This window comes from Xiphias gladius, chromosome 22, assembly GCF_016859285.1.
Source record: "Xiphias gladius isolate SHS-SW01 ecotype Sanya breed wild chromosome 22, ASM1685928v1, whole genome shotgun sequence".
In the NCBI taxonomy this organism is placed as follows: domain Eukaryota; kingdom Metazoa; phylum Chordata; class Actinopteri; order Istiophoriformes; family Xiphiidae; genus Xiphias; species Xiphias gladius.
The window spans coordinates 24,397,782-24,624,417 of record NC_053421.1 but is presented as its reverse complement, the minus strand read 5'-3'; the positions used below and the strand labels follow the sequence as shown (position 1 = coordinate 24,624,417).

Here is a 226,636-nt window from a genome sequence, read left to right as displayed (position 1 = left end):
GGGGGATTTTATAATTTCCTTTGACATGCACACTCAAAGTGGTAAATTTCAAGTACTTTTTAATATTCTCCATGAAGCAGCAGTAATATAAGGACCACTACCGCAGGCTGTAAAATAATGTCCTCTGAAATTAACAGCAAAAAAAAACATCTCTGTGAACTGAAGCCTGAAGTGGGATTAAACGTCGGTGTCAGGCTATCAGTCTCTGTATGACGAATACATCACTCTGCTCATACTGTCCGCCATTCAGCGCGGTACACCACGCTGAACACGACTATACCGGGGGGTTTAACCAGGCACCTGTAGAGCCATTCATTTCAGGCATTTTTCTGTTGTTACCTCTTTGTGTGTGTGTGTGTGTGTGTGTGTGTGTGTGTGTGTGTGTGTGTGTGTGTGTGTGTGTGTGTGTGTGTGTGTGTGTGTGTGTGTGTTTGCTTGACTTAGTTTTGTATAGGCGTGTTTTTTTTTTTATAGAGCATGTTTGGTGCTGAGATGGTGCAGTCTCCTCCAGTTCATTGGAGGAGAGAAGCGGTCATATCTGGTCATTGAAATTATCGTACCAGCTCGGCTGAGCCGAACCTCCGTTCGACTCCGGAATAGGTGTGAAACATATGACCTTCACTTAACAAAGGGGGATGTCAATAATACAGTACATTTAATGCCTCAAATGAGGTACATTTTTAAATAATTTATATTTTTACAGTTGGCCATAGTAGTGTAAGTAACTTATCAGCTCTCCTCAACACTGTCGCTGGCAGTATTTTACCCCACTTCTGTCCCCTTAAACATTTCAATTTTCCATAATCAAATACACAGATTTGAAGAGCTCTAAACTAAAATTACAGCTTTTTTTTTTTTTTTTTTTGAGCAGTGAAGAGGCAATTTTGGGCAAAGTGCCATGGCAACGTAGAAAAATCTTGAATGACTGGTAAAATATCAATAATATGAAGTGAATGAAATTATTTTTGTGAGAGGGCCTCTATTGCCTGCAAGCTGTAATTTAAACCTAAGAGTGTACACAACAGTGAGTAAGCAGAGTACTTATCACTGAAGCTCCCAGAATTGGTCAATTAAGCGATTAGTTGACTAGATTGACACAAAATTATTCTTTCACTTTTTTTGATAATAAATGAATCAAGTAGATCCAGGTTTGATCCTTGACTCTTCCCGTGTGGAGTTTGCACGTTTGTGTGGGTTTTCCCCGGTTCCATCCCACATTGCAAAGATTTGTGAAAGTCCGGCAGAGTGGAGACTCTAAATTGCCTGGAGGTATGAATATGAGCGCGAGTCGATGTCTGCCGATCCGTGTTCAACCTGTCATGGACTGGCGACCTGCCCAGTGTCCTGCCATCCTCCCAGTGCATGCTGGGATAGGCTATAGCCCCAGGTTGGCCGGAAAAGGTTTTGGTGGGCAGAGAAATTGAATGAATAAATTATTAACCTGATGCATCTTTCTTGGCATTAAAATATCAAATAAGGAAATAGAATATGTTTTATGTTAATAGTATGTGTGTTTTTGTGATTCTCTGTGGCCTAAAATTGACTTTTCAGACTGACTAAGATGGTGACAGATCAATAGTGAAAATATTCATAATTCATATGATAGATTTTGACAGACTGCATGGTAATGATGGTAGACTACCAGGCTTTACCAGCACCCAGCTCACGTCATGAGCTAGTGCTAAGTTACGCTAAAAACTGTATGTGGAGCATTGCTACAACGGATGCCAGCTGTCACAATTCGCAAAAAATAATGGTAACCTGTTCGGATATGAACATTTCGACGACATGCTGTTAATCTAAAGTTAAAAACTGAAACACACTCACCCTGGATTCTGTGTACATGTCTTTGAGGTGCTTAGATAAGTTTGAGGTATTTCCTCCTTTTGTTTGAAATGCTCTGTGACACTGTTTGGACACTGGCTTTTGGTTGTCTATAATTTGTCCCCGGTGATCCGCCTCAAACACAACAACTCTTGGTGTGATTTTTAAATTTTTTTTCCCCCCCACAACTCACGTCAGACCTGTTGCTGCACTTGCTGCCGCCATTCCACATGTTAGTACCTCCGCCGAGGAGGGTATGTTTTCACACGCCCGTTTGTTTGTTTGTCAGCAGGATTACGCAAAAACTACTGAACCGATTTGCGCCGAACTTGGTGGAGGGATGGGACACAGGCCAGGGAAGAACCCATTAACTTTTGGGGCGGGTCCGGATCGTTTGATATGAATTAGATTTTTTGTCTCAGTGCTCTGGTGTATGTTGTTTGACATCGGCCTTGGTGGAGGTATGCACTTTACTGAGTGCCCTTCTAGTAGCTGTTGTGTTTGCCTTCCTTCTTCTTCTACCCTTTGCATTTGACGTCAGACTCAAACACTTGTAGGGTTATTATGTTGCCCCATCAGTACCTGAAGAATCACATCTGCAGCACCTACGACATCTGCTGCAGAAAAACAAGTACTTTCATGCTCAGAATTTTCGCATCAACTTGCTACTGAAATATCCGTTCTCATAACATCCCTAACCTCAACTACATGCTTACATATCGTATCAGTTTTGGAATAAAACATTGTTATCTAAAGATCATCATTATAAATTTGTCTTTCAAACAAGGGCTTTGGTTACCCTTTGTCCTTTATAAAGTACCATACTTTGGTTTATTTTTTTCACAATTAATCATTTCAAGTGCAGATATCGTCTTTTTCAGGTGCTGCATATCTGATTTAGGAATGAAACTCTTTTTATGCTATGTTGTGTGCAGACCCCCAATTTCAAAGTACTGTATTACCATTTGAAAGGTTTTACAACCAGATGTGTGTTTTTTTTTGTTTTTTTTAAGATAATGTAGGTTGTGCCTTGATTTCAGATGTAGATTAGAGCAATTTGTTACCTGCAAGTTTCACAAGAATGGTTATAATCACTATATTTGTCTGCATGCCCATATGTGTTTTCTGTGTGTGTGTGTGTGTGTGCCTTTGTGTTTGTTTCTCTGTGTGTGTATTCATGTCATTGCGTGTAATATGTGTGTAGTAGAGTTTTACCTCCACTCTAAGGACCTCATAAAGGTTAGCAGGCTCACTCAGCAGCTGCTGGTAAATTTAGCCGCCTTTTCGCACAGACCCACACACGATTCGAGTATGTTTCTACTGTATCAGACCAGATCCGGGCATTTTACTCCACTGAGGAGATGTGCCATTATTCGAAGGTATTAATTTTCAGAAAGAGAATTGGTTTTAATGACAACGTTTTTGCAGAAGAATTCCAATTTTGTGTGCAAGGAAGAAACGATCATTTTAATATTGGATGTTGTGTGAATATGCATGAACCAGCCAGAGTAGTGATGGGTTTTCTGGATTGGATTTAATGTAATAGAGCAAGAGTATAAGACTCTGTTGATTTTGATTGAAAGCACTGTCAAAGAGGCATGAATGGATGGTGATGAGAAGGGCTCGCAGGATGCCAAAACCACACTTTTAATTTTGTGTTCTCACTTCACTTTCACGTTTAAATTTGGAAATTGCCAGCCCTGCGCAAGAGCATCTAATATTTACTAGTGTCATTTAAGAACAGAGGCAAACAAAGGCTCCTATCCAAAGAGCACTGCATGAAAGAGGCCATTTTTGGCAAACGGGGGCTTTTCTGTCATCCAGAGGAGAACTGTTAACCGATTGTTTCTATTGTTTAACTGTTCTGAGAGGTTAAGAATGCTGTCTTTAAGGCCAGAAGTAGTCCTCACACATATAGAGATGTATCACCTCCTGCACCTCTTTTGCAAGAGGTCTGAAGTGACATCAAACGATCTCCTCTGGTAAATTTTCCTTGCAGTATTTGCACACGCAGTTTTGTGCAAACCACATCTCTGACATTTTCTAACTGCTCTCAGTTCTGGCACACGCTGCCATTAATTCTGGGTGAAAGGTTGCCCTGCAGTTGCTACAATCCAAGTGGTTTGCCCAACACCCCATGACCCCCAGGGTCCCGGAGCCCGGCTTTATGCAACACATGCAATGGGATGGAAGATGAACATATAACAGAAACACTGTATGTTAGGTTGTTTTCTCTCACGGGATATAATATGTTTGTATCAAAAGGGTAAAAGAACACTATAAGTGGCAAGTGCTGGACTGACAATTTGCATATTGCTGGTATAAAGGAGGATAATAGAATCCTGGTAAAAAAAAATTTAAGTTATAGATTTAGGGTGTCAAACGGTGGTGGTTTCCAGACGATGTACTGCATTGCTAACATATTGTCAAGTAAGCATTTTACACCTGAGTTAACACAGCTACAGCCTTGTGAGGTTTTATTAATTACCCCTTTACTTCAAGGTCTGAGAGAGGTTTAGCACACAAGAGTAGATTTAAAATATGTTCAATTTTGAATGAATGCCAGGAGGAATTTAAAAAAAAAAAAGGGCAAATGACTGAAGGATAAACTGTGGTGATGTGTGCATGTTTTAGATTCTAGATCTTACCACAGACACCATAAAGAAAGGAAAACAGAGGTTTGGTCTGCATTGATCTTGGACAGCAAGTATTCCTGGTATATCAGTTTGTGTCCAGCTCTCGTTCGCCTGTCTGTGCTCATCAGCGGTGTCTGCAGGCCACTGTCACTCTAGCTCGCAGAATCTATCACTGAAGCAAACATCTGATATGATAACCGGACTTTATTATCCGACTGGTTTAATCGAGGAAGGGGTATGTGTCTGATCATTCAAGTGATGTCATCACCTCATCCAGTGCATAAACTCACAGAGTGAGAGGAGACGTGGAGTTGATATACTGTGGGGAAACAGGAAGAGCTGACTTGCATAAAATGAATGCCAAGCGGTCCCCCAAACACAGAGCGTGCACTTCGTAGAAATGCCGTAATCCTCCAGAATGTGCACTTTGTCGTACTGTATTTCTGTTGCAATGCAAAGGAAGGAAGGAAATGACAGAACAGTGTGAGCCAAAGAATACACTTTATGGAGTTTCTGACTCTGTGGTTTGGCTTGATCGTTTATATCTCGCAATTGAATTTTTTTTAAACCCTCCTTCTTCTCACTCATAGACTTACAGCACCTAGGAGATGCAACTGCAGTATTCCTCAGGTCATTACTGAGCAGCCCTGTTGGGGATTAGCCGCCCTGCCCAGATGTTAATTGTTTCTGAGGGACAGGGGAGCATCTGTCATTGACGGTACCCAACAAGAGGTTTTCTAGCAGGCTCACATATTCGAACTGGAAAAATGTTCCCTAACTTCACTTCTCGGACCCTCCAGGGAGGGAAGAGTGTTACGTGTTCACTTAACTTGCCATGAATTCAGAGTGAAGATGTGAACTAATGGCATCTGGCAGGAACGGCTGCTGTGCACTGGAAGCCCGCTGCTTATGTCTTGTTTGTAGGGAAGGCGGATGTGCTTCTATTGGAGGTAAATGTCCGTTCATATTAGTGGCAGAGTGGAGTGGTTTGAGAGGCCCGAGGTGGCCACTCGGGGAGCTGGCAGTGACATCATTTCATGGTGTCTGACATCATCAGTAACAGTCATGGGAATGAATGAATGAGTTCACAGTGACACGTGTCTGTGTCCACATAACAACACCGATACACACTGGATAGCTGATGTCAGGCCTGTATGCTGGCCTGAACACTTGCTACAACATTCACATACACACACCCACTCCTAGGCAGAAAGACCGACATTTCCGAATGAACTTATTTGCACTTTAAAGCGGCCATAATCAATAGTTTTTAAATAATAAAGTATCGAAAGAGAATGTGAAAATGGGGCATTGTGAAAGGAGTTGCTCGTAGTGATGAACCTACAGACATTTATCACTCTAATCTGCAGCTCACCTCGGCTTCACAGAGCTTTATAGCAAAGTTCAACGCATTGTTTAGCTGTCCAACCCACAGCCTTGCTGTTTGGTTCACTCTCATCACTCTCATAGTATTGTTTCCAGCCGCAGCAGACAGTGGTTTTCATCAAAAAAGCTCTAAAAACACACGGAACCCTTCCTGCTCAGCACCAAACAATAAAAAGTCTGCTAGCTGGTGAACATAGTGGAACATTTAAATGGACTGCACCTATATAGCACTTTTCTAGTCTTATCGACCATTCAAAGCGCTTTGCTACATGTCACAATCTCCTATTCACCCACACACTCACACAATACTGATGGCAAAGTCATCAGGGACAATTTGGGGTTCAGTACCTTGCCCAAGGACACTTCGACAGATGGTCTGGAGGAGCCAAGAAAGCATCGTCCTTCCGATTTGTGGAGAACCTGTTCTATCTCCTGAGCCACAGCAGCCCCTCTTTAGCAGCCAATGATCCAGATGTTTCCCTCCGGAGATGGTAGAGACCAAAATCAGAGCTAAAATTGGGTGAACATTGGCTGTACAGTCATCATGTGAACACAAACGTGACTCTAAATGAATGATAATGTTGGTCTGTACCTGCTGGATGTGCTGTTTGCTAAGACGTTATCAACTTATATCAACTTAAAAGTTGATTGTATGTCAATATTGTGTTCGCGACTTGTCTCTGCTGCCCACAGGGGAATGCAATCAGTTATTGCACATTAAAGTAAAGTAAACTTTTAAGTTAGGTATATCAACTTTCAATTGAATCATATTGCAATATCAGAACTGAAATGATTGGAACACAAAATTGATAATATAGCAGTTATAAGTGATTTGATCAAACTGATAGTTGATTATTTGTCATTTTAATCCGCCAAAATAAAAAAAAAACCTTGGTTCTAACTCTTCAAATGTGGATATTTGCTCAAATAAGGATATTTCTTAGTTTTCTGTGACAGTAAACTGAATCTTTGTGTTAAACAACTTGTCATACAAAATAAGCAATAACCATTTTCTAAACATTTTATAAACCAAAAGATTAATCGATTCATCATGAAAATACTTGACAGATTAACTGAAAATGAAAATAAATTGTAGTTGCAGCCCCAGATGTTATCAATCTATCAATCAATTAAAGTGCTTTACACGTGACTGACAAACTAATAGGGCATAAAAGACAATATTATGATAAATGATGAAACAATGGATTAATAATGCTCAGCTAAAATATATAGGTATAACATTAAAATATTTTAACATGATAAGCTAAATAATTAAAAAGCAAAACAATAGATAAAAAACAACTAAAAAAAAAACTGAACAGAAACAACAGAACAATGAAAGATGAAATAGTAGGAAAGCAAAGAAATAGACACACACACACACACACACACACACACACACACACACACACACACACACACACACACACACACACAGAAAGCTCTTTAATCCTCAGGGTGCACACAAGAAGACTGCTGAAACCAACAACCAGAAATAAATAATTTGTGAGTGCCATGAAACAAATGTGGGGCTCTTTTTCCAGTGAATATTTTCTCAGATGATACAAATCACCCTCACAGTGTTTCAATAATTAACAATAAAAGGTCGTGAATTACAGTACTTACGTATAGGCGGCTGCAGAGGCCCTTCTCCTTTCAGCTTCAGTAATTGTGTGTTGTGGCGGATGAACTACTGCTCTTTACCCATTCATGTAATTGTTAAACGTGCGTGCGTGTGTGTGTGTGTGTTTGAGTCTGTGTGAATTACCTGTGCGTTTGCAAATGTCTCATGTAGTTTTTTGATTGTGTCCCTGTGAATGTGTGCTCCTGTGTGTTTTTTCTCCCCTGGGTGAAAAAACAATAAAAAAATAAGAACACCTGCTCTTCCTGTACAGTAGACATACCAGATGAGTCATGTGATTCCTTACTAATTTAATCAGCTACAGCAAATCTACCTCCACTCTGACGGAGTGTGGATGTGGATGAAGTAGAGGAGAGGGGTTAAAGAGGTTGTGGCTTAGTATCAGGGGATGTTCCTAATATTTTGCACTCTCATTATTTGTGTGTGTGTGTGTGTGTGTGTGTGTGTGTGTGTGTGTGTGTGTGTGTGGTTCATGGACCATGCGCTTGCTGAAAAGTGAGCTGTGAAGATTGAGGGAATGTGGTTTCCCTGCTGGCAGGTGTATGCGATAAAACATGTTTTTGTCTCATACGCCAATGGGTCTGAAGGCCCCGTAGTTAATGGAGTTTGCAAGCATGTGCACTGTTGAACTTTTATGGGAAGCGACAGTACAGTCGTGTTATGCCATGTAGTCATGAATATCTAAGAACTGTGGCGTGGAAGCAGCCTAAACAGCCAGTTAAGTTCCCCAGGTCTTAGTAGACACGGATGCCCGTTGTTGTGATGTGGATCCTTTAATGTACTCAACCTCTGCTGCACCTTCCTATGGGCTTTGGTGCACATCCCCTTCATATTAGCACCAGGGACTCCACAGGGCTACTACATGGATTACTGAAACCGGATGGTTCCTGGAGACCATTTAGGGATATTTAATGTGTTGACAAATCAGTGGACCTTTACTGGCTCCTTTTGGATCCCGGGAGGACCTTGGACGAACCCTACAAAATAGCCTACAAAAATAACCATAACGACTGGGTGATACTGATAAACTGACAATAATAATCACAAAAGTATTGACCATATCCTTAACGTATATATGGATTAGTGATGAATTGCTTATCAAAGAAGCCTATAATAGGTTTAATAGGTTAATCTACAAGTCATTTTGATAGTTGATTGATCATTTACGTCATTTTTCAAGCAAACCAAACATTTCATAGTTTCAGCGTCTCAATTGTGAGGATTGTGGTGTTTTTCTTATTATTATTCTTTTCATTTCAGGCGATTTTGGACTGTTGGTCAGACAAAACAAGCAATTTCATGAGATCTCCTTGGGCTTAAATTGTAATGGAATGATGATGATGACATTTTTCACAATCTTCACAATTACACACCAAACAATTAAGTAAGAAAATAACTGAGAGATTAATCGTTAAATATAATTGAAAGTAGTTGTTAGTTGCAGCCCTAATAATGTTATCACGAGTAAACGAAAGGTCCCCTCGCAGCATAGAGAGTGACCAGCCGGCACCGCCATGACTGAGGCCATTTTAGACCACACTCACAGAATTTTCCACTTTTTCCTGCCGAAGTGTGATCGTGATTTTAAACTTTTGTTTCTGTAAACTTTAGCTATTTGCAGCCCAGATCCCTTTTCATGTTGCTGAGTGATTGTGCTGAGGCTGGCACCCATGCGGGATCATTGGCAGCTGCTACAGTCGCTGCTTTTTGGTTTTGAGTGAACCTTAAGAACCCCATGCTCTCTCCGGCAGAGTTAAAGTTAATGCTAACATTAAAATTTAACTCAGTCAAACAGGCAGGTTAAATCAATCTAACAGAACAAGTAATTGTGTTCAGTTTAGGTCTATAGTCAGGTCTGACTCGAGCACCATCCTAATTTAATGTACATCTGGCAGCCTATTGAAAAGGCAGCTTTCACAATAGGCTGCTGTCAAAATGTTGCTTCTTGGCTTAAACTGGAACCAGAACCCTGTGCCCCAGAATAATAAAATGTCAAAACAATGACACCTGCCTAAATTGACATAATTAATATTTTCACGGAACAAAGCCGGTCTAATGTATTAAAAGAAATAAATAAAAATTGCAATGCTCAGCAAGCGCTCTGTACATCAAGCCAATCCAAACATAATAATAAGTCCAGGCACACTTTATTCAGCATGCTCCCAATAGGTAAATTTAATCTAGTCCATTGATGTTTCAACTCATGGGATCCAAATGTTGGTGAAATGAATGTAATCTTCAGTATCTGTCTGTGAAGAGCAGGCTGAACACAGTGTGCAGCTCTTATCTGAAGCATCCTGCCAGTGAAGAAATACTGGCTGCTCATTCAGCTGAGAGATGGGCCAGGTGGAACGAACCCTGTCGTTCCTGTGGTCTTCACCTCATCACTGCCAAGCGAATGAAGGTCTGATACTGTAGATATGGGATTCTGAAAGATGATGCTCATATTTTTAGACTAAACCTACAGATAGGTGAGAGTTTATACCGGCATTCACTGCCTTCGCATTTTCATTTTTATGCCAGAAAAAGAAAAATCACAAACTCTCATGGCCACATTTGCCTTTCTTTCAATCTTTGACTCACAAACTGTGTTGATTTAAAGTCTGATTTATTACGACAGCAGCTAATTATGCAATCAAAGAGCCGGACTGACTTCTAGGCAGACTGTTAGAGTGAAGGAGAGCTTACAAGGTGCAGTTCAGACATTTGCAGGCTCAGAATAGAGTCAAAATGTAGTTCTTTTAGTGAAAATACAAACCATTGATGAAGTATCATTCCAAGACATTGGTCGAGGTTTTACATAATTAAACTCTGAGAACTTTATAGTATAATTGTGTAATTAAGTAAAATAATGTATCGGTTTTTTTTAAAAGTCATCAAACATGCTGATGGGGAAAAGGAAATGAAACTCCATCAAGTCCTCCAAATTAAACGACAACATATATCCGACGTCCCTATTAGCAGGACAACACAATTTGTCTGTGCCTTCCAAGACCACACAGATCACTGGTGAAAAATAAATCAGCAATTCATGATGTAACAATGTTATGGTTAAGGTTTGGTCATGCTTAGACACAAAAGCGGCTCTGTTTGATTTAGGGAAACGTCGTGATTTGAGGTAAAAAGGTAGGGCACCTTGGTCGTCAAGGTTACAATATTAACCACTTAGTTAAGGTAACGATTGTGGTCATGTTTAACAAAAAAAAGTATTGACTGTGGCTCAGAAATGGAAAACGAACAGCAGTCTCCGATGTCTTGTTGACCCCTTTACCCATCCCCGCCCCCCTCCCCTCACCCGCTGCCGCTCTCCATCGCCTGACTTGACTTACTATGGCTGCTAGAGGGCTTTGTTTCTTGACTATAAATGTACCGTATGGAGTTTCGGGGCACGGACTGCTGTTGTTCTTGGTTGGACGCTAGTCTCCACTGCTCCCTGTCTGCGCTTTGTTTAGTTTTCTACAGTGGACACATAGGCATTTATTATTGCCCTCTTTTCATTTCTTATAAGCTGTTATATTTTTGTTTTCGAACTAAGGAAACCAGGCTGGTGCACCTGTTCGAGTAATAACACGTTTTCAAAGGAGGCACAAAAGACTGAGTAAATCTGGTCCTCAGTGTTATTGACTAAATTACTTATTTTTCAGGCTCTAAAAAAGTAGTTTGACTTGGGGTTACTAAAACTCCATTGAACCCAGAATCATGAAATTCTTTTTTTGTTGGTTGGCATAAAAATATCTGCTATACAGAGTTAAAATTAAATGAGAGTAAATTTACAGAACATATTGGCCGATTAAATCCATAAATAGAATAACATTATAATGTCAGCCTTACGCGATTTTTTTTGTGGCTATAGTGAGGGAGGATCCTCCATTATAGTGATGGCTGTCATTACTTGTCACTTTTCTCACATCTGCAAACAAATCTATTGGCACTGACCTTTGAAGACACGCAATTGTATGTGTTGTAATATCGATTTGACTCAAGACACGCAGCTGCGCAAGAGGTTCATCAATTACACGTGACGTGGACTTTTGTTGTGTTTATATGGCAAGTGGGTGAAGCAAGCATTTTTCTAGAGACATGAAACATGGTCGTAATTGTATTACTAATGGCACTCTCCACTACAACTCTGCCACAGTTATTTCGGTCTTTTTCAGAAAGGTTTCTGAACTACTCCCTCTGCTTTGGGTTCACCTTGTACTCCCCCGGTTTTCTCTGTCTGTCCATCAGCTGTTTGTCAGACGGTGCTAAGGCAGCATGAGTTGAGGCGAGATATGTGTGAGAAGTTTCAGCCACAACCCTTTGGGTAATAAGACAATGACACAGTTCCTAGTCTATCTCTGGATTGAGGACAGATGACTATAATTGTTCTTTATCTCTTAGGGACAGCTTGGCTCGACCCGCTTTCAATCAGCATGGTGACACCAAAGAGAGAAACAAAAACACACAGGGGTCAGGGCACAAGGAGCGTGACTTGCAAGGCACGCTACACTAACACAGCTGGGGGGCAGTTCAGCTTCCTGTCCTGCTTCAGAGAAATGTTTATTACCAAAGAAAATACAGTACCACGTGATGTAACCCAAAGATTCCTCATCTACATACAGTCTATACTCTAAGTAGTACAACAGGTGTGAGAAAGTGCCTTTGGGCATGCAGTTACAGTGCATGCACAAGCACCCAAAGAGTCAATGAGGACACAGAAGGCCTGGCTTGAAACAGGCAAATTCTGTCAGACTGTTAACTAACTTCTTTTTGTGATCAAAAGATTTTTAATTAACAGTCGGAAACTTACTTGTACTTTTGAACCTAGCTCAGGCTACTCAGGAGCCCACAACGGGAATCAGGAGAGGAAGACCAAACGAGAGATCAATATTGAATTCATCCATCACAATGACATTCACATATTGGTAAGGTCAACAGTCTTGCTTCCTAGCTTCTGTTGATAAAGTAGTAGATATTATAGACTATTATGACACTTCGGGTTTGGAAGTTGAGCGCCTCAATAAAATGATTTGGGTCTGTTGTAATGAATCGGTGAAACAAAGTGATCAAAGGGTAGGTAAACTTCGCAAAAAGACTTTTAATGATTTTATGGCCAGAGGCGTGTGCTGCATTTGTGCACTGGGATTACGAGAAAAAGAGCATCTCTGCTCTGTGCTTCATGGCAGCCGCAGATGTCAGCAAAAAGAAAACGTATTGTGTCTTGCTTGAGGGACTTCTATCCGTCAAATTGTTATTTGTTGCATACAAATCATGCACAGACGAGAGTTGGCAACCCTGGATTCTGAGTAGTGATTAACAGTTATATTACCATAATAATGGCATTTAAAGATTGGAATATAGCTACTATAGTGTCAGTGAGGTTTGGGAGGGAATCTTGTTTTAGAACATAGAATTGAGTAGGCAAACACACAGGTCACATGCATAGCAAAATATCCTGGGTTGCTGCAGGTATTTTTCCTGGGAAATGGGACCAGATTTTGGCGAGAATTCCAACATAATGTAAGGATCTCAATTTCTGGCATTCAGCCCAAAAAGAACTTGAGAATCAAACAAAGCACGTCTTGATTTTACTTTTTTTTGTGTATCAACTATCTCTGGCATCATAATTGTAGTTTGTTCCTCTCAAACTTGAACTTTTTGAGAGGGCCTCAGCCTCATTTTTCTTAGACAAATTGTGGTTCACTGGCTCTGCTGAATGTCCCCTAGCGTAGGTCTGCTTCGGAGAAATGTTGATAAGAATGCATGATTATGTGTTTCCCCCTTGTTTTAGGGGCTTTGGCTGAAACTTTGGAGTGCTGACTGGAAATACGTAGCCTAACAGTCAGCATGGTGACACATAACAGTGGCATTATACTGTATTTCATGTCTGTTGCAGCAGCTGCAGCAGCAGCAGCAGCAGCAGCAGCAGCAGCAGGACCAGCAGCAGCAGCAGGGAGAACTGTCCAGTGTCCCATTTTCCCCCCACAGTGTTTGTTTATCCATACAGAGAGTGAAAAGGGTCTTACAGAGCAACCCGTAGAGTTTCCTGCGTGGCCTGTCAAACTGGTTAGGGCAAAATGCAGAAGAGATTGAAAGTCAGAGGGAGACGAAAAAGATGATGGACCAGGGAGTTATGGGAGAGAACATGAGAGTGCGGGAGTGTATGAGCAAAAATCATAGGGTTTGAGAGGGAGGGAGTGTATTAGAAAGAGACTGAGTTTCCATCCAGCCAGCTTTTGTGAGTTGTAACGTGCCAAACTGTACCAAAATTCACTTCTGAAAAAAAAGTTTTTGCTTATTCTTATTCTAAACCTAATTTTCACTTCCTCCTATGGCAGTTAAAGATAAAAAAGTGATGTGAATGATGGCTTGATTACGACATAGGCATTGGCATGAGCAACCCACAATGTGTTGTTCAGTGTGTAGGCGTACAACAGCACAAAAGCAGCCTGGACATTCTGAAGTCTTTACCTACCTGCTCACCATGACCTTAGAGAAATATCTGAAGTTTCTCCCATAAATGAGGTGATTATTTTGTTTTTATGACCATTAGCTCTTACGTTATTGTATTGTATATCGTGTATTTTTTTCTCTTGAGTCAGTCAAATAGATTTCAAATAGGAATCGTTTTTTCTCCTGTTTATCGACGGGCAGGAAATGCAAGATGTGCTTCAGCCTACATACCTGATGGACATACACAAAAGTCACATTTTATGTCTGACATTTTAAAAGTTTGCAAGGAAAGATTTACTTGAACATTTTGTTAGAGACGTTGCCAAAATGAACCGGTTAGAGATAAGAGACATTAGGTAAGTGAAGGAGGGATGCGTGCAGAGAATGAGGGAGAGAGCGCGAGCGAAAGAGAGAGGCAAAGAGAGTTGTGGGAGTGAGTGTAAGCGAGTGGGAGACTGAGAGCGAGAGAGCAGTACAGAGGGAGATTGTGAGAGAAAGCTACTGTACAGCTATAACAGGCAAAAACAACTTTGCTATTGGCCAAAGCCTGAATGGCCTCAAGCTGTTCCTGTCATTCATCTGTATTTACTTGTAGGTTCAGTGTGAGTCCGTCCCATTCACAATTTTGGGGGAAATCCTCACCACATTGAAATGTAGAAGAGAAACTGTCTCTTTTAAATTGACTTTTCAGTTTCTGAGACATCAACATTGATTTTAACAATTGAATCAAACATTTGAATGCCTCGTTCTCTGTATTTAAGTGTGTGGCATATCCATGTCTCGTGGAATATGGTCAAGATTTCCTCATAGTTTTTTGAACAAGTCACATTCAGATATATACAAGTAAATGCAAATGAATGACAGGGACATCTTGCGGCTGTTTGCGCTACTAATGGCCACAGTTGGAAATGGAAGAACACCAAAGTACCAAACACAAAAGTTGAACAGATGGATTGATTTGTATTAATTGCTCATTCTGTAGTTATTATTAGCGTTCTGTTAATCCTTACATGTGTGCCTACATGTGTTTGACTTTATTAATGCCAGTTTGATAGTTTTGAGTATTTTAACGAGGACTTAATTTTGTGTTTAGAGAAAAAGGTAAAGGCCACGTATAAGAAAAGGAGAGATCAGACTGAAAGTCAGGTAGATACATTTGAATTTAGATTCGGAGAGGCAGAGAAAACATCACAGAGATCTAGATATAAAAATAGACTAACTTAGTGTGAGAGAAGATGGAGGAGTGAGAGGGAATGGGAGAGAGGTGAACGGTAAAAATGTGATTCTAGGACAGATAATTACATTTTTTTAATCCCAGACAGAGGAATATTGAGGATGAAAGGGTGGAAGAGTGACAGTGTGGAATACAAAAGGGAGGGTTGAGAGGCACAGAGATAGAGATGAAAGATTTACAAGGGGGTTGAAACAACAAGGCCACATCCAGGAAGAGGAAGCCAGAGAGGGAGCCAGAGAGCGAAGAGTTCGGGGAGCTGAGAGACAGATGGGCAGGAGGAGGAGGCAAGAGATGGATGGGAGGGGGGCGCTGGCAGGAGTTAGTGCAGAAAGTTGAACTTCATTGGGATTCATGGCGGGATGATGGCCATATCGATCCCTCCTTCCCTCTTTACCCATACTGCATTTTGGTTTTTTATCTCCGAGGTCAGCTCCTATATGGAGCTGACATCGACAGTATATCTGTTCAGCCTGAGTTTGCCTCTATTGTAAAAGGACGGGTTCCCATTTTTTTTCAGGTCCATCTTAAAACGATACCCACATGCCCTATGCACGTTGAAAGAGTTATTGGCCGCTAAGATAATTCCTCCTGCAACTCCAGTTTAAAAGATTCGGGGCGTAATCCACAGTCTTCAAATGTTCAGAGCAACGGTGCATTGTAAAGTTAAACCAAAGCTCAAATGAGTGCACAGCAGTCTGAATAAGCCAAATCAAGTGGGTATCCTCCGAAGTTATGGTCTTTTTAATATAAAATTCCCATTTTGTGTTTCCCTGGAGAGTATTTCCTTACTTACAAGTGGCAGAGGGATATGTCCTGGTATGTAGGTTTGTTGCCAGCGTTGTGTTGAAGTCTGTTTTCCCATCGATTTGGTTTCCCCTTAACCGTAACCTGAGCCTAAAGTTATCCTTAACCACATCCAGTCATTTTCTGCAATGCTTAAGCTCGACCCAAATTTACGGTGACATCACGTGCCTCTTTCTGCAACGCCTAATCAAAACCAGACTTAAGCCGTAACCCAGACCGCTGAAGGCAACGATACAAGAAACAGTGTTTGAAGAGGAGGGAAGCTGTAATTGATGGGGAACAGATGTTGACACAAGGAAGATACCCACTTGATCTGACTGAGACTGCTGAGGCCTCAATGTAGCTGAAGCTGAGCTTCAGGACTATAGATTTTGTCCCCCATTGCCAACATCTGGAACCCCGTCTCCCCATTACTTTCTTACATCGGAATTGGGGGAGCTGCTTCAGGCAACTTTTGTAACTTTTGGACACCGAAAATCATGCCCGCTTTTCACCACGAATGGCCAGGTGTGCAGAGGCGACAAAGTATTTTGGAATTGAACTTTTCTTTCAAGCTCTCTCTTTTTTTCATTCTTCACACTACTATTTCCATCACTTTTTGTGTGATCAACCTAGTGCCACACCGCGAATTCCCAAGGATACACTCCCCGACAGTGTGCACAGCTGTACCCATTTCATTTCGTCCGCTATGACGGCAGGTGTAAACTCTTTTGCCCTTACACGTTGTCAGATGACATGTCGTACGCACTAATTCGTCTCCGGCATTCCCCTGCCTTTACAGTGTAGTTGTGTTAACAAGATATAATTTCACAGCCTTTTTGCAGAGTAGGAGGGATTACAGCGACAAACTTGAATGGCAGTCAGTAGAGCGCATACCTCCGCCAAGGCCACTGTCAAACCACATACACCAGACTTCAGAGGAAAAAAAAGTCGAAATCACAGGAAATGATCCGGATCTTCCCCAAAATTTAATGGGTTCCTCCCTGGCCCGTGCTCCATCGCTCCACCAAGTTCCGTGCAAATCAGTTCGGTTTTTTTTGCGTAATCCTGCCGACAAATGAACCAACAAACAAACCGACAAACAGACACGAGGGAAAACATAATCTCCTCTGCGGAGGTAATAACTCTCAACTTACATATGGTGTGTGAGTATTGTATTAAGACGGACTTGGAAAAATCAGAACCTATCCCCGATACGGCTACTTTGAGTTTAAAAATACACATTAATTCCTGCAAAGCAATGCACTGATGGTAAATTTGGTACCTTTTGATGTGTTTGACAGTGTTGCAGAGCTTGGATTACTGCATACATACTCAGTGCCAACTTACGCTCATGGTGTGTGTGTGTATATATAGTTAGAGATGGAAAGAGAAAAGGAGAGGGGGAGGGATGGAGAGACAGAAACAGAGTAAGAGAGTGAGAGGGAGGTACAAGTCAGTATTTCATGGATGGCTGTGTTGCTATGGGAACAAGATGTGGGCTCCCTATTCCCAAAAAAGTGTCCTCCTTCCTTCCTCCCTTCCTTCCCTCTTTCCCTCTCTCTGTCTCTCATCACTTCATTTCTCTCTCTTCTTCTTCAGGGCATCCATAGCATCTGCACCGCTCTCTCCTCTCCCCTTTCCCCCCGATCACATCCCACCACATGCCTCCTCTCTCTCCCTCTGCCTCTCTCTCCCGCAATCTCTCATCCTCTCCTCTGTCATCCATCCTTTCCCCCGCCCACTAATTCACCTCTCTCTCTCTCTCTCTCTCTCTGTCCATTCTTTCCCCCTCCTCTTCTTCGCCCTTCCCCGTTTCTCCTCTCCGTCCCTCTGTTCTCCCCTCGCTGTCTCTCTCTTTCCATTCCTCCTTTTCCCTGTCACTCCGATCTCTCTGTCTCTTTAACACTCACTTATATTCTATTCTTTTCTCGGTTGTCATGGCAATAGGCTGGGGGCGTGAGGGAGCGAGCGCGAGCAAGCGAGCGGGAGTGGGTGTTTCGGAAGTGACATCTCTTGGGCAGTAACCTTGTTTCCTGTGTGGTGGAGTTGGGGGCGGATTCAAGGCGCTAGCAGCGCAGCAACAGTGACGCCGTGTGGACGCTTTGGGTGAGCAATGGGGAACCCGGGAGGCGCCGTGCGAGGGCTGGGTGAATGATCTGATAGGTGAGAATACTCTCTCCATCTCTCCCACTGTCTTTTCTCTCTGTCACACACACATGTACATACAGTATACACACACAAACACACACGCACACCTTTACCCCCCTCTGGTCTTTTCATCTGACGTCTCTCCGTCATGGCTGAAGTGGATTCATTGTAGTAGGTGAAATTAAAAAAGGATCAAAGTGTTTGCCTGGCTTCGCAGAGCCTGTTTGCAATAAGCAGTTTTTTACATATTCATTGCACTCTGACAATAGTCTGACAACACACAGACACACTCTTATGGGCACGCACACACACACACACATTTGCATACACAGACACATTTCCTTACATTTCCGTGCATTGTAGTGTAAATGTACAGTGAGTCCACCTTGGGCACCAAAGACATTATGGCTACAGCGTCTAGGAAATGGATTTCAGACTCCTGACATTTCAGCTCTAAAGTAGACCTAACGCAAGGCTATAGTACTCAGGAAAGTGGGAGTAAGGAGGGGAGGTAGGTGCAGTTCTGAGGGCAGGTGGGTATCAGTGTTCAGGGAAAGGGGATGTGCCCATAGAGGAGAAGCAGCAAATGCACTGTGACCCCAATGTAAAATATTTGTAGTTTAAACTGTAATCTGCGTAATCTGTGCGTATACTTTAGGGCTGCATTAATGGATTGTTTCACCCACATGGGGGCAGAAGAACTCCACAACAAACTGAAAACTGTTCACCTTCGACATATATTTTCACCTCATAAAGTCGCTATGGCTAGCATGTTAACGACCAGGTGCCTCATTACACGTCCAGCCGACGCGGAGCAGCGTTAGCGTTCGTTTGTAGTCGTGTTTCTAGCCACCTGATGAAAATAAGTCCAATGTTCCCTCTCCTTTTAGCTCTGTTTTGGTCTCCAAATTCTCCTGAGAAAAATGTCTGGCTTTTAACAGCTAGATGCTCCACTATGTTCACCAGCTATTCACTAACTTAGTCTGTTTGCCGTTTGGTGCTGGGCAAGTGGTGTTTAGTCTATCAGAGCAGCCGCCTGCTGCTGCTGGAAACAAGATTAATGAGAGGGAAGTTGCTGTGAAAAACCAAAACGATGAGGCTCAGAAAGTAGGGACGCAGTGATCCAAATCTAGATTGGTATCAGCGATCATCTATCGGCAATGACCAGTACACCTTAAATGCAGTTTCTTTGCCATTGTCAAAAATTCAGCTTTTCTTGACTCGCTCACATTCACTCAGTCGTGGTCTGCGATCTTCTCAGCTTTTAGTGGCGCAGCAATCCCTTGACCTCATGTGACCTTACGTAAAAATGAGGATGAGTGAGTTTTAGGCACTGAAGTATACAAATTTTTAAATTTTGGGAAAAAGGGAGCACTGGCATGGGCAGATACTTGGACCTGTGGTACTGGAACTGGCATCAGGAGAGAAAAAGCTGGATGGGTGCATTCTTACTAATGGGCCACCATGTGCTGCAGAGCCAGGTGGTAACTCTCTTTTGATTCGTCATTATTAGTGACCACTGTCACATTACACATAGATATTTTTGATCCATTGTTGATTTAGAAACATTGATAGGATGGGTATCAAATGGCCAGAGTAAGAGGTAGATTTAGCCTGCATACTTTGGCACACCCGTGATTTTACAACTGCTCTATGCTTCGAAGTTAACAGTTGCTTACATAAAGACACATAGACTGTGGGCGTCGTTCAGGGAAATTTTAGCTCGCACTACACAACTTCATACATATAATTGGCGATTAATACAGTGGTCATCAAAAGCTAATTTAAATCAGAGACAAATTCAGATAAGTGACACGAGGGGACACTTAATCCAAACGTTTACCAAAAATTACGTCTGTTTCTTATTAGGCATATTTCAGATGTCTGACAATTCTCATCTTGTTTTTAGAAAGAATTAAATGCCATTGCCACAACACTGTTGCACAAAGTACTGTATAGTAGTGTCAGTGGAAAGATTGCCCATTTAAATGCATTGTTCCTTCCAGTCATAAGTTTGCTCCTTCTTGCAGCACAGTTGAAAGAGATGTGAAGACATATCTACCGTCAGGCCTGGTTCAGATGAAGAATTTCCGTGTCATTCTGTTTCTGCACCGGATCGTCCCACTCTAATCTCAAGTTATAGCAGGAAGAGCAATGCTCTGCTGTTTGGGACATTAAACATTTTTATGATACTCCAGTGATTATTACACATTGATAATACATTTCAGTCTAGAAAGTTGGAGAAAAAATAAAATCCAGGTGCTTAAAAACAAATCAAGGAAAAAACAACATAAAATAAAGATACTACTATACCACTTTTGGTGATTGATTGAAGGCTACAGCAGATAGATGTACTTTACTCAATGCATGTGTCTTTTATTATGTAATCTCACATAAATTTATTGTGAATTCTGGTTTGCTGTTGTGTCATAGCCCAGGCAGGCTAAGGCAAATGCAAACCATCATCGCTAAAAATTGCAGAAACTGTTTCAGCGTCAAACTAATCCGTCAAAGTCCACATTATACCCGGTATAATTACAAAAGAAACCAAACCAACCGTCATAATGTGATCATTAAAATGACATTAAGTAATCTGCTGCAACACAGGTACAATTTATCTCCTAGTCAAGTCTGACACTGCCTCCGACACCGCCAGTACCCGAGCGATGATAGCCTGTAATTGGCACGAGTAAAGTCGCATTTTCACAACAGAGATAACTAATCAAAGTACCGATCCATCAGAAATGCAGAGGTGGTGTCGTGGTGCCTAAATGCTGTAGAAACACTGTTGCTGTCATTTTTTTTAACCAAAAAATTGGTTGATTGCTTCTTCTTTTAAGCTCTTTTGCGGAGCAATCGCGGCGGGTGAGGTGGTGAGAATGTGAGCACTTTAAATTGCACGGGCCCGATATTGAATTTTGAAAGCCAGAGGTCTCGCCACCCTGTGAGGTAATCGTTGAGTAATTGGTATCGATCAACAAACCAATCAACCCCCCACAGATATATTTAGGTAATTTTGTGCTATGTAGAAAAAAAAAAATCGTACTGATTACCTTTTAATGAAGTAAAGCCTGAATTGTGAATGTGGATTATTGTTATTTATTGTGCTGCGTGGTAATGCCAATCCACTACCATGGCCAAAACTAATGCAAGTCTAATGAGCTGGAGTTTCTCCGTTGCAGCACATAGCAGGAATTGAGGGCACGATCAATGTGCTTGTTCGGCGAGAAGTCTCGTACTTCTTGGCCTCTGCGACCCCGCTGCTGACACTCGACATCCCCCCTGACTCAGCACTGACAGCAGCCTACTGTATACTGCACATATGCGCCACTCTGACTCAAAGCTTGTCAAAGTGCAGCGCTGCATCTGTTCTCACGACCATCCATACATTCGTTCTCGGCAAAATCACACCCGCGTCCCGCTGGAATATTTTCCAGTGGATCCGTTCGAAGGCAATGTTATGCGATGCCGGTGCAGCTGAGGTCACAGTAATGACATGTGCACCGTGTGGTGCCTTCTTGCCCAGGAAGTAAGATGCTTTGGCTCGCCATGCTTGCAGGAGTACATTATCTGCCTTGTGCGGCCCGGGGATATTGCAAGCTTTATTTTTAGCACTGTTTTGGAACTCAGCGATGTGTATAAATCAACATTGGGCCTGTCGAGTTCCAGTAATGACAACGTTGACTAAGGCTGACCAGTCATCCGATTGGTGCATGGCCCTCTTCTTTGTTAAGTGCCAAGGATGGCAGAAAAAGGAAAAGAGCCCACAGAGGGAAGGGAGAGAGAGAGGAACAAAGGCAGAGCAAGGAAAATACAGAGAGCAGACCGTAGAGAGCGACTGAAAGACAGAGTGAAGTGGAGGAAGATGAGCGGAGAAAAGAAGCATCTCAGCATTTCTGCCTGTGCCAAATCGTTACAGTATATCCATGCAACATAGAGCCGGGCCTGTGCACCCCGTACGTACGAACAGACAGACAGAAGAATGAGTCTGCTCATTGAAATTCTGTCCACTGCGCTTCACGGGCCCTTAATAGGCAGCCTCGGGGGTGGAGAGGTAGGCCTACAGTAGAGTAGCGCAGATTGGGCTGCGGATGACTCACGCTGCTATACCCCGGTGAATATCTCAGCATCATGACTTTGCTCTGCACAGTTGCAAAGTTTGGATTCAAGGGGCTTAGGTGCTTTTTGGAGAAAGGAAGAGCGTGCCACGCAGCGCTGTATCTCTCTGAAGACTTTTGATAATGGCCGACGGTTCACAGTGCACTTACTCATCATCTATCACATTTGCTTTTACAGTTTGGCTTCAAATCGACGCACATGTCCAGAATAAACAACTGTTCATATCAAGAGCGGAGTAAGTCAGCAGTGATAGATCAGCATAACTGCCTGTTCAATCGTATTAATAAAATATAAGGGAGGTGCTAACATCTAAAAAATGATAGTTCTTTTTTATGCATTTTGCCAAATATCCTTTGAAAATGACATATCCAGTAAACCCACTGTGCAACATAACAGCTCGGAGCATATCAGTAGAGTATAAAACCTCCATCCTTTTATGTTTTTTTTCAGCTATTAATCCACGGTTGTGAAAAATGTTTTGATGAGACACATCCATAACAATCATAATCTTGAAAATATATTGCAAAAATACTCTGCAATAGTTAATTCTTGAATTTTCTGCGAGAATCCTGGATTTATACGTAGCATTTCAACCATCAAATGAGATACAAATCTGCCAGTGTTGCTTCCATAAGCATCACTTGGATTTTTCCAGGAAATAAAGAGACCCTGTTATAGAGAAACTTTTATTTATTTATAAATAAAGGGTAAAAGTGATAAATGAAACATCGTGGGTTTTTAAAGTGGTAATTTTTTTTTTTTTTTTTTTAAAGGAGTGAGAGAGGGTGGGAGTAGTAATTTAAGTAATTTTTCAAGCAAAAATGAAAACACTGAATAGTCCTGGGTCCTCCGACGTGAGAATTTGCTGCTTAGAGTAGACTGAGTATTTTTGGGTTTTGGCCTGTTGGTTGAACAAAACAAGATTTGAACATTTGATGACGTAATCTTGCGCCCTAGGATATTTTGATGGATACTTTTCACTGTTTCACTGACTTTAATGAAAATGATTGTTAGTGGCAACCCTAGAATGCCCTGGGATAAAACTATTCTACAGGAAACAAAAACGAGATAGAAATGAATCAGCCAGCTAGCAAAAATCCTCTAAATGTCCTTTTCTTTCTACTTCTAATGCTGCTTGTTTTTTTTGTAAAATCAAGCAAACACGGAGGCTCAGCGGAGGCTATCGTGACCCTGTAATGCAGCCATATCATAGTGGCCCGTATTTCTGGCCTGAGTTTCTGTCCACCCGAATTCCTCTTTGTAGTTCACATTGTTTTTCAAAATATGCTGCTCTCTGTGTGTGTGTGTGTGTGTGTGTGTGTGTGTGTGTGTGTGTGTGTGTGTGTGTGTGTGTGTGTGCGTGTCTGTGTGTGTGTGTGTGTGTGTGTGTGTGTGTGTGTGTGTGTGTGTGCGTGTGTGTGTGTCTGTGTGTCTGTGTGTGTGTGTGTGTTTCCAGCTTTGTAGGGCTGAACAAAATTGTAATGGTGTGTTTAAAGTGGTCCCCCAACATCACAAAGGGCCCAGGTTGTATTTCATTACATCAAACATACATCTGATTGACGTCCCCTTAAGCAAGACCCCAAACCTCTTCCTTCATTGGCGTGATGAACATCACGTGACCCCGCAGTTTTCATGTTTTTCCACAATCCACTCTCAGTGCTCCATTCCTTTCCATCTCTTGAATCGTCCATAGTAATTAGCTGTACTTGTTTAGGAGCTCATCTATATTTGAGCAGATTGATTCATAATTCAAACGGGAACCTGAAAGGTCAACTGAGTTGTTATTTTGCCACAATTAGACGATTGCCTGCTTATGCTTTTCCACTCTAATGGAGGATGGAGAGGACGGGGAGAATCTGAGAAGTGATGATGCGGTAAAATAACAGGTTATGACATGCTTTAGTGTTGCATTGTGGGCTGTGGGTTCTGGCTCAGAGCCTCACTCGGACTCCCGCATGCTCTATTTCCTTCCTCAAATACTTGTGTGTGTAGTTAATTCTATCAAACACTGAGCAAATGGTCAGTGGTCACTGTCAGTGAGTGAAGTGTGAAATGGAGGCCCTTAACTAGGATCTGCTGTTGTGGTGTGTACTTGGGTCACACAAACAGCAGTTTTCTCTCTTCCTGTCCTCCAAGAAAATGTGCGCGTATGTGCGCTGGCCTTGTAGTACGGGCTGCAGAGTTTGTACGTGTGAATGTTGTAAGCGTGAGGATTGGGTTTAAAAATCATAATTAGCGCATAACGTAAAAAAAAAAAAAAAAAATCAACTGACGGGGTAAGATCAGTTTTTATTTGTGTTATCAGTTGTTTAATCTCCTCGTCTGGACCAGGATATGTAATGTGGTGATTTGCTTTAAAAGGGAGATCTTTCATCATCTTTTTATTTTGAATATCAAGCAAAGTTTTAAGCAAGTACGACTGATTACGCCTGTTTGCAGTGTGTGCAAGTGGGTTTTGACTGACTTGCTCTCAGCCATGTTTCACCGGACTATTTCTCAAAGAGGAGAGACTCTTTGAAATTCCAGCATTGGGCGGGACAAAGTGAGAGAACTGCCTCAAGACGTATGCTTTTGTATCCATAGCTGGAAACTATAAAAGGCGCATTACAGTGGTGTAATCTGACGGGATGTGAGAGATGCTGCTGTTGCCTCTTGCTTCGCGGAAAAGAAATAAAACAAGTCTACAGCTTAAACAAAGACAATAAATAAGGAGCTTTAAAAGGAGGGAGAAGAATGTAAGGTCAATATTAACACAGCAGATCCATCAAGAGAGGCCTTTGAGATGCTGAGAGTGAGAGGGGTGAGCAAGCTACAGAGAAAGAGATCAGGCAGAAGTATGAGGGTGGAAAAATCTTTGTAACGCATTTTTATTCTGTATCATATAGTACTGTAACCTATAGATGTGTGCAAAAGACCACAGAAAATAGTAATAAAAAATTGGGCACATCATAGTTACACTAACAAAGCATGGATGCAACATTATTCTTTGTCTGTGGTTTATTTCCTTAAGTTAAAACAGTGCGATAAGGATAAGAAAACTTAGCAGCAAAGAAAGAAAAGACAAAGTGCCTCATTTAGCAAAGGTTCTTTTTTTCACTTAAGACGATGTCAAACAGCTACCCAGGAAAAAAAATCCATATTAATGTCTCCAATCCTGTGTGATCAATTTCTTTAATTATCTGAAGCAGAGAGCCCTCAGATATAATTTTTAATTTTTTCCCCCCCACATCTTCTTAAATGATCCTCGGAATCAGGGATAATGTCAGAGATAATTCGTACCCCCGCCGCGCAGATTATGCTTTAGTTTCTCTGTCTGTCTGTCAACAGAACATCTCAGGAACTTTGGAGCCGATGCGGCGGACAGGACGGCCTCAGGCCAGGGAACAGATGATTAGATTTCGGTGGTGAGCTGCATCTAGGACTTCTTCAATTAAACAATTATCATTTTTAGCTGTGACAATGAAACTAACAGAGATAGAGACTGTGAAATCCAGAAAGTGTGTTTGCAGAGTCACTGTCAAGTGTCTTCTAATTATTCTGTAAATGAGGCTCAGAGAGTGAAGATCTTGTGTGATGGGAGCTGTACCCTCTGTTTTATTCCATTTTGGAATGTGTGTTTTTATTTGCCTTGCTCATCCTAATTTCACTTTTCATTTGCCTCACTACTCAAGGTTTAGTCCTGAAAACCGTCCGTTCTCATTTTTGTTGTTGTTGTTGTTTTGTTATGTTTTTTTTTTCGTGTGAAGGGGGGTTGCGTTTAGGAAAACCAGGGCAAGTGACGAACAAAGACATTTCCTCTGGAACAGCTAATTACAGAAAATTATGAAACGTGAACTAGTTTCAGATATGTTAAGCCTTGTAGTTGTGGGTGACAAAAAAAAATAAAATGGCTTTGAGTCGGACTAGAGCATTGCTGTAGGTTCATGACTCATTTCCAACCCCGTTTGGCTCTGATCGCTGCAGCCGATGTTTTGTCTCTTTTCATGTGTTGTGCTGAGTTTTCTAAGCTGACCATACCCAGCTGTTTAGACATGTTAAATTCTGTGGGCATTAAGCTCCTTTCAGTTGTGCTACATATGCGTGTGGAAAAAGCAAAGGAAAAAGCAAAAGGTAATGGTGGTATTGGTGAATACAAGACTTATTTGTGTTATTGTTGAATTCATTCATAGTGATTTTACTTTAACAGAATAGTTTAGTTTGGAATTTTGGGAATTGTTTGCTTTCTTGTAGAGAGTCAAATAAAAAAAGATTGATACCACCCTCGTATCTGTCAGTTAAACACGGAGCTCCAGCCGGAAGGTGGTTAGCTTAGCACAAAGACTGGAGACAGGGGGAAACAGTTAGCCTGGCTCTCTCAAAGGTAGGAAAAACCCACTTACCATCACCTCTAAACTCACTGACTGAGACGTCATATCTGGTCTGTTTAATCCGTACATAGGCCAAAGTGTAAAAACAACAATTGGTGGTTTTATGGGGGTTTTATATGCTGGACTACACAACCTTTGGTGCTGAGCCAGGCTTGCAATTTACCCAAGTTTCTAGGCTTTATGCTGACAAAAGCTAACCTTCTCATGGGTGTCGCTTCCCATTTAACGGGCAGATTTGAGAGTGGTATCGATCTTCTAGTCACTTTAACCCCCCTATTTAGCATTTATAAGCTCTACTTAAACATGTATTAAACGGTGTATAACAAACTATAATGTAGATCTGAACAGATACAAGGTCATTTTTAAGTGTTATTTGATGTACAACATTTGACAACATTTATAACACTTACATCTGCTTACGACTACATTATAGTGTGTTATAAACCATTTATTAAACATTTTAAATAAGGGGGGTTAAAGGTGTTACCCGTTGTCTTTGGGCATCTTGCTTGACAAGTGTTGTATAACTTATATTATTATTATTAATATGAATTATTATTGTTATTATTATCATTTGCCACTCCAGAATGACGCACTCTTTCTAGCATTCTCTGCTCATTGGCTTGCATGGTTTCATTAGAAGTAATGTCTGATGACCTCTTTCAAGCAGACCTATCGAACACACTCTAATGACACCTGACACTGATGTTATGAGGACAGACGTGTCACAGCACCGCAGCCCTCCTACTGATGATCCTAACTGACCTTCTCTCTCCTGCCTCTCTCTTCTCCTCCCCCCCCTTCAACCGCCTCTCCTCCCTCTCTCCTGTCCAGATGCAAGGTTTGCCGTCCCCCCCTCCTATCATCATCACCATCATCGCACCCACGCCCACTCCTTCCACGCTCCCTCCTACGACCGTCCCGCTCACGACCGTCCCTCCTTCGACCGTCCCGCCTACGACCGTCCCTCCTTCGACCGTCCCTCCTTCGACCGTCCCGCCTACGACCGCCCCTTGCACGAGCGCCCCATTTACGACCAGCCCTCACACGACCGTCCACCCCACGACCGCTGGAACCCTCGTCTCCGTGTGAGCTCTGGAAATCAGCTCTACATGTTGGACCAGGAGGAGGTATTGTACTCTACACACCAGGAATACACTGATACTGATGCTGGTTTTGCAGGAGGGATTGCAAGGTCCATGAGTATTAGAGTAAAAAAATCAGTATCACAAAACTTTAAAGGGGCATTTATCGTGGGAATTTAAGGTACCATATAACAAATGTCTCAGCCTTTGCACTGATAGAGGACTTAAGCCCTCTCTAATTTAGAAAGTGGAATATATTGAACTTATTTTGACATCTAACATGTATATGAATTAAAAGTTAAAAAAAACAAAAACCTTATGTCTCTCTGAGTAAAACAAAGGTTGACGGTGTTCTTAGCATGGCCTGTCATAGTTTCACACAGTCTCTGTGCTACTTAGAGAACCCTACTTTTCGGCTAATATCTGCCAGAAAGGAGGTCAGGGAGAGAGAGAGAATGTATCCGGAGTCTATCCCAGACGCTCAAGCTTCCCTGGATCACTGTCGCCTCAGGCTCACTTTTGGGGGTTCAGTTTCCAGGGCAGTTGTTAATTCTGTGGGAAGCTGTCTGCGGTCGGAAACTTTTCTTAATTCTCTGCATTGTCGTAACTGGATCGTAACCGTGTAACCAGTATCCTCAAAGGGGAAAGAAAATACTCTTAAACTGTGGGAAGCTGGGTTATTCTGGAGCTATCTCAACCTGCCTGCGTGATCCACTCCACAGTTTATTGTTTTGTTTTTTACATTATCTTGAGTCCCTGTCAACAACCAGCCACAGAGACTGACGTGAACTTAGTTTCTACGTAGGTAAAGAAAATCATAATTTCATTTGTTTGGCAAATTATTTTTCAGTGGAGAAACAGCAAGAGTTGTGTCCCAAGTGTCTTTACTGTACGTCCCCTTATTCAGCAGTTATAAACAGTATATAAACAGGTGATAAATGGTGAATAACACACTTTAACATAGTAGTAAGCAGATATTAGTGTTTATTAATGTATTTGCGAACAACTTTAACTCCTCCTGGGACAACCAAGGCTGGAGGCTGGTGTATAAACAGATAATGAATGGCAAAATAGTAAAACACAGTTGTACTAATATAAAATATGGCTTCATAGGAGAAGTTGTTGAACTGTTGACAAATGCTGTGCATTAAATAAACACTTAAACTGTATTTATATCTGCTTACAACCACAGTACAGTGTATAATATACCATTTAATATATCAGAGCTTACAAACGCTAAAAAAAGGGGACTTAAAGTGTGACCGTGTAATGAGGATACTGTTGGTGGAGATGCCCACTAGACCACCCGGTGTGTACTAATACACGTTTGAAAAATAGTCCCCAACAAAAGTGCCATTCCCTTCTCCTTCGCTTTTTGCTAAAAGCTACTGTGCCAAGCCGTTTTAGGAAATTACAGACCCTTTATTACACATGAAACCTTACATATGTGAACCGTTTTTTTCAAGATTAATGTCTTAAGTAGGAACAAATGGGTCTGGTGCTAAGATCCACGGACCGGGTAGGAAAGTTGGGAACTACTGAGAAGCACACTTGCATTGTCGATTTTGGTCTTCTCATGGGATTTGTTGACAATTACAAAAATATGGAATAACGCCAGCCTAATTCTTCAATGGTGTAAAAGCTGACATCCAGACTTTTTTTCCATTCCAGTTCCCTGGCTTAGTTTTGAACAGACTTTATTGGCATTGTCAACCAAAACTGCTGTGACCCACTTTCAGTATTGAGAGCATCGCCCACCTGGGTAAATGTGTTGGTTCTGTGCTGATTGATACTCCCCCATGTGGCTGGATATGTTAATTAGTTATTAATTAATGTATTGTATTACTGTATTTTATTAGTATATAAATATAGCTTGCTGCTCACTTACTGGATAGAACAGTAGAGTGCCAGTTAAAGTCTGACATGTGTAGACACTGAGATCTTCCGCTCTTAAATCCAGCAGAATACAATCGTTGAGGAAGGAGAGAGAGCTCCTACTCAGTTATTTTTATTCTCTCTGTCCCCAGCCGATTTTATGATGGTGTAAACTATGCATAGCAGAATGGGAGTTTTGATTAACTCGACTTTTTTTGTACTCAAGTTTTTGTATTGATGTCTTCAAATACAGACAGGGCAACACTAAACCCGCCGCTGGTTGTAAATAAAATCTCATCTTGCTCTTCGTGCCAGGAGAGGGTACTGTTCTTCAACTTTTCTACCCAAAATCACACGGCTTAAGCCAAGACTGCTGATTTACAACACCACTTATAACGCCACCCTTAATGGAAAAGAGCCTTGTAAAATCCATAGGTCACCTCCCCAAACTTTGCAGGTCTGCTATTAGACTGTAGATATGCTGATATGCTTTTTTATTTTGGTTTAAAGCCCTGAACTCTCAAATATCAGCATTTTATAGATGCACAATGGGGTAGCTGCACCTGTGGGCACGTGGCAATACATTTCCTTGAATATCTTTTTAATGTTTTATCTTGTTTTTTTGTATTTTATTGTTATCACTCACTGTTTGTAATAGGTTATGTAGTCTGTGTCTTATACAGTATGTTTTAGTGTACGGCTTGTGATTTAGGTCCTGCACTGAGGGAAATTCCTATGTTCAGCTGTGCTGGCGCGTCAATAAAGTAATGAATCCTTCTGTGGTCAGTCAAAGTGTACGGGTGGCGACCGTAGTGTGTGTGCACGGCTGCCAGTAGTATTTCAACTTGTCATCACTCAGAGGAATAGAGCGCGCTGCGGTCCCGATAAGAGACCCGTACCGCTCTGGAGGGACTGAATGGAGAGCCCAGTTCAATTAATCAGAGCCCTATCCCTGTCTAATTGTGCCAATAAGGCAGCAGCTGTGAACGGATCGGAGGCAGGGCTGACGGGCTGATAGCCGTCACCTCGGCGACGGCGGGAGGCGTTAAATATTCATGCCTGTCACTCACCTCATGCGGAGCGGGTATCTCTCGCTTCCTCTCTCCTTCACAAACACGCATACACACACACTCGCCCTTCAATCTGTTTCCATTCATTTCGGATGGCTCTTCAGTGGCTCGGCAAAAAAAGCAATCATACTGTACCTTTCCATAGTGGAGATATGGAGAATCAGTGGAGGACCTCACTGTTTTTCCTCACCGGTGCTGCTGATATCAGCCCATCTTAAATACACACCCTTCACCTCTCTGACTCTCTGTTTGCTTACATGTTGGTATCTGAGGTCAGCATCACCTGTCCATTCCCCGCTCTCTCGGGTATCTCTGCCTCCTCCGCGCTCATTCTTCTTTTTAATCCCCTCCATCGATCATTCACTCTTACCTTTTCTCCTGTTCTCTCCCTCTGTTCCCTCCTCTCTCTCCTCCTCTCTTTATCTAATCCGTCTGCTGCTCCATCTCTATTCCCTCCCTCCAACCATGCCTAATCTGTCACTCTCTGCCTCCCTCCCTCTCTCCTTCTGTCCCCACATACATTGCTACCACACTTCCCCTCTCCCTCCTTCCTCTCCATCTTTCAGTTTCTCCCTCTTTACCACCCTCATCCTTTCAGCTCATCCACACTCACCCACTCTATTTCCCTCCTCCCTCCCTCACTCTCTCCCTCTCTCTGGGGTGACTGGCAGGAGTCTTTGGCTGTCCTACAGGCCACCTGTTTCGGTGCTCCTCACAGCTCCATTCACTTGCCACCGTGTTTTCTTTTTGGTTTTTTGTTGGGTTTTTTTTTTTGTTTTTGTTTTTTTGTTTTGTTGTTGTTGTATGAATGACAGCCAGAAAGATGCAGGAGAGACTTCGTCCCGGAGAGTCGAGGTGTCGCCGCGCAGGAGCGAGACTGTTGCATCTAAAATGTGTCACTATGGAAATTAATCGTGTGCCTGTGCAGCTCTTGACTCTTGGCACGTTGGGTTCATTGAACTGTTCCCTAGTGATGGAGAGCAGTGCACTTTATAGGGCCAGAATGGAGTTACACCCTCACTGACATGTCAACACCCTTGGCTCATTTCAACTGCCAAGCAATGGATAACAGATATGCTGAAAAGATGTGTGTTCTGAGTGGCACATTTTGACAGTGTGTATCCAGGGCAAAATACCCTTGAAAGTTTAAAATACATCTGTGGAATTAAAAACGGTGAGGCAAACCTATAATTACAATGCCCTGTTTTGCTATTTCTTTTTTTTTTTTTCTTGAATTGTCATTCTGTACTCATACAAGGGAATGTGGCTTCCACAGTCCCTTGAGCTTCCGCGTGTGATTGGTAGAAAATTCTTTCCAGTGCAGTCTAAACAAGAAAAATTGAGCTCTGTTACTTAGAAAACAAGCAAGCATGCAGCCCTGAAGCGGCAGAAAAATGTCACTTCGTGTCCGTCACTCTGTCGCTGTGATCATCTGTCAGGTGTAGAAGAAATTTATTATTTTTTTTTTTTCTTTGTGGATGCAGTCCAATACCTCTAAAATTACCTTGGAGTTGAATTAACACGACCGCAGTCGTAAAACATTATAGACTTAAGGTACTGATTTGAATGCAGGGATCATGCATTAGACTGCATGATACTGTGCAGTTGCACATTATTCTGTAAAGCGCATTAGTCATTCTGTTTTGGGTTTTTTTTTGTTTTTGTTTTTTTTGCCACCATTAGTACAACAAATGGTACACTGTGTTCATGTGTCAAAGCCTATTTACACTTAGCACTCTTTTGCTATATGTCTTTTGAGCAGTATGACATGCACTGCGGTTGCAGCAGAAAGAAGAAAGGGAAGTTTTAACCAGAGCCGAAAAACACATTTGGTTAATTATTACTTATCGACAAAAAATTTGTCGGCAATTATTTTGGTAGCAAAAAGCCAAACATTCTCTTGTTCCAGCTTCTCACCGTCCTGTGAGGATTTTCTGCTTTTCTTTGTTTTAAGTAGAAGTAAAGTGAATATCTCTGGGTTTTGGAAGGAATTTGAAAATGTCACCTTTAGTTTTATGAAACTGTAATAATAAATTGTAATTTACTGTTTTCTGACTTTTCATAGACCCAAGATTAATCAATTAATTGAGAAAATAATCATCAGATGAATCGATAATAAAAAATAATGGTTGAAGTCATCATGAAAATTTTAAACACATTCTTGTTTTAACTGATTTGTAGACCTGCAACAGTTAGTTGAGTAATCGATTAGTCATTTTTCAAGCATGCTGGCCAAATATTGGCTCCAGAAAATGTCCAAAATATACGTTTAGGTGTTTATTTTGCTACTCTTTGTCTATTTGCATCTGTAGATTTAAATTACAATACATATCTTTAAAGGCCGTTTTCTCAAAATGAGTTTTTTCTCACACACTGAGCCAGAAATCTCCGCATCAGTAGCACTTACATACACCAAACTTTACAGTTTTATTCCTATCTATATACTGAAGGTTTTTACAGAAGACTTTTTTCATATATCTATCATAGCCTGATTTATATATAACATTTTATTCCTAAAAACATGGCGAAAAAGGATTTTTTACGGCTGTTGACAGTATTTTCACCAAAATGAAACAAGAATTTTGAACCGGCTTTACCCATTTTTCGGATTTATGTTCTGGACATCCATGCAAATCAGTGCATTGTAGTTTGACTTTGGACATCCAATGTAATAACTGGATGATATTTCACTTTCTTTGACATCTAGCACCTTTGATTTGATTTTGAATTTGTTAGCGTAACGAAACGGGCTGGTCATAGACCTCCTCACTAACTGGATCACCTGGGTAAGTCTGTGTGGGGAAAAGTCCATGCAGCAATGATGAGTATAACTAAGGAATTTCCTGGGCCCATATTTCTTTCCCTTAATCTTTTGAGATCTTGATCTGTGAGTATTCGCTCCCACTTTCCTCACCACTTAATCCCTCTGCAGGCTGCTCTGCCTCCTTCCGTCCTTTAGGGGGAGTGGGAGGGCTGGCAGCGATGGCTGCATGACATCCTCGCCTCCTCCTCTGCCTCCTCTGGTCTCATATTAATCTGGGGTGACAGAGTTTCATATACCATCGCCACGCACCATTGCCCTCTTCCCCAAGTCATGTGTCTGGGCTGTGCTCCCCCAACTGTGCCAGCATTACGTAAGAAAAACCGACGGGGTTCGCAAGCCTTGTTTAGCCTGCGAGTGTTAGAAGGAAATGGGAAATATCAACACTATGTCACACAGAGAAGGAGATGTAGTACTGTAGTAATTTAAAATAAATAGATTGTTGAGTCAATTTTCCATTTTTGTTAAAGTGTTTCCTTCCTTTGCATTATGTCGGTGTCCCCATTTACAGCTTTGACGCTGAATTTGAAAGCATTATTGCTCGAGCTGGTCTGCAAACGAGCCACGGCACCTTTTCTGGCTTTAGCCGCTGTTGTCACAGTGCTCGGAAAAGTCTCTCAGAGGGGGCCAGCGTGTTCGCTTATGGCCCTGGAGAACACACTCCGGTGGCTGTCGCGTGGGAGTTGGAGGGATTAATTATGCAATAAATGTGGGTGGGCAGTGACTCGCAGAAGAGGAGAGTAAGGTTGATTGAAGTAAGATGGCTGACCTGAGCCCCTGAGGTGATGTTAACAAAAAGTCTTTGGTGTTTGAGCAACTATTACATGCCATTTAAATGAAAATTGTCTCTCCCTCTGAAATACTGTAAAACGTTTTTCAAAAGGTCATTCTGTACATACAAGGGTTTAAATGCCTTTCATCTCAACGTTTTGATTAATTGGTCTCTCCCTGCTGATAGTGTATAGTTTTTTTTCTTTCTTCCAATACCTTGGAGGCACCTAAAGAAAGAGGAAAACTAGGCCTAATTTGTCTCCTGCCAACTTACCAGGAGCAACTGCCAGATCCCGATGACCTTAAAAGCAATCCTCTGTCATGTATCATTTTTATTAAGAAGAATTGTACTTTGCCAGGTCTCTCTCTGGGGTGTGGACACTTATGGGTGGTTTGAACTTTTCCCATGCTCTTATCGTCTACAAGCCCATGTAATAAACCAACGCAACCATCATTTATATTTTAAGTATTTATTTGATGGTCTTATTAACAGCGGCTTACAGTTAGTAGAACAGCATAAAAGCCAAACTCCAGTCTCTTACTTTGGATGCAACCAGCCAGTTGTTTGTTACTGTCACTTCACTCTCAGGACTCACTACTCAACATTTTTCAAACTGTAACTGCACACTCAGGTCACAGTTTCAGTGTAATGTGACTTTCCTGCTTATTTACATCATTTGTGCTGCTCTTATGTTAGCTGTAACTCTTTTTTTTTTTTTTTTAAGTATTTTTTAAATTTTTTACATCAATTTAAGACAATGCAACCTTCTCTGGGTTGAAAAAACTATGTAATCAAACTCTGTTGGGCACATAAAACTGTTTCATCCTCCCCTGGATAAATGGAAAGATTCAAATTTTATTTTACTATAACCAAAAGCACCACTTTTCTTCAGAGACCAACATGTACATGTACTATATATCACATGTACAGTACAGTTACAGTTACAATCTCCAAAGCGCTGTTTAGACATTCAATTAATAGGAAATTATCATGAATTGGTTCTGGTTGTGCAAGACCTAAAGGCCAACAGAACGTCAGTGTGTCACTGTGTGTGTGTTAGTGTATGTGTGTAATTCTGTGGATGGGATTACTGTGTTTTATGAAGATGGTTGCTCAGGAGGAGGAGGAACATCTGTCCGTGAAAGGACATTAGTGACGGTCTGAAGGACAAATCGTGCTTTTGGCCAGCTCAGCCACCTATCATGATGCGAGGGTGTGTGTGTGTGTGTTTGTGTGTGTGTGTGTGTGTGTGTGTGTGTGTGTGTGTTCATGCGTGTTCATGCTGAGTTGAAATTTATTTCTGTCTTTGTGCAGGTGGGTCGGCAAATTTTTGTGATTGCCCGCATGTGTGTCTTAGTCCAGGTTCATGTGTTTGAGTGAGTGAGTGAGTGAGTGAGTGTGTGTGTGTGTGTGTGTGTGTGTGTGTGTGTGTGTGTGTGTGTGTGTGTGTGTGTGTGTGCGTGTGCGCGCGTGCATTTTTGTGTGCCTGAGCCACAGTTAGACAGCCAGCAGTGTCTGATTACTGCCCTGTTAAGAAATAATGGATTGCACAGTTTTTAAACATTACACACGCTTTCTTGCAGTCTCACTCATACACACACACACACACACACACACTTACACACTCATACACTGTGCCCCACCATATTCCCCTGCTCCTCACCGCTGGGCCTGTGGAAGCAGTAGTGACATATGGGCTAGCCAGCCTGCAGCATCGCTCAACTCAACCTGCCAAGCTGAACAAAAACACCCCCCTTCTCCCCCCTTTCAGATCAGTGGCACTCCCTTCCCTCATTCTCCCTTCCCTCCTGTACCACCAGCTCTTCGTCCCTGCCTACCTCCAGCAACACCATCCCCTCTATTCAGCCTTTTCTCTCCGTGCTAGGACCGGCGTCTGTCTCGTACGGTGGGGGCACAGTTATTGGGCTCTGACTGAAATCTGACAAGCGTGTTCATTTTTAATTGTGTGATTCTCACCAGAATTTCTCATCAAAAATCTATCGATTTCAGTCCTGCCTATCTTAACAGTTGTCACGGATGCTTAAATCCACCAGGCACACAATTTACATTTCAAATTGTATGAAATTGTTTGCTGCACAAGTGGTGTCAACAGTGCCCAAAACATGGCCCAGAACCTTAAAAGAAATGTCCAACCGCAGATATTCTTACACTTGTGTTCGATTTATTCATTATTTTATGATCAGGTTCTGTAATTCACTTTTTTGGTTGATACCTACGCATCTAAAAGTTACTCCAGTTAGAGAACTGAGAGAATTCTATCCGACAAACTGCAGGTAATAGGCAAGAACTTGTTCATTTAAGTGAAATTCTGCTGTAGCTGCTGTAAACATAAGGTAAGACACACTGTCAGGTAGACTGTCAGTTGAGCGGCAACTTCTTTTGATAACAGTGGAATTTAAAGTTTATAAAAGACAACCAGAGTTTTTCTGGACACAAATGTTTACCCACCAAACCATTTGGTCCAGATAAATATATCTTCCCAAATACTGGCCACACTTGGTATGGATATTTATGGTTTGCAGATAATAATCCCTGATTTAGTAAGACCCTGACCTCATCTAACCTTAGTCCTCATTAGTCAATTTCAAGCTATCTTTAAACATTTCCAGATCTTAATGAAATTTGTCAAAGAATCTCATAGTCCTCCGAACGATTTTAGTGTTTTTCTAAACCTTGTAGCCTTTCTTCTGAACACTAACAATCACCGGGTTAAAAAATTTCACCAGTTTGTGCTGCAGTACTGGGTTAAGTAAGCAGTGCCAATGGGTTTTGTTTTTTTTCCCAGCATTAGTGTTATTTCTTTTATATTACTGTAGCTTTACTTACCCAAATTAAAATATTGTTATTTTGACCCAGTGTTAGAATAACAGTGTCAGGTTGCACCTTAAAATGTATTGATAGCTGTACAAAACCATGTGCATGTGACATTCCAAACTGCAAAGGATAGATATATTACTGATATTACCAATCAGTAACAACTGGTGAAATGTAAGTTTAAAAAAAGCTAGAGTATATTTTTCAGTTCGCAGCGATAAGAATAATTTACCTTGGGTTTGGGGTGGGTTTCTACCCGTGGGTTCTGGGCAAAAAAAAATCTCACAATCTAACATGAAATTTTCTACATAGATACATGCTTTTACAGGGAGCCATTTTGATTTGCATAAGCCCCTGGCATTTCCTCCACTACCACACTTAGAATGAAATTTGAATGAACATTTTTTTTTTTTTACCCCACTGCTGGTAAGGCAGTACGTGCATCAGTATGCTCCAAACAAAGTGCTTATTTGGTTGTTGAACAGCACCTGAAACACACTCCCAAAATGGTAAATGGACAGCACTTACATAGCGCTTTACTAGTCATATCAACCACTTTACACTACTGCCACATTCACTCATTCACACAGCGCCCTTTTCTCTACATACTAGAGACACACACACACACACACACACACACACACACACACACACACACACACCAGGGGGCAATTTGGGGTTCAGTATCTCGCCCAAGGACACTTCGACATGCGGACTGGAGGAGCCGGGGATCGAACCACCCACCTTCCGGTTGGTGGACGACCCGCTCTACCTCCTGAGCCACAGCTGCCCCTTTATCAAAACACCTTTATCTGATCATTTCTCTAACTTTCCAATAAGTTCACCCACTACCTTTGGAAGATGGCCAGGCCATTCGAGTGAAAGACAGTGAATGGCTTTGAGGAGATACGGTCCAAAAATGTGAGTTGTTATTGCAGTTGTGCTAAGTGTTGTGTCTCGCCCCTCACAGAAGGCCTGTAGACAGTGCTCCAAATCAAATTGTTCCTTCAGATTTGTGAGTGAGGTTTAGGTGTAAGTAGAGAGCTGGCCTAATGCTGCCTCTCTGTGAACACTGAGTGCAGGCCTGCCAAGGTTTTTTTTGTGCCCACTCGTGGCAACCCCGGGCCCGGTGTTATGTCACATCTCCAGCTGCAGACACCGCGACATCTGACCAATCAAATCCTGCCACACGCAGAGTTAGAGTTGCCTCCGGGCTCCCGGCACTGGGCAAAGGCAGTGGTAGGGGAGAGAATGAGTGGGCTTATTCTTGTTCGACTAGATGTGATTGAGGAAAATTACAATATTTAGCCTCTTGTAATTGGGTAGTGTTGACATCAAGCTGGCTAATCAAGAGTTTAACTTTTTAAGACTCATGGATTTAAGATCATTTTAGCTATTTGTGCACTTGCTCATGTTGTGAAATACACATTTGCACCCTCTGATCCTGATTCCCGCACGTAAAAGGAAAGAGTTTAAGGTGTCGATTGGTATTGAAAAGACAAAAGCCTACGCCTCACCTTACCAAATATGTGTTTTGGTACCTTCTCACAACTCATACTGTAGTTAAAAGTAAATGCAGCCCATTTGTCTCCTCTGGATTCCATGGCAACAGCTGAAAATCTGGACAGAGAGAAGAATCACTTTAACCCTGCAGAAAATCACTACAATCCCTTCAATAACTGCAAAACCACTCATTTATATTACCTGGGGTCTGAGTTTGCTACTCCTCCATACCCCCCCGATTCCTCTTTCGTGGAGTCAGAGCTGGTGCGGCGCTCAGTCGGGCATTACGAAACCACTATGCTTACTATGTATATTTAGAAACACTACGAAGCAGCATAGTCGCAATAGAGCTACAGCATGCGGCCGTAACTTTATTTGCGCTCCTCATCAACGAAGACCTGGAAGAATGTGAGGTTAATTCAGGTTTACTGTTATTCACATATTCGATTAGTTAAACACAGTGCTCGGCCACTCTCTGCTGCAGTTTCCTACATTAATCTGGCAGAGAGAATTAAAAGAGGGTTAGAGAAAAGCCGAGTGCACTGACAAGACCTGGGTTTAAATCGAAGCAGGATACACTAGGAAGGAATGAATTTAGATTGAAGCTACATGTTTTTTTTTTTTTTTGTAGTCTAATAAAGTCACTCTGGTATGATGGATATTCTCTCTAGGGCTTTACCGTGTGGTGATATAAATATTGTTAGACCATGTTCATACTGGGTAGTTATCACATGATATCTCTGAGTGTATTACGACATTGTAGGCAATCTTGCAAATTAATGAACAGGACTGCATAATGACGGTAGTGAATTTTCCGTATCACGGTTTTGTTCAATTATTTTTATTGTACGGTTCAAAGTACAGAGTGGATCAAGAAATTCCTATTTATCTGCACAGCACAGTGTTTCCGAATTGCAGTGCCACCTCCGGGGGCGCAACGTGTAATTGTGTTCAACATGATTTTTTTTTGGGATTTTTTTTTTATGGGATGGGATCACTCAGCTGAAATCTGCACAGTAACTTTATGCATGTTGTCGCAGCCCTCTGTGGCAGTCAGAGGCAATGGACCTGTGTCACAGCAGTCGTTTGTGACTTGTAATAGCAGGAAAAACATTGGTGAAATTAATTACAATTAACGATGTTTCAGTTCCCTTATCTGTCATAGTAGGTTATTCCAGTGACCCAGCGTGCAAAATAACAGGTATGCAGCCATTATTGTTGTTATTAAACACACTGGTGCTTTTCCTGACACACGTCAAAATGTCTACTGTGGAAAGGGTAAATTGAGTTGTCACAGCACACGCTATGCCATCTTGCAGTTATTGAATTTGGGTCATTTCTCTGAGAGTCATTTATCCTTTTACGAACTCAGGTGTTGACCCAGTGGAATTTTGACGCGTCGTGGACACTGGATGAAAGGTTAGAAGGATAGGCAAAGTTGAATGTGGGAAGCTAAATCTCTGGCAAGCCATCTAATAATTATCATGATGTTTCACTCGCAATCGAAATGTTGGACCAACACTAACGGGGACAGACTGCCAGCGAGACAAAAAAACTCGATAAATGGCAAAGCTTCTCATTGAGTAATTGCTCCGGCAAAAGGGGGAACTTAGTAAATTAACATGCTGCATATGCCCTGTTCATTCTCACACTGGACTCATAAAGAACGGATGCTTCTTAATATGGTTTTTATCAAGGAGGTTGCAGTGTAATTTCATCACAACAAGAAACATGTCCCAAGAAAGCACTGCATTACAATGTAGTTTCGTGCACTTTGGTTGCACGGGCAGCAAAGTAGAGAGTAATCACATAGGCCGTTGATTTATGACGCTTGTCCCTGATTAAGGTGGATAAAGAGACTCATAAACAGGACCCTGATGCTGTGATGTGAAGCAGCCTCTGTTTGGCTGGGCCGACTAGATTATTCGCAGTAGAGATGTGCATTTATGTGCGTGCGTGTTCATGTGCCTGGCGTGATACATCTGTAGCGCGGTAGTGGAGAATATTAGTGGAGCAGTGTCTGCGTTAAATTTTTGTATGCCCTCGTTTCGATGGACACACACGTGCACATACCAAATAGTAGTTTTTGTACACACTCACAGATGCAGGCAACACCCGCGCACACTCTGACATTCTTTCATCTTAACAGAGCTCCTTTAGAGTGAGTGGCACTCGGCTGTCTTGTGGGACATATGGCTCAGTGTGACCTGCCAGTGTCCTTCACTGTTGTTGGCTCTGCCCCAAAGCCCTCCAGGCTGCACTATCCTGTGGTGTTCTCTGCAGTTAGTACCACCTTCTGACACGGGCTCTGTGTGTTCACACCAGATGTTTTATGTCCCAACGTTGCATTTCTCTCAGAGGCTAGTCTCAATAGGGGAAAACCGGAAAACACAACAGTATAATAACTGAACCTCAAACAAGGCTGCGATCATTTTGACAGACTGCTTGACTCCATGTCAGTAAGGATACAGAGAGGACGGTGCCTGCAATTTGCTTTCAAAAGACTATACCTACTGTATGTCCATGTTTGAAATTATCTCTCTAAATTCACACTTTAACATTTTTTTTAAAGCTGCAGTAATTGATTTTCTTGACCACTTTGCAGAGGAAAACCACAAAAGCATGTTTTGCACACCCCATTTACAAATATGACAGGGGAAGAATATTAGAAACACAATTCAGTATAAGGCAGTCCAATACAACGCCATCACTGAGTACGACCTCAGTAATAGACACATTTTTAATTTAATTAACACCTCTTGGAAAGCTTTAACAAAAATCGACCGATATGAGCTTTTTAAAGGTAGAATGTGGCGGGGCTGTTTTACTGGATTGCATTAGATTGTATAATTGTACCTGATAAAGTGGCCAAGGAGCGTATTATCACCTGTTACAGCACATGTTTTAACATATAACTGTTTACACATCCAGCAGACGGGGAGCAACCTCTGCATGCATTTCTGTGCATCTGACAAATCGGATACTCACTCTCCTTGTAGCTCTGTTTTTGTCTCCACCCTCTCCTGAGAAAAATATCTGGATCTTTGGTAGCTAGAGACTTTGTTCTCTATCTTGCCGCCGTTGTTTAGTGCTTGCTTGTGGTGGGCTCATCTGAGCTCGTCTGCTGAGAACGGTGTCGATAAGAATGAAGCTTCCAGGCCATAAAACCAAAAAATGAGCGAAAAGAACCAAACTATCTCCATAGAGCTGAGCAGAACTGCAGCTGGGTGACAATTCTCTGTGGGTTTATCACATTTGATCCACTGTGTTATATCTCTCGGTGGAGCTGTATATATGTAGGAATCGGTGGGAACTGTGCAGGCGTCGCGCTATCTACGCATGACAGTTAGTTATTTTGAAACGAAAGTCGTCGTGTATTTCTTTCATAATATTTCTTTGTGTATTTTTTGGAGTACTGGGGCCCAGTGCCGTCAAAGTACTAGTTTTGGTGTTCAGTCAAGATTTATAGGTCTGGGCTTTACAGTATACGCTGTATTTTCTGAGTGTATCTGATGTTTCAAAAGGACCAGTGTTTCTGATTAGTGTGGCACATTTTTCGATTTATTTTCCCTCAAGTCTCCTTTTTATGAATTCAGGGACTGTGAGACCAAATGTGGTGGAGCTGTGAAATGTGGTTTATTTTATATATATATATATTTTTTTTTTTTAATTTAATTTTTTTCTTTTCTTTTCTTGTTTCTTTTAGTTTTCAGTTCTTCTACATCAGACACAGTGAACTGCTGTGGAGGTTGATAGAATTTTTTGAATTCTAGCTTTGCCTCTCACTGGCTAAACAATTCCTGCTTTTACTTTTGTTGAACTATGTGCTAAGACTTTAAAGAATATGATGTAACATTGGGTTGAATCTGACCCTACATTTACCTCAAATATAGTTCTTGAATTTTATCTACTTGGTTGCTGGTGGTAGTTGCTTTTTTTTATCGGCCATTTTAATAATTTCAATCTATTCTCAACAAAAAAGTTTTCTGGCCATACAATGCTAAGATCACTTCAATCAATCAATTCAGCCACAGCTGTTTTCTAGAACTGTAAGTTCAGTTTTTTGTCAGTTATTTCTCAAGCACAGGGTGGACACAATGGTTTCTCAAATGCAATAAAAAGTAGGACACAGAGTGCACAGTAGCACTTGTGTTTTCATATCTGGTACAGAACTTCTGGATGCATTACGTTAGGAGTGTGTGTTTCTTTGTACTGACCTTGTGCTCTCTGTGTGCAGGTACACCCTTTGCTGATGCGCGAGAGGCGCTCAGAGTCCCACAGGAACAAGCTACTGCGGCGGACAGTCAGCGTTCCTGTTGAGGGAAGGCACCATCCCGAGATGGGTGAGTGGACAGACCTTTAATGTCAGGCTTTAATTCCACAATGTTCTCGTCGAGGTTTGAATTAAGGTTCAAGCAACAGTTATTACATGTTTTGTCTCAGTTTCTTGAATGGAAATAAAATGGAATCAAACCCAATTAAATATCTTAAAGGACAGGCTCACATTTTTTCAAATGACCATAAATACATTGAAAGAGTTATTGGTCTCTCTTTTACTGGACCTGGTGAGATCCATTCCTGAAGGGATTTCAGTGTAAGTGACGAGGGACAGAATTCCCCCCTCTGTGTTAAAACGCTTTCTAAATTTTAGCCGAAGCTAATATGAGGTTTCAGCAGTCTGGGTTAGACAAATCAAGTGTAAAGATCAGTAGTAGAAAGAAAGAAAGTCCAGTAGAATTCTCCTCTATATGTTTATCCAGACACCGTTTCCTTGCTAAACTGCAATTGAGGGATAGAAACTCAAAGAGGGAATTATGTAGTGCATAGACTGTAACCTCAGATAATACCCACTTGATATGACTAACTCAGACTGCTGAAGTCTTGTATTAGCTTCAACTGAGCTTTCAAAATTACATTTTTTTTTTTTTCATGGAAAAAGGCCTGAGGATGATTATAACAAGCAAACCCTTTTTCAGTGTTCTTATGGGCATTTGAGTATTGTTTTAATAGACTTGAACAAATGTGAACTTTTCCTTTAAGGGCACATTTTTTTTAACATGTCACCCTGACAAGGCTGACTTTGTGGAACATTTTTGGGTGATGCCCGGGATGAATTTCAACTTTATTTAACTTCTCTTCCTCTTTTCAATTTTGATTATCAGAAACATTATCACTTGTATTACTTTGGGTTAGCTTGCTCATAATAATAGGATAGTTGCATAGCAACGGCAATGACGTAAAGCTCTTTGCGTCTTTTGAGCCATTACTCTCTCTGTTACTAGCAATGCTCACAGCAGCGCTGTGCATCTGAGCAGAGATAAAAGCATCACATCTGATCAGGGCTTGAGGCAGCTGTTTTCTTTCTACCAGATTTTGACTAGCTATTCTTTTGTCAGGTTGAGTGATTTATCAGTTATCTTGCTTTTACATGAAATTCATGCATTAGTACCTTAAAAATCGTGCAATCTATTTAGTTATCTGTCTCTTTATTTCTTCCTCAGTCGTTTTATTTTTGCAGTCATTTTCCTCCCTTTGTTTTTGCTTTGAAACTTTTCTTACTTTTCTTTTGCTATCTCCTCTCTGCTTTTATATTGCTGTATAGTCTAAACTCTCCTTGAGACTTTGTGAAACTGACCCTCTGTGTGCTGCCTTCCTCTGTTTGTTTTTGCCTGACTCAGTCTCCCTGGGCCTTCTACAAATGTCCCGCTCAGTTTCTCCCCCTTCCTTCACCCTCCACCTCTCCGTCTCACTCAGCTATTTTAAGGGCCTCCCTTGCGACGTCCTCCATCCGCGATTCTGCATCGCTCCCAAACAGTTGTGCTGATTCAACTAGATTTCCCTCAGTTTTTATGTGAGTGGTTGTCTGACCTCTAGGCGGTCAAGCACTGACACATCAGTTGGCATGGTCCCGCCATGTTTTGACATACGGTGTGCTGACATTGCGATGTCAGTTCATATTGGCCATGTGTAAGCGTATTGTAAACACATTCATATATGATAGCATGCTACGCTACAGGCCATAATGCACTGACACCATCATGGACCATCTGTGGTGCCCACACCCAAAGAGCCAAAAGAGTTGAATGGGCCCCGGGCATTTAGTAATTATTAGATGAACAAAAAAGCAAATGGAGGTTGTCATAAGGCCGCAGTTAGAGATTGCATCTACAGGGAGCCATATGACCTGTTTTATAAAAGTCCTGGCACATAACACTGAGCTGATGAAGGTTCATTGACGATACTAAATCAGTGTGAGTAAGTGTTAAGTCTGCACCAAGACTGCTGAGTCATTATAAGAAAATGTATTGCTTAATCTGGCCTTTTCGGAGGTTGTCACACATTTAAGGCGTAATTAATAAGTAAATAAATCAATGAATAAAGCCCACAATCTCTATGGCTTCTTCCAGTGTACAGCTTGTGCTCAGTGGAGATTGAGCCCAGACTTTAAAGGAGTTCTTCAACATTCTGGGAAATACGCTCATTTTCTTTATTGCCAACAGTTTAGATCAGGAGATCGCTCTCATGTCTCTATGCGAAAGGTAACGTTAGCTCTAGCAGTTGGTTAACTGGAAGGACCGGAAATGGGTATCAATCATCAGTCACGCTTTATGTTAAAACTCTAGTCGCTGCATCTTATGAAAAAGCTCTTGCGTGCACCAGATCTCGTCTTTCCACATCCTGATAAAATCTGCCTGTCGGCACCTCTAAAGCTCACTAATTAACGTTTTATATCTCGTTTACGGGGGGCTATGTGCCAGCCCGCAGTGACTGGGCACAGTGACTTCCTGAAGTGAAAGTGACTGCACGCGTCTCTGAAGATCGAAGCCACTCACATCTCTATGGCTTTTTGCCAGTACGGAGTGTGGGCTCAGTGCACAGTGGCACACCTGCATTCAAAATTCAACCAAGATGAACTTTTGATGCATCTGACCAAATCTCAGCACGTCTATTTGTGAAGGGACGTGCAGAGGCAATGTCAGTGGCGGTGTTGGCAATCAGTATTAGAACCATGTTCTCGCCACTGAAAAGCAAAGGGCCACAGGAGCTACTGATATAACTTCAGGGTTGTAACCAGGACCCAAATAATAGCAAAGTCAAGTGACTTGGAGGGGATAGAGTGAGGTGGAGTCTCAGGCTGCTTTATCTGCCTGTCTTTATAGAGGTAGTTCAATTCAGCATGCACTTGAAGGGACTTCGCATCTACCTCTGTACGGTGCTGTGCTTATATTGAGCATATTTTGGGAAACAATTAGGAGCCTCCATTCCCTGCCAACAGGATGACCGAATCGCATCTTTCACAAAAAATTGACAGACATGACCTTGGCATCATCAAAGTGGTTCAAAAAGGACTGACGGTTAAGAATATTTTCATGTGCTGAGGGAAGATTAAACTGCAGATGCTGCAGCTGCTGCTGCTGCCAAACAGCCGTCGACGTACTTGTGATTTGTGATGATACTAATACGTCACCTTTGATTCATTATTCATCACGGCGGTAAAAGCCTGCATTTTTCACATGATTTTGATGAATGGAGACATTTGACAACAATCCCAGCTGGCTGCCTGATGTAGTGACACACTCAGGTGGAAGATATTACAGTTCTACAGTCGAGCTGCGATTAGTCAAACACACAATGCCTCAATAGGTTTTTGGCTCCTCTGTCGCTGTCACAATGTATCAAGTGATGCAGATTCATTCATTTTCCTTATTCATTCACTTCTCTGTACCTTTTAAGGTTCTGGAAATCCTCTCAAAGTCGAGGAGGTAATTAACGTATAATGAAGACATTAATTTTGCTGGATAATTACAGTGCAGCATAAGCATTTTATGCAAATATGGGGCTAAATTAATATTTCATGATTGTGACACGGGGAAAAGACTTCTCTTTACTAGACAAAAAAACTTTCTTTCTCTCGTGTTTGTTTCATGTTTGGTCACAAACTACCTACTAATAATTGTATTACTGTATAAAAGGAGAGGTATTAGTACTTTTCATATGTACTTATTATACCATCTGATAATCTGTTAATGACATCTTTGCTAATGCTCACGAGTATTTTTAGCATGGACACCTAATGTAAGCAAAGCTTTTGGCAAGGATCTCTCAAAATGTTGGTGACAAAAAATGTATTTTTGCGGGATATTTTATCATTCAACAACAGATATTATCATGCAAGGCAGTAATACTCTCTCTTTTCCCTTAATTGGTGATACAGCCAACGGAATTGTAATGTAAAGTTCAGGACAGCCAGATGTGAATTGAAGACACTTTCTAGCTAATTTCCATTGCATTATGGGATGTCCTCCATACTTTATGTTGTTGAAGTTAGATGCACAGTGGGCACACAAAAAGAAAACATTCACTTTCTGCCCCTCTCCCTCTCATTAACCTCTACAGAGTGGGATGCAATAATCCCCATTAATGAGTTTGGCCTTTAATGTTTTTTCTTCAGTTTGTAAATTGACATCATCTAACTCACACAGCATCTAACTGCTGTGTTATTGAGAGAATTCCTTTAGCCATCTCCGCTTAGCAGACAGCTGTGATAAAGCAGGCTCAGCTGAGCAATTGTTCAGTGCCCTATGCAATGTGTGACCTTCATACAATATTGTACCAGCGTATTTCAGCTTCTGCCGCATTCTTGCTGCATTTTTTTCAAAAGTCTGCTTATACATTTTTTTTCAAGATTTAGATATAAATAATATAGCATCAGTATTAGCATGGATACCACGGTTTCGAACTTACTCCCACCCTCTACAGCCATTCTCCCCATCCCGCACTTTCTATTCTGTCTCACCACACGGCCTTTCCCCCGTTTACTAACTCCTCCAAATCCCTGCGACCGACCCACTCCACTCACCCACTCAACAAGAACCAATAGGCTATGTGTTCCCTCCACAAAAGAAGACGATACAACCATGACACAATAAATTATTGAAAGAAAAGACAAATCCAGTTAGGAAAAAAAAAGGTTTTAGACTTTTCACTGTTGTTAGTGTTGAGACAAGCATCGTGAGTCATTCCAATCTGTCATGTTAAAAACAAAAAAACTAGAACAAAAGGATATAGATGATTTCTGTGCATTATTTTAGTTTTTGTGTTTTAAGACAAACTTTTCTCCTTGTCTTTAAAGTAAACATAACATCTGTATTTCATCCAATGTTTTGGGGGATTTCACTGATGGTGACCAAGTTAACAAGTCAAAAGTGACCACATTGCATTTGTAACCGGACGGTATTCTCGCCTTTTCTGTTCCCCAGTAGGTATGTAGACACGGGTCCGATTTGGGCTACGTGATGTATTGAATTGATTTAAATCTTTTTTCTCTCTTTTTTCCACAATGTATAAAATGCCCGCATCATGAAAATCAAGTTATTGCAGCATGCACAAAAAGGTTACTTTCAGTCAAAAAATAAGGTCTCAACAGTCCTGTATGCTAATAAATCCAAACTAATAGTGAATAGTTACACTATACATGCAGAGTTTATGGAACTGTTGTGACTCCAGATGGCTAGCTGACTCTGTTTATCTCTTCTAAAATCTTGTATCTTAGTAAAATGGTCATGTCTACATGAGGAATAGATTGAAAAAAGTTTGTACACTCTGTTACAAGCTCTCGGTTGGAGTTTTTTGATGAGCCATCATCTCTGGTTACAAGAGGTGACAAGAGTCAACGGAGTGAACTTGTGCGAGGATACTGCTTTGTTTAATCTGTCCCTACCTGCTCGGTGGCTAGCGCCAGCCAGTCAATTATGCAAATCAGGGTGACGAAAAAACAGTAGAGGCAGATTAATTAGTTTGTTGACGTGACAGTATAGTATAGTTACGTATATGGGAAGACAGCCTTGCAGTTTGTTACCCTTGCAGTCTTGCATTTTAAGTTCTAAAAAATATGATGTATCAGCCATGTTGAAGTCTTCCCAAGCTTTGGAAAAAAATTAAGATGTAATTTTTGACCACATCCCCCAGCTCTAGTCTGACCACCGCATGTGCGTCCCGCATCTGGTTACACCCAAAATACACCACTTCTTTCCGAGCTCTGTAGCTCCAAGGTTCGCTATGAAGCAGCACAAAAACGTTGTTTAGCAGCTTTTTGCAGAACTGCAGATTGTCTGGAACTGTTTGGATGGATGGTCAGCCGCTAAATGGATTGTTTTGGTTTGAGAGGGTTTGCACAGCTGGATCTATGGATGTTTTGGCATGTTTTTTTCCTCTTTGATACACTATTCTTCATTGGAATCCATTGAAAAAGAAAACCACAACACAGTTTTGCAAGAGGGTGAATGTTTGATACTCATATCATTTTTGAGTATGGGTGAATTGGGATGTGTTTATGTGCATATGTGTGTGGGAGTAGAAGGGAAGGGTACCATGAAGCAAAATCAGGATGAACAGGTGTCACAGTTAAGAAAAGAAAAAAAAAAAGTAGGGACCTCTGTTTTATCTACAACATGGCTTTTATCATATGTGCTTTTTTTGTGGTTCAACATACTAGCAAAAAAAAAAAAAAAATCTAAACGACAACCTTGCTACCAAGGAATTAAAACAAATGAAATATCAAAGTGGGCATTAAACTTAACACGATCCCGTATCCCATCTGTCAGTGCTCCCAACTCCACGCTACTAACCTGACAGAAGTCAGTGCAATATTCTGACTATGAATTTACTTGCATGATATTTTTGCTTTCATATGATTACATAAGTGAGCCTTACAAACATGTAGACTCAACTTTGATGTCAGGCGCTTTGCTGCAGTTGACCTTTAAATCTGGGTCCTCGGTGTGCAGTAAAATTGCCCCAACCAGCAACCTGGAAAGTTCTTCTCTTTTTTTCCATCAACACTAGAAAGACCCGCCAACGTGAATGGAGCCCGTTGCTGTGGATTTGCTGGCCGATAATCTGTCAGGCTGTAAGTGTAGTTATTGCATTTTGGCTCAGATTTGAAAGTGAAAAACCTGATTGACTTAAAAGGAAAAGTCACAAAAGGGCATTTTGAAAGATATTTCAAAATTTCAATTCATTTGGAAAGATATTCACTGCTTAAATCTGCCTTTTTAGTGCTAAACCGAATAAGGAAGAAAAGCTGGATTCAAAAGTTAATTTACAGTCTATTGCAGTATAATATAGACCAACATAATTAGCTGCTTCAGTGCTTCTCTCAGTAATAAGAGTTCATTAAGAATGTTATGACAATAGAAGCGTTTTGCGTCAATGTGAGCTGGAGTTTGTGTGCAGAGGGACAGTTTATAAACCTGGCGATTCAGTCACTGGGAAAAGGCTAAATCTGACCCCAAGAAGCCTTGGCTGGTGTTTGAGGAGAGATTTGCTGAATCATCTGGCTGTCTTGCCTTTGCCTGAACTGCAAATGAATACAGATGGTTTGCCACATTGTTGTGTTCGGACGCGGAAACGGAGACGTCCCAGCAGCTTCACTTTATGAAGCTGCATGTCTACACTGTCATTACACTGAGTAATGCTACACTTTGCTAAACTGTTTCAGTATGTATTGAAGATTTTACTGAATTGCATATTTTAGCTTATGCAAACAACGAGTTATTGTCGTACAGTAAATCATGGGGAGTTGGTTAACGGAAGTTGTAGGAATTTATCCCCAAACTGGAAGTTGTTAAATAGTTTTAAACCAAACTAAAGGCTTGGTGTAACTTGAGTTAAATGGAAATGAGTCATCAACTCTCTGAGACAATGACATTTGATTACCTTTGTATTGTGCAGTTTTTGGTCTTTGCCTGTTGTCAAACTTTGTTCATCCTTGTCACCACCATCTCTCTTCAGGTTTGACAGTTAAATGAAAGCCAAGCAGGCCGTTTATATGTGATATGAATGTACCCAAAGAATTAGCATGTAAACAGTATTTCTGACATCTTTAACTCTTACTGGATGTGTGTTTGTGTGTGGCAGAGTTGAAAATTTCTAAACAGATTGGGAAACTGCCTGAAGGTTTCATTTTGGTACTAAGACCAGCCAAATGTAAAATGTGAAGGTGTTTTAGATTGTGGCTCAAGTTAATCTTTCCCGTCAAGGATTGCTTTGGCATGGCTGATTGAAATATCTCCAGGAGTATCAGATGAATTGCCTTGAAATTATGTACATACTGTACATTCATGGTCCCCAGACCATGAATCCTAAAGACTTAAATGAGGCTGACAGTTGTGGTTTCATATGATGTGGATGAAACTGGATGGATGGCCATGAAATTTGGTACACACATTCCTCTTCCACCTCAAGAGGAATTGTAGTAACTTTGGTGATCCTCTGTCTCTTCCTTTAGCGCCAAATTTCGGTTTGTTCAAAACTTTGATTTGAGACCAGGACCTGCAAAACTAATGACATTCCCATCAGCCTCAGCTGTAGCTCGTGTTTAGTGTAAATTTTTGCATGCTAAAACACTCGCAGCATTTAGCACCTCTGTGCCTAAGCACAACCTCACAGAGCTGCTAGCATGCTCTGTGAGTTTTGTCTCTACGCTATATACACGAATGGAAATAAGACCTGAGCTGACACTCCAAATCCTGTCCAAATAACTAAATGTGACCAGGAGTGACTTGTTGACCAATGCCACTGTTACTGTAGAGGAGCTGTGGCCCATTTCAAGTGGAAATTAAGTCCAAGATAACCTTTTCCAGGTGTGCAGAGGATAAAAACAAATTACTCTAGATATATACTGTATACTGTATATTTCTGTAGACAGTATCTACATATTAGATATATTTATATATGTCTTAGTTGTGGCAAACATGACTGGACAATTTTATTCACCAGGGCATCAAAGCCTAACACTCAGAATCAAATACAGTTAAAAAGGATTGCAAGGGCAGAGTGTTATGTTCGAACACCCAAGGTCTGTCTGAGTTGAGGTGTTTTGGTGGGTGATTCCAGTCAGTCAGATGGAGCGATATCAAGTTAGTCTGACATTCTTAGAAAACAGCCAAAGAGGAAGACTAACATTTCAGACTACACCTTCTCTCCACCCGGCTGACAATGAGATCTCCTTCACTTCTTTCTTTGAGATAATATGACAGGGTGCACTGAACCAACACCCTGCATTAAGATTTTTCTGCAAAATGATATGTAAATGCAATGATTATGTAACATGAAATGTCTTTCTGAGTGATAAGCCCTGTGGGCTGGTGTGATATAACGGACAGCTATATTATCATACCTTTAAAAACATGCAAAAAGCGAAAAATAGCGAGAGAAAGCAAGCCAGCCTGGCCTCGGTTTGAGTGACAGCTGGCCACCAGCTCAGCACACATGAGGGTCTTCAGCTGTCCAACGCTGCAGTTCTTAGTCAGCTTCAGGTGTGGTATTCAGCTTACAAACACACAGACAGAGCATCCTGTTGGCTCTGTAGTCCACGGGGACTGTCTCTATCTGCCATGATGAGATGAGAGGATTTTAAGCTTCTGTGAGAGGTTCACTCACCAAATGCTACTTCCCTTCAAAGTGTTTGAAACTGATGATTTGTGAACCAGTTAACTTGCCTTCCCCAAGTGTTTGATATGTTCAGGCTGGATACACCGTGAGAGCAAAATATTCCCATATCTGCTGCATATTATCATATGTATCATATGTCATATGCATTCATTAGTTTTCTATAAATGCTCCAGGAGGGTGTCTTGGTGGTTTTGGTGCTGAGCTGGGCTTTACTCATTTATCTTCACAGTAGCCCTCGGATCTGAAAGCTCAGTGATCAATGAAATACTGATAATCTACACCAGTGATTCCCAACCTGGGGTCCTTGTCACCCAGGGGGATACATCTGCAGATGCCGAGGGGGTACGTAGAAAACTGTGTGTAGCCCAGCTCATTTGAAGAACTAAAAATTAGGGTTTGGTTAAAAAAAAAAAAAATTAATATATATAGATATATATATGTGTACATATATATATAATATAATATATATGAATTTGAATTAAAAAAAAAAAAAACATCTATGATTGGCTGACTGCACAGGCTGCGGCTCCCACCAACCTAATTCAACTGTAACACCTGAACACCACATGCTGCAGCTGAGAGTTTGTGAAACCTTTTTACCAATAGTACAAGCATCGGATAAATAATTTCTAGGTTCTGCCGCTCTAAGTGATAGTAGTACAAAGGCTTTGATATGATTAATAGTGTTAAGTAACATGCTGAGGCTGTAAGGCGGACATCAGTCAAAAAGGTTGGGAACAATGGATTTTCACTGTCTATGGTATACTGATAGAATTCTGAAAATGCCCCTCATGTACACTCAGCTACCCACACTCTGCAGTTCATCTTTTCAGAGAAGCCCAACAAAACTGTTTTACGTAGCAGCACATGCTTGTGTAGCAGTTGTTTTTCCTCCTCGGCTGTTTTGCGCCGCTGCGGTGCATCAACTCTCCTTCCGTTGGCCCATATTGTCTGGCGGCAGCTGGCTCTCCAATACATGCACGCACAAAGACAACCACAGGAACCCAGGTATTGTGGAGAAATATGTTGTGATAAACATAAATTTATATTCTCAGCGTTCAATATACTCAGTTTTATTCAATCCAGCTTTATCCAGTTTTATTCAATTCGTGGTCAGGCACAGCAATTTTCTGCCACTTTTCGTTGTGTCACACGGGGGATTTTCTGTAATTATTGTTTTGTCTGTGCTATTCTTGCTTGTTTGAAGTCAGCAGTTGGGAAGAGGTGACATCACGTGTTTCCATACAATATCTGAATCAAAATCAGGCGATATGTTTGGGACTGTATGCTCGTCAAGGCTCGAGGCAGATAACATGAGTTTGTGAGTTTTGAACACCAAATAAATAATAAGGATGATTTTCCTAAACTTAAACTTTGATTGTTGCTTATTTAGTCATGAATATTTAATGTAATAAGGAAACATTTAAGATTTGATGTCAAGCTTTAAGGTTCTTTAAAGAGCAACTAATCGCCAGGCTGAAAAGCAGCACTTCACTGCTTTCTCTGGTTGAAAGTAGGACTGCAACTAACGATTATTTTCTTTATCAATTAATCTGCAAATTATTTTCTTGATTAACTGTTTGATCTATAAAACATGAGAAATCAGAGAAAAATGCCCATCCCAGAGCAAAAGGTGATGTCCTTTAATCTCTTGTTAAGACCAACCAACAGTTCAAATCCCCAAAATATTCAATTTGATATAATGTAAGACCAAGAGAGGCAGAAAATTCTCACACTTAAGAACCCGGAACCATCAAATGTTGGTTATGCATTTCTACTGTAAAAATTACTTAAATGATTATTGGACTATCAAAATATATGCCAATTAATTTTTTCTTTCGATTAACTGATAAATTAATTAATTAGTTGTAGCTACAGCTGTAGCTGAAAGTTTTAAGTGTTTACGTTGAGTGTGTTTCACCTATCACCACACCCAACCGTGCAGTTACACATTACTGCAGCTAAGTGAGAGGATAAACCACAGGAGGTCAGCAAAAACTTCATTTTAAGTGGGTGTTCAGTTGTTCTTTAAAGGATAATTCCAGTTTATCACAACGTTGATCTTATTCCCGAAGTTTTATTCCTATTTGTATGCTCACTTTCTGTTTTAACTTCAAAGTTGTTCCAAAAAAAAAAAATCTGGCTCTACTGCTTGTTTACAACCCGTCCGATCGTCCGATCGCTCATGTTTCTTGACCTGCTGCACTTTGTTGTCGAGATGTTCCCAGATCTCAGCGGTTACTTGGGCGAATGCAATTTTGTCATAAGTGACAGAAATGATGACTACTACAAAAATAAGATCCTAGTTGTAATTGACCAGAATTATCCTCTAAATTCATAAGTGGATGTAGGAAGACCGAGCCTTCTTTTCTATTTCACCATTTGGTCTGATAATACTGTGCGGCTGGCGTCAAAAATACCTTAATGTCTTCAGGACACTTGCAGCTACCTAGATGTAGATGTACATCAAAACAGACGCAGACAGACAGATGGCCATGCCTGCACATACGCCACATCAAAACACATCAACTCATCTGATGGTTTCACCTGGGGCGGTATCATGGAGTCTAAGCACATCCATATATATTCTGCGGGTAAATAAACTGCTTCACACAGCTGTTTAATACATTTAAACTCCTCCAGGACTCAAACTAGTCAGCATCAAACACTCACCGGTATCACCCCCAGAGAAGATGGCAGTCATTTTCTCACAGTGGTTTTCTTTTTCCAATTTTTGTTGAGTGCATGTGTTCAGTGACACCCTGCTTCACAGTGAGTTACACCCATTTGCACCTGGCGGATGCCCGGTACAGCCAGTCGTTTTTACTATCGAGCACTTCACAGCTCTTCAGGCAGAGTTTTTGGGGGGGAAGCGTTTTGTTAAGGCTCGTCTCAACAGTAGCTGCAGATGAGAGTGTTTCTCATTCACTGCCCTACATTTTACCCAAGTTTTCTAGCTTTCCCACACATTTAAACCTACAGAGTGCGTTTTATGGTATTCTGAGTGAGAGATCTAAGTGCACTGCATAAAAAGTAAGTGAATTGGTCTGGAATGTGTACATGTAATATTGTAGAGCCTCTTGACTGACACTGGATATCACTCCTGCCTGCATATAACCAACAAAGAAGCCATTAGTTTTCAGTACTGTTTTTTCTGTCGTATAGTAACATTTTGTGTGGCAACTTGTTCTCCACATTTTTAATCGGACTGTCTCTCTTATGTACATAAACACTCGTTTTCCTTCAAAATATTAGGCCGATCGAAACCTGGTGAAGCAGCTAAAAGAAATGCACCCTGTCAACATTTTCTGAAAGTGTGGGAAAAGTGTTACCTAGTTTGTTCACACAAAAAATAAAAATGTGTGCAAGAAAGATGAAACGAGGGCTTAAATTGCTGTATGTTGCAAAAGAAATCACTTGACCACACAACGGGAGATATTCCGTAAGCCTGCCACAAATTGCTGTCAGGGGCAGAACATTTTCTCACAAGTTTTCAGTTTAGCAGGGTATTTACTAGCCACAGATCGAAGAGAGGATACTTTTGGGAACAGCAAGCGTTAATTTATTCCGGCTATTTATTAGTTTAGTAGCTTAATTTAATTCGCTTAACAATAAAAATCAAGATCAAGTAATTGAATGACTTTTGAAAATTTAAACTCCTGCGAAGAGATCATTTCTGTGAACACTTTAAAAATATAGACTAATATAACAGACCTGTATAAATGCCTACCTGGGTCTAGATGACAGTTAGAGGATCACCAAAGTCGTTAGGGTTCATTCTCTGGGCACCATGGATATTTCTACCAAATTCCACAGTTATCCAATGCAACAGTTGTTAAGATATTTTACTAAAAGTTGAAAATGTCTACCTAAAGGTGAATCTACCAGAAAGGATCACCAAAGTCAGTAGGAGTCATCCTCAGGCGAGCATGACGGTCTACGCAAAACGTTGTGCCAAACCATCAGGTGGATGTTGAGATATTTCACTGGATAAGTGAAAACTTTGACCTGCTGGTGTGTCTAGATAAAAGAAGGGGGAACACCAAAGTCACAACACCAACACATTATTCATCCTCTGAGGGCCATGAATGTTTTTACAAAATTTCATGGCAATCCATCCAGTAGTTGTTGAAGTACTGTATTTCAGTCTGGACCAGTATGGTGGATCAACTGACGGACAGACTGTCATGGCCATCTGGCTAAAAATGAGGGAAGTTTGCCTTCTTACGGTATCTGAGCAAAACCACCTGATGTAGTAAACTCTACTCTTGGGGAGACACTTGTGCATCAAAACATCAGTTTCAGTCTACAGTCGATCCATGTGGTCTAACATGAACACAGTTCAAACAGAGGAGCACTGGAGACTCATTGGGAAAATGTGGTTGCAAAACATTGTTTTAAGTATTTCTGTCCTCCGGCCCCCTTTCTGTCTCCATACAAGCCAGCAACCCTCCACATACAAACCCAAAGCACTACTGTAACCTTTAGCTTCCTTCCAGCTCCCAGCGATGCATCATCCACCCAGTTGTGAATCATGAATAGCTTGCTAACAGCCGCAATGTTAGCGCTGTGGTGGTACAGTGAAGTGGATGTAGGGGCGCACGTGGAATTCAAGGTGCAACAACCCTGACAGGGAGGCTGGCAAGTTGGCAATACAATCGCATTGACGAAAGAGTAAAAACAGTCTTGGGGAAGCACGGGAAAGTGGCAAGGAAAAGGTGGTTAGCATGACGACAGTAGTTAAGGGGAGGGGGCTACAGCTCTGGGAAAGAAGCTCAGTCTTTTAGTCGGGGTTTTGATGGTGCGGTGTCTTTTCCCTGAAGCAAAGGGGACAAACAGGTAGTCTCTCTTTTTCCCATTTGTTACTTTAACGGTAATTTAATGTAGAGTCCACTGTGCTGTTGCTAATGTCAAAATCTTTGAAATCCATCTCCAAAACATCTCAAGTTTGGAAATGTAAATACCTGAATGTTATAATAAAACATCTGTAAAACAGAGATTATATACTGATTTTTATGATCTGATATATCTAACACATAGTGTGCAACATCGCCAACATTTCCTTTCATTGAAAACCAGGCCGAACTTTATTTATTTATTTATTTTTGGTTGATATTGAAAAATTGTTTGTCAGTCTGTCACCAAAGGAAACTTTGTTGTATTAATTTCAATGCAATAAAGTGATATAGATGAAATAACTGCGCTGCGCAGAGCTTCACTGTGGGAAGCTCGCTGTTGTTCAAACGACAGACAATGATGGAGGAGGTTACCGGAATTAAAAATAAAAGCATTCACAGACACACTCACACACACATCATCTGCAAATGTACTGTGTGGCTGAAGTGGCTTGTTCACACTAAAACTAAATTTTTTCTGCCAGTCAAATACAAATGGCCAAAACGGACCAGTATTTAGCAGATGACTGGTGTTAATTTCTTTCTTAGATTTTATTATAATATCTTTTTGTTGTCATTTGACCATTTCTTACTCTCACACCAGTTTAACATTGGGGTGTATTATAAACTGTGAGACTCGAATCAGTCGCATCAACAACCGTGCCCTATTATGATAGTAAATTAGGAAGTGATAATGTATGAATAAAAAAACAAATAGGACCAGAGAGGGAAATTAAGACAAAAGTTGTATCATGTATTAGCTCAGCTAGGATTTTATATTTTCCTTGCAGGCAAATCAACTTCGCAAATGAATTATTCTTCATTCTACATCAAAACAGATGTTTGCAGCCTGCAGAGACAGAACTGAACAGCTGGATGTAGTAAGAAAAGTTAACTTCTTTCAGAAAAGAGTTTTCTCCTGATGATTAGCCATGTATGACTACGCACAAAGACAATTTTCGCTGTTCTAGTGGCTGGTCCTACTCTTCTCAGTTATTCTTCCTTATCCACAATGTAGCCGAAAACATTTTGAAGAATGAAAACATGCATACGAGGGAAGAGTATTGCGGCAGGATTTTCATTTATTTAAATGGAGCTGCATTGCTTTTATGTACTCACGGGTCTGCACTTTTCTTTAAGTGTGCACTTGTACTGATCCTCTAACTTATCAAACCCCTGCAGATGACACGTGATGATTCCGGGTCAGGAAAAAGGTTGTTTACTGCGCTTCTCATTTTCTAGAAAACAGTAAATACTGCTGCTCGCACCTTCAAACTAAGCACCTTGGGCTTTTGTGAGCTAAACTATCCCTGTGAAGTATTTCAACAAAAATCCCTGAGATCAAAATGGAGGCAGCTGCTAGGTAACACCTGGATTTGCTGCCCAATAGACAGTTGTCTAACTTAACTACTGATTCTGAAGTAAAGAAATACATCTTCAATTTGATTGTTAAAAGAGGCTGTAGGCTGAGCTGAGTCTTTAGACTATTATACCGAGATTATCTCTGCAAGCTTGTTTAGAGGAGTAGGCACTGCAAGAGAGCAATCTGCCCCTTCTTATTTTCTTCAAATTGCTGGGAAAAACAAAGCCACACATAATAAAAAGAGAGAGTGATTGGGGTCTGCAAGAGAACAGCGAATTAAACTGTGATAAATATGATCTCAAGCTTCCCTCCAGATTTGTAAAGAAGAAAAATTTTGTGTTTGACTCAAAGGATTTTGAGTCAAACTCCACGTTTCGACAACAGTATGTTACTGCCATTTATTCTTTGATTAATTTAAAAATGGATTTGGGATTTATCACAGAGAATTTTTCTGAGCGAAAACTAGGAGTCAAAAATCAAACTTTTGCAAGTGGCATTCTTTGTTTTCACCCAAGAACAAATTAAAAACTCCATGGAGTGATAAAATCTGCAGCCATGTACAGTTCTCACATAAATTCAATTGTATCTCAATGACAAATATCTAAAGATCGCTCCATCCCTTTGCACCTACTGGTGTGTGATATTAGTCTGCATCTCTCTTTCACTCACTTCCCCGGTGATCTGCGTGTAAATGTGTGTGTTTATGTACGTGCGGTACCATTAGGCTTTTCAGCTTGTACTCAACAGCCCTTTAATTGAATATCTGCACACAGCACTGTAATGCAGCCTTGGAAGAGAGAGACGGGAGGTGGAGAGAGGGAGAGAGGAGCTCGAGGAAGAAGAAAAGGACAAATTAAAAGAGAGGGTGAGAAAAAGAAGGACTGAGTATTGTGAGACAGAAAGTGAGAGAGGGAGAGAGGAGGTTGGTGTTGTCAGGCCTAAACCAGCTCTGTGTCTCGCTGACACCTCAAGGCTCTGTGCTGTTCTGTGCTGATGCACACAGTCTTCTTCACCCTGGAGTAAGATGTGGCTGTAGTGCGTGTGTGTGTGTGTGTGTGTGTGTGTGTGTGTGTGTGTGTGCGTGTGTGTGCGTGTGCGTGTGTGTGTGCGTGTGTGTGTGTGTGGCTGTGTGTGGCTGTGCGTGCGTGTGTGTTTGCCCAGCCTCACTCCTTAACACAGAAATCCAAGTTTAGTGCTCATTTCTGCAAGCATCTTTGCTTCTAGTGTGTCAGCCATATTTACCTGCCTGATATGAAATAATTCCAAATACATCACCTGTTTGTGTGTTCATTTTCCTACCTGGCAGTGTTGTGGCATCAATAAAACTCTAATGGAAAAACAAAAGAGGCAACACACAGTCTCAGACATATTTTATACCGCTCCTATATGTGTGTAGGTGGATGCGACAAAACCAGCAATATGCGGGTGCAGGTTTAACATATGTCAGTGCTCAGAATTTGTATGTGTGTTTGTGTGTGTCTTTAGGAAATATCAAATCCAACAATGTCTTTTTGCTGCTTCACACCCCACGACGAATCTTCTCATGGAGAGAATAAAATGAATTAGAGTGTCCCTCCACTATAAAACTGACTGTGTGGTTGATGCCGTGTGATCAGTTAAGTTGCACAGGTCTTCATTTTGACATCTGTTTGCCTCTAGAACAAAAGACTTTAAAGAAATATATTATATGATGAATTCAAGAGAGAATTAATCTGTAGTCTTCCCCGTTAATTCCCCGTTAATAATTAATTCTGGCTCGGTGGCCAGAGGCTTTGGTTGCATTTTCAGAATAAAGAAAAATCATCCCAGGCTACGTCAAAGGTCGATTGTCAAACACTCAAGAAGTAGTCAAAGCATCACATAATGTCCAAACTGCACAGCTGTGTACCTGGACTGATTGCGGCCATGATGTTTGCCCAGCAGTCCATCTCAGACTGTAGAATTACACCTCTTTGAAAAGATCGTTCTCTCTCACTTGAGAAGATTGTTTCCCACAAGGATGCACCCTAAGGATCGATCTGACATTGTGGGATTTGATAGTCACCTCTTCAAATCCTTCCACCTCTTTTTGCACAGCAGCAGTTCGCAAGGCATTGATGATTAACAAATGACTTTGCAATAACGGGATAGCAGAAATCAAGAGCTGCACATATGTGTTTGTGTGGGCGGTCGGTGCACCGTTGGTAGGTGGCAGTATTTTAAAGGTTAAAAATGTGGGCTTTTATTTAGAAATGCTATGATTTGAATCCGCAGAATGGCAGTGGAAAAATATGAAATTCAGGGCAAAATGATGAAAAACAGTGACTCTTGTTGATGTGATCCTGGGGATGGTATCTAAACCTTAAACTGCTTTAGAAATGCATAAATATGAAGCAGTACGTTGCTGTAAAAAGGCACACAACCTTCCCAGGTTGGTAGGGATGCACCGATCTCTCTTAAAGCTGACATCGATCACTACTAAAATTTCGACCTGTCGATGGTGCTAGATGAAAGTCAGGAGACCGCCAAAGTTATTACAATCCACCCTGACGGGACATGAATGTTGGTACGTTAAAAAAAAAAAAAAAAAAAAAGGGACAATCCATCCAATATTGTTGAAACAAACTCATGGCTCACGCCAGAGCGTGAAAAAGTCAGGGGGTAACTCATCAGGATTGATCTGTACACACTTGCAGGGCAATCCATCCAGTAGTTGTTGAGATATTTCATTAAAAGCCAAAAACATTGAGGTCAAGTCAGAGGATCACCGAAGTCATCAAGCTCGACCCCCACCCATGAACGTCTGTACCAAATTTCACGGCAGTCTAAAAAATAATGATAGAGATATTTCAGCCTGGACCAAAGTGGTGCAGCGATCCATTGACAGACTTCAGACATAGATTGCCATCCCTAGCTTCATGTCGTTAGCATGGTAGTTACAGTAGCAGCAGTGTCACCTGCTGCAGCAGTGTCACAACCGTCAGCAACAAGACATACTCCTGACGCCAGTTTGGCAGAGTTTGGACAGCCATGATGGACTGTGCGGCGACAACACTGTCTAAATTACATTTATTTGTTTGCTTTAACCGATTCTTTTTGTGAGGGGCAAATTTTAAAACCATTTTTCTAGTCATTTGTAATAAATACTGTCCAGTTTCGATTGTCGCCTAATCGATCAGAGCCACTACTCCCGGCCAAGTTTAAAAAAAAAACAAAACCACATGAACATGCCAGCTCATCCCACACTGGCCTACTCTACACCTCATCATCATCCTGCCTTGGCGTTAGGCCCAGCCAGGTGGCAGTGTGCATGTCTAGTCCTGTCCTCCTTGTTCAACCATCCATCAGCAGTCACAAAATACAAGACTTTCTCTGTGGCGCTTCTTAAAATGCAACACCCGGCCCCCTCCCATTTTCATCATCCATTTTCTCCTCCAGCTCTTCGGGGGCCTAGCTGTCACAGTGTGTTTCCTGTTACAACTCTTCTCTTCTTCTTCGTTCTTTCCTGTGCTGTCAGCCCGAACCTCGCGTTATCTATCCTTCTGAAACATGGATCGTGACACAAGCTGGTGTCTGCCCTGCAGTGGTTTCACTGGAATTGGATCCGATGGCACTTGGTCAAGTGTGGATGGACAGGGAGGAGGTGAAGGGGGTCTGGTGGACATTGCAGTGGGAGATAATTCACAACACAAGTCATATTACCTGTGGTGAAAGCACTGGTTCCCTGGGAGTTGGGCTTTGGGTTGTTAGTAGATGGGGTTTGAAGGAATATATGTCTTTTTCTTGTAAAATTGAGTATATGCAGCCATTGTTTTTTCTAATAATTAAATGAGCAGTGTAATCTAACAAGTGGCAAAAACAAAAATCAGCCCTTAGCATCAAGGCATTCATTAATACGTGCATTGACTCTGCACCAGGGAGTCATTATTGGAGTAAGTGTAGCTTTGTTTTTCAGTGGCAGAGAGCAAAAGGGATTATAAAAGAGCAATCGACCTCAGGAATCTCTCAGCAAGACAAAATGACAGTCTCTTATAATGCTGTCGTTTCTGATGGTTGAATCTAAATACACAAAATAACACAGTGAAATCCTGCTGTTACTGATTTCCACTGGTCTAAATCGTGTGAAATTTTCATTGGAAAGAAGAAAGCGCCCCCCCCCCCCCAGCTCTGATTCCACAGGCTGGAATGGACTCGCAATCTATACTAGAGAATCATATTAACAAGATACTGAACCTAAAAGACCAAAACTAAAAGTGCAGGGTCAGGTCCAGAAGGGCTCATATAGTTTCAGTTGAGTTGCAAGATGGGAGAAGTCACCGGTTCTGTAAGTGTTTTTAGCACCGTCAATTCCCATTTGAAAGTTTACTTTTACTAAAAGTCTCAGTGACTCCTTTACGTAGGCATACTGGAGTCTCCTGGATAATTTAATGACATTACAACTCGCAGGGACTAACATTTAGCAGAGACTCCAGTCAGTCCCTGTGCCTGGTCAAAAATACTCCCTCACATACCCCCCCCCCCCCATACAACAACAATAAAGTGTTAATTTGTGAGCTTTAGACGTGTTGAAAGGCAGAAAAAAGAGCCAGGTGCGCTGTTTTCCAGTCTTTATGCTAAGCGAAGATAACTGGCTTCTGGCTTTAGCTTCATATTTACCGTATAGACATTAGAGTGATATTAATCTTCTCGTCTAAATTTTGTCAAAAAAAGCATATTTCCTAAAATGTCAAACTATTCTTTTGAGTTTTTTTTGTACACAGTTTTGTGCCTTTGACTTTTTATTAAAGAACCAGATATTTTAACACAGCTGCTCATTATGTCTACTGATGATTCATGCCAATCTAAGCCTTGGAAGTGCTCCAGCTGCCAGTCATCTCGCACTGTGTGTGAGCAGAAATTGCAGGGACTTTTACTTCCAGAATCCAGGGGGGCACGAAAGCGACTTGCGAGCATTGCTTACACACACAGATCGCACATGTTGGCGGCTTCACATTGCACATAAGATTGTCACTTGCAAATAGCGGTTTATCCATGGGACGCAAGTATGGTGTTTGTTTTGGATAAAATTAACATGAGAGGAAATCATCTCATGTTGCAAATCGCAGATGGCGTGTTTCGAATTTGGTGAAGCTGGCCCCTGGATGCCCAAAAGAATTCCTTCCACTTTACTACCATATGTCGCTATTGCTCCACGACAATTCAGCAGGGTGGATGTCTGAAGGACAGGCTTTCTACTTGCTACTCAGGAATGAAAAGACGTTGTGAGACAGGCTTGAACCCACAACCTCAAAACCTACATGTCCATCTACAAGGCCACCTGCACTGTTTCAACATTCACATTGAGAACTACAGCAGTATAACACGATACTATTAATGCTTTACGGGACAGGTTGACTCCCTGACATATCCATATTGCTTACATATGGATTACATGGATATGAATTTCTGCATACTGGAACTGTGTAAGACTCCAGAATAAATGTAGGTTTTAAGCAGATTGCATGTGTAGCAATTGAAAAGTGCTAGAAAAGGGAGTATTTGAGAGAAGGTTGCAGAGACCCACGCAGCAACGCAGCATACGAAGAGAAAGAAAAGGAAGCGACGGATGAGAGGAGAGGACAGAGGGAACAGGCGGAGGAGAGGAAAAGATTACTACCATAGTACATCAGGCTTAGCTTCACATCCTTAATGGTAACCATGGAAATAATTATAGAGCAGACAGACAGACTGTGTTACAGAGAGAGAGTGAGAGCTACCGAGAAAGAGGGAAACGGAGGGAGGGAGAGGAAAAGACAAGGGGAGAGGAGGGGAGAAAGAGAAAACTCTGGGGGGTAAAGTAGCTGAGATGTTTGTTGGAATCCCTAAACCCTGTCTCTGCGGTCTCTGGTGATTGGGAACTATTTGAGGCTGGCATGAGCAGGGACGTGGCGCAGGTTAAACCCACGTAAAACCAGTTTACCCACGTTCTTAACGTATAGCTGCAGAAGAGAGTTTATCATCCTTTCAGCTCGATACAATTCTTTCCTCTCATATGGAACCGCACCAAAATAGGGTATCTGAGGTGGGAAGAAGCATGAATGAAGATAACCACCACCCACATTTCCACCTTTCTACATCTCTACCAGCGTTGAGGGGCTTTGGTGCGGTGAGTACAGCAACGGTACAGTGTCATGATACAACAATGGTTAAAAAAGTTGCAGTTGTCATGGAAACAGATCTGAGATACCCTTTTACCCCTCTTGGAAGTGCCGACTGCCTGTCATTTTGCTAAAAAGCCCAATCGGGGGTGATGTCTTCAGGACTGAGATCAAGAAGCACTTGATGTCACCGGCACGAGTTGTCGGCCCACACTGAGGCGTAGGGCGGCGTTTGGTCGCCGTACACGCCGCGTAATGCATCGGACGTATTAGCTGGCTGGCTTCTGAGCAGTGTTTACGGTGTGCATTTCCATGGAGCGGCACGTGAGCTCATGGGAAATTAGCAGGCTCGCGGATAGAGACGAATGGAATTTTTAATTTTGATTGGTCACGGTTCGCCTGTGGGTGTGTAACAGGATGCGGGCCTCGTGGGTATCCTGTACATTGTGTGAGCAATAACATGCTCGCATGCTTCCCCACACATCTGCCCCTGGCCCAGAACTTCCCAGTGTGCTGTGCGTGCATGTGTCAGCGGAAGGTGAAAGGGAAACAGCAAAGAGTGAGAGGCAAATGGGGAAGGGAAGGGAGGAAGAGAGAGAGAGGAGGATGGAGGAGAGAAAAGTAATGAGGGCTTCTTGAAGGGCTTGAAATCACTCCAGGTCCTAGTAGGGATCCAGCCAGCCCCACCCCTCCTAAACATCTCTCTCTCTCTCGCTCTCTCTCTGCCTCTCTCTCTCTCGCTCTCCCTCTCTCTCTCTCTCTCTTCTACTGGAAATACAGAGCTGAGTGGGAGAGGGAGAGACTGAAGCGCCGGGCATCCGCGCACCGCAGCTCTCTCCCCCCGAAAACTGTGCCGCTGTCCACCTGTGCAGGCTCCTCTCCGTCCAAGCAGCAGACATGGAGACACCTTAACATCGGGTCGCTCGCCACTCGGATTACTTAGGGATGTGGCAGGGAAGACGAGGGACCAACTTGCCATCATCGCTGCGTTTTTTGGTTGTTTTTTTTCTTCTTCTTCTTCCTGTGCCGCCTGTCAGCTGCTGGCAGACGTTCAGTTTCTAGGCATTGCAGCTTTTAGACTACTTTATTCTGTGGCTCTTGCTCGTTTCTCGGCCACTCCGTCGCCTCACTTCGTTTTTTTTTCTCTCTCTCTCTTTCCACAACGGTCTGTGTGTTGTTTTTTTTTGGCGTTAATCCCCCATATTTTCGCTCGCATTGGAAACCAAAGCTTCCGTTTAAAATTCATTTTTCCTGCTTGCCCGCTGCCCCGCTGGAGGGTTGCGAGCAGAAAAAAAAAAAAAGGCGCAGCGGAGAGCGGAGCGGAGCGCGTCTTCTCAGCCCGTGCATTGGCGCACAGAGAGACCTTCTGCGCGGCGCGGCGCTCCTTCGCGCGCACCTGGGCACGGACACGCACGCGCGCGCGCGCAGACACGGATGCACGTCTAGACACGCAGCCCTTTTCCCCCTGCGTGCAGTCCTAACTTTTGATTGCAATTAAGCACCAGACTTTTCTCCGGAGTCCGAAGCAATAACGCGTTTACCTTCCACCCATCCATCCTCGGCAAGTTCATTTTCTGACATGCACAAGGCGGACGTCCACTAAGGAAGCCATCGCAGAAACATTCCCATCTAAAAGATGAGAGAAATTGGCCACAGCGGATCTTCCGTCGGTCACCGGAATTGCGAGTGCAGGGTCGGGGCGGAGGGCACCGGGGAGAGAGGACAGGGAGAGGCCGGGGAGGAGGAGCTCTCAGCCGGTGTGCCCGCCGCGGAACAGCCGCTGCTGCCGGTGCTCGCCAAGCAGGCTGCTGCCGCCGGGGGGAGGCGGGGGGAGAATGAACAGTGTCTCAGCGTGAATTTATAACACTCAGCTGGCTTTGGGAGTGTTTGTTTTTCTGTCGTTTTACATCTCACTAATTAGTCTGAAGATGCGAGATAACGAACAGTGGCCTACTTAATAACTGACATCCTGTACTCTTATCAGTGTGGCACTTTTGGGTCACCTTAAAAGTATATTAAGCACTTTGGAGAAGTAAAGGCCTGCAGCTGCAAATCTACCTGTGCAGAACCTTTGAAAGGACATCCTCCCACCTACAGGCCACTTACACCAGTTTAACTTTGTGAAGTAATGATTTTTTTCTTAATAGCCCTACGTGCTTGTAGTTGATAAGTTGATAAGATTTACCTAAGGTCAAAATCCTCATAATATTCCTGTAATCTTTATATAGGGAGTTTTAGTGTGTCTGTGGTGCTCAGTAGTGAGTTTTTGGTCACCATACTGCACTTGATGGTATTTTTTATCTCTTAAATATTACTAGGCTATACTATTTATTTAGAATATTATATATGAATACATAGTTTATAGTTTTCTGTGATATTTGTATAGTATTGTACTTAAATTTAATATAAGATCCCTATAGTTGTTTTCTATTTGCTTACCAAGATATATCCAGATACCTTGAAGGAGCCCTGCTTCGAGGTGCCTTGGAAATGGAGGCAGGTGATTTATCATTTATTCACATACCCATACTTGTCTATGAAATATTTAGAGGTCATGGATTGATTTAAGGCCAACACTCATCCACTTGCAACATGGAAGTGTTTTGCACTATTGGGCTTCTGTAGTGGAATTGATTTCACTGGCTTTGCTTCAGTTTGAGTCCTCTTGACTCCCTCTTTTTCTAGGCTGATGTGTGCGCTGACTATTTGAGCAATACTTCTCTGTCTGGAACTTGAACACGGCCTTATATACCCACCAGAGGATGGTCATCTGCTTATCAGACAGTCAGACAAACACACGTGTGTCACGACATTTGTTGGCAGGTGCCCCAACCCGCTCAATTATTTATAGACGCTAATATCACTGTGTGCTTTTGGAATATCGATTCAGAACAAGCGCCGACGCTCGGCGGAATGTAACACAAACTACGGGGCTGCTGCAGTTTCAAACAGGCACCGAGACTCAGTGGAATACAGGCGGAAGTCAGTGAACGCGTCTCCAGTCTTACCTGGCATCAGCTCACTGTGGGGTCACGTGGACTGGAAAACCAGAGACACTGTCTCTAGAAGTCTGGACACAAAGCACAACAAGCCCCACGTGATCTAGGTAGGACACATTTGTTTCCTTACTTGACTTCTGTTCTCCACAAATCCATGTGAATCCAACTCATTATATCATCTGATGCAGGTCCACAAAAAACCCACTTAAGGAATTGTATCTGATGTGGTTACTTTTTACAGAAATACATACCACTACGTCCTTTAAAACTTTTTAATGACAAGATTGAAAAGAGATTGTACTGATTTTGATCAGTATATGTGTGTCAGTGAATGTGCCTTTCATACCAGCAGTGATGTTTTCTGAGTTAGAGATCAATTTGATCAATGCCTGATATCTAATTTGGGGCATCAGTTCTTCAAATGACTTTAAAAGAAGACATAAAGAGCACACTCCAGGTGTGCTGTAAATGTAGTGCTAATCTTCGCCCCGTTTGCATTCACGTCTGGTGTGATGACCTCACTTTTCTCTGTGTGTTTCTGTGGATTTGTTGTTAAGCTCAAGAGCACAAATAGTCATGTAATACTCGTGCAAAAACTCTGCATAGAACAGGGTTTATGTTGATCCTTAAAGGCTGGACAGTTCAGTCAATAACTCTGAGCGTTAAACATCTCTTTCCCAAACGTAAAAGATCAATAAAAGGCTTAATCAATTCCACACCTGTTATGTGCCCCTTTGAGCATCCTTGAGTAGGTTGGTGAGGTGAGAGAGCCCCGTTTGGTTTTAGGAGATGATGTCCTGATGTCCTTGTGTTGCACTGTGGGGACAGGCACATATACAGTAAATAAAGTGCTATGATAAGCATAGGCCTGTTACTTCAGCTCAGACTGCACTCCCTTCTCTTTGCTCAAAAAATCAAATAATTCCCAATATGAAAACAGAAGCCGGATCCCAAAATTAGACCTGTCATTTCTTTGCGTTAAAGCTGCAGTAGGTGTGTTTGCCGAGATGCAGAAAGACACTCGCTCTCCCCTCCCTGCACTTCCCACTGAAGCAAAAGCAATCGGCTCGCAGTTGATTGACAGCTCTGACTGAAGCTCTCCTGCTCAAAAGTTTGCCTCAGATGCCCAAGACACAACATGAAGGATGAAAGCAAATAGCACATAAATGGCACTATCAATATTACCAAGATTCTGACGTTATCTTGCTCACTTCCCTTAACCTGGAGTCAGAATTACTTTTGCCTGACTCAAACAAAGTGTCAGTTTATAATATCTACCTATGACAGCTTTAAATAATAGTAGCAATAAAATATGTTGAGCTGCAGCATCATAGAAAATACTGCGAAGAATCAGCAAAGGCAGAAGAGTAACTTGTGTTTCTACTAGTGGCTTGTGGATTCGGAAATTCAGGTACCATTTTGCCAGGCAAATGAGCTTTGAAAATACAAAGGATTGTCCAGAATTTTATTTATCAGCCAACTTGGCTCATACTGTTCATGTAGAGAGGAGAAACTTGTGATCAGCAGTCAAAATGTATCATGAATGGACTCTTGGCCTGTGCTTCTTTCTCAATCTGTGTCATTTTTTTCTAGTTCTCAGTTACAGTAATGAATTTTTTAATAATTTAATCATCATTCAACTGTACATTTGAGTATTTCATTTTGTACTTTCTAGCTGTTGTGCAACGTTCACACCGGAGATGATTAGACTTGTTTAAATCAGTGGGTTTATTTCTATGTTAGACTAGCCTGATATGGTTTTTCCAGTCAGGGCTTGCAAGGCATTTCGAACATTTATAGGTAGTGCTGAAGTTATTATTTGGTCAGTAGAAATCAGCAACAACTGATTAATAGCATAAAAGCGTACTCCAGCAATTTAGTATTGCACTTGCATAACGTTGGGGGGGGGGGGGGTGAAGAATGTTTTACTCTCCATATACATAGACAAATTGCTGTCTCAAAACCAATGCAACATTTAGTCCCCTCTGTCCTGCAGTTAACTGCAGCCCTTCGGCCAGATGGCTCGTAATAATGGCCCCAGTATCCCAGGGCCCCTCATAAGACCCCTAAGGGACAATTTTGTATGTCTTCACCAGGTCCACAAAACACGTGTAGACTGGATGAAAGTCCCATGACCCCTCCAGTAACCTTGCAAGGTTAAAGACTTGGTCTATTGTTCCATGCCCAGGGTGGGATCCGCATTGCTCTGCCTGGAGCAAAGGTTCGACAATCAGTCGGAGCCTCCTTTCCAGCACCCTGGCATCAGCTTTCCTGGGGAGTTTGAGCAGTGTGATACCCTCCGGTCCCCCTTTTTAAAAATAGAAACCACCACCCCGGTCTGCCAATTCACAGGCACTGTTCTTGACCTTCCTGCGACACTGAAGAGGTGTGTCAGCCAAGACAGCCCAACAATGTCCAGGGTCGTCAGCATCTCAGGGCGACTGTCATCCCTACCTTGTGCCTTACTGCTGAAGAAAACATAGCAGGGCTCAGCCGGGGCCTCCTGAGTATCCTCACACCGGCCTGGTACCTCACACCCTGGGCAACTCCAGAAAAAGGATAGAGTTTAGCCCCTCTTCAGGAGTTTGGTTCCAGAGCCAGCGCATATGTGTGGAGCTGAGACCAACTATATCTAGTTGGTAATGCTCCACCTCCAGCAAAAACTACGGGTCTTTCCATGCCAGAGAGGTGACATTCCACGTACCTAGGATCAGGTTATGATGCCGGGGGTTTCAGCACACCTATGCTCCCACCCTATGGAATTCTTTTCGGGCTGTGCCCAGCCATGCCCCATGGGTCACGGCCTGGCAGCTACATGCTTGCTGGCGAGCTCTCCTCCCAGGTCTGGCTCAAGGATGGGGCCCCAGTTTCCCTGGTCTGTGTGAGGTGACGCATCTCTGAAAAAAAACATCCGTCAGGGTCGTATGAATTGCTCTTAGTCTCGCCCCTTCCCTGGGACTAATTTGCCTTGGGAGACCCTACCCCAGGGGCTGTTGGCCCCGACAACACAAACCCCCTCCACCACGTCAAGGTGGCGATTCTCGGAGGAGAATCATTAATCATTATCAAGCAAAAATGCTAATATTTGCTGTTCCAAGCTTCTCAAATGTGAGGATTTGCAGTTTTTCTCTTACATGGTCTTACATGGTTGTAAATTACAGATCTTTTGGTTTTGGCCTGTTGGTCAGACAGAAATATCAATTTGAAGGTATCACTTTGTGCTCCGGGAAATTGTGATGAGCATTTTTCGCGTAAAGCATTTTATAGATTAAATTGTGACGCAGTGGTAAAAATAACTGACAGATAAATCAATAATGAAAGTATTCATTAGTTGCAGCTTTATGTACATGCATCACCATCAAAAGCCCTTCACATGTAGTAATATGGAAGCTCAGTAAATGGATACTGACACAGGTAACTTGCAGGCTCTATGAATCACATGTATCATTCATGGAAACATACTGTAGCTGTTTGTATACTGTCCATTAGTAATTTGTTCAGGATGCAGGATTGACTTTGACAGAGAGGTCAAGGTTTCCAGAGAAATGCTGCTGCACCGCTGCTGTTGTATGAAGGATTGAAGCTTCACAATTTATCTGTGTTTAACATCAGCTCTGTGCCAGTATTTCTCCACATCCACACATATTTAGCTCTTTTAGATTGGTTTGAACAGCTACTGCAAAGCTTCATCAGCTCAGCGAGGGACCAAGGCCTGTCCAGATAAATGTTTCCAAAAAATGTTATCACTGAAAAATGTTCTGCGACCGTAGCTACTGCAGGGAATGAAACCCCAAGCCCCTTGCAGCGCTAGTGCCACATGACTACATACAGTATATACATGAAATTATGTAATGAGAGTCCCAGATGTAGCTGCTGCATTATACTTTAAGTACAGGAGAGACTGCCCCGCATTTGTAGTCACAGTTCATGGATCAAAAGCAAACAGGGAGCCAACCAGCTTTCTATCATAACAAAGGCAAACATACAAAAAGCCCTGAGCGTTTCAGCGCTATTAAGACACCCACTCCCTCTCCAGCCTCCTTCTCTGCCTCTTGTGCTCCCTCCCTCTTTCCATCCAACTCCCCCATCCTCATTGCAACTCCCCCTCGCCCTCCCTCTCTTGTTACCACTCCCCCAGATGCATTTCCTCCATTTCACTCTCTTCCTTTTTTCCTCTATCCAGCTCTTTCTGTCATCCTGACTTCACTCCATATAGTCCTGCTCTTGCGCTGTCCCTCATACTCCTACGCAAATGCCCCCCCCACACACGCACACACCACACACACTGCGCTCCTTTTCCGTTTTTTTTTTAACCAACCTCTTACTCATATGTGTCTACATACCTCCCTCCCACTCTTTTAACTCTGTCTCTCTCTCAGTTCTCTCAGAGGGTCTAAGCTGGAAGCGATTGCCACCCACACATTCCCTCTTCAGCTTTCAGCTTGACATCAGATTTACATTCACAATGAAAAAGTGCAGCATTTCACATGTTGCCTAGCACATGGCCATCCACACTGACATGTGAACACATTAAGTGGTTGTCAACACACGTGAGCACATGTGCCTGTAGTGTACCGTGCTGTACTGAATATGGTATGTAAGGTTTTGTTTCTGTATGTACATGCTGATCTGGTGCAGAAATTATTAGTCAATACAATGAGCAGTCAGTGCCACGGAGCAGTTGCTGCTTGTAGGATTGTAAAATGAATATTTATGATTTTTGGACTCTTAAGAGGTCTGATCACAGTATGTCCATAATCAAGATGACAAGAACTTTTATAAAACCAGGAGCAGAGGATCAGATGTCATTAGCTGTGTCTGAAATCAAGTCCTCGCTCACTCATTCACTTCTACCTATATAGTCCTGGTTAAAATTATTGGCTCCCCTGAATTTTAATTACAGAATAACTTCAGAAATAAATGAAAATTTAATTTAATTTAATTGTTTAATGAAAATTAAACAATCTTGTATAATCAAAATACTTTAATAAAATGTCCAAGGCAGCTGAACACAGGAAATTAAAAAAAACAAAGCTTGCATAATAGTGAAATAATACAGACACAGAATTTACCCTAGATATAATTATCGGCACCCTTCATTTATATTTGGTTGGATAAGCTAGGCAACAATGACAGCCTCTAAACATTTCTTGTAGCAATCTAGAAGCTTCTTTAACCTTTCTGCTGGTAGTTTCTGCCACTGCATCGGCAGATTTCAGCTCGCGCCAAAGGTTTTCAATGGGATTTAGGTCAGGACTCATTGCTGGCCAGTTTAAAACACTCCATCTTTTCCTTTTCAACCATTCTTCTGTGCTCGTTCTCCAGGTCATTGTTCTGCTGAATAACTGAAGACCTTCACCTCAAACCTAGTACTCTGACACTGGGTATAACATTTCGCTCTAAAGCTCCTTGGTAATCTTCTGATTTCATCAGTCCTTTGATACATTCAGTGCCTCCAGGACCAGAGGCAGCAACACAGGCCCCACAGCATGATACAACCTCCACCATGCTTTACTGTAGGTAGGCGGTTATTTTCCTTAAGGGCTTCATTTTGTCACCTATAAACAAACTGAAGCACTCCATCCCCAAAGAGCTCTACTTTGGTTTCACTGTCCATAGAACATTATCCCAGAAAGACTGTGGCTTATCTGTGAAAGTTTTTGCAAACATTAATCTTGCCTTTTTGTGCCTTTCTGTTAATAGTAGTGTCCTCCTTGGCCTTGGTCCATGGAGCCCTACTTAGTTTAGAGTGCGGTGTATGGTACGGGCTGAAGCCAGCCTTCCAGATTGATCCAGATCAGCCTGAAGCTCTTTAGATGTCTTGGGTGGTGTTTTTTTCTACAATCCACATCAGCCTTCGCAGACTTCTCTCGCTGAGTGTCTTCTTAGCTCCACGTCCTGGAGGCGTCTTAACAGATTTATTACTGTGAAACTTCTTGATAACATTACGAACTTTTGAAACAGGGATTTCAAGGTCTTTGGCGATTGCCTTGTAGCCTTTGGAGTTGTTATATTGATAATAGCATTTCTGATGCTCTCAGACAGCTCTCTTTTCTTTCCCATTGTGAAAAGGAAAATGGAAACAATCAGCGCCTTTTTATGCAGTAAAACCATCATTCATTGGTCAATTCAGGTCATGGGAACACAGAAAATTAAGCATAGGTGAGTCTTGTTGGTTTTTTATTTTGTTTGAGGAACTAATTTAAATTAATTGAAATGGAGCCAATAATTGTGTCAAGTGAACATTTTATGTCTGTATTTTTTATTTCACTGCATGAAAGCTATTTTTTGTTATTGTTGTTTTTCAGTAACCTTTGACATTTTATTAAATTATTTTGATTATACAAAAATAGTTAATTTGCATTAATTTCTGAAGATATAATAAATTCTGTACTTAAAATTCAGGGGTGCCAATGATTTCAACCAGGACTGTATAATGGACACGCCATAGTTTACTCTGTAGTGAGCAGTAAATTGAAATTTTGAATGCTTATGGATCATTGGCATTTTGTGTCATCAGTGACTCCCTCCAAAAGAAATAGTAACATTTCAACATGAAAATACTAAGAATGAGCAACTTGAACGATGTTATTTCTGCACATGGATGATTTATTAACCGGCTAAATAAAAGAGACAAGGGCATCTACCTTCAGCAAGACTCCAACCAGACTTAATCATAACCTCCTATGACATGTTGAAGCCTCAGTCTGGCTGCGTTTTTCAAGTTTACTTTTCAAGCCTTTACATCATCTCCAAACAATAGTTATATAATTGGATTTTAAAATAGGTACAACAAGTGAATAAAAACAGGTCTCCAGACGTCTTCACACTTTCCGTTTCAATGCTGCTCATAATCAAACTCATTAGCACATCGTGTCAGTCATCAGCAGTGATCCAAAGACTAATGAAGCTTTTAAATGATTTACTGTGATTTATCAGGTGTCTTCTCAACGCATTCCTTTGCTTGGTGTGTATGGGTTTGTGTCTGTGTGTGTGCGTGCGTGCGTGCGTGCACGTGCGTGTGTGTGCGAGCGTGTGTGTGTTTGTGTGTGTTTAGGTATGGATACATGGCTATAGCCCATATATATCCCAATGTGTGCACCGGTTTCCAAACACCTCCTCTATTCTGAGCCTTGTTGCATAGTGTTGTATATTTGAAGCTAAAATGTACAGTACTTCAGGAAAAAAATAAATGTTGCCATGGCAACAAAACACAGAGCTTGGGTTGGGATCAAAATGAGAGTGAGGGAGAAATAGATTCAAATGGGCCTATCCAGACTTTTTCGTTCCAGACTGATGCTTTTGTTAACACTTTAATAAAAGGAATGCTTAATGGCTTCGATTAATTTAGACAGCCATGAAAGTGAGAACGCAGCTGTGAAAAAAAAAAAAAAGACACAAAAAAAAAAGACAAAAAATACAATGACCATGCCACCTGTTTTGGTTTTAATTTGTCACCGCACAATACCCCCAGCTAATCCCACCCACCGCACATCCTTCTATGAAGAATGGATCGAATGATTTATACACTGATTCTGAGTCTGAGTGAGTCTTTGCACATGCTGCCGCCCACATTTCTCCACTCTGTGCATGTTAAGTGAAAAAGGGGCCGGTACGGTGTATTATGTTTTAGAATTGAATTTTGGTCAGTATTCAAGTTGAAGAGTACTATTTTCCAAAATGAGAAATCTGCTCTCAGCGCCTGCTCTTACCAAATGATAGATAATGTAGCATGTGGCGTTAATCCAGGTGCTTGTTGAAAAGTATAGGAGGCATCCAAGCCATGAATTCTTGATTCAAATCTTGTCCAAAGGCTTTGTGCAAGTCACCGTGTCGTCTATTTCTGAGAATCTTTTAAGGGCAAAAAACTGAGACTAGGTTTTAAGATGAACAGGAGGTACCTTAATGGCAAGGTCCCCAATTGTGTCTGAAACCACTTTCTTTCTGAAGTATTTTATTGTTGAAGAAGAGAAAGTGTCAGCAGGTGCAATCATCAGCACTAGTTCAACATTAAAAATTAAAGGGTGATGTTCAACCCTGGGAGCTAATGTTGGTTGTTGATTGTGAGTCCAGCTGTCGAGAAGGAAATAATGATAGTGATCATTACTGGTTGCTCAGCTGTTAACTTATTGTTGTAGTAAAATCACATTTTGAGAGCAGAGTGTTTCCTTAAAGTTCTATCTTATCCTCTGAAGTTCGGCCGTATCTTCATTTTGATTCACTTCCTTTAGAAGCTAGGTGTTTAGGTGGGACAAAATGCAGGGAGAAATCCTGGGCTTTCTTGGGATCAATGGGAGAGGGCAAGGTTTTAAGAAATATATCACGGTTTTTCATTCAATAAAATTTTATTTAAGACACAAACCTAATTTCCCATTTTACTGTGTTTGTTCTTGCTTGACAAATTTTAGTAATGAATCCTTTATTCTTAAAAAAAAACCCCAATCTTAATTAAAGGTTAACTTGCTAAATTTAACCTTAGTCATGGTCTCAATCAACAGATTAATCCTTGAACTATTAGAGATATTGAATGACCTGTACATACAGATAAATAGATTATTTTGCAAATTTGATCTTGAGTAAGTTATCACGTTGAATCATTTTTATGTGTATCTTTGGCAACAATAATATTCCATTTTTATTATTTCTCTGCCTTTGCATAAACTATTTCAAGAGCTGCTTTAATTTTCACCTCACATTCCTTTTTTAGGATGATTACTTTATGTAACATCTGTCCAGGGACTACAGATGAAAAATAGCCCTTTGGGCATTTTCAGCAATATTTAGTAACTTACACTTTCCCTATTAAATAAAGCAATAAATGAATAAATAATATACTTGAACAGATTACTTTGTAGTTAGATAATTAATGAATAACAAGCACTTAATGCAGCTTGTTACATCAGGCTAACAATCATGTTACGCATTTTTTTTATAGGAAGTTTGCACTACATGTAAGTGATAATAAGCAGTATTAATGCAGGATGCATGGTTACACGGATGAAGGAGCAGGACTTTTACACTGGCTCCTTGAGCTCTCTCTCTAAGCCATTGTGTTGTAGTCCTAGGTGCCTTTAAATTGTCATAATTTATACAGTGTATACTGCAAGACAACGGGGCAGGCCCTCTGTGGCCAGTCCTATGAATTACAGCAAAGGGAGTGGTATGCCCCATTCAGATTTCTTCCCCATGCTCGGGTAAATACAGGGGGATCAGAATGAAAACACACACTGCGTTTTTTTACTGGCCGAATCTACAAATACCATGTTCTGGAGGTCAAACTGCATTTAAATCCCAACACTGCTGCAGAGTCTCTTTGGAGATTAACAAAGTAAATGCTTACATGGCGCAGGGGGTTCTTGCTCAGCAATTTCTGAATGAAATATAATGGGAACACAATCTGCTGCAAGTGGCTCTTTATAAACATAATGCTTAGTAAGACAGTTTATTACTTGTGAAAAGTTCTGTTTTATTGGATACAGATCACTTGATAATTTAACAATATACTGTGACTTTGTTTTTCCCTTAACGTTCAACTTCATTTATCCATCAAATCACAGCAAAACAGCATTGATAACATGACTTCTTATTTCTGCATGGCTGTTGGCTATTTTCATGTACCTAAATCAGAATCTTCCAAGTCGACTCTTAGTTGAAACTTTAGGGTGAATATATTGCCATGTGCTTGTGGTTCCTATTTTTCTTTGTTTTTATAAATACTCAACATTGTTGTCGATGTTTTTGCTTCAGTACAACTTACCTATGATAATAGGAAATATATTATGCATGGCTGCACAGTTACAGTACAGTCCAGCACACCTGCAGGACAGCCGCCCCACACTAAACTCCTATAACAGCCTACATGTGAACTCTCGGGTTTTATCTACAAGAATACAAGACACGACAAGTTTAGAGTTTAGAAGTATCATCTTTGATGTGAAAATATCAGATTTCGTGGCGTGGATTACGACGCAGCGAAAAAGAAGAGATTCAACTCAGGGGGCTTCCCGATCGATTATTCAAATCTTCGACATTCATGGGGTAGCCTTCATGGTTAGTCATATCACATCCATTAAACTATAGAAAAAGTAGTACACTTTCTGTACTTTTTGAGGGAAAACAAAAAGTACAGAAGACTTGGTTGATTTCCAACAGAAATCAAGACTCCCACCCCTATGAATCCCTCCATTGGAGGATGTAATAAAGCATGTGCTCTCTCTGAATCTTACGACTCCAAATTGGCTCCAAAAAGACCAAGGTTTTTTGTTTGTTTTTTTAAATCACCCTAAGGGTTACGATAGTACACCAATTCACAAACTGCTGTTTTACTAATCTCACTGTCTATAGCTAAACCCACAGAAATGGCCAAAACTTTGGTTTTCTTACCATAAGACTGATGCCATTTGAGTCCTAAATCACCATTCTCTCCTTGGCACAACCTGCTCCTCCAGAGGAGAATAATTAGTTTGGGAAACACAATACATTGTGAAGTGGATCTTGCTATCACTGTTCTGATGCCTTTTAATTGAGATGGCTGCACTTATGATGCATACATAATGATGGAATAACCTCCAGTCGTACAGGGCATCACCCATGGTAATTGCCTCCAATTAACACATCTTGCAGAGTAAGAGAAACACCTAAGAAACTGTACTAAGTAAGAAGAAACTAAGAAACTAACACCTTAGCACTACTGTGAACCAGTGATAGCAGCCACATAAGATTAACGAAGAATATTTGAAAAAAAGTTCATGAGCAGAAACTCACTGAGTATCTCCAACTAAGGAGGATCAATTCCTCAAACAGTTAGGCCAATAAGTAACTTAAAATTCTTGAAAATGCAGCGGGTACCAACTGTGTCATTTTCTTTCATTTTTGTGACAGACATCCTGTAAGCTTAGGTTTCAGTTTTTTTCAAGTGGAAAAGTTTGCCATTATGCAACCCTCTTACAAAACGCAATTTTGAAGAGATCAAAAATTAACTGACTTTTCTTACAATTAGAATCACCTGTCAAACATGCTCCCGACACCTTTTTTTGGAGCTAGATGTTGAGTCTTCATCTCTCCTGCGATTTGTCAGCAACCTTTTCATGTAAGGTCCCTCGCTTTTCTCAGATTTAATTTACTCTCTCAGATTCCTCCACTAGTCAGCCATCCAGCCTACAGAGTTTCATCTTGGAGTTTTGAAGGTCTGGATTTGGGCAAAGAGACACTGGCATGGTTTGATGTCTCGGCTGGGTGACAAACACCTTTGTGGCCATCTTTTTTCCTTCTTGTGTGCTTTTGAGAAAATGTTAGGATTGCAGACAGAAGGCTCGCAGTGAAAAGATTGCCATTTGGACTGGTAAATGAAAGAGTGGAAGGAGAGAGGAGATGAGGATAGAAGGGGAATACAGATAAAAGGTAAGTATGGAGAAAATGGAGGGTTTCTAGATGCCACACATATTAGAAAGAGAGGGAACAAGAGGACAATATAAAAAGAAGAAGAGTGTGCAAGGAGGAGAAAGAAAATGAGAGAGAGGAGAGAGATCGGGCTGAAGGGAGGCAGAGGGATAAATGCACTATTTGAATGTAAAATAGCTGCGTGGGAGAGAGGAGGTGTGTGTGTGTGTGTGTGTGTGTGTGTGTCTGTGTGTATGTCTGAGTATTAGTGTGATTGTGACAGAAGATGCTGAGAGAGGGAGAGAGCTGAGGAAAAGAGCAGAGTTAGATAGCATGATCAACATGAAGAGTCAGAGTGCGATAGGCTGAAATACTGGGGGGAAATCGACAAGAAATAAGAGCAAACAAGCAAATGTAACCAATTTATGCTTTGCATCGGGGTTATGTTGACCATTTTTCTTCGAGAGGGCCGTGCACGGAAAGAAAAGGAAAAAACGGAGAGATGAAGATGAAGAAAACAAGAAACAAACAAGACATGCGGAGATGTTAAGTAGGCTTTGACACCCTGCTGTAGTTTAGAGACAATAAACATGATTATCTAAGCAGGGGATCTACACAGGTGGTCACTCTGGCTTTATTAGCGGAGGGATTGGTTAGTCCCTTATCTGGAGGAGATGTGCCACATGTGGCTGGCTTCTCATAACTTTATATCTTCACTGTGGGTGAGGCTGTCCAGGCAAAAATTAGAGTTGTAGTCCTTTTTTAGTCATGTTGGCTCCACGGAGGGCAATGTCAGTCCGTCGGTCGTTCCACCACTTTGGTCCACACTGAAATATCTCAACAACTATTGCATGTATTGCCATGAAATGTTGCACAACCAAGCCCTGCAAAGGCTGAAGCCTAGTGATCCACTGAATTTTCTTCTAGCACCACCACGAGGTTGACATTTGTGGCTCCGAGTCAAGTATCTCAGCGAGTATTGAATGGATTGTAATGAAATTCATGTTCCCCTCAGAATTAATTGTAATTATTTTGGTGATTCCTTAACGTCGCATCTTGTGTCATCATCAGGTGGAATTTTTAATTTTTCCAGTAGCTTGGTTTATGACCAAATACCTGTAAAACTAATGACATTTGGATTAGCTTCAAATGTACTTTGTGTTTAGTGCTACTTAGCAAATGTTAGCATGCTAACACACCAAGCTAAGATGGTGGACATGGTAAACCCTTACAATTACATTAGTTTTAAAGCCCCGATCCTCAACACTCTCCTCCTGTTCCCTTTCAGCGGCGTACTGCTTTTAAACCGAAGAATAAATAGGCAATATATATTACTGAGAAATTAAACAAGTAAAATGTGCGAATGAGATATTTGATGAAAAGGCATTTAGGCCCTATATCAGTATATTGCCCCAAGAAATGCTTCATTAGTTGATTGAACTTCAGATTTGTGTACTAACAAACAAATAAACATACTAACACGGGACAAAGGACTTCAAATTCAGTGTCAGGGCATTACATTTCAACATTACATTCAACATACAGTATAAGAGTATGCAGTATTGTTAGCTATAGTGCATTAAAGCAAATGTATTTATGTAGCACAACTACCACAAGAGTGAGGCAGCTTCAAAGTTGTTCACATGCAAGAAATTAAGACCTTAAACAGAAGATTTAAAGATAAATTATATATTTTGTTTAGAAAGACAAATTCAAAGTGCTACACATTGAAGACATACTTAGAAAACATTGAAGAAAATAGATATACTGTATACACACATATATACACATTTAAAGGCAGACATTTGGAATAAAAACTAATAAAGTCAGAAAAGAACAAGAACAACGAGGCAGTGGAGAATAATATAGTTAAATCAGTGGAATACTCTTTCAAGCCTACTGTTAAAGGCCGTCAGAGTTAGGCACCTTAGATCCTCTGCTCCTTTGTCTCATAAGTGAGTCGCATGTTAACCAAATAAAGCATCAGTAATCTACGATGAGGTCTTGCGCTTTCTCTATTGTACAAGCAAGTCAGAGTTGTGTTTTGCGGCCAAACCATTTATTGATTTATAGACATTCAGTGAGATTTGTGACTCTATTCTGTGAAACGTGAAGGCCTTCTGTGGTGTTTTTTCTTTTTAAAGTCACTTCCATCACCCAATGCATGTAGAGGAATTTAGCTTGAGAACACTGGTGTGGAGAGAGACATCCAGTACTGACGTTTTCATGCGTTTAGTCGACATTTGGTGGAAGAATGACAGGGTTGGGGAAGTGGAAGACGCACTGACCAAAAAGAGGCATACGCATTCGACATTCACGTTGGTGCTGCAGTGGGTAAGCAGGCCAGCCAGGTTAACCGACCTCCTTTGTTCTGTTTTCTGTTCTCTAACTGTTCATTTGCACTCTCTTTGTCATCCATCAAGCGTAGGACAGGAGTTTATTCCCTTACTGTCCAATACAGAGCATTAGGCACCGACTCGGCGACGGAAGTCAATAAGTACTTTGTTTGTTTAATGCCTACTCCTCTCTATCAATGCATCTCCCAGTCCCTCCCCTCCCCCCTCCCTTCAACATGCAGACTGTTAAAATTCGCCTCATCTGACGTCCAGACAAAAAAATCTATCTCTTCAATAGTCTCTCGCCCCCTTTATCAATCCCTTCCCCTCCTGGGATGAAGGTGTGTTTGAGTTTACGTGTGTGTGTAGCAGTAGAAGCATCACTGCAGGGGGATGGGTGTATCCCTGCATGGTTTTATTTCTGCCTTGCTCACCTTTGACCTCTATCTACCGCTCATATTCTTTCACTACTCTCCTTCTTTTCTTCAGGCAGACTGTTAATAACAGCTCTCCCGTAGCTGTGTATTTCCACAATGGGCCCCATCTTTCTCTCCACACATCTTCTCACTCTGCCTTTGTCAATGGTTGCACTTTTGGTCCTATCCTCATTTTAACTTTGATGTATCCCTTGTGATGATGTCTAATAGTGTCTTACCTGGCGACATCCTCTCTCTCTCCCTATCTCTCTCTCTCTCAGATCATCGCACCCGACGGAAGAGCATAGCCACCGGGAAGCAGCCCAGCATGGAGGTCCCTCCCACTGCCCCCCTTCAACCCTTCCGACAATCCGTGAGTAACCCCCTCTGTTCCCGGCCTCGCTCGCTGCCACCGTCCCTCTCGCTGTCCCTCCTTCCTCCTCCCGCCCTCGGCCCGCCGCACACCTGTGGCCGCCGGGCCAGTGGCACCCCGCCTCACCCTTTCCCCCTCTCCCTGGCCGTCTCCCCTTCCTTCGCCTCGTGCCAGCAGCAGCACCAGCAGCAGCAAAAGGGCTCCAAGAAAGGGCCAGGCACGCCCCCCTTGCCCCACTCGCTGCCCCTCTCCCCCTCCCTGTCCTTCACCCTGCCCCACTCGCCTGCTGCCTCCTCCTCCCCCCCCTTCTCGTACTGGGGCGGAGACTGGAGGGCTGCCGGTTCGAGTCCAGTGGCGGGAGGAACGTTTATTGCACCACTGCCCCCTGTTGAGGTATGTCACACAAACATAGCAGAAACAGAGACACTGGCTACGTTTACATGTACTGCAAATATTCATATAACCAGGTTTTGGTTACAGGTGTAAACAGCTTACCAGAGTGAATAGGCTTGTGTATACAGTGTAGCGTAGTATGGAAACATGGGAACATCTCACGCTTTTCAGTTTTGTGTTTTGTGTGTTTTTCCTACCTTTTATGGCAACCACTGGTCAATTCATTTCCCAACAGTATTAAAATCAATCAGTGGACTCTAGAAATGTACTTGAGTGGTGTAATGGAACACATTAATCTGCATGGATGTTTTGTCAGAGTTACTTCATCATTGTGTGGTAATGCACTTGAAGGGCAGATTTATTTTTTACATTTTGTTAATTTTTTTTTTGCAGAATCAAAATATAACCATAACGTACATAAAATAATAGAACTTCATGGATATGTACAGGGGTTGGAGGGAGGCTAAATCCCCCCCAAAACATAAAACTCTCAAATTCAGCATTAGCATCAAGCAGACAAGACAAAACAAACAAGAAAATCAGAGCAGAAAAGACATTTGAACATACAATCAAAGACAAAAAAAAAAACTGAAAAAATACAAATAAAAAGGCCAAATTAATTATTAACCATTTATTTATTAATTTTTGGTGTCGTAAAGCACTTTGTAACTGTTTTTTAGTGCTTTATATTATAATTATTATTAGAATTACTGTTATTATTATTAAATATTGTAATAAAGAAGCTAAAGTTAATGCATTCGTGATGCTCACTGTGATGAAACACACAACTCAACCAAGTTTCAAGCATCTGATAACAGAGTTTCATCTCACATAGAAATGAATCCAAACTAGCGGATGCCTGACAGGACAGATAAGTTCCAGTTAGTAAAACAGGAGCACTGCTGACGGTTAACTGTGAAGTGTGAATTCAACACTATTAAACACCTGGTATTATTCTTCAATGTCAACAAAAGACAAGCAATACTAAAACATCTGGGGTCTTCATGTCTCATTTTAAAAGTAGAAACAACCTTAGTCAAAGAGGGAGAGAGGAGCTGACAGTGACACGTGTTCTGTATGTGGACAAAAATAATCTGTTTATTGTTTTAGTCACAGTGATTCAATCACAAGGTATCAAACGTGCACATAAAGGGGCTTCAAGGATAGACTGGTGTCTTATTAAGTTTGTGCTAGTGGTCTGTGTTGGCCATCTCCTTTCCATTATTTCTGCCGGTGTTTGCACACTTTCTCTGTAGCTGGAAATGTAGCAGGCCTCGTTTTCCTCTCCTCAGAGGGAGCTATTTGCTGCCCATTCGCTGCTGCAATATGTAAAACAGCATCCACAGACTTGAAAATTGCAGGAGCCGGAAAATCCATTAGTGTAAATGTGAAAACTCGGTTTGGCTCGGTCAAAGTTTTTCGTGTGCCATCATTAATTCATAGTGGCAGAGATGAGTGTTTTCATAACAATATTTCAGGTTCTCTGATAGGATGAGCAAGCCTGAAGCAGGAGGGCAGAGGGTCACAGTGAAAACTCAGACTGCAGACAAACCTTTTCAATAGAAATAGACAGGCTTTGTCAATTCCATACACCTTACTGTCAAACACCTGACACGTACGGGGAAGAAATAGAAATCTTAAGAAAGAATCCCGAAAGAAAAACATAACAGCCGCAAATTCTTATCAGTGCACACTTTTACAGTCAAGACTGCAGCCGATCGTGTCACAGTCTTTCATGTAAGCTGTGGTATTAACTGCTTACAGGAGACTTTTGATCCCTGACTTTAGTCTTTGAGGTAATGGCTCCTCGCGGGCAACAAAAGTACTCCTGTAAAACTTCACCGAGCCTGAAGAGAAGCACTTTCTTACGGACTAACTTGGAGAACAAATGTCTCTTCGCTTGCTGTCGTTCCATTAAGTGCAAGCTACATTCGAGGCGTCAGCGAAATGGATGGGTATGGTTAAAACACCAGAAGCTAGCTAATCGGGCACAGACAACGACAAATAGGAACTGAGCAAACCAGAGCACTTTATTAAACTAAGTCAACAACCTAAAAAAAGAAGAAAAGCTGTGTGACAACAATGACACAGGCAGTGTCATTGTTGGACAGTGCCAGTTTCCTTTCCCACAGTCCAAGGTGACTTCTTCAGACGTCTTATTTTGTCCGACCAACAGACAAAATGTCAAAGATATTGACTTTAATCTGTGACAAAGAAAAGCATCAAATCCGAAACAGCAGTCAAAATAGTTGTTGGTTCATTTTCTGTTGATCAACTAATTGATTGATCAACTTATTCTTGCAGCTCTACTGCATTGAAAATTTGGATCATTATAGCTGATGCATTAATTTAAGTAGCATTTTACTGTCGTAGTTGTAGTCCGTAACATAAACGTAGCAGAGTAAAAAGTACAATATGTTCCTCTAAATTATAGTGGGGTAAAAGTATGAAGTAGTATGAAATACTCAAGTGAAGTACTGTACAAGTACCTGAGTAAATGTATTTTGTTACACTGCACCACTGGTGTTGATCCATGCTGCCTAGAAGAAGCCACAGTATACCCACCTACCGAGACACCACTGCACCACTGGTCATTTTGAGCTTCTTTCCTAGCCCAGACAGCAGTATATTTTAAGCCGAGTTTGATAATAAATGTTTTAAAAACTAATATCTAATTACATACAGCTACTAAATGTGGACAGCAGCAAATGAGCCGAAACACTAAACGACACTGAAAACCTCCTTTGGCCTGAAATGAACCCAAAGCCAACCAGCAGCAGAGCGATTTTGTGCGTGCAAACGTAGCCACTGGAGACGAAGTTGATCCTCACCCCTTTGTCACTGTTACCTCATTTTATTGTGATTTATTGTGATTCAGACTTTTTTCACTTTCTCTCGCTCTCTATTGAATACTTTTACTTTTTGAGACTTAAAGTGTCAGACGGAACGTCTAATCAAATCACATTTAGTCATGCAGGCTATTAGCTGGGAACCAGCAGATGGAGCCAAGTCTTTAGTCATATCCTCATGAAAGGCTTCAAAGCCATTTGACTCATGCCAGATGACGAGGTGTCATTTCCCTCCAGTCATTCTCCCGCTGAATAATGCTCTTATGCTATAGGTACTTAAATGATACGACCGTGAGTCTTCAGCATGCACCTGTGGGCTGAACGGGTGAAGCTTTCTGAAGTCAGAGCGGTAGATAAGAAAGAGAAAAACTTCAGGTGATATTTCACCTATGTTTTGCAGATTTTAGTGTCGATTGATTAATCAGTTGGTCCGTAAAATGTCAAAACATTGTGAAAAATGCCACTGCAGTAAGAACTGGCCACAGTTAAGGTCAGGGTCACGCACCGCCAGGTACTAGGTGGGTGTGTCCCGCGTCGCACAAATGTCCACACGGTACACTTAACCTGCATTCGATGCACGCTTTTCCTGGTGCCTCCCTTGAGGCAGTATCCAGAGCTTAGTGGATCCCTCAGCTCACCACGGTCTACCGCTCCACAAGAGTCCGGTTGTTGGCCACCATAAGTTGGTTTTAGAACCAGCAAACGGGAAGAAGTTTTAGGTTTATGACATGTTGGATTCAGCATTAACAATAATTGTGTCCAAACACTACAAAATGACGCTATTCTCCATTAGATAGATAAGAATAATAACACAAAACTGATAGCGTCAAGATAAATGTTAAATATCACATCCTTTTATCAAAGATTCTGAGAAATATGCACCATCCTTAAAAACAGAAAACTTTCAGAATAATGTCACGTTAGGGCTCATATTTACAGACAGTAGATCTACGTGTTTCTGGATAACTTGATCTAAACTGCTTCATTGACTGCATTAGTCCTCTCAGCCACCGTACACTGTAGAGCCGATCTTACTTATTTGTTCCCTGAAACCTTCTGAGCTGGATTGTGCCATATATAGGACTTCTATTTGCGTGAGTGTCCCGATTAATCAAATGTGTGCCAGTGAGCTCCGATAAACTCCTGCATGTCTGAGGCACTAGCCGGAAATACGTCACTCAAGCAGGCACTTGACTACTCGCAAATACCGCAAGTGTGGGTGTTGGACCAGGCCCCATGTCGTGTTCTGGCTTATCGGTGAACAATTTCCTGTGTCTGAGACTGTGCGATTTTTTTTTTTTATTTTTTTTTGATCATGTAAATGAGCTCATGTAGGGCAAACTGCAGCCCTGTGTGAGACTTGTGCTGCTGCTCTTGTGTTTGGACTGTGTGGCACACCACTGCCCACCACAGGATCTGTTTGGACACTGCAGTTCTCTGTGGACATGTGTAGGTGTGTGTTTTCTTGCTGATAATAAATTATACCTTGTGTTCTCCCCCATCACGCATCATGTGTCTCATTTGTGTGTGTCTTCATCTGATTTCGTTGTTAACTTAAACACATCTGACACAAACCACACTGAACTCATGGGAATTCTGTGTTCATTTTGTAACCGTACTCGTCAACCTTCCCCTTCAATCCACACCTGACTCCTCTGTCCGCTCTTCGCCACTCAACCACTCATCTTTTCCCTCTCACACCGACCACTTGTCCATCTCTGTTGCCCCGCGTCATGCACATCCTCCCTCTACTTTTCCATCCGTTTGCCCCTTGTTGTTGCTCTCCTCCTCCTCCACCCGTTCCAGAGTTTCCTCAGTAGAAGGTTGAAGGGCTCGATCAAGAGGGCTAAGAGTCAGCCCAAACTGGACCGAACCAGCAGTTTCCGCCACATGATCCTCCCCCGCTTCCGCAGTGCCGACCAAGACAGGTCAGTGACTGAGTGTGTGTGAGTGATTTCAAGCATTCAGATGTGGATTAATCTGCTGTTTCGGGCCCTCTTCGGCCCTGCACTGCGCAGCTGCATTTATGTATGAAATCTGTTTATGGCCTGTTTCTCCCAGTGTGTTTGTGTAATGCATTTTAAGGCATCTCAAACAATTCCCTTTTCCATCTACTTATACAATCTACAGCATCTGTCTGATTGAAACAGGAGGTTGTGATGGGGCGTAACGCGGTTAGTGGTCATTTAAAACCAATTCTGAATCAGTATCAGTTAGGAAAAAAATGCAGGTTTTATTAGATGAGGGGGCGGCTGCACAAAAATTTGCTACGATATTATTGAGTTAGCTCCAGAAGTGTGTTTACTAATAAAAGACTGCTGTTTTCCAGGAAGTTGTAGGAAAAATTCAAGATTATAGCATTTTATAGTTGAATGTTATATCATGGATCCCGGTGATAGATTGGTGACATATCCAGGTTGTCAAGCCGTGCATGCGGGGGTCTGGCCTGCGGGGATCTCTGTGTCTGTCTATTTCTCTTTATCCCCATCTCTATATAAATCTACCTGTGTGTCCCTCCCTCTGTATGCGAGCAGGAGGAGGAAGGTGGATGAATTCTCAGAGGTTTGATGTGATAATGTTGAGGTCCAAATCATTGGTGGATTTCGGTTTTGACCTGGACGGTTTCCAGTTGGGGTTATGGGCCCTGGTGTCCTCCGTAGTAGAAGACGAATATCTATCCATCCATCCATCCATCCATCCATCCATCCATCCATCCATCCATCCATCCATCCATCTATCTATCTATCTATCTATCTATCTATCTATCTATCTATCTATCTATCTATCTATCTATCTATCTATCCATCCATCCATCCATCCATCCATCCATCCATCCATCCATCCATCCATCCATCCATCCATCCATCCATCCATCCATCTCTAGCTACAGTATCTGTCTCTGCATCATCTATCCCTAACTCAATCTCTCTCTATCTTTATCTGTCTGTTTCTATTTATTTCTTTCCATCTTTATATCTGTCTCTATCTGTCACTCTCTCACTCTCAAGGTCTATCATTGACATGAATTGTTCTTTATCACACACTCATGTCCCATTGCAGTGTCACTTACAATTAAAACACTCAGCACCATTGCTGTTTCTCTACCACGGAGATGAAAATACATCCCCGCTCTTTCCATGGCAACCAGCAGACAGCCATATGGCGGCTGTACAGACCATAATAAGTCAGTTGGAGATTTGCTTAATTATACCTCCTCTGCTCTGTATCACGTACATGGCTCTAGCAGCGCTGGCATTCTTCAGGGACAGCAGCACAAGAGGTACGCAGCTAATTTTCGGGGGAATAAATTCTTCAGAGTGCCGAACATTGATTTGGCAGAAGTTTGTACGGGAAAGTTTTTATTTTGCGGAAGAAAAAAGGGCATAAATGAAAGAAGATACCTCATGATTCAAGTAATGTTATCTAGCTGTTTAACTTTTAGGATCAAATGTGACATGAACCTTGTGTATTATTTCTAATTTTTGTTAACTTTCTTCATTGAGTTTTAGCTTTGTTTGCACAAAAACAAAACATGATGGATGTTTTTTACCTAAATTCACCCACTTGGTAAACAGTACTTCATTAGACAAGGAGCTGTCCTTAGTATTTGGTCTAAGACTACAAGTAACAAATATTATCATTATCTCTTCATCTGCTGATTATTTTCTTGATTAATTGATTATTTGTTAGTTCTATAAAATTTAATAAAATACTAAAAAAGCAGCTGATTAGTTTCCTCTTGATCCACTCACTGACTAATAGTTTCAGCTCTAGCTTTGTGCATTCAGTTTATCTATAAGCTCCCACTGGACAGCTACAGCCGAGACCAACTCAAGCTTCAGATGTGAACAAGGTCATCTTCACAATCCTAAAAACAGGGCAAACGTGCACTCAGGAGGGCGCCGAAACCTTTTCTGAGCCAGGTGTCTGCCAACGTGCGTTTCCACATGATTTATTCATCTGGGAGGGTTGTGGGTGTCTATTATCCCCGGTTGGTCTGAGGAGACGCACGACGGACAAAAAAGTCAAGAGGCTTGTGAAGTTGAGGTTGTTTGCCAAGGCCCTCGAGGCTGATATCCGTTTTCACAGCTCCTGGTTTTCTCTGGATGTTTTCTGTCAGGGGTGTCAGTGAACATCTGCAGCTCTGTTCATTATTATTCCCTTTTTCTTTTTCTTTTTTTAAATCTTTATTTATCCGGAGAGGGTTTGCTGAGAACACATGCCCTCTTTTTCAGCAAGGATTGAAATTCATGCAGCCATAAACGTGCCTCAGAGCTCCCAAACAGGCTCTAAACCCTGCAGTTGTATATAGTTGTACACGTTGTTTTTCGAAAATTACTTTTGAGTGACTGGTCATTGGAGTTCCCTCCCATACGGTACTGTAGGCCACTCTGTCATGCAGCTCCTATGTCGAACATAAATATACATAAATCATGTCCCGTGATGACGTAAATGCACTTGAGAGCGTTTTCGGTTCTACAAAGTGTACCACTCTCTATGTTTTATTACTGGTTAATCTTTTGATTACTTTTCTCAATTAATCAATTAATTGGTAAGTCTGTAATGTTAAAAAATAGTGGGGAAAAAACTGTCAGAGTTTCTCAGAGCCAAAGGTGATGTAAAAAAGTGTTCTTCCCAGCCCATTTGGCAGCGGACAGTAAATGCAAATTTATATTTAAGGATGATAAAAAATAATTATATTCTCATTTTCAATTAACCTGTTGATTACTTTTTAAATTATTCGATTCATCGTTGAGCCTCTAAAATGTCACAAAATAATGAAAAGGGCCCGTCACAATTTCCCACAGCCAGGTGTGATGTCTTCTGATATAGATTTTTTTTTTTGTCCAACAAACAGTCCAAAACCTACCTCAAATAGCCTTTCATCAACATTAGTCAAACCTTTTTGATGAAGAAGCCTTTTGCTCCTTTTGTTATCCTTCTTAAGCTCCTCAAATTGGACTCTCTAACATACAGTACAGGGTTGCAGCTAGGGTTTCATTATCTATTAATGTTTTGCTGTTCTCAATTTCTTGAAATAATGATTGTCAAGTGTTACTGGTGTAGTCTATAAAAGTCAGAAAAAAGTCGAAAATGTTCAGCCCGATGTGACTTCTTCATGTGTCTGGAACCGGCCAAGGTTTGACATCTCTGCTTGAACAATGAGAAGAATAATCAATCATCCAAATTGTTGCCGATTGATTTGTCAGAAGTATTGACTTTAATTAGCGTCTCTTTACTGTAATGTTAGTTAAACATATCTAGGGCTGCAACTAACTTTTCTTTTCATCCTTTATTCACCTGTTGACATTTTTTTTCAGTTGCGTGATTAATCATTTATCATCACTGGCAGTAACAATTGGGAAAAATGTCCAAAAACTAAAAAAGTTCTAAAAGCCCAAAGTTTCCTCTTCAAATGTCTCGTTTTTTCCAAAACGCGGCCCAAATATCAAGACATTCCATTTAAAATGATTTGAAACAGAGAAAATCAGACAATTTGGTTTGAAAGTTTTGTATCTGCTTAATCAACCTTTGCTTCTACTCTGTCATCACTGCTGTTGCGGTTGTTTTCTCGGACGAGTGATTCATCAGTCGTGACGCGTTAAATATACTTTGCAAGGTGTGTGCGCGCGTGTGTGTGTGTCGTGTTTTCATGTCTCACCACTGAGACCTTGCATAGACCCCCTTTTACCTCCAGCGCTCTTTTCTCAATCCCTTCATCCACTCCAACCTGTTCACATCCTTCCTTCCTTCCATCCTCTCTTCTTCCTCTAATCCATGCTCACTTTCTTTCTCTCCAAAGGATCCACTGTTCACATAAGCAACGTGATTTCCTCAGAGAGGTCTTCTCCCTCTCTCCCCCACTCCTCAACCCTTTCTCAATCAGTCTTTCCTTCTCTCACATCCTCTCATGACCTCCTCTACTCTCTCTCTCCTCTCCTCTCCTCTGTATTCCCCTCGATCTGACTCATTCCTTTGGGTCTATTTTTATCTCTCTCTCTCTCTCTCTGTGTGTGTGTGTGTGTGTGTTTCACTCCCCCCCCCCACGGTCCCCTACATGTAATCAGTGCTCTGTTGATGAACGTTATGATTGAACATAGACAAAAGCGGTGCATGCGCAGGGGAGAAGCTGAGAGTCGGACGCAGCGCGGAGGACAAACTGTATTTTTTCCATCCCCCTTTTTTTCTTCTCTGAGGGGCTTCATTGCACCTGACCATCCCTCCTCGCTCTCTGGTTAGACTAACTGTGTCACCGTACGTCTGTCTTAGTGACTCTGCTGAGCTGGTCTGTAATTCTACGTACTTGTGCATGCATGTGTGTCTGTGGGAGTAAGTGTGTAGGTGAGCACGACGCGTGGGCTTTAGTGGAAACTCCGTTCACTTGTTAGTGTGAGTCTTTTGTATGGCATGTGCGTCAGGATTAATGATTATATTAAGATCATTTGAAATTATTGTGGGTAGGGTTTAAAATGTTTTGCCTGGAGGGAAAAGACTGCGTAAATGCTAAAAACAATAATAATAAGATATCTGGTTAATGTGCACCGCATTTTGCCACCAGTCCTTTTGAGTGTTTGTTTTCCAAACTGGCAAAAATATACAGAACTGTAACGCATTGTGAAAAAATATCCTTTTGATGTTGTGCAATTGCTGACAGGATACAAGCAATCATTTACATTTCAAACAAGGTTATAAGGAGCATTTCAGAATAAGTGCAGAGGATCAGAGTCACTTTGGTGTCCATTCAATCTACTGGATTTTCTTTCAAGTTCAGCTAATGAACCTTGTGGCATTAGAGGCTTGATCTGTCTGTTCACTTCACAGCCGTCTGTTCAATCATTTAGAATGGACAGTTTTAAAGATTTTCTCTATTTTTCAGTGGCTGAATAGTTTTTCTTCTTTCTCACTCTTTTCCTCTTAGCGTTACAAGGTTAATATCTTTGACTGGATTATTAATTACATGCCGTCAATGGCAAAAAAAAGCCTGAACTGCCGAAAAGTCAGATATATTACAAAGTCAGTGAAGGCGACATCTTAGCAGGAACAATTACAATCTAAAATATATCTCATGATTTGTCTTAAAAGAAATATAATTGCATCATTTGGATAGAAATGTGGTTTTTCCTGATTATTTCTGCCTCTTGTTGTGTACTACAATGTAAATAGTCGACAGATCTTGTTGTTCCAAAATTATGTGTATCTGGCTGAAAGACACATACTTTGTTACCGGTTAAATGTCTTTTTCCTGGCACTAGATATTAATAACTAATACTGGGGCTGTTCTAATGTTGTAGTTCAGTACAAAAATTTTAGTTTTGGCCAAATCTGCTTCTATGAAAAGGCACTGATTTTTAAAATCCAGACGGAATTGTGATATTCGGACAAAATGCATTTCTTTTATATTCTTGTGCACAGAACCGAAGCGTACAAGCCATCTCCAACAAAAGAGCTCCGCTCTGTCTCCTCTCCATGTCTAACCACAACTATTACTCCTCCCAGGACCCGCTTGATGCAGAGCTTCAAAGAGTCCCACTCCCATGAGTCCTTGCTGTCTCCCAGCAGCGCTGCCGAGGCGCTGGACCTCACTCTGGACGAGGACGCCATCATCAAACCTGTCCACTCAAGCATCCTGGGACAAGAGTACTGCTTTGAGGTGAGCACTGAGCTGCACAGTGTGGACAAACAACACCGCACTCGCGCAGTAAATAGCAACAAAAATGTTGTTCCATCCTGAAAATTGAACTGAAAATATAATCTTTTTTTCATATTTTAAAAAATGGAAGAAACCAGGACACTAAAACTGAGCCCTAGTCCCTACATAATTTGCTGCAGGAGTCTGTCAGCTTTTCCATCACCTTTCCATTAGTGGAATATGACAGAGGTTGAGAGTGAATGCAAGACATTGTTGTGGCGCCTTAGTTGCAGTCTCCATAGTTACTAATGGCTGTGGTTGTTCAATTTACCATTGGCTATAACCTCAGGTGACTACGGCATCGGGAACCAAGTGCTTTGCGTGTCGCTCAGCTGCAGAGAGAGACAAATGGATCGAGAACCTGCAGAGAGCTGTCAAGCCCAACAAGGTGAGGGGAGAGAAAGGGATGCGGTAGAGGAAGAAAAAAAAGGATGATCCCTCTGTCTGTGTGTCCCTCTCTCTCCTCCCCGTCTCCCGTTGTTGTCTGTTTTCAATAAGAGAGCACCGCTTCATTTCTCTGTGTGAACTCCATCCTCGTGTCTGTGTGTGTCTGTGTCGAAAAATTTAGTCGCTTCTCCAAGCTAATACTAAAGCTACACAAGGTAATGTTGCAGGGTGGAGGATCCAGATTGTTGTTTTTCGAAAAAACTTTGATGTCCACAAATCAGGTAAATGTAATGTCAGCAAACTGCACACAGCAGGGCTCGTGCTTACCAGCCAAGCATATCTGTGATACATGATACTGAAGGATACTGAAGGGACAAGAGGTAAAAGATCTGACATTGTGAGTCCAGGTTCTTTCCCACTGCTCTTTAGGGACAGTGGGCATCACGCAAGAACTACGCATATGGGTGGATTCGTTCTTAGGTGGCACGTGCGAGCTGTTGACTTGAATTTTGTGCCACTCATCAGTTTCTCGTGCTTAGAATTTTCACTCGGGTATGAGCAAAGTTTACAGGTGGTCAAACAAGGCATGTGCAGATGTCTAATTTTAAATATGATGCCAAAATTAACAAAAATAAAACATATAACTAAGGAAAACTTGTTCGATTTTTTTCTGGCATACTTTGGCACAGCAACTTACACAATTTTTGGGAGGAAAATTCTCTCGGTGTGACAGCCGCCTCAGGGTCTTTACGCAGGATCATTGTTCGGTGCACTATGCACCTACTTCAAGCAATAATATTCTCTCATCTACTATCTTTGTGACTTACATATCCCTTTGACCACCTTTCATTTTAGACGTGGAGCGCTTTGCTTTTATGAGACATTTTTTAGCATGTAACTTTTTTTGTCAAACCCTTCCGTCCTCGTCGGCAGCTTTACAGATGATATTTTCTAACTGTTTCGGGTCCTCTAATAGGACTACTGACGCTGCTAAACTTGTCATTTTTTTTGTCTGATGATTTCCGAGAGCAGCACCTGAAATTCAGGCGGCCTTATATGGCAGTTTTAGTGGCATTGATTAAACTAATGATCAACTTCACAAACGTGCAGCTCCTCATGAACAAGCGCCCATCACCAAGCTGAAACAAGCGATTTACACCAAGTTTGTCCATTTAAGAGAGTTTGGTGAATCCAAGTTGAAAACGCTCGTATGAACAAACCTCACAGAAAAAAGAGCTTTAAGATGAGGATACGAAAATGTGCCTGCATGAAGCCTAATGTCAGTGTGTCCATATTTGACACCACGTTATAGCTAATTAGCGCAGATGAGATCTGCTTCTTTTTTGCAGCTTTACAGTGTCATTTAAGAAGATTTTCACATGAAAAAATCTTTCCTAGTGCAGCTTTAAGGTATTGCAATTTTATTCACATCCTCATAGCTTAAAAAAAAAAAGAAAAACGAATCTCAGCCTTTAATATCTGCCCAGAGTAAAAGCAATATCCTCATTTTCACCCAGATTTCATAGTTCTGTGAAAATGCCCGACATTTCCCCTCCCTATTATTAAAAAAAGCAAACAGGCATGCAAAATATGCAGCTTTGATGGCAACCAGGGACTAAAGCCAGACTGAGATGAAACATCACCCCAACTGAATGACTCGTCCAGATGCTTGGGCTGCGGGGGTCCTGGCTGAGTCATGAAGCTCCAAGGACTCCATGTGGGGAGTCCCCCCGCCCCACCCCACCCCTTCCACCAAAGAAATCGCACCGTGCATCTCAGACCTTAGACCAGATGCATCAACAGAGATTACGCTCACTGCAGAGACAAGAGTGCTTGTGAGCCTTTAAATCCCTCTTTGAGCTTTGATTGCTTGGTTTTTCAAAAAGCAAAGCAGCCACTCCACCCTGCTGTAGTGTTTCATTAGTCTTTTGATAGTGAAATCAAGATTAGACAGAAACTACGGAAGATGTAACATGAAATCAAGGCAGAGGACTCGAGCCCATGCTGATGTTGCTGCACGGTACGTGCACTAGCAAACTGAGCCACCAGATGCCCAGCGCATTCAAACTCAGAGGTCTGGAATTAATTATGTCTTGTTTTTGGCGCTGGTTATCAAAGAGCATACAAATGGAGAACTTAAGAACCGTGGATCTCGCCGATGCTCGTGTATTGAGCTGTCTCAATTAGGCCTTAAATAGTCTGAAGCAAACAGGGGGCTAACAACAATGGCATTTCAGACCAGATGAAATGACTCAGCCCCCGTTTGCTGAAACATCGCTCTGCAATCAACACGGCGCTCTCCCCTCCCATGGGGGCTGTCAAATATAGCTTGGGCTTTGTGATAGTGATTAGGAAGTGTAGCTGGCTACAGAAACATTACCACCATTGTTTGTCCCCTGTCTTTGTAGCACACGTGCATTGTGTCATTTGTCTGTTTGTATGTTTAAATGGATGACTTTTTTCAGCCAGTTAGACTGCTCTCCTACTCTTATCCCTCATATTGTCTTGCTGTCCTCTGTCTCTGTATTCAAGTCCAGAGTTGATAGCAGTTTATCAAGTACAGCCTACAACCCGCAGTAGATCAACCACAATGTCACCAGCCATTTCTTTCCTTTCATTTACTCTGTTCTCCCGCAGGCTGACCTGCTGTCGCCGTTTATTCACACACACACTGTCTCTGCTTTCATATCTTTTTTCTTTGCCGTTTGTCATATTTTCCCCTGCATCATATCTTCTTCTCTCTGTGAAGCTTTTTAATGATTCTGTGTTCAGATGCACTTGACCTTATTTGATCTGACGCGATCTCTACGCAGGACAACAGCCGGAGGGTGGACAATGTGCTCAAACTGTGGATCATCGAGGCCCGCGAGCTTCCAGCCAAGAAACGCTACTACTGCGAACTTTGTCTGGACGACATGCTATACGCACGTACCACCAGCAAGCCCCGCACCGACACCGTTTTCTGGGGCGAGCACTTTGAATTCAACAACCTGCCAGCTGTCCGCAACCTACGCCTTCATTTATACAAGGAGACAGACAAGAAGAGACGCAAGGTGACAAAGAGATCTGTAGGGTGACCAGAAGGTCTGGGAGTGGCTAGTTTTTTATAATAAAATCAAGACAGAAGCAGTGTGTAGTAATATGTGGTTTATTGTAGCTGCCTGTTCCTTAAAGACGCACTATGACATTATGGAAATAAAATTACTCACTCAAATATACCTAAAAGGGAATTTTAAAGTGGCAGTGATGAACCTACTGAGAATGATCAATTAAGTCTGCAATCCCCACAGCTCTATGGAGCTTTTTAACGAGATTCAGTTGGTTTTTTTATCTTCCCATCCTCAATGTTAGGGTTGTTTTCAACAACAGCAGGCAGCCGTTTTTAGCAACAAACCTCTAAAAACCCACTTTACACTACCTGCTTAGTGGACAGACACAGCTAACGACTAGCTGGTGAACATAGTGGAGCATTTAGCAGCTAAAGAGCCAGAAATGTTCCCTCAGGAGTTGGTAAAAAATCAAAAGCAGAGCTAAAAAAGAGAAGTGAATATTGGACTTAAATTCACCAGGTGGCCAGAAACACTCGAAATGAATGATAATGTTGCTTCATAACTGTTACACTCAAATATTCCTAAAAGTGAATTTTGAAGTTGGAAGTAGAGAACCTTTATCAACCCTGGAACAACCCCTCTGCTCCTCCAACAATTTTCAGAACTCAAATGAGCGATTAGGCTTATTAGAGCATCTGTTCAACAACAGCAAAGAGATGAGGGAATATACTGTGAGTAGCAGTAACATTAAAAAAAAAACATTATGGCTATGCAACATCCATAGTTTGGGTTGGAGGAAAATGTGAGTGTTGTCAAATGGCAGTGAGTCTGTCCAAAATGAAGTGCAAAGAAAAAAAAAAGCCACAAACAATTGGAACTAGAATCTCTTACCCTCCGCCAAGGCCAATGTAAAACAACATACACCAGAGAGAAAACAATTCAAATTCATTGGAAATGATCCTGATCTGCCCCGAAATAAGATTGCTTCTCCCCTGGCCCATGCCTAATCCCTCAACGAAGTTTGGTGCAAAGCGGTTCAGTACTTTTTGCGTAATCCCGCTGACAAACAAACCAACAGACACTGGTGATTACATAATCTCCTCGGCTGAGGTAATAATTGATGAAGTAATCACTAAGTCATGCCATACATCTACAACCCTATAAACCCCCTGCAAATGCACAGTATTTATTATTAGTGTAGTATTTATATTTTGTGTTATTTGGCAGTAAAAAATGTATTTATTGCCACTTTAAGTTTGTCAGTATTAACAATAATACATTTTAGAAGCAAGAAAATGAATAGGGAGTCAAAAGTATGATCATTTTTATTATCAATTTAGTACAAGAGCAGCACCACCAACAACTCATTTCTAGCTTCAATCAACACTCGAGGGATCCAGTGTTAGTTTTGCAACTCATTATTAATTCAGAGCTAAAGCTTTAAATTAACTTTTTTTTATATTTCAAACTTTCAGATTATTTTTGTAAAAAACATTTCTTTGAGACATGCTTATCAAGACTAATATCCACTTTTTTTTCCTCTAAGGAAAAGAGCACATACTTAGGACTTGTAAGCATCCCCATCTCAAGCATCACTGGACGTCAGTTTGTGGAGCAGTGGTACCCGGTCATCCAGCCCAGCGTCCTCACCAAGGGAGCCGGTGTCGGAGGCGGGAAGATCATCAACGCATCCCTACGCCTCAAATCCCGCTTCCAGACCATGAACATCCTGCCCATGGAGCTGTACAAAGAGTTTGCAGAGTATGTCACCAATAACTACCGCACCCTGTGTTCTGTGCTGGAGCCTGTACTGAGTGTCAAGAGCAAAGAGGAAGTGGCCTGTGCACTTGTGCATATACTGCAGAGCACGGGAAAAGCTAAGGTACGGGACAATGATTCCTCTATTTGACCTTGTGCAAATATGTCAAACTGATATCGAGCTTTTTCTATCCTTGTCATCCATAAATCCATAGAGCAATAATTGAGTCTTTCTTTTCTCCAGGATTTCCTTTCAGACATGGCAATGTGTGAGGTAGACAGATTCATCGACCGAGAACACCTTATCTTCAGAGAGAACACTCTGGCCACCAAAGCCATAGAAGAGTACCTCAAACTGATAGGACATAAGTACCTCAAGGATGCTATAGGTGAGCCAGAAAAGTGGGGTTCTTGTGGAGTTTGATGACATATTGAATTATGTGATTATCCTAGCTAAGCACAACTTCCCGATGTCTATGAAAATAAGAAGCAGCTCTCAAAGGTAGAGGGAAGGGAAGGGAAGGGCTTAATATTTTGGTATTTGTTATCCATAAATTTTATGGATGAACGTTTTTACAAGTACATATAAAATCCTGTCAATTACATTCTAGTTTGGGACTAGTATTTCCAGCATAATCCGACATCTGCAGATACTTGCAGAAATGGACAAGTGAAATAATTGTCTAAATAAATGCATCCTTTACTTTCTAAAATGACTTTCTACAAATTTAAGAGATTAATTATCAATATTTTTAGTTGATGGTGAGTGTTTTAGTTTATAAATAAAGCTCACTACATTTGATAGAAGGTTTGTTCTCTAGCTAGTGAATTTGGTGGCTAATTAGCCTCCGGCCCAGGTTTCCCACCTTTGTCTTGGTTTTGCGGCCATTATTCAAAATGGATCATGGTTGTTGTTGTTGCTTTATGTATTATTAACACCTAACTGATCTTTGCAGTAGCTTCTGCTGTGTTACTAATGAAATCTCATTTGTAGGGGAGTTTATAAGGGCCTTGTATGAGTCAGAGGAAAATTGCGAAGTGGACCCCATGAGAACACCCCCCTCTGTACTCCCGGACCACCAAGCCAATCTCCGAATGTGCTGTGAACTGGCACTCTGCAAGATCGTTAACTCCCATTGGTGAGTTAAAAAAGAAAATAATGATTCTATGTATTGGGTGTGTTTATTCCTCTGTTATATTAGAAATACATGAGGGTTCAGATTCTTTCACAGGGAAGTAGAGAAACTCTGAAGTTTGTTTCTTATCCTAACGTGTAGTATTTCCCTCGCAGTGTTTTTCCTCGAGAGCTGAAGGAAGTTTTTGCCTCCTGGAGAGTGCGCTGTGCTGAGAGGGGTCGGGAAGACATCGCGGACCGCCTCATAAGTGGTTCCCTCTTTCTACGTTTCCTGTGTCCCGCCATCATGTCCCCATCGCTCTTCAACCTCACCCAGGAGTACCCCGACGAGCAGACATCACGCACACTCACCCTCATCGCTAAAGTAGTGCAAAACCTGGCTAACTTCTCCAAGTCAGTGTTATTTCATTTTATTTACAGCCCTAATGCTTTGTAGTCACTAACCAGTACACTGCTGTACACTGGACAGTACTTAACAAGTTTAAATGCAAAGTTATCAGTTAGTCCCGACAATCAATCAAACATAAAAACATACAAGCAACCAATCTCTTCTTGGATTATGAGAAAACGGGCCTTTTTTCTAAACTGAAATCTTAATTAAGTATTCCTTTGTGGAGTGAAAAAAATGCTGGCCATCATTTACATTAAATACTCAAATATTTAACATTTTTATTTCATAATATTACATTTAAGTGTATTTAAAAGTCTTCTTTCCCTGCAGCCAAAATGCTTATAATAATATATTGAGTCATTTTGCAATATAATAACAACATAAGCTTAGTTTATCAGCATTCAAAACTATATTTAGATCATAATAATAAATAAAAATTCTTTAAATAGACACAAGCTTGCCTGAGGCGGTGGACACAATAGTAGATTGCAGTGTCATCTGCATATAGGCAGGACATAGGCAGAATCACTTAGTGGGCCAAAAACTGAACTCTGGGTTACACCATCAGAGACATTCACTACTGTTTAACAACCAGTTTTTCTCTTCCATTCTGAACATATGGAAAGTAGCATATTTGTTCACAATTTCAATTAAAAAGTGACCGTATGTTGCTGTACATAAATTTTCATGGAAACGTGACTGTGTCAGTGAATAACCGTTTTTGTTCCCTTCCTTCATTGTGCCGAAATGCTCCATGTTTTGCCTACACAGAAAATCACAGTTTAATTATTAAGTAATACTAAAACAACACATGTTATCAGACAACATAATTTTTTTTATACAGGAACCACTGTGCTATTACTCAAACAGTTTTCTGTTTGGATTATTTGACTCAAAACCACATAGTAATTTATGTGTGAAAGGCACCGTGTGCAGTTCTCATTTTAAACAAACACATTGTTTATATTCATGGATTAATACCCCAAATGTAATGTTTTAGCCTCGATAACATGGCAGTTGGAATGAAGGACATTCTTGTGGAAGAAACAAAATCTCTTTTTGATTCATTTCAGTTGACATTAAATGTGTTGCTCAATTGTTTTTTTGGCTTCTTCTCTGTCACCCCCTTCCTTCCTGGCCTTCCTCCCCCTCCCACCTGCAGGTTTGGCAGTAAAGAGGAGTACATGTGTTTCATGAATGAGTTTTTAGAGATGGAATGGGGCTCCATGCAGCAGTTCCTGTACGAAATCTCCAACCTGGACAGTGTCAGCAATGCAGGTGGCTTTGAGGGATACATCGACCTGGGCAGGGAGCTGTCTATACTGCACAGTCTCCTATGGGAAGTCATGGCCCAGCTTAGCAAGGTAAACCCAAACATGACACATGATATACGCCTTTATGAAAATGCAACCATATCATATTAGACATACTTAACACTGTAAGATGTTTTATTTTCCATTTCGAAATTAGTTGTTGCCATCTTACTGGGACTCTTAATTATAGTGCAGATAATGCTTGATATCTGTCACTAATATATCTGCAATTTTCATCACTTCATTAAAAGCTATTATAAACCACAATTTTATGACATAACCAACTATTAAATATACTACACACTGTAATAGAACTGTTTCTTCTACCTTTGCGTATAAAGGGGAAAATACTTTAGCTACACATGACAAAAACACTGCAGCCCAGTACACACCAACAAAAATTACGGTTTAAATTAACGTACCAGTGTTGAGTCAACACCTGTGGCTGATCGGTGTATCACTTAAACACTGAATTTCAACAATTCAGTCTCAAAAATGTCTCACTGTTCTCTCATCTGAAACTTTCTGGTAAATGAGACTGCAAGTCTTTAATCCAACTTGAGCTGTCACTAACTTATAAGCACCGGGAGAGTGGAGGTGGGTATATGGCATTTTAATGAAACTCTTGCATTAGATAACAAAAATAAATGATTTTATAAAGCTTTCCTTTTAACCACAGGATGCCATCATCAAACTGGGTCCTTTGCCTCGCCTTTTGAATGACATCAGTATGGCCTTGCGTAACCCACACCTCCAGAGGCAGCCCAGCCATCAGACAGACAGGGTCCAGGAGAGACAGACAGACAGACTGCTGTCACGGCCGAGCTTCAACAGGGGGATCTCATCTGAGTTTCAAAATCTCATGATGAGAGATCTTAATAGGTAGGCGACATCTGTGTTGTGATCATAACAGCTCCATGCAACATTTGCGAATTTACTATAATTTTATTACCAACTGTCTTTTGTTGCAAATTACTGTGATGTCAAATGCTGAAACTTTGATTGTTTATTTCTCTGTTCTTGCTTTTATGGTGAAGGGCTCCTCCACTCAAGTACTATACTTAAGTATAATTATGAGGTTCTTGTACTTTACTTGAGCAGTTCCATTTTATGTTACTTTATACTTGAACTCCACTACATTTCAGAGGGAAATATTGTATTTTTTACTCCGCTACATTTATAGGACAGCTGGAGTTACTAGTTACTGAGATTTGACAAGAAAAAACATATGATAAGTTTATAAATTGCAACACATTGTACCACATTGAACCAGTGGCTCCCAAACTTTTGCCTTGTGAACCCTTTGAGGCTCTATGCCACATTTCAGATGTCTATGAGTCATTAGCATATCCACCAAAGATACATTTCCCCTCTAAACTTATCAGATCTTTCTTTAAATAATTGCTTGATCCCCAAAGAGGTAAATTGATCCAATGTTTCACAATAAAACAAAGATTATAGAAAAGTCCAAAAAAAATGAAAAGATTTGTGTATCTCACAACTGTCAGATTTATCTTGTGACCCTCTGGAGGGTCCTGGCCTTTAAGCTGGGAACCAGTGGACTAAAATGGAGTATTTCTACATTTCTGTACTTTTATTTCAGTAAAGGATCTGAATACTTCTTCCACCACTGCTTTATATAGTTTTGGACCTGCTGCCTTTTGAAATATTATTAACCTGCTCTTGTGAAGAATAATCTTTGGGGCAATTGTGTAGGAACACTTAACCTCGTAGTATCTATCTGCAGCTATTATAAGCCTTACTCACTGCTGTATTCCAGCTCTATAGATATCACTCGCTTGCCTTCCCCTACCTCCACGGGAGGGGTCATTCCATCCCGCTCCCAGATGAGTTTTCAAGACCGTGACCACCCTCATCGAGCATCCTCCAAAGACATGTTTTATGTATCACGCCCTCCCCTGGCCCGATCCAGCCCAGCCTACTGCACAAGCAGCTCGGACATCACTGAGCCGGACCCTAAGGTGAGTTTTATCACACTGACTTGGGGAATCATCATCCCATCCACTAAGTTTATATCTATCAAAGTGAGGTTAGTATGGTGTGCGTGTTAGTCATACTTAATAGAATCTGCCATCGTGTGATCGAGGCCGTAGTATATCATGACATTTGCTTTTTTTCCACTGATTCACTACGCAACTCATCCTAGCGGTATTTCCTGGAAAATACTTTGAGGCATTCCGATATCCAGGCCTCGCGGTAAAAACACCCGCACCACCCTCACCCATATCATCCGTGGCCACCTAACATAACAAAATAACATGGGGCACACTAGCCTCTCATATCCCTTATTATCTAGGTGCTCAGTGTCAATAAAAGCGTATCTATGATGGACCTCTAGGATTCCCGAATGAACAGCGTGTCTAACCTGCAGTCGGTGGACATGCTCAACTCCTCCCAGGCCTCCATCGCCGGCATGGGCAGCTTCGGAGGGCTGAGCAGCGGAGGCGGTGGCGGCCTGGGGTCGGGCCTGAGCAGCCAGCTGCGGGCCGGTGGGAGGTTGTCAGCTGGCTCTGGCGGCTCCAGCATGTCCGGCGGCCTTCGGCTGAGCCAGCTGAGCCAGATGGGCACCACCACCGACTCGCTATCCCAGCAGCAGCAACAGCAGGCCGCCGCCATGCGCTACCCGCTTTCCTTCCAGAATCCCCTCTTTCATCTGGCGACTGCTGATGGGCCTCAACAGCAACAGCTCCATCACCAGCACAGCCGGGCTCAACCACCCGCTCCCCTGCTCCTGGCCCCAGAGCCTGAGCCCTCTCACCAGACCTACATCCCACAGTTCGCCCATGGGGGGTTCTCTCGCAGTGAGGACCTGTCCACCCTCAGGACCAGGGACAGTCACCTGGGCCAACCCAGCATCATCCACTCACATAGCTACAGTGACGACTACAGCAGGGCTGACTATGGACGCAGGCAGATGTCCATGCATGTGCAGGTAAATGTATGTTCACTGTATTCTGGTGTCTAGGTTTTTATGTCTTCTGATGACATTAGATTTAGAGATTCAACAAATGATTGTTTTGATTTTTGAGTAATATATACATTTTTTTGTTTTAAAAAGCAACAGAAAATAGTGAAAAATGTCAATCACAAGTTCCGAGAGCCCAAGGTGACATCTTTGGATTGACTGTTTTGCCTGGTCCAAAAACCAAACATTTAATTTACAGCAATATCAATCAGACAAAAGAAGCAAATCCTCACTTTTGATAAACTGGAGCCTGAAAATGTGTGGTATTTTTTCTTTATAAATTAGTTAAGCAATCAATCAATTATCCGTATCAATTGAGTAATTGATTAATTATTTCAGCTCTTGATTTTGAATTGATTTTGAATGATTGATTTTGTTGAACTGTACTTGAAGCAACACGCCCAACCAACGGAGCCCCTTGCATTTTTTTAACGCAGGGCTCATCTGCTCAAAAAAAAAGGAATGAAAATGCTAATGTAATATTTACTTGTTCTCTTTTTAAGGATAACCTCCAACAGCAGCAACAAATGATGGGCATGACCTCCCAGACAGGAACATCCCACTCCTCCCTGGCCACCACGCCCCCCTCCACGGTCCAACCTGTGCGCCAGAGTTCTGTCGCCCCACCTCCCACCCAGCGCGTGAAATCTCAGACCTCCCATCAGCTGTCCGTCAGTGCAGCTGTCGCTCCTGCTGCTCCGGCCAAAACAAGACCGCAGAGTGGGAATCTCCTCCAGTCACCAGAGTCCGGCTACGGCGGCAGGCAGCACGGGTCCCGACAGCTGTCCGTCAAAGACAACACTGCCCCGGGCCTGCCACACCAGCAGAGCTCTGTCAGGGAAAGCCAGAGTCCACAGGGAACCACCAGTCAGAGCACTCAACAGTCACCACAGCAACAGTCTCAGCAACAGCAACAACATCTTCTCAAACCCACCATGAGCAAACAGGTAACATCTGCAGGCTATAGATTTATTTTCTTCCCTTTATTCTTCTCTTTGGCGCCCCAGTTTTTTTCTATCAGCACCTGTGCTCATGGCTTTTTCTCAAAAATGTCTCAACTAAGATTTCAGTTACTGTATACGGCTTTTAACTGTTTGTTTGTGTGTAGCTCACTGAGTAGAGCATGGCACTAACACTGTCAGGATTAAAGGCTTGAGCCCCACCAGGGGCCAGCCATGCTCAGAATATACTGAGTGAACTCATGTGACTCTGAAGCAATTCGGAGAAAAGCCTACGCAAAAATCGCTTGCTATGAAAATGACTTTTATCCACTTAAGAACTCATGTTCTCATATTCAGTGTGCTGGCCTTTCTTCCTAGGGGTCCCAGTCTCCATCCATCCTCAATCCCCCAACCCCAGCCAATGAGCGAACAGTGGCCTGGGTCTCTAACATGCCTCATCTGTCGGCTGACATTGAAAGTTCGCGGATTGACCGTGAAGAGTTCAAACTGAAAGAGTACTCAAAGAGCATGGATGAGTCACGCATGGACAGGGTAGGTATCATTTTTAAGTTTCAAAACTGCCCTTTAAAGGAAAAACCTTTTATTAATGCTTATTAAAATGCAAGAACACTGAGTCATGTCTGTCATTGCCGCAGATGACACTCAGATCTGGTCTTAACACAGAAGTCCAGAGGTCTCAGATAGTGTGGGAAACAACAGCCGTCAGCCAAAAGTTTATAAATCTTTTGCAGTGTTTGGTATATTCACTATGCCTCAGCCGCCCTAATTTTCAGTATTTGGAGGCTGTTTTCTTCTTTACAGTTTCTATGAATAAACCACATAAAAACTAACTCCACCTGCCACTGGAGCCACTAATCCCACTGAGAAATCAAGGCTTGGAAAAACTAGCCCAGTGTGAACAACTCTGATTTTGTATTCTCTCTCTATCTCTGCCTCAGGTACGGGAGTACGAGGAGGAGATCAACTCCCTGAAGGAGCGCCTGATGATGTCCCACAAAAAGCTGGAGGAGTACGAGCGGAGGCTCCTCACGCAGGAGCAGCAGACCAACAAGATCCTCCTACAGTACCAGAATCGGCTCGAGGACAGTGAGCGGAGGCTACGGCAACAGCAACTGGAGAAAGACTCCCAAATTAAAGGAATAATTAGCAGGTAAATGGAGGCTGTTGTTGGGATGGAGGGCAAAAGACATCTTAAACATGTGGTTTTTTTATAGGGAGGCCATGGGTGGGCCACATTGACTTTATTTTTCTTTATTATGATGCCTTTGTTGCCTAGTCTTCTTCTAAAATATGTGACATATTCTCTCAGATTAAGATCGCTCGCACTCATTAAAATGAATTATCATACTTCTGAAGAGCAAGTGGAAGCAGAAGTTTCTGGTTGACACAGCACAGCTTTAGCATATTGGATTCTATTTAACAAGATTCAAACAGGAAGTTGAATCAGTTCTTTCCAAAAAAAAAAAAAACATACAGTATATTGCATATTGGAATAAGACTCCATTTACAAGAGTTTGTTATAAAGAATATTGCAGTGTAGGAGGTTGGTTTTAGTTTCATTAAGTACTTTAGCCCTGGGAGCAAGGCAGGGAGTTGTATATTGAAAGCCAAAGCTGCAGATATGTAATGAGAAACTATAATATGGAAGATAGAGATCTATATCTTCTTTGATAAGCAAGTTCCCTTGGCTGATCGTTCTTTTCAACCGAGTTAAACTGGACAAAGGAGTCTCTGATTGTCCTTTAAGCTCTTGTTGTAGCAAATCTACGTCATAACTTCACAACATGATTTACTTGTTATTCAAGAGCAATGTATTTGGATGACTGTGGAGAGCTCCAGCTGAGTCCTGATTTATTGAGTGCTTGTGTGAAGTTGTAATGGTGCAGTTTTTGAGTGCAGTCTTTAGTTTTTATTGATCGGCCACAAAATTAAGTAGTTGATGGGAAAAGAGTGGAATATTGATTGTGTCTCAGTTGTATTCAGGCACGAAAACCAAACGTTTGCTGTGTTGTAAGGATTTCTTGAGGATTTTAAGTTTGACTGCCCATTAGCAATGCTTCCCAAATTTAGTTGTTTTTTTTTTTGGAAAGAGTTCAGTAGTTAAAAGACTCTGTAAGGAAAAGAGTACAATATTTTCTCGTTCACATCTTATAATAGTCTGTGGTCTGCAAGTGAAGAGTGGATATCTGTGACAGAGAATATTGCCACTTCTAATCCACTCCAGGAAAGAAGACGTGGAATGAAGACAGAGACAGTCCTGCTCGTCTTTTATGGGAAAACATCTTTAACGCCCTAACCTTGTATATAAAACCATCATTAAACACTTCCCCATGTCCTTGTGCTGTTGCACTTATCATCAGCCACTTTTATGAACGAAAACAGCTCTTTCTTTTAACTGGATCTCTGGGTCATTTTAGATGACTCCACTCAGTTTAATTTTCAGTTGACTCTCCCACGAGATTGCACTGTAAAAGCACAAGCGGATTGAAAATTTGATAACATCAGAAAAATGTCTGCACTTTTTAAAGCAACACAACACAAAGCATTGTTTTGGACCTTCAGGCACAGGACTACGGAAGACCATGGTTTAATATTAGCTCTTCCATTTTAAATCAAGGTAAACCATGATCACTGACGGACTGCTGATGTATATTTCTACATAGTGAACATGGAGACCGATACTTCTCTCCTTTCTAACATACATACAATGCTGTGATGTAATAAGAAGAGAGGAGAATGTCACAGCAAAACTTCAATCAATCTGTGAATGATGAAGACTCGAGCATAAAGGCATAGAGGAAATATGTCACGTAACAGAGAAACTTTATCAGAGCAGTTAACCATTGATTATTACTCCCTTGGAGTATGAGCTTAAAGTGAGTCCAGCAAATCTGCTTCACACATAAAGCATCTTGTGCGGGAAACTGATATTTCCAAGGCTTGCACTTGTACCTTGTGTGACTTTTATCATTTGACCACAAAAGGATGAATAAAGTAGCAGATCTGGATGCTTCCAAGTCGATTTTACTCACAATTCACTGAGCCAGACCATATCATCGAATGCATTGCAAGACTTGTGCATCGTCTGGACAGATTTGAATATGAATGCACATAAGAGCGATGCAGTGCAGAGATTGTGGATGCGAGGAAATGTGGTCTCGGGCCATCATATTGGAATTGATTGGACTCCAAAATCTTAATGAAATGACAAGTGTAACGATAGCCTTATGTTTTTTTCATCTTAAATTGACTTTTATTTTAAATTTTCACATTGAAATCCATTATTTGGATGCAAATGCAAGCTCAGGTTCTGCAAAAAGAAGCGATCTTGAATTCGTGGCTCCTGTGTAGGCTTGAAAAAATCTCTTTATCTGCAGAACTAAAACACTTAGCAGTGTGTTTCAAGTTTCAGAGATTTTCTTTCAGAGAAGCCTTAATATTCTGTGCATTAAATTTACTTTAAGCTCAGAGGAAATCTATTATCTGTCATTAGACCAGATACACTTTTTGTTCTCTACAATCTAATTTAAACCAAAGCCAAATATTGAGTTTTAGGTCATGCTAGTTTAAATCCACTGAAAACACTGAGTCCACTTTACCTGTAGCACTTTTATCTATATTTTTCTCCCTTTGGGTACTGATCTCATTAGTTGGCTACAGGCTATCCTATTTTTTGTCAAATTATTTTAATGCATTTTGGTAAATTATAAATATGAATGAAACTATTTATCTTCCCCAAGCTGTTTGCTGTGATCTAAGCAACAGACTTACGTTGAAGAGATGCAGTGAGTTTGCAGTAGGGGAAAAAAATCACTGGTCTTAATTGTACCTGTCATAGTAATAATCTATTTTTAACTATAATCCATAGCATATTAAAGTCTGTGATGCAAGAGCCATAACAATAATAATATATAAAATATATATGAATTCTATTGAGAGTGAGATTCTAACTATTTTAACCTTGCAATAGCTAACTTTTTAGTAGGAGAAGCGCAATAATAGATACAATATGTCTACATGTGCTGTTTGTGCAAGTGCACATTCAGGATCCTGATGAGGTACACTGTATGCATTTTGTGTACATAAGGAAACAGTAACTTCCTGCCAAAATCTTTTACCAGGTGCCATCCGCAGTATCTAAACAAAGAAAATAAAGACCTGGAATACTGTAAAGTGCAAAATATCGCAGAGACAACATGACAACAATGTTCTGAAGTGTGTTCTTAAGTTCTCTACTTGTTTTTGGCTTATCTGTATGGTGTTTGTGAATTTATCTGCATTTTAAATGAAAGACTGCAATGGATATTATTTATTTATTAAAGCAAAAAAGATTATCTTACTATAACTGTGTGATTTTGCTGTATATGCTTGGTATGACTTTGACCTGCAGTCCGTCATTGGTGGTGTCCAGTGACATGGTGATCAGAATAGTTGTTTAAGAAAGCTAGACAGTTCTGTCATTTAACTTATGCAGTAACAGTATGATTTAAATATTATTATTAAAAGGGCAACCATATAATTATTTTCTTTTTCCCTCTCCAGAGATATAGATAATATTCTGGTGTCAGTATATCTGCCTCTCTTTTGTAGCAAGAATATATTGATAGGCTGTACAGATTGTACTACGGCAAAACTTATGTTTAAATCTTGCAAATGAATTCATAGTGGTGATGAGTTTTGGCTTGATGTGTGTGTGATTGGCATGGCTTGTAGCAACAGCCAAGGGTTTATATTCAATTAATACAGACCTGTGTCAAATAGTTGCAAATAATTCTTAGTTTGTTTCAACCAGATGGGTGGGGGTCGCCTGCGTCGACACCGATCAGACGTTGAAAGGTAAGTTTTCAGTCAAAGACATGTACTATGTTGGCAAGAAAAAAAGAAAGTATTTGCAGCTGCTGTTTGATCCAGGTCTGTTGTTTCTTTCTGTTGGATTTACATTAACTTCACATCCAATTTGACGCCTTTGTCTCTTGCCTTTTTTCTCCGTAGCAAAATATTCAGACATTGTGACCTCATGTTGGTAGATACACACATTGTTTTGACTACATGTACGACTTGACCTCAAAAGCACACTACTTGAAGTACAACTGGATATAATAAGTTTACCCTTTTTTTTTTTTTGGTAACATATCACCCACATGAATCATTGTCTGCCTTTTGAAGTCATGTCAAAATCCTAATGCTGTATACCCATGTTACATTCCATTGTTTTTTGGGACAGTGCTAATATTTCTGTCTGTGCTTATGATTGATTCTTTTCTTTTCCTATTCTCTTCTTTTGTAAAATAACTCTCAACACTGTAAATTATTTATGGAATAAAACATCCAAACACTTATGTTTGAAACTTCACCTGTGGATTTTCGTTCTTTATTGTCAAATATGTGCCTCTCTGTGTTCTGAATAAAATGCTGTGAATGTGCTGAAAAATAGCCTTGAGTGACAGAATGTGACCTGATTGGTGGGAAATTTATTCTGCTTTGAAAAATGGTGGCAATTAAATGTTCCTGTCCAATATTTGATTGGCTTGCTGGCTCAATGAACACACGAGTGACAATCTTTCTGGTCATCTTACCGAGACAAACTCACATAAAGTTTAAAAGTTGCTCCTTTGTGCACTATTGTAAAGACATAATATTCAATGAGGCTTATCTTTTGTCAACAAGTTGCAAAGATGTTTATTCTGCTGCGGTAAAATGTCAACTGAAAACCTTGTAAAACAGATGGAAAGTCATGAAAAGCAATGCCAGGAAATCTATCATGTGAAGAGGTCTTTTTTTATTCACACTAACTTCTATTTGGCATTTATCACCACCATTACAATACCCACAGTTTAGCCAGTTGGCTGTGTAAATGCAAGATAACTCTGTGTGAGAAATATCCTTGAATGACCCTATCAGGAGTAAATCCCTGGCACTTGGATAATCATGAGAGCTGGGAAACCTGCACTGTCCGCTGGCTCATGAAAACTGCAGCAGTAAGCTCGCTCATATCTGCGAATGGAGTCTTTGAAATCATTGGTCAAAGGATTTTCCACCAGTGCCTTGGTTTAGTCCATGTTACATAAAATGGGCAATTCCCTGGGGATGATCGGGATCTGTTACTGAACCGTTCGCTTCAGATAACCGAGAGTAATTGTCCACAGTTGGCCGTGATTGCACTCTGAAAACACCTTAAATTGGGGAAAAAATGCTTTGATGAATCCCATTGGATGGAGAAGAAAAAAGGCTCCACCAGTGAAAACTGGCAGAGCTTCATAAACCATGGCTTGGGTTTCTGCTGCTCAACATTTGCATAGCCTTAAAAGATTGAGCTTCCCATCAGATTTGGGATTCAGATTTGAGATACAGGTAACCAGCATCTCATCACTGAGAGTTGTTGAGCCAGATGTTGGAGATGCATCTGCTCAACGTCTTGTTAAGTATCATCTTGATTTCATAACACTCCCTCTCTTTCTGTCATCCCCTTCCCCTCTCTTTCTCTCTCTCTCTGCTTCCAAGACTCATGGCTGTGGAGGATGAGTTAAGGGGAGGAGCCATGATTGAGCCAAAAACCAGGATTTTCGCTGATCAGGTCTGTGAGACAGTTTCTTCTCTCGTCGAGTCTGTGCAGTGGCCCGTGCTATCTTCTCTCCCCCCTCTGCCTCTCTTATTTCCTTGCTACTGTTATGATTTTGTCCGCTGTGTGTATGTGGTCCCTCTAACCGTCTTGCCCTGTCCCTGACCTGTCCCTGTGTTTGGGTTTGACTGCCATCTGTGTGCCAACATACCTGGGAGCTTTGGAGATCAAAGAGTGTTGTTGTTTGCATTTCTCAGCTTAAGCTATCCAGATGTCTGACTAGCTAAGTTTGTGAGCATATCCGGGCCTGTGATGTAGTTCTGTAGTTGTTTTCTGTCAAATGTTTCTGCCGAGCATGTGGGGTTAAAATTCCTTATCCCTCTCCCACAGATGATGTAGAACCAGACTTAAGCTCAGGTTATTGAACACCTGAGCCCTAAATCTAACTTTACTGTATGCTGTGTGGTGGTGGTGGTGTGGTGGTGGTGGTGGTGCTATGTCTTCAGGAGCTTCTTTTTCTCAGTGCTCTTCATTTCATGCTCTCAAACTGCCCCTTTTCTTATCCTGTGAAATTGAACTAGCCCACATTTAATTGGACTTATGCTGTACACACACACACACACACAGGCACGCACACACACACACACACACACACACACACACACACACACACACACACACACACACACACATATATATCCTCGAGTCACTCCTCCATCAGAATGATGTCCTCGGATAGTGTAAGTCACACTGAATCTAAAAATATGTGTATCATGTTTGTGTTTCCAAATTTTCCAAATTTATGACCCCTAGGAGTGTAGTCCAAACATGAAAGTTTAGCTGCTGCTACTGCTACATGATACATTGCATTTTCAGCAGCTGCTAATTCAAATCTAAAAATATTCTGAATGTTGAATGTAACATACAGCAAATCACCCTTACGGATGGCATGTGTGGGGTTTTCTCATAAATCCGTTGCTGTGAGTTAATTTAACACTTCTAATGCTAATCCTAGCTTTCAAAAAGCCTATTCCTCTGTCAGAGAGTTCAAACAGTAACCACACTTCAAATGTTCCTTCTTGTATTTGGTGGCAATTTTTCTCAATTAATTGCATGAAAAATCAAAGAAAAAGCCTCACGGTAGATTTCTAGTTACCCGTCAAAAGCAGCAGGGAGGGGAAAACATGCTCAAACATGCCAAGAGGGAAGAGCTGACAGAAGCTTGAGAGCATCACATGGATGTTCATTATTACAACTAATGTGACAATGATATATTTTAAGGAAACCCCACAAGGCTGTACTTTCAGAAAAAAATGTATTTATATATTATATATTTGTAGTATAAATAATATAAACACAAGGCTTCAGTATTACAGAAACTAGTTGTCTGGCTTCTGTGTAGGTTACCTATGTATCCTGGGAACTAATTATTTTCATTATCAATTAATCTTTTAGTAATTTTTTGGTCTGAACAGAAAAAAAAAAAACACTGAAAAACGTCTGGCCATGGTTACCTACAGTTTTATCTGACCAAACTTCCCAAAACCGAGATATCTTCAGTTTACTACGATGCAAGACAAAGAAAATCAGTAAATTTTCAAACTTGAGAACCTTAAATTAATCAAAAATTTGAAACTTCTGAATTTTTGCTTTTAAAAAATGACCGAAATAATTAATCAATTTTCAAAATAGTTGCCGATTAATTTGACCTTGATCCACTAATTGATTAATCGGCAAATCGTAGCAGCTCCAGCGTGTGTTTTCTAGTTGGTTACCAGACGGATAAAGTTTGTACTTTGCAGTGTAGGATGATAAAGTAAGTGCCATAAAAGTGTAGGCACAGTGCAATTTTAGCTAATGCAGATTATAACGAAATAAACAAATAAAACCAAGAGAAACTGGAGTGTGTTACACCTTTTTCCTGGGGCTGATGGTTCTGGCGCTCAGTATTATTATTCTGTTTTAAAGAGATGTTATTCTGGCTCTCAAAAATAATGTTTGGGATAATGCTGTAGGACGACATTGCAATACTGTTACATTACAGTACATTGCAATTTTGTGACGACCCGATGAATTCTATTATATAGGTCTTATTTCCTGTTGCTAGGACTGTTGGTTGTCATGTTTCCCAAACCACTGGTAGGTGAATTCAGTTCTACCTACTATTGAAACAGAGCATCAATACACTGTCCAAGTGATCACATGGAAGCCAAGATCAGTAGCTCTCATTCAGGTTGATGGACAGCTGTAAATGTTTAGAGATTTAAATTCATACATGTGTATTCACAAAAAAAAAGTTTGCAGACTTATCAGGTTGTATCCGTGTTGTTTTCATATTCAAAATTCAAACGATGCTGCAAACATCAGTGTTTAATTACTATGTAGTAAAAAAGTAAATTTGTCTTTTATTGAATCACATTATTTTATTCCCCTGCTATACAGGCGCTATACTAAAGATTTGCTTTCAGGCTTCCCTTCACACTGTTAAGCTTTTTCCTTTATTTCTTTTTACTTTTGTTTTGGAAGCTAACTGATACCTCACTTTATTACTGTTTATTAATGTTTTATTAATACATATTATTAATGCTTTGTATTTAGGCTCCATCTTCTGCGAATTCATGATTTAAGGTGATGGATGAGGCTGAATCGACCTGCATGCCTTTACACTTGGCAGTGCATCTATGATTGAATTGAATTGAATTATTACATTGAATTCTCTGGTACCTAACTCTATACTTCTTCCATGAACAAGTAAAATATTCAATTGGAGGGGAAGACATGTTCAATAATCTTTGTGTGTGTGAAAAAAAAGAGAAATGTCCAGTTTTAAGAACCCAAAAAATAGATTGTTTACTGGGCTTGTAAGTCTGTGAAGAACTATCAAGAAAAGGGTTAAAGGGTTATACCAGTCTACCAATGACAATTTAAGCTTCAATACTGCCCTTGACAAAAATGTTGATTGGATTACCACAGATCAAGCAGCAACCTGTGCTGGAGATGATGTGAAAGCCGCAGGGCACATCCAGTGTTGTGTTTGAAGGAGGACTGTACATCTCTTAAATTTCTAGAGTCTTTAATGACAACAGAACAAACTATAGAATAAATAAATGAAATCATAAGCCTAATCACCAGAGGGTTTTATCAAATTAAATGCCCCCTGTGCTTCCAGCTTTAAAATTATTTTTCTTTTACTTTAGATATCTGTACCATATTCGTAACATATTTAATATATTCAAGTATCAAATGCTTCCATTTAAAGGCATCCTCATACCAAAGTAGCTGAAAAAATGATAAGAAAGACAGACGGACAAATCTATCAGGTATTATTTTCAGGACATCAAAAATGTCATAGATGTCAAAATGTGACACCAAAGGTTGACTAAAAGCTGATCTGAGTGGAGGAATCTTTAGGGTCAAATGTAAAATACAAACCACTGAGAGATACGGTGGGTGGATGCAATAAGGTAAACACCCGTACAACACTAGAACATGCACTCAGTAGAACGCAGACCTCCGCCAAGGCCAGTGTCAAACAACACACACCAGACTTTCAGCTGAAAGTACAGCTGAGGCTGATGGGTATATCATTAGTTTTCAGGTATTTCATCTTTAACTAAAGTTTTGGTCAAATTAAAAATTTGACCTGATGATGGAGCTAGAAAAAAATGTTAAGGGATCATTAAGTTATTTCCAGACATGAATGTCTGCACCATATTTCATGGTTCAGTCAATAGCTGTCAAGATATTTCAGCCAAAACCACAAATGTCTGCTTTTTGGTGGCACTAAAGTGAAAGTCAGGAGATCACCAAAGTCAGTAGGATTCATCCTCTTGGGACCATGAATGGTTTTACAACATTCCATGACAATCTATCCAATAGTTTTTGAGATGACTCAGACAAACGTTAAGCAATTGAAAACTTCACAAAGTATGTATTCGATTGTACAGGTGTTTGTGTTACTGCAATAAAATGTGGTAAAAACAGATACACGGGAACAAATTCAATGAGATTAGGAAAATACCTTTATGCTGAAATGCTCTTTTAATCTACATGCAGCTCATTGTGCTTGAAGCGAAATTAGTTGTTGCTTTGAGTGAGCATTTATGCGGGGCTCTTTTTTTGTCAGGAATTACTGGTTAGTTTTGTATTTTAGCCTCAGGCTCTTGTTTGATCACCGCTGCACCTAAGACAAGCAGACAGTTCAGTCCGGTGTGATGATACTCATCTCTAATGGGTGATGCTGGTACACACACAGCAGCTGAGAGGGGGGAAGGTAAATGAATAGGGAGTGAGAGGAGAGAGGCATGATGCCATTGTTTCCTGGGGCCACTGCCACTAACTTCCAAGACAACTCTGCACACTTAATTAGGCCTCACATAATAACACAGGTGCAGGATGCCGTATCCCTTCCCACAGCAGTATCCTGATACCTACAAAGTAAACACCCACTGCAAAAAGTCGTTGACTTCCATCAAGATATTTTGAGATTAAAGAACTGCTATTAAGGACACGCGTACATTAGTATCTACTGTATAAGTAAATACATTTCTGCCAAAGCTGCAAAATAATGTAACCGGGTATCTGCTATCTATTTTTTCCATCTTATTAATATCGATGAGCATAGGCTAAATGACAGAAACACCTCCCTGTATTATGCAATACAGTTCAACTGCATCACAAACTACATCCTACGAAATCACCAGTTGAATCAACTTCTCTCTGAAACAGTTTCAACAAAAAGTGAACATTATAACCTTTGTAAAAAGGGAGGATTTATTGCAGGACTGTTGTATTAGACCGCATTAGTTTCAGCTAGGTGTACCTAATAAACTGCCAACTGTGTGTATATTACTAGAAATTATCGTTATATATAGCTGGGAATGTACTTAATACATGTACTTAATAAATAATTGTAGCCTGCTTTGTCGCTACTGGTTTTCCATCATCCTGCGACTGGTATGACCATGAAAAAGGTATTAAATTGCATTTTAAGGTTTTTAAAAGTTAACTTGAGTTAGCTTAAATTCAATTTGGTGCGCACTGCAGAAACCTTGTTTAAAAATTTGGTATCAAAATGGTCTTGGAAAACAGTTAGAAAATATAATAAAAATCCAATAAATTACATCAAATTATGACAGTGACAAGTAAAGTATGTCTAAAGGGTTTTAATATATTTAATTTGATGCAATAAGTTTGACGAATAATTTAACAAATTCCGTTATTATGTTATAAATGATTATCGAAGAGCCCTATTTAAGCAATCAGTGTCAGTTTATTTATTTTATTTTATTTTATTAACAATGACATTTTAGTACACTCTTTAGAGTATCTGGCAGTTACTGCACATTAATGGTTGTAAAACCTGAAACGCTTTTTCATCAGTTTTTAAAGTGTTTTAAAGTGTTAAATTGATCGTTTGTAGACGATCATTTCAAAATTCAGTACAATCTTAAGTAAAGGATTTTACTTAAGATTTTGCTGAATTTTGTGAACTTGCAGATCAAGTGAGGTGTATTTAATGAGGAAAAGGCTTCCTGAGCTTGTAGTTGCATTAATAACATCAATTTTTAATTCATATAAGTTTTAATCATATTCTTTTATCTGTACGCATTGTCGCAACTTCTTGGATGTCTGTCAGTTTTGAGTGTATGTGAACTGGGGTGTGTGTATTCTTTGATGTTTCTTCGTGTCTTTTTGGATATAGTGTGTTGATGTAAATATGATTCTGGGTTTTTCCAAATGGGTATATATTTATAGAGTAGATGATTGCATGTTTGATATAAGCATGTCCTTTACATTGTCTTTTTACCTTTCAGAAGCAGGAAACATGAGAGATTCAGCTTTCCAAGTCTATTGGATAAATTAATCAGCTGCTTTCAGATGCAGATGTCACTTGGAGTGCATGAATTAAGGCCTTTTTCTTTCTTGTCCTATAAGCATGACTTCTGTTAATGATACACAGCATGGCACGCTGCTTTAACGCTTTCAGGCTGTTGAGTTGTCCTATAATGTTGTGCGTGTATGGTTTTCATTATGTACATGTATGTAAATGTGCGTTAGTAAGCATTTTTATGTATATGTATGTCCTTGTTTTCTGTTCACCTTTTGTTGTGCATTTATGTATGTTCTGTTGTTGGGTGGCTGTTGTTTTCCTCGACCTTCACCGCCCTTCTGAATCCTACCCACTGCACACGAGCCTTCCCTCCTTCTTTTGCTGTCAGCCTCTTCCTCTTGCCTCCTGCTTTCAACCCTCTTCTGCTCTCCTCTCCTCTCCTCTCCTCTCCTCTCCTCTCCTCTCATCTCCTCCTATGTTGATGAGATACGGTGATTTCTCTTAGGGGAGGCGTCAGTCCATCCTAGTGCAGCCCCGTCTCGCACCTGTCCCACCCCGAGTACCCAGGTAATAAGCAAACCGGCAAACTCTCACTCTCCATCCATAACCTGCTGCCTCTTTTCCACTTCTACTGTTCTCTATGTACGTCCCTTGTCCATATGCAGCACCCTGTGAACTCACTGCAAGCCAACACACTGACAGGCCCACTTTATTTTTTCATTAGAAAGAAGAAAGAAAGAGGTCTTTCACAGAATGTTTGAGGTTACTCATGGTTCTGGGTGGCATACCTCTGTGTCAAAAGAGTGGCAACAAAACATTTCAGTGATTTAAAGCTGCACTAAGTAGGGATTTCCTAATGAGTAATTTCTCTGTCATTTAAACTGTCATTTAAATTTAGACTAGTCAACTAATCTAAAAGTAAGAAAACACTCAGACAACGGGGTTGTCTGACTGTGCGGCTAACATTAGCAGTGCTAGCACCAGCAGCTTTCATTTCTTGGAGGTTAATGCTCACATGCCTTGAGCTGAAGGTGGTGAGGCATTGATCCGGTCGAGTGGTTATATGCCAGTTTATTCCGACACAGCCTACACACAACCCTAGTTTCATTTTCTAGATCAAAATACTGCCAAACTGCGCCGAGATGTCATCTGTATCACTTTCCACTTTGCTGGTTTACAACAACCGGGCATTGAAGGGGGGGCTGCTGTAGTTTAACTAACTGGCATTTGTGGTGCCGATGAGCGAGAGTAGCCAAGTTTAATCATTGACTAATCGCACACATCCCTAGCACTAAGCAACTAGGCAGCAAGAGGTGTTCATCCGAAATATGTCTGAACTGTAGTACCCATAAATCATGTAATGCAATATCTGTAAAGTGTACACAGCACCACCTGTCATAAAAGTTTGGATTGAACATTTGTTCCAAACAGAGGGCATTATCACTTGGCAACAAATAAATAAATAAATCCTTTTCTTTTTTTTAATTTAATATATTCAAGACAAACTGAGGTGAATCAAGACTCTGTCTCAGCTTGAACTAGCTAGGGTGTTATCCCTTTATCAGACAGTGGCTGGCTAACTTCTAAAAGGCTAGCTAGCTAAGTTAGCTAAATTCATAGCATAGTTACGGCTACAGTGAAGACCCACTAAAGGTGGTGTCATGAGGAGAACTGGGAGAATTTCAGAAATAAAAGTCCCATTAATTTTCCCACAGACAATTACGTGACTGACAGTAAGACCGTGGGTTGGCATGAAAGTCTCCCAGTTCAGTCATCGCAAAAGATTAACAACTGTGTCAGAAAATACATGAATCTTTGATTAAAAACTCAAATGTAGAAGACTGTGTACATAAAGACGTTAGGGGGAAAGTTAACTGATTCTGCAAAAAACACCCAATCACCGAGCATTAAATGAAGTTATGTGCGTCACTAATAGTGAGCAGAAGTTAAGGTTACACTGTCGAGAAAACTGCAGCTTGAATCAGTTTACTTATGGACTGGGTCCATTTTTGATGAATTAAACAAATATAGTGACATGTTTTGTTCGCAGTTTTAGTGACAAACCATTCTGAATTCGCCACAGCATTCGTGTCTCCATGGCGACCCTTCCACCATGCCAAATGACCATGAAATGGTTGAAAAGTTGAAAAGTTGAAATTATTAAAACTGTTGGACACAAGATAAGATCGGACCATTAAAATTATCTGGGAGAATCCTGTGTTTCTAGGTTAGGTATCATTGAGTATATAGTTTAAAGAAAAGTTGGAAATAGAAATACAGAACAGAAAACTTTGCAACTCGGTAAGTTTTCTACGAGACGACTACATTGGGTTCATAGTTAGTCCGGCTTCTTTAGGAAAAATTTGCAAGTTAGCCAACTTAGCTGACATCGGTAGTAGCTGCTGGTTCGCACTACTCCCATCATAAGCCTGCTATTTCCTCATGTTTTTAGTATTAGTATCTCACAATAAACAGGCCTTTAACTAAACATTTGTTGTGATAACATGAGGCAAAGTAGGTGAAAATGGACAGAAATTTGATTGTGCCCAAGGTGTTATCTAACTTAGCTAGCTGACAAAATTTGCTTACAGCTAGTTAGCAAGCAAAGCCTGGCTGTCAATATTTGCCTGTTTCTGCTTATACTGTATGATAAACTCATTCTTAAAAAAAAAAAAAAGATCTAATAAACATGTTTAATTTGTGTAATAAATTTTCTATTCATACTAAAGTTAGTAGGGATGGAATGTTTTTCTCTCTTGCAGCCCCACTGATTTAGGCTGAAAATATGTTTGCATTTTTACAGACTGTTTTATAATGCACTTTAAAGTCTCTTCCCCTCTGAGAATAGACAAAAATGTGTAATTTATTCACAGTGCTGTGATCGGCATTGTGTGAAGTAAGCTTCCTTCTCCTCCACCACACAAAACAAAACGACATTTTCTTTGTTTTGTCAGGCAGGAAGAGGTGGTAACCTGCTACGGTTTTACTGTCACCCTTACAACACAAAAGCGTGTCTTCTTGTATCCACTGGTAACTGGAAATATTCTATGACAGACCTCAAATAGGGAGTTTATTTGAATTATTTGAGAAGAACTACGTTGCTTTTTGACTTTATGTTGACAAATGAGCATATTACATGCCTTGGCAGAAATATACAGAAGTACTACAGTAGTTAAGAGCTTCTAATGTCTTTTCAAAATCTTTGTGTGTGACTGTTGCAGCCCTCTACAGATGAAAGTACCATCGCTTGTTCGTACACATAATCCAGTCATAACCAGCAAACCACAGACATACAGTATATGCCAACATTATTATTCGCAAATGAATTTCAAGTCATATACGGAGACCTTCCTGTAACTCTTTGCATTGGGTAGATCGGTGAAATGCAGAGAATTACAAATGAATATATGGATAACATTTATTCTTAAGCTTCACTATTTTCAGGTGTTGGCATTTGCAAATATCGTACTCAAAAAAGTCAGGTTTTACTCAATAAATAAATAGATGCAAGAATTTCTTTTTTAAACAAGTTTGAATGCAAAATTGTTATTTTCTGCCAAGCAACTAAGCAAAAAATCCAGATTAAAAGAGAATACACACGAACACATTTTATGGTTCCGCAGACTTCAGTCTGGATTTGTTAGCAAGAAATGAGACGTTAAATGTTCCATTTTGGGCCTCTTTCCTATTTGAAAACAAGCCCAAACTTTTATTTTTTAAGACATTACCCTTCTTGGTGATAAATCTGTCTGAAAGTCGCTGGAATATTGTGTGAATTCTCTCTTATTGTAGATTTTTTTTTTTCCTCCAGTACACCATATTTCTTGCTGCTGTGTTTTCCTACACACGTGAACATACTTTTGCATTCAGTTCTTCGTCCCTCCCAGCACACCCTCAGATAAACAACGGAAATTATGGGAAATCTCCGTATCTGACCCAGTCCTTCCCTGAAGAACACTGATTAATGTGCACATGTTTTTTGTGTGTTTTCTTTGTCTTCAAGTGAGTCTATGTCTCTGATATTTATCTGTTTGTGTATGTGTTTGGCACCTGGGCACATTATTTGGTTGAATGGTGGCATAGGCCAGTTCTTACTGTGCGACTGATGATGTGTGACGTGCATACCATGTTGGTTTTTTTTTTTGTTTTTGCGTCAGAGTTTGGAGCTCTTCACCTGGCAAGCTAGTCATCTTAAGTCTTACAGGGTTTTGTTTTTTTTACTGTTTTTTTTACACTCTTAAATATATATACTGATTAAACTAACACTTACAGCAGGTTTTTATTTCAATTGTGGAGACGAGACAGATTTCACAGGTTGCTGTAGATATCAAAACTGATTGGAGATTGGAGGAGATGGGTAAGAAACTGTGTGTACAATACTCTATCTGCATCATTTACTACACACCTAACATTTCAGTGCTCCACCAAGTGTTCCGTGTTCCTGTCTCCAGTACCGCAGTTTTCATTAGCATAAAAAACATTTTCATACCAAGCTGTAATTGAATGCACCAAGTGATCAAACACTACAGCCCAGAGAGAGTGAAGCAAGTTTGGTAAGTTAAAAAAGGATGTCAGTAAACATTTTGCAATGTCTTTGTTCAGCTGCTTGACTTCTGAGTTTAATAGACATGTGTATTGGTCTACACATGGATATTAAACAGCACTGGTGGTTGTGTTTGAGAGTAATAAAACAAGTGTTTGTGGAATCATGTTACTGGCATCCTGTAACTGTCTGTACCATAGTAGATAGCTGTTCATAGCACCAGTTAGCAACTGAAAATGTTTTCATTCATTTTGGTTCTGATTGAGAAGAGAAAAGACCTGCCAATTCACATCAAATTTTGGGGTAACTTTTTTTTTTTCTTCTTTTCACTTTTCTTTAAGTGAAGTGGAAACACCTTCCACTCACAATGGACACACCCATCAGATACAGTTTATCCAGTGATAATTTGCTTTTGATTCATTTTCTCTACTGGATGCAGACCAAACTATCTCTCCTCTTTCCTGTCTTTCCCCTCTACAGCACTTCATTTCATTCATGTTACGGTGTCTCATACTTCATATATGTAAGCATTAAAGTAGTATTCAATGGCATACATATTTTCCAATGTTTGATAAATAACAAATTACTGCACATACTTCCAGTATCTTTTAGATGGCTCTGCACTCGCTTTACATTTTCAGTGAAACAGAGTCTCTGTAATTATGTCTAGACATCACACAGCAAATGTGCCAGATAAGATGAATCGAGTGCAATTATTTTAAGAGGTTTCTGGTGGTAAAAATGTGAATTCAGCTTTCAGAATGCTTTCTATTGGATGCTTGGATGCATTAAATAAGCACCATTATGAATAGAGTCCTCATAGTTGTCTATTGGCACAATAACCCAATTGTTTTCTCTTCCCACTGCTCCTACATGGACGTCAAGACTGGGAGTGAAGGCTTGCAAACAGACCTTGATATACTGTATACTAATAATGAAACTAGTATTTGCATTGCTGTTATTCTGCGCCAATGTAGGTAAGAAAAGATGGCAAAACCAAACTTTGATTAAATCACTAATAAAAAGCTCCAACCCAGGATGTACACCCATGCAGCAGCTCATTGCTACATGATCAACGGGTTTGGGTTAGACTTTTTCATTGGTGAATTTGACAGAGGTTTGGATTTCATGCCAGGCTATAGGATGCCCCTTTATCTTGCTTTTCGAATTTGGTGCTGAGCTCTATGTGGCTTGAATTTGTTTGCATGTTTTTAGTCACAAGATGATGCTACAGTATGTGCTGTTAAGATGTTGTTAAAGCCATAAATTTAGAGTTCTTAAGATATTTTCAGCTACTCAAGCACGCACATTTACATAGAAAGTTAGTCCTTAATGAACATGATTTGTACCCATTGGCATAGAATGACTCACTTGACTTCCTGACTTTTCCTGACATCTATCACTTGACAAACACCCCTTGCTTCTCATCCCAAGAGTATCAGGACCTTTTGACCTCAAGAATTTTAATTCCTCCTTCATCCCTTCTTTCCCTGTGTCCCCTTTCCTGTGCTGCCATTTTTATCGGTGTGTGTCATACATCAACTTCGTAACTCATTTGGCTTTCTCTCCTCTCTCTGTCTGTCTTTCTTTCTGCGTGGTTCTTCCCATCCCTTGTCACTTGTCTTTTATTATCAAATTCTTCCTTACTTTTCTTCTTCCATCGCTTTTACATGTTCTCATTCCAACCGGTTCTTTCTATTTTTTAATGTTGATACTTTCCAATTCAATTCAATCACATCCTTTTCTGGTAATTTTCCTCCCTGTCCTCATCTCCTCATCTTTATCTCACTATTCTTACCTCACCTCCTCAACATGTGATTTTTTGCCCTCCCCATGTCACGTTATCTGCCTTGATTGGACATCTCCTTTAAAACTCACATCCCTCTCATCGTTCATTGAATGGCTTCTCTTCTACGACCATCTCTCCCTGCTCCCACTCCTCTTTCCCCTCCCCTCTCTCTCTATCTCGCTAGGAGGACCAGCTTTCCTCCCTGGGTTCTGCAGACCCCGGTGTGAAAACTGAAGGTGGAGGGGGAGGTGGAGGAGGAGGACAAGGAGGAGGAGGAGGAGGAGGAGGAGCAGTAACCAACAACCAAGGCCTCAGAGTCTCTTCCTCAGGCATTTCCTCTGACAGCTCGCCCCATAATGGAGTCCTCCCTCATACCATAGACCCTCCCTCTCTACCCACTCATCATCAACATCCTAGTCAGAATGGAGAGCTCCGTGGCAACCAAACATCCTCCCCCATGACAACGTCACAGGCAACTGGAACCACAGCAACAGCAACTACAGGCATAGCAGACGAAGGGGGAGTAGGTCAAACACAACACTGAGCCAAATCAGAGAGAGATGACACAAAGGAAAGGAAAACACTGTCCCCGTCTTTTCCTATTTAGCAAGACAATGCTTTGAAAAGAAATCGCCATTGATATCCTTATTCCCCAGGCAAGAGAGAGAAGAAAAGTGTTTGGGAGAAAAGTAGTAATGATACAGCTACTGTACAGTGCATAACACATGAACACACAACATAAAGGGCTCTTCAATGGACACTTGTTCTCTTGATGCTCACATGGAGCTTCAGTTTGTATCAGTCTTGCAGGACAAGATAATGATACCTTATCAGATACTGTTTGAATCAGTCAAACAAAGCATTTGACGAACATACAAAGCCAGTGTGTGAACATCTGCTCTGTGCAATCATTGCCTGTCTGTGGCTCCATGAGAAATAAATACATGTGAGGAACAAGCACTATAGAATGTCTTGCACCCCAAAGACTTCATAGTAGCCATCAGCAAAGAAGTGCTATAAGCTACCTTATAGTAACTCTTGACTCCCATGGATGTAGGTGCATTAATAATGCCTATCCTGAACACGCCAGGCTGCAAATGTGTTAGGTAGAGATGTGGCGATGTAGTCTGGCTTTCTTAGTGCCTTTGAGTGTTTTACAACAGGGTTTTCCAATAGAGATACCAGGTGGAGATCCATGTTAGCTTTGCTAGTAAGAGAAATGATCTGTGGGCTGAAAACAGAGATTCAAAGACACAAGATCAAGCTTCGTAGAGGTTTGAGTGACCGAAGACGTTTTTGGGAACTTTTTTTTTTTTTTCAATCTAAGGGACTTCTTGTTTTTGGACTGAGCTTGTGCAATTTTTCTCTTCTCAATCTCAGAACCGATATGTGATAAACTGGTGCTAAACAGAAACAAATGGTGCCATTTTCCTAGTCAGATGTCTGTGTCTGCCATAGCACTGCCTCTTTCATGATTCACTCACCGTCTTTTCACTATCTATCTCTCCTGCAGTTTGTCCTTGACAGGACTTTTGTTTCCCCAATATGTTTTGTATCTGTCTCTGTCTCTGTTCTTTGTGCATCCTGTTGTGTTCTTATGTCTTAATGGGGATGTCGGGGTTTCCATGTCTGTGTTTTAGAAGGGCCCTCCTCCAATCTCTGGTTATATTTACAGTTAATAAAAGCAGCTCTCCAACTCAAATTGATGGATCAGCTATCGAACATATTTCACGGGTTTTTTCAGATTTGTGGAGAACAAGCTCTTAAGTGCTATTTTCAGTTCACACAGCGCACTTTTAATTTTAAGATTCAATGAAGATACTTTGAATAAAATGGATGAATGGAGTTTATTCCAAGTTTTCAAGTTTTATTGGCTCTCAGTTAAGAGGTGTAAGTCAATTGTGTTCAGATTCAGAAGATGAGTAGTACCATTACTAGTACTTAAGTTTTCTCTTACAACTTTCACCAAAACTAATGTTATAAATGCATACAAATGCTGATGATAGATTAGTAATTGTCCCCTTTTGTTTTCAGTTTGGGGCATGTACTTAATTTTACCATATTATGTTACAGTAAATATTGCCAGGATCATTTTGTTAAAGACAATTTGAATCATTTAGGTTTGCCAAGCTTGCCATTAAGTGCCTGGGATAAATACACTGAGCATCCTTTGGCCAGTAGACTAGCTAGTTATCGAACAAATGCACCTTAATAAGCCTTGCTTAAGACACTGAGAATATATCATATCCCTGAGGCTTAAAAATTTGAACAGTTTCATTCTTTTTTGTGTATGTTTCATAATTTGAGTTTAATTTAAAAATAAAAAGAGTTGCATCTATTCCTGAAAATGTCTGACAATAGCATTAAACCAAATTTACAGTACATTTAGAGTAAAACATTTAATTTACGGTAAATTTTAGAAATATGATTTGATGTCTTTTTGAAATTAACTCTTCAGTTTCTCATGTGTCAAATGCCAAAAACACAAGTCTTCGAAATGTTTGTAACGTGTATCCATAATCCTTCATTTTGTCTATGAACTGTCTGTTGTAAGGTTTGTCTGGATGTGAATCTGTTTTTTGTCTCTGTAGCCTCACACACTGGTGTCGCTCTGCAACAACTGAGCTTGTTTAAATGAGAATGTTGAACCAAGAGGAGTTGAAGAGTTTCACTTCAGTTTTGTGTCAGCCATTTTTCTCTTTAGAGAGAGCAAATTACTTACTTTGCAGAGTCAAAGGTCAAAATGGCCAATGCTAGTACTTCACAGGCCAGTGCTAGAACATTAGTTTAGATTAGATTCATATTTACAGTGAATGTTTTAACTGTTGAACCACCAAATGTTTTACACAGGAAAAGATTGTCTTCTATTTAGACAGCTTGTAGGGCTACTTTTTTCTTGCGAAATTCCTTGTGTGTGATGAATGTTGGATTTAAGCGGGCTAGGTTTAAACATCAGTGTCTTTTCAGAGATGTGAGATAATCCGTGATTGAGAAATTAACATTGCTGTGAAAATACCTCAGTGACTCAGGTAAACAAGCAGTTGCCTCAGAGCTGAACACAAAAACTATAGAAAAGAGATGAGTCCAGCTTTGGAAAGACTGCCACCATGCAGATACTCGGCCAATAGCTATGCTTCAATAGCACCTGATCAAGCACCCTCCCCCGTTTCTTCTCTCTCTCTGTTTCCCTTTTTTCTCCCCTTAGCCACTCTCAAAGCTTCATGGAGGACAATGTGGAACCTAATTGGCTGATGCACCATCGGCAGTCCACAGGGTGGCATGGCCAAATGTCCAGAGCCCTCTCACGTGACGCGATTGGCTGACAAAGGGAGAACTTGGGGCATTGGTCCCATTCTCTTTGCTCAAAGGATGGTGCAGAGCCCCAGCGGACCATGTAAGGAATTGCTGGGGTTATTTGTTTTGTTTTTTTTTACTTTACCTGGGCCCTCTCTCTCTGATTTGATCAAATGGATTTTTTCAAAGTGTGTTTGACGCCTCGTGATTGGATCTACATTTTACTTTTAAAAGGTAGGCTGGACATATATTGGCATTTGGTACCCTGCCAAGCATGCAAAGAACAGCTATGCAGTCTGATCAGTCAGCGGAACGGAGGGATGTTAAGGCCAAGGAAGGCGTGATGCTCAAAATGAGAGAGAGAGGAGATGTGTTGTGGGGTAAGATGTATTTCAAAGGTGCTTGATTTCTCTTAAAAGTTCAGTCAAAGCGGATTTATTTTCAAAGCATTTATTTTCCTCTCTCTTTCTCTCGTAGTCTTTTCAAATTACCCTTTGATTCCTCTTCATCTATTCACTCTTTATCTATCTAGGATACTCAAAACATTATTTAACCACTTCCTTCTTACTCCTTTTTAAACACACTTGATCTTTTTCTCAATTCATAGTTTTAGTTCTTCCGTTTGAATCTCTTTCAGACTTTGATTTTAAAGAAAACTAAATATGCACAGCCTAATACAACAAGTGAAACTGCTTCAGAACAAAACTCTTGCTTCAATGAAGACTCTGAAAAACCGGACAGAATGTTATTATTTATATTTCTATGATACTGATTATTCTTACAATAGTATTGAAAAAAAACTCTTCATCAGAAATCTTCCGGAGCATATATTTATTTCTTGATATAGATAGATGCCTCTATCTAATGGAAGTTCATAAATAATCCATTTTATATGAACCAAGTTTTCTTACTAAGACAATCTTGTGGAGAGAATTGTTGCCCTAAAGGACTGTGACGAAAGGGACAAACTTGTGTTTTACCTACTCCCCATACAACAGTTTGCACGTTGCTGTGACCTGTGCCCTCCTTCCTCTTGGTTATAATCATTCGAAAAGAACAAAAAAGAAAAAGTGGATGGATGCTTCCTGTCCAACAATCGCAACGGAGCTCTCCATTTACGGACAATGTGAAAGCCGTTGAATAAGGACATTCTTACAGCTATTTTGTGTTCCACTTCGACTACCTGTCTGTAGAGTTTTAAATGAGCAGCGGATGCACTCTCGGTTTCAGTGTGGCCACATTTCTGCAGTCAAATTGCTGCAAAGCTCCCCATTTATTTCTAGAGATGGGCTCCACTGACACCAATCTGAGTTGAAATCCCTGCCATTCCCAGTTATGACTGAAAAAAAGGGACAGAGAGAGATATGTTAGAGGTCCTGCTAAAACGAGTGAATGTGTTTGTATATAAGTGTGTGTACTGGCTAAATCTTTGTGTATATACTGGATAAATGTGTATATATGGTATGTCCATGTGTATATACAGTTTGTTTGTATATGCAGAGTGTACAGTTATTTTTTCCTCTAATGTTTCTCTCTCTTTCTATGAATAGGTCTTCTCGAGTTACCAATACTGAGGCATGGAAAGGTTTTTAAATGTACTGACAGCTATCAGAGGCACTTTCTGTGCAGACTTAGAATATCAGCGCGGTCTGTCACTTACAGTTGCATTCTTAAAGCTCTCATACAAGAAGTAACTTACATAATCTTAAGCTTGCACTCATTTTCTGACCAACTTAAAAGTTTTTCTAAGTAGATTTGGGTGACCAAGCAATGTTTGTAAATATATAGACTTAAGACAATTGGTTTTTTTTTTCCAGAAACCTCCATCTGCATTTCTTTGAAAACTCTCAACCTGTTTTGAGTTATTGCGTATCTGACTTTCACTTTTGGTTCCTATGGTATATGTTTGCAACGGTTGTCGTTCAGAGTTATATATTTATTCCGACAACCTTTATATATTTCTTGAAATTTTGTTCCCCAAATTCTGCCTCTCATGGAGCCTTCTAGCCTTTTGTTAAGATGCGGTTAGACTTGCAAATCCTTCCATGAAAGTACAGTATACTGTCATTACTTAACATTGCTTGTTTTTGTATAGGTCCTTACTAAATAAGTGTGCCTCCCCCTCTTATACTCTTACTAACCTTAGATCCATTAACTGCGCTGGTCACTCATCTTCATACCCCTTGACAAGCCATAGCCCCCCCTTCCCCCAAAACTCCTCTATTGTTGTTTTGACAGGACAGACATTTGGGGATTTTGTGTATATTAATGGAAGAGTGGTGAAGAGTGTATTGCAGTTGTATATGGATTTGTTATGAATGTGGATATTCTGATCATTGAATTATTATTGTAATAATGATAATAATTATTGCCACTTTGATTTTGTTGATTAATTCCTTTGATGCAGTTGATGAAGATGCCATTGTTCTTTTTTTTTCTTTTCTTTCTTTTTTTTTTTTTTTTTTGGAATACACCGGAATTTATATTTTTCGGGTGGGTGAATCTGGAGATAGAAATACGTAAATAAATTAATAAATAAACAAATAATTAAATTCTTAACTCGGTGTGGAAATGTGTGTTCTGTTTCTTCACTAACTCGGGCAGCTATCAAAGGATCCATCTATCTGTTTCAGATTAAAGGGGTTAGTGTGGCGAACTTCTGTATTTTCCTTATTGTCAACAATAAGGAAAATACATGACAAATTTGCGTCATGTAAAATAGAAAATCACAACACTGGAGAAGATGGGGCCTGCAAATGTTTGGTCCATTTGCTTGATAAATGCCTCATATGACTGACTGATCATCAAAAAGAAACTAAATCATCTATTAAGTCAAAAATTCTGAACTTAATAGCTGAATTCTTACTCAAAACAAATGCTGTGTCCTATATGGATAGAAAATTGTCTAGATTATAGCTCTGCTTTGATGGTTGTACCTTTCTTCCACTGTTTCATTCATTTTCTAGACCTACAAGTTAATTCACTCCAATTTTGTTAGATCACAGGTAAGTATGCGCACCTTGTGGTTGCATCACAGTGCTTAATTATTTAGGTTGTCCACATTTTTTCTGAATGCCAGGACTGTGGGTCTTCTCTTGGTGAGCAGGGCAGATAATTTCCGCACACTCTCCCCGGCTAAGGTGCTGAGAACGAGGATACCAGGCTGGATCCGGGAGCTGTGGATTCGACTGAATATAGCAAGCTTGTAATTATCCTCATCCTCCTACACTTAATCGCCTGAAGTTCCATAGTGGGTTGGCAACTTCTGAGTTTGGGCAGAGTAGAAAAAAAAAAAAAAAACAGCACAATGGAGGAGCAGTAAATGGTTCATGGTGTGTAAACGGAACAAACAGAGCTGAGATTTCCACCTCAACCTGCTCCACACCCCGAGCATCAAATACACCCATGTAATTATTCTGTCAGTTTACGTTTGATGTCACAATGAAATGAATGAAATGTTTTCATTTGCCATATCAAATTATGTTCCTGTGTAATAACGTGCCAAAACGTTAATGTTTCTAATGTATTTATATCAAAATTGCATTGCTTTTTCTTCCTGGAAAACAACACAAGCTTACACGGTTCCAGCCAAAAAAAAAAAATCACTTAGAAAAAACTGCACCTTTTCTCCCTAACACCCCTTTGACTAACAATTTTCAGTGATCCCCCACATCATTATCTGTCATGACAATATCCTGTTTCCACAGTCAGGATATACATAAAGATACATAAAACTAGGGAAGCGAGCATCTCCCAAAATGCCAGTTCTCTGTGACTTTAACATTGCATTTATAGGGATATTACATAATCTAAGATCGTTATAGACCTCTACTGGCAAACAGGAAGAATTACATCAAGAGAGTTTATAGTGGCCGTGGTCATTGTGCAGTGGGGTCACAGTGACCTAAAATTCTTCTTAGCAAACATAATTCTGTCTTAGCAGTCATCAACCCCGTGCCTCCCTTGTCTCTTGTAAAGAACAAACAACAGGGAAGGCATGCAAATGATGGAAGTATGAATGCAAGATTGGGAACCGCAAAGAACTAATAGTTTAATAGCTGATTTAGATGCCTGAAGTCAGCAGGAACTTATTAAAGGCCCTGCACAGCCACACAGGTGTTTCCATTCATTGATTACGGCTGATTAGACCTCTGCTCTGGTGACGCTGGGTGGAGCTATGCTGAGAATTATATGAGGTCTCTAAAATATGCTAAAAAAAAAAGAGTGCTGAAGGTGGAAACTGTTTCATCCTACCAGGCACTGGTGGAGTTTTACTTAGATAAAGTAACAACACCACAGATTAAAAATACTCAGTTATGAGTAAAAGTCCTGCATTCGAGGTTTGTGCTTAAGTAAAAGTACTGGCATCAAAATTCAGTGAAAGTACCAAAAGTAAAAGTACTCATTATGCAGACTGGCCCTCTACATAATAATATGTAGCAGATTATATTATTTGTTAGTATTTATTGATACATTAAATGTGTAAGGATCCCTTTAAAGATGCCGCTGAAATACCTCAAAGCTATATTTAAAAACCGCGCTCGAGTAAATGCACTTCGTTGCTTTCAACCACAAATCTAATCAGGCAAAAATAGGATGTGGTCAGTAACAACGCGATGATTGGATTAAGGGCGGGTGGGAGACAAAAGACTAAAGGCAAGCTCGAATAACACGTAACACGTACAAAGTTAGTGATGGAATATTGAAATACTGAAAGGAAGCATAATAGGCTGCGTGGAGTGTGAATATATGATTAAAGTGTCCACAAGGAGAAACAAACCCCCACAAAAAGTGAAGATTTCTCCCCCTCTCAAAATATATCAGCTGGTTGCATCATATTTATTGCTACTGTCACAAATAACTTTTTTTTTTTTTTTTGATTGATTGCGGGATCAAGAGGTGTTTTTATTAAGATTTTTCGGAAATAACGAATTTGCAGACTAACTGGCAACCCCTCGAGGTAATCTCGTGAGAGTGTAGTCTCGCGATATTCAGGCGGTCACTGCCTGATATGAATAATGGCTACCTTCGTAGCAATGGCTGGAACGGGGAACAACACCAGAAGCATGTCAGAGCGTTACAGCTGACCAGGAAGAGCGTAATTTACCGGGTACCCCCTCCTACCCGAGTTTCAGAACGGATGGGTAGAGGGGGTCTTACCAAAGGACACAAGAAACGAAAGAGACTTGGAGGGAAGGGGAGGAAAGCTAACGCTACTTTGATACCTAGCGCTAGCTGGCTATCAACACGGTTGTCACTGCCGGGGAACAAACCCGAGTAGCCGTGACAACTGTGACGGGAGGGTTCGAGGAAACGGCGGCTAAACGCTGGAGCGTGCGATCAAACAACTGGTTAGTCACCAATATGAGTGGACCCGGGCAGGACAGCGAGCCAGAGGCGAAAGTCCTTCTCATCAAGCGGCTTTATAGGTAATTTCGCAAGGCCGTTTTGCCAAGCTAACCAAGTTGCTATCTGGACGTTGTTGTGCTAGCTTACTTAGCGCTTCGCTATTACAGGAAATAGTCCACTTATTCTTCCTTTCAGTAATCTGTCAGGACAATGATGATTAGCCCAACATACCTGCGAACTGGTCAGTGTAACATAGGTTAATTTGCTGCAGTAACTACATTTGTCACTGTGGTCTTTGTTATAGAGAAATGAAACAGAAAGGATTTTGGTTGCTAGCGCCTGACATCCCTTATCGACATGTAAATGTTTAGCCTTGTCATTAAACTAATGCTGTCTATTTCCTAACGCCACCCAGGGCTGTGGTGGAGTCTGTGCACAAGCTGGATGTCATCATCGGCAGCAAAGCATCCTACAGAGAGGTCTTCAAGCCGGAGAACATCAGCCTTCGCAACAAGTATGTCCAGCAGTCTCAGCAGTGTGGGTGAAAGGAGGCAATAGTGTCACTTGCACGGTCTGAGTATCATCTGTCCAGTTTTTGTGGACATCTGCATCAGATTAAAATCAAATCCCAACCGCCTGCGGTTTACCTGCAGTTAATTTAGATTATATGACTGGGTCTCTATCATGTTGTCTTTTCAGTTAAGTTTTACCTACGCCCGACAGCATGTCCTTAATATTATAAGACATGTGAAAACTGTTGCAAACTCAGTATTCTGTATCCAGCATCCAGTTTAGATATAGCCCCAGTCTGTGCCCCTCGTGTATTAGCATGCATTTGGTCACGGAGGTAACAATTGGCTTCTGTAAAAGATAACTAACCACTGGTGTCTGAAAAACCCAGAAAGTCATTTAGAAACCCTAACTGCTTTCTGATGATATTTTCAGAATCCCCAAAGACTTTTCTAATCACCTGGATGAAAGATATTTAACCTGTCTCCCAAGTTGCGGCTCTGTTTCCTCTGTTTGATTTGGAAACTTCAGAAACCAGTTAAAAATCTTGTATACCTTCCAGTGGATGCAAAGTTTTTCCACCCAGATGGTTAGAAGAGTCTTTGGGGGATTAGAAAATTAATTTACCTACAGTCATAAATGTGAGAAACAGACATGATGTGTGTCTACACAGACATATAGACAAGAGATGGTATCTCATCCTGGTCAGGGACTATTTAGAGCATTGTCATCATACATGCACTCTAAAAAGTTGACTAGATGAACCGTCTGTGTGGTCAGGTCTGGATGTAAAATTTTGCTAGTTCTAGCTTCTAACTGCAAAGATTTGCTGTGTTTCTTTTTCTTTTGTCATATAGAGTACACTGAATATGTTTTATGTGTTTTATATGTTATGTGTTTTGGACTGCCGGGCAGACAAATATGAAATTTTAAAACATCACCTTGGGCTGTCAGAAGTTATAATGGGCATTTTTCACTATTTTCTGACATTTTATAGACAAAGCGATTAATCAGTTAATCAGGAAAATAATTGGCTGAATAATAGATAATGAGAATAATTGTTTGTTGCATTTGTATTTACACCACAGTACAAGGGCATGCATCCCTTGGCACCTTTAAATTGGCATGTGTGATCAGATTCCAATGCCTGTATTTCTGGATGATTTTACACCTGAATTTAAAGGTAAATCCACTAGTAATCAGATCCCCCAAGGCATAGTTTAGTCTGAGAGCTGTAGTTATATATTATACTTCTCTTGCAGATAGGGTAATGTGGTACCTCAGTGCAAGGTGATATTATTGTTGAGTATTATATTATCCTCTCTGGCATTTAAGAAAGGAAGAACTGAGCACAGAGGCATCTAGAAATACTGCATGTACTTGCTTAACTGTATTAACATAATCTTGTCATTGGCTGCACACATGAAGCGAGGACTGAGATTTCACAATATTCTGGCAAACAACTCTGGCTTCTGAATCAGTTCAGACACATCATTGAAGTCATAGAACAGAAAGGGAAACTTATTAGTGATGCCACAAATATTACTTTTTGTCCAATGGTACCAGAATTATCAGTTGTCACTGACGTAGTGCCTATAAAGCAGTGTTGTATCTGACAGTTATTCTCATTATTGATTAATCTGCTTTGTCCATGTCTATGAAATGTCAAACAATTGTGAAATTAAAAAAACATTTTCTCAGATCCCACAATTATGTGTTAAAATCACTTGTTTCTGACTAACTGTCCTAAACCTGAATATACAGTGGGTTGCCAGTTTATTAGGTACACCTAGCTAAAACTAGTGGAGTCTTATACACCAGTACTGCAATAGATCCCACCTTCATGAAAGATGTTATGTTTTGTTGTTTTGCTTTAGCGAGGTGTCGATTCAACTTCATGATCATTTTGGAGGCTGTGGTTTATGGTGCTGTTGATCTCTATTATATTATACTAAGAGGTGTTTCTGTTACTTGGCCTACCCTAATTGAAGTAAATGAGGTGGAATACAATACAACAGCACCACAAACTACATCCTCCACAACGATCACACGCTAAGACAGTTTCAGCAAAAACTGAACATTATGGTCTTTATGAAGGGAGGATTTATTGCAGGACTGGTGTATTAAACTGCATTAGTTTTAGCCAGGTGTTCCCAATAAACCGGCAGCTGAGTGTATGTTTGGTCCAGTGTCATATACAGTATGACACAGAAAAGCAGCAAATCCTCACACGTGAGGAGATAATTAATTTTCTGTTCAATGACAACGTCGCTAACGACTACCTGTTCCACCTCTTCTGAAAGGCAATTAAACATGTTAAAGCTGGAATGGCTATGAAACGAGGCAGAAAAATCAGTAGGTTTGTATCCTCCTGGGTTTTTTTTGTTTTTTTTGTTACTGCGTGGCCACACCTGTTCATGCGAAACTAGGCTGACTCATTAGTCCACTTGTCAAACCAGTGACCCAGCTACTTCTTTAACTTATGCACGTGTGCATCTGTTTTTCTTTCTGCGTGTTTTCAGGCTGAGGGAGCTTTGTGTGAAACTGATGTTTCTTCATCCTGTCGACTATGGCCGTAAGGCTGAGGAGCTGCTCTGGAGGAAGGTTTACTATGAGGTCATCCAGGTTATCAAGACCAACAAGAAGGTAACTAGCTTAGAGAGTGGCAGGAATATTTTTTTTCTAAAAAGTTTTGGAAATAATTTTATTCAGAATTGATTCATTAGGTAAACAATAACAATAATAGAAATGTTAAATTCAATTGTTCAATAGAAAAAGAAAGTAATTGAGGAAGGACATTGATAAATATTAATTCTATTTACAATGTTATTGTGGAAGAACGTGATGTTTAAATTTAGTTAGTGGCCTTACACCCTGGCTTCGGCTAACAGGTCGACTCTAACATGACATCTGCTGTTTTGTGGTTATCCCATAAAGTACTTCGCAGAGTACCAAGAGTGTGTACATGTTATGCATAGGTTGTCCCAGTGGAAATCAAACCTAAAGCATGACGCCTTTGGCACTTCGCTCGGCTACTGGACCAACAAAGTAAAAACATCCAACATTATTGCCATTATCAAATGTAGCCGGATCATTTCTCAAAATATTCCCAGGTTTGTGCCAGACAAATGAAACAATGTACTAAGAATGACGCTTGTGAACTTGAAGTGGCTAAAATCAATCAAAATTATCACCTGAATCTGCAGCTCCCCTCGGCTTAAAGTTGCTTTATTGCAGCCTGCAACTTTACTGTTTCGGTTCACACTCACTGCTCTCATAGCATCATTTTCAGCTGCAGCCGTCAGCTGTTTTTAGAAACCCACTGTACACTACCTGCTCAGCACCAAACGCAGACACAGTTTGGGACTTGCTAGTGAACATAGTGGAACATTTAGCGGCTAAAGAGCCCGATATTTCCCTCAGGAGTTCGAAAAGACGAGAAATAGAGCTAAAGGAGAGTGAATATTGGACTTACATTTATGAGGTGGCTGCAAACACAACTCCAAATGAATGCCTGTGTTGCTTCATAACTGCTGATGTGTAAGTAAGCAACTGTTTGCTAACAAATTTTGACATATCAACTTAGAAATAAATAATATGTCAATGTTGTGTTCACAACTTGTTTTAGCTGCCCCTAAAGTGCTCAAAAAGAAGTTAGTGTTGGTTTAAATCATAGAAGTTTTATGTGGTGTTAATACTTGAGATTTTAGAAATTTGTTGTGCATATATTGTCTTCATCATATTTTTAATTTAAGGAGTCTCTTCTTAAAACACAAATTCTTATATTCTCTCATAATATTCACAAATCTGCCAGTTTTAATCTTGTATTTTTTCTAGAGGTTATATTTATGAACTACATTACTTCTGCATTAAATGTTTCTGGATTGCTTGTCATTTTCATGACTATAGACTGTATTTTAGTTTTCCATGCTTTTGTGCCTTTTTGATGCACAACTACAAAAGTCTGCTCCACTGCTGTGTAGATAATGTTTATTATCGGTATTCTGGTCATACCTCTAATGTCTTAGTTTTACTGTTTTCTTTCTCTTTCCTCCAATGTAGCACATCCATAGTCGCAGCGCTTTGGAGTGTGCCTACCGTACACACCTGATCGCCGGCGTGGGTTTCTACCAACACCTGCTGCTATACATCCAGTCGCATTACCAGCTGGAGCTGCAGGACTGCATCGACTGGACCCACGTCACAGACCCGCTGATAGGTCAGATGCGCAAAACACAAGTTCATACGCAGGCACAGATACAGATATGGAACATTCAGACACACAAGCAACATCTAATCTCTTAATTAATGTTTGTGAGAAGGATGTGTAACATTCTCATATATAAAACAGACTTTCTGCGTTTCCAAATATTTAAAAAGCTTCTTCATTAAATTAAGTTTAAAAATTTTGATCACTTAATAAGCCTTTGTCACTGAAGACATTTCACCTGTCACACCAGCGAAAGTAAAGGTGAAATAATAAAATTAATGATGCTGAATCAAATTTGGCTGCTTCGGTGTTGTGCATGCTTCATTGACACGGCTTACTAGAACATTAGAACAGAGCAAAACCATTGTTAACCAGGCCTTTTCCTACCATGTCAGGTCAAAATATTTGCTGTGATAAAGGCCTCTTGGTTTGTTTTCAGCTTTTAATGCACACTAGTCTAGTGAGAAATGACCCTACATCCACATACTCATAGCTGTTTCTTTTACCATTTTTGCACCATTCAGATTTTTTTTTTTCCCCGTGAAATGCTTTACAAATCCCATTCATCATGGTATTATGAGCGTTTTGAAACTTGTGGATTTAATATTTAAACTGCACAAACACTCTGAAGCATCCACTGACCTAAGTTTCACCTAATTTACAGCTGTTAATAAAATGCACCCTGTGTTAAGACTCGTTTTTCGCATCTTTGTTATCGCATCTTTGCATTTACATTTGGTGCTTGTGTCCATTGTTTGAAATCATGGTCAGATGTCCATGTTCCCCTGCATTATGCAAAGCAGACAAACAGCTGGGAAAGTGGCTAATCAGTCTATTGTCGGGAAAAACAAACAAACAGGCAGGTGTAGGGTCAGCCAAGGTGGTGGTGCGTTAATCCATGGTGTGATGCGCTGTCATTTTTGCCATCATATTGGAGCCGCAACGCCACAGGATATCTGGGTTTTTAGAAATCACAAGGGGTAAATGAGCTCTGTAATCCTGTTTGCCAGCATGAAGAATAATTTTATCTCATCAGAAAATATAACAAATACATAGTTTCATCTTGGCCACATAAAACAAACGCACCTTTGGACATTTATACCTTAGGACAGAGAAGTAATATCTGGATTCTGTCTCTAACATCCCAACTCTTTTCTGATTCCAAACTATTACTTTGCCGTAATTTAAGCTTGTTTTGTTGTTACGTAACTCCATGTCATTCTGGATAAGGGCATCAACGAAATGCTTGAAATGGGGAAAAAAAAATTTGCATTGTGCAATTGTTCCCTGCAGGACGAAAGAAACCAGTGTCAGCGACCCCCAAGGAGATGGAGTGGGCACAGATGGCCTGTCATCGCTGTCTGGTCTACCTTGGAGATCTAGGTAATAACATGATAATAGAATATGCAATAATTCAGCTCTCTAGCCAGCTTGTAGAGGTGTGAGAAAATATGTGCGTGGGAAATTTTGGCTTAGTTATAGATTATAATGGGCAGGGGGCTGTTTGGTTGGTTTAGACTTATGTGGTACAGAGATATTGGTATTTTGATCGTACATTATTTAACTCAAAATTGCAGAAGTATATGGTAATTGTGTCTACTATCGGCATTTGTGTGTAAGAACATTTCAAAATTAAGTAAGATCCAGTATCTCCATCATTATTCACCTTTTCTGTTATGATCCTGTGACCATGTAGATTTCAAAACCAAAAGAAATTGTTCTTACTAATGTTTATTTTTTATATTTTACTGTTATTTTAATGTACTTTCCTCTACAGCCCGTTACCAGAATGAGCTTGCTGGAGTGGAGGCGGAGCAGCTGGCAGAGAGGTTTTACCATCAGGCCCTGTCTGTCATCCCACATGTGGGTGAGTGACTGTAATGTAAAATTTCTTAACACAGCTGTTCCCATTATGGAGGAGAACCTAGTAAAGTTTGTGTTTTCTGGGCTGAGAAAGTGGCAGGAAAATTGTTTCTAAAAAGTGATTAAACAATTACAAAAATGTTAAATTCAATTGTTCAATGGAAAAAGAAAGCAATTGAAGGAGGACATGGGTCAATATTGATTTTATTTACAATGTTATCTTGCAAGGACGTGATGTTCAAAATTACTTAAAGGAATTTTTTTGACATTTTTGTTTTATATAGTAAATATGAAGCTACAGTCAGCAGTTGGTTACGGTAGCTTAGCATAAAGACTTGAAACGGTGGGAAACAGCTAGCCTGGCTTTCTCCAGAGGTGACAAAATAAGCTTACCATCTTGTTACTTCTTGCCTCTGTGTTCCTGAAGGAACATAGAAAGGCATGTTTCTCAGTCTACATCAGGCCACTTTAAAAATAAATGTTAACTTTTTGACCCATTTCTCCACCCACCTGTCTACAGGAATGCCTTTTAACCAACTGGGCACACTGGCAGGGAGCAAGTTCTACAATGTTGAAGCAACCTACTACTACCTACGCTGGTGAGGAATGTTTATGTGCCATTAAGAGGCATATTGGAAATTCAAACAGATCTGGTAAGTTAGGAGTCTTAAAAGATATTTTATCTTTGCTTAGCATCCAATCAGAAGCCCCCTTTGAGGGCGCCTATGGCAACCTGAAGCGCCTGTTTGACAAAGCTGCCAAGATGTACCACCAAGTGAAGAAGCAGGAAATGAAGAAGCTATCTCCATCTCGGCAAAGGTGAGGAGGATTTACAGGATTTCTGACACCTGGCAAAACAGTTGTTGATCAGTCCTAGTTCATACTGTGTGACAAGCCATTTACACATCATTTTAGTCCCTGGAGCTCGTTCTTAGTGTTATAATATGTTGTTTTTCTTCTTGCCTTTGATATTATTTGTAGATTTTCTGTAAATTAAAATGTTCTCACTTCAAGATATAAATGAAATTTGATTTCCAGACTAATGTGCACTCACATCCACAAGCTTATCCGAAGCATCCTTAAGTCATGAGCCCTCTCTGGACAGCAGTGGTATTGTCAACGGTTTTCGCTTGCTGATCAGTAAACAGAATATTATGGCTTCACTGTACTGACATCCCAGAGTAATTTTAATCTAGTCCCAATTGATATCTGGGGCTTAACGTATTTACTAAATTGTGTTTTCGCCTTTTGAATCACAAAGGCACTCTAACTGTTGGTGGCACAGAGCAGCAACATCTCACTGCAGATAGGATTAGATAATTGATTATCCCTGTGGGGAAATTAGTTTGTTTAAGCAACAAATTTAACAGGATTCAGGGGGAATAAAAGACAAATAAATGCACAAATGTAAAATAAGCATTTCAGGAGATAATGCTCGGTGCTTCTGGAAATATAGATACATTTTTCTCATGTGGCTTTTCCATGACAATTTCCAAAAAAAGTTCAAAGACACATGAATAGACTTACTTGTTAAGCTGCACTGTGACTATTGTTTAATGGTACTTTTGCATAGTTTATTTATCATCAGGATTATTTAGATTAACATTGTGCATGGAGCAAATAAGATTAACAAATTCTTTTGCCACCTGAACAGAAAACAATGCTGTTTTGTTTCATTTACGTGAATAACAGTTAACTGAGCCATGGTGTGTTCATTGTGAAACCACCAGCTATGACCTCAGTGCCAAGACATGTAATTTAAAGGGGCTATTTGTTTTATAAGTGTTGCTGTCGCTGCATAGCCAACATTAGCTTGTTTTGCCTCTATTTGTATCACTTCTTCTGCTGAAATTAGCATGCTAACAAGCTAGCCCCAGCCCAGCCGGCCCGTTTCATCGCTTTCCGATAGTGAGTCACTGTAGCTTCCAGTCTGCCCTGAAGAAGTAGCTCTGCCCAGAGGGTGTATTCTAACCTCTTGTCTTGTAAACACAATGATGGCTGATAGCTCTTGGTGAGCGACCATCACCACCACCTGCTCTTGGCCACATGTACAGCGGCAGAGAAAACTTGAAAATAGCACCTTTTAATTAACACTTCTATGACAGCGTTGACAAAAACTGAACATTATAGGCATAATAAAAGTAGACTTTATGGCAGAACAGATGTATTGGATTACAATAGACTGTATAGATGCACCTAATAAAGTGGACACCTAGTGTATTTACCATATAGACATGAGTGATTTCTTTCTTCTCATCTAACTCTCAACAAGAAACCAAATAAGCATATATTCCTCAAATGTTACTTTTCCTTTAAATGTTAAAAAAAAAGTTAAATTTGATTGAAAGAATTGTCTGTAATCTACAATTTTCCATAATTTTGCTATGACCCTTTTTCTGCAGATCAAAAGACATTAAGCGCCTCCTGGTGAGCTTCATGTACCTCCAGAGCTTGCTGCAGCCCAAGAACAGGTGAGGGCTTGTGCTGTTACTTATCTCCTGACTTTTTGTCCGCTGTTTTAGAACCAAAGCCCACAGTGGAAATAAACCTTTGGCTTAACTGTTTTTTTTTTTTTTATCCTTAACCCTTTCATTGGTACGTTAAGACTGGATGCACAAGTGAAATCAGCATCAAATATTTTAATTTGTAAAGCATGAACAGAGCTTAGGTTAGCAAGATCCAGCGAACACAACACAGTGATTCCAGGCAAAGTGTTGATTCTTTGTAAAAATGTTCAAACAAACCACTTTTAACCACTTTCACTACCAACAGACTGTACAAGTAGTTGATGAGCAAATGTAGCGAAAAATAACCACAACCTTGTCAAACCTGTATTGTCCACTGAACCGCTACATTGTTATCCTTGGATTGTTCATTGTTAAATTTAGTTTTTTATCAGTGCCTCACTTTTGTTTTCATTGTGTTGGTTTTTCCCCCTCCTCTGCCTCTGTGCAGTCTGATGGAGACAGAGCTAACGTCACTCTGCCAGTCGGTGCTGGAGGACTTCAACTTGGTGCTGTTCTACCTGCCGCCTCCAACACATGGTGGTGCCCACCACTCCCCCAGCGAGGAAGAGGAGGAGCAGCAGCAGCAGCAGCAGCACACTGATAGCTCCTGCCCTGTGCTGCCTGACACCCTCGTCTTCAAGATGGTGGTCACTTGTCTGATGGTGGTGCACAGCCTTAAGAGGGGAGGTTGGTGTTAGTGTGACGTTAAGGGTGTCAAAATTTTGGTTGTTGTGTATTGGAGTTTTAAAATGATTCATTTATGTGTTAATAACTTTAAAGTAGTGAACAAACAGTAGCCATTCTCTTTAAATTTCCTTTCAGAAGCTGTAAATCTGCTTCTGTATCACTTTCAGATAAAAATTGGAGTAATTAGTAGCAAAGGAAGAAGACACAGGCCAGACTTAATTTTAGTTTTGAGGAGCTGTGCTGTTGACTATTCAGAGATCAAGCAAATCTGTCCAAAACACCCACTGAAGTTGTCCATGTTTCCCGCCTTCGTAAGAAGATCTGTGATTGATTGACTCCCAAACTGAAATTTGGACACAAACTTCGAATTTAGAAATATAAAATCTGAAGAAATACATTTTTGAGTTTTTGATAACTTGTTATTTTTAGCTGTACAGGATTTATACCGCTCTAGGAAATTATGACTTGCGAAAATGATTATCATCTGGAAATTTGTTGGTATAAAAGAAAAGTACACATTTTATACAAATTGTTTTTCTTGTACTAAAAATTGTCGGTTTATTGTGTCTTTAGGATCGAAGCAGTACAGTGCATCCATAGCTTTTACTTTGGCCCTGTTCTCCCACCTGGTGAACCACGTGAACATCCGGCTGCAGGCTGAGCTGGAGGAAGCAGAGAGCCAGGTGCCTCCCCTTCACACTGACACCACAGGTGAGAAAGGAAAACCGTGCCCACATATGGAGAGAAGAAAATTCCCACAGTTGTGACTAGAAGTTAGTTCTGAAAGAATCCCCATAAGTCAGCACATTACAGGAAATCTCCCAGCCTGTGTCAGCTACATAGATCAGTGTGCCAATCCCAATTTATCCTCATCAGCATCATCTTTTAGGATTAAAGTGCTACTCTCTGGTTTAAAATCTTTTGGGAGAACTAAAGCAGTATGTGAAGTTTCTACCTTATTACAATGTATTTATCCACTCACATCGTGGCTTTTAGGAATAACCCAATGGAGAACATTATATTTGTTATGTGAAATATCTTTTTAGATGTAAAAGATTTCAGAGAAAAGTCTTTCACAATCAACCTGAATGAAAATACAAAAAAAGTAAAATAAAACTCTATTTTTGTGTCTTATCTAGATGAGCTGGAGATGAGGGATTTATCAGCTCCACCGACAGATCACTCTGACGAGAGGCCTCTGCAGAATGGCTCCATGGAGCAAGAAGATGATGAGGAGGAGGCGAAGGATGAAGATTGCTGTGGAAGGGTTGGTGCCAAAAAACATAGCAGCGTGGAAGAGCAGCGCAAGTTGGAAGAGGACAAACAGAGGCAGAAGAAGAAGTACACCCGCCTCTCTCGACTCCGCCGACGCCGCTGTGCCCGCAAGGACGGTCGAGGAGAGGACGAAAGCGACCTTAGCGAAGGCTTTGAGAGCGAAGAAGATGAAGATGATGAAGAAGAGAAGACTGGCCATGCTGATTCAACAGCTGTCACTGCAACACGAACCCCCCTCAATCCTTCCTCTGTCAGGAAGGAGACTAAGAAAGACCCCCTGGGTGAGGAGGGCAGCTGGGGGAGTGGCTCAGAGGAAGAGGAGGAGGAAGGAGGAACGGCGTTTGATGTAGAGACCGACTCAGACATGAACAGCCAGGAGTCTCGCTCAGATTTGGAAGACATGGAGGAGACAGAGAACTCAGAAAACCTGGAGGGTCAGGCCCGGGAGCACCAGGACGAAGAGGAAGATGAAGACCAACCCAAGGAAGAAGGAGGCGACAGGGACGGTGATACCCCTCCGACCACCAACGGGCCCCTCATGCCCAGCGACTCCAGCATCAGCAGTAACCTCCAGGCCATGTCCACGCAACTCTTTCAGGCCAAGCGCTGCTTCCGCCTGGCACCGACCTTCAGTAACATGCTGTTGAGACCTCAAGCCTCATCTTCCTCGGGTATTCCCACCCCTACTGATGCTTCTGCTCCCCCTTCCCAAGAGACTCCTCCTCCTCCTGGGGATTCACCCTGCAACATGAACCCAGGCACTTCCAATGGAACCAATGAACATGGTAATTGGCAATTTTACATTTAGTCTGTATTTTTGTGCGCTTTTTTTCCCCACGTTTTTTGTAGGAAGCTTTCTTGTTCTGTTCTGTTTTTAAAAGAGCTCAAGATTTGACTGTTGAAATCAAAGTTTTGTTTTTTTGCTCAACTTTTGTTTCACCTTCTTCTCTAGACTTGGACTCTGATTCGGAAGGTAGCCAACACAGCACTCAGTCAGTGCGTAGTGAGAAAACCCTCCTAGAGAAGCTGGAGATCCTGACCAATCAGGGGTTGATCCAAGTGGTGAAGGTCTTTGTTGACTGGCTAAGGACCAACACGGACATTATCCTCATGTGTGCACAGGTGAGTGTGCAGCACTTCCTGTTTCGACTATGGAACACTGACATCTTAGGAGTGTACTGAGCCAACTGTAATCCACCGTTCTTTCTGCAGAGCTCTCAAAGTCTGTGGAACCGACTGTCTGTGCTGCTCAACCTGCTACCAGATGGTAGCAAGATGCTCGAGGCTGGTGAGTTCCTGGTAGCCTGCACTGTATACAGATTTTTACTTGTCACGAGAGCAGTCAGGGTTTGAGGTTTTTATGGGTCCATAAATACTGAAATGTTTGCATTGTTAATACTTTTATACAGTGAATGAAAACATTGAGCTTCATACAAAAACATTGTTTTATTTTTATCCTAATTCTCTCTTACTGTTCTGTTCCAACTCAATGAATTCCACCTTCACATGTGGTGGGGGCATGTTTCTCATGTCTCGTGTCAGTCAAAAACATAACAAATTAAGTAGTATCGGTGCTGGTGTTAGGGTAACCTGAAAAAATATTAAACTATCACTACAGCTGTCAATGTCATGTCATTGCAGAGCTGGACTGTGACAGAAATGCAGTGGGAATGGTTTGATATGAAGTTAGATATAGAAAAAAAACTTTTGATAAAGCAAAGTGGTCTGTGACAGAACGGGAGATGGTGAAGGGGTTCAGGCAGCCATGCAGTAAATGAAAAGATGTTCTATTACAAGGGTTACAAAGTCAGTAAAAATGTCCCAAAAAAAAAAAAAAACCTTTCAGTACATTAGCCAGCTATGATTTACAATACTGTGCATAGGTTTTAGGCACTAAAAGTAAAGAGGAGGATGCTTAAAAAAATAATGTAATGAATAGTTTTTATTCATCAGATTACGTCATATAAAGTGCAGTAAACAGAAAAGACTTAGATTAATATTTGTTGTGACCACCCTTAGCAGCCATTTTTCTCAGTTCACTTGCACACAGTTTTACAAGGTACTTGGCAGGTAGGTTGTTCCAAGCATTTTGGATTTAGGCTGTCTCTCCATGTGATCCCAGACTGACTCGATGAAGTCATCGAGAGCCAAATCATCTGTTGCAGGAGTCGTTCTTCTTCTTATCACTGAAGACAGTTCTTTATGACTCTGGCTGTATGTTTGGGCTCGTTGTCCTGTTGCAGAGTGAATTTGGGACTGATCAGATGCCTCCATGACGGTTTTGCGTGATGGATAAGAATCTAAATATGTAAAGTGTCTAAAACGTTTGCACAGTACTTTATGTCACACTGATATGGTGAGAAGAATCCTATCTTTATGTTAAATTTTAGTTAATTTAATTTTTAATTTTGTTTATCTGTTACATGTTTAAACTCCATTCAATCCTGAAAGCACAATTCTTAAGTCAAACCAGTGTTTTTTCCTTGTGGGGAAAGACAGACACGGAACCAATCATGAATGAATTTTTTTGTAAGAAAATTCAAAATAATAGAAAATTTTTAATGTCACAGATTCTGTGAAATCACTCATACATGTCATTTAAGAACAAATTGGTTTATGCTTCTTGCATTAAGCCCCTTGACTTAATGCCACATGTGGAAAATAAAGCAGTTAAAGCATTGCCATTTAATAAATGGTCATAGAACGGATATCTGCTTTTCTTATGAAAAGCAATCAGCATTATCATTTTGTCTATTTCAGTAGAATAATGTCATTATTAAATCATTATACACATTTGTATATAGTTCACTACTGATTAAAATTTCATGCAAATGAGACCTGAAACAAATTAGGGAATATTATTTGTCCTTGCAGTTTAGTGTAATGATGTGATTTTTTTCATGTTAGCAGATATATATATATTTTTTTTTTTTTTTAATACCTTGTACAATTTAATGTTTTGGGTTTTTTTTGTTTGTTTTTTTTACTATTTGACTCACTTTACAAACAGTGCTAATACTCAGGTCTCACACTGAATATTTGTCTCCGTGTGATTTTGTTTCTTAATTAAATTTTTTTAAATACACACTAATGACTGCGCTCTGAGTCTGCGGCTTGTTTATTTTTTTGTCCATGTGTGTATTGCAGAGCTTGGTCTGAACACAGAGGTGACAGAGCTGTTAAATGAGTGCGAGCAGCCCGGTTTGGTCCAGAGTCTGCTGCTGCCTGAGGACTTGGCTCTGCGACACCTGCCTGCTCTCAGCGTAGCTCACCGCCGCCTTGATTTTACTCACCGCAATCCTTCCCTCACCCCCCTACAGGAGGTAAAGTAATGCAAACGCACAGAGACACACACAGGATTCAGCTTTTATAGATGTTCGGTGTGGGTTAAGAATACCAAAAAACACAAATGCCATTAGCGCCACTGTGCAGATTACTAGCTTAACCATGACACGTGACTTTTTTCTTAGTTGTGTTGCCTTTTTTCAGTGGGCTGAAATTATAGCAGCACATACAATAATAGATCACGGAATTGGCTCAGTCATTAAAAAGACCTGTCTTAGCTTTTTTTTCCCTAAGCAACACAGAACACTGCCAATATCATTGTAGTGTTACTGACTTAAACAAAACTATTTTCAGTGTACAATATTCCATTAGTTAATGAAATTGAAGGAAAACCTTTACAAGATCAAAAAAAAACCAAAAAACTCATTCACTGTAAAGTGAATTGAGTTGGTGACAAAAATGTTTATAAGATTGCCACTATTTCAAAACATTTAGAACAGATTTAATGAAATCGGCTCAATAATTCAGACTGGAGCTGAAATGATTAGCCAGTCAGAACATAATTGACTACTGTTACTTTTATCAGTTATTCGTTTAAGCTGCATTTCTTTGTCTTATGTGATAGTGAACTAAATATTTAAGGATTTGGTCTGTTGGCCGTACAAAACAAGCATTTTGATTTAATCACCTGTGGCTTTAAGAAGTTGTGATTGACATTTTTCTTTATTTTACAGACCAAACAGTTTATTGATTAATAAAGACAAAAATCTGTAGATCAAATGATAATTAAAACAATTGTAAGATGAAGCTCTAATTCAGACCAAATCTTCCTTACCAGGATGAAAAAAAAAAAAAATTGCTGTCTGTTTTTACCTTTGCTGACATATCATGCTGTTCTTCACCATCTGCAGTATTAAAGCGTGTCCTAACCCGAATGTCACCAAGTCCAGTCCACGTGTGTCTGGGAGAGGGGGGCTGTTCTTGAGTTAGCTGTCAATAATGACAGTAATGATAACGAAAACTATCCTTGAATCTGAAAGCTTTTTGCAACTTGGGAACAGCCCAACAAGCTGTAAACACAACACTGACACAGTATCACCTTATACAGTTGTCATGGCTAACATGTTAGCAAACAGTGGCTTATTTAAACATCCAGCAGACACAGAGCAACATTAGCTTTTATTTGAAGTCCTGTTTCTGGCCACCAAATGAATGTAAGTCCAATTGTCACTGTCCTTCGGCTCCATTTTGTGTCTCTACCAACTCCTAAGGGAAATGTCTGGCTCTTAAGCTGCTAAATGTTAAACCATATTCATCAGCTAGTCGCTAACTGTGTCGTCTGACGTTTGGTGCTGAGCAGGTAGAACAACAGCAGGTAGCTTTTTGGCTGAAAATTGCTGCCTGCTGCAGCTGGAAACAACTCTGATAAGATCGGTAAGAGTGAACCAAATCTGTAAAGTTGCGGGCCATGAAACCAAAACAATGAGCTGAAAGAAGATAAAAAGTTGAGTAGAGCTGAAGGGAACTGCAGAGTCAGGGGATAAGTCTCTGTGGGTTCATCACCACGAGCAAAACCTCTCTCATTACGTCATTTGACCCGTTGGCAATATAAAAATATTGGTCAGTGCAGCTTTAAATCATTGGAATATATATTATATATTCAACATATATAGCTATATTTGTTATCCCATCCCTGTGTCCTAACATAACTTGGCGACTTAACTTGCAAATGTTGCACTTTAAGGTAAAAGTTTTAGGTAAAAGTCCTTTGAAATTGATTTATCCAGCACATGTTAATATCTCATCGTCAAACAAGCATAATAGAAACTCTTAAAGCCTTCAAAACATTTCCTTCTGTCTCTTTCCTCCAGTGTGTGGTGCGAGTGTGTTGCATTCGCAGTTTCGGACACTTCCTAACAAATCTCCAGGGCAACGTGCTGCACTTCAACCCGGAGGCGGGCATCTTCACCAGCGTCAGCCAGTCCGAACAGGATAATCTGGTGCAGCAGGCCAAGGCCCAGTTCCGAATGGTGAGTGACATCTGAACACAACACTAGCCACAACAGACAAGTCTCATTACTCTGCGGGAGAGTTTAGACAGTTAAAAAAAATGGCGTTGCTGTCTAACTGTTTACCTAAATAACTGTGAAAAATATTTCATTAATGACTTGGAACCAAAATGCTATTTACTTGTGTGCAGAGCAACTGTCCCACTTGATGCTGACTTTCCTTTCTTTGTCTGTATTTGTCAAGGCTGAGGAGGAGGCTCGTAGAAATCGCCTAATGAGGGATATGGCCCAGCTTCGACTACAGGTTTTGACCTGATCACTCTGTCATTTGACTGTTTACACTGTCTGTGTTTCCCTTTTGAAATCTGAGCAGTAATACAGCATAGGCAGAGCTGTGTGCTGATATCTGTCACCACAGTCATCACTGCTTCAGTCATCACTGTCTTTGAGAGATGGAAAGTGGTGAAAAAAATACATTTTATTCTGTTTGTGTATGGAAATTGCTAAGATACAGACACAAACAGAAAAAGCTTGGATATCTAATGTATTTACCTTTCTTAATGGAGTTTTAGATCCATTCATTCGTTATTTGCTGATGTTTAGAATAATGTTTGCTAGAAGTGATGTTTTTTTTTTTAGCTGACCTTACCATAAACCAGCCAACATCCATCTAAATCACACCAGTACTCATCTGATAGAAGCAGCAGAAACAGTATAGGAGCCCTGAGATAGTCATGTTATGGTTCTGTGGCCATAAAACTAACAAAGTATGTCGTACATCAATCACACATCATCAGCTGCTGGGTTTCTGTTTCTGTCTGATCCTTGCAGTTGGAGGTGTCGCAGCTAGAGGGCAGCCTTCAGCAGCCCAAGGCCCAGTCGTCCATGTCTCCCTACCTGGTGCCAGACACAGCTGCTCTGTGCCAGCATCTGAACCTCATCCGACAGCTGGCCAGCAGCGGCTGCTTCATCGTCATCATCCCGCGGACAGGTCAGTGCACTGCCTCCTCCTCTGTCTGTCCTAAGCAGCAAGAGAGGGTGAGGTGTTTGCTTCAGGCCCCTCCGTGTAACAGTCACTGATGTGGCTTTGGACACGGTAGGCGGTGTGGTTTCACTCACTTGCAGGGATTTTTCTCAAAGTGCTATATAAGTGCATTCCATTTACCAGTGTCCTCAGAAAGAAAAATAAATTCATTATTTTCTCTTTCCTGGCGTACACAATATTGTCATAAAATGTTTGTGGGCAGTGGATTGTACACATACGGACATTCCTTTCCTTTTTTGTGTAATTTCACTCAGCCCTATCCGCTCTGGAGCAAACACTGTAACTACTGTTTGCTACTACTGCAGTTTCTCAGAGGCACATCATCTCATAATGTGCTGGTGTTGATTTTAGCAAAAACTTTAATGAACTAACATGAGCTAATCATCTTGCAAGTGGTTAGTCCACTCATTTTCTCCTGGCCCAGATTGTGTAAATCTAATTAATTGTATCATTAGGAATTATTGTTACACGCTAGAGACATTAACTGTACAAAATGTGATAATGTTCTAGACAGTTTCATCCCTAATGGTCTTCCATCATGCTTAAATACTTTGGACAGTGTGATAATGAAGCAGGCATTAAATTTTATTGTGCGGTATTAAAAAAGGTCTTAAAAAATCATAAATTCATCTTGGTATGCCCTGCTGAAACCATGATAAACACAGACACGTGTCTAGGCACAAGTTTAGTCCAAATAAGGGTAATTATACAGTAAGTTACCAGTTAGCCTCAGATTCTATTATTGTGGAGTGCATTGCACGTCCAAAAGTCTTGGCTTTTGAAGCCCCTGCACTTAACACAATATTTACCCTAATTTTTGATATATTTCTGTGCATCTCACTCCTCTTATCTTGTTACAGATAGATGCTTTTTTTTTTTTTTTTTTCTTTTGCAGAATTTTACATTTTTTTTTGTACATTTGAATATTTGTTTTATTGTTGTTTTCGGTTCATAAAACTACAAAAATTTTAGATTTAAGCAGTCAGTTGGCTGAAAATTCATCCGCAATTATTTTGAAAAGCAATTTATTTTCATTTATCAAGCAGAGCAAAATGCAGCCTCTCAAATGTAACCTCCCATTTCAATTGGTTGATTTTTGTCATTTTTGTATTTTCTATGGGCACTTGGTATTTGTAAGGTGTCAACAGTTAGACATAACAAGCTGTTTAAAAATGTTGCTTTTTTGACTATATTTTTACATTTTATAGGCTAAAAAAAAATAATTGGTTGATTTTTAAAAAAAATAAATTAATTAAAAAAAATAGTAGATTAATTCCTAATTGAACACACATGATTCACATAACATACAGAGCTGCTTATCCAGAGCAATGAGACTGAATTGACAGCAAGTCCAACAATGAAAAATGTGCCCGTCTGAACACGTGACAGTGGCAGTGACATAAAATCTCGATATTTTAACCAAAATCCAACCAAAAGTTCAGTTCCAGCTTTAAAGGCTAATGCTCTGTTCACAAAGTCAGTCTCTGACGCAAGTTCAAACGGTCAATCTGAGTCAGCCTGTTTGCTCCGTGCTTAATCCGGACTACTTCTGTGTTGTAGTAATTGATGGACTTGACAGACTGAAGAAGGAAAATGCCGGGGCGAGGGATGGCATCCGTTTCCTAGAGACTGAATTTCGCAAAGGCAACAGGTGTGTATCTGTGGTAAAAGTATGAAGCCCCTCACTGCTTACCTTTTTAGAGACCTGTTCAAGTTTCTTGGCGTATGTTGAACACAAAGTTCACCTTCTCTCCGTAAAACTCCCTTATTTTTGAGGCTGTCTTAAATATTCTTGATGTTTTTTTTTTTTATCACATCCTTCTATAGGTACATACGCTGCCAGAAGGAGTCAGGTCGAAGTTTCGAAAGAGATAAACTGAAACGCCAGGACATCGAAGCCTGGTAAAAACTTTGCCGCCTTTCTCTTTGTTTTTTAACATTCTCATTGGACGACTAAGACCTTGAGTGGTCCTCTTCTGTATTTCTAGGCATCTGTACAAGATGGTGGACAGTTGTCGTCAGTTAACAGTCTCCCAGAACAACGGAGATGAAGATACAGCTGGCATGGTGACCATTCTTACTGGCCATCAAGTCGATGAGCTTTGCACTCGGTCAGCAGCAATGAAGGTCAGTCGCTCACTGCGTTTTCTTACGTTACCAATATGAACAAGCACTAAGGGAGTTGACATCTACCACCAAGCCAAGCAAAGTGTCACGGACTTCAGTTTCTGCTCTGTTTTTTGCTGCAGTGCTGTCTTCCCTTCATCACTGCTCTGTCCCTCAAGTGTCATGGCTAACATAACTAAAAAAAGAAAGAAAAGTTGAGAGAGAAGTTCAGATCCTGCGTACTTTCTCACTTCCATGCACCTGGCTAATTGCTGCATAAAGATGACTTTATTGTTTGATTGTCAGTTTCACAAAGTAACTAAAGTTTTCGGAGGCAGCCTCGACCAATTCCACCAAAGTGTGACAGGGTGAGGCTCAGACTAGCGCTGTAATGGTTAGTTGATCAGTAGTATATTAATCAGTAACTACTCAGATTTAATATTTTGTCATGTTTTGAAGTTTTATAGGCCAAACAATAAAATCAAGATGATTAATCAATAATGAATATTATTATTGGTTGCGGCCCTAGTTCATGCGCTGTTCGACAATCCATCAAGCACTTAGTATGAAGCATACTAATGTTTTTATGGTTTGTAGACGTGTCGGAACAACATTTGCATTTGGTGTAATGACTGAGAAAATGTACCGTGTAAATATTGAAGACAGGTTTTGTATTTCAGCTGGATTGAATTGAATGTCGTTTGATTTTTTTTTTTTCTTTTTTCTCCCCCCCCTGCCAGGCGGCGATGCAGGCGGCGGGCTCGGCAGGCATGGAGCTGAAGAACATCGTGGAGTTCTACCGACAGTGGAAGGAGATCGGCTGAGAGATCAAAAGGGGGGCAGCTGTCGGTGCTGCGAACAGCTGATCGATCACAACACTCGCTCCCTCTCTCTCTCTCCCACTCTTTTGCTCTGTGTGTATCTGCGTCTCCAAAGGCAAAAAAAAAAAAAAACAACTCAAAAGAAAGCTGGATTGAAGAAAAAGAGTTAAAACATAGAGGGCTGGAAAAGTAAATACAGTGGAGTAAAAAAAAAAAAAAAGAAAAGAAAAAAAAAAGAGAAATGCGGGTGAAATGGCGCTATAAGAAAGAGCAGATCTCCCACTCCCAATCCTAAACATAAAGAGTGACCCTAAGTGGTTGGGGTGAGGAAGCGATGGGGGAATGCTACACAACTTTTAAGTGCCCCTGGTTCACACCCTAACCAGGAATACACTGTATATGTTAGCAAACGAGTACATACGTGTCGAGGGAGAAACCGCGCACACACACACACACACACACACACACACATAAACACATAAACACACTCATGCTCAGATGAATCCATATAGATATTTAGAGCAGTGGTTTGGATTTCTGTTCCCCTCTCCCCTTTCCCCTCAGTATTTCAGAAACAGGGTCGGGAATGTGCGAGTCTGGTAGGGCTGCGTTTTGTAAAGTCGAGGGTGTATGAAGACAGCTTTGAGATAGAGACAACACGCTCTGTCCGCCTGACACCCAAGTCTTCCAGCCTTCAAAAACAAACCAGGAGTCTCGTAGCTCATAGGCCTCTAGGAAAGGTTGAGGAAGACAGATGTACCCTTCTTCAGGATCGGTTTCTTTCCTATGTGGCTTTTTTTTTTTTTTTTTTTTTACTTTATTTGGTTTTGTTTTTCTTTATTTGCAGTGTAATTTTGTGACCAGTGACTTATGTATTGTGCGATCTCTGTATGAGAAGAGAAAAGGAAAAAAAACAGGACAGGTGTTGCCCTGTTAAAAGGTTTTAATTTGGATTTTATTTTTGTACCCAAATGATGTTGTTTATTTTGCTTTTTGTAAGCTAATTCTGAATGATATGCAAGAATGTTTAGGGGAAAGGGTTGTTATCGTCTGTTGATCCACTGAACAAGTTCTCTCAGATCTAAGAAAAGAAAAAAAACATGTAATTGAGAAATTATTTATCAAGGTGTCATGTTAGAGGGAGGAGGGAGGGAGAAGCTGATTAGCTTCACGTCCTAGCTAGTCATCAAGGAGACTGAAGAGGGAGGGCCAGCTGGCTTTTCTCTGAGGAACGTGGGTTGTGTTTGGACCCCTGTAAGCTCCTCAAATGTATCCCATCTACATCCCCCTTTCCATAGTGACTGTCCCATCATGCACAGTGCAAAAGAAAACCAGTATACGTGTGTGGCCATGCATTGAACAATAAAAAGAAACGAATAAGACGACCACCTCTTTCTTCCCATCGCTTCTCAGTTGTCTGCTCTGGAGGGAGGGAGCTGCGTTCGTGTGGGTGTGCTGCTGAGGTGAGACGTGCAAAATGATCCAGAGAGTCCGGTTTGAGAAACAGATGTGAGAATGTGACATTTCGCCAGGCGCCGAAACCCTTCAGAGGTTTATAATACTCTGAGACAGGTTTTGTTTTGTTTTTGCAACTGGAAAGTTATCCCAGCAGCAAGTATTTGATCCTTCGTTGCGACTGTGAGATAAATGGTGATACTCGCTCGACACTACAGAGTAAATGCATTTGTTTTTTTTTTGTTTTGCCGAAGCCTCTTGCATCATCGCTGCTGGCCTCATTCAAGACAATGATGGGGCTCCATTTTTTTTTTTTCCTCGCAGGTCTGAGCACAGCCTGAGGGGTTACGGTCACGTCGCACTTCCGTTCAACGAGAGTTGAATGCGGGCCCTCGGCCCACATGTCGTCACATTTCCGATGCGGCCAATAAATACTGATCAGAGCGATCAGTGGTCGGGAGATGGCGGCAAAACGGGAAGCGTGCGCCCGAATTTTCTCCGCGTTCCGCTTTCATAGAGGTGAATGGGGAAAACCGGGAAATAAATGTGACCACACGTTAAGTTTGGGGAAAAAAAAAACACTACCCCGAGGACGTCACCTGACACACAGCCTGTTTTCCCAAACGGAGCCTGGCAGATGTGGGCGTTTATCAGGGCACGGGGAGTTTTAACGAAAGATGCTACTGCATTATGGGGAAAAGTAGGTTCCAGTGGGTTTGGAGTTTTTTTTTTTTTTTTAATGACTCTGTCGCCAAGTCTCCCACCTTTTGTGGACCGAGTGATTGGCTTTCAAGACAGTACACAGCAACAACAAGCGGTGTGGTTGCTGTCACTATTTTCTGAAAAAATGAGTGATAATAAAAAAATAAGTTGGTGCATCCTCGTTACCAAGTCTGACATAAACCCTCTCAACTCCCCAAGTCCTTTCAGACAGCCTGTCTCTGCCTCTGCTCTGAAACTAGGTCTCCATGTGCCATTCTTTTCTCCTCTCCTTTTTTTTTTTTTTCTCCTCCATCTCTTGTGTTCCTCTCTCTGTCCCGGGCCCCATGCCCAGCCACTAGCCGAGCACGCAGAATAACCAATCCCCTGGCAGCAGGGTCAGTGCCACCCTGACAGGAGGCGGCTGGCACTGGTGCTGGCCCTTTTTTTTTTTTTTTGCTGGGTAAGGGGGTTGGGAAACCTCACTGACCCGTGACAATCCTCTTTTCTGGAATACCCCATGAAGCTGTGGGGCTGCAGCGACCTCGGAGTGGACGGACGGGGCTTGCTGGGACAGGATGAGAGGTTTGCACATACGCAAAACCCAGTAGCTGGATTTATAACTCGGTCAAAAGTGCCCGTGGTCTGTCTGAGAAATGTCCATGCAGAGGTCTGTGCTCGCTGTGGGGAAATGCCTCGCCTGCCTGGAGTTTATGCGTAAGTAAGGCACGTTTGGACTTCACGCGTGCAGCTTTTTAGTCGTTTTCTTGCAGAAACGTCAATGCGTTTCGTCCGGAACCAACGCCGTCCGCGTCTGCTCCCGTGCCAACGCTGCCGGAGCTCCTTGTCCCCTCTGCCCCGTCTCCCAATCGTGGAAAAACAAGCGTTCTTCTCTTTGCCACATCCAATAGCGAAAAAGTCTCGGCCCTGAGGGTGGGATTTCGACACCGAGGGATCCAGTGGCCCAGTGTTTTCATTCGGTTACTGCAGGAATGTGCAGAGGGAGAGGAAGAGGAGTGGGTGTCTGGTACAACAGGGACTGGCCAGACTGGGGAGTCAGGATGGAATTATAAATGCTCTATTCTCAGGAAGGGGGGGGTCCTCATTAATTTTTCCCTCTCCGCGCTCCGGGATCGTTTTCATCTGTCTGCAATGGTCCGATCGGGCCCATAGAGCTGAAAGGTCGGACCAGGTTTATGCACAGTCCCGCTGTGGCTCGTCTCAGCTCGGCGCAGTTACACCGACCGCCACTGACCGTTTTTCACACGAGGACCTGTGCAATGTTTCGGCAGAAAAAAAAAAACCCGCTCCCCTTCCTCCCCTGCGGACACCCGCGAGCTTTTACTCGTAACTCATCCCCCCCGCCCATGAGAAACTGTACGTGTCTCTGCCAAAAAAAATACTTACGACACATCTGGGAAGACTACTCCCATGTTGTCCTGCTTCAGAATGAAGAACCCGTCCGCATGACAGGGTGTCGAACCCCTCGTCTGCCGTGGCGCACTTCGGGTGCGCTTGTTTTCGGTGTTTGCACGGAGCATCCTGGCTCAGGCTTTGCATACGCATGTTCACGCCTGCGTCCCCATCACAACTATCATTACTATTGTTGTCGTTATGTTTATATTTTTATTCCCTCTTAGTTTTCATTAATTTATTTTTTCTTAATGTTTTTAAAACTCTCTGCTTTTCCTCTTGTCGTTTTCTCTTTTGCAAGGCCATTTTGCGATTGCCACTTGTGCAACAACAAAGTCCCTCCATTTTTTTCTCTCTTCCACGACACTTTGAGAGTCCCGGTTACTGGTTACTTTGACCCGCAAACCCCATAATCGACTCACAAACTACAAGGCGTTGCCAGAAGTTAAACTACCCGGTAAAACCGGTCCCACATTGATCCGCAGTGACAGTAAAGTAGTGCTGCGTGTTAATGTAGCAACAATGCAAATCCTGTCAGATAATTTAAAAAAGAAAAAAGTCTGAAAGGAGCCGTTCTGCGGAGTGAGTGCTTTTAATTACACATGAGTACATTGTGCTGAAAATACTTCTCTAATTTTACTAAAGTCAAAGATTTGAATGCAGGAACTTGTAATGACATTGCTACTTTTCCCTGAAGTATCTTGAGTTCTGCCTCCACCGCTGGTGGTGGCCTAATTTTTTGCTTCAGAAAATATCGGTGAAATTCTTCTCATTACCTGTGTTTGTGCGGCCCCTTCAGAAAACACGGTTACAATGAGAAACCCAAGCATAGCGACCCTCAAGGCGGGGAGGATGGACGCGTGCCGCAGAGGTGCGCCGACCTCGGAGCCAAGGCTGCCGCCGGCAGCGCAAGCGCAGGGATGACTTAATCTGTGAAGCACGTCTGTGTTTCGTAGCTGGAGCACAGCAGCAGAGTTTTGAGCAAGCTGTGAACAGGAGAAAGTTTTTGTCCACCGATGTCACGCAAAAGGAAGTGGTATCAAAGCCCATTTCATTTTTCCCACCGGGGCAATCAAGTTTTTGTTTTGTTTTTTTCTCTTTTTCTATTGGATACAGCCTGCTATTTTAAGAATCCAGAGTAATATGCTTTGCAGATGAATGTGATCAGGAAGTTAGTAGGGTGTGTCATGTGTTCACCTTTTGACACAGAATAGGACTGTGAATGAAGTGTTGTAATTTCCTTTTTTTTGTTGTGGTTTTTTTTTTGGAAACATGACACTTAAAATCAGGGACTTATTTCCCCAAGAACATTCATTCATGGTCAATGACTGCAAGGGTTAAAAAGTTGCCTCGGCCTTACGAAGTCCAGTCTTGATTCTGCAGTTTAATATTTACAGCTAAGGACGATCAAGCAGACAACTGTACTATGAAAACTAGGGAGCAGCGGTGGAGGTCACTGAACCTTAGTGAACAGTCTGAATGGTTTGATGAAGTGGCGCTGTTGTCGGGGCTTGTATTGAATGTGTGTGCCTAAATTAAAGTGTCTTTTGTGTCGCACTGCTCTGGGTTCAGATGGACTCAAACAAGACTTTTCCAGAAATATGACGGGACCGAAGGTTCTGTTGACATCAAAAACTGGATGTTTCTCCTGGGCAGAGCGAAAACAGGATGTCCCCTCTGGTTAGAGTTCGGACAAAGGAGCGTCCCCACCGCTCCATGCGAAGGCTCTCGTTCACCAGAGTCGTGTGACAGTAGAAGTAAGTCAAAGGCGGCTTGGCTTCCTGTAACTATGGGGACATTTAGGCATCCGAGGGGCTTCTTCAGTTTTGTTGAATGCGGTGGAGTAACTTCCTAAATTTAACCACGGCGGGTCACTGAGGACATCACTGTCACGAAACAGGAAGGTCAGTCATCACAGTGCAGATGTTTCAGCCACGCCAGTCCTAAAGATCTAGGGACGGCAGTGTTATTCTGTCGATCCAAACTGAAATATCTCGGCATCTACTCGATGGACTGGCACCGAGTGTTGTGCAGGCATTCCCGGTTCCCAGAGGGTAAATCCCCGTGACTTTGGTGATCCTCCTACTCGCCGTGGCACTCGGAGGAAAACCTACCTGCGGATTGCGAGCAGGCATAGGCAACAGGATGCCGGCTGCAGTTCACGTTTACGGCCACCGGCGTCGTTAATAACAAGGGTTCTCCGAATGTTACTTGGCGCCTTTAAAGGAACAGCTCAGTGCGTGTGTGTGTGTGTGTGCGAGACAGAGGGGAAAGTGACGGTGCCGCTGTGTCCGGAGCAGGGAGGTGGTGGAAGTGCTTCAGCTCCTCAAGAGCCAGGCCATGTTCCATCTTCCTTCCAACCACGGTCTGGAAGATGAAGCAAGAGCAGTTAACACACGGGGGTATGTCCTAATCACTGCGAAACCAGCTCTGTATATTAAAAATGCATGATATTAAAAGACTTTCTTTTTTATTTTTTTAAATAGGATTCACAGATTGAACTGGTTAGAAAATCATTCTGTCTATAGTCAAATCGACTACAGAATATTTTATATTGTTGGTGCAGGATGTGAAACCAGGACTTTGAATTATTGCCATAAGTCTTTGAAGCTTAATTGAATTATTTTTGGAATTTGTTTCTATGACTTTATAACAACTCCACCCCTACACACTGCCGCTGAGCTCTTATAAGCAGCATATAAACCTCTAATCGGTGGTTTATAACATATTATAATGTAGTTATAAACAGATATACGTTTTTAATTAGTGTATTTTGTCAACAGCTACAACTCCCCCTCAAGGCACACAGCTGTAATTATACCAAATATGTCCTCATATGAGAAGTTTTAACTGTTGGAAACACCGCAAAACACTTGAAATGTCCCTATATCTGCATATAACCAGTGGTGGCAAAGGTGCTCTGATCCTTTGCTTGAGTAAAAGTACTGATACAACCGTGTAGTTACAAGTAAAAGTCCTGCATTCGTAATTTTACTTAAAATACAAGAGTTTCACCATCAGAATATACTAAAGTACCAAAAGTAAAAGTACTCATTATGCAAAAATGCCCCATTTCATAATAATACATTATATTATTGGATGATGCATTAATCTGTAAGCATCACTTTATCCTGGAGCTGGGAAGGGCGGCGATCTCAACCACCTTATACCCTGCTGGGTAGCTAAATGGATAATAACACATCTTTGTCAGTCACTGTAGGCAACAGTTTACTTTAAGTCCCACTAGCGTTAATAAGCAGTATGTAGGTATTTAATGAATGGTTTATAACACAGTGTAACGAAGTTGTAAGTACATGTAAGTGTTTATTGACGTATTTGTCAACAACTGTAATTCCTCCCGTGGACACCCATAAATGGAGGCTGCTGTATTACAGATGAATGAATGAGCTGTAACAATATAAATATGTCTTCATAGGATTAAAGTGTTGCTAACAAATACTGTACATTAATAAACACGTCTAATAGCTGCGTACAACTACCTGATAGTGTGTTATCAACCGTTTGTCACATTTTTATATAAGCGCTGGATTACCAACTGGGCAAAGCGGGCAACTGCACCTGGGGCCTCAGAGTCCCAGGGGCCCCAAAACCCCCAGGTTTACTCGATATTATTTGGGTCCACATGATTTCATTAATGGCACATTTGTTAGAACTTTGCCCCATTGAATCAAAATATCAGCCGTGTTTGTTCGTTTTCGTCTTGTGCAGATTTTGTGTTTTTCAACTGAGCTCTGTGACCATCAAACTATAAATATTAACGTCACTTCGAGAAGGGGCTATAGCCTCGGGGGGCCCCCGGACCCCTCTCATGGCATTATATCAATGATAAACTTCCTTAAAATGCATGAAAGCATCTTGGGCCGGGCGCCATAACAGGAGAAGTGGTCATGAATATCTAGTATCTTGTATGTGAAGCCAATGAAAAACCGATAGCAAACACAAAATTCGGTTCGGTTCGGTTCGGTCGAACAATCGTCTCATATCGGTCACGTCAACAGGAGCACGCGCGCGCACACAGGCACAGAGAGAGAGAGAAAGAGAGAGAGAAAGAGAGGGAGAGAGAGAGAGAGAAAAAAGGGGGAGAGAGTGAGAGTGAGAGAGAGAGAGAGGGAGAGAGAGAGAGAGAAAGAGAGAGAGAGAGGGAGAGTCGGACCGCACATGGCTCGTGTTGTTGTTGCTCCAGTGATCCACGTGAGCACCGAGCAGCGCTTCTTACTGGCTCGCGCGGGACAAGAGAAAAGGAGGCAGTAGACCTGACACACAACTACAAGACGGTTAGGGGCGAGGGAAAGAAGACACCCAGCCCTGGTTGTCACACCAAAAAGGAAAAAAATAATAAATAAATAAAAAACAAGCAAGCAAGCAAACAAGAAGACAGCCTGTGGCGTTTCAGCGGAGACAGACCGGGAGGAATCCGTTAACCTCCGCATGTCCGAAGGTCGCGGTAAGTCGACAAACTTTAAAAGTATTTCCGTGACAAAGACGCGGAGGTGATGTTTTTTCCGTCGCCGTCCATCGCTGCGTTGTTGAGGGGAAGATTTGCAGCTTCGACTCGGTTCACGGTGAGCTGTTGCGCGCGCGTGTGTGTGTGTGTGTGTGTGTGTGTCTCTTAGAAGCTGCAGCCGTGAACTTGGGCTCCTTAAGCCGGTGTTATTGCAGGGATCCGCGTGAGGAAAAGTTTAGGGGCTGAAGGGCGGGATGGAAGAGGAAATTGGGAACACGCGTGGGGCTGGAGGATTGAGACACACGATCCAGGTCATTCGGAGAATTAGCTGCATGTGACTACCGTGTTTTCCTAAACGGTTGCTCTGGAGATGTGTTCAGGCCAAATACACTTTCACTGTTTTCTTTTCTTTTTCTTCTTTTTTTATCTCACATGTTTGGATTTTTCCATTTTGTAAGCACGTACCGCATGGATTTAAAACTCCTCTTTCCCAGTTTAAAGCTCACACAAGGGCATGCATGTGTGACCATTTTCATTTTCATGTATTTTTTTCATTTTTTTTTTTTTTTTTGAGTGAAAAACGATTAATTTCATTATTGATTGATCTTTCAGTTATTTTTCGGCTAATCATTTCGTCCATAAAATGTCAGAAAGTAATGAAAAATCGGCGTTGTAATTTCCAACAGCCCAATTTAACGTCTTTAAATGTGTCGTTTTTGTCAAACCAACTCTTCGGAACCCCCCAAAAATCCGTATCCTATCACGTACAACAAAGAAACACATCAAACCTGTCACATTTGACAGGCTGGGACAAATATTTAGCATTTCTCCTTTAAAAAAAAATCACTAAAATGATTATTCAATTAAAAACGTAGTTACTGATTAATTTTCTGTCGATCGACTAATTTATCAATTGGCCAATTGTTGCAGCTTTAAACTGGAGCCATCTCAGTTTAGAGCTGCGACGGTTAGTCAGTTAATTGATTGATCGCTTGACAACAAAGTAACATGCAACTGTGTTGTTTTAAATGTTAGTTGTTCTTTAAATCATTTTTCAAGCTACAATTCCCCCAGATTTCCTAGACTCATCTTCTCCAGTGTGCGGATTTGCTGTCTTTCTCTGTTTCATGTCGTAAACTGAAGCTTCTGGGGTTTTTTTTTTGAGTGTTGTTCAGACAAAACAAGACACTTTAAACATGTCACCTTGCAGACTGATCTGCAGGTTCATTGAAAGTGATCTTTAGTCGAAGCCCTGTCTCAGTTTCTGGCCAAACCTGTCATTATTTTTGTACATTTCTTTGACTGCAAGTGATTTTAAAAAAGAAAAAAAAAAAGTGTAATATTAAGTGTAGTAGGATTAGACGAGGGGGAACAGAAAGTTCTTGTGTATGAACAAGAATAAACTATGTTGATATTCAGGTGCAGGTACTGTGCTGGAGGAGTTGAGTGGGGGTTGAGGATAACAAACATACTGGGGAGTGGGGGAAGGGGTTAAGACTACAACACAACACAACCAGCCACCTGAGTGTTCTGTCTTGTGACTTTATACAAAATTAATTTCCATTTGACGTTGTGTTCCCCTTTTATTTGTCAAAGGCTGCCGACAGTCACACACAGTCCAAAGGAACGTGCTGACTTGGCTTGGATTGTGTGTCAGTGTTCAGGCGTGAGTTTGGTCTTCAAAAAAACAGAATAAAACCGATCAGTTGTTGTTCCTGGTTGATTAATACCATTAAAAATGAAGACATTTTGATAGAAATCAGCCGTTTTGACCCTGTGGCTGAAGGAACGGTTACTTCTTTGTTCTTGCAGCTATAGATTGTGATGTGTAAGAACACATAAGAGCCGGGTTACATAACTCTGAGCACTTCGTTTCACGTGAAATGTAGACACTTAGCAGGAAGCGGGTGGCCCGAGGAGGAACACCTTTAGAATAACATTCCAGCATGACCTCAGACTCAAAGCGAAAAGAGGGAAGTTCTGAGAGACAGCGTATGACGAGGTTTAGAGTTCCTAGGTGCAGGGTTACCCAAAAAAAGTGTCTCAAACTTCATTTGTGTTGTATGAGGGGACATGGGAGATGCAGACGCAAGGATGAGGATTCATTTGTAGTCTATAAAAGATCTGAAAATGGGGAAAAAATGCCCCAAGTTGTCGGTCCTTCAGCCCCTTTAGGTACAGTTGTGATTTTTGTGGTATTAGGCTATATAAATAAAATTTTAATTTGACCCGGCGTGATCTGCTTCTTTTGTCTGACAGGAAGTCTGAAACCAGCAGATATTCAATTTACATTCATATAAAACGGAGAAAATGCATAAAAACCCTCTAGAGCGGAAGCGATTAGTGGATCGACAGAAAAGTTAATATGCAGCAATTCGAATGACCAGTTAATTATCAAACACGTACCAAAACCCCCTGCTCACAGCATCTCTTCAGTATTGAAAATAATTATTAGTCACATCCCCAAAATCCACTCAGAGAATGCTTGATAAAATGACTTAAAACGATTAATCTAATCAAAATGGTTGGCGATTAATTTCATGTTGATTTACCAAGCGTTTCGGCTCGAATGCATTTGAAGGAAAAATCCAACCCAAACACATGTGCTCTGTTAAAAATTGAGAATTCCGTTTTTTGGCCTTGGTTAGTTGTTTGTGAGCTGCGGTTATTTTTTGTTTTCAATAATAGTCGTAAGCTGTCACATTGAAATATTTTAATTAACTGGCAGCACATATCCGCCGCCTCTCTCCCGAGAATCAATGCCTTTTCAGCACTGATGTTCAAGAATACGTAGAAGAATCATTGTAGATCCCGTTTCTCACTGAAAGTAGTCTCTGGGAATCTGGGAAAATTCTCTCAGATTAAGTGGACGAAAGTTGGCACATGATTGACCATAATGAATAATCGTGACACGCCTCATGACTGCTCTTGATTTCCCAAAAATGTAAATTATTATTCATTGTGCATTAACCAAAAATGAGCAGTAACCAGTTATTTATGGGTTTTTCTCTCCTGGGCTGAACGTGTTCAAGCAGGACAGCGGAATGCTCCATAGCTTAAGCAGAAGAATGAGGCGAGGCTGACATGGACACACGTGCCCTGTGCTGCATCCATCTCTGTGGGAAGCATGCTCTGTGCATAGCCGTCTTATTGTCAGCCCCTGGCCAATAGGGACGTCCTTCTGAGAGAGGTCACGTGACGACGTCACAAGCGAGGGTAAAGAATGTCAGACATCAGGAGAGGAACAAAAAAAGGAAGGAAATGTCGCTAGCGTAAATGCATGATTGAGACGGGACCTATAGGTAACAGGGGCGCTCTGGCGTTGAATGTGAGGTAATGATATTTTTTTTGTGGTCGCCGTTGATCACGTGAGCAGAGTAAATACCCTTTCACAGATGAGCGCCGCTCTGTACACACCATGAAAACGGAAAAAGGGGCAATTTTTTTCTACGTTGCAGTCAGAAAGTATCAGGACAATGAACTGTTTGTCATTTGTTCCAGCTCTACTCCAGCACACTGGATTTGAAATGAAAGCGGTGACTATGAAATTGACGTGCGGACCCTCAGCTATAAAGGAGAAGTTGCCTCTTTCGAAAATAGTTGTTTGCACACATGTCTGCTTCATGTGTAGCACACATGTCTGTGTGCTACATAAGGAGCTGCTGCCCGCAGCCAGCCAACTTAGCTTAGCACAAAGACTGCCATGGATGTATTAAGAGAGCTGGATATGACGCCGCCACTCAGCAAATTTTGCCCAGCGCTCACTAGTGCTATTAGAATTTAAAAATGTACTTGAGGCCCCAAAAGCACGAGCACTTTAATAGAGCTGGCTGTCATATTTTGTATTTGTAAAACCTTTCCCAGAAACTGGAAAAGTCAGTTTTATTCTGGTGACGTCATCTCAGTGTAAAGTCTGTGGGCCAAGCATGAAGGCGCGGGCGGGTCCTGCGGGGGAAACGCTATTGTTATTTTGCAGTGGGTTGCACAACACGAAATCAAACCCAGAAGCCAGAAAGATACAGATTGGTTGACAAAGTAAAGGGAAAGACCACCATTAAGTGTCTTAGTCCGTTGCCGGGTCACCACGAGCCTCCATAACAGCTTCACTGCACCTTAGTATAGATTCTCTAAGTGACTGTAATTCTGCTAGAGGTGTAAAAGGCCATTCCTCCAAAAGATGTTCCCTCATTCGGGGTTCCGATGAACGCGGTGGAGGGCGCTGTCCAACACGCCGCCCCAAAAGCTCTTGTAGGTGTTGGGCTGGGTTAAGGCCATAGCTCAAGATTTACATGCATTTAATACTCATCAAACTGTTCAGTAACCCCCCCCAACCAGCCCTGTGTGCAGGCATCAGTGGTTACGTTTCTCCGCTCACATGCTCCGGGGTTTCCTCTCATTTGCCACCTCCCTGTAGAAGATTGTCTTTCGGTCACTTCATCTAGTCGTTGACTGTAAAGGAGGTGCAAGCAAATGTAAAATACTAAATTAATACGTGATGATTTTCTTTTTAAACATTACTTACTCGTAATGTTAAAAAAATTTCTGTCGTCTTGAACCCAGGGAGCATGTACAATAACGGCTAGAGTTCATTTGAGGTGAATGTAAACACCCTCAAATTAAAGCAGATGGTCAGCTCCTACACCTTCTTCTCAAATCTAACAAACTGGACCCAACACAACAACAAAAAAAACCCGTGTCCCCACTTCCTGACCGCCTGCACCATATTTCCTCGTACTGTGTCAAAATTATGACTTTGTTATTGTGGAAGACAGTAAAAGATATGATCAGCGGATGGACATTTTCAGTTTCTGTTTCGCATTTAGTCGTGAGGCCGACGAGCTGCTTGGCAAATCCACGGTATCACAGAGGGGTTACAATAGCTGTCACACAGCTGAAATTATGTTTAGTGAAGACACACTGTGGTCTGACCATTTTTGGCAGAGATGTTACAGTGTGCTGAACGCTGATAGCAAACAGTTCTTTTAATCATTTTATACATGTATAACCACACCTCACAACACCCCCTCTTTCCTCTTTGGCCTCGCCAAGGCTTTCTCAACCAGGACGGGAGGAGCCACATCATTTCTCTCAACTTTTTTCTTTTTTTTTTAAAACTGAGCATATTTATATATTTTTTTCAACATTAGATTAAACACTTCTGTCCGTGTGTGTGTGTGTGTGTGTGCGCACGTGTTTGAAGGGGAATCGGGTTCACATTCTAACCTAGAGCCTTTACAACTTTGTACTTCCTGGGTCGCCGACCTCTGTGGCGCCACAGTGCAGAAATGTCACCTGGTGTCGTCTCCGCGGAGAGCCCGTGTCCTCCAGAGTATGTCCACATTAACTTCGAGACAGCTGTCAAAAATCGTCTGTACATAACAACAGCAGTCTTGACCATGTCTGGCTCCTCGAAAGCTGCGTTCGGCTTCATGGTGTCCCTTTCTTTCATCTCGCCTCTCATGGCCAGTTATAATCTCATGCTGTATTTGTATATAATACTTTATAGTGTACAGGATATTGAGAGAGGGAGAGAGAGAGATATTTTACATGCATAGAAGTAATATTCAAATCAGTCACACAGCTAGCAAAAAAACCCATCCAAATCTCAAGTTGACTATTCAAATCATTGGCACCAGATGATGCTAATGAGCTGAATTCAAATTAGCTTTTTTTTTTTTTTTTTTTTTTCCACACTGCAGTGAACCCAGTGGCTTTTTCTGGCTATTGTCATCAACACAAGCTTTGGTCTTGTGTACGTTGTTGTTGTTTGTGTGCTGCTGTGTTTTCCAGCCACGATGAAAGCGTGACCCGTGCCAGCGTGCATCCATGTCAGCGCACAGAGAACTTGTGCATGTTCTCCGTGGTTAGGATAGTGTGTGTGTGTGTGGGTGTGTTGTGTGTGTGTGTGTGTGTGTGTGTGAGTGAGTGTGAGGTGCCTCATTTCCATCCAGCACAGCGTGTAACAGTCATCCCTTGGCCCCTGTACTCTCAGGGCTTTGGTCTCCACAAAGCTCACTCTGTCGCAGTTAACAGGCCGGGGCCTGCAGCTGGGTCGCAGTGGGCGGTGGTCGCCTCTTGTTGTTCCCACAATGCCAGAGGGGAGCCCCGCAAGGTAGGAGCTGTAATCCTGTCAGGTCTGGGGAGAGATGCCCAAACTCTGGTGAGACACAGGCCGGCCAATAAAACAGTCAGGGTCACGGTCTAATGAAAGCTTTAGCTTTCCATTTGAAAATTATGAAGAAGGTAAGAGTCAGATGAAAGTTTAGGATTCGTGTCTCTTTAAGTCTGAGATTGCACCACCAGTAATGTCCACTTGTTTATTTTTGAAAGACGAGTATTTGTCTGCTTGACCCAATTTCTGTTACAAACACGCTGTATAATTACAGCAAATCAAAAATGTCCCTGCAGTTTATGATGAATGTCATGGTGTATTAATAACAAGAGCAGATTCTTTGTGTGTGATTGTGTGTGTGTGTGTGTGTGTGTGTGTGTGTGTGTGTGTGTGTGTGTGTGTGTGTGTGTGTGTGTGTGTGTGTGTGTGTGTGTGTGTGGGCGTGGGCGTGTGCGGAGCTTGACCTCACAGGACATTTTTTATAGAGAAAAACATGTAGAGTTTTATGAGAATATAAAAGAACTTTAATTTATTAAGGGTTTATCCTTTTTTAATTACGACCATTAGAGCCCAACCCAAACTGGCTTTTTGAGGCTGATGCTATCAATGTATTGGCTGATATTCGTTTTTAACATAAAGCATTCCTTACATTTGGTTATTATAAGAATTATAATGAAAATACGTTGTGAGCAGGACATTTTACAGTTACACAAACTTGTAAGTGCAGGGGACAAACTATGTTATGGTGACACTATTTCCAAATTACCTATTGAATTTCTATTTCTTTTTCTTTTTTTTCCCCTTTTTTCCCCATTTCCAAGCGTTATTTCCACCTCATTCTTCCAGGTACATTCTACTACCAAGTACACACATCAGCTGACATGTAGGCTTTCTGTGATGCGCTAAAAATGGTTGATAATATCAGCCATGCCGGTGTGTCAGTTCGGCTCTAGTGCTTGATCTGGCAGGGAATTTGTAGTACAGAAGGAAGGGTGGAGGGTTATTTGTTTATTTAAACTAATTTAAAAATTTTAAAATTGAATCCCATGTTTTTGTCCCTCTTAAGTAACTTTTTGAATATTAAAATAATAAAGTTTTACCAAATATACTTCCTACTTGCTCAACTGCAGATGTGCAAGCTTGATGGGTAGTGTTGTGGTGGTACAGTTTGTCTGTAAAATTAAAAACATGTTGTGGTGAGAGAAATTGTTATCTGATGACGTTTCCCTTCTGCTGACAAGAGAAGGAATGCTTTGTGGAATAATAGCTCTCACAAACATGTTGTTATTATCATACTTGCATTCTGTCACAGGCAACTGCAATATGACAATGCCAGGCATTCTTCAAATTGATGTCTGGGTACATCTCAAGAGCAGCCACAATAGGAGATTGTTCTCAGTGTCAGCTCCAGTCAACAAAGGCATCGCATTCGAGGACTCTGTCATATAAACTTTTTCGTGTTGGTGTAACATTTGCCCTGGTGATCATCACCCCAGAGGTGAATCCGGACCGCATTGTCCAGAAATCCAGTATGTCGCAACGGTGTCGGTGGCCTTTGTCGACGGCGTCGAACCGAAGACCGAAACAAACCAGATGGTGCTCAGTTCGTTTTAGTGAGGACAGAAAGGATAAGAGTGCAGACTTCTACCAGGAGTCTGCTACATCACACACTGTAAAACAGTCAAAGGCTCCAGCAAATACAGAGTACACAACTACGGCTATTTTCTGGGGTCAGGGTAAATGTCAAGAATTATTGGATATGTTATCCTACATAATATAAGTAGTCAGTTGAACCTTCTACAGAAAAAAAAATCCCGTTGCCAGCTAATCAGTTTTTCTTTGAACAACCGTACAAAATGAAAAATGCAAAGCATGTACGACATACTGTATTAGTTCGTGCTTCACGCCTGCAGTCTCATCTTCCTTGCTGCCGCCAGTGCATTAAAAACGCTTGAATGGAAGCTCACCTTCTATTCAGCTGCGGACACACTACATCACAAACATTTATTTTATGCATAAAAAAAAGATTTGAACACGATAAGATTTAGTCAGAGGAGTAAGTGAGGGTTGTTTGACAGCAGCGTTTCAAGAGCAGAACATCGCAAAGTCCTTCACACGAAAAATAGATAAATTAAATGAATAAAGCACCAGACATGAAATACAGACTTAAGAAGAGTAAAAACAACGTGCAAAAATTACACAATGCTTTGTAAAGGTGCCCACAATAGAGCTGAAACGATCAGCAAAAATATCATTCACTGGTTCCAGTTAAAATACAAATATTCACTGGTTTTCTGTGTCTTGTATGATAATACTGAGTGTTTTGGGTTTCGGACTGTTTGTTGAACAAAACAGGACATTTAAATGTGGTAATTTGTGCACTAATAAATCATGATGGGCATTTTCCACTATTTTATAAACTATTTTATCAGCATTTTGTAGGCATTTGCAAAATATGAAATTTTATTTACAAATGATTGACTGAGAGATTAACTGATTATGGAGATAGTCCTCTGTAGTCACAGTGTCCGGAGTCCAAAAGCCAGAACCTCCAGAGCCTCAATAGCACAGAATCCTTTGGTTTTAAGCCTTGAGTGGGGAACAACCAGCAAACCCTGGACAGAAGACCTCCGAGACCTGCAGACGACGCAGGACTGCAGTAGATCTCGATTGCGGGTTCTAATGTGCCCGGCCGTGCAGAGCGATAACAAGACTCCGGAAATGGTTGTGAGATCAAGATTCAGATTTTCCTGCCGCTGTCGGATTGTGAGTGTTTGTTTTGTGTGTCCTTGCAGTGTTTCCAGTGTGGCGGGGGATCGGGGCCAGTAGCGGCGTCGGAGGTGGGTGGAGCCAGGGCTGGGGACGCTGCTTGCGATGGGAGCCCGACGGTCCGGGACAAGTGGCCCGGATCCCAGTGTTTGACTACCCTGTCTGGTTAGTCCGCTGTCGCGGCGGACGTGCCAGGCTCAGGGAGGTGTGTCAGAGAGGGAGGGGTGCCATCAGACTGCCCACAGAGATGCTCAGCATCAAGCTTCCCCAGCTCTTTGACATTCACCAGGTCCCCAAGGTAACGAAGCAATAAGCCCTTCTCTACGAGGTTTACTGGGTATCTGGAAGCTTTTCTTCGTTTTTTTTTTTTGTTTGTTTTCTTCCTCATCCTGAATACCAATACCAAATGGCCTGTGGTGATTCTCAGTTTAGGGAAATAACCTGCCGTACCTGTCGCCACCTTCGCAACATCTGTATGGGACAGGTCATGTAATCTCTATGATCGCTAAGGGTGAATGCAGTGGAAGTTACAGACAATTTGGCATTATTTGGTGATTGTCATTGTCAGACGAGTCCCTGTTAAGTTAGTAAGTAGCCTCTTACTGAAGTTTGTTCTGGGTGTGGTGTTTTTTCTAGCTGAAATATTCATCTCATGTCGGGAAACTGTTCTTAAATAAAGCCTCCTGGGACACTGAATCAGCGTAGGCAGTTTGTAAATTGTGGTGCAAATAAATCTTGCATGCATCATGGTCATTCGTTCTACAGTGACTGGATTCTAGAGAAACTGTGCAGCCCACTTAAAGTTGCTTCTTTTTTCTCTGTATTTTATTTGGTAATGCTTTATTTTACAGGGCCATCCTTTTGGAATAATTTTCCTAGGAGGTCATTTGTAAATACAAAGAAAATAGGACTGGTCTTGAAAGGAAATGTCCATATAAACACAAGTAAATATTCATTCTTTAATCATTTAATATTTGAATCCTCCACATTGTTGTATTGTATGCCTGCCTGCCTCGCTCAATTGGAACGTGTATAATTTTCCCCTGTGTTTAGTAGCAAATTACATGGCTCTTTTAAGGAAACTTCCAAGGAGATGATTAGGAAATGATATATCCATGAAATACAGTGTTAACTTCAATTTTTTAATTTAATTTTTAATCCCCTGACATTGTCTTATGTAATGCATGTTTCAGACTACTTGAATTCCTTATAAAGGTATCTTACGTAATGCCAGAATCTAGTAGGTTTGTCTGTCACTGCATGAGCCGGCGTGAGGTATGTCTTGGTGCTGACGGCACCTGAACACGTACAGTAGAGTAACTTGTCTGCAACACATATTTCATGAACAGGAGTTGTCATGGATCTAGCTTTACGCCAGCTTTACAAAACCAGCGGATGGCATTATCCCTTTGTGCTGAGGAGTTGTATCGTCACGTGTTCAGTAGCACAGATAACGATGGCACCTGCCCATATAAGCTGGCGGCCCAGGTGCCTCATTAAAGGAAAATGACTGGAAGTCTTACGGAGAAATTTTTTTTTTTTTTAGATAAAACACACGAGCAGGGGTTTGTGTTTTTGGCCAATCATGTAAAAATCCAGTTTTGCCATGAAGCTTTCCTGCTCATTCATTTGCAGCATTTTCCACAATGGCTTAATACAACCCGAGACAGTAAAGTGACAGCAGGAATGGTTTGAATCTCTGGTGGTGGACAAATTTGTATTGTCTCAAAACCGAGTAACAATGCACTATTACACTCTGTAAATATTTCCTGTTAAAAACATGTCTGTCATCGATCGCCCCCTCTATCTCTACGTCTGTGTCACACTTGACCAATTGCTTCCTGAAACCGAGCTACTGTAAACAGTGTCCTCTCCCCGTAGCCTTACCCAAATGTATACACGTGCACAACGGACAAGCCGCAGGATTTTTAGCATTCACACCTCGGGTAGCAGAGACACGTGGTAGCTGATTGGGGCAGACAGAGTGTCTACAGGCGGCAGAGCCCTGCAGTTCGAGCCTCTGCGTTGGCAGGCGTCCACCCTGCTGTACGGACGTAATCTTAGGTGATAAGAGGTTATTGTTGTGGCAGTTGTACGTCACATATCCAGCGGACACTTTCGGTGTCAAGTACTAAAAATATGTGTCCTTGATCCTCTGCAGAGTTTATAGATTTGAGTTTCTTGTAGATTAGTTTGTTTGTTTGTTTTTTTTATCTTCGTCTAACTATTCCCGTTAACGTTCCACTGTCAGAAATGAAAAAACGCATCAGCTCCTGTGCGTTCGAGCGAGATCTTTTTGGAGAGACCAACCAAACCATCAGGTTTTTAGAACAGCAAATGCAAAAGATTATGCAAAGTTAGTTTAGGTAAAATAATGCAAGTGATGTACCAGTCAGTGATAAACAAGGAACACAGATATTTATTTTAGAAAGATACTTTGTGGGCCATGCCTGTGGAAATTGGACTTGTCTTTATATTTTAACAGCATACGTTAAAGTAAAACTCAGCTTAATAATCACTCGTATGTTTAAAACATGTTGACAGATCCCATCAGAGCTGAAAGTTGCAAGGCATAACTTAAGATACCGAAATGCTCTGCAAAGTCTGAGGTCAAAGGCCAAACAAGTTTGGAATAGATCAATAGATTGACCGGGCTCGCGTATCGGCTGATATTGGCTTACCGCAGATATAGGGTTATCGGTGTATGTGTTGGCTGGTAAGTAGTTTGAAATGACAGTAAACGAAATGCTCAGAATTACAGTGGGGTCCAAAAGTTTGAGGCCTCCTCCTTTAGAAACAGCTACAAAGTTTATCCACCAGAAAACAAATGTAAAATGGCTCGCACAGCACAAATCCCTGTCACAGTCCTTTAATAACCAAATTAAGGGGTTACTGTCAAAAATGCTTAATGTTCTGTATTTATGTTAGAGAATTAATATCATCTGGTATATTGTCATCTCTTTTTTTTTTTTAATTTTAATTTTTTTTTTAAACTCTCAAATATTGATATTGGCCTCACAAATCCAGCGTTGGTGGGGCTATAGTTGCTCTGAAGCATAAATGACAAAGGTATGGTTCTGCACGCGCTCCGCCGGCTCCCTTTCTCCCCTCGGGAGCAGGCGAGGACTGAATTTCTCCCCCATGGGGATCAGCAGAGATTTGTACAGTGTCATCGTTCACCTGGACTGTCTGGTTGTCCCTCAGGTGTTCAGGGAGGACAGCATCATCTCTGGATACCGCCACCCTCGGAGCTCGGCGCTGGACTGCGTCCTCAGCAGCTTCCAGATGAACAACGAGACGATCAACATCTGGACCCACTTCTTGCCAACATGGTGTGTGTGCAAAAGCATCATTACAGTGTTCTCTGGATCTAAGTCAAACACGCGCCAAAAGTCTTCATTTGTCACGGTCACCTTCATTTGATGTCCCATAATCAAAAGCTTAGTTTCACACTGGGTATTTTTTTTAGTGCACTTAACAAAAGTGTTACCATTGCCCAAGACCAGCATTTATCACCGTGTGCAACGTGGTTCCAGTAAATTATTTTAAACTAAAATAGCATGAAAAAAAAATCTATAGTTATATACAAACATAACATACATGCATAGACATACTGTAAATAGGACACAGTCAACCACTGTTCATAGTCCTTTTCCTAATAAGAAGAAATAGAAGAATTTTTTTTTTTTAATCAAAGCCCAGGTTACGGCTGAATCCAGAAAAAAAATCTTGTATTCAAGACGACAGTTAAATGAACACGTGTGTTTTCTTTGCAGCTGTAAAAACATGAAGGGAGTTTTTAAGGATCAGTAGAATTATGACGGATCTTTGTTTTGTATCTGAGATGTAATTCCTTAAATTCTACATAGTGCTGGAGAAAAAAAAAAATCGACCGGTGGATAAAACATGTTTTTAGGATTTTTCGATAGGTGGGAAAAGTCCATGGTGTTAGAAAAGTCCAAGCACACCAGCCGGGAAGAGCATGGGACAGTAGTAGTCAGAGAGATTTTGTTTTTGAGCTGAATTGATTATTATAAAGGAATAAGACGAGGCTTTTTTTGTGTCCCAGGTATTTCCTGTGGCGTTTCTGTGTCCTCTGCTCCACTATGAACTTCCTGACCGACAGCTACACCTGGCCCCTGCTGGTGTACATGCTGCTCATATGCATTTACCCCTTCACCTCCAGCTGCGCACACACCTTCAGCAGCATGTCTCCAGAGTCCCGCCACATCTGCTACTTCTTTGACTACGGAGCGCTCAGCCTCTACAGCCTGGGTAAGACTTGGGAGTTGTTTTGGGGGCAGGGGTTCGGGTTCGCCGCAGAGCTCCGGACAGCGGGGACCGTCTTGAGCTCAGAGGGCGGAACGAGTGATTGTCTGAGCTCCTTAAACGACTGGTGCCGAGTTTCCCTTGAGCAAGGCAAAGCACTACAACGAGTGCTTCATTCTGCTCAGTTCAAATTTGAATTTGTTTTCAATAGTACAAAGACCTCATTGAAAATCAGAATTAAAATTGCTATTTGCAGAGCAAACACTGAAGTTTAATCCTTTCTTGCTTTTATTTATTTATTTTTGAAGGAGTTTGCTGCAGAATAAGCAGCTCATTTGCCTTTTCTCTCCATTATTATATTAATATTCTATTTCTGGGAGATTTTCTGAGCTTGCAACATCACAAAACCCTTTTTACTGTAAACTCTGGTGAGCAGCCCTCTAGTTTTAGGAAGGATTACAACAAGGCACAAGAGCATATACATTCAGTGTAAATCCTGTGTGATTTTGTTTTTTTTTAATCAAAACATCACCGTTATGTTGCATTTTTTTGGAAGGGGAAAAAAGTACAACTAGGGCAGGAAAAGACTTGCTTCTTAACAAAATAAGCATCAAGATCAGCTTTTTTTTTTTCTTTTTCCAAAAGTGGGATTTATCTAAGCTGACTGCATGTGGGTGAATTGTTGAAATTGAGTCAGAATATCTTTTTCCTGCAAACGAAGGGCTCCGTGCGCTGAATCCAAATGCTCCGACCCCTCGGCAGTGTTTTGTTTTTCCGTTTATTTCGTTTCACACCAACATGCAAGTTGGTGTTCTCTCAGTCGGCCCAAATAAAGTAAGCTAAAGGAACAACTTAATGTCCAGGACGTACTGTCCTTATTGAAAAGTAACACCATTGCACTGACCGCTAACTGTTTGATGCAAAGAGGGTTGTTGACAAAGTCTTCTCCGTCAGCCATCCCCAGGTTAACTTTTTCCCCTTGTGTAAACTGACTAGTGGAAAGCTCCAAATTCATCTGGATTTCATCATGTTTAAGTCACGGTGCGCTTGTGTTTTCACCCATGCAAAGAATGGAAAATTTGATCAGAAAGACAAGCACCTGCAATATTACACGCAGAATAAGCCTGGTGCTCCTCCTCGGACCCGAACCCTGAAAGGACTGAAACCATAGCAAAGTCGGGCGGCTTGTTTTACACAGAACAGTCCTGACAGGTGAACTGACCAGAAAACATCTTAATAGCATTAACAGATTACTGTTTGAGAACCGGCAGGTTGAAATAAGATGAAAGCCGGCTTATTATTTATTCCATTTCTACTTCCAAGACCACTGACCTGACATTTTTTAGGGGTAACTAGGAGATTAAATGTTTTTTTAATCCTGTAATATGTTGTTTGCATGGCAGATGAGATAGCAGAACATTCAAAGCCTCTTATCATCGCTGTGAGTCTCAGCTGGATGTGATCAGGACCTGTCTAATTTCTTTATCATTTGAACCCATAAGTACTAATATCTCCTTTCTGCCTCCTTCCTGAGAAACGATTTGTTCCATTGCTGCTCTGTGTCCCAGACAGTGTTTGTTTGGGCTCACAAACATTTCTCCTATGAATAATATTTTTATATTTAATATTTGAATACTCGTTGTGGTCGACAGCATCTGCTGTCACTGTCTTGTCTGTCTCCTTTCAGGCCAGTACGCACAGTGCACGCCAGAGACAGATCTATTGTGTTAGCACTCCACCTTTAGAACCAGTCAGAATTGGGTTTTAACGTGACCCAACCGTATGCATTACTATATGCATCACTGTATATGATCAGAGCTGCACAGATGTGTGTGTGCATTTCAGATTAGGGCGTGTTTGTCCTTATGGGAGTGTTTGTGATCCCTACACCCTGACCCCACCTGCAGACCAGCAGTCAAACTTTAACCAACATTAACTGAGGGCGTCTTCTAGATGACGTGGCTCCCTGGCAGCCTTGATCCTTTATCTATCACGAACCTTCTTAGCGCCAAGATTTATCCAGTTTTAAAATGTTCTGTCTCAGGGATAAGAACTGCAGGAGGGTTTTCTCGCTGCAGGACACAGAGTTATCACACACTTGGCAGTGTCGTGGCTGCAGTTACAGGCTGAGCCTTGATGAGGGGATTCCTTTGAAACGCACAGTCCAGCAGATGTTGTCGAGGGAAGACGTGAACATCTGCACTTCCTTTTGACTGCAGGTCCTCAGATTGTTCCCGTACACTGAGAAGCTTTCTAGTGTGCAGAGCCTTGCTTGTAAAACAAACTCTAAAATTGCGGACACTAATTATGTTAAATTAAGGATTAAGAAATTTAAAAGCCACAGCATGTAGAACTCCAAATATTCACACTTTGGCGACTCCCAGTGGTCATATCAGAAAAGACACTGTGGGCAGACGGACTGCATCGTTTTTCAGGTGGATTTTCTCACTGCCACCAGAGTAAAAATCTAAAAGTTGTGATCAGAAATACTCAAATGGGTGTAAAGATTTTGTATTAAATGCCATTCTGTGCTCTCTTCCCTTTAATTTCCCCACATAGAAATTTTTTTCCCCCATCCTCACTTTCCTTTCGTCAGTGAATGGTTACTCTGTGTTGGTTTGTATAACATAATTAATAGTTATTAAAGATAAGATATGATGTGTAAGAAAATATGTTTGCATATATACAAAAACACTTTTACCTACATGTGCTAGATACACCTGAATTTAAAAGAAACAAAAGCTGGTGCAGGAGAAGTAGGAAGCTAAAAGCGTATACAAAAACCTCTCCGTAAGACTCAAGGAGAGAGAGACAGAATTACGTTAACCTCTCGGGTCAAATAACTTAACATTTTTATGATGTCCCGTGTTTGTTTTCAGGTTGTGCCATAAGCTACGGATACTATGTCATGCCAGACTGCTGGGTGAACAGCTTCCTCCATCAACATTTTGTCCCCATTGCCGTTGGAAACACATTGTTCTGTACCAGCCTGTCCTGCTACTCCAGGTAAGAAGGGCTTGCATAGAAAATTCAATATTTGAGTTTTGGATTTGCGGGAGTCTTCCGTTTTAGGAGTTAAGGTAAATAGACATCGGCTTTCAGAAAGTATAAAGCTTGAGAGGATTTGCCGGGGAGAATGGAAGAAAAAGCCCAAATCCAGGTGTGCAAAACTCGCAGAGACTTGCCTGGGAAGACTCAAAGTTGTAATTGCTGCCAAAGTGGCTTCTACAAAGTCATAGTACTAAGGGTCTGGATACTTTCTGTAAATGAGATATTTCAGTTTTTTTGATTTTTAATAAATTTGCAGGAATTTCTTTAAACATGTTTTTTTACTTTGTCATTATAGGTTGAGTATGAAATTGATGGGCAAATAAAGGCAATGGTATCAATTTAGAATTAAATCTATAGCATGAAGTTTACAAAAAGTGAGGGGGGCTGAATGATTTCTGAAGCCACTGTATGTTAAACATAAACAAACATGAGTTAAACATAAAGGTCCCTTTTTATCATGAGGCTTGCAGGTTCAAAGGACTGAAAGTAGATGTCAAGACACATAATGCAGTTTTTTTTTTTTTTTTTCTGGAATGCAGATAACCTCTCTGCCACAGTATTGGATTTCTAAAACGCGACTCCTTTATGCCAGGAAAATACAAGGTTTTAGTGCTTCCATCGGACTTCTGCTCTTGCCAGGATGGAAAAGTCTCTGCGACATCATTCACACCTTCACGTGACACCCAAACCCCTCCACTGAAACCCAGACAAATTAAATTCCTTTAGTCTCGGCGGCTCTTAAAGGCGGGGCGAACCCACTGCAGACATTCACTGACGGGAGAAGCCCTGGAGTTATGTCACTGATTCCAGATGAAGTCGGTGTCATCTGATCTGCGTCAATCAGTCCGTAATCGCTTGGTGCACTTATAAAACTTGATAGTAGGTTAAGACGTGAAACAAAAGGTTTTTTGTTTTTTGTTTTTTTTCCCCATCAATATTTGTGTAAAAAGGAAAAAAAAAACCTCTTGATGTATAAACCTAATGCCCAGTTGATTAGCGCTAATGATTCCTCCTGTTATGGTTTTGTTGAGTGGTGGTGAGCAGTCGGTGACAGTACGCCAAACCTAAGTTGGCGTTTCTCAACCGGAACTTACTTACATATATAGCGATACCAATATATCTGCCATAAGCTAATGTTAGCCCTGAGCCAATATTAGCTCTAGTAAGAAGACAAAATAAAGTTAAAGAATACTAATAATAGCTCTACACTGGAAAACTCCACACACTATTGCTGAAACCCAATTTCTTGGGGGGAGGTGTTGCCTCGGAGAAACTATTATTTTTTTTTTTGTATTATTTTTGTTTCTGCATGTATATGATTTTGCTGTCTACAGATGGAAATGTATACCAATAGTTGATTTTATATATATATATTAAAAAAACAAAGGTTTGTGGTTACTGCCCTCTGCCTGTCTCCACAGGTTCCTGGAGTTGCAGTTCCCACAGAGAAGTAAGGCTCTGAGGACGGGAGCGTTTGTCGTCCCATTTATGTTTGACACTGTCCCTCTGTTTTACAGGGTGAGTGTGAAGCACTGGTCACGCAGGTCCGCTGCTGTCCGCGTATTAAAACAGCGTGGATATGTGTCATGTGTGTGCACATTTGCAGTCTCCCCTGACTGAATTTGAAAACTTAATTTCCACCGTGAACTCACTGTATTGTGTAAGGCCACAGAATTACGTAAAAGCAGAGAGCAGATTGGTGCCAGGTTTTAATACTTCCAGCAGGACTTTGGCTTATCAACCCAGAAACTGATTTCCTCTCCTGATTTATTACAAATGTAATGCTGTATGTATTCAATTAATTCCCCTAATCACTGTGATGGTTAGTTTGTGCAATAGTTTGTGGCCGTAACTGGGTCAGAAATTTCATAACAGTGCTATAAAAGTCAGTGCTGATAAAAGTAATATCCGTCTTAAATTTGTGGTGTATTTGGAGTCTTTCAACCAGTACTTTCTCTGCTGTTACCTTTTTTAAATCTGTTGATCCCTAGTGTATTTTGAATAAAAATTTAATTGTATAATCTGTTTGTTTTCCTGTAGATCCTTCTGTGCTGTGGGGGAAGCTGCAGCCCGAACGACGCCTTGTCCAGTCACTGTTACCACCTCCTCTTCGCCTTCCTCACCTGTTTCCTGTTTACCGCACACCTCCCGGAGAGGTTGGCCCCGGGGCGATTCGACTACTTTGGTATGTCCTCCATGTACGCTGCTATAGGCTCTAACCGGCTTGTTCGGCTCAGAACAGCACAAACGAATAATGCTTCAAATCTTGATGTCAGCGAGAAGAAAAATATCCAGAATGACCGCAAATGGATCAACCTCTCCCCTTACTGTGTGAGAAAGTATGAATAGAAATAACGTGAGCGAGAGATTTTGTCCGCAGCGGCTGCAGTGCAGTCGCGGACGGCCACATCTTCACTAGGCAGCTCCCAGGTGTGATCATGTGCAACTTTATGAATCAAAAGTCTGATGCAAAAGAGAAAAAAAAAACTGGCAATGTCCAAATCCTATACTGAACACAATGTTCTGTTAAAAATGACTTTAACAGGGTAGTATAATTAGCAAGCCTTTACCCTCCGCATGGGGCTGTAACTTTTATTTTTGCCGTCTTTTGTCTTTCCCTGCTCTTGAATGTTTCCCCCCCCGCTGACCAGTGGACAATTGGCAAAAAAAACAACGGCCCTGCATCAAACCAGCTTTTGATTTGATAGCGTGTAAACTCATATAAACTTCTCCGCCGCGTTCTTTGGTTATTGTATTGTTTTGTTTATTTTGGTGAGCTTTCACACAATGTCCACTAATGTCGGCACAAGGTTCACACGCTTCCACACACACAGGCTGCATTGTGCGAAAAGAAAAGAGAAAGTAGACGGTCTGCTGATGATGGTTAAAAAGTGCTCAGGAACAGTCATGGCTGGAACGCAGTAAAATGTTCCAGCTGTGAGAACGACGTGCTTCTATCCCCAGATTGAATATTTTACATACACGGATTATTCACTGTTTTAGTCCTTGTGGTCCTTTTTAAAGAGGAATCGGTGTCTTTCTGTGATCGAACACTCAATTTGATCAATAAAACATGACATTATCAATAAACTTAACAAAATAAATGAATTATGAATCACTTTTTTTTAAAAATATGACAGTTAAAATATTATGGATGAATCTGTAAGTGATATTTAAGTTCTTTTTGTGGTCGGACTCTGTGTTTCCTATATCTGTTATCTTTCTTACAAAAGTATTGAGCAAAAGAATGTAAGTATTAAGTAAAGCTGCTGCAGTGTCAACACTGAATTTGGTGAGTTAAGTACTTGAAATGGTGCTTTGAGTGTTAACAGATTTACAGTTTGATTTAGTCAGTAAAAATCTTTATCTTTCCTTTTTTTCAGACCTTGACAGTTACAGCTCTAGTCTCAGCTAACAATTATTTTCATGATCTATCAAGCTGCTGATTAATTTCACAATTAATCAGTTGTCTAAAAAAATAGTGAGAAATGTCTCTTAAAATTTCCCAAAGCTCAAGGTGATGTTTACAGATAACCTGTTCTATTCTAACAGTCTAAAACCCAAAGAGACTAAGTTTACTATTAAAAAATGACTAAGAAAAGCATCAAATTAGCTCATTTGAGAAGCTTGAAACAATGAATGTTTAGAAATTTTGCTTGAAAAATTACAAAAATGATTAATCTATCATCAAATTAGTTGCTGTTGATCGAGCAGTTGATTAATCGACTAATTGTTGCAGCTCAAGTTGAGGAGAAAAGTGAGCATAGGAACGCCACGCGGTTAAATTGGTTAGAAGACCCCTGCAAAAATGCTGCAAAAAAACGTCGTTTGTGTTATCAATTAATCCAACCGTTTCTTTGAGAAAGTGATTCATCATTTAGGCTATAAAATGTCAGAAAATAGTGAAAATGCCTCTACAAGGTGACGTCTTTGAATTGCTTGGTTTGTCAGACACCCCCAACCTAAAGATATCCAAGTTACAATGATCCAGAACAGAGAAAAGCAGCAAATTCTCCCGTTTGAGAAGCTGGAACCAGAGAATATTTGGTATTTTTGATGGATAAATGACTTTCAACAGTTTTATCAAAATAGTCTCAGAGTACTTTTCTGCCATCTGACTTATCTTTTCTGCTCTAAGTGAAAACGGGATTCTCCACTTTTGGTGTTTGGTCCATTTGGCTAACTGTGTGTGTGTGTGTGTGTGTGTGTGTGTGTGTGTGTGTGTGTGTGTGTGTGTGTGTGTGTGTGGTTTTACAAAAACTAGGCTGTGTGCACGGTTCATTTTAGCTCCCGGACCTGTTTGACTCACGCGTTGACTCTTGTCGTCCCTCACACAGGCCACAGCCACCAGCTCTTCCACGTCAGCGCTGTAGTGGGGACCCATTTCCAGATGGAGGGCGTGATAGCAGACATGACGTTGCGGCGGGCGTGGCTCCTGGCCCAGGGAGCGACGCCCTCCTTCCTGGGCACCATCGGGGTGCTGGTCGTCAGCCTCGTCCTCAACCTGGGCATCATCGGTATTTTCAGCGCCCCACTGCTGTGGAAACCCTACCGCAGCTCCAACCAGCCGCACGCACCATCGAGCGAGTGCAAGGAGCAGTGAGGGCGCATTTGCCGCCTATAGCCGCAAAATGGCCGGTCCACTTTCCAAAGGAAAGGTTTGGCTGTTTGTCTGTCTCAGCATTGTGTGTTTGAGATGACTATTAACAGTTCACAGTAGTGCTTGTTTAACACCATTAGTTTTATCATTGAGAGATAAGGTTTTTGATACATTGCGTTAAATGCTACAGCATTTTTCTAACAATGTTACACAGCAGAAGTACATGATCGTGTGTTTACTCAGAAGCTGAGGACCCAGTCACATTTATTGAAGCCTTTTTCTGATGTTACGTTAGGCTTGTGTGTGTGTGTGTGTGTGTGTGTGTGTGTGTGTGTGTGTGAGTGTGTGTGTGTGTGTGTGAGTGAGAGGCTGGAGACGTGTCTACCAGTGTCTTGTTTAATTTATTTTTAATGGTCCCTGATGTGCATTCAGAAAGGCTCTGGGTTGAAGGAAGCACGCTGTAATAACACGACACACGTGTGCCTTACCGTAGGCCTGCGCTTCACTTACAGTGTTTACAGTAGATCACTACAAGTGCGAGTTTAAATCTCAAACTGGAAACATCAAAGGTCACAGTTCACAGGGATGGTATTTTGAGTTAATGACACTTTTTTTTTTTTTTTTTTTTTCCCACGTATCAAGGCCAGACTCTCCTTTACTTCATTAAGGATTTATTGAAAAATGTTCTTTGTAACTGGACTACTTGGTTAGTGTGGTTGTTCTGTGCACGAAGCAGCAACCCCCTCATTCAACTCTACATAATAAAATGCAGATTGGATTGCCGGCTCTTGTATATCCACCTATTGATTCCACTCTGCGCTGACTGGAATTGATTTGCAGGGCCAGTATGGTTCTTTTTTTTTTTTTTTTTTCTGATTGCCCGCCTAATTACGGACCCCACATTCTGCCCTCGACACAGAGGGGGGGGGGGGGGAGGAAAAAAGGTTACAGTGCCAGGGCGATTAAAAGACAGGTACCATTTTTATAACTGTGTGTTTCCATGGCAGCGCTATAGTAGCCCCATGCCCCCTGAAGGTCCTCAACAATTTTTATGTTCTGAACAAATGGCACCACTTTCTCTTGTTCTTCCTTCACACGTCATAAGATCCATTCCGAACATCTATCATGTATAATTACATTTTAAAAAATATATATATATTTTTTTTTTTCGCTTCAATTCGACTATGAGAATTTTCGCATATTTCCAGCACTTATGGTTTATGACAACTGCCGGTGGAATTATAAGAAACTGTGAGGGGGGTATATTTAGTCATAGTTTGGGGTCGTATTAATGGGGGAGTCTTGTGGTGTTGCAGTATATTGTTGCATACGTAGTATAAAAAAACCAGTAACACTCCTTATATACTGTGTTATCTTGTTGTCCCATGGGGACTCTGTTTACACTTACCACTGAAATAATACGTATCTGCTATTTTAACTATGATATTTATTGCTTATTTTAGGTCCAGAAATAGGAATGGAAATTATTGGGGTTTTTTTTTTTGTTTTTTTTCTTTTTGGGGGGGCATCTAGAGAACTATAGAAGAGGTAACTATAATTATTAATGAATAAATGATTCACACTGAGTCCATCTTATCAGGTTATTGTTGACCATTATTGAGCCTTAAAACAAGTGAAAAATGTTTTGAGTGGTTATTTCAGTAGGTTTTCAGCTATAATCAACTTATTTGAGGATTTTTTTTAGTTGATCAAAGCTATTTTTATTGATGTTTTGAATCAGTTTCTCTTGTTTAAAACTCATAAATTACGTCCCCCCCCCCTGTTTTTCTGTGTTTAACACCATTGTTAATTGAGTTTCTTTGGATTTTTGACCTGTTGGCTGGACAAAACTCTTTTGTAAATTGTGATGGACATTTATCTCAGGTTTTTTTTTTTTTTTTAGATTTTATAGACAGAACATTTAAATGAGAAAAAGATTAAGTGATAGTGAAAATAATTGTTTGGTGAAAACATTAAATAACACAGGATCTCAGAAAATTCACCAACAAATGGGTTCAAATCATCGACGATCTCAGATTTTTTTTTTTTTTTAACTTTTAAGAAAATATGACTTCAAGGACTTATTAATGGGCAAAAGTGACTTGATAAGATGCATAAATTAGATCATTCATTATTGTCATAGCAGCCATAGTAGTACTGTACAGTCTATGGTTCAGAGACTGGCAAAAATGTAGTGTTGTATGGAAACTGGGTGTCACACGTTACTTAACATCTCTGTTGTAGTACTAACACACCGTAGGTACAGTTTTCACTAATGCTCATGTTACTTGAAAAAACCGCTTGGAAGGCTCATATGTATAAAACATGTGGAAAAAGCATTTAGTGGCACAAATTTACACCTAATTCCACCAGTAACACCAGTAGTTCTTACACACAACCCACAGGGAACACGTGTCTTAACACACACACTCACACGAGACCGTTTAATAAGAGGGGAAATGTACGTGATATTATGGGAATGAGGTGAGTTAAAGGTCCATATTGGATGCTGAAATAGAAATGTGGGACGCAGAGGGATTCTGTAGAATCACAAAGAGAACACACACACACACACACACACACACACGCAGGCACACACACACTTTTCTATTAGGGCATTGTTTAAGATGTTTTCAAGGTTAGTGTGCACAGTATAAAAGCCTCGTCTCCTTTTTACACTGTAGACAAAAGAGAGCAACATTTACACCAAATGTGGTTTCCCCCCGACGTTTTGTCAACGCTCCTGCCGAGCGTTCATCATCTTACAGCGTTCCTCGGTTTGACCCTGTTGAATCTTGGAATTGTATCATTTCTGGCTTCTGATGCGGTTCGTTCCTATCGACCAAAAGCTGCTGCTGATTTTTTTTTTTTTTTTTTTTTCGGCGTCGCCATCTCACTCATATTCTCATCTGTTCGGTATCAATGCTGATATTGTCGCTCTGAATCGCAGATATACGTTTATTTTGACCAAATTATCAATCACAAACCCAGAAATTCTCCAGACCAGATCACTGTTACTTGGAAGGCTTTTTGCCCCGTAAACCTTGCTGGTTTTACTCCTCAGTGGACAAGTTGACGCAGGTTGTAATTATCAGGAAAAGTGGGCCCTTTTCTTGTGGTGACTCTTTTTAAAAAAAAAAAACAGTACATTGAAGGATCATTAATAATGTGACAGAGAAAGCAAAATCAAGTGCGGGATGAACCATTTGATACGACAATAATATTTCTGTGTCAAAAGAAGTGGAAAAACTGGTTTTGAAGGAGTTACTGGTGCCTTTTTAAAAAAAATGTTTTATGCAACTTTTCTTTTGATATAATGCTGTTTGTTCCCTATTTGTTAAAAAAAAAAAAAATGACCAACTGCTCTTAAAATGTGTAAATACTTATTTGTTTATTGCTGTGTATGATTTGTAATTAGCTACTTTGTTCTACTAGACCTGTGTAATAAATTAAGCCTTTTATAAGTGTAATAATTGTCACTGGAATAATTTCATGTCTTAAATCGGACTGGAGGCAATTTTACATTCGAACCACTTGATCAACACCAGTTCTTAAGATTATAGTTGGAGGGATATTAGCAGATGTATTATATACTGCATAGTCCTAATTAGTTACTACCTGACAGTTATTTTCACTATCAGTGACTCTGTTGATTATTTTCTTGATTTGTTTTGTGTCTTCAAATGTCTTGTTTTGTCCCAACGCTCCAAAATATTCCATTTATCATCATGTATGACAAAGAGAAGCATCAGATCCTGATGTTTAAGAAGCTCGAACCAGCAAATGTTCGGCAAAAAAAAGAAATTACTTAATCATGTGTTTATCAAAATAGTTGCCAATTAGTTTTCTGTCGACCGAGTAATCGTTTAACCAACTAATTGTTGCAGCTCTACTTTTACATACGTGCATATAACATGAAGATATGCAACACGTCTTTTCGACAACGGTGCAAAATAGAACATTGGCAAAAAAAAACATTTTTGTTGGCAGTTTCTTCATTTTAGCACCGGTCCGGAGTCTGAGCAGTGTGTGTGTGTCTGTGTGAGTGAGTGTCCAGCAGAGGGCAGAGCGGTACAACTAGAGGGGTGTCACCTCCACTCCCGTCTGCTGATCAGCTTTTCATAAAAAAAATAAATAAATAAATAAATGAATGAATGAAAAAATATGGCTGCAGCTGCAGTGTTGCAACAGTGTGTGAATCCCACAAAGATTTATCTGCAGGAAAACCAGCTGCTGGGTGACTTGGGGTGGGAAAAAAAAAAAAAAAAATGAAAAAAAATACACTGCAAAAAATGGTGTCTAACAAGAGACTTAGTCCAATATTTGGCTTTCAAGACAGCTTTTTCTTAAACTGAGAACAACTGGTGTAAGATTGTTCCACTTTTTCCCAGAGGATATGCTTTTATTTCAGGCAGCCTCGAAAGGAGGGTCAAAATCTTGAGATAAAACTTTAATAAAAAAAAAAACTAAAAAAAAAAACAAGGGATATCTCTGCAAGAAAAGTGAGTTCTACAAAACTTCTTCGAAAAATTGCAAATGAGATAATAATGCTTTTTTTTTTTTTTTTTTTCAAAGCAATTTGTCAGAATATGCTGTTTAAAGAGTGACTCTTGAAATCATCTGTGGATGTGAAAGCTGCAGAGCTCAAAGGGTAAAGCTGCAAGTTCCGACAGTTCAGATGAAACATCCCTGTCCTCTTATCATTTGTTTTTTTGGTCATGGATTTGTCTACGTTGGTTTGACTCAGGTAGTTTGAACACTTTGTGCGGGGCCTCTCTTCCCACTCGGTTCCCCGTCGTCCGAGCCCCACGGGATGGACAGTGAGGAGCACAGCGCCATGTTATTATTAGCAGGTGGACACAGACCCGGGTTGAACCGGGAGAAACGATCACCCGGAGAAGTCACTGTCCTGTGCATTGTACGACGAGGTGGGGGGAAATAAATGAAAGGGAAAGTTTCCCGCTGCGAAGCTCTAATAGGAGTAGCGGCTTGAAAACGTCCAGCTCTGACTGTGGTCATACGCAACCGGGCTGGAGGCTCAAGAGCTGGAAGAAGAAACAATAAGCCCAGACACGAGTCCGCCGAGTGTTTCCACCCCCCCGAAGTATACCAGAGGTGGTAAAGGGAAAGAGAGAGACCGAAAAGGGGATGATGGCATTACTCACAATCCATTACCACTCCCTGGAGACGCTCTGCATACGGCGCGATGGAGGGAGGCTGGGCGGTGTGAGGGAGCGAGCGAGCGGGCCGGGTCGTTGGTTCGCTGGAGGGCCGGCGGCACGGCGACATGAAACTCGATTGTTCCCGTTTTCAGTCGCCGTCTGCCGGGCATCCCGGTGGAGACGCCGCAGCCCCGCCGAGAAAACCTAACGTCGAGTGTGCGGGCGGCGTCCCCGGATCATTGCTTGTCCTGGAGCCCACGACAGTGATGGATTGACTGATGGTCAGGGGTGTCCCTGCGCAGGCTGCGGCCATTTTTTTTTTTTTTAATCAAGGTGGTTTATTTTTCTTAAGGGTAGAGTATACAAAGTGCCAGAGTAACAATGCATGAAGATATACTTTCTTAGACATTAATACAGAGTATGTACATTCAGTATTTACACTTAAAGGCATCACAATGGTTGGTGCACCCAGTCTTCCACCTTCTAAATGCTCCAGTTGGTTGAATTTTTTTTTCTTTTTTTGGGGGATGGCGGTGGCCTCACCTCCAGTCTCTGTTTCAGGGCCATCTGTCGCTCTCCTCTTGGAGTTTCACCACCTCGCTTTAATCCATCTGTTCCCCTCAGAAAACCATCTCACCGTGTCGCCTCCCCGCCATTTTGTGCCCCATACCGAATTTCACTGCAGTGCTTTTGATGATGAAGGTTGCTACGGTAGCATGTTTGACATTGGTACGAAAGCCACTCTTGAGTCAGTCTTGCAGGCAGGCCACAGGTAAAACTTTTTTTTTTTTTTCCTCCATATCATATTTGACAGCAAAGCTGACCGCATTAACTGTAAACACAGTAGTAACTATACCAGGAAACACTTTCACTGCTAATATACGACATTTTGTTCTTGCTTTTGAAAAATATTCATTTCATACACTGGATTTGACACATGAGAAACAAACAAGCTTTCGAAGGTTTTGATTGTACAACTTAGCCTATATACATTTACTGAAAGACTTTAAATTACCTCCCATATCAAAACTTACCCAAAATCCGTGACTATACTATACAAATGACTGTCTTCTGTCCCCAAAAGTGTGAGTTGGTTTTCACTTTTGACTCCTGATGTGACGTGTCTTCTCTTGTAATCATCTCTTTCATTTTCTAATTGCCTTTCGTCACAAGCGTCGGCGGTAGAGTTACATAAAATGAACCACAGCTCAGCTCGCAAACCTCTGCAGGGACTAAAGAGGCAAAATCCCTGACAAGCCATCGTCTGGAATCGCGTTCCCAGCAATGTAAAGCCCATACACTGTTACTTCAACGCTTAGCCATGCATGTCCCTCCATCAGGCTCCCACCTCAGATAAACATTAAGCACTTTGGTAAACATTTGACAGGTTTCCAGGGAACGACGGGGCAGTAAACGGGCGTCGGGGTCGGTGGGTGGGGGGTGGGGGCAAAACTGAAGCTGAAAGGTTGCTGTAAAGGTTGCTGGTTGCCTCTTTGCCCCGTTATCCCAGGATATCCAGGTAAACCGGTGGGTTCTTGACCAGGGCCAGCAGGCGGCTGTGGATGTCCTTGATGACCATCCTCTGCTGGGGCTCTCTCTGCCAGCACCCCTGCATCAGCAGGTACACCTCCTTGGGGCAGGTGCGTGGCCTCTCCAGTTCCCGTCCCTGCGTGATGCATTCGATGGCCTGTTGGGAGAGGAATTTCAAATAATGCTATATTGAAAGTATACGTTTGTTTTTTTTAAATAATTTTGACCATTGATTTTATGGTTGAAAAAATAAACTTTTCGGGTGGACAAAACTAGCACTGTATATGATGGAGAAATTTTTTCTAAGCCTCAAACAATATCTTTATGTTTATTTGTGTACAGTAGCTCTAGTCAGTAGTTTTATTTTTCAAGGTTTTAAGATTTCTGCCAGTGGAGGTGAACAGAAATTCCTTTGTGATGCTCGCGACATTGAAAAACTACATTTAATAAAAAATTTTGAGGCAATGTCCTTGTTACTCTGGATAGTCCACAGACTTTGGAACAAATTTTAACCAAAGAAACAGGCTCCATAAAAACTGTTGATGATTTGTCCTCTGCATTATCCAGAGAAACAGGGACACTGTCTGGAGAGAGACGCTGGCGATTTTTTTTTTTTTTTTTTTTTTAATGCAATAACTTCATGCTCATTTCTATCCCTTGGTAGGTCACAGTTAAAGCATAACCACACTGAGAGAATTACACACTGCAGTGCGTCACACACCATGACAGTAACAAGTGTATGCAGCATTAGACCAGACAAGCGGGCAGAGTATGCTAGATATTCATTCAGAGAGACTTTTTAAATCACCAAAGTCTCTCTCCTGCACCAAGGACAAACATTTTTTAACAAGCAGACATTTTTTTGGCCTTTAGTATCTACAGATTTGCAGATTTGTGGCCATTAGTAGAGACGGCGGGGACAAATGGGCACAGCCAAAATGTGAATAACCTCCAGCTCAGACACTAATGGCTGCTATGACTGATTGAGTTCACATGCTCTTGCTGCTCAGTGAATAAATCACTGTCGCGGATGAGAGAGGGGATTTCGCGCCGCCCTCCGTTTGAAGCGTTACCGACTCAGTCGCTTCCCCGTTGTTAACCTCGGCCTGATCCAGAGAACAGAAGAGGCCTGTCAGCGCTGAGCCGTCAGTCAGCCTCACAGCTGAGCAGAGAGGCTCATAACGGGACGCCCAAAATGGCCGCTGTTCGACACGGCGCGCCGGGTCAGAATTTTGGGGTGATTTATCTACGCCACTGCGTGTTTAGGCAACATGATAATTTCACCTGTCCCTCATTGGCAGAGACAGATTGGGTTAACGAGGTTAGGGCTCATCGGCCTTGGGCAAAAATGAAAACCAATGAGATTAGAATTGAGTGCAAGCGAAAAGTGATCCACCCTTCTCTTGAAAGGGGAGAGGGTTTCGGGCTGTAATAGCACCGCTGTGGTTGCAACGGAGTCCCGCTTCTCCGTGCTTGGGCTGAAAGGGCTAGACTGGACTGCCCTAATTACTACGAACTTATTGATTAGTTTAAGGGTGCAGGGCAGCGTAAAACTCCAGCAACATATGCTCTGCAGCATCCACAACTACTATAAATAAAAATGTGAAAGCCAGTGGTGGAGAAAGTAGTCAGATCATTTACGGTAAAAGTCCTGCCTTGAAAATGTTACGCAAGGAATTTTACTGCTGTAGTTGGTTGAGGTGCAGCTAATCTTTTTGACTATTTTATACAAGGCTGCAATGGTAATTTTCATTATGGATTAATCTGCTGATTATATTCTCAATCGATCGACTGATTGTTAGGTTTGTGAGGATTCAGAAAATACTGAGAGATGTCCATCACAATTAGTACTCCAGTGTACACTAGGAAACGCTTGGATTTTCACATTAAAAGTCTTACAGCTTTCCTGTTAAAGCTAGGGGTTTTGTTTTGTTTTTTTAATGTGAAAAAACATCACAAAGCGTTGAGTTTTGGTAGGTGACAGCGTAAACACCGATCAGGCGTACGGCAAAGGAGAACTGATTGGAATTAACTAGAGAATGTGAGCATTATTTCTATTAAAAAGAGACACTCAGGACAGCAGAGTAGTGAGAACATGCCTCTGTTGTTGTACTGATGCAGTTAGTGCTATAGAAATGGACATTATACTTAAGTTTCAATGTGGGCTGCTGCTGTTGGCTAGATGTAATTCCACCCTTCTCCATGATTTTTATTTTTTTTATTTTTTTATTTTTTAAATTAGGGACCAGCTTTTATTTGTTCATGTTGGCCACAGCGCCGGCTTCTATTTGAGACTCGACTTTGAATACCAGCTTTTCCAACAATGTCAAACTATTCCTTTGAAGTCGCAGCTCACCCTGGTTAGTGAAAAGCCTATTTTCTCCCTTAACTCCAGTGGTGTGTAGCCATGCAGATACATTTGCTTTCATTTGTCAAGGTTTTGAGGGTGAACAGTTTTCATTGGAACCACTTTCAAGCAAAGAAATAGCAATTCCAATGAAAACTGGTGAGTTTATGTGCCGATAAACAGTAACACCTTAGCTGCTGAATAACATTCCGTCCCAACCCACCTCACTGTTGGAGAGCTGGTACCAGGGCTGTTTGCCGTAGGTGAAGATCTCCCAGAGGACCACGCCAAAGCTCCAGATGTCGCTCTCCGTGGTGAACTTCCTGTACATGATGCTCTCCGGGGGCATCCAGCGGATTGGCAGCATGGTGCGTCCACCCACCTGAGGATTAAGACGAGACAATGCATACTAACTCTACAGCCACTATAACTTAATATGCGAGTGAATGTAGAGCCTTTTTTAATTATTCTACATAAAACAAAGTCAAAAGGTGAACATTTCAACATTTTGCCTTTGGATAGAATACAGCAGACATGCCATCCTTTAGTAACATTCTTGAACAGATTCTTATTGCTCTTCGTCCTTGAACTATCTATAACTAACTTGAAGAGCAGCTGGAAATCAATGTAAGGCATTCTGGATAAAAAGAGCTTTAAAATCCAAAAGAGCTTCAATTCATGGTAGTTTAATTCAATGTGAAAAAGAAAATGAACTCACCGCAACCTGAATCAGCCTGGATAGTCTCTTTGATTTGCAATTTTTGCTAAATTTTTGAGATCTCAAAGCAGTTGTTCATCAACGTGACCTTAATGACTGGAGTGCATGAAAAACGCTGTCTCAGTGACACGTGAAAAGAGGAATGAATCTTTATTAGTGCAAACAGCTTGAGGGGAAAATCACTCAAAGTAAATTCAGAAAACTATGAAGCGAATCAGGACTCAGGACAAGCAGAAGCCATGTCCGTGTTCACCTATTTCAATATCCAAAGGAAATACTTATAATTTGAAAAGTGACAACTGACATTACAAACTAGATGATAGCCTTAAATTCGGAGTAGGAATTAAATTTATTTGATAGTTACCTCTAAACATTCAGGGAGTATGACTCTCAACACTCACAGTGCAGAGAATAAACCTTTGATTTGTGTTTAAGGTAACAAAACGTGGACTGAATCTACAGTCTGTGGCTTAAACATTAAATGCAGTTAGGTTTCTTTGTTCAGGAAAGTAATCTCCTTAGCTCCATTTTGGTTGACTGTTTGCTAAAACACTGGGATTGGATGTCCTAACTTTAATTAACGCTGAAAAATCAAGGTACAATCACAGGTACAGGTGGCCCCATATATCCGCACCGAGACATGAAAATGAAAGTCCCGATGCTCAATGGTCGAAAGGTTTAAGCATCTTTAAACTAAAGGCTAAAAATTCCAAAAGGACAGGGTTTAATGGGAAAACAACTGGCGTCCGGTAAGCCAGCAGAGCTTCATTCTTGGAAAACCCGGCAGTAACAAAATGAAAATAAGGCAAACTGCACTTTGGACTGCTTCTCATAGCTCACAGTGAACCAGCGTTGCAGCAGTGAAGGGATTAGTGGAATTAAGAGTATAGGGATCCCACATGGGGAGGGTCCTCTAAAAGCCTGGGAAAAAAATCTTTGCATTTATCTGCAATTTTGAAATCCTACGTTATTTGACGAACTATATTAGAGCATCTCAGGGTGCAATGCCTCTTCTAAAAGGTGCCCCGGGTTCAGTCCGCTCCGGACAAAAACAGTTTGCTTCACTGTAACTCTGCCGATGATTGTGATGCCGGGAATTTCAGGCGAACTTCGAAGCAATCGTGTCATTTTTAAAAAAAAAACATTAAAATCAGGCTACTGAAGGAGACAAGGGTGATTGTTTCAAATCATCAGTTGTGTGGGGTTTGAAATGCCCAAAAAAAAAAAAAAAAAAAAAAAATTCAAAACAACTCAAAGTTATTCACTTCACTGTTATGCATGACAAGTATAATCAGCAATCAGAAGATGGAACCGGAGAATGTGTTAAGTTTTTCACTTTTTTAGCTTGAAGAAAAAAACGGTCTATCAGTTAACAAAGCAGTTGCAGATTATGTTTCTGTTGATCGTCTAATTGTTTCAGCTCTATAAAGCAGTAATCCTTTCTCAGTGTGGCAAGATGGTTCTCCGCCTTTGTCTTACACTCAGGGTCTAATGACGACCTACGAAACTAACAGAAGTAATGTTATATAATGTCGTTAAACCTCACGGCGAACGCTTCACATAGTAGTTACAGCATGTTGAGAAGAAGAGGCTGAAATAGGTTGAGAAGTTGGATTGTGCAAATGTTGTTAAATGCATTTTGAAAACTTTATTACCGATAACCCTAACAACCAGACACGCGTGGGTTTACTTCCTGATTCGGTTATTTGAACAGACACGGCAATGGATGTATTAAAAGGGGTTGCGGCCTGACTGAGAGTGGATATGTACGATCCACATTTTCGTTCCACAGCACTGGTTTGAATACTACAAAAAGGTGAATTTTGGAGAGCAGTTACTGGTACTGGGATCAAATTAGTTTTCACCCTCCTCTGTGCTGAAGTCTAACCGCTACAAATCTTTGTCAAATGTACAAGATACCTGTGATTCCAGCTGATAAACTTTGCCCACAACTGGATTGTTTATAACTGGGCATTATGAGCCAACGCCAAACAAAAGGGTCTTAAAGCGTCATTTCACAGCAAGTACTGAGGTTTATCAAGAATAACCAATTTGTAATTTCTGTGTAAAAAAAAAAAAACTGCTCACAGTGAGGTCTGCGGACTATCCAGAGAAATCATGACATTGTGTCTGGAAAGGCAGGTTGCTGGTGAGTTTTTGAATCACTTTTCACCACAGACAAGAAATCTTAGAGATGGATATCTCAGAATGTGGGTACATAAAACTTTCCAGTCAGGTCTTCATCTTCGCCTTTCCCAGCCACTTACCCGATAGTAGTCTGTGCTGTAGATGTCTCGGGACATGCCGAAGTCTCCGATCTTGACCACCAGGCCCTCCCCCACCAGACAGTTGCGGGTGGCCAGGTCGCGGTGAACAAAGTGCAGTGACGCCAGGTAGACCATGCCCGAGGCGATCTGGGCGGCGATGTGCAGCATCTGAGGCAGGGTGAGCTGACCCAGCGGCGGCATCTTGGACTCCTCCAGGATACGGGCATCAGGGCCGTGGGCTCTACAGGCACAGGGGACATGAGAGGCTGTCTCTGGATCGAAGCTGCTTGATCCACATTATTGTAGTGATCATTTTTGCTTTATTGGACAGTTGTAAGGGAGCGCGTGAGATGAGAAGGGGAAAATTAGACCCAGGCGGTTCCCTTAAATAAAAGTACTAATACAACAACAATACACAAATGCTCCAATACAATTAAGGGCACTGTATTCGAAATCCTATTGAAATAATTGTACTGAAGTTTTATCAGCAAAATGTACTTAAAGTACTAAAAGTAAAATTACTCTTTCTGGAGAAATACAGCTCCTGTGACTGATATATTATTATGTATGACATTATTAGATTGTTAACACTGATGCAATCGTGTATGAGCAGCATTTTACTGTTATATAACTGTTATATGTATATATATATATACATCAACAAACAATAAATTGTACTATTTTATAAGCGTCTCATATGGTTTTAATGTAAAACCTCAAACTAAAAGTAATAAAAGTAAGTTGTCAAATAAATGTAGCTGAGTTAAAAAGTACAGTAGAAGTAAAAAGTACAAGTACAGTTTTATGGGTGATGACTGTAGGTGTCAGAGCTGAATATCACCTCAAGGTCTGTAAAGCTACTGATGTTTAAAAATAACGACAAAGGCAATTTGAGAAATTCATTATCTTTGTTTTTGTGATCGAAGTGAAATAATCTCGTCAAACACCACAATTTGTTTCAAGGTAACAGGTCTGGATTTTCCTGGGTAGGTTATTCAGCCTGTTTTAGCTTGGGCACAGAAGGAACGCTGCAAATAACTCTTTTGCTTCCGTTGAGTTGGTTAAAGGCAAAGTCGTCAAAAAGCAAAAAACTGTACAGTTTATCTTAGTAACTGCCACTGAAGAAAATATGAATAATCCTACCAAACTGCAAAAAAATTATACTTGGTTCTAGAAAATTCTTGAAACCAACTGTATATTTGTATATTATGTACTATATGAAATTTTTTTTTTTTTTAAACTACTTTTGAGGTGAGATGGGTTTGGTAGTTTCAAGATATCTTATCAAGCCATTTTTGCTTGTTGCCACTGGTAGATGACAGAATAAATGTCTTTCGTAGAATAAGTAAAATATTTATGTATTTGCTTTTCAGTGGGATTCTAATCGTATACAGCGAATTGGTTTCTTTTCCTACATTAGTAGCTGAACACCTGACCTTTGTGCGGTGCAAAGAGGACACGCTGCCCTCTGCTATTCTCCTCTGTTTCTGTCGGCTGTTCAGATTAATCAAACAGTGGGGTTGGTTTCTCATAATGTTGGTAACTATGGCATCAACCTTGGTTGACCTGCAGGACAATGAACTCAGCATGCAATCTGCAAATTGAACGTCTCTGACATATATGGGCTCTTGAGAGCATTACAGACATGGTCAGTGTGACCATGCCATAATAAAGCAATTTAACAATGATGGGTAATAGAAAACATAAGGCTTGTAATACGCCTACAATTGATTTGCAATAATGCAATTCAGAGATGCAGAACACATTAACTCTCAGTTGTTCTTGTGGATCATAAACACCCACTCTCACGTCTAACTCCAGCCTAAATGAGCAAATCACAGATGATGTGTGTCCATCCATCCTAATATCTCTCCTCTCCACTTTGTCCCCTCCTTACAAAGGAAGTTGTCTATACAATCACTATTAGTTTAAGAGGCAGGTGGCAGGGTGGGAAAGCAGCTGCATTGTGGGAGCCCTCAGACATTTCACCCATCCTGTCTGCTGGAAATGCGATTTCCATCCATTCGTGAACATATATCTTGGGCAAAGTCTGTGTGCATGCCTGTGTGTGTGTGTGTTTTCATTCCCAATCTGTCTCCTGTGGGAGACACCTGGCAGACAGCTTAGACTGCGTCTGCTCTGACAGTTCTGTCAGATGGTTTCCCAGGTGCCAAGTGAGGTCTAATAGGGCAACACTTTCTCAGCCCCTCCGGAGGTTTCTAAACTTAGATGTTTTTGAATTACAGTTTAAATGACTGAAACAACATGTTTTATAGCTGTTCCGTCACCATGTCACACAACAATTCAAGTGCTGTTATGAACTAATTTGCTACATAACCCCCTTCTCGAGATATCACATTAGTTCAGTATCCAGTCCCAGGAAACTTGTCAATTTCTGATTAAGTTCTGAATCTGGTTATTTACTGTGTCTATCAGTATTCAAATAAAATCCTGCCACATTTCAAATTCACTCTGTTTGCTATTATGAAGTGAGGACATCTGGTAAATTATTTATCTTCCCCTGTGACATGATCTGAATCACATTTATGTCCAATATGCACAACTGCCTGAGATGCAGTTTCTAATTTAGCAACGCAAATTATGCTTCTATACAGTTCACTGCAGCCTCCATTTCTCTGTAACATTAGGTTGATATAAATTGTAAGAGGAAGAAAAGGGAAGATAAAATATGGAGTAAAGACAAGTATTTGCTAAAATTAACAAGCGTTTGAAGCACTTTACAAAAAAAAAAAGTGGGCAAATTGTTTTAAATTTTTGATTTAAAAACAAAGACATGTTCCAGTCGCCGCGGATTTAAATCGCTGCCTATTTCTAGGTCCCCAGATAATTTAAATGTATGCGAATAGGACCTAAGGGACCTTAAAGTGCAGAGATGGGGGGGGAAAGCAGCAACATAAAAACAAAATATCAAAAATAACAGTCTGTACAGTCAAGTACAAACTCTTGCACCGCTGTCCTCATGCTTCATGCATTTTCTACTTAAAACACACAGAATCCGCGGCTATGCTGAGTGACCACTGGAACCACACGGTCCACTGAGGTCAGCTGAGTGGGTATTTAGCATTTATAAACAGTATATATGCATTTAATCAGTGGTTTAAAACTAAGTATAATGTAGTTGTAATCAGACGTGTTTAGTAAAGGATTTGTCAACAATCCCTCTGTAATAGTAAATTACACTTATAATAGTATAAAATATGTCTTCATAGGAGAAGTTATACATGTCCTTATATCATACAGCTACATTATAGTGTGTTATAATCAATGTATCAAATGTTTCAGTTGTGCTTATAAATGCTAAACGGGGGTGTCAATGTCAAGCTTGATTGTAAAGGGGCTTAACAAAGATCGCTTCTTCACAGTTTGTCAGAGACGAAATATTAACATGTCAAAGCAGGAAAAGCGCAGGTGTAAATCAGGGCTGCACCTAACAATTATTTTTTTTTATCAATTAAACAGCGAGAATCAATAATCAGCCGATTATTGCGTGAAAATATTGGAAAAGGTCCCTCACAGTTTCCTGAAGTCCAAGCTGACATATTTAAGTTGCTTGTTTTGTCTGACCAACAGTCGGAAAACCAAAGGTATTCAGTTTAATATCATATAAGACTAAGAAAAATATGAAATATTCACACTTACCAAGGTAGAAACAGAGAAATTTTGGCATTTTTGCTTAAACATGGCTTAAGTGGCTTAAACATCAATATTGTCAGAGATTATTTTTCTAATTGATTAATCGACTAATCCTATCATCTTTGGAGTAAATAATAAAATGAATAACGGCCGAATTCCATTTAGCTGCTTCAGTTTCGGGGTCCTGGTACTGTTCGTTCTGGCTCACTGCCACACTGTAAAGGCTCAGTGGGACATTTGAACATTACAGAGCCATTGTTAATGTTTTGTGCTTGTCTGTTAAGGAAAAGGACTGTAATTGTTTGTGACGCTGTTCTACTGGTGCTTGAAAGTAATGATTTGATGCACGGTTAGGAAAACCTCCACAGCGTTTCATCTCTGACTTTCATTGAGTTGTTAAGATGAGAAACAGAATCAAAGGCTAATGTTTTGAGTCATGATATGACAAAATATTTTAAAAACCTCCCGCGTGTACTTCACTTTGCTCGCTAAGGTTCAACATCTCGTTTGGCAGGGATGGACAGTTGCGGAGAGTTAATTTGTGAGCCTCAGGCCCCCATACCGAAGAAAGCGGTTGAGGTCTCCGTGCCTCATGTATTCGAACACCATGGCCAGCGGCTCTCCATCCGTACAGACGCCGTAGAATCGCACAATGTGCTGGTGTTGGAGCACCGTCAGCAGCTCAGCCTCCCTCTGGAAGTCCTGTCGGGTCGACTCATTGGCGTCCTTCAGAGTCTGTGACCACACGAGGACCATGACATGCATGAATAACATGCTGGTTATATACAGCAGCATAAAACAATAAACAGAAATAAAAAAGATGGCTATAGGTTTATACAACGGACTTCCCTTCAAAAAGGGTGGAAAGGAAACAATACTAAACTAATAATTACAACATGATTTATATATATTTATAAATAGCAAAGAAAAGAAAGAATTACACGTAATCAAGAACATATTTATTAAATATGATGACAAATTCCTTTGACAATGTGGGCTTTGGTATTTCAGGTGTGTACACCATGATACCTGGGAGAATACCAGGCACGATTTGTTCTGTCAAAAGGAAAACGTAGATGGTCAACCTGTCTGGTTTTATGAGAATGAATTCGAGAATTAAATTTGAAGAATTGACTAAAAGATGGTGGGAGAGAAAGTGGCAGGAATACATATATATATATATATATATATATATATATATATATATAAGCCCACATGTCTGATGAATATTTCTGTCACATACTGGAAAACGTCAAGTTTTCTTAACAGTTTGAAGAAGTCGCCAGCAGTTCTTTGCTGTCGGGCTTAAAGCGAAAAGTTAATCAATCTTGAGGAGTACAGTAGGCAACTGTGTGGTTTGTTGGTTTCGAATGAGTTTTTGTTCACTGGGACCCGAGAATTCCTCCCCTTCTCGTGAGCGATGATGTGTTGCAATAAAAGCACGTGTGATTAATGGGATGATAAAGATTCATGGCACCACTTAAAAATTACATTTTTTTTATTTTTATTTTTGGTATTTAACGTACTGTTGTTCTCTAACTTTTTCTCACTGCAGCTGTAATAACAAAATGTTGCTTTTGCTGAGTACAATTTCACACTGTTATTTTTACCTGTAGACTTTGAGCAAAAGTCTACAGCAACAGTGTTCCTACTTAATCTCGCCTCTGCTGCTTGGACCTCACACTGACAGCTGAAATCTTTCACTGACGCTGACAAAGTTTAGAGGGAATAAAAATATCATAACAGTGAGATTGCTTTTGGAACAGTGGAGAGGAACAGATAAGAGTTACTTACCTTGATCGCGACCAGCATCTTGTCGCTGTCGGGGCTCAGGTTAGCGCACTCTGCCAGGTAGACTTTGCCAAACGCTCCTTCACCCAGCTCCCACTTCAACACGATGTCCTGCCGTTTAATATGCTGGACATCTGATGATAAAACACAGAAAAAGTTTCTGAAATGTATTTCTTTGCTTATTGTAGTCGTCAGTAAAAATACAAAAGTAACGGCCGAGACACTAGATATATTACAGAAATTTATAAACAAGGCAAGAAATAAGACTCACACATGTCTTTGTCCTTGAAGATGCCGCAGAAGTACTGTGGATTCTCTACAAAGCTGGATAAACCAGAGTCTTCATCCGAGGAAGGAAGGCTGGTTCCAAAGTTCATGAAACGAAGGGACACAGCCAGGTCATCCTCTGTACCCAAAACTGATGAACCTAATGAAATGGGGAGGGACGCAAACAAGCAATACTGAGAGACATGTGAAACCTAATCAGTCTCCAACTATTTGTGATTGCAGTGGTCATCAAAAGAAGTAATTCAGAACCCATTTTTCCCCCTCATGGAATCGACACTCCCTGCTAGCAACTTGGCTGCACATTTGTTGGTACCATGGTGACAGATGATGACAAGCTCTAATAATCACCATCATCAACCATGCAGCAATCAGGCCACATTGAACTGAAAAAAATGACCATATAGGAAGCCTGAATGCTTATCAACCCCTGACTACAGTGCGTATTAAAAGCCAAACAAGTGGGGCCCAAATTGAAAAAACCTCCACTCAGCAAGGCAAACCACAGAAACCCCAGAGTCCAACACGGTAGAAAATGGAACAGCAGAGAGCACAGAGGCAATGGAGGGACGGAAACAGGGAGCAGGGTCCACTTAGGCAATCAGGCCCACTTAGGCACTTTGAGAGTGATAAGAGTAGATGTATGTACACGCACGCACGTGTGTGTGTGTGTGTGTGTGTGTGTGTGTGTGTGTGCGTGTGCGTGTGTGTGCGGGGTGGGGTCCAAGTGGAGCTATATCACGTCTAGCTGTTCCTCCCTCCATCCATCCATCCATCCATCCATCCATCCATCCACCCATCCATCTTCTTTAATGGCCCTCACAACGTGGCGGTTGCCAAGGGAGGTTTCTGCCGCTGTTCTCATGCAGTAATTAAGGCACTTTAGCCCGACCGACACAGCGGCAGCCTGTGTGCAAAGTTACAGCTGAGTGGAAATCCTATATTAGTCAGTCTCTCCTGTGCATTACCTTTTGAGAGCATGACAGAACCATGTGTGACTTGAAAAAAATCATTTGGCAGAACATTTGATTATGGCTCATGCCTTGTCAAATATGCATTTTCAGACTGTGGTTCTGGGCTGAGTGAATGTAATCCTCTGGGTTAGATTCCTTTCATCACATGAGTACAGCAACAGGCAGATATGAAAATGTATTTATATGAGTGATACTGAAAGTCACATTGCATCATTTGCCTGCAGTAAGGGCTTTCTCAAAAACTTATATTGACTCCAATTGGAGTCGATGCAAGATTGAGTGACATGTTAAAGGAATAGTTTGACATTTTGGGAAATATACTTGTTTGCTTTCTTGCTAAGAGTTAGATGAGAGGATTGACACCGCTCACATGTCTGTGCGTTAACTATGGAGCTAGAACAGGGACTTGATTATTTTAGCTTAACTTAGCTTAGCATAACAAATGAAAGTAGGGGGAAACAGCTAGCCTGGCTCTGATCAAAAATAATTACAACACATAACTCCCCATAAAACCAAAACTTTCTAATTTCCTTTACAAACAAGAATTAATGTGTTCATTAGTCAGGTTTAGAGGTGCTGGTAGGACGAGAATCTACTTTTAACAAGCTAGCTCTTTCTCCCTGCTTCCAGTCTCTTTGCTAAGTTATGCTGACAACTCTCAGTTCCAGCTCCTCAGTTAACACAGAGACACGAGAGTGTTACCGGTCTTCTCAATCTGCCTGCCAGCACCGCCACAGCTCCTCTAACGTACCTTTGCACAGAGCCCGGCTAGCTATTTCCCCAAGTTTCAAGTCCTATTGCCAAGCTAAGCTAACCGGCTGCTGGCTGTAGCTTCATATTTACAGGTATCGATATTCTCATCTAACGGGCATGGGCATTTTTGCCGGGGTACATTTCTATCACAAGTGTAGACTTTCTTTGTTTTTGACTTTTTTATTCATAAACTAGAGCACTTCTATTTCTATGCATAATGTCTGTAAACTACCTGGGAGGTTAAATGTGCATTTGATAAAAATGATGATGGATACAAAGATTTTCAAATGGTGCGGGGAAACAAAAAATTTATCAGACACAGAGTTGTAAGAGTATTTCATAATAAATGCCAAACTATACTAAAAATAAAAATCCAGTGTGTAAAAGTCCACCTGTTGCTGTTTAGCACACGGGACAACTCCTTTAAAGGAATAGGAATAGGAAAGGAATAGCTCAACATGGGAAATTCGCTTATCGCTTTCTTGCCAAGAATGACATGAGAAGATGGATACCACTCTCCCATTTGTATGCTAAGAATGAATCTAGACCCAACAACTGGTTAGCTTAGCTTAGCATAAAAATGACAAGTTGTGGTTTTACAGTGAGTTGTGTGTTGCAACTATTTCTTGGCCAGGCCAGTGACTTCCTAAAACCACAACCTGTCATTTTCACAGTTGTTGCATTTAACAAACTGGATGTAACATGTTCATTATTGAGCTTTAGAGGTGAATACCAACTTACGGTGAATACCAAACTTGGAATGCTGGCCACACTTGTTAATAACCAAAACCATGATGAGAAGAAAAGTGCAGGCAAACACAGCAAGACCCACTGCCACAGAAACCTGTTCAAACAAAGACATGCAGATTTGTAATTATACCCAGTAGCATTATTGATTAAGTAGTCTTTACATTTGTATTGGGAATGATGACGCACAGACGTACCACAAACACTCGACCCTCCGGGTTCTCCGTGACAGCCACTCCTGATTTGTTTGTAGGACCTGAGGGGTAGAAATGAACGAGATTTGTTGGAAAGAAAAATCTCACGTCAAATCCATCTAGTTTCAAGGAGACGTACTGAGATGTTAAGGAGCATCGAAATCAATGGGAGACTTACTTGGAGACTCATCAATGACTGGCATGTGAGAAGTGAGAGCACAAACACTATTATGAACACACGGTGAACAGATCCAAATGATCCAACCTGTGCTATTCAAGGCTGTACTCACAATTTAGCGACCTATCAAGCATTCACACACAGATAAAGATGGGGCAATGGAAAACCATCTCTATATCCATAATGTAAATTCTTCCCAAGTACCACTCAAATTATTATTGCGGTGTCAGGCATCTAGTATGCTACCTCTTAACTCCTACAGAACAGACCTCTGTGTACTTACTGTATGTTAAATGTATTAGTAGTTCAGTTTAATATTCATGCACCTAGTATAGCCTATAGCAATATTTACTTGACTTACTCTATTAATGTGCATCACATCACTGGGCACTACCACTGTACTGTGGATATTCAGCGCAAATTGGAGTTAAGATAATATCCCACTGTATCTTTATTCTCTATTGACAGTTTTTACTTTGTTCTATTTATTTTACATTAGGCACTGTGTGTAAATTTGGCTTCATAATTTGCAGTTGTTTCCTACCTACCTCGTGTGTTTTGTGGTCTATGTGACTTGGCTGCTGTAACAGTGTAATATCCATTTGGGATTAACAGAGTACTCTAATCTATCTACGTTTAAAGTTCCAATCAAATAAAATGCATCCACCATGTAGTGCTGGGGTGTCTTATCTCAGTGACATTCAGAGATGTTGCGAATTCTGTTTTGATTACATGTGACTAAAATTTGATTTACTTTTTGATGTTTTCACTTTCCCCAGTGATTTTTAATTACGTGGTATTGTTGGCGTACACTTTAAATTGTTACGAGCAGATTATTATGATTGTTTTGTGCCAATCAACACACGCAGTTGCAATAATGCACCCTAGGAAGTATTCACCTTAAATCACGACTGTGCAACTAACTAAACACTGACAAAAATTTAAAGCACTTGAAAAAATCTTGATGCCACAGGTTAAACTTTCACGGGTTCCCAATTCTGACTGACTTGCTGAAGAATTTTTTCATTATCATGACCAAGTTGATTAATACTGAAAGCTGGCGCTACTGTGTAATTTCATTGGTTAATTTTTGTTTCAGCAAATAAATGAGTTCTGAGAGTCACATGTAACATGTGAAAAGAATAGTTCAACATTTGCGGAAATATGCTGTACTTATTTGCTTTGTTGCAGAGATGCCACTGTCATGTTTGTGCGTCACCTGTGGAGGTAGAACTGGGAGTTAATTCGCTTTTGGGATCCAATTCATTGCTAGACACTGAAAATGTTACTACGTAAATATAAATACTCACTACACCTGGTGAAAGCAGTTTTTAAATGGAGTTACTGCCTTTCCACTGAGCCCCACAGTCAAATCTAAAGTATTAAACTTACAGAAACCCTATTAAACTAACACACTGGTTCATATACTGTTTATTCAGTTGATTTTTAAGGCATCAGCATCACTAATATTATAGAATATGACATCTGGATCTGAATCGTAATGTGTATGTGCATAGAATATGATGATCTTCTTTGAGAAAACAGCTGTCTCTGGTTTTTCATATTAAGGAACTAATTGCGAATTCTCCAGTAAAAACTCAGTGGCTACTGTTTAGTTTTGTAGGATGGTACAGCAGTAATGAAGGATCACCGGTACCTTCTCAGTATCTACTTGAGGGGGGAAAAGTAGATGCTAATGTTTAAGTAATTTGTGTTTTAGACTTAATCAGCAATGACCCATTAAGAAAGTGGTCAGTATGTCAGTTATTCAGAAACCACTTATCAGAGACTCATCCATTGTCAGGTCATTTCTGATTTGTTCCTTACTCATTGCTTTATAACAACTCCGTGTGTTGTAGAGTATGACCGATTAATCGACTAATGTTTCAACGCTGGATAAAGGAGTGTTAAAATGATGAGATATTCAGATACATTTCTCCTTTAGCTGACCTAATGGCCTCCTCTGTTCATTAAGGCACTCTGCTCGGAAAAAACATCCTGCTGCTACAAAACAATTTCAGGAACTTACCAGGAATGATCCCCTCAGGATCCAACGGGTCGAAGGGGTTGTCCATAAACATCCCAGTGGCGCTGGCCTCATCCCTTCCGAGTGTGTTCTGCACAATCAGAGTGTATTCGCCGTTGTTGATGTGGGTGGGCTTGTTGAGGAAGAGACAACCGTGTTTCACTGATCCGTCAGATGAGTCGGTGATGAACTGGGTGTATGTGTAGGTGGTCTCTTTCAGTATATTGCCATTGTACAGCCAGGTGATACTTGGTTCGGGGTTGCCATCGACGGCAAAGGGGAAACACCAGTAATGCTGCTGCACAGCGTCTCTCAGGAACAGGATTTTGACTGGAACTGTTGGGAGATGTAGACTGTAACTCTCTTTCATCCTCGACAAGCTGAGCTGCAAGCTGGTAAACTGCTACAGACTTGGTATTTCCAAACTGAAAAGGCAGCTAAGGAAATGGTGGTGAAACACGCTTATTTGCTTTCTTGCCAAGAGTTAGACGAGAAGACTGATACCACTCTCATGTCTGTCCTTTAAACATAAGACTGCCACACGCAGGGGGAAGCTGCGACCCTGCGTTCAAAGGTAACCTCTAAAGCTCCTCTAAAGCACTTCTGGCCAGAGTCAGGCTTGCGCTTTCCTCCTGTTTCCAGTCTTTTTTACTAAAGGTACCTCCTTAGCTAACTCTAAGCAGGAGCTGAAACAACTTTAATGATTGATTATTAGTTTCAGGGGGGTTTTTAAGCACAAATTTCAAATATTCTCTGTTTCCAGCTTCTCCAAGGTGAGGATTAGCTGCTTTTGTCTATATCATTGTGGAATATATTTAAGGTTTTGGGATTGGAGGTATATAAATAGGATGTTTGAAGATGTTACTTTGGTCTAACGTGAGCATTTTTTTCATGATTTCTGACACTGCGTAGACCGAACGATTGATCGACTAATTTAGAAAATAATCTGCAGATTAACTGATAACTGTTAGTTGCGGCCCTACTCTCGGCAAGAAAGTGATCAAGCATATTTCCCAAGACATTCAAGTGTGGCTTCAAGAGTGGGATATCATTTTGCCATCATCATTATGTAACGGCCAATGGTGGAAGAAGAATTCAAATCATCTCCTTACTAAAAGCAACAATACCACTCTATAAAAGTACTCCAAGTAAAAGTCATGCATTCAAATTTTTTACTTAGGTGGAAGTATATAGTATTAGCAACAAAAGGAGTACCAAAGTATCAAAAGTAAAAGGGGCCTTTATGAATAATGGCCCCTGCCAGTGTTATGTTATCATATGATTGGATCATTATTATTGTTGTATTAATATGTGGTACTTTCATGTCGTAGTTTCTGGAGATGGAGCTTATTTTAACTACTTTATATTGTTTTGGGTAGTTTCATCGAATACATGAACTAATCATGTGTTTTTCAAATGTGAACTTTAAATTTTAAAAGCAACCATTAACTATAGCTGTCAGACAAATGTAGTGAAGAGGAACCATAAAGAAGCATAAAATAGAAATACTCAAGTACAGTACAATTTCCTCAAAGTTGTAAAAGTACTTGAGTAAATACACTTAGTTACTTTCCACCGCTGATAATTGCCAATAAGTCAAATAAAAATTACATGCCTATACAGTGTGTCACGATTTTATGCTGAAGGTGCACTTTGATCGTATATAACATAAAGATGAGTCAAGTGCCCTATAGGTTTCCCTTTGAGTTTCCATTGATCAATGTTCTCCGTCTGTACTCCAAACCTGCGCCGACCCTCCCGTGAATAATGAATCCTGGTCCTCGTCGTGCTCCTGACCACAAAAGCTACCTGGAAGCTCAGTAGGACATGATGTTACAGGAAATGGCCTCATTTAGATCGAACACGACTCTCAAGTGCAGAGACCCCTCATTCTGCACGGGCCATTCTGCTGCTCTTAACCCATGACCCAGCCTCAGAAAGTGCTGCGCTAAGGGGATACTGAGGCATATGTCTCTGTACTCAGGGCGAAAGTCTGTTACACTGAGTGAAAATTAGCGCTATTTATCACATTTAACTAATCATCCATTAGTGACCTCTGCTAATCTTACACAAGCTATTTCACTGCAGGGGTTAAGAGGACGGCTAGAATTATGTTTAATGAGCCTGCCAGTCCTTGGACTTCATCGCAGAATTAGACAATGACCATTTTGAAAAAATGTGGCAAAAATACACAAAATGATTCCTGACATTGTTCCTGGCAGATTCCCAGTCAATCAGAACCTTTGCATACAAAATACTAACTTTTGTGATGACGGATATTGATAAAACGTTTGCTCTGAATTCACCTCTAAACTTTCAAGTTAAAAAATGAAAATGCAAAAAAAAAAAAAAAACAATTTAAAAAGCTCATTTATGAAATGGAAGCTACATGGGCATCATGAATCAATGGCACAGAGAGCCACTCATCAGTAGACACCCACTGTTCTGGGTGGTAATTAAGAGTAATTAAAGGGCTAGCGGTTAACGAGTGTCCGTCCACCAGAGGGGCTGATGTTGATAGATGAGCTGCACTAACGCATTTACAGACTGCCAATCACTGCGGATGAAGCGGTTTTCCGGAGTAGGAGGGAACAGTCCATTAGCACAGGCTCAAATCAGATATTCGCACGGGTTATCAGCCCCCATTTTCCTGATGTTCATTATCTGTCCCCTGATGCTCGTGCATTTGGCTTCAGCTGATTGGCGCCTTCGCTCTTTTTGGCTTTATTTTCTAATGAGTGTCACTGAGTTGGTGATATATGATATTGTTTGGGCAGTATTTTCAGTAATGTATCACTAATGCATCTGACTGTGTTTTTTGTGGGACCACTGGGTGCTGTCATTCCTCAGTGTTCCTCAACTTCCAGATGCGCTAATGTATCTGAAAAGAAAAAACAACAGTAAACCCTCCTGGGTCAAGCTGCAAGTGTAATTTAGAAGTACAGTGTATAAGAGTTGAAGGAGTTCTTTAAGAGCCAGGAGAGGTAAGTTCACTTTCCTTTGTCCTCTAATTTTATCCCTGCCTAAAATGGTAAGCCATACCTGCAGCACTTCACTCATATTATTTTAGCATTTTTCAACGGTTGCCAGAGTGAGTGGCAGCTGACAGAAAGCTCCATTAGAAGCACGGTGGGTACATAGTTGTATTTATAGAGGGGGCATTTAGAAGAAATCAGTGCAGTGCATTTTTCTTTTCTCTGGCTGTCCACCCTGCCTGCACTAGAAAAAGGGCCCCAGTGTGCTCTCGCCCTAACCTCCATTAAACCCACAGACTTGTATTCAGCCTGTGAGCTTTCAGGAGTATGGTTGTATTTTGCAGGCACTTACACTCAATGTCCAGTTGCACCATATCCTCCCTTGGCCCTGCCTGGTTCTCTGCCTCACAAGTGAGATTGCGCAGGTTGTCTTTGGAGGAAACGTTGGTGAGGTAAAGGACCAGCTCTAATGTGGAGCCCCAGATTCTCTCCTGCGGCAGCCGACAGTGCACACAAAGAGCAGATGAGGTTAATCCAGCCGGGTCACATCTTAGAGGTATACAGGTAAGAGGGATGAAGTGGGATCCAATTTACTCTACTGTAGATCAATAGATTACAGAAGCCAACTGATCCTTATATATATCATTGTAAACACAACACTGTTGATCTAAATAGCTTTAAGTAGCAGTGAGGATATCTGAGAAGGAAAGAGAGAAAATGGTAATTAAAGTAAAATCACAAGCTCAAGGAAATGTACACACAGGTATCTAAGTCCTACAGTCATGTGGTCTCTGACAAATACAAACTCAAGCAAAAATAGCCCTTGATAGAAAACATATTGTAAACCGAATTTTCAAAGCAGCAAAAGTGAGATCAAATGTCAAGGGGGGGAGGAATTCCACAGCTTTGGGATGGCTACATTGAGCCCTGGATCTGGGGATTGACAGGGGCTTCTGGTCAGAGGATTTTAGGTCTATGACAATGTGGTCTGGGGACCACCCAGTGCTCACAAGCAAACCAGAATTCAAACTCAACCTGTAAGTAACAGGGAGTGGAAGGAGGATCCACAGTAGCAGTTGGAGAAAGGTAAAAGAAGATTCAAGGATAAGTCTGGTGATATTCTCTATCTTTGTTAATGTCAACAAATCCCATAACGAGAGCAAAACCAACAATACTTCAGGACTTCCCAAGCCCTTTCTGTGTCTCTCAGCCCAAACTACTGTGCCCATGTTCATGGTAATGAAGGAACATGTCAACCAGTGCAACGGTGTGGCTCAGTGCTCTGTTTTAATCGTTTCTGGAAAACAATGGAGCTCTGTGGAGGAATAAAATCAGGCTTTGGCTACACAGCCAACAGTTGTTGGTAGAATCAATTTGTTGTCAGTTTCGGTCTTTTCATGGAATTTGTTGACAATGTGAAAAATGTAGACAATCACTTAAGTGATTAAGTGCTGTGGACTGAACAAAATAACTTTAATAACTCTGAATAAAATAACTTTCACTAAGCTTGACAAAGGCTGCAGAGCATATCAGTTTTGAAATTATCTTACAAAAATATATATTACTGTAACAACTGGGTCATGTGATGAAGATCGATACGTTACGTCAGTGACTTGATAACGTGGATACTATGTTTGCTTCCCTGGTTGGAAATAGCTTCTACAAACTTGATCATTTATCATTTTGTTAATATCTGTATAACTTATACATACACTGAGCATTTTTCACTACCTGGGTAAAGAAGGGAGACTTGAGCTCATCGGTTTGCCATCTCACACTGGGGGTGGGACTTCCTGTCACGTGACACTCAAATGTCAGATTGCCTCCCTCTTGAATCTTGTCTTTGGAGGAGACTATAGTCACCAAAGGCAGGCCTGAGAGCAACAGAAGACAACGTGAGCATATAGCAATGAGCACAGGTCGCTAATGAGACGGCACAACTGAGCTGAGCTATTTTAGCAGTTAAGAAAAACAGCACAGGGCCAAAAACTCTGTCACATGTTTCCTGGCAACAAGATGTCCCTAATGTATGTGATTAAGGCAACAATCCTGAGCCAATTTCTTCCCTGCACTTTTCTGCACCTGCTTGTTAATACGCATAATAGAAACAACAAATGATTTTTATTTTTTCCTTTTCAAGCCAACTGGATGAAGCTGTGTCATTTCCAATATTCGTTACGCCACATGATAAAGACAAAAACATGCCATGAACTTTACATTAAAATATTTGACAAACCCCTACAAACATGTTTAAAATGTAGAAAATCAGTTTGCTTTGAATAATAAAATATATTTTGAAAAAAATACAAAAATGAATTACCGAGATCAAAATTCTTAAATTTGTATATTCATAGATTCAGATTTTTCATTCCCACTGTATGTGCGCTGGAGGCTTCCAGTTTTCACATCACACATGTGTAAGCTGTATATTGGACCACAACTGGTTCAAAAACTAGGTGTCAGGTCCCAAAATCATGCTTGTACTAACACGTGTTAAACTCAGATTTAAGGTGAGAACAGAAACACTTTCCTACTTCAGCAGATAAAAGTGAAAACAGCCATTTAGTGTCAAACTCTGCACACTCAGCGCTGTGCAAAAGTTTTAGGCACTTTAGATGTTTAGATTCTTATCCATCACGCAGTGTCATCAGGGAGGCGTCCGATTGGTCCCAAATTCATTCTGCAGCAGGAAAACAAGCCCGAAACATGCAGCCAGAGTCACAAAGACTGAGCTTCAGACAAGAAGAATAAAGAGTCCTGCTACAGATGGTCTAGCCCCAACAGAGCCCGGATTCCAACATCATGGAGTTGGTCTGGGATCACATGAAGAGACAGAAGACACTGAGACAGAAGACACTGTGGCAAGTTCTCCAAGCTGCTTGGAGCAACCTACCTGCCAGGTACCTTGAAAAACTGTGCCCAAGTGTAACTAAAGGAGAACTGGTGCTGTTTTAGAGGCAAATGCTGGTCACACCAAATACTGATTTGGTTTTTTACAAGTTAACTAATAAATAAAAACTATTCGTGACACTATATTTTGAAAGCATCGTCCCTTTACTTGCAGTGCCTAAAACTTTTGCACAGCACTGTAAACCCTTCTGCCTAATTAAGGTCGAACATCCACATGAAGTGACAGTCAGCAAAACACATTTTTGAGTAGAATGGGCTTTTAACACATTTAAAAATATTTATTTTTACAGATATCAAAACGAATCCCAAACTCACTGCAGTTATCTATCACCAAAAAGTTGAGGGGTATTTCCTGGTTGTCAGAGAAACAAGACAACATTTGGTTGTCCAGGTCGCCACGTTCATTACGCTGCCACTGCTGTAGCCAGAAGAGATCACATGAGCAAACGAGAGGGTTGTCCCTCAAAACCCTGGTGAAGAAAAGGAGAGAAAAAAGAAGAAGCTCTGTTAGCTGCAAAAATTTCTTTTGTATCAATTTCTCTGACAAAAAAAGCACAACAAAGACACTGAAAAGAGTTCTGTCAATCAAACTGCAAAAGGCAGCAGTAGTTTCTGTTAAAATACCCATTCTAAGTATGTTTACTTGTGAATTAACCTTGGTTAAAGCGTGGTGAAGTATTATAAGACCACAAGAGCACTGAAAGGCCTCCTAATTCAGAGAATTTCCTTTAAAATCTAGCATCTTTTGTATTTTTATCTGCCATCTTTGTACTTTAAAGTAGATGCACATAGTAATGTCAGTTTAGAGTTGTCTTGTTTTAGAACTAAAATAACTCCTTTGCACATGGGGAATAAAAACCAAAATTTTCAGTTCACCCTGACTAAGTAATCTAGGCTTGGTTTTAGACCTGACCTTCCAAGTCAAAACCAGCCACACTCCCCCGCAGCTATACAGGCACGCTAGTTAGCTAGCCAGGAGGCAAGCTGCGATTTGCGACACGAGGTAATTTCCTCTCATGTTAATGTTGACACATTTCACTAATCAAAATAAACAGGTACTGTATGTAAATATAAGGAGTTGGCGCACTGTGGCGCAAATTCTCCATTGCAGAAGAGTGTACTTGTACTTTGTCGCCTTTTTCTTTTGATTGATACACCACCTTTTCCATCACAGCAAGGCATAAACACCTTTTTGCGATTTTTTCCGCTAAGATTTTTTTATTTTATTTTTTTCGGGGGGGGGGGGCAAATTGAAAATGCGCATAAAAAGAGGTGGATGCAATCACACTTTGTGAAATCATGGAAATACCTTGGATTCTTGACAATAGGTAGAAAAATACACCACTTGGATTATCCTTCTGTCCTTTGTGTTGTGACCAAAACCCGAGTAACGTACTGTACAGAGTGCTGAGGGCACAAATTGCTGCATGTTCAAGTTTGTCGACTGCCTTTTTTTTGGTTCATTCTTTTGATATACAGCCCAATCAGTACGATCATTTCCTCCTTTACAGCTAGCCTGACCTAATGGGAATCTTGTTTAAATTAATGAGACTATCCTCAATTCTCAGTCTAAAGGCACTCACAGGTTGAGCAAAGGTAGAAAATGGAACACCCTCCAGGAGATGTGTTCCAGGGAGTTTGATGCCAGGTTCCTATGAAACAGAAAGAGAAGACACATATTATCGACCACATTTACTTTGCTTCTCTGTCGCTATTTTAACACAACAGTAATTTAAACTATTTGGTACCTAGTTTGTGAAGATTTTACACACAGCACAAACAGCAGTTTACGCATACTTTAAGAGTTAGGATGAGAGGAAATAACCAACTGAAAAGAAGGGGTCTGTAGAAACTTGTTGATTTACCACCACATATGACAGTAAAGTAAAAGTACCTTCGCAGTGTACTCGAAATTAGTTTTGCAATCTTGCCATCTACTCAAATGTTGCTTTGAGAAAGAAGTCTTTCAGAAAAAATAAAATTATTCTCAGCCTTAATACAAGTAAAGTTCAAGTAAAAGTGTTCTTTTCAATGTTGTTATGTACTCCTGTTCTGCAGTTGAGTCACGTTGTGATTTGTTTGCTCACTTTCAGAACAACGCTCACCTGCTTTGAATGATTCTCTGTGGAAAACGTTAATGCATCCAAATGGGTACTGATCAATTACCTTGGCAAGTATTTCACACCAGCCAGGAGCCACATTCACAAACACCTCCAGCACAGCTCAAGTGTTTGCTTAGTGTTCAGTACATTAGGTGATTGGTCCAGAGTCACAAACAATTCTCGGAAGAACGATACTGCTCAACTACACAGAATGAAATACTGTTATTTATTCTGGAAATTTAAATGCACAATATGACATTTTCTGCCGCTAGGGGTCTCTCACTCAAAATGATAACAAAAGTCGGAGTTGTGTTTATGTTGTGAAGTAGCGTGGGATCGTGCCAGTTATCGTCCCCAGACGATCAAACCCACTGACTTTGGTGATCTCCTGACTCTAATGCCACCAGCAGACACATCTTGACAACCATTAGGTGGATTGCCATTACATTTGGTACAGACATTCATGATCTCCTTAAGAAAATTGACATTACTACTGTGATCCTGATGATTTTCATCGAGCGCCATCATCATTGAAAAATTTTTGATTTGTCTAATACTTAATACTTTATCCATCAGCTTCAGCTGCGCTTTGTTCACAATTTGTTGAACCTTGACCCGAGCTGCGCTGTTGACCATGGCTTGAGCTGAAATATGGATGAAACATGGTGTTTCTGAATTTCCAGAACTGTCCAATGACTAATAGGCCTCATATCGAGACCAGACAAAAAAGATACTCACTAAGCGAAATATAAGCACACAGAGGCAGCTACCAGGTTTGTCTCAAAAACACAGTTTGATTCCCTGAAACATGATGATCTACTGATAGTAGCATTATAATTGTAGCTAAGGTGGCACCATTTAGTACAGCACCACTGGGAGATCCAGAGTGTTAAATACTATGACAACAAATGAGGAACGTCCAGCACAAGACTTTTCCGCTGTAATGTGAATATGCCTTTAATCTTGTTTACTTCACTACTAAAATTCAAAGAATTTAAATGTAAATATGGTGATTAACTTAAGTCCACATCTAATATGATGTATGTCAGGCTATCATAATAACGCTATAATCCTTTTCTCAATCCTCTCAGGGCACTAAAATATCATCTCAGTGGCTCTCAAATGATCTTCAGACAGCCAAGAAGCCAGGCTGTAAATAAACCTCCCTCAGAAGATGACAAAAAGTCTCACTGGGGAGTGCGCACATGGAAGCCAATACATATTCACTCTGGCAGGGCCAAGGGTTCAATTATTTGTTTTCCTTGCCCCCAGAAGTTCATGTCAGATGGGTTAGCCATTGGGGCTTATCCATTACCAGCTCGATTCCTCCCTTGTTCCACAGGGGGAGAGCAGAGCCGGGAATAGCAGCTCGTTCTCCTTTTAGCCATTCTTAATACCTGAATGCATTTTTATGAAAGATGACTGAGTTCCGGGAGGTTTGTGGATGAAGACGGGAGCGCGATGAGGGAAAGGAAAGTGGTCCGAGCTGCGGTAGCCTCCATGTTCACTGCTTGGTTTGATTATAGTCAGTCCCTCTTAATCTCTGAAATACATCTCTCACACAGAAGCCCCTGTACTACACCCAACCCCAGCCCACTCTCTCCCTCCACAGTAAAATATTGATTAAGTGATAATGGACCCTTAGTGGAGTGTATTTATTATGCATCAGTTGTCGATAATCCGCAAAAGTGAGCGAGTAAAAGGTGACTGGTGGATGTCTTCTCCAATTTCTCAAGCTCCCCCCGCCTACCTCACCACCACTACCCCGTCTCTGGTCCTCAAAACCCACTTGTCTTTCAAGTAAACAAAACATAGGACATGTCGCACACGCTCAGTAAAGCGATGAGGACAAGATGGTGGCGATAAGGGACAGCTGCTGATGAACAGACAGATTTGATGGTTCCAGTTGATAAGTCTTCATATTATTATTTATTGTTGGGCCTGGATTGTAAGGCCAAACTGAAAGAATTGACATGATGTAACTTAAAAAAAAAAAAAAACATAAAAATAAGTGAAAAGGTTGCAGTTTAACCAGGCTGCTTGCTACTTCATTTTCTACATGGCTGTTGCAAAAGTAGGGGGTTACTATTGTATAGGTTTTTACTATTACACAATCACGCATGTAACTGTGGTTCAGTATTTTCAGACTTGCAGCAAATAGGAAAGAAAATCTTGCTTTTTTTTCAGTAACAGCAGAATTAATTGACTTCAGGGGCTGCATCTAAAGATGATCTCAATATTGATCAATCTGCTAGTAAGTTCCTCCATTAATCGATGATCATTTAGTCTATTCACCATAAAAAAAAAAGGTTAAAACTGCTCATCAAAATTTCCCAGAGCTCAAGGTGATGTCTTCAAATTGCATGTTTTGTCTTGCCAACAGTCCAAAACCAAAAGCTATTCAACATCTAGAAAGATGAACCTCATGTGACGCGCAGTATTAAAGGGCCGGCCGAGCACTGATTGACAGCGACAAATAGGCTGACCCACGCACAGGTCAAAACATGACACGAGGAGGACAATCCTTTTGTATCGACAAGGACACTTACACATACTGGAGCTTTATGTTGTTTTGGAAGGCATTGGCAGAGATGAGCCTCAGCTTACATGATGTGACCGTGCTGGAGAGGGAGAAAAAGCACAATAAACACCAAAACAACACCACAACGGTTAGTTTTTTATTTCTTATTTTGACCATGTAAATAAAAGCTTTGGAACTCAGAAATACTGAAACTTGTGTGAGACAGCTAAAAGCAGGGGTTGTATTATTACTATAATTGATTTATCTGCAGGTTATTTTTTGCGGTTAACCAATTAATTGTTTGTTCTGTCAGAAAAATGTGAAAAATGCTCCTCCCAATTGCCCAAATCCCAAGCTGACATTCTCACATTGCTTGTTTTGTGCGACCATGAGTCCAAAATCCAAAAATGTTCATTTTACTTTCATAGAAACAACTGAATTATTTTTGGCATTTTTCCTCTCTCTCCTTCCTTAATGATTAATCTATTATTATAATATTTGCCAATTATTTTTTTGTTGATGAACTCATCGATTATTTGACTAAATGTTTCAGATAAGTGGAAACTTGTTAGATATAAATCTAAGTAACTTTTACCTATCACACACAAATTCAGTTTCTCTACTATATAACAGAGGTCATGAGAGATGTTTAATCCAACTACTTTCAGATACTTTTTCAGACAGTGGCCACAAGTATATGGGTGTAACGTTTGGGCATCCACATACTTTTGGCCATGTATGAATAGTTTACTACTTTTGGATGTAAATAGCAAAATCTGCGTTTTGAGTGAATTCACTCTCAGGATCATAAAATACGTAGAGCACAACCTAATCAAATTTACATGTACAACTGAGGTGGATTACTCGGACATGGCTGTAGCGAGCAGTTGACCGTTAGCTAAACCCATCCCCCGAACTGCGACTAATCAACAACCATAACTAGCTACAGCGGTTCTGTATGATGTCTGTTGTTGTTGTTGTTGTTGTTGTTGTTGTTGTTGTTGCTGCCTTTCCAAAATCAAAAACACATGCAAAATCGTTAGGACTGGATTGAACAGTGTTTATCTGCTCCAACATGGGCATGTCCAGCTAAGTGGATTACTACCTGCAGTAGCAACAGAGCGTTACTTCCAGGGCCAAGAGTTAGCATATCACTGGCTAACTACATTAGCTTTTATTTGATGCTTGTCTTTATTGTAAAGCATTTTGGGACGTCTGCTCTTGAAAGGTGCTATAAAAATAAGCTCACTTGCTTAGTTTGTAAGTAAGTACGTTTTGTGCGAAACATAACAGTGGCTGGATTATGTTCAGAGGCTATGCATTTTTGAATGAATGAAGTGCTATATTTAACAACAGCTGAGATGCCAGGGGGTGGTTGGCGGGCGTACGAAGCGCACAACTGTAACACCTGAGACTGGGATTCACAGCAGAGTCCCGTCTGCGGTTAGGTTTAGGCAACAAAAGCACTTTAGTTAAGGTTAGGGAAACATCAGGGTTTGGGTTAAATGTAAATAAACATGTTGGATCTTAAGTCACCGTGAACTTTTTTTCTGTTTTAAACCAGACCACAGTCTCTTACTAACCTCAACCAAGTTCTGTGAGAGTCTAGACATAATCCTAGAGCAGTTTCATAATGCTGTAGTCAATACGAGTGGATATTGTGCTGCAAGATCGGATATTTGGATGGAAAACACACACGTTGTCTGTGAAGATTATGCTGATATGTTCAGTATCAACATATTTGAGACTTGCAACATACGTATATTAACATCGTCATGTCGTTAATATAAAACGTAATCCAGTCGCAATTGTGTTTTGTACAAAACGTATTTGCTGTTGCAGTTTAGTTGTATGGAAACGCAATTTTTAGGAGACAGGGCTACTTTGCGGGACCTTGATTCTATCCGGGTTTAGGCCAACATTAGCAGCTCTCTCCTGTTCTTTATTTGTCAGATTTGAGGAAGTCTGCATTCCTGCAACCCTAGCTAACATTACCTGAAAAACTGTTACATTTGCCAAATGCCAGGTTAATCTTCATCTTAAAAGTCCTTTCGCTTGTAAAGTTAAAACTATTTAAGTATGAAAGCTAAGCAGGCAAACAGAATTATGTTAGAACAAAACAGTCTGATCTTACATTTTTTCCTTGTGCTTATAAAAGTATAATATTTAAGTCTTTTTAGTGCTATATAATTTGTGTAGTCATTCAAAGGTCAGCTGGAGAAACCTTTTTAATTAACTCGTGGAGCTAAAATTAGCTTATTTAGCTTGCTCTGATAAAATCTCCCAGCAAAAGTTGTCATTTTGGACGGCAAAAGTGCACTTTTGTCTAACTCTGTCTGAAAATATGGACTAATTGTTTCCTCCGTCATTATCACCGTAAACTGCATGCATGCTGTGCGAGAGCGGAGAGATGGACAAGCGTGGCAACAGTGAGGAAAGGGGGGTTTAATGGCTTAACGGTCAATTGTATAGACCGACAGTTTGTATCAAGAAATTCACTTACAGAAACCAATAGTACTCAGTATAGTGCAGTACAACTATATAACAATGTGTTAGTCTGCTATTTGGAAGCACGAATTGCTGAACGTTTGTTCAGCAGTAAGTTGTAAGTTGTAAGTTGTAAGAAAAGCATTACTTACAGGTTCTTCAGCTCTCTGTAGTTAACAAGATCAAATTCTGTGATATTCTCCAGGCCTACTTGGTTTTCTATGTAACTGAAAAATAAAAAAGGGGGGCAGAAAGAGAGAGGGAGAGAGAGAGTTGCAAGATAAATACATAGGCCTAGATTTTTTTGTGACCTTCATGCCGTTTGCTGTGTAGCTAGATGTTCACTTAAGCCCATGCTGAATGAAAATAATAGAAAACAGGCTCAGCAGCTAATTATTTTGAGCATTAACTCCATTTTCAAGGCATTGTTATTCAGAGCGGAGAGGAACAACAGGAAAGAAAGAGGATGAGGAAGAAACAGATGCAACCCTGAGAGCTAGTAGGATACAAAGCAATGTTGATGGAATAAAAGAAGGCAGGCTGCATCCAGATTCAACCACACCGACATGCGTCTGACCACCGACAAACTGACGACAGATAATAAAACCAGCCGAGACGTCCAGGGACCCCCAAACCACAAAGCCCACATCCAAACTTTATCTACTGCTCATGTGCAAAAAATAATGCCTTAAGAGGCCGTAGGTAGATGAGGCTGACGGGAAACTCTACTCTACTCAATGAGTCATTTTACGCTTTTCCAGACAAAGCCTATCTCACAATAACTAGCGAGCTGTAGATCAATTCAGCACTCAGCACAAGGACAGCTAGTCCTTTTCATGAGCTGTTTGAATAGATGGCTTGATCGGACCTACCACTGATCTCGCTGGAGCAAACAGTCCACCTCATTCCCTGCCTTCTCGCCCTCTCGCAGTTGCATACAGGACCACAGCTGACTTCCTAACTAGTTGGGATGTCAAAAAAATTTGTCTTGTACAAACATGTCTCGAAGTAATATTTGACAAAAGCGCTTGAAAACTTTCCGTCTTCAGCACAAGACTGTAAAAACAGCCTTCTAGTGTCAAACTCTGCATATTCATCATTCTGCAGAGTGAAGGTGAAACATTCAAGTGAAGTAACAATAAGCAAAACACATTTTAAATTTAGTAGTAAACAAGTCGAGCTTCTCCAGCCCCGAGTGGACCCAATGCATCACTATGAAACAGCAATTTGACTACAAAGTGGGATGATGTTGAAAAGCATTTTCCATTACATGCATATATATATACACACTCAGTTGTCAGTTTATTAGGAACACCTAGCCAAAACTAGTGCAGCCTGATACATCAGCCCTGCAATAAATCCTACCTTCATGAAGGTTATAATTTTCAGTTGTTGACTCAACTGTGTGGTCCTTTTTGGAGGCTGCTGCACTGCATTATAAAAAGTGTTGGGTCTGCTGTTGAGCCCACCCTCACTGACTTGAATAGGGTGGACAAAATAATAGGAACATCCGTCAACATAACCCACGCAGTTCAGCAGCAGCACAGACTACATCCTCTAAATGATCAGACATAGCTAGGTATTCCTAATAAACTGACAGCTGAGCGTGGTATGCATAAGAGATTTACATAACATTTAAAGTACGTCGTTAAAGGCCCTGAAAACACATTTCCTTAATCAGCTTCTTACTCTGAATAACGGAGTCCTACATGGACTCTGAATGATCTGCCAAAGTTAGAACAGTTTTGGTTATTTCATAGAGGGTACTTCTGTATTTCTCGCCAGTTTGAAGCGGCTCCTCAGTTGGAGGAAAGTAATGTCATGTATTTTCATGCACCAGTCAGGATTTAGCAACTTTTAATACAAATCTGATGACGGTTAGTGGGTTGTTTGCTTAAACTGCACCCACACAGTCCGGATGAAGCAGATTAGCTGAGTTTTGGACTATTAAACTTGTAATAAATGATACCTAAGGATGTTTTTATTAACACCTCTAATCTAACTATCTACTGTTATGGAGAAAAAACTTGAGAATTCAAATCAAGTTTTCCGGAGCTTTAAGCACAAGCTATAAAGTTTATTTTGTTGAGACAAAAACGGCACCACAGCATTTGTAGAGGAGAGTAGAAAGAAAATTCAGCTGATTTCCAGTAGGCCATGTGACATACTAGGGCTATAGCATTTCTAATGTTTTCTATGTGTCATGTTCTCTGGAAAAAGCATCAGCTTTTGCTTGATAAGATGTAATTTCTGGTGAGAAATAATATTACAGTAATGTTTATCACTTAACTGGAATGAAGATAGCTTCCTGGAAAGTACAGAAGTGTTAGCAGAGAAAACTTTCTTTAAGTTTCAAGAAGTAAAAGTACTCATTAGGTAGCAGAATGGCACCGGTCCGTGTGATATTATTGTATATTACATAACTGGAATATTTTTCCTAATGCATTGCAGCATCTAAGCAGAATGAATTTTAATGTTATGGATGGATGGATGGATGGATGGATGGATGGATGGATGGATAGATAGATAGATAGATGGCATTGTTTCAATCTTCCACTTCTCTGTTTGTCAGCTGCAACACACAAACCTTTTTATTCATGTCTGATTGACCCACACTGCAATAATGTGATTACAGGGCAGGTGGGCCCAGGATCACCCATCGCCCTTACTTATTGGAATGAGCCAAGTGGGTTGTATATCATCTATTGTTCCCCGGGTGGGGGCATCGACTGGCAATTCACAAAATTGAATTTATAACTCAGCGTATGATGAATTTCAGCCCCTGTTCCACAGTTAATGGCCCCTTGTTTGTTGCACGCATCGGCCGTATTCCCTTGCACCGCCAATATGGTGAGTGTTGTTGTTGTTTGCTGGCATGTAGAGCACCGCGGTAAACGGAAGCAGAGAAAGACCGGCTCACTTATTGATTGAATGGTTGAGAGAGAATGTCAAGACTCATCCTGAGCTCTAGGAAGCATGCTTAACCCCAGGTACAAGGTAATGCCTCTGACGCAAGACACAGAGAGAGAGTGGAAGGGAGGGAAGAGAGAAAGAAAAGAGAGAGAGAGAGGGAGAGGGAAAGAGGAGGAGAATGGGCTATTGGTGAAAAGAGGCAGCGAGCAGAGGTAGATTTACTTGCTCCACCGAAATAGCATTTCACAAATGTAGTTCCTTCTTAACAAGTGCTAATTGCTCAGATCCGGGGACAGGAACAAAGAGAGAGCACCCTGGTGGTGCAGTCAGTGACATTTCGTTTTCCATGTCGGAGATGATGGTGGGTTGCATAACAATACAGCAGCCCTCTTTAAAACACAGGAGGTCAGTGTTTACTTCTTGTTCCGCACAAAGTTTTAAAAAGCCAGTGTTGATATCAGTCATCTGCTGCAGACATGCTGCAGCTGAGAGAGAAGTCTCAGTTCACCTTGACTTAGATGAGTTTTATTCAAACACATTCCCCAAAGGGTCGTCTGTCCATCAGCTACGTGATTGTGAAAAGCATGACGTGTATGGCCATAGAGAACGACCTTCACCATCCTAAACTACCCTCCCAACCACAGCATAAATGATCGGGAATTTTTTTATTTCATCTGCCGAGCTCCAGTTGAATCACAGCAAAGGAACATAAATAAGGTCAGGACAACCTCAGCGGTACGGGCAGGTCAGCAGATTGTTCATCAGAACGGAATTTTACATTTGAGCCTCGAAAAACTGAAAAATACTTGTATCTCTGATTACAGCCTGTGGGTTTCAACTTTGGTACATGAAGTAATGATTTATTAATCATTCATTATTAATTAAAGAACATCTTTTCACATGAATCTTGCCCTTAAACATGCAAAGGTTACTGGTGCATAAGAGGTGGGAGCAGATAAAGGCTCACACCGTGCCACAAAGTGCTTAATCTTTGCCACGAATGCCATCAGTAGTAGAGTTTTATGTGTACATAGTTTATGGAACTGTGTCTATAATAATAATGCAGATTTTTTAAAAAGAAGTTATTTTCCCAAAATGTAAGGACTCAACCCTGATCAAACCACACCCACACATTTCTGCTGAAGCAGATTAGCTGAGCTTTTGAGTCTTAAATTGATACATAAAGATGCTTTTTTTCAAAACTTAAACTTTGATTCGTTAAGGTGAATCAAGTTTTTAAATTGCCGATGTACAGTTTGAAAATGCTTTCAAAGTATGTGAAAGAAATAGCACAAGAGCAGCAGAATGAATATTCTAACTCAAGTCTCAAGAGTTTATGGAACTGTGCCTTTATGATGACTTTGTATTATCAGACCAAAAAAACATTTTTTTAGTGCTGTTATGTATTTTTAATCTGTTTTGGCAAAGTATCAGTCAGATCTTGAACTCAGCAACATGTGAACATAAAAAAAAACCTGCAGCCTTCATTTCATTAAAAGCTACTGAACTGTAGTTCTGTGGTTTTTCTTGGCAAGGTTTCCAACCATACTACAAGATTTGATAGTGCTGAGAGTTTTTGAAGACCCTGAGGCTACAATTTGGTGTAAACTGAATGATAGGAAATCAGTTCCCGTCACTTTATGCCAGTTTTTGTCAGTACCAATCAATAATTGATTTCCAATAACCAAAGTGACTAAATTACTACCAAGCTAATGCATCTTTTCGTGGGATGAAAACAGAGCTGAATCTAACCGTATCAAATAATGAGAAATAAACAAAGCACTGACGACCATTTTCACTTCGCTCTTTGTGATCTTGAGGGACTCGAGGCAGATAGTGTCTAGTACTTTGCTGTAGTACTTTGATGAGACATCAACATTACTTATCGCTAAACACGACTGGACAAACACACTGTGCTAGCGTCAGACCTCTGCTGATCAAATAATGAGAACTAAACAAACACATATCTGCACACCAACTTAAGAAAAAAAATCCCTCACGTTATGCAGAGAAGCACCTGTTGTTGAAGCACCGCTGCCAAAGAAATGGAAAGCAACTTTGTAGTTACACAACCTAAGGTGATACAGTCAATGTAACTGCTCCATCTCCATCCATCCGAGACCTCTGCTTCTGTATCACTCATCCAAAAAAACCTCACCAACGATTGTAGAGCCATTTAACGCCGGGTCTACATAAGCATACTCTCCCAAACAACTGCACAAAACCCAAAATTATCAGCAAGTATTTTCCTAACCTGAAACTTCAGATCCGACATGAAAGCAGTTACAAAGGCTCCATTAAAACCAAAACTCTGCCACCGAGACTCTACACACATTCAGCACCAGCCCAAAGTGATAAACTGAACAGAAAATCCAGCTTGGCAAACCAACGACATCAAGGCATGTGAGCTCATCCGAAATCCTAATGCACATTAAGAGGCACATGCAGAGCTGGTGTCTTACTCACATCTCCGTAACGTTCTCGCTCTCTTGTCCCGCCAGAATCGGAATGCTGGTGATACCGTCAGGCTCCAGACACTGCAGCGTGGCGAAAGAGCACCGGCAAGGTGACGGGCATCCTCCCAAGGTGGGCGCGGGGGCCCGGCTGAGCAGGGCGAGCACCAGGGGCAAGAGCAGTGCCAGGGCCCGGGGTGCCACAGCCATGCTCAAAAGAGGATCTTCTCAGCACCAGCGGAGAGGTTTGGCAGCTGTAGCTGGAGTTACTGTCTGTGTGGTTCACTTATTGATGAGTGAGAGAAAAGAGGTGCTTTCACACTCTCTTCTCGTGGCTCCCTGGCAGGGTTGAGATCCCAGCTGGTCAGGGTCTGGTACTGAGTCACAGCTGTACTGAGCAGCAGGAGGGGCAGGCAGGCAGGCAGGCAGGCAGGCAAGGGGCCTCTGGGGACATGGTGGTAGTGGGCTGCAGCCTCTCTCTTTCTCCCTCTCCCTTCCTCTCCTCCACGATGAAGGGAGGGGCAAGATAACAGGGGCCAGAGTCACCAGACACCTCAGAAAGCGAGAGGGGGAAGAGGGAGGGGTTGGGGGATGAAGGGTATGTGTTGATGATGATGAGAGTAGGACTGGTGATATGGTGATGGAAATCTCATCTGTTCCCCCGGGTGAGAGGCCTGGTGTCCCGCCAGCAGCTCGAGGTGCAAGCAGAGCCAAGAAGTCAGGGCTCTCGGGTGCCTGTGTGCAGACAGCACCGCTATCACACTCACACTAAAACCACTGTAGCAACATCCTCTTGTATGGATGGATGGAGCTCTCTGTCCTGGGAGAATTGATTGCTGGAAGGTTCGTGATTGTTGAGACTTAGGAGGTCGCTGATGAATTTAATGGCTTTGGAAAACTGCTATCAGGAATAGGATGTTTTTCAACAGTGTGCACTCCGAGCAGGAATTTAATGATAGGAAATTATAGCAAAGCAGTGTAGGTCTCTGAGTTTGTTGTTTTTCATCACGGGTACAAATGCACTGTTGTTAGCCTCACGAATGCTTGCACACAGTTTGCATTGCGCTCACTGTGATCTTAAAACATTTCAAGGGGTATTTAAAACAACTGACTGACTTTGTTGAAGCACTACTTTGCTGTAGTACTTCAACAATGTCTCTTGCTACATATGACTGGACAAATGCACTGTGCTAGCGACACACCTCTGATTTTGAGACGGAAAAATCTTCTACGATCGACATGAAAATTCAGTGGAAACGTTCCACTGGAATCTGCCTCTGAGAGAATTTGAGATGACGTGAGCGGACCAGACCTCTGTAGCCCACTCCTCGTCTCGTCAGCACAGCTGACCTGTCGGTAGTGTAGGTGTCAGGGTTTGAAAAAAGAGCCCATCGCGAGTCTCGGTAACTTACAGAAGCGCAATGACCTTTCATTCACGTATTCAAACCCTGTCTCCTAAAAATTACGTTCATATACAACGAAAGTGCAACAGCAAATATTTTTTTGTAGAAAACGTTGTTGCTGGCTGAGGTATGTGCTGTGTGTAATAATAGCAGCTGATTTCACAGGAGGTTGTTGGCGGGCGTACGAAGCGCACAACTGTAACACCTGAGACTGGGATTCAAAGCAGAGTCCCATCTAGGGTTAGGTTTAGGCAACAAAAGCACTTTACTTAAGGTTAGGGAAACATCAGGGTTTGGGTTAAATGTAAATAAACATGTTGGGTCTTAAGTCACCGTGAACTTTTTTTCTGTTTTAAACCAGACCACAGTCTCTTACTAACCTCAACCAAGTTCTGTGAGGGTCTAGACATAATCCTAGAGCAGTTCCATAATGCCGTAGTCTATACGAGTGGATATTGTGCTGCAAGATCAGATATTTGGATGGAAAACACACACGTTGTCTGTGAAGATTATGCTGATATGTTCAGTATCAACGTATTTGAGACTTGCCAAATACGTATATTAGCATCCTCATTAAGTTAATATAAAACGTAATCCGGTTGCAATTATGTTTCCTACAACACAAATTTGCTGTTGCAGTTTAGTTGTATAGAAACGCAATTTCTAGGAGACAGACTTGTACCTGCAGCCTGAGGAGAAAAAACCCACAGGCACTACACAGGGCTGTAGAAATACTATGAACTCGTATATAAATATGTATGTACGTTATTATTTGTAGCCAGTATTCCCCTAAAAAACTGAAAACACAAAGATATGGTAATCGAGGACAATGCCCTTTGTAGTAAACAAGCGCATACAATATATATTTTAAAGAATCAGGACTCTATTAATAAAACCTTTGAGTGGCACTAGTATATTAAACTTCTTTTACTTTACTGGACAAACATTGGAAAGCCTAATAACCACTTCTACTGTAACTTCTACCTTTCACATCATAGAGCGATATCAGTTTATAAATAAAGTAAAACCATGCCAGCAGGTGAACTCTATGTGGCATCACTGACAGTGCCTCTAATCCTATAATTGCTAACATTAACCTGCTGCAGAGACCTGGCGCTCTCCATCACAGATATGTTCTTTACATGAGCGGAGCCGGTTTTTACCCATGGGACGAATACTGTGCCCCACCCCCATTCTTCTTCGTCACTCTGCACATGAGTAAGGTCATAGTGTCCCGACCACAATTACTGGCCATAAGCTGAGTAGCCATTTTTGCTGCTGTCGTCAGGATTATCTGGTGTCTTAATTACTCTTCCTTTTACGCCCCTTTTTCTTGGTCTTAGCTCAGCAAATAGTGCAGGGGGACAAGGCGCTTATTCAAAGGAAAAGCGTTTGAGAGCCCGTCGGGCGGACCAGTTAAAAGATGAAGAACTGAATCGCAAGAATTTCCTGGGGGGTGTAATTGACAACATAAAGCATAGTCTTGAAAAACAAAATCGTGCAAACAGATTGTAATGTACATTATCTGAACAAAATTTACACACCCTCAGTATATCCTGTATAATTCAAATGCCTGCTAAAAGTTCAACAAGGATGCCTTCTTTCTTTAAGTTTAACCATGCTAGCAGCAGGGCAAGGGGTCCACCATTTTAATCCATCCTGAAACTACTTGATGGATTGCCATGACATTTTGTACAGACATCCACGGTGCCCAGAGGAGGAACCCTACGGACTTTGGAGATCTCCCGACTTCTCCTCTCACGCCAAAAGTAGGTGAAGATTATCCAGTGAAAATATCCTTACCCAGTGAAATATCTCAACATCTACTGGATGGATTGCCATCAAAGGTACGGACATTCTCGCCGCCCTCAGAACAATTTGTAATAACGGTGGTGATCCCCTGAATTTTCATCTGGTGCCGTCACCAGCTCAAAATTTTAATTTGTCTAAAATTTAGGTTTATGACTAAATATCTTCAAATCAGATTCCAATCAACCAAATCTGAACTTTGTGTTTTTTCTAATTACCAAATGCTAGCATGCTAACTGAAAAATGGCCAGATTCAGGAGGCCTGACAGGCCTCTTGAGACCCCTTGAGGTTGAAGGACTAAATGCTGGTGGTTCCTCGCAGCTGTAGCGATGTCCCAAAAGCTACGCAACGCTTACGATGCTCAAGAAACATAATTAGAAGTAATCAACGACCTGCTTTATGATTTTAGGTGATTCCCTGCTGCACTGGATGTCAAGCAGCTCTGTGTACTAGCTACCCTCTTCAAGCCGTCTACTCAGTTCCTGTTTTACTTAGTTAAATTAATTTATATTCATTTTGCTGAAAACTTAGGAAACGGCAGCACAGTCACTTGTTACTCCATAAATCAGCAGTTAGATGAGACACAATAAGTCCTGATAAAACAATAACCAATCAAGTCATTTACAATCACGACCCACGCATATCATCAGCTTCCTCTGGAGGTCCTTGTTAACTTTAAAAAGTTGACAGCTACAATAAAACACCAATTGAAAATTGTCTGCTCGAAACAATAGAAGAATATGAGACATGTATGAAGGGGGTTTATGCAACGAGATATATCGCCCGCTGGAAAATATCACTTATTTTTACATTATAATAAACAACACTAAATCAAAAACATTCTGCTTTTCATAACATACTAGTTATGGCTGGTATTTTTACGAACATGGATATTTTAGACATTATACACTTCAGCTAATCACTTTCAATGATTTTACAAAAAAAATTCTGTATGCAGCGTGATTGCATCCGGCCTTCTGTATCCTGATGTCAAAGGGATGCAGCCTACACAAACGTGACTGGCAGTTTACCAAATCGTGCTCATTTCTGTCTGTCCTTGACCTTATTTCAGTCAGCACAATTACTTTACGGACAATCTAATTTCATATGAGCCATGTGACAATTTTCAACCTC

General features: G+C 41.0%; 4 protein-coding genes across 6 annotated transcripts; 3 read left to right on the top strand and 1 right to left on the bottom strand.

Moving 5' to 3' along the window:
* The first annotated feature begins 27,640 nt into the window (after positions 1 to 27,640).
* Positions 27,641 to 124,052, top strand: syngap1b (synaptic Ras GTPase activating protein 1b). The gene is made up of 20 exons (XM_040118012.1): positions 27,641 to 27,707; positions 42,776 to 42,881; positions 81,779 to 81,870; positions 86,919 to 87,040; positions 92,610 to 92,763; positions 93,092 to 93,190; positions 96,003 to 96,242; positions 97,786 to 98,121; positions 98,242 to 98,386; positions 98,992 to 99,136; positions 99,289 to 99,525; positions 100,686 to 100,887; positions 101,516 to 101,718; positions 102,617 to 102,818; positions 103,196 to 103,789; positions 104,326 to 104,769; positions 105,142 to 105,315; positions 105,723 to 105,934; positions 111,286 to 111,358; positions 123,693 to 124,052. The coding sequence occupies exons 1-20, from the start codon at positions 27,690 to 27,692 to the stop codon at positions 124,050 to 124,052; spliced, it is 4,158 nt and encodes a 1,385-aa protein (XP_039973946.1). The 5' UTR covers positions 27,641 to 27,689.
* Positions 124,053 to 131,761: 7,709 nt separating this feature from the next.
* smg5 (SMG5 nonsense mediated mRNA decay factor) lies at positions 131,762 to 152,601 on the top strand. Its single transcript, XM_040118194.1, has 22 exons — positions 131,762 to 132,231; positions 132,567 to 132,665; positions 135,184 to 135,307; positions 136,724 to 136,880; positions 138,165 to 138,254; positions 138,649 to 138,738; positions 139,255 to 139,333; positions 139,428 to 139,553; positions 141,137 to 141,205; positions 141,690 to 141,928; positions 142,502 to 142,639; positions 143,068 to 143,988; positions 144,156 to 144,325; positions 144,416 to 144,491; positions 146,351 to 146,526; positions 148,360 to 148,518; positions 148,742 to 148,801; positions 149,329 to 149,488; positions 151,103 to 151,193; positions 151,370 to 151,444; positions 151,531 to 151,669; positions 152,389 to 152,601. The coding sequence occupies exons 1-22, from the start codon at positions 132,167 to 132,169 to the stop codon at positions 152,470 to 152,472; spliced, it is 3,387 nt and encodes a 1,128-aa protein (XP_039974128.1). The 5' UTR covers positions 131,762 to 132,166; the 3' UTR covers positions 152,473 to 152,601.
* A 2,560-nt stretch (positions 152,602 to 155,161) lies between these two features.
* paqr6 (progestin and adipoQ receptor family member VI) lies at positions 155,162 to 181,921 on the top strand. 2 transcript variants are annotated; one of them, XM_040118213.1, is made up of 8 exons: positions 155,162 to 155,340; positions 169,409 to 169,680; positions 172,587 to 172,714; positions 173,452 to 173,657; positions 176,531 to 176,657; positions 178,124 to 178,220; positions 178,743 to 178,887; positions 181,040 to 181,921. In XM_040118213.1, exons 1-8 carry the CDS (start codon positions 155,280 to 155,282, stop codon positions 181,303 to 181,305), a joined length of 1,302 nt encoding a protein of 433 aa, XP_039974147.1. In that variant the 5' UTR covers positions 155,162 to 155,279; the 3' UTR covers positions 181,306 to 181,921. The 2 variants fall into 2 exon arrangements, with proteins under 2 accessions (XP_039974147.1, XP_039974148.1); XM_040118214.1 differs by lacking the exon at positions 155,162 to 155,340 and adding an exon at positions 160,268 to 160,501.
* Positions 181,922 to 187,965: 6,044 nt separating this feature from the next.
* On the bottom strand, positions 187,966 to 222,499 carry ntrk1 (neurotrophic tyrosine kinase, receptor, type 1). 2 transcript variants are annotated; one of them, XM_040118211.1, is made up of 17 exons: positions 222,303 to 222,499; positions 217,076 to 217,150; positions 214,465 to 214,536; positions 211,397 to 211,465; positions 210,129 to 210,283; positions 208,635 to 208,777; positions 207,256 to 207,394; positions 203,932 to 204,264; positions 201,903 to 201,920; positions 201,728 to 201,786; positions 201,525 to 201,627; positions 199,043 to 199,198; positions 198,775 to 198,905; positions 197,543 to 197,715; positions 193,327 to 193,567; positions 190,565 to 190,723; positions 187,966 to 188,151 (listed from the first exon to the last, which is right to left on the bottom strand). In XM_040118211.1, the coding sequence occupies exons 1-17, from the start codon at positions 222,497 to 222,499 to the stop codon at positions 187,966 to 187,968; spliced, it is 2,409 nt and encodes an 802-aa protein (XP_039974145.1). The 2 variants fall into 2 exon arrangements, with proteins under 2 accessions (XP_039974145.1, XP_039974146.1); XM_040118212.1 differs by lacking the exon at positions 201,903 to 201,920.
* Between the last annotated feature and the right edge of the window lie 4,137 nt (positions 222,500 to 226,636).

Bases quoted from the DNA above. Each gene is read 5' to 3' on its own strand.
- paqr6 (XM_040118213.1), top strand. From the start codon at position 155,280: ATGTCCATGCAGAGGTCTGTGCTCGCTGTGGGGAAATGCCTCGCCTGC. The intron at 155,341-169,408 runs GTAAGTAAGGCA...GTGTCCTTGCAG, and splicing joins CGCCTGCCTGGAGTTTATGC to TGTTTCCAGTGTGGCGGGGG. The intron at 169,681-172,586 runs GTAACGAAGCAA...GTTGTCCCTCAG, and splicing joins ACATTCACCAGGTCCCCAAG to GTGTTCAGGGAGGACAGCAT.
- smg5 (XM_040118194.1), top strand. From the start codon at position 132,167: ATGAGTGGACCCGGGCAGGACAGCGAGCCAGAGGCGAAAGTCCTTCTC. The intron at 132,666-135,183 runs GTATGTCCAGCA...GCGTGTTTTCAG, and splicing joins AACATCAGCCTTCGCAACAA to GCTGAGGGAGCTTTGTGTGA. The intron at 136,881-138,164 runs GTCAGATGCGCA...TGTTCCCTGCAG, and splicing joins CGTCACAGACCCGCTGATAG to GACGAAAGAAACCAGTGTCA.
- ntrk1 (XM_040118211.1), bottom strand. From the start codon at position 222,499: ATGGCTGTGGCACCCCGGGCCCTGGCACTGCTCTTGCCCCTGGTGCTC. The intron at 214,537-217,075 runs GTAAGTAATGCT...CTCCCTCTCCAG, and splicing joins TACAGAGAGCTGAAGAACCT to CACGGTCACATCATGTAAGC. The intron at 207,395-208,634 runs GTAGTGAAAAAT...CGGCTGCCGCAG, and splicing joins AGTCTCCCTTCTTTACCCAG to GAGAGAATCTGGGGCTCCAC.
- syngap1b (XM_040118012.1), top strand. The intron at 81,871-86,918 runs GTGAGTAACCCC...CACCCGTTCCAG, and splicing joins TTCAACCCTTCCGACAATCC to AGTTTCCTCAGTAGAAGGTT. The intron at 102,819-103,195 runs GTGAGTTTTATC...ATGGACCTCTAG, and splicing joins TCACTGAGCCGGACCCTAAG to GATTCCCGAATGAACAGCGT.